Raw genomic sequence first — 203,578 nt, forward strand, 5'->3', positions numbered from 1 at the left:
GGTCAGGAAAAATGTGCCTCTTGTAGAATACAGTGTTAATGAAGCTGGGTTGGTCCCAGGATATGAGAGACACAAGGGGGATGAAGTAATATCTTTTATTAGACCAACTCCTATGGGTGAGAGGGATGAGCTTTCGTGCAACACAGAGCGCTTCTTCAGGTCGGGGAAAGGTAATGACAGTATCACATGGGGGGGTTGGGAGAGGGAGTCTCCTCCAGATCCCGCTTCATGTTGTTTATAACGTCCTTCCCCCCAGTTCATAGCATATGAGGGATTCTCTAAGCCTAGGTCTACACTGTGGGGGTGGGGAGTCGACCTAAGATATTCAACTTCAGCTACGTGGGTGCTCTCCTCTTCCTAAGTCTTGTCAGAGTACGGCACCAAGTTCGAAGTCTGAGGCGTCCTGGGAAAAATCAGGACTGAAGAGCATAGTCGTGCTTTCAAGTCACTAAAAGCTTCCTTGCATTTCTCATCCCATTGGATCCTCTTGGAGTTATGAGTTCCATAAGTGGGGCCATGGCTGAGACAAAACCAAGGATAAACCTTCAGTAACAGCCTGCCAGGCCGAGAAAACACCCTGCTTGCCTCTTTATGTGGGGGCATTGAGCATGCTGCTGAGGCCTGTATCTTTTCAACCACTGGTTTCATAAGGCCAACTCCTACGCAGAACCCAATAGGTTATTTCATCTATAGCTAATCTACATTTTGCAGGGTTGGCCACCGTTAAGTCCCTTGTCCTGGGGGGCTTTTATTACTGCCTTTAAGTGCTGCAGGTGGTCTTCCCAGGTAGGACTACAGATGACAATATTGTCTATGTAGGCAGCAGCGTATGGATGGTGGGGACTGAGGAACCTATTTGTAAACCTTTAGAAAGTCGTGGCAGCTCCGTGGAGGCCAAAAGGCAGAGTCTTGAGCTGAAAGTGCCCAAAAGGGGGTGGAGAAAGTGGTTTTCTCTTGTGAGGAGAGGGATAAAGAGATCTGCTAATAACCTTTTGTTAGGTCGATAGTGCTCAGATGCTTCGCCAGTTCGAGCCATTCTAGTAACTTATCTACCCTTGGCACTGGATAGGCATCACATTTCAAGATGGAATTAACCTTGCTGAAGTCAAAGTAAAACCAGACCCAGCCATCCCAAACCATCTGGTTTGGGAACGAGTACTATGGGGCTTCCCCATTGACTTTTGGATTCCACAATTACCCCCATCTCCAACTTCGCTCTCACTTCCTCTCAGACTGTATCCCCACATCCTCCATGGCAGTGGTCTGGGGTTCTCCCTGACTAGCTGGCCCAGGATGGTCTCTAGATGATGTTGGACCAACTGCATTATCCCTGAGTGGGGAAGAATATAGTCACGAAGTCCTTGATCAACTAGAGGAGCTGCTTCCTTTGCACAGGGGAGAGTCCCTCACCCCGCCCCCCCGTACTGTGGCTGGTTCTTGACTGCTGGATACAGAGGCCCTAATTCAGGTTCTGTAAGAGAATGAGTTTTCAGCAGGGCCTCCCATGTCTTCCAAGGTTTGAGAAGATTCTCATGATAGGCCTTGGTTTCTTTTTACTTCCCAGGTAGTTTTATCTCATAGTCCACTAGCCGTACCTGCCTGACCACTTCACATGGACCCCACCATCAGGACATTAACTTAAACTTAGCTGAGGGTATTAGCAGCAGGGCCGCCCAGAGGGGGGGGGCAAAGGGGGCAATTTGCCCCAGGCCCCGGGCTCCACAGGGGCCCCCAAGAGAAGAGCGGAGGCTCCCGCCTCCACCCCTCTCCTGGAGCCTCAGCGCATCAAGCGCCGAGTCTCCGGCCGAGCCCCTGAGCCCCGCCCCGATCCGAGCCGCGTGGTGAGGGGGCGGGGCTGGGAGCTCCAACGGGGCCTGAGCCCCGCCCCGCTCAGAGCAGCGTGGGGAGGGGGCGGGGCAGCTGCCTCCGCTCGGCGTGGAACTCACAGCCCCGCCCCCTCACCACGCCGCTCTGAGCGGGACGGAGCTCAGACCCCGCCGGAGACGCGCTCGGGTAAGAGGCTGAGGCCGGGGGCGGGGAAGCGGGACCCGCCAACGACGACGACGAAGCGCAGCCCAGTCTTCGGCGGCGGGGGGCCCCTTCTGTTCCGGGACCCGCCGCAGAAGTGCCCCGAAGGCCCGCGGCGGGGATCCCCCCCCCGCCACTGAATTACCACCGAAGACCGGGCTGCGCTTCGGCGGCGGGTCCCGCTTCGGCGGTAATTCGGCGGCGGGGGGCTCCCGCCGCGGGTCTTCGGGGCACTTTGGCGGCGGGTCCCGGAACGGAAGGGCCCCCCGCCGCCGAAGACCCCGGGCCCCCGGAATCCTCTGGGCGGCCCTGATTAGCAGAAGGACACAGTCATCTGGGTGGAAAGTTTGTAGTCATGCCTCTCTATTATAATTTTGTTCCTGTGCATGTTGGGCCTCTCTCAAATCTCTGTGGTGCACACCCCTATGTTTCTGAGTTGTTCCCTCACTGTCAGATGTATCGGGCTGTGCTTAAGGCACCTGCATCCTGTTCCTCCCAACCTTCTTGCGGCACATTCAGGTTTCCCCACGGTTAGTGACCATAAAGCAACTCAAACACAAAGAACCCTGTAGAGGATTGTGGGACCTCCTTTATGGCAAACAGGACTGGTGAGCATAGCGGGTCCCACTGGGCTTGTCACTAACAAAGCAACTCAACATTCCCTTCAGAGTCTTATTAAACCTCTCTACTAGGCCATCGGTCTGCAGCTGAGACACTGAGGTTATCAGGGACTTGACCTTCAGAAGGGATCATAATCCACACATCAGCTGGGAGGTGAAGTTAGTCCCTTAGATCTATTAGTATTTTGCAAGGAAATCCCACACATGAGAAGAACTTCAAGAGTTCTGGGGCTATCACTGGAGCCAGGGACGGCTCTTGCAATTTCGCCGCCCCAAGCATGGCGGCATGCTGCGGGGGGCGCTCTGCCGGTCCCGCGGCTCCGGTGGACCTCCTGCAGACGTGCCTGCGGAGGGTCCGCTGGTCCCGCAGCTCCGGTGGAGCATCCGCAGGCATGCCTGCGGGAGGTCCACCGGAGCCGCGGGACCAGCGAACCCTCTGCAGGCATGCCTGCGGGAGGTCCACCGGAGCCACCTGCCGCCCTCCCGGCGACCGGCAGAGCGCCCCCCGCGGCATGCCGCCCCAAGCGCGCACTTGGCGCGCTGGGGTCTGGAGCCGGCCCTGACTGGAGCTCTCATGAAGCAAACAGGAACAGCCTCCCATTGGCATAGACCATCTTGACCACACGCTCTGCAGCCGCTGCAGTGCTGTAAGTGTAAACATGCCCTTCGTAGATGACAGATCATTGTAACGGGGCTGTCAAAAGGGAGGTTGAGTCCAAGGCCAGCAGTACCACCTCCTGGTGATACTCCGGCTTATGTCGCTTAGTGGTGAGAGTCAATGGTTGCTTCACCTAGTGGCTGGAGTCAGTGGCAGTAATCAGCCAATCGCAAGAGTCAGTGGCTACTTTGCCTAGCAATTAGGGTCACTGGTTTTGTCGCCCAGTGGCGAGAGTCAGTGGCCACTTTGCCTAGCAACTGTAGTCAATGGCTGTGTCACCCAGTGGTGAAAGTCCACTGCCATATTGCCCGATGGCAGAAGTCAGTGGCCGCTTTGCCTAGCGGCTGTAGTCAGTAGCAGCGGTAGGGACCCAAGGGCCAGCTACACTGGATGCTACTCGGGTGGCTCTGGGGAGCACCTGAGCAGCGGTCCTGGGAGTGCCTTGGGGACCAACCGAGCAGCAGCGGTCCTGAGGTGGCTGGAACAGTGGCCGCCTGGAGGCCATTTGGAGAGTGGTACCTGGGAGCAGCAGCCGGGCAGGGCCTCCCTCCAGCAGGGCCCCCCCAGAGCAGCATGGCCACAGAAGTAGAGTTTTAGTCAGGGGTATTTTTGGTTAAAGTCATGGACAGGTCACAGGCCGTGAATTATTTATTTATTGCCTGTGACCTGTCCATGACTTTTACCAAAAATATCTGTGACTAAATCTTAGCCTTACGTATGATATAGCTGTATTTCCAATCTTGTGCTGTGTTTCTGGGTGACAGCCCCAGACAGAGTGGCATCAGCTGTACAATAAATCCACTGAAAAAGCCAGGGACTACACCTGATGAGTCAGCAAGCCAGGTAGCGGCATGCCTGTGGGCAAAGAACTACAAGGCTTTTCCATGTGCTATGAAGCTTGTGTTTGGGACACCGGAAGTACAAGCCTCATGGAAAAAGAATATAAAAGGCAGCTGCATCATCTCCATTTTGTCTTCATTCCTGCTTCTTACCTCTGGAGTAACTTCTCTACAAACTGAAGCTCTGAACAAAGGGCTGAATGACCCGTCCGAGCTGTGGCTGTGTTCCAGAGGGACTTTCAAGCCAGCAAACTCACCAAAACTGCTAGGAACCTGATATATGGACTTTGAAATCTCTGTATGTATCTGAGTGCTTTACCATTTAACAACTCTGTTCTTGTTTTCTTTTTTCTTTAGAATAAACCTCTAGTTTTAGATACTAAAGGATTGGCTGGCAGTGTGGTATTTTGGGTAAGAGCCAAACTAATATTGACCTGGTACCATGGCTGACCCTTTGGGGTCAGAAGAACACTATGTAGAATGAGCAGAGTTTTTAAATAACTTCTCACTGTACTGGATCTAGGTGCTGATTGGGAGCCAGAGACTGGAATGCAATAAAGGGGGCTGTGTAATTTCTTTCTTTCTTCTGCTTCTTGATAACCAGGGTGACCCTACAGTGTGGGGAATCAGCACAGTTTGTGACTGGTTGGTGAGTTTACTTCAGTGCTCACCACCACTGCCTCTACCCTATGCATTCGTCCCTAGCAAGTTATCTGTATAACAAGGTGGCCTGTGAGGATGCAGTGCAGGGAAAAGACAAGTTTCCCTTTGTGTACAGGGAGATGTCAGCAAACCACTAAAGTGCCTGAAACCACTATGGCTTATTGCTAAAAGCAGCCACGTCAGCAGACTCAGCTTAACCAAGGCAGGTGGGGAGAGGTTTGGGTGCCATAGAAAGGGCAGCTTGACTTCCTGATAAGAACTGTGTTGAAGTTGCTGATACCTGCATTTTAGAAGAGCAGGATGTGCCCCAGGAATGTGTCTAACAGGGTCTCAAGGCTGCAAACTCTGGGAAAAACCCACACCTGGTTAATCAATAATCAGAAGGAGCCTCTTGCTTGACCATTGAAACGACTTGCTTAACAAGTTTTCTTTAAGGGACATGGCATTCTATTACTAATGTATAAATAAGGGGGGAGAGTTTGAGGTAGTGAGACTCTTCGGGACTGGTCTCTCCCTCTGGATGCATCTTGTGTTCCCCACTGGCCCACAGACAGGCTGCCGCTGTGTCACTCGAAAGCCACACTCAGCTTCGGTAGTTAGCGAGGGTTGGGGTGTGTGTTACTAACCTGTTGTGGACGTGTGTAAGTGCTTGAGACTAAGTAAAGTTTAGCTTGAAGTGAAAGGACTCTTGTGTTGTCCTGTCTGTGCCAGCCATCTGTCGGTCGGACGGCCGTGTCTCCCCTGATTTATTTCCCGACACCACCTCGCACAGAGTAAAGTTACCAAGAGCTTTGGGTTGAAAGAAGCCCGGGTAACATTTGTAACCAAGGCAAAAGATGATCACAAGCCATTAGAAAACATTGTGGTGGGGTGGCCAGGGCCGTCGCTAGGGCGTGCAGGGCCTGGGACATAGGCACTGAGTTTCTAATCTGTCGGGAGGTGAGGTGCGCCCCCTGGCTCCAGCCCCACTCAACCCTTTCCCCCAAGGCCCCACCCCTTCCCTGCCTCTTCCCCACCCAGTTCCGCCCCCTCCCCTGAGCACACTCTGGCCTCACTCCGCTCCCCTTCCCCCACAGCACCTCCTGACACTGCGAAACATCTGATCCGTGGCAGGCAGTAGGCGCTGATCGACGGGGTCCACCGGCAGGCAGGAGGGGCTCGGAGGAGGGGGAGGTTCTGGGGGGCTCCTCCTCACCCGCTGCTTGACTCCCCATTCGCCACCTCCCGTCTCACCTCCCAGCCCGTGGGGCCCGGGGCGGTCGCCCCAATTCACCGTACCCAAGGGGGTGGCATAAGAAGGTGAATAGACCATCTGCCAAATCATCCCTAGAGCAGATACTATCTGTATAGTCTCTGCTAAGAGCAGTCAGACTCCAAAAGGCCCATCAGTCTTCTTGGATGGACAAATTAAACAGGCCCTCCAGAACACAAAGGATTCTCCACAGGTTTTCATTGTATTCACTAAGCACAGCTACGCCCCATTAGGGATGCCAGCCCATTGCTTGCTGTATCTGCAGCAAAAACCCGACTAGACTTTTCTTTCTTGGGTAACGCTAGGTAAAAGGTACAGGGGTGTGAAGTGAGGGTAGATAAGGGAGAGAATTTGAGATGAAAAGGGTTGTTAGCTATCTAGTGTAATCTATCCATGGGATTGTTTTCTCGGGTTGTATGCAGTCTACCTTTATATATTGCACGATTCATTTTCTTTGCAAGGCTATTCCACCATCTAATAGAACTCACACTGGGGAAAGTTTCCAAACATGGCAGGAAGCGAGGACAGAAAAGATGTTTATTGTGTCCTAATTTCAGATTTGTATCTTAAATTCATAGCTCCAGTTTTCTCCCAGCCAGGCTGTTATATCGAACACTCGCTGACCAGAGCAGGAGTGACTAACTGCAGTACTTACTGGGAAGCACTAAGAGGGAGCTTAGGGAAGGCAGATCAGACAGAGGAGAAGAAGAGCTGGCAGGGGGCTGGTCTACTTGGGGAGTTAGTGCAAATGAAGAACCCAAGCTGAATCCACCGATGGCTTGCAGTCCTTGTTCCTCAGCGTCTTATGGCTGGCTTAACTAGAAGTGCATGCTCCTGGGTCCAAACCTTTTGGCTGTCTTCTTTTAGGTTCAAGTCTCCAATTTCATAGCTATCGTTGACATTTTCACAGGCCCTAATGAAAGGGAATATGGTTAGGTAGAGGAAAAGGACACTTTTCGAAATTGCAGCAGCCGTTCCCGCTTTGCCACTGGCTTGCCATGGAACCATGGCCATTTTCCCCATAGCTGGAAGGTGCTTGGTCCTGCTGTGAAGGCAGGGGGCTGGACTCAAGGTCACTTCCAGTTCTATGAGATAGGCATATCTCCATATTACCTGACAAAGCCCAGGCTGAGATGATTTAGTTGGGGATTGGTCCTGCTTTGAGCAGGGGGTTGGACTAGATGACCTCCTGAGGTCCCTTCCAACCCTGATATGATTCTATGATTGCCCAGCTCACATTCCTCTTGCCCCAAACACAGACACTTCCCTGAGCCACAGAGCATATATACTTTCCCACAGTTCTGCTGCTGCTCTCTTCAGCACCTTCCAACCCACAGAAGCGCCTCAAATTTCATCCCTTCTCCCTTCCCTGAACAAAATCACAGCCTCCTTCAACCTGCTGGACTCCACCTGCCACCACCAGAAGATGGTGCTCACCTCAGCAAGCAGGAAGCCTCATGCTCACAGCACAATGCCTGCGTTTCTGCCCCTACTTCCTCCCATGCAGTTACACTGGTCTCCATGGCAGTTGTTGCCAGTGCGCATTGACTCCCCCTCCAGCTCCCGGCCCGATGGCAGAGTCGGAAAAGGAATGGGAGCGGATTCCAGATGGGGCAAATCAAGACGCACTTTGCACAAGAGAGCTAATCAGGCATGGGGTGGGGCACATGTGTTTCCCCAAATCCTAGGAAGTTAGTGCCCGGATGAGAGGCACATAAGGATTGGCATTTCCCTACAGGTTGGCCTCCCCGTTCTCTACAACACCTGACTCCCCTCCGCACCCCCACAATCAGATTGCTTAGCCTTTTCCTTTCAGAATCAAGCCACCCGCTAGCATGAGTATTGACAGTGCAGGTGGGAGGTGGGCGAGTGGTGCGTTTAATTCACGGATGGGTCTGAAAGAGCTGGCCGCTCAGCTGGGGATAGCTTTTGTCTCAGTTGCCTGAATACCGCTGAAGAGGAAAGCAAAAGACACCACCACCACCACCACCAAGCAACACGTGAAAAGGCGAGGGGGATGGGAAACGCTGCAAACGCATTTTGAGGCCTTACCGCTGGCTAGCCACAGCTGCCTCTGTGTGATCCTGAAGCTCTTTGCCACACATCTCTGGAAGCAGGAAGCAGAGGATTCCTGCAGTCACTGGAGTGCTTCCAAATATCACCATGGAAATAGCGGGATGGTACTTGTCCAAGAGACCAACCAGAGGGGAGATGCTGCCACCCACACTGGATGACATTGAACACACCCCCACACCAGTCTGCCTAGTAAGAGAGCAAAACATGGAAGGTGTAAACAGCATGCATTAGAAGGTCTTTGCTTATGGGGTTGTCTCCAGTGGTCTAGATCCTTGTTCTGTTCTGCAGCGTGGCAGAATCCCAGTTCAAGCCCTGATCAGTGCCCTACTTCCCAGGACGTTAAGTGATGCTGGAAGTCAAATCAACAGCCTTTTGTCTTTAAATATCTGAGGAAATCTCCCATCTTTGCATTACCATCAGTAGGGTTAGTATTGTAGATAGGGCTCCAATGTTTGGAGAAGGCTGCTTAAAGTAACCACAGGGCTCAATTCAGTGGGGTCTTGATCACTGACTGTAATTGATTATTGCGGGGAAAAAAACAGTGGCCAAGGGAAGGTGTTTTCCAAACAGGTTAACTTGATGAAACACAATCCATCAGTGGGTAGATGGGAGGAAAAAGCAACAACTAGTGGATTCTGGTTTTGAGGAAAATAGCCAGCCCAGCCCCATGCTCCCAGGCCTTGCTGCCTCTCAGACAGAAAGCGATGCAGGTGGTCACCCAGTCTGGTGTCTTGTCTCAACTCAAAGCCATTAATACAGAGCAACACAAGGATCCCGTCTCTCTCTAGCAGTATCTCTGTGACCCACATCACCACAGCATCTTGGATTCAAATTAATCCATTTGATTTCTAGATCAAAACCGGAGACTGACCACTGCCTGTTCTACAATTGCAGAAAAGATAAAGAGTGGGGCTGCTGAGGAATTAGAGTGGACTATAGGAGGAAGGGCTATTTTTTCATCAAGGATTGATCCAGATCCTCTGGAATCATATCAGATAGAACTCTCTGGACTTCCTGAGCCACTATTTCGTTCCTGAAAGCCTCCATTACCAGTGAAAATAATAAAACCCACCTAGTGGTGAAAGTAGCCTAAGGATTTCAATCTTAGGCTACGTCTTCACTACCCGCCGTATTGGCGGGTAGCAATCGATTTTTCAGGGATCGATATATCGCGTCTCATCTAGACGCGATATATCGATCCCCGAACGCGCTCCTGTCGACTCCGGAACTCCACCACCGCGAACGGCGGTGGCGGAGTCGACATGGGGAGCCCCGGACATCGATCCCGCGCCGTGAGGACGGGTAAGTGATCGATATAAGATACTTCGACTTCAGCTACGGTATTCACGTAGCTGAAGTTGCGTATCTTATATCGATTTTCCCCCTTAGTGTAGACCAGCCCTTAGAGTAAACCCAGTTCCTGGGCAAAGGAAGAGAGCTCACCTGAGAACAGTGGGGAACAGCTCTGCACCATACACATAGGAGGTAGATAAAGAGGCTGCGATGGCAAACTTCCCTATCACCGCCAGCGTCACAACCACCACCGGCAAATCTGGTGGCAAAAGGCGATGCTGTTATACAAAGCTTATATAGGGGGAGCGGGGAGCACAGTTAGGGCTGTCCCATACGGGCCTGCCAGGAGGCAAAGCTAGCATCCATGTACCACTACACTAAGGAACACACCTCCAGTGGGAATCACCAGAACCAGCATCAAAGGATGGTTCTGCTCTGGAAAGCGACTGCAGAGATTTCACGTTAATCATGCCTCCCCGCTTCCTAGATCAAATGTATTCAGTGTACCAAGCGCCAAGAGCCTTTCCCTAGCAACCTGCCCTACAAACTCACCCTGGATTCTGAAAAGTAAGCTGAGTGTTTTTTCCTCTTCATCTCTATAACCGGTAATCAGAGATTGCCCAGACCAGATTATGCTCTCAGTTATACCTTCTAGCCCCATACCTTCAGATCATGCTTTTATTTACTCCTGTGTAACCCTCACCATCTTCACGTGCTCCCCCAATGACCCCTGTGCAGCCCAGTTGATTTCAGACTATGCCCTTGTTGGCAACTGCATAATGAGGGGCAGAATTTGACCCTGCAATTAGAACTTTTGCAATTGTGCAAATGATGTATTAGCCCAATTAGATTCCAGTTCCCATAGATGTCCTGGATCTGCAGAATCAACAGGAGTGAAAACTTATTTCTGGCATTGAAGTCAACAAATACTACTTGAGACACACACAGGGAGTCAATCCATGGGTAAGTCCTTGTCAGACTAGAACCACACTTTACAGAATCCCCAAGGTTTCCAGTGCAACTTCAGCCAACTGCCAGCAAAGACCAACTTGTATTAGGTAATCAATTACAGCCGCTCTCTTGGATGGTCGTTTGAGATAAGTTACACTGTAATACCCTCCTTCACAGGCACACCATGTTGTTCCACAGAGCTTGCCTGCGAGACTGGGGGAATTTTAAAGAACCAGGCATAGGTGCTGATTCCATGGCTGGAGCACCCACAGGGAAAAATTAGTGGGTGCTCTGCACCACTGGCAGCCAAGCTCCCCACCCCACCTCACCTCACCTCCACCTCCTTCTCCTCCCCCGCGCCCCCGCTCCTCCACCTACCTCCCAGTGCTTGCCGCCGCCACCAAACAGGGATTTGGGGAAGTGTAGGAATATTAAAGAAGGTTTATATTAAACATGGTTTATATGAGAAATGATTTATTAATTTATTGTTAATTAATACTTTATAAGATTTATGTTAAAAGTAAATTTGTGATTCCCAGCATTTAGCCTCTAACCTGCAAGCCACTAGCTGTGTCTGTGTAAAGCCTGCTCAAAGAGATACTTGGTATAAAACTTGTTAAGCTCAAAGAAATACTTTGTATAAAACTTGCTAAACGTTAATTAACTCTAAGTAAGCCAAAACAGTAGCTGTTATAGTGTATAGATAGAGACCCCCACCCTCTGTAAGTTTTCATCTCACTTTATCCTTTGCTTGTTAAAAGACAGGGAGTCTCACATAAATTGGTAACACCCCAAAAAGTAAAGAGACAGTGATATAGATGTGATTAAGATAAAGAATGTATGTGAATGAATGGTTAGGGAGTCACCAGCCTGAAGAATTCAGTGTCGGCTGAAGAAGGTGTCAAGTGGGATCAACCAGATGACCCCCGGAGGGCAAACTGGAATCCACCCACCACACCTCAAAGGAAGGAAAAACAAAACATCTAATAACATGGAGCCAGCCACCTGCTGATTGATTTAGCAACAGCAAAATGAAGCAACTCTCATGAACTGACATAGGAATAAATTCCTATAAAACTGGACTCTAAAGACTGAGGACTTTGAATCTATGGTTCTGCTGCCAGCCTCCAGGAGCATCAGATGCATCTGACACAGACTCGGCTCCATCCTCATGACCAAGATACCTGGCCAGTAACTTGGCATGAGCAACATCTAGGCTGGTAACTATAACATCTATACAGAACCTGAATGAATGATTGTGTGAATGAATGTGTGTGTGTGTGTATGTATGTATAAGGAATAAGTAGTAATAGAAACAAGTAGAAAAACATTGTTTTTTGTTTTGTTATGGTATTTACAATAAATGTGGCATCTTTGCCTTATCCCTCTTAATAAGATCCTGCTGGTTTTTATTGTATTGGTATAACAGAAGGAGTCAGAATTGGGGAAGTGAGGGGGCGGAGTTGGGGGGAATGGGGGCGGGGCAGGGCAGGGGTGGAGTTGGGGCGGGGATAAGGGCAGAGGGGGGTCAAGCACCCACCGGCGCCAGTAGAAGTCGGCATCTATGGAACCAGTAATGTAAAAAGAGAAGAAAGTAACACTAAGAAAATCCAGAAATTCATCAGGAATGGAGCCATGTGGGTGCCATCTCCAGAAAACGTGGCTCAGGCATTGAAAGCAAGTGTTAGGAGTCAATAGAGAGGGCCCCAGTCAGCTGAGCTAGGGAAGAAAAGAAAATGGAGTACAAAGGAACGTATCTGGGACTCGACTGCTCCAGGAACCGGGTAGATTGGGCTGCACTCCAGGGACTTGCTGTGTACCTTTCGGGATGCAGGTGATGATGAGACACATGGCTCCACCCAGGACCAGAAAGCAGCCCTGGCATTTCTTCCTCCCAAACCACTGCAGCAGAAAGATACAGTTGAAGTAAGCTGGTATTTCAACAGCGCCGAACACAAGCTGCATCAAGTAAATGTTCAAGCCAAAAATCCCCATGTTAAGGCTGAGGCCATAGTACACCAGGCTGTTCACAAACCTGAAAGCAAAACAGAGTAGAGTGTATACATCTCCAGGAGTGCGGTTAGCTTTAGGTGACCCCTGTTTCCATGGGGAGGAGAAACATCCACTACTTATGCTATAGAGCAAGTACTCCATGAAAGCCAAGGCATGGAGTGCTGGAAGACCCAGTGAGGGAGGTAATATCAAAATGGCTGCTACTGAGCCTGTACCACTGTAAGCAAATCTTCCAGCAGCTGTGAGGAACAGGGGAAGTGCTGAATATGCCTGGGAAAGGTTCAAACAGCAATTTGTGCTGTATATGTGTAAGCAGAGTCAGGATGAGCTCTACTCTGACATCTGGTAGTGAATTGTGGCGAGTTGTGGAAAAGAACTTCAGGGGCTGGTCTTGTTTGCATAGGCACACCCACTCCGCCTAGCATGAGCCCACAGCAGCCCAAATGGTCACTTTGGCTGCTGTGGGATCCCCAGTTTCTCTGTTATTGGGGCAGGAAGAATAAAGTGTTGTTACCCTGATTATGTGAATCAAGGCCAGTGGAACTGTTTTATGACCAAGGGACTCACCATCAACTAAGTAGCACTCGCTAGACAAGGGACATGGGTTCCAAAACCCAGTGAATTGAGAGAGGCTGGTGACAGGTATTAGTACCTGATGGTATGGGCCCCCTTTGAGGGCCTGAAACACCAGTTGCACCTCTTCCTCTTTCCACTGTTGAATATCAGAGCTAATTTTGATTCTATTAAGAGTCTAGTTACAGGTTGCTGTGTTGAATTCACGTTGGGCCAATGGTGCACCAGCACTGGGGCTCCCCTACTACAAGCTGAAATCACTAAAGAGCCAAGATCACTGAGTGCTGTGTTAACTAGTGGGGGAGCCTGAAGATATATTGCTAAGCGGCTGGCAGAGTGGAGCAGTTTGTGGGACGGTTGAAGTGGCCCATGGGACGGCAAGCAGAGCAGAGCAGAGCTGAGCAGTTTGCGGGATGGTTGGAGTGGCCCATGGGATGGCAAGTGGAGTGAAGCGGTGCAGAGTAGGGCAGTTCGTGGGACGGCTGGAGCGGCTCACAGGATGGCTGGTGGAGTGGAGCGGCTCATAGTGAAGGCTGCAGCAGAACCCCACAGAGAGGTGGGGCAGTCGGCCTTGGACCACATAAGGTGTCCCTTAACACCCTGCATGCCCCTTTCTTCCCCCCGCTCCCATTTCCATCTAGCTGGGGGAGGGGGGTGTAGAACTCCTCAGATAAAATTTTGAACTCTGGGGTTGCACTGACCAGGGACAGAGACTTTTGGGGTTTTGGACTTAAGACCCTGAGGGGAAAAACTTACTTGGGGGTGGGTCTTTTGCTCACGGTTTGTGTTAGGAATCCTGTTTGTGGTGTTTCCCCAACATAATGCCGTGTTGTTTCTCTCCTTTATTAAAAGGATTTTGCTACACTCGGACTCCATGCTTGCGAGAGGGGAAGTATTGCCTCCTAGAAGTGCCCAGGAAGGTGGTAGGTAATTGTCCCAGGTCACTGGGTGGGGGCTCGAGCCGGTTTTGCATTGTGTTATTGAAATGGAACCCCTGGATACTGAACCCGGCCCTTGTTGCTGCCAACTCAGACAGGCAGAAGGGTTACATGTGAAAGTCACAGGGGCAAATAAACTGGAGAATGGGCAAAAGGTTGCCCTGCTCTTAACAGTAGCAGGCCCAGAAGCCCTAGGTGTACACAATGCATTCCAGGTGGGGAAAGACAGGAAAGCTTTGCAAAAATAAAGCAAATGTTGGAGCACCATTGTGTCATTAGAAAAAAATGTTACTTGTGAAAGATATATGTTCAGAATGAGAACATAGAATGAAGGGAAACAATAGAGAGGTTTATTACAGACTTACAAACAGGTCTACCAATATGGAAAACTAAAAGATTCTCTCATTAAAGGCCAGAGTGTCCTGGAGTGTGTCCATGAACGGTCACTAAGGAAGATGAATCTGACACTAGAAAGGGCAATATGTTTATGCCAGACAGCAGAACAAATACAAACAAATACAAACCCTGGAGAAAGTCACAAAGCATATGACTCAGTAGCAGAGCTAAGCCAGGAAGGGAAAGGTTCACAGAAATTAAAAGAGAAAACAGGAAACAATGCCAACGATGTGGCAACCAGCATGACCATAGGAAATACCCAGCATTTGGGCAAATATGTGGAAACTGTAATAAACCAACCACTGCGCTAAAGTGCGCAGAGAAGCAGGAAATTAAATGAAATGCAGAACGGGACTCCTCACGTAAAGAGGAAGACCTGTTCTTATGCATAATAAGGGTACACCAATTGTGGTTCCCTCCGTAATGAGAAGAAAAATATTGGAATGAATGCGTGAAGGGCACCTTGGGAAGACCAAATCAAAAAGGAGAGCAAGAGAGATTGTATTCTGGCCATAGATGAATAGCGACACCAAAGAAATAGTGAGCAAATGTGGAATGTGTCAGATGTACATAGATTCCCAGCAGAAAGAATCAATGATATTGCATAAGCAACTCACAGTTCATGGGACAAAGTCAGAATTCAATCTTCAGCGTGGGAAGACAGGCTCACTTGAAAATAATTCACAAACTGATCCTGTTATTGACAATGAGTCTGAACAGGGGTACATACAAGGACTGGAAGATTGTTGAAATGTTTCAGAGACTGATCGAGGGTTGTTCAGTCAGCTACTGTATTTGTTATAGGTTTTTTTAGTTTAATTTAATAGTGTTTTAGTTCCATTAAGAAATTTAGAAAGGGCTCTGAAAAAGGAAAGGGGTGCTATGGACTAAGGCCCCCCCGGAGTGCAGAGAGTGCATTCTTTCTGCAATCATTTGATCGTTTTTCTGTGAGGCATTGTATGCTGGGTAAGAGAAATATAGGAACACAGGTCAGGGCGAAGTCAGAGGCTGCAGCTAAAGAATAGTAGGAAATTTTGTTACCTAATTTCTATACATAGTGTCTGTGCTTAATAAAGGGTTTATCTAAAACTGTTCCACTTGTCCCTAAGATATCACTCTAGCCATATCTGCACTAGTGCTTTTAATAGATCCTTGCTATAGCCGTATAGGCTTGGGCAGTGATTGCGGAGATCTCACAAGGAGAGCAGTAATAAGATGGGAGGCCGTTAAAGATAGTCCAGGGTCTACAGGAAATGGTTCTCTTGATATAGCAGGTGGCACTCTGAGTCATTGCTGAATCAATGAGCTATCCTGACATTAGTACACGGCACTTCTACATCCCCTTACAAACATTCATTTTCACCTATGCGAGGTGAGGTTACCCTCCACTTTAGAGATGGGGAACTGAGACAAAGAGAGGTTAAGTGACTTGCCCAAGGTCACACAGATTCTGTGGCAAAGCTGGGAACTGAATCTAAATTTTTGGAGTCACAATTCAGCATTATGATCACAAGGGCATCTTTCATCTTTATTACTCATGAAAAAAACATGTGGTGTTGTTTCGCAGAACAGTACATTTGCTCATTCATCTCTTAAGGGAGTAAGACGATGACACACATTAATATGAAACCGAAGGCACATTAGGTGGCTTTACAAAATTTCGGTACACCAGATAGCCAGGCCTTTTTTTTAAGGAGTTATAAAATGGAGAAATATTTGGAGGACTTACCAGGCATAACACATAATTAAAGTCGTTTTCCTCAAGCGCGGCTTCCTGAAGAGATCCAGGATATTTCCAGATTTGCTCTTTTTTTCAGGTGTCATCTTCAAAATTCACAAGCAAAAGGGTCAAAATATAAAAGAGAAACCAATGGCTGGATCCAACTCCTACTGAAGCCAAAGGAAAGACTTCCAACAACCACAGGGAGAGGAGTTTGGTACCAAGAGGGTTCTGGTGATGAGAGGCAGAGAACTGCAGCATGACATGCTGGATTCACATCACCAAAACCTGTTTTTCTAAATGCCCCACTTTGGCCACTAACGGTTTTTCTTAGGATGAATATTCCTGACAAGATACTTTTGGGAAAATGTGGTAGAAATAATCACATCTAATAAATAATAATAATAATAATAATAATAATAATAAAGAGAAGAACTGAAACATCTAACAAACTCCATGGAATTTGAGCAAACTGATCTGTAAAAAAGCCAGTGTCTGATTTAAGACCCTATGTACAAGGTGGTTGTACCCCATAGATAGGTCAGAGAAAAAATTACAGACCGAGAGCGGCTGCAATGTTGTCCTTCTCTTTTTGTGAATGAGAGGGAGAGACCTCTGATCATTAGCCAATAGCCTAATGGGACTGACATTAAAAAAAAAAGTTCCAAAATGGAACAAAACACTAAAAGAGAACAGAGAGTTGAACCTGGTCTAACACATCCCACGTGAGTCCCCTGTCCACTGGGCTAAAAAGTCAGTCGTTCGCTGGCCAAACTAATATTGAATTATTTAATAGGAAGTGGAACAGCTCCAACAAGAGAAACTGAGTGCAACCCAGCCGAGAATAACTAGTACCTGGTGATTATGTCATTGACTCACCTGGGATATGAGAGTTATCCAGGTTCCATTCCCTGCTCTGCCTGACTTGGGGCAAGGACCCGTACCCAGGTGAGTGCCCTAACCAGCAAGCTATTCTGGGGTGTGTGTCACACACACACACTCTTCCATTCTGAACCTAAGGATCCTTCCCGTTTAAACTGACCTTTTTGTGCGAAATGTTTCGGTTTTAACCAATCAGTATTTTTCTGACCAAACCCCCCCTCCCATCGAAAGATTCCTGAACAGCCCTAACTAGAAGGGCCTGGCTAGTATCTTTGTTGCCCCGTGTACGTGGTCTGGCCAAGAATTTGTCGTCCAGGGCAATGGGAGGCAGTTGGAGTTTTCAATGACTTGCAGGACTTTGAAGGGACAGTACAGTTACTTCCTTGTGAAGCGCTTGCAAAAGTCACATCCAAGGAGCACAACCTCTGACCTTCTTACCCCATTTTTGGCAAACAAGACTTGGCATCAGGGGCTTTTTGGAGGACGAGAAAATAACATGAAAGCACAGCGATGAGGTTTTTGCTCATATGAGGTTTGAGAGCATTGGGTTTCTATGGGGAGATTTTGAAAATTCCCTAAGGAATTTATGCACAGAAGTCCCACTGACTTGAAACACATGCCTCTAAATCCATTAGTTGCTTCTGAAATCCCCCCCCCCCCCCCCACACACACACACACTTTAGGTCATTTGCAAGAAGATTCAAAGAGAATTTCCCCCAAGAGCTGTTTAACAAGAAAACTTTCCTTCATGGTCCATGTGGCACTGAAACTACAAGGCCTGAAACCAGGTGGTCAGTGCTTGAGCATGGGAAAGATTTGCGGAGTGTAGCAAGGGCTGTGTTGACATTGCAAGCTGTCACCTTAAAAGTGGGGGAGAGGAGCAGGGCTCCTGCTTGCAGGCTATGGGGTTCTGTAGGGAAGGATGCCAGCTGGGCCTAGCAGTAGGCAGCCTAAAGGCAGACAGCGTGAGTTATGTATCTATATTTTAGGGAGTAGCCAACTTTGTCTTGCTCTGTTTTGGGGTTCTTGTGTGTCCTTCAGAATTCTAAGAAATAACAGTCTTGAACTGTAACCTTCCAGCAAGGCTTTTCTTGTCTATCTAACTTCTCTCTGTGTGTGTGTATATGCTGTGAACATAACTGTTTGTTCACAAGAAGCACAAAAGCCATTAAAAATATTTTTAAAGCTCTTTTATCCATTTATATAAATATTTATCCTCTGGCTCTCTTCCCCCCTTTCCTTCCCCCGAGAGATTTCTGACTCCCCATGTGCAGCACATTTTTCATATGGATCACCTGACTCCAAACCTTTTCGGAGAGCAACCAACTCCCATCTCAACATTCGTTACCTGATCCAGCAGTTCTGGGGGGATGCTTTGCTTATTTACAGATGCTGCCTTTTGAAGCAGTTTTTTGGCTTCCTCTATCTTCCCTTTCATCACAAGCCAGCGAGCAGATTCGGGAAGGACCCTACAAAGTGGTTGAAAAACCGCAGTTACCCACTTAACTGTATCCCTAACTTCATCTACCTGATGTGTCTTCAGTGCTATTACGTTCGATCTGATTGTGCATGTTTACAACAGGAGACAGGCAGATCTTCTGAGGCACTATGGCTCAAGTTTGTATTTGGAGATTGTTTTGTTTCAATAGAAATAATTTTATTGTGCTGCCTAGAGTTAGGCTCTTAAATCCATATTTAGGCACCTCAATAAAAGTGGCCTGATAGTCAAATACACTGAGCTCCCATTAACTTTGTATATGATTTTACAAGATCAGGGTATAATGTGAAATAACCTCCCCTTTGATGTGTAGATGAATCCACTCTGTAAAGCCCGTGTGTAACCTGGATCACAAACATCTAGGGTGACCAGATGTCCCGATTTTATAGGGACAGTCCTGATTTTGGGGTCTTTTTCTTACATAGGCGCCTATTACCCCCCACCCCCTGTCCCGATTTTTCACACTTGCTGTTTGGTCACCCTACAAACACTGCAATGGGTGGGAAGAGCTCTCTGGCAAAAGCATATTTACCATATGTAAAAGAGAAGACCAAGCATTGGGGCAGATCCAGCAATCTGCAACAGCTTCCAATTGCGAACCCCATAAGCTAAGCCAGCCAAAACCATCTGTCCAATGGAAAAGCAGCAAAGCGGGATAGCTACTGGATGTGTCCGGTAGGAGACTCCAACCCATTCAGTGCCTAGAAACATTAACACAGATTGAACTCCTAAGAATCCTAATGGTTCAGCACCATTTAAAGGACTTTTTTTCTATTCCAGATAAGTATAAAATAATAATTCCCTACCTCTCAGTACTGCTGAGAGTCTTGCTTAACTAACCTTTGTGACTCTCCAGGGAAAAATGCTCCATACATGTAAAGTGTGTTATTAAGAGAGGGGCTTTCGTGGCTGTGTGTAGACAGTGATCTCAGAGATACAATAGCCTATAACCACTCATGGGAGATACTAATGACAACCCGAGCACAAATAAACCAACGTTTCACATTCTCCAACTATGCTTTCTGCCTGGCTCCCACCAAATACTGGGCCAGATTCTCCTCTTCCCTTCGCTGGTGCCACTCCCCTGACTTTAATGCGATTACTCCTGATTTACACCAGTGTGAGAGAAAGATCAGTCCCACTATATTTAAAAGACATTACATTGGAAGCACATTTTTAAAAACATGTAGTACGTAATTAGACAGCACTTTTGTCCAGCAGGTTTTATCATTGCCTTTTGTAAGACCACAGATATTGTGAAGCTAAAACATCTCTAGTAGTGAGGAAATCTTACCTAAGGTCACTGTGCTTATAATGAAACCAGACACAGCAAAACCCACAAGACATCTCAGAGCCATGTAGACATAGAAATTCGGTGCAAAGGCTGCTCCAACACCAAATGCCCCCATCATAAGCATGGAAAGCAACGTAACCGGACGCCGTCCTATCCTGGGAGAGGAAATATATTTGTAAATCTCTGAGGCTACTGTCAGCATTCTCTCCCAAAACAGCCGGACAGGCACCTGAGTACTATTGTGATGGGCATCAATGTAAGAGCCTGGATGGATATATTGGTGGTTGATACAATGCAGAAAGAAAGTGTTTAAATGGTATTGCTGTAGAATCAGAGTTCTGGCTAAGATTATTGGAAGTGACTCCTGATTTTGGATCCCCAACTTGACATACCTTAAAGAGGCCTGGTTTTCAGCACTTTCTGAAAAAACAGACCCCTTTAAAGTGGTGTGAGCTGAGCATAGGGTGACCAGATGTCTTGATTTTATAGGGACAGTCCCAGTATTTGGGGCTTTGTCTTATATAGGCACTTATTACCCCACACCCCCTGTCCTGATTTTTCACACTTGCTGTCTGGTCACCCTAGCTGGGTACCCAAAAGGACTTCTTCTAACAGCAGACAATCTCCCTGGGAGGGACTGTGAATGGGAGCTAGAAGACAATCAGTGTGTGGACACACTTTCTGAAAGACTCCACAGGACAGAGCAGAAGGCAAAGCAATGGACACATTTGAATGGATTTGAGAAACATCCAAGTGACATTTAATTAGAGACCATCATAATGGTGTTATACCAATATAATAAAAACCAGCAGGATCTTATTAAGAGGGATAAGGCAAAGATGCCACATTTATTGTAAATATAATAATAAAGCAAAAGACAAAAGTAAACAATGTTGTTTGACTAATTCCTATTACTACTTATTCCTTATACACACACACACACATATATTCATTCACACAATCATTCATTCAGGTTCTGTATAGGTGTTATAGTTACCAGCCTAGAAGTTGCTCATGCCAAGTTACTGACCAGTTATCTTGGTCATGAGGATGGAGCCGAGTCTGTGTCAGATGCACCTGATGCTCCTGGAGGTTGGCAGCAGAAAAGGCGGTTACTCACCGTAGTAACTGTTGTTCTTCGAGATGTGTTGCTCCTATCCATTCCATGTAGGTGTACGCGCAGCACGTGCACGGCTCTTCAGAAGATTTTTACCCTAGCAACACTCGGTGGGTCGGCTGGGCGCCCCCTGGAGTGGCGCCGCTATGGCGCAGGATATATACCCCTGCCGACCCATCCGCCCCTCAGTTCCTTCTTGCCAGCTACTCCAACAGTGGGGAAGGAGGGCGGGTCTGGAATGGATAGGAGCAACACATCTCGAAGAACAACAGTTACTACGGTGAGTAACCACCTTTTCTTCTTCGAGTGATTGCTCCTATGCATTCCATGTAGGTGATTCCCAAGCCTTACGTAGGCGGTGGGGTCGGAGTTAGATGTTGCAGAATGAAAAACTGCTGAGCCAAAGGCTGCATCATCTCTGGACTCCTGGGCCAGTGAGGCAAAGGTGTGGACCGAGGGCCAGGTAGTTGCACTACATATCCCCTGAAAGGGTACGTGAGCCAGGAAGGCAGCCGAGAAGCCTGAGCCCTGGTGGAATGTGAAGTAAGGTGGCTCTATGGAACATGGGCCAAACCCCAGGAGGTGCGGATGCATAATGTCATTGAAGACGAAATCCTCTAGGAGGAGACAGGCATGCCCCTCGTCCGGCACGCCAGCACGACGAAGATTTGGGGGCGTTACGAAAGGGCTTTGCCCGCTCGATATAGATTGCGGATGCCCTACGGACGTCTAGGGAGGACAATTGTTGCTCTCCTTGCTATAAGTGAGGCTTCAGAAAGAAGACCGGGAGGAAGATATCCTGGCTGATATGAGAGGCTGACACCACCTTTAGGGAGGAAGGCCGGACGTGGTCACAACTGCCCTTGTCCTTGAGAGACACAGTATACCGTGGGTCCATCGTGAGCACCTGAAGCTCGGAGACTCGTCTGGCCTATGGAAAGGCCACCAGGAAAAACTGTCTTCCAGGACAGGTATGTCAGCAAGTATGTCGTCAGTGGCTCGAATGGGCAATCATAAAACTGGTTAGAACCAGGTCGAAGACCCAGGTTTTGGCGGGGGCCAACTGGGGGGGGGTATAACGCTCCAAGCCCTTGAGGAACCTAGAAACCACAAGGTATAAGAATACGGAGCGGCCACTCTCCGCTGGGTGGAAGGGAGAGATGGCTGCCAAGAGTGCCCTTAATGAGGACCGCACCAGGTGCTGCTGTTTGAGAGACCAGAGGTAGTCCAAGACGGACTGGATCGGGACCTTGGCAGGAGAAACATTGTGCGTTTCGCAGCAGCAGGAGAAACGCTTCCACTCTGCCAGATACGTTAACCGAGTGGAAGATTTCCTACCACCCATGAGAATCCCGTAGAACCGAGGCAGAACAATGCAACTGGGATTGGTTTAGCCACGCAGCAGCTATGCTGTGAGGTGTAGGGATTACAAGTCTGGGTGGTGAAGCTTGCCGTGATCCCGCGTTATGGGGTCTGGGCAAAGAGGCAGGGAAATAGGGTTGGCTACCAACAGGGGTAGCAACCTGGTGTACCAGTGCTGCCCGGGTTACGCTGGAGCGATCATGATCAGGTGCTCTCTATCCCTGCGGAGTTTTGGCAGGACCTTGTGAACCAGCGGGAACGGTGGAAAGCGTACAGCCGATGGCTCATCCACGGCATCAGAAAACACCTCCAAGATCGAGCCCGGGGAGAGGCCTTGGAATGAGGAGAACTTCTCTATCTTTTCATTCTCGCGAGAGTGAAGAGGGCTATGCGGGGAGAGTCCCACTTCCGAAAAACGGAATGGAAATGTCCGGAGGAAATGACCACTTGTGAGACAGGAAGGATCTGCTGAGGCGATCCGCCAGCTGAAATGCCTGGTATACAAGGCAGACTGCTCTCAGCTTTCGGACATTGATGCGGAAGGCCAGCTCTTGAGCCGACCGAAGGCCGTGAGTGCGAAACTGACCCAGGTGAGCACCCAGCCGAGAGATGGGGTGTCTGTCATGAGGGACCCTGAGGAGTGAATGGAACAGCATCCCTGGATACACCAGGGAGGGCGCTGACTCCCGGTCGAGGGAGCCTAGGATGCTCAGGGGGAACGAGACGACCATGAGAATGCTATCTCTGCCCGGGTGGTACACCAAGGTGAGCCACGATTGAAGTGGACGGAAGCGAAGCCTGGCATGTTTGGATACAAACGTGCCGACAGCCATGTGACTCAGGAAACCTAAGCAAGTGCGAGCCAAAGTTGTCGGGAAGGTCCGTAGACCTTGTACAAATGTTACCATCGCCTGCAACCGAGGCGGAGGTAAGCAGGCTCTGGCGAGACTGGAGTCCAGGATGGCCCCAATGAATTCTATTCCCTGTGTGGGAATCAGAGTGGATTTTTCTATTGATCATCAGGCCTAGACACAGGAATAGGTCCGTGTCGATGCCCGCATGACTGGTAACTTGGGCTCGGTGGTCCCTCTGGAAACGACGGTAGGCCCGAAACCGGGGGTACCTTCCCTGTGGAGGAGAAATGGCGACGTGACAATACGCGCCCTTCATATCGAGGGCGGCATACCAGTCTCCGGGATCCAAGGATGGGATGACGGTCCCCATGGGTACCATGCGGAATTTATCTGCATCATGAACTTGTTGAGTCCCGCAGATCTAGGATAGGTCTGAGACCTCCCTTTGCCTAGGAGATTAGGTTTCATCCTTAGGTACCTCCTGTATAGCTCCGATGAAGAGGAGCGTCCGCACCTCTTACAAGAGGAATCGCTCATGAGAGGAGTCCCTAAGAGGGACGAGGATGGGTAGGCTTTTGCCCCATTGGCAATTAGACGGACCCTAATTTTGGCTCCTTTGGGGTCCTGATTGACGCCTACGACCGCGTAAGCGACGCCTGCTGGCAAAGTCCTGGCTTTGTCTAGGCGCAGGGTAAGAGCGGTCAGGCTGGGAACAGAAGGGTAGGTGCTGAAGCACCGGCGTGTGCATGCCGAGAGAGAGCGGAAAGTGACCCTGTTGCCCTTTAGGCTTTGCAGCCTAGGGCCAGTTTTTTCAGAGAACAGGCCTTTGCCATTGAAGGGCAAGTTCTGTATAGTGTGCAGCAGCTGCGAGGGAAGGCTTGATAACTGGAGCCATGAAAAGCGCCTCGTGGCAACACCCGAGGCCAGAGTCGTGGCAGCGGAGTCAGCTGCATCCAACGAGGCCTGGAGGGAAGCTCTCGCTAGCGACTTCCTTTGTTCCAGGAGGGCATCGAACTCTTGACGGGAGTTCTGAAGAACCGACTCTGTAAATTTGCCCACCGCCACCCATAGTAGTGGCTAAGCAGGGCTTACTAGTTTGCTACACAAAGTTGCAGGGCACCCGCCGAGTACATCTTACGGCCCAGTAAGACCCTTCGGCTAGCCTCCTTGGCTTTAGGGGCTGGTGCCTGCTGGCCATGGCGTTCCATCCCCTTGCGGGACTGGACGACAAGGGAGCAGGGGGGGGTAGATGTACCTATAGGTACTCGTACCCCCTGGATGATACCATGCATTTGCGTTCCAATCAGAGGAGGGCCCGAGCAGTATGTTTCTGCCCCCGCCTCCTCTGGGGAGGAGGCAGAAGAAAGGCCAGGGACAAGCGGGTCCTGTGTGGGCTCGCACTCCTGGACGACCTCCTGACCCAGTGGGATCTGGGAGCCCAGTGGCTGAACCGGGGCTTGCTCCGTACCGGTCGGAGGGGGACGGCTAATTGTCGCCTCTGGCACCCAGAGCTGCGCCGGAACGGAGCGAGATGGGAGCACCGGTATGCCTCTGGCATAGTAGTACGCCCAAGGTGACTAGAAGGACCACTGATAGGTCTCCTGGAAGACTCTGGAGGGCACATCGGAAAACAGAGTACTGCGCATATGAAGCGTCCGCACGTGGCAACACTGATGCGTGGCTGGATGGCCCTGAAGGAGCTGAAGAGCCTTTGGTAGAGTCTCCTTCTCTAACTGGCGTCGCTCGACGCGGCACCGGGGATCGGTACCGGGAGACATACCGGTACCGAGAACGGGACCTGCCACCGGAGCTGTGCCGGGCGGTCGACTGAGAGCGCGAGGCTCGATGTTCAGGAGTGGGTACGGGAGTCTCGGTGCCTGGGGCGGTGCCGGGAGCGGGATCGGTGCCGAGTGTACCGGGCCAGCGAACGGGACGCTGACCGGTGCCGCGAGTACTAAAGGTACCGAAATAGAGAACGGTGCCGAGACTGCGAGCGGCGTCGGGACCTCGATCGGTGACAGGACCGAGAACGTCTGCGGGACCACGATCGGGAACGGTGCCGCTCTGCGGTACCGACGCAGGGTGGCGTGAGCAAGACAGGCTCGCCGATAGACAATATAACCCGCACCGGCGGTGTCGGGGGTTAAAGCAGCGCAGGCTCTGCCCTTGCCATCAACTCCCTCGCTGTGGAAATGTTTCCAGCGTGGAGGGAATAGTGCGCTTAACCACAGCTCGCACCGGGGAGCGTTCAGGTGCTGGACTCGACGGCTCTTACGTGTCCGGAGTCTACGGTGCTGATACTGTCGGTGCCGCAGCCGGTACCGGTGCCGGGCAGTACGACATAGTAGAGTGCTCGGGCTGCGGAGCGGGCGGCTCGGACGCAGCTTAAAAGCGAGCTTGACCACGGTTCGTACCGGGGAGCTTTCCAGCACCGGACTCGACGGCTCTTGCCTGGCCGGAGTTAACGGTGTGGATACTGTCGGTGCCGTGGCAGACATCGGTGCCAGGCGATCCGACTGAGCATAGTGCTCGGCTGTGGAGCAGGCGGCTCGGACGCAGCATCATAGCGAGCTCGACCACGGTCCGTACCGGGGAGCTTTCCAGCACCGGACTCGACGGCTCTTGCCTGGCCGGAGTTAATGGTGCGGATATAGTCGGTGCCACGGCAGACATCGGTGCCGGGCGATCCGACTGAGCATAGCGCTCGGCTGCGGAGCAGGCGGCTCAGACGCAGCAAGTATATCGTGCCTCTTCATCCTCCAGGAGAGGGAACCATGCCGAGTGGACGTCGGACCCAGCGAGGGCCAGTGCCAGGAGGCCTTGGCGGTACCGGCGATCCGGTGCCGAGGGAGCGCTCCTTGAAGACTAACCAGAGCTCGGCGCCGAGAGCGGAGGAGCAAGAGCTGCCTCCCTCAGGAGCTGCTTGAGACGAAAGTCACGCTCCCCTTTGTTCTCGGATTAAAGGCCTCACAAATGCGGCACTTATCTGCTAGTTGAGATTCCTCGAGGCACTTAGGAGAGGATCTCTTGTCGGCATCGGCTTGTGGCCGGCCGAGCAGTGTAGAACCCTGTGGACCGGGCATCGGACCCGGCACCGGGTGAGGGGAAAGGGATAAACCCCGAACCCCTGAAAATAAATACTATACTACAAACAAATAAAGTTAACTATAACTATAAACATCTGAACTATATACTAAACGAGAGAAACTACGAGTAGCTAGGGAAGTGGAGGTCAGCTAAGCCGCGCTCCACTGTTCCAACGGCCGTCACGGGCAGGAAGAAGGAACTGAGGGGCGGATGGGTCGGCAGGGGTATATATCCTGCGCCATAGCGGCGCCACTCCAGGGGGCGCCCAGCCGACCCACCGAGTGTTGCTAGGGTAAAAATCTTCCGAAGGGCCGTGCACGCGCGGTGCGCACACCTACATGGAATGCATAGGAGCAATCACTCGAAGAAGAACCAGGGACTCAAAGTTCTCAGATTTTAGAGTCCATTTTTATAGGAATTAATTCCTATGTTAGTTTCACATTCCTGGTGGCCCCACACTGTTTAAAGTGGCACATTCCTTCCAGGTGTTTGAGGTGGATCCCAGTTTACCCTCCCGGGGTTGTCTGGTGGTCCACTTGACACATTCTTCAGCTGATGGATCCTTTCCAGGCTGGCACCTCTCTAACCATTCACGTACATCAAACATTCATCAACATACATTCCATATCTTAACCATATTTTAATTTACTGTCTCCACCACTTTTGGGGTGTGTGTTAATTCCTATGAGATTCCTGGCCCTGTAATCACAGAGGGTGGGAGTCTGTTTGTTTACATTGTATCAATCACAGCTTAAGGCTAGCATAGTGTTTACTTCAAGAACAAAGTCAATTAACTTGTTTGTAAGTTTTACATAGTAATAGAGTATCTTTCACAGGACAGATACAATCAGTGTTTTCTGCAGACAGGAGCTTACAAGTTTTAACATAAGAACTTAAAAGATTTTTGTACTTGGTGAACCTGGGGGGGGGGTCACTGTTGGTACCTTCTTTAATATCCCTACAAGGGGACACTTCCTGAGGGACTCTCGCATCTCCTGTTTTGAGGTAACTGAGGTCACACCAGAAAGATGTTTATTTCTTAGTTTATACTTAAAACACTATCATACCCACCAAATCCACTTCAGTTCTCCCCATGTTTGAATTGTCCTGTACATTCTGTCTTCTTAGGGTAGGTCTATACTCACCGTCCGGGTCGACGCAGTGAGTATAGACTTCTCGGAGTTCCAACTATCGCGTCTAATCAAGACGCGATAGTTCGAACTCCCCGCGCGCTCCGGTCGACTCCGGAACTCCACCACCGCGAACGGCGGTGGCGGAGTCTACCTTGGAGCCGCGGAGTTCGACCCCGCTGCGTCTGGACGGGTAAGTCAGTCGAACTAGGGTACTTCGAGTTCAGCTACAGCGTAGCTGAACTTGCGTACCCTAGTTCGACACCCCCCCCCCTTAGTGTAGACCAGGCCTTAGAGAAGCTTAGCAACTTGGGGCAGGAGCCACCTTAGTGCGTTGTTAGCAGGAAATACAAGCTTGCAGAGCTCCATACACCCCTTCTTAACATAAGAAAGGGACAGAGGGTACCTGTCAGTGCCCAGCACTTGCCTGCTTTGCATAGGAAAAGAACACAAGTAGAAGGGGATGAAGAAAAATGGGAGCAGGGAATTGTGAAGAGAATAGTGAGACTGAGGTGCTTGAGGGAGGGGGGAAGGAAGTAGTTCACAAAATGCCCCAGCACCACCAATAGCAGCCTTTTAATCTGCGTCTTTCTGGTCTATTTACATTGCAATCTCTTTGGGGAAGGCTGTTACTATCGGCTTCTTGTACAGCATATGGCACAATGGGCCGCTGACCTCAGCTGGAGCCTCTAATAAGGTGGACTGGTTGAAAAATTTCTGTCAAAATGTTTGACAGAAAATTGGGCGTTCCACAATTTGAAATTTTTCCACAAAGAGTGGCTGCTTTCTGTGAGGAAAAGTTCATTTTTTGTTTGAAATCAAATGCCTGAAAAAAGCCAAAATATTTCAATTTGGATATACTCATGCAGCAACTCATGGCAGTTATAGTCCACTGCCTCTTCTTGTAGCATTGGCAGGAATGTTTCTGTGGGTTAGTGTGCTGTTCAGTGGTGTGGTGGAAATATTCCTTGAGTCGGAGATGGCAAAAGTAGGATTCCAGGTCACCACAGAACTGTATCATGTTCGTAGGGGTAGTGGGGCAGAAGGAGAGGCCCTGAGATAGGACAGACAGCCCCCCAACCTGCAGCAAATACTCCCCAGCAACTACACACCACACAACAGAAACACTAAGCCAGGAACCAATCCCTGCAACAAACCTTGTTGCCAACTCTGTCCGCATGTCTATTGAAGGGACTCCGTCACAGGACCTAACCACATCAGCCATACCATCAGGGGCTTGTTCACCTGCTCATCTACCAATGTGATATATGCCATCATGTGCCAGCAATGCCCCTCTGCCATGTACATTGGCCAAACCAGACAGTCTCTACACAAAAGAATAAATGGACCCAAATCGGACATTAAGAATTGTAACATTCAAAAACCAGTAGGAGAACACTTTAATCTCCCTGGACACTCAATAACAGACTTAAAAGTGGCCATTCTTCAACAACAAAACTTCAAAAACAGACTTCAATGAGAAAAAGACGGTTACTCACCGTAGTAACTGTTGTTCTTCGAGATGTGTTGCTCCTATCCATTCCAGTTAGGTGTGCGCACCGCGCGTGCACGGCATCTCGGAACTTTTTTACCCTAGCAACTCCGGCGGGCCGGCTGAGCGCCCCCTGGAGTGGCGCCGCTATGGCGCTGAATATATACCCCAGCCGGCCTGTCCGTTCCTCAGTTCCTTCTTGCCGGCTACTCCGACAGTGGGGAAGGAGGGCGGGTCTGGAATGGATAGGAGCAACACATCTCGAAGAACAACAGTTACTACGGTGAGTAACCGTCTTTTCTTCGAGTGATTGCTCCTATGCATTCCAGTTAGGTGATTCCCAAGCCTTACCTAGGCGGTGGGGTCGGAGTGAGACGTGGCGGAGTGTAATACCGCGGAGCCGAAGGCTGCGTCGTCTCGAGACTGTTGCACCAACGCGTAGTGGGAGGCGAAGGTGTGGACCGAAGACCAGGTGGCCGCTCGACAGATGTCCTGGATGGGGACATGGGCCAGGAAGGCGGCGGACGAGGCGTGCGCTCTCGTGGAGTGAGCGGTGAAGCGGCATGGTGGCACGCGAGCCAGCTCGTAGCAGGTCCGGATACACGCTGTGACCCAGGAGGAGATCCGCTGGGAGGATATCGGCTCGCCTTTCATGCGGTCAGCAACTGCTACGAACAGCTGGGGCGAACGCTGGAAGGGCTTAGTCCGCTCGATGTAGAAAGCGAGCGCCCTGCGGACGTCGAGGGTGTGCAGCTGTTGCTCCCGAGGCGAGGCATGCGGCTTCGGGAAGAACACCAGGAGGAAAATCTCCTGGTTGAGGTGGAAGGCTGACACCACCTTTGGGAGGAAGGCCGGATGTGGTCGAAGCTGCACCTTGTCCCCGTGGAAGACGGTGTATGGCGGACCAACCGTCAGAGCGCGGAGCTCAGAAACTCATCTCGCTGACGTAATGGCGACGAGGAAGGCCGTCTTCCAGGAGAGGTAGAGCAGGGAGCACGTGGCCAAGGGCTCGAAAGGAGGACCCATCAGCTTGGCCAGCACGAGTTTCAAATCCCAGGTCGGGGCAGGACGCCGCACAGGCGGGTACAAGCGGTCCAGGCCTTTAAGGAAGCGGGAAACCATCTGGTTGGAGAAGATGGACCGACCTTCCACGGATGGACGAAAGGCGGACACTGCTGCCAGGTGAACTCTCAAGGAGGAGACCGCAAGACCTTGCTCCTTAAGGTACCAGAGGTAGTCCAGGATGGTAGGGACAGGGACCACGAACGGATTGAGGCCTCGCTGTTCACACCAGAGCACGAACCGCTTCCATTTCACCAGATAGGTGGAGCGAGTGGAAGGCTTTCTACTCTCTAGGAGGACTTGCTGAACTGCCACTGAACAGTCCCTCTCTGCGTGGGTCAACCACTCAGGTACCAAGCTGTAAGATGGAGGGACTGCAGGCTCGGATGGTGGAGTCTGCCGAAGTCCTGAGTAATGAGGTCTAGCCACAACGGGAGGGGGATGGGATCCCGAACGGAGAGCTCGAGCAGCAGGGAGTACCAATGCTGCCTTGGCCAGGCCGGAGCTACGAGAATGACGGAAGCTCTGTCCCTCCGAAGCTTCTGTAATACTCGATGGACGAGCGGGAACGGAGGGAAGGCATAGAGGAGGTGATCCTTCCAGGAATACAGGAAGGCGTCCGACAGGGATCCCGGCGCGTGACCCCGGAACGAGCAGAACCGGTGGCACTTCCTGTTCGCCTTGGATACGAATAGGTCTACTTGGGGAAACCCCCACCTGCGGAAGATCGTGAGTACGACGTCGGGATGGAGAGACCACTCGTGGGAGAAGAAAGACCTGCTGAGATGGTCGGCCAGCGTGTTCTGCACTCCCGGAAGAAAGGACGCTTCCAGGTGAATGGAGTGGGTCACGCAGAAGTCCCACAGGAGCATCGCTTCCTTGCAGAGGAGGGAAGAGCGGGCTCCGCCCTGCTTGTTCACATAGAACATTGCTGATGTATTGTCCGTGAACACTGTCACACAGCGGCCTTGCAGGTGGGTGCAGAAGGTGCGACAAGCCAGACGGATCGCTCGCAGCTCGCGGACATTGATGTGCAGAGCGAGCTCCTGGGGCGACCACAGGCCTTGGGTGTGAAGATCGCCCAAGTGAGCTCCCCAACCGAGCGCCGAGGCATCCGTGGTCAGAGTGGCGGACGGGCGAGGAGGCTGGAACGGAACTCCCGCACAGACAATCTCCGGGTCCAGCCACCATGTGAGGGACTCGAGTGTCGGCCTGGAGACTGTGACCACCATATCGATGGGATCTCAATGCGGCCGGTACACCGACGCTAGCCAAGTCTGGAATGGGCGGAGATGAAGCCGCGCGTACGCGGTGACGTACGTGCATGATGCCATGTGGCCCAGTAGGCGGAGGCAGGAGCGCACCGTCGTGGTCGGGAAGGAGACGAGGTCCCGGATGAGGGAGACCATCGTCTGATGTCGAGATCGCGGTAGGCAAGCCCGGGCCAGCGAGGAGTCGAGGACCGCTCCAATGAACTCTACCCGCTGCGACGGGATCAAGGTGGACTTCTCGGTGTTGATGAGAAGACCGAGTCGTCGGAAGAGGGACAGTATGTCTGTCAACTGGCCCATCACCAGTTGTCGAGACTGTCCGCGAACTAGCCAGTCGTCGAGATACGGGTAGACATGTATCCGACGACGGCGGAGGGCTGCGGCAACCACTGCCATGCACTTGGTAAACACCCTCGGTGCGGTGGATAGGCCGAATGGCAACACTGCGAACTGGTAGTGTGCGTTGTTCACCACGAAACGTAGGTAACGTCGATGTGGAGGGTAGATCGCGACATGGAAGTACGCGTCCTTCATGTCGAGGGCGGCAAACCAGTCTCCCGGATCCAGAGAGGGAATGATGGTCCCCAGGGTGACTATGCGAAACTTGGGCTTGAGCAGGTACTTGTTCAGCTCGCGAAGGTCCAGGATAGGACGTAGCCCTCCTTTCGCTTTGGGGATGAGAAAATAACGGGAATAGAATCCCCTGCCCCGCCTGTCCTGAGGCACTGCCTCTATGGCACCCATGCTCAATAGAGTCTGGACCTCCTGTAGGAGGAATTGCTCGTGAGAGGGGTCCCTGAAGAGGGACAGGTAGGGTGGGTGGGAAGGGGGGGGCGAAACAAACTGAAGGCGGTATCCCGACTGGATTGTTTGAAGCACCCAGTTGTCCGTTGTTAACTGGGACCACGCCGAAAAGAAATGGGAAAGGCGGTTGTAAAATAAAGGGGAAGGATCCGGTAGGGAGAATGATGGGCCGTCCTCGGGCGTCCCATCAAAAGGCCTGCTTGGCCCCCTGAGGGGCCTTGGAAGAGGCCTGGCCCTGGGAACGCCTATTGCCAGAAGGACGACGGCGGTTTGTGGTCGGTCGGCGGCTATTGTACGGCCGATAGCGTTGCTGGTAGAAGGGCCGGGAGGGTTGCCGCCGGAAGGACCTGCGCTGAGTTGCCGGCGTGTGCATCCCTAGGGTGCGGATGGCAACGCGACCGTCCTTTAGGGTCTGGATCTGGGAATCCGTCTTTTCGGAGAAGAGACCCTGTCCGTCAAACGGCAGGTCCTGCAGCGTATATTGGACCTCCGGCGGCAGGGTGGAGGACTGCAGCCAGGCGATGCGCTGCATCGTCACTCTGGAGGCTAAGGTCCGAGATCCGGAGTCCGCAGCGTCGAGGGCGGCCGTGATGGAGGACCTAGATGATCTCCTTCCCTCCTCCAACATCGCCGAGAACTCTTGGCGGGAGGCTGTTGGCAGGAGCTCCGTAAATTTCGCCAGGGACGCCATGATGTCGAAGACGTACCTGGCGAGGAGGACCATCTGATTGGCGATACGCATCTGCAGACCGCCAGCAGAATAGACCTTGCGGCCTAGCAGGTCCATACGCCGCGCCTCCTTCGATTTGGGCGCAGGGGCAGGTTGGCCGTGCCTCTCCCTGTCATTGACCGACTGCACGACCAACGAGTCCGGGGTCGGGTGAGTATATAGATATTCATAGCCCGTGGGAGGGACAGAGTATTTGCGCTCAACCCCACGGGCCGTAGGAGGGACGGACGCAGGCGTCTGCCAGAGCGTGGTGGCATTCTTTTGAATCGTCCGCACGAATGGCAATGCGACGCGCACTGGAACCTCTGCCCCAACAACATTCGTTATGGGGTCCTCGTCCTCCTGGACCTCCGCCACCGGTAGAGCCATAGCCGTCGCCACGCAGCGAAGTAGGTCCTGGTGCGCCTTCAAGTCTATGGGCGGAGGCTCCTTGGTCGACGCCCCGGCCACCGCCTCGTTGGGTGAGGACGAGGAGGATAAGCCCTGGATGACCGCCTCCGATGATGGATCCGCTGCCTGCTCGTCGGGAGGGTCGGGCTGCGCATGCCCCTGGGGTTCAGGCGGTATGGAACCCACGCCTGGTGGCGAAGGGGCCGGTCCGCTGATTGTCGCCTCTGGTACTCTGCGCTCGGACGCTGGGGCTCTCGGGGGGAATGGCACCCCCTGAGTCTCATACTGGGCCCAGGGAACCCAAAAGCCCCACGGCTGCGCCCCTTGAGGATGGCCCTGTGGGGTGGGCGGCAGGTGGCCGTAGCCTTCCGTCCCGGAAGCGACCGACGCAGGGCAGGATGGCCATGGAGGTGCCGAGGCGCTGACGGAGTGCGCCGCCGAATAAGGCAGTCTGTCCCCGGACGGCAGCGAAGATCGACGCTGGTCTGCTCGGTACCGGGATGGAGACCGGGAGCGACGTCCGTCATGGTGCCGGGAGCTCGACCGGTGCCGGGAGCTCGACCTGGATCCGGATCTGCGATGCCGGGAGCGGCCGCGCGAGTCGCGGTGCCGGGAACGGTGCCGGGACGGAGACCTCCGCCGGTGCCGACGCGATGGCGACCTGGACCTGGTGCGACGCCGGGAGTGCGACCGGTACCGCGATGACGAGCGGTACCGGGACTGCGACCGACGTCTCGACGGCGATCGGTACCGCGATGGCGAGCGGTGCCGAGATCGCGAGCAACGGGACGGAGATCTGCCATGGGACCGGGAACGTGATGTGCCGTCCATGTCATCTGTCCAGAGAGGGCAGCCGGGTCATTCTGGCCGGCTTTCCCGCCGACACGACAGCACGCACCGGCGGTGCCGGGGGCCGGAGGCTCGGTGCCTCTATGAGCTGAATCAGCTCCCGCGCCAAAGAGAATGTCTCCGGCGTCGACGGCAGCCGGGGCTCAACCACGGTCGGTACCGGGGAGCGTGGCGGCGCCGGACTCGACGGGCCTTGCGGCGCCGGAGTCAAAGGCCCGGTGCACGACTTGTGCATGGCCACCGCGGGGGCCGCAGGTGGCGCAATCGTTTTCGCCGAGTCCTCAGCGCGGGCCTTAGCAAGCGCCTTCGCCAGCTTATGTCTTTTTGAAGGTGAGAGCGAGCGGTGCCGGGTCTTCGTAGCCGCCTTCTGAGGCTGCGGGGCCGCGGTGCCTGAGCGGCTTGGTGCCGCCGCTGCGCTCTGCACCGAGGAAGCTCGCGGTGCCGGCGCGGACGGTGCCGGGGGCTGGAGCGACGCTTCCATCAGGAGCTGCTTTAAGCGGATATCCTGCTCTTTCCGAGTTCGCGGTTTGAAGGTGGAACAGAGCGAACACTTATCTGTTCTATGTCCTTCGCCCAGGCAACGGAGGCAGGTGTCGTGCGGGTCTCCGACAGGCATCGGCCTCTGGCACGATGCGCAGGGCTTAAAGCCCGGTGCTTTGGGCATGAGCCCGCACCGGGGGAGGCAAAGGGGGAAACCCCCCTTTTAACCTTATCTAAACACTAACTAACTATCTAACAAAACTGTAAAAACTAATCACTAAACTAACTATGTGCAAACAAGTAGCGAGAGCTAGGGTTGTGGAGGACAGAGAGCACTCCACAGTTCCAACTGGCCGTCACGGGCGGTAAGAAGGAACTGAGGAGCGGACGGGCCAGCTGGGGTATATATTCAGCGCCATAGCGGCGCCACTCCAGGGGGCGCCCAGCCGGCCCGCCGGAGTTGCTAGGGTAAAAAAGTTCTGAGATGCCGTGCACGCACGGCGCGCACACCTAACTGGAATGCATAGGAGCAATCACTCGAAGAAGAACTACAGAACTGGAATTAATTTACAAACTTGACACCATCAAAAAAGGCCTGAATAAAGACTGGGAGTGGCTGGGTCACTACAAAAATAATTTCCCCTCAGTTGATACTCACACTTTGTCAATTGTTGGAAATGGGCCACATCCACCCTAATTGAATTGGCCTCGTTAACCCCCCACACTCAGTAAGACAACTCCCATCTTTTCATGTGCTGTGTATTTATACCTGCTATTGTATTTTCAACTCCATGCATCTGATGAAGCCCACGAAAGCGTATGCCCAAATAAATTTGTTAGTCTCTTAGGTGCTCCTCATTGTTTTTGCTGATACAGACTAACACAGCTGCCCCTCTGAAACCTGTCAAAATACACCTCCCATGATGCACTCGATCCCGTCTCCAAGGGGGGGTAACAGTGGTGATTCATGGGAGATGTAGTCCAACTTGGGAGCTTGGCTGTGACAGGGTGTACAAACTCTGCACCAATCAGGTGAGAGTTAATGAACTGCTATGGGCTTAAGCAGCCCTGCCCCACCATACCTGAAGGCATATCAGGCTTGGAGATCAGGCATAAAAAGGCAAAGTCTAGCTCTGTCAGCAACAGCAGCCCTGGAAGGGGAACAGACCTTCATAGATTCCAAGGCCAGAAAGACCATTGTTATTGTCTAAGCCTGACCTCCTGTGTAACACGCGCCATAGAATTTCCCCAAAGTAATTCCCAGAGAAGATCTTTTAGAAAAACATCCAATCTTGATTTAAAATTTGTCAGTGACGGAGAATCTACCACAACCCTTGGTAAATTGTTCCAATGGTTAATTACTCTGACTTAATTTACACTTTATTTCCAGTCTATATTTGTCTAGCTTCAGGATCTTGTTATACTTTTCTCAGCTAGACTGAACAGCCCATTATTAAATATTTGTTCCCCATGTAGGTACTAATAGACTATAATCGATACACCCTCTCTCTGTTTAACTACACAGGTTGAGCTCCTTAAGTCTATCACTATAAGACAGGTTTTGTAATCATTTAACTCATTCTCATGGCTGTTCTCTGAACCTTCTCCTAGGTATCAACATCCTTCTTGAACTCTGGGCACCAGAACTGTTCACAGTGTTCCAGCAGCAGTCACACCAGTGCCAAATACAAATGTAAAATAAATAACCTCTCTACTCTTACTCAAGATTGCCCTGTTTATTCATCCAAGGATTTGGTCACAGTGTCCTACTGGGAACTCATGTTCAGTTGATTATCCACCATGACCCCCAAATCTCTTTCAGAGTCACTGCTTCCCAGGATAGAGTTCCTTCACCCCCCCTCCCCCACCCCCGGGCAAGCCTGTAAGTATGGCCTGCATTCTTCATTCCTAGATTTATACATTTAGCCATATTTAAAATGCCTATTTTTGGCTTGCACCCAGCTTACCAAGTGATCCAGATTACTCTGTATCAGTGTCCTGTCATCTTCATTATTTACCACTACCCCAATTTTGTGTCACCGGAAAACTTTATCAGTGATGACTATGTTTCTTCCAGGTCACTAATAAAAATGTTAAATAGCACAGGGCTAAGAACTAATCCCTGCAGGACCCCTCCAGAAACACACCTTGTTCGATGATTACCCATTTACAATTACAATTTAAGACCTATCAGTTAGCCATGTTTTTTTAAACTTTATTTTTACTGTTTTTATATAAAATATAAGCATAAAACAAAACAAAACAGATATAAATATGTACACAAAGTGGCAATAGCATATAAATAATAAAGGTCAATGTTCATTGAAAAAAACAAAAATAGAAAACCCTGAACCCATAAAGGTCATGCAGGGTATTAATTAGTGAAGTAATTTAATAGCTAAATAAGTGAAAACAGTCTATGAGTATCAGGGATTAATGTATGCTAAAATGCAAAGGTATGCAATAGTTTCACTAGACGTCTTTGTATTTTTTTCACGTTTCTCTGGACTAGATGATGTCTCAATCCTATAATTCTATATTGCATCAACACTATTACCTTCATCAACCAAATTTAAAATCTCATCAAAAAGATGTCAAGTTAGTTTGACATAAGGTGATCAGATGTCCCAATTTTATAGGGACAGTCCGGATTTTTGGGTCTTTTTCTTATATAGGGGAAAGCATTATCACCATCATAGGATGAAACTACCCGCAAATACAGAACAGAAATATTTATTAAACACTTCTGCCTTTTTTGCATTATTATTGATAAGTCTACCATTTACATCCAGTAATGGACAAATAATATTTTTAGCATACTTTTTGTTCCTAATATACTTTTTAAAAACTTCTTTTCATTGTCCTTAATTCTGCTGACCACAGATTTCTCCTTGTGTCCTTTAGCTTCTCTTATCAATTTGCTACAATTCCTAACTTCTGATTTATACTTATTACTATCAACTTTGTCTTTATTCCACTTGTTTTTATATATATATTTTATAGCTGCCTTCACTTCCCCCCTAAATCAGGTCTTTTTTTTTTTTAAACCAATATGACCTTCTTCCTCGATTGTGGGATTGTGACTTTTTGGGCATTTAGTAAAGTGTTCTTAAACAATTCTCAATTATCATTCACATTTTTCTGATTAAATTCATTCTCCCAACTGGTTTGGCTCATAATTGTTTTCAGCTTTATGAAACTGGCCTTTTTAAAGTACCAAGTATACATATCACCCAGCTCAACTTTATTCTGTTTGTGGATTATAAATATGACCAAGTCATGATCACTTGTACCTAAAGTTACCATTAATTTTTGGTTCTGTAATTAGTTCCTTTTATCTGTTAAGATGAGGTCTAAAAAATAGAATTCGCCCATGCTGGATGCAACACTTTTTGAGTTAGTAAATTGTCATCTGTGATATTTAGAAATTCCAAGGATGTTTTAGTACTGGCAGCATAAGACCTCTAGCATGTCACTCATATTGATATCTCCCATGATCATCCAGCCTTTTTCCCCTACACATTATAGATAGGTGTGTAAGGCGGCAGTCATCTTGTGCCCTAGTGTGATTTGGTGATCTGCAGCAGACACCAACTAATACCCCATCTTGTGCTTGATCTGTTAGGACATTGATCCATAAGCATTCAAGATACTGATAACTTGGAAGAAAATTAACTCAGAAACAGATAAAGCCATTTTTGACAGAGTGCCACTCCCCCTTCCCTTTTGCTGACTCAATCCTTCCTAAATAGGTTATAACCATTGATTTTAACATTCCAGTCATGGGAATCACCCCACCAGATTTTAATAATACCAACTAGATCAAATTTATGCTCATAAACAAACAATTCCAATTCTTTTTTACCCAGGCTCCTAGTATTGACGTATTGGCAATTAAAGATTTCTTCTCTCCATATCCTTTCGTTCCTTGATTAATTTTGTTCTCAACGTCTCAATTTTGCATTGTGCTTGTATCTTCTCTCTTTCTACCTTACCCTTTTTTTAGTAGTTTCATGCCCTCCTGACAAATCTAGTCAACCTGCTCCCAAGAAGATTGGTTCTCCTTCTACTGAGGTGGAGGCCATCCAACTATACAGCTCCATCCCCATGGAAGGTGAGCCAATGTTAGACAAGATCAAAACACTTTATTCTATGCCACTTATCTAACCAGCAGTCTTCCGGAATCTTCTGCCTTCTGTCTTCCTTCACTCATGGGACAAGAGCAATCTCAGAGAAGATCACTTGGACATTTTTCTTCTTCAGCATGCTTCCGAGTTCCCTGAAGTCATCTACTACCTGTGAGAGCCTGCAATGCAGGGTCTTTAGTGCCAATATGAGATCTCACCAATGGATTCTTTCCCATCAATTTAAAAATCCTATCCAATCTGAGAGTGACATATCATATGTTGGCTCTGGGAAGGCAGCACACTGCCTTCTTGTCCACCTGTCCCTTCTAGACTGTTCTTTCAGTTCTTCTGAGTATTGAATCCCCAACAAGGATTGTCTGACTTCCTCAGACAGGCAGTTGGAGAAGTCTTTGTGGGCAAGCATGATTTTCTTAAGGGTTAGGCCAAGTTCCCATCTGCAGTCATGTCCCATATAACTCTCCATTCCCTTGGACCAGCTGGATCTGCAGAGGTATCTTCCATAGCTTCCACACTGAGGACCTGGTATGTTCAAACCGCAGCTCCCAGAAAAGGGCCTGGCTGAGAACACAGACACAACTGCTGTCTCAGCCCCCTGAGGAGAAGGTGGGCCAGACCCCGAAGGGCAATGGCCTGGACAGTGGCCTGCCAAAGGCTCCTTGACAGAAGGGAGCCTGCTCCCTTCATGTCAGTTAGTTCGGTTTCCTTTCTGGAGTTTTGACAGCCCTGGAAAGTGTAGACTCCTGGGGCTCAGCCGGACTTATGCTGCCAGCCACCCAGACATTGTGTATTGGATGCTGGGTGAGTACAGGGTCCTGTGGCACCAACGGGGAGCTCTGGGAGGCCAAGCCCATGACACTGCCCTAGGGAAAAGAAAGGGTACACAAGGCACCCAAACTACAACCTCCATGAGGCACACTGGCAGCATTCCTAAAGCAATTTTTTTTCCTGTTTTCAGCTGAAATGTTTCTAGTATTTACATTTTCACCGTCTCAAACTTTTCTGTGGAAAATGCAGACAAAAATTAAATTAACCATTTTCCTCAGAACTTTCCATAGAATCTCCCCATTTTCAACCAGCTTGAATAATAAACAGCCACAGAAATGACTGAGTAACTTGCCCTAGTCTACAGGGCACATCGGGGTCAGAGCCTAGGCTCCAATGCTCAAGCCACACCAGCCCTGTGGCTGCGAGGCTCTATACTATCCACCCCCAAGCAAGGTTATGCTGCTGACTTTGTGCAGGTTGATCATCCTTTCTCCTTACCTGTCACTTAACGAACCGGAGATCACAGCTCCAAGGAGAAGTCCCAGCCTGTAAATGGATTGGGAGATGTCATTTAGCTCTTTTCGGTCACATACCAGGTCAAACTGAAAGAAGGAAACAAAGTAGGTTTCATTTTAAAGGGGCCTGATTGGTGGCTGGATTCATGATGTGCTAGCAGCACAAACATTCCCAGAGAGAACCGGAGATTAAGGTACCTGGCCTATAACGCCCAAACCACCATTCACCTACCAAAGCACCATCCCAGTCAGCATCTAGCGTCACTTGAGTCTTTGATGTGTTCATAGGTAATACTAACCAGAAAGATCAGACCTACAGGGTCATTCAGTCCCTCTCCCTGTCAGGGCAGGATTGTCCACAAGCAATGGAGATCTCAGTACTTCCTTTGAGAGACTATTCCATCATCTAAGGGATCTCACTGTAAGGATGCTTTTCTCAATATTCAGCCTTTCATAAATTGATCCCACTACCCTTCATTTCTCTGATACATTAAGTGCCACAGTAAACTGCTCCTCTTCCTTTTTGGTGTTAGACTCCTTCAGGGAGGTGTAACACGTGTCCTCCTTTGCCATGTGTTGACCAACCAATTCACATTTTTTACTCTTTCTTCAATAAGTGACAAGAACTTCAGCCTCCTGATTCTTTACTCTCTTCTGAGTTTCCTGCACTTTGTTAAAATGGTAATGAGTAGGGCTGGTCAAAAACCAAAAACAACAGCTTGCAAATGTTTTGGAAACTTTTTATTTTTATTTTAAATGTATTTCTTCAAAAAAATTTACAAAAAAGCTTTACATTTCTCAGTTTCTTCCTTCCCTCCTTTCTCTTTTTTGTCTCTTAAAAAAAAGTGTGTGGGGGGCAATAGGGGAGAACGGCTTAGTCCGCTCCAGGTAGAAGTCAGAGCCCATTTCACATCCAATGTGTGGAGACAGCGCTCCTCACTGGACTCATGGGGCTTGGGGCAGAGGACCGACAGAAAAATGTCCTGCCCCCTGTGATAGGTGGAGATCACTTTTGGGAGGAACGAAGGGTGTGGGCGGAGCTGGACCTTATCTTTATAAAACACCGTGTACAGGGGCCCAGAATCCACGGCCCTGAGCTCCGAGACCCTCCTAGCCAACGTGATCACAACCAGGAAGGCCACCTTCCATGAGAGGTGTGACCAGGAGCATGTGGCTAGTGGCTCAAACGGGGGCCCCGTGAGACAGGCCAAACCAGGTTTAGGTCCCACTGCGGAACTGGGGGGCCTAACATACAGGAAGAGACTATCCAACCCCTTAAGGAATCGGCCAGTCACAGGACGGGAGAACACCGTGTGGCCCTGCACCGGCGGATGGAAGGCTGATATGGCTGCCAGGTGCACCCTGACTGACGAGGGCGCCAGGCCCTGGGCTCTAAGGTGAAGGAGGTAGTCCAGTATAAGCTGGATCAGGGCGGCCACCGGGGAAACGCCCCGCTCATCCGCCCATCTGGAAAACCAAGACCACTTTGCCAAGTAGGCTCTGCACGTGGAGGACCACCTGCTTTCTAGGAGGACGTGCTGAACCCCTTCCGAGCACGTCCTTTCCTCCCGACCTAACCTTTGAGCAGCCAGGCTGTGAGTGGAGTGCCACTAGGATGGGGTGGAGGAGGTGGCCCTAGTCCTGGGAGAGCAAGTCTGGGCAGGACAGCAATGGCCACGGCGAGGCGACCGCCAGGCCCGTGAGGGTCCCGTACCAATGCTGCCTGGGCCACGCCAGGGCAATCAGAAGGATCCAGGCCTTGTCCAGCTTTATGTTTTCCAGGACCTTGACGATCAGCAGGAATGGGGGAAAGGCACAGAGAAACTGGCCTGACCAGGACAGGAGGAAGGCATTGGAGCTAGTGCCCCGTCCCAGCCTCCTCACCCCTCTTCCCCCTCCCGGCAGCAAAACCGGGGGCAGCAACGGTTCTGCCGAGTCGCGAACAGGTCTACCTGGGGAGTTCCCTGCTCAAGTGATCCGCACACACGTTCCAGACAGATGTCAGGCCTGAAGGCAGATGTAATGGGCTATGCAAAAATCCCACAGCCTGAGGGCTTCACAGCAGAGGGCAGAGGATCGGGTCCTGCCTTACCTGTTGATGTAGAACATGGAGGCCATGTTGTCCGTGAGTACCCTGACCACCCGGCCCTCCAGGTGCAAGCGGAAGGCCATGCACGCCAGCCGTACCGCCCTGAGCGCCGTGACGTTTATGTGGAGGGTCAGATCCTGAGCCAACCACAAACCTTGGGTCTGAATGTTCCTCACATGGGCCCCCCATCCCAGGTCCAACATGTCAGACACCAGCTCCAGCGATGGGGTCCTGCCCCTGAACGGGACCCCTTGGAGCATGTTTCTTGGGGAGGACCACCACCGTAGGAAGGTGATCACTGGCTTGGGTACCGTAAGGACTTTCTCCATCCTGTCCCTGGCCTGGGAGAACTCCGAAACCAACCAGAGTTGGAGAGGCCTCATCCTGAGTCTGGCATGATGGACCACATACATGCACGCCGACGTGTAACCCAAGAGCTGGAGGCACACTCTGGCTCTTGTCACCGGAAACCTTGTGACCGTGTCGATGAGACACTTTGGGGTTTAGAAGCAGTCCAGTGGGAGGGAGGCTCTGGCCGACAAGGAGTCCAGGAGCGCCCCAATAAACTCTATGTGTTGAACCTGGACTAATGTGGACTTGGTGTTGTATACTAACAGGCCCAAAGTGGTGCACGTGGACAGAAGGAGCTCCATGGGATCCCACACCTGTGACTGGGAGCTGCCCTTGACCAACCAGTCGTCCAGATAGGGGAAGATCTGGACCCCTTGGCGCCTCAGGTAGGCCTCTACCACCGACATACATTTCGTGAATACCCTGGGGGCAGTGGACAGGCCAAACGGGAGGACCGTAAATTGGTAGTGTTCCTGCCCCACCGTGAAACGGAGGAAACGTCTGTGCCCTTCGAATATCTGAATGTAGAAGTACGTCCCCAGGATCCAGGGAGGGTATGATGGAGGCCAGAGAGACCATACGGAACTTGAGCTTCACCCTGTACGGTTCAGACCCCGCAGGTCCAAGATGGGCCTGAGGCCCCCTTTGGCGTTCGGGATAAGGAAATAGCGGGAGCAGTACCCTTTTCCTTTGAACTCCCCTGGTACCACTTCCAGTGCTCCTAGGCCCAGGAGCCGCCCCACCTCCTGCTGGAGCAGAGCCTCGTGTGAGGGGTCCCCCAGGAGGGACAGAGGCAGGGGGTGGTTGGACGGGGAGGAAGTAAACTGGAGGGTGTAGCCCTGGGAGATGGTGCTGAGGACCCATCCGTCTGAGGTCAGCCGCGACCACTCCGGGAGTTAAGCACACAACTGATTGGAGAAGTGAAACTTTGAGGGTGGATCCCTGATGAGAACTAGCAGGGCACCCCTGGGCATCCTGTCAAAACCACCTTTTTCCTGCTTGCTTGCCCTTGGAGGACCCAGGCTGGGGGGCAGGCCGAGACTGCCTCTGTGGGTGCATCATATAGTCCTGTGACTTCTTATAAGCGGTCTCGTATTTTGGGTGGGTGGCCTGAGCGGGAGTCTGTTGCGGCTTGAACGTAGGTTTAGCCGGAGCGAAAACATAGAGACCCAGTGTCTGGAGAGTCGTGCGGGAGTCTTTCAGGCCATGCAGCTTTGTATACATTTGTTCTGCAAACAGAGCTTTGCCGTCAAATGGGAGGTCCTGCACAGAGGTCTGCGCCTCGCTGGACATCCCAGAAAGCAGGAGCCACAATGCCCTTCTCATGGACACCGGAGAGGCCATGGACCATGCAGCCAAGCCCGCTGTATCCAAAGCGCCTGCAGAGTTGCCCTGGCAGCCGCTGTGCCCTCCTCCACCAGCGCTTTGAACTCCTTCCTATCATGCTCCTGGAAGGAGTCCTCGAACTTGGGAAGGGAGCCCCACAGATTGAACTCACACCAGCCCAGGAGAGCCTGGTGGTTCACCACCCGTAACTGGAAGCTCGAGGACGAATACATTTTCCTTCCAAAAGGAGTCCGGCCTCCTTGAATCTTTATTTTTCGGGGTAGGGGCTGGCTGGCCCTGCCATTCCCTGTGGTTGACCAACTCAACCACCAGGGAGTTAGGAGCAGGGTGGGTGAATAAGTATTCGTGCCCCTTGGCGGGTACAAAATACCTGTGTCCCACTCTCAGAGATGGGGGCCGATGAGGCCGTGGTTTGCTGCAGGGCATTTGAAATTTTCACCACCCCTTCATGGAGAAACAAGGCCACTCTGGTTGGTGCTGAGAAGGACAGCACATTAAACAGGGAGTCCGAGGGCTCCTCCATCTCCTCTGCTTAGAGGTGGAGGCTTGATGCCACTCTTTTAAAGAGTTCTTGGTGGGCCCTAAAGTCCTCCTGGGAAATGGAGAAAGGAGGGGCCATAATCCCCTCATCCGGGGAAGGTGAGGAGGCCGGCGTGGTACTGTGTCCCCCCACGGGCACCAGAGGGTCCACCACCTGGTCGGTCTCCAGGCACAGTGCTGAGGATGTACATCCCACTTACTCCTCCTTCGGCGGTCTGGAGAGGGAGGCTGATGGTCCTTCTGAGGCTCCAGCCACCAAGCAAGCCCCCACCGGGGGCTGCGTCAGGGGTCACGGTGCCCTCTGGTACCATTGGGCCGGCCATGGGGCCCAGTGCCACTGCATCTCCTGTGGCACCGGCGGAGCCGGCTCTTCAGCCTGACCCATCGATGGACGACTACAAAGGGAGGTCGGGCTGACATACGACCTGCCGCTGTCCCTGGACTGGGAGGAGTGGTGCTGACCACAGGAAGGTGATCCTGACGTGGAGGACCGGTACCGTCGGTAACAGCTGCTCCACGATTGGCTCCGGTGGGCAGACCCACAATGGCAAGATGCCAGTGATCGACACCCGGGGCTGCAGAGGCGGTGCCATGGTGAGGTCCTGGGCGGGACGCCGAACAGGAACGACGTCGACATTCATGCCATGACTGGCTGTGACAGCCCCTCTGAGACAACCTTTGGCAACGTCTGCCTTGGTCCTGTCAGTGTTCGCTCCTCGAGGCGGAGCAGTACCGAGAGTCTCGGTCAGACGGAACCCAACCAGACAGCCTGGTGGGCGTTGAGGGTGATCCACTTGGACTTTGCCCTGAACGGTCGCTGGGTGGCGAACGGCATCGGGAATGTTCCCTCAACTGAGACCAGTACCGAGCTGGGGTGGCTGCAGAGATCCCAGTGGCAGCTTGCCTCTGGAGCACGGGGCCGACATCAGCGGTGCTCCTGGTATTGGCATGGACATAACATCCCGGGCCGTCTGCAGGGCCTCCAGTGTGGAGGGCATCCGGACATCCGGGCAGACCTGCTCCAAATGGGCCAGTCTACTCCACTCGACTTGAGTCAGAGGCCTAGAGACCGGTGGGGATCAAAGACTGCCCAACATAGGTCTAGCCTCTATCCTGGATTTACTCCACTGCCGCAGAGAAGGCGGCCTCTTCCTAGCCTTCTTGGTGTGCCTCGAGGATGGGGAGTGGTGCCGACTAGTCGATGGCATCGAAGAGTCACCACGCACCGAAACTGCAATGCCCGGTGCCGACTCAGAGCGGCGCGCTGGAGCCAGGGTCAGCGCTGACTCCATCAGGATAGCCCGGAGCCCAATGTCCCTTTCTCTCTTGGTCCAAGGCTTAAACGACTTGCAAATCTTGCAGCAATCGCTGAGATGCGTTTCCCCCATACAGCACAGACAGCCCACGTGCGGATCACTCAGTGGCATAGATCGCCTACAAGTGTCACATGACTTAAAATCCGGTGCACGGGGTATGCCCCGGCCCGGGCACTCTAGCTAAACTAAACTAACTAACTACAGGTACCATACACTGAACGAACAAGCAGTTTTGGGGGATGAGCTACAGCAGAGCTGGAGCAGAGCAGTTCCGAAGCACATTCAGTGGCAGCAAGAAGGAACTGAGGGTGGGGGGAGCATGCAGTGCCCCTTATACCATGCCATGGAGGCACCACTCCAGGGGTCGCTGGGGTGCTCCCCTACGGGTACTGCTAGGGGAAAAACTTCGGGCACCAGTACACATGGCGAGCATGCATGCCTATTGAGGAATACACATGAGCAATCACTTGAAGCAGTAATTTTCCACTTAAAAAAAAAAATCAAAAAGGAAAGTTTCAGAAATTGTTCCAGAAGTGTTGAAAATGATTTTTTTTTCCAAAAAATGTTTTCCCTAACAAATATAATTCAGCAAATTCAACACAAATTAGCAAAACGTTTCAGTGTTGCCTAATCTGCACTTTCCACCAAAATAAGCTTTGATCAAAATATTTTGCCCAGCTCTAGACCTAAGGCCTTGTCTACACTAGGGAAGGTTTGCTGGGATCGTTCTACCACCAAATCCTCCTTTATCAGGTTTTATGGGCAAAAAAGCCAATTGGCTGGTATGGTTTATAACATTTCCCTGAACAAAACAAGCTCTGCAAACATGGAGAAAAATTCATCACAAGCCTTTTTATAACAGCCTTTTACATACTTTTGCACACAATGCGCAGTTAATCTGTGTAACTCATTGCAGTGGGATGTTGTGATGGCCAAAAGTGTAGCTGGGTTCACAAATTAACTAGGTAAGTTCATGGAGGATAAAGTCTGTCAATGACTATTAGCCAAGATGGTTGAAGGTGGGGGAGGCAATCCTAAACCTCTGACAGAAGCTGGGAGGGGAAGACAGGGGTGGATCACTCCAACTGCCATGTTGTTCTGTACACTCTCCTGGAGCTTTGGTGTTGGCCCCTGTGGGAGAAAGGCTACTAGGCTAGATGGAGCATTGGTCTGACACAGTATGGCCATTCTTACGGTTTTATCATTTTTGCTGCTCCTGGACTCTCTCCGATTTGTCCCTATCTTCCTTGAAGTGTGGTGCCCAGAACTGGAGATACTGCTCCAACTAAGGCCTCACCTGTGCCAAGCAGAACAGAACCATCACCTCCGGTGTCTTACATGTGACCCTGTTAATACATCCCAGAATAACGTTTGTCTTTTTCATAGCAACATCACACTGTTGACTCGTATTCAATTTGTGAGTCACTGTAACCCCCAGATCCTGTTCTGCAGTACTGCTGCCTAGCCAGTTAAGCCCCATTTTGTACTCGAACATTTGATTTTTTTCTTCCCAAGTGTAATACTTCAATGTCCGCAAACGTTAATTTCACCACACACACGAAAAAATATTTCGATCAGTAATTAAAATGTACAGCGAGGCAAAGAAAGAAAAAAATGCTGGTTAAGAACTTCAAGTTTGATTTAAGGATACTTATCTGGTATATTTTGACAAGTGATGTTGACAATGTGTTTTAATGGTTATACATTCCAACTTTTTGAATCTCAATGTCATTAAATTATTGTCTGACACCCCTCCCATAATTTCCGGCAACTGTGAGAGTTTAAACCAATAAAATTAAAATGCTTAAAAATAATAAATCTGTCAACATTATAAAAAATAAAAGTCTAAATTCTACCATCCCACCCATAGCTTGACATCTCCAGAAGCTGGGGGACTTCGAAGTAGAAAGATTCTATCATGGCAATAAAGCTATCTGTATTCATCGAGAACAAAGTGTAGTTACAAACCTGAGTTACCAACGTTTGTTCTTGCTCTGAAGGATAGACCCAGCCCTTCTGGCACTTCTCGGTGGAGTTAAGCCCGTATTCTAGGATGGAGTCAATATCCTGATCCACAGGAGTGTACATGAGGCATTCCTTGTAAGATCCAGGTGTGTTCCTAGGAACGGTTAGGTTCAGCTGCTGTTCTTTGGTCATGTTTGGACTAATTTCATGGATCCAGCTTGTATCACAGTGATGAGGCACATGCATAACCATGAACAGCTGGCCGAACATGTGGAACGCAATGCTAGGACATGCCAGAGAAGTTAGCAGCAGCAAACATTTTTGAAATCTCCCAAAATCACCAACTGTTTTTAGAATTTCTCCGAAGTCTGTCATTGTAAGCTTTGTCTGTGGGCAGACAGTACTGAGCCAGCCTTTCATATGGTCTGGAATTAATGTTTAAACATAAAATAAACTCTCCAAAAGTACATAGTTAAGGCAAAGAGCTAATTTTTCATCAGGATCCACGTTAATAAAATATAATGCATGTTTTCTAGTTCACACACTGCACTGTGTAATGTATTAATCACCTTTTAACAAAATAGGCAACAGCCATTCCCTGCGTGCTGAAGTCTGAAAGGCAGTGTAGACTAGAGGTTAGAGCAGAGGACTTGGTCTCAGGAGACATGGATTCTATTGTCATCTCTAGCAGGATCCAGCTGCGTGAGCTTGGGTAAGATGCTAATGATCAGTTTGCAAAGCAGCCTCTAATTTTGCGCACCTAAATCCAAGCTCCTGGTGCCCGATTTTCTGAACCCTTGAGCACCTGCATCTCCCATTAATTCCAATTGTTCTGGGGGACTCAGCACCTCTGAAAGTCAAGCATTAGGTATCTGATTTAGCAAAGCATTACACAGACACTGAGCTGGAGTAACTCCACTGATTTTAGTGGAGTTACATCAATTTAAGACGGGAGAAGGCAGAGAGGAAGGATGGTCCAGTGGTTAGGATGGTAGCCTGGGATTTGGGAGACCCAGGTTTGACTTTGGGCCAGTCACTTATTGTGTGTCTGTCTCAATTTCCCATCTGTAAAATGGGGGTAATAGCATTCTCTACCTTACAGGAATGTTGTGAGGGCAAATACATTAAAGGTGAGGCACTCAGATACTGTGTTAATAAGGGCCAAAGTATCATAGATAAGCAGAGTAACACACTGGTGAATCAGACCGTAGGAGTCTCAAGTTGAGCACCCAAAAGCTCTATGTGACTTTTGAAAATGTGAGGCTTAACCTGTCAGTTTCCCCATTGGTAAAATGAGGGTAATACTTAGGGCACGTCTTCACTAGCTGCCGCCTCAGCGCTTTAACATGGTTGTGTAGTCACGGTACGAGCTGTTTTGAAACAAACTGGTTGAAACAGGAGGTTACTATGGTGGGGTAATCTGTTCACGGAAATAACATTTATCATGGGAATGCTCTGTGCATGCGTGGCAGCTGCACTGACCCAATAAGAACAGAGTTGCTGTCCTACACACATGCTTCCTAACCCACCACAGTGTAGTGAGTCTAGCAGAGCTGCTGCTGCTCACAACCTGATCAATAAGACCCGTTTCAAAAGCTAGTCCAAAGAGGCCATTTGAAGACCAAGTGCAGTGTCACAGGACCTGCTAAATAATTGATAAACTATTTTTTGCATTTATCCAACAGCTGGATGGGTTCTTAATTCCCATGTAAATTAACAGATGCCTTCAAGGCCTGCAGCATTCGGGCATTCTGGGACAGTCTTTGCGCTAAACAACTATGCTACTTGGGTTTGGTTTCTCTGCAAACTTTTGATTGACTGGCCAGGGACTGCCCAGTTAATACTTGTCTGGTCTAAAGGGAACATTTCCACATTCACCTCTCCTCGCTCCTGCTGCTGGGTCTTTGCTTTTTACACAAGAAAAACAACATGAAGAAACCACCACGTTGATTAAATATACCCAAATGTGAGGCCCCGTGTCATGCACCATCCTGTTCTGGCGGCTTCTAAAACAGAACAAGCTGAGCATTACTAGAGGGCTCAAACACAATTCAAAGGGCACTCCTCTGTTCCTTTTTAGTACAGCCCCATGTCCTTTATCCATTCAATGAATTTGATACTTGCTCCATCAGAAAATGCTTCTTCCTGAAGAAACCACTTCAGAATAGCCCTAAGGTTTCAAGTAAACCCTGGACTAACTAGTCAAAGACCCACTTCTATTAAACAACTAATTGTTGCTGGCATCACTTGTGACTGCATTTCACACCCTCTTCTTCAGGGGGAGCGACCCTGCTTGTTCAATGCCTGTATAAATCGCCACACCGTTAGTTGTTAATGTGTCTTATGGTTGGGAGATTCCGGAACGTAGACCCAGTTCTGTGAATAGCTTTTGCTCTTTGGCTGTTTTAGGTACCTTATGATAGTTACATATTTGGTCCAGACCAGGACAGGAAGTCAATGAAAGTTATTGTTAAGCAAATAGTAGAGATGTGGCATACTTACGACAAATGGTTACAGCCTAGCAGGATACGGCCTTTTTAAGGGAACTAGCTACCTGGATGGTGTAATCAGGCCATTTGTCAAGACCCAGCAGGGGAAGAGAGCGTGGTCTGCCCTGAAGGCGTGCGCAGGCTACAGTTAGGCTCAACATGTGTGGGAAGCTGCAGTACAACACCATTCGAGATCCCTGGGCATTTGGAATATCCTGAAGCCAGAACCGCTGCGATCTCAGGGCAGGCTGAGCTGAGTGGGAAGAATAGTGTTAAACCTGTATGGCTACAGGGCCCTTTTTCCTAGCTTCCTTGTGCCACAAGTTACCCACCAAGCAGAATTCTACTCCTGGGGGAACTCTGCACCAAAAAATAAAAATGCTCCGCACAGTATTTTAAAACTCTGCATATTTTGTCAATAAATGTGGAGGCTCCAGCATGGCAGTGGGGAACACAGGCCACTGGCTGCATGGTGGTGGGAGATCACCCTGCACCACTTCCGCCTGGGACATGGAGTCGATAGTGAGGCTGCACCCATCCCTGCCCCAGCACAAGGGCTGGGCCTGCCCCAGAAACACCCTGGGGCCCTGTCCCTCTGCGCCAGATGCACCAGGTGTGACCAGCAGGATCCAGAGCAAGAGGGCTGTGTGGGGCAATCCAGGTGCGGGTGGCTCAGTGGAGGGTCCAGATGCACAGGGCTCATTGGGGAGTTCCAGGTGCGGGGGCAATGGGACCCTGCAGACAGGTCCCGGTGACAGTGGTTGGGGCTCAGCTGGGGGGTCCAGGTGCAGGGGAGGAGGGGCTCGTCATGGTGGGGGTCCAGGTGCAGCTGGTTGGGGCTCAGTGGGGTGGGGGTCCAAGGATCTCATGGGGGTGATCCAGGGGAGCTGGGGCTCATCGGGGTGGGGGTGGGGTCGATGGGCCTGCTTAACAGGGGAGCCCCCCAGCTCCAGCCAAAGGGATGTAACATGCCAGGCTCCCGCTTCCCCTACCCCACCCCCAATTCCACTATCCCCTTTTCTTCCCCATTCCATGCCTCTTCCCCACTGCCCCCTACCCCATCCACTCCCGACCCCACTGCCCTTCCTTCCCCACCGTGGGCACTCACTGTTGTACAGAAAACAGGATGCGTCGCAGCACACAGAAGGGGAACAAAACTGGCTCTAGGACCGAGGAGGTGGGGTCTAGCTGCAAAGTCAGCGGAGCGGAGTTGCACTTTTTCAGCCAGGCAGCTCTGCGCTCGCAGAAATGGGGGGGAGGGGGCAGCAGCACATGACCCCATGTGCCCCCCACCTCCGTTTGGGGGCAATGCCCCCCCAAACAATGACCACAGGCATCCCCACCCCGGGCACGGGTTCCCTTTGCTTCCCCATCACTTTCTGCAGAGAAGCAAAGCAATCGGTGCGGGACATGTTTTCTGAACGTGCAGTGGCGCAGAATTCCAAGAATAAGACTTCCCAGGAGCTCTAACCAACAGCTTTGTCAGCTACCAGGACCCAGAGAGAAGTCAGAAAAGCGTGTCAGCCAAAGACATACAACAGCTTAGGAATTAACATATATAGAAACAGATGCTAGTTCAGGCAGGACAGCACACAGGATAATGTAGCTACCAGCCAAGCAAAATTCTGTTCACCACGTTAATATTTTTTTTTGACCTAGTAAAAATGAGTTTATTCATTACCCTAAAAGGTTTAGAAAACCTGAGGAAAGGTTAAAAAAACTGGGCATGTTTCGTCTTGAGAAATGAAGCCTGAGGGGGACCTGAGAACAGTCTCTTAACACATCTGAAGGGCTGTTTTAAAGAGGACAGGGATCAGTCACAAGAAGTAATGGGCCTAATCAGCAGCAAGGGGGATTTGTTAGATATTACGGAAACTTTAACTCTAACTTTCTAACTCCAGTTAAGCTCTGGAACAGGCTTCGCAGGGAAGCTCTGGAATCCCCACCACTGAAAGTTTTTAAAAACAGGTGGGACAAACACTTGTCAGGGATGGTCTGGGTTTACTTGGTCCTGCCTCAGCATAGGGAGCTGGGTCTCAATGTCCCCTTGAGGTCCCTACACTGATTCTCATGGAAAGCGGGAGAGGGGATTTTTCCTGACAGGGTAAATGCTCACGATTGCCTACACTGAAGGATTATAACGGTGCAGGCATCACAGGAAGGTAGTGGGCTCCAGTGGGCCTGGACGTGGGAGTCAGGAGGCCAGGGTTCAATGCCTTGCTCTGCCACTGGGCTGCTGGATGACCCTGGGCATTTCCCTTCCCTCCACGCATCTGACTTGCCTATTTAGACTGCAAGCCTTGCGGAGGCTGGGACTGTCTAACGTATCTGGACAGTGCCTAGCGCAATGGGGCCCCAACGCAAAATAACACAAGTACCACACAACACCACAGAAGCCAGATGTAGAGCGGAGCTGAGTGAGAAAGCAGCCGATAAGATGCCATCTGACAAGGCAGTAGGGGAACTAGTTTGTGCTAGCCAGCTTCCACAGCACAGGTGTGTGGTCTGATGAGACAAACATCAACATATGCCTCATCGAAGAGGCCTAGATGAATATGCCCAGCTCCCTTTCCCCTCAAGGCCTCTGTGCCTCCTCTTTATATCACTGCAGTACAAGGTTCTAGTTAACCCTTTCTCTTCCTAATGTATTGTGATATTTACACCCCTATCATATAATATCTTAGTGGGGATATTACAAGAGCCCGTCAAAAAACCTGAAGGCATATCTCAGCAAGGCCAACAAAATAAATTTGCAGTGTACAGGCCACGGCACTTCAACACTAGGAGCCAAACAAAGCCAGGTAGTTTGGAAAGATTTCAAACAGGCAATGACAGGAATCTTCATTACGTTTTACTTTTTAAACGTAAGTAACAATTCTGATCATTTTCGAACTTCCTGGAAAAAACTAAGCAGGGAAGAGAAGGAAGATATGAAATTTCAGAGGGACTGGTTTCTTCTTGGGACTATGGGGTTGAATGTTTGAAAAAGAAGGTTTACACCATAGGAAGCCAACTGTTCTCTGTTTCATAATAGGGAGCAATAATGAAGTAGGGCAACAATTTTGCATTTTCAGCCCAGTAGCTATATGCTGCAAGATGCTGATGGAACACAATTTATCTACCAACAGACTGCTGGGGTGGGATGCTTTTAAAGACTGATCACTTTTATAGATCTATCCAGTCATTCACTTGACTGGTCACTAATCTTTGGCAGTTATACTAGTTACAGAGGACGTCTGTGGTTCAACACCAGGTTCAAGTAAGAGTTTCAAGTACTTACCTTGGAATTCTCTTGGTAGCTTGCCACGATTGGCGGCCTCCTTGCATCTACACATTGCAAGAAGATATTTAACATGGGGCATCTTCCTGTTGTAACAGTCAAACAGAAGCAACTGCTAACAAAGAGGGGCTTGGAAGAACCCACGCTCTTAGGGTTTAAGAGGATGAGTTGCATGATTAGAGTTAGCTGGTTATATATTACAAGATAAAGAGATTCGGAGCATCTCACTTCTGCAAAAAGATTTCAGTGCACTCTTGACTTCTCCTAAAATTTGAAACAAAGTTCTCACAAATTCCTGAATCAGATCCTCTACTGTGGAGGATTCCTGACATTATTTTAAGACAGAAGGAGAAAAAAAGTTTGGCTCTTTATAACTCAGTACACCGTGCTAGATCCCAGTTCTGCAGAGGTGAAACCCCAGTGCATCCTCCCAATTCTTCACAACCCACCCCCACTAGGGTATGTCTACCTGCGGCATAGCTGTGGCTGGCCCCGATCTACTGACTCAGGCTCACAGGGTTTGGGCTGGGAGGCTTTAAACTTGCAGAGTAGACATTCATGCTCAGGGTGGAGCCTGAGGTCTGAGCCCCCAGGACAGGGAAGGTCTCGGTATCCAAGCTCCAGCCCGAGACCAAACGTCTACACTGCAATTTTTAGCCCTACAACCCAAGTCAGCTGACAAAGGCTCTGAGACTCACTGCTGCAGGGTTTTTGTTGCAGTGTAGATACACATTAATACATTTTCACTTGGAGAGTCAGAGTATGAGCTTCTAAAGTTCAGTTATGTACATGAATTCTGTTATCCATGACAGCCCCGTATCCCAGCTTTCCGATATGCAACGTCAGACCCAACTCTTAAAACAAAATGGCACCTGAAGCATGGCCATGGACAATTTATTCTTTATTGATTAAAAATTAGAGATACATGCAATAAAATACAAAGTCAAAAGAAAAAAGGCGGAATATTTTACATCTGTCATTATAATCTACAACACAACAAAGTTGTGGAGAGGATCCTGTTTCATTAACGTAGCATTATCCTTAGAGTATCAACTAAATTAAAAAATACCACCTGGTCCTAGGTTCAGACCAGAAGTACCAAAAACCAAATCCATTAATGACATATTAAAAAAAATATTTTTTATGAACAGCATTGGCACTTAGAAACAAAATTATCTAGCACTGTAGTATCCCAAGCAAAATTTTGAATGACTACCAAAAATGTCTAGAGAGCTAATCTCAAATACACTCTAGTTGCTTTTTTTTTTTTTTAATTTAAAACACACAGAAGCCTCAATGTCAGTGCAAACTCACTGTCTCTGCAAGTTCTGAATTACGGAGGGCCAGGGATTATTTAATAAATAGATACTACATGGTTTCATTTGAGCAGTTTGAGTCTGACATTTCTCAGCACCAGTGCGGAAATGAACAGTGAGGTATGCATGGCATGCAGGCAGAAGAGAAGTAATACTGTACCAAAGCTATTTGGTCTCCATATTCTGTCTAATATTTAAAAATTAAAGTAGTATCACCCACTGGCCTTCATGAATGTGCAGATCACAACCAGCTCTTCCAAAGCCAATAAGAACTTTAGAGGATAAGCCATGAGCGTGCTTTGCATCACACAACACGAAAAGGTGCCAAAACTTTTCATACACTTTTTAAATGAGAACAGCCCCATTATATTAAAAATTGTCATGTGCTTTATAGTCCTTTATTCGGTCTCATACTCAGCACTTCAACACTGCTCAGTCTCTCTCATCCTCTTCTCCCATTCCCTCCCTGTGCACTCGTTTAATGATGGGATTGTGCATAACTGGCAGTCGCAGTAGGAAGATATTAATCTACAGGCTAAAGAAACAACTGCAGTATAAAACCATGCAAAATTTAGGAAGCTTCCATAGCTGCTCATAGAGAAAAATATATAAATATATATTGTTCATTACAAGACTTAGAAATAAAAAAGTCCTAATTGAACCCAGTTGTCCCATTTTAACACTCCTTTCTGAATGGTATGCAACTGATGGAAACAGAACGTATTTCCATATTTCTGTGTTAAATTACAGGTTTACAATTTAATTGTATAAAACATTTCAAAGCCAATAGGAGATACAAAGGCGAACTGTGAAACAGTAGGAAAAAATCAACACCATTTATTATTCACATATTGCATTACAAGTGTCTTTTTTTAAACTAAAAGTATAATTTATATTATTTATGTAGAAATTCAAATTAAACACCACATACTAACGAAACCTAAATGTGAGTTACATGGTTTCAGTGACCTCTTGATCAAACTTCGACACTTGGGTCGAGAAGACATCTGAAAACCCAAGCAGTTAGTGCAGGATGGACACAAGGTCCAGAGCTTACTTGCCTAGTATACATCTACTGGCAATCCTTTTATTGCTGTAAAACAGAACAGGGATTGTTCCACATGTACCTGTTTGCAAAGCACATAAGGAAGGACTCTCAGCAGGGCAGAGGGATTGGTTTTAAAGAATAATTCAATGTGCAGGCTTTCGAAGTGCCAAGCAGCATGGATTTCCTCTCCTTTGTAAAAATGACTATTACTAATCTACCTGAAAGGTCAGTTTCTGGAAAGCCTCCCAGTTCTACTTTAAGAATGAACTACATCTGAGGACTACTCAAAGCAATAACCTGATCGTGGTAAATTAAGAAGTTCTGTCCCAATGCCACACTTCGCACTAATGTGGAATGAAGGGAGGGGAAAGCTATTAGCAGTTTACCAAAGGGGCAGATGAATAAATGGTTGGCACCTAAGATCTCAGTTTAAAGGAATCTCTCAGAAATGTGATGAAAGAGAAAATGTTTAGCTGTCCTACTGGTAAGACTTGGCTCGCTTTCTGAGATGCCAGCATTCAAATCGGTTCAGTTTTAAAAGCACAGCCAAAGATAAGCAAGATTCCCCAGCACGTCGGCTGACCAATCAGCATCTCCATTTCAGATGCAAGGTTCAAAGCAGATTCAAGAGCAAAAACCAAAACCAAAAAAAGGCCTTTTAAACGTGTGCAAAAACAGCAAGTGAAAGAAATGAAACCACATGTAAGCAAACATTTAGGCTGGATGATTAGAGTAGTGGAACCCCTGTTTCGTACTCAGTAGTTTTTTTTGTTTTTTTAAAGTAAGGCAATAATAAAATGACCATGCAGGCAATGAAGTGTTGGATCTGCACGTGTGAGATGAAGGAGATATAAAAACATGAGAGAGTTGTTTACAAAAGCAGTAAACGGAATCAGTAATTTCAGGACGCTGAATAGGTTTGTGATCCTATTTAGGAAAAAAAACATTAAAGCTCCTAGAATGGGGGCTATAGTTCAATTCTTTGGCAGTAGTGGTTTTTGTTTTTTGTTTGTTTTTCAGGCCAACAGAAGCATGAGAAATATGCACATATAGGTTTTCAGTAAGGAAACCTCTCCTGGGATTGCAGTTTAGCTGATGCTGAGCTGTGCAAATCCTATAAGTTTGCCATCATCAGGAATATCTGAGCCTTCCACACCAGATGCCTGGGAACATAATGAGAAAGAAAAATTCAATAGCACTACGTTATGCATTATTTATAGCTTGACCTGAGTGAGTTTAGTTCAGGGAAGAAGCATGTACAGGACAATTTTGGTTCTGTTCAGCAGATGGCAGTGTCTGAAGGTTACCTATGAGCATTTTTCAGCTATGAAGACCTGCGCTCAAAGTTTCATCAACAACTATTCACTTTATGGCTAAGCCCACTAGCCAGGGTGAAAAATACAGGTACTCCCTATCCCAAGATAGGTCTACATTTATAATGGGTTGTCTTCAACCCCCTACTGATTAACAATTCTGGGTTTCGCTACTTCTTTGCAGGGCTCCTCTGCCACTGCCACCATGCTTCTTGGGCTCAAGGACACCCTCAACTCCTAACTCATCTTCATTTGGTCTTTCTTCTGCTCCCTCCCCTCTCAAAAAAAAAAGCTCCTGTCATCTGGAGCCTCCCTTTCCTCCTCCAGAAAGGAGCCCATGGCACCTTACCTGGCCAAAACACTTCTACTCTTGCTGGGTACATGGGGTTTTCAAGTCCGGATAAAACCACCACACTATTTCAATACTCTTATTGAAAAGTTCAGGACAGTAAGTAAGGGGTTCAGGAAGCTTTTCACTAAATATGCAGTGTTTTATTTGCAAAAATGGCAACTTGCTTAACAAGGGAACAGGAATAAATACCAGTTTGAAAGTGACGGATCTGTTTGCCTGGGGTTCTTCCACAATTTTCTGCAGATTAGCTGCAACTGAAATCACACACACACAAATGTTATATTAGGACACTCTTGATACAGTAAATTCCAAATCCATTAGGCACTTTTTTAAACACTGCTCAGAATGTACAAGCTTAAAACACTTTACAAATACAGTTAAACCCTGTTATCTCGACGGCCTAGGGGTTTGCCAAAAGCCATCGAGATAACCAATGATCGAGATAAACCCCTATCCACCCCCGGGCGGGGACAGGCAGGCAGGAGAAGCGGGGGACGGGCAGGGAGCGGGCGGCTGGGGAACCGCGCGGCTGGAGAGCCAGGGAGCGGGTGGTTGGGGACGCGGGGAGCCGGGCTCGAGATATTAGGGTTGGGCAAATCGACATAACAGATGAGAAGCCCATAAGATAAAGAGGGAGTTTGGCGGTTCCACTTCTAAAACCTCGAGTTAATAGGATTGGCAAGTTAACCGAGGTCGACATAAATGGGTTCGACTGTACAGGTTAATGTATGAAATCTTTAGGCTCATAACTAGGCAAAATAAAAAGTTATGTTTAATCTACACCTTTAAACTGTGCAAATATTATAGCTTGATTCTGAAAAGCAACCTCTGTTTATACAGGTGTAGTCTTAAATGCCTGACTGCACTGGCAAATCAGGTTAGCTGCTAGCTAGAAGCATTTCTACCTTCTAAGAGGGAGGAGGCTGGGGCGAGCCCCTTTTCAAAACCAGTCTCTATGGAATGCTATTCGACATGCTATAGCTGAAGAGAAGTGCTCATGCAACGCAGATTGTTGTTAGTTTTAGCAGTAACATCCACCATTTAAAGAGGATGCATTTGTTTAGGAAATGATTGTGGAACGTGGGGATCTAAGGCTTGTCTATACACACACTTAGTTTGCAGCAAGCTGGAGTGCATATGTACCCTGCACTGTCTGTGTGGACCCTGCTACAACATACTAAATGTTTTGTAGTGCACTTTGATCTACTCCCGTTTCAAAATGGGACACCAGCCAAGGGCCTCCAGAAGTGAAAGGAGGTGAAAGGCAAGTGTGTTCACTGCACTGCCTAGAGGCTATTTATTTTAGTTTGTATTACAATTACAGTCAACAGAACCTTTTCTTCAGTTCTTAGAAATAGGACGTGTTCTCTGAACTCTGGGGCTCAAACCCACACACTCAGGCAAAACTCCCACTGGAATTAATGTCAGTTTTGCCCAAGTATGACATACAGAATCAGGGCCAAAGTGAGCTTTTCCAGAAGAACTAAGTACCTAAAGATCTGGTCATTTTCCACATGCTATATAATGAAAGGTGTTTATTGTAAAGCATACACATGCATACAGAGAAATACTATAGCATCACTTGGAATTACCTATTACTAAATCTCTGCCATCGACAAGCCCAGCTGAGATGAGTTCTTGAGACACACCATCAGCAGTATCTGTAGGGGACAAATAAGTATTGTTCAGTTTACATTACAACTAGTCTGGGACAACTTACACTATGGTCACTCAGACAACGAAGTCATAGGTACAACACTGGACAATCAAGTTTCTCACTAATCCAAATGATTTGGGAATCAGAAATTTGGCAAGGTTAAAACAAAACTAAAATCTGCACAAATTGCACAGATTATAATTTATGATACAATAAAAGTTCACTTAGCTGGCTGAGCTAGAAAAATGACTAAATGGTCACATTAGAATGCAATTATAACAGTGTCAATTACAATTTTGCTTCTTTTCTACCCTGAGCCAGTATTGACAGGTGGCCAGGCAAATTTAAGGCCAAAAGAGACTTCTGAAAATATCCACATCTGCCTCCACCACCCCCTAAAACCTAAGAAGTGGACACTATTTAAAATTAGCTACACTGTACCACCTCAATTATCCAGAGGTCTTGTAGGGACACCCAGAACTTTCAGATTGAAGGAGCTGGCCCAGCAGCCTTCAAATCCTGCATTCATGGTGTAACATTGCACTCTATATGATTTTATGAAATATGCTGGAATATGCTTCATGCAAAAGGTCTCTTGTAAGGTATCATTACAAAGCTTATAATCTACTGAGTGTGGGCATCCTATTTGTATAAATGTATCACTCTTGTATCTGAAACTATGAACTATAACTCTGAGGTCCTATTGTAGTTATGCAAAGTGTGGACCATTAATGGTGGTTTGGAATCTTGATGGCTCCCATCAACCAGGACAACTGACTGTGGATGGCTCTGTTTGCTTGCAGGCCTTCCTGTGAGTCAGGCTGGGAGGAATGAGGGCTTGAAGTCGTAGTGACTTTTTTTTTGGGGGGGGGGGGGGGAAGAGGAGGAGAGATATGTCCCATTGCCTCAGCACCAAACTTCCAAGAAGGCATGATCCAGGCAGTTTGCTCTGGATAGCTCAAACATTTAACAAGTGGAACAAGCACACTCCAGTGGAGCACGCATCTCAATCTGAGCTTCTGCTTGGATCTCCACACATTCATTTCAATTTTTTGCCAAGAAAAAAAACGAAACAAAAAACCCATCACAAAGATAGCCCCCCCCACTCCCACTTCAATATATTTAATTTCCACAACTACTCACCTCTCCCTGGGGTAAATTCAAACCGAATATCATTTAGTTCTTTCTTTGAATTCCTGTGGTAAGAATACATAGTATTAATAAATTAAAATGAAACAGCAGATGTTGTACAGAGTTTATTTCAGATTGTTTGGGGATTCCAGTGTTCTGGCTGAAGGGGAGTCATTCAAAAATCAGTTTTAAAAAGATAACTGGATTTTAATTTTTTAATACCAGCTACTTGATCCAACAGGGATGCACAGATAATCCCTGGATTTGCATCTGGGAGGAAAGCTCTCAGTGGAGGGCCGTATACTTAGGAATGTGCTTCCCCCATTGGTTTGACAGAGCCCGTGCTTGTTGATACTCAGGATACATAAGGCCCCTCTATCCAGGAACTTATGAGCATGCTCTCCCACCCCGCGCACACACACACACACACACACACAGACATTCCAGTATCTCAGCACCATGCAAACATTAATGGATTTAGCCTTGAAGCATCCTTGTGGGGTAGGAGAAGTATCCCCATTTTGCCAATGGGGAACTGAGGCAGAGAGATTAACTAACTTGCCTAGGAAGTCTATGGCAGACCCAAATCTTAGCAACTCAGTCCAGTGCCTTAAACCACAAGATCATCCTTCTCCCAGCTCTCAATGAAGGGACTCTTCAGGAGACACCTGAGAGTTGAATGTTCTTTAATGGTACTGCTGATATTGCCAATTTAGATTGTATTTATACCTGCTTTCTCTTTCTTGTACCTAACTACAGAAGGGCACTGTACACAGTGGTAAACTCTTCTAAATAAGCTGATATCCTTATACAATGAACTTTAGGAAGCCCCCGCCCCAAGTTAGCTAAACACAGTTGTGCTTACGAAAGCACAACAGAAGGCCATTCAGTACGACAATGCCCGGTCTCTTGTGCAGACCGCTGGCTGCTACTCTATGAGACACTCCCAGGATGCCAACACAGAATCCCATTATAGCTGAGCAAGCCCACAAGAGAACAGGTACCATATGTGATTTTTGTTGTTTTAAACAACTTAATATCCCTGAACCTCCATGGGGAAAACAGGGATAATTCATTCTTGCCTAGTACACAGACTTTGATACGCTTTAAACCAAGATTGATACCTTTCAGGATATAGAATTTGCAAAGCTGCAAGAAGGAGTCTGAATAAAAGAATTTGGGCCTCCTGGATTTCCTCATGCCCTCCAGTCCCATGGCCAAACATTGCTGGGTTTTGGTCCCAGTTAGGGGCATGGGATGGAAACTAAACTGGAGTACATGTATGGTCACCATCCCTTCAATGCAACAAGGGAGAAGACATGACAATCTATGAAATTAACAACACTTCCAGAATACTCTACAGTCATCCTCACAGCAACCCTTCGAGGTAGGGATAACTTCACCTACCTCTCTTACAGATGGGGGAAACTGGTTATATAATTTACTCAAGGAAACTATGTTTCAGTGACAAATCCAGGATTACAACTTCAGGGCTCCCTAGTTTAACAGACCAGGCCCCACCCACTGCGCCTTCCTTTCCAACAGTTCCACAGTAGCACACTTACCTTAACCTTAACACAAGGCTGATGGGGACTTTTATATCCTCCTGAACTGGTGCTGCAGCAGGGGCAGGGACGGGGGCTGGTGGTGCCTAAAATGGGATTGGATTATTTTAAAATCAACTAGCACTAACCCCTCTTCCCCCAGACTTAAAAGCACAAATTACAACAATTGAGTATAAATACTGAATACCCTACAACTATCAAATACTATGTAATGTGTGGGCATATAACCACTCATTGGAATACTGAGAGCACAATGAAAACCCAAATGAAGGGAATATTAATGTACACTTGAACTATACTATATAGTAATATTTAGAAAGACACTCCTGTCTGGAATTGTCTCCAGAGAAAATAAATGGTGGAATAGGTATTTGCCTTTTAGAGACACTGGAAACTGGCCAGAGGTTTTCAGCGCATTTATCAAATAATTTTTCAGGCAAATTTGATTTGTCTGGAATCCAAGATATTTGATAGATAAAATATTTGATAAATCATCATAGATTTTCTATCCCCTGCCTCAAGATATCCTACACGGCTTTTTGAAGATACAGGACACATTTTTCAAAAGCATCTAAGATTTTTATGAGCCTTAAGCCCAATTGACTTTCAGTGGGATTTAAGTGATTTAGAACATTTTAGCCACAATCCATAAAACCATAAATCAGTGGATTTATAGATTAGTAGGGACCTTCTTTACCTAGATGTACATTCCTGAATATATGGTTGTTTCACAGATTCCCTAACTAAATGGATTTTAAGAAGTTCTAAAAGTGGTTTATCTGCCCATTTTCACTGCTGAATTATGGCTGATTATTTCTGCTTGTAGTAAAATATTTGTTTCACGCTCTTCAGTAGTACATTTCCAGATCTTTATATTGCTGGTGATAGATTTTAGTAAAGGGATATATTGTTTAATCAAAATCTGGCATGAGGGGGAACTGATTGCTCTTTCATTGTCTAAATCTTGGTCTGCATCTCACATGCTGCACAAGAGATTTTAGCTTGAAGCAATAGGACAGGACGGTATACTAGGCTGACAAAGCATGGAAACTCTACCCAAGACCTTTTTTTTTTTTTTTTTTTATCTGAATCACTCTCTTTTGAGCAACTTAAAAATTAACAGCTTGACTGAGGAATGAGCTATTTCACTCTGATACCAATTTCACTACCTTTTCTAAAAAAAATCTGGCTTGGGCAAACTTTTTGGCCTGAGGGCCACATTGGGTTTCGGAAATTGTATGGAAGGCCGGTTAGGGGAGGCTATGCCTCCCCAAGCAATCAGGCGTGGCCCGGCTGCCACCCCCTATCCTCCCCTGCTTCTTGCCCCCTGATGCCCCCCCTCCAGGACTCCTGCCCCCCCCGTTCCCTGACAACCCCCTCCCCACCGGGACTCCTGCCCCATCCACCCTCCTTGCTCCCTGTCCCCTGACCGCCCCCCATCACCCCATGCAACCCCATCTCTCATTCTTGACTGCCCCCTCCCTCCCCCACAGGGCCCCTACCCCATCCAACTACCCCTTCTCCCTGTCCCTTGACTGCCCCTGGAACCGCCACCCCATCCAAACCCTGCCTCCTTCCTGACTGCCCCCCCGGGAACCCTGCCCCCATTCAATCCCCCTGTCACCTGCCCTCTGACCGCCCTGACCCCTATCCACACCCCCACCCCTGACCACCATCCCAACTCCCCTGCCCTCTATCCACCCTCCCTCCCCAATGCCCTTACTGCGCTGCCTGGAGCGCCAATGGCTGGCGGCACTTGTGCCGCGCTGTCCAGAGCACCAGGCTGGAGCTATTCACGCCACCAGGTCAGGCAGGGCTCTGCAGCTGCGCTGCCCCAGGAGCTCGGAGCATTGCCGCCCAGAGGCTGCAAGGGAGGGGAAACAGCAGGGGAGGGGCCAGGAGCGAGCCTCCCAGAGCAGGAGCTCAGGAGGGTCCCGCGGGCTGGATGTCGCCCGCAGGCCACAGTTTGCCCATCTCTGGTCTAAATGCTGGCCCTATTTAAAAAAAAAGCATCAAAGATTCTGAGCTATGATTTAATGCAGCAAAGTGACTGTCTACTCCAAACTGTACCATTTCTCTTTAAGACTAGTATGTGGCTTCCCTATGTGGCTGTTAGCGAGATCATGTTAGTTTTGTCCTTTTTAATATTAAATGCTTCTCCTCAACTGCAAATACAAACATTAGTTTTTTATTTAGAAGTACCATCATTCAGGAGTCTGGCAAATTTAGCAGCACAGTAAGCCAGACAAACTAAGATATATTCCAAATATCTCTGGAATGGTTTATTTTGGTAATTTCCGCCCCCCACTGCCCTTCAGCCCCAGACATCAGAATTCACTTTCTCCCTCCTGGGTAGGCTCTCCTAGCTGGGCTTTGCACTAACCAATACAGAAAAGAATTAAGTTCTGTGCTACTTAGCAAGGTTTTAGGTTTCCTCACACACATCAATTCTCTTCTGCACCAAATGGGAGCCTGTCAAAAAACAGCCTCAAACTCAGGGAAATCTGGTTTCTCTATTAGACTTCTGTTAATACGAAGGCTTTTTCAATGCACGTGTCCTGCATCTCCTTTCAGAGCCTGGAGGACCTCCTGCTTCCACCTCCAGTTTCGTCCTACTCCTCCTTATAGACATAACCTTGAGGCTCTGAGGCTGCTGAGAGGTCTGGCCAGAACCTGCTTGACAGCCTTGTCAATATTACTTCTTGATCACCTTAAGAAGCTGCTGATCTAACCAAAGTGGGGTGCGCAAGAACATCCACTGGGGGCTGCGGCCGGAGGAGCACTGCGGGAGCAAACAGGGCGGCGCGGCCGGAAGAGCGCCACGGGAGCAAACAGGGCGGCGCAGCCGGAAGAGCGCCACGGGAGGGGGGGGAAAACGGCCGCAGGAGCTCTGCCCTAAGATTGGCCAGAATGCTGCCCCAAGCACATGCTTCCTACACTCTTGCCTGGAGCCGGCCCTGCGAGATATCCTGAGGGAAGAGTGGGAGTTCCACAGCACGGAGGAGTTGACAGTGGCACCCTCACTAGTTCGTTTGCTTTCAGCGTATTGCGACGTATTGCAGTTTACGTGTGCCCGGTTAAGTGGATTTATGGATCATATTATCTAGTTTTAACTAAACTAACCCTCACTAAATGGACAAGTGGCTTAAAAAGATTCCTGCAAAGAAACCACGGATTGAAGATAATACTAATAATGCGAGGACAAGTGAACAAGAAAATGGCAGAGCTGACAGTTCTCCTACTCCTAGTACGAGCTCTTCATCAGCCCCATTATGAGGTAAAAACAATGATCTAATCAGATCTGACAAGAGGTCAGCCAAAAAAATTCGAAATTATCAAGACGATTATTTGAAATATGGATTTACATCTACTATCATTAACGATGAACCTCGTCCTAAGTATATTGTGCCTTGAGATATTAGCTAATGATAGTATAAAGCCATCACAATTAGCAAGACATTTAAAAATTAAGCATCCAGAACATGAAGACAAACCTCTACAATTTTTTCAGCTATGTTTAAAGTCATGCGATACTCAATCCAGTACTGTAGAAAATTTCACTAAACTTAATGATAAATGTTTAGAAGCCTCTTCTGAGGTTTCTTACTTAATAGCGAAAGACAAAAAGCCACATACCATTGGGGAAACACTTCTTCCTGCCGCGGTAAAAATGGATGAAATAATACACGGAAAACAATATGGCGACAAACTAAAATGCATTCCTTTGTCAGCAAGTACTGTTGGAAGACGCATAAGAAAACATTGCTGAAGATTTGAAGGAACAAGTATTAGAAGAAATTACGCAGTGTGGGAGGTTTGCTCTACAGTTGGATGAAAGTACAGATGTGTCTAACATGTCTCAGCTTATGGTATTTGCTAGATTCTGTTTCAATAATGAAATACATGAAGAACTACTTTTTTGAGAGCCACTAAAGGAAACATGTACCGGAGAAGATATATTCTCAACAGTAAATGACTTCTTTAATAAAAACAATGTTTTATGGAAAAACTGTGTAAGCGTAACCACTGATGGAGCAGCTGCTTTGACTGGAATAAAAGAAAGGATTCCGGGGTAAGGTTACAGAGATAGCATCACATGTGAAATTCATTCACTGCATCATTCATAGGCAAGCTATTGCAGCAAAGAAGTTGGAGCCAGAAGTGCACAAAGTGCTACAGGATGTCATCAATGTGATTAATTTTATAAAAACAAGACCTTTACATAGTAGAATCTTTACAATACTTTGTAATGAGATGGGAAGTGACCATGAAAATCTTTTGTACCACACACACAGGTTCGCTGGTTATCTTGTGGCAAAGTGCTTAAAAGAGTTGTAGAACTTAAAGATGAGTTATGCATTTTTCTTTTACAAGAAGACAAGTGTTCCAAATTTGCTGACCTTTTCTGTGATGAAGTGGTTGTCAGTAGTATGCTACCTAGCAGATATTTTCGAAAAAATAAACACACAATCTGTCCCTTCAAGGTAAAGGTGACATTTTAATAATGAGTGAGAAAGTAACTGCTTTTTGAAAGAAACTCGTGCTACGGAGAATGCATTTTGAAAATGGATGTTTGGAAATGTTCCCATTGTTATGTGATTTTTGTTGCTGAAAACGATGTAAGTGTGTCACCTATAAAAGCTCTCATATCTGCACACTTAAACTTGGAAACAGAATTTTCTAACCTGTTTAAAAATCTTCCAAATGAAGAGTTTCAGTGGGTTTTGAACCCATTTGTTAAAAATATAAAAATGCAACACCTTCCGATTAGTTTGCAAGAACAACTGATTGACATCAGGGAAGATGGAAATTTACTAGCCGAATTTCAACAAAAACCTTTGCATAATTGGTGGATGGGACTGAAAAATGAGTATCACGATTTAGTAAGCACAGCCAATGATGCACTTCTTCCATTTGGATCTACGTATCTTTCTGAGTCATCTTTTTCAGCTATGACAGCCATTAAAACCAAGGTGCAAAATAAACTGAACTTAGAACCAGACCTTCGAATCACTATCACAAAGTGTTAAACCAAGATTTGCAAAAATAATGAAGCATATTCAATCACATTGCTCTCACTAAAAATATTAATTTTTTTTAGTGAAAGCAAAAAAGTTAATAGTTAATAAAATAAATTTTAAAAATATTTCATCTCTCATTCTAATTTCTATTTTTTGTGTATGTTTTAAAATATACATAATATATTAGTACAGTAGTACATATATATAATTTATACATAAATAAATATACATATAACTGGAGGTGTGTGCTCAAAATTTTTTTACTGATAGTGGTGCGCGATCAAAAAAGTTTGGAGACCACTGATCTAACCAATGCACTCCCCGTACAGCACTAAAAGCCACTACTAGTTCAGAGAATAGAAAACCAGGGAGCAAGCAGATCCCTGAAGGATTGTGCAAAGCTAAGCACCTCAAAGCCACCAGGGCCTGCCTACTCCTCTTACTCAACTGGACAATTCACCACTCTAGTACAACTTATCATACGCAGCTTTCCTGGCTTAAGTAAATTCTAGTGAGACTGATACTTTAAGGAGGGTCTCCTACAAAACTGAACATGTGTATAAAGGGTTTCTAGCCTTACCTGCCCTGCTGCTGGAGCTGCTGCAGGAGCCTGAGGAGGTGGAGGGACAGCAATTTGAGAAGGCTGCGCAGGTGCTTGTCCTGCTGGCTGAGGTAGTTGAGCAGGAGTCTGTGCTGGAACATGGAGTAAATGACCTGTCGGTTCAGCTGGTGGGAACAGCTACAAAAACAAGACGTTTTAATGAGAAAAGAAATGTGCATGATGTGCACTTTGACCCCACTTGCCAAAGCACAACTGACGAGTTGACTGCCAGCTACATTTCCAACCCCTCAAATCACTAAGTCAGATCCAAGTGTGTGTCAAGGGGCTTGAACTTCTCCTTGCTCTGGAAGATGATTCTTCCTCTCCCTCATTATCTCCTGAAATGCTTGTCCTCCCTATTACTATGGACAAGAAACTTGTACAGCAGAAGGACTGAATGCTACATAGTAATACAAACCAAGCTCTTCCCTGGAAGATACAATCACATGCTGTAGTCTCCGTTTTCTTGGAACATGAGCATTACTGACATGTCTCATTTGCCAAGTCATCAGGTCACCCTCCCACACTGCTTTATTAAAACTAGCTTGTGATTCCTTTCAGAGGGGATACACACACAACACAGCAAAGAATTAAATCTTGGTAGATAATTATCTGTTTCCAGAGAAATATGATTCCAGGTATTAAGATGTCAAAACAGTTCCACATTCAATTCTGAGTTAACGCAAACAGAGTGGAGGCTCTTCAAAGCATGTAAGAGCAGCATGATTGGGACTGGATGTATAGATTTAATGCTCTAGTCCCTGGCTGAAAAAATATGGAAAAGCAAGAACCTAGGGGAGAAGGATGGGTGAAATGTGAGTTATTTCAATTATAAATCTTCTGACTCCACTCTGAGATGGCTCCAGGGAATCTCTCTATAATTGATCAAGTTCTCAGTGGCAAGCTGAAGTTAGAACAGATAGGCTAAACCTCATCAGAATTTTACAAGACATGCCAGTTTAACATCCCGTGTGTGTCGGGAAGGAAATAAGTAATATCTATGCACCAAATCAGCAAGCAACCATATGCTAATATCTGAGATACACGAATAACATTCCTGTGTAAGATTTGCAGACTGCAAAGAGTTCTGAAGCAAGATTTTTAACTGTCCTTAAATTCTCACTCCACTGCCAACTGTGAAGGACTACTGAAGGCCTAGCTCAGAGGCTTAGCTGTAGGCTGAGAATGAGTCAGACCAGGTCCTGTAAAATGGGCACTTTAGGTATGTCCACAGTGCAATTAAAAACACATGGCCGGCCCGAGCTGGATGGCTTAGGCTTGCAGGGCTCAGGCTAACAGGCTGTTTAACCCTCAGGCCCAAATGTCTACAGGGCAGCTGAACAGCCTCTTAGCCCGAGCCCACCGTGAGATATTGGCAATGATTGGGAGTTGTCAGATTCAAAGAGCAACAACTTCCAAAAGGTCCAACTTACCTCAGAATTCTGTAAAGATTCTTTCACTCTGGGAGACTAAAAAATGAAAAAAAGATCAGTTGTTACTATAAGCTGTAACAAAACTGAACCTCATGGACTGCCTCAACCATGTTAATATTCACTAAATGCACATACATGGGTCTGGTCTTACTTTTATCTACATATTAAAATGCACAATAGCAATCGAACCAGATAATTTCTCAGCAGCCTAGCCATGCTCTATCCCCCGGAAATGCATGGTCATGGCTTGGCTTATTACTCACAGTTTAGATTTATATACAGTAGCATATAATAAGAAATGCCGGAGTTCTTTACTGGCAGAGAAATCTATTATTAATGAGGACTACATTGATCAGATTTGGATTTCATTAGCAAGCCGAGCCAATAAAGTCTGTTTTAAAGCCACTCCAACTTTTAAAGAGGAAAACATAACAGTCTGCAAAGCGATTAGAATATTAAAGGTGTCATATGCATTCAATACATTAGAAAGTTGAAGTCATAAGCAATATACACAACAATGAAAAACAATTCCTAAGAACGATGAAGTATTTTTTCCTATCTACAGCTGAAACAATGAACAAATAGTCTTTTATTTTATATTTGGGAAACAATATTACCTTTTCCTATTGTTAGAATTTCTATTATGGTTATGCCTAGGACCCTCAAAGGCCCCATTGTGCTAGGCATTTTAGAAACAACTAACAAAAGGCAGTCCCTTACACTCTAGGTGTCAGAAAACAAGTGGAAGAGACAGAGTAAAAGGAAATTATTCAACATTTAACTAGATTTGGGGAACTCTGTGTTAGGTGCTATACAAACACAGGACAGACCCTGCCCCAAAGAATTTATAGCCTAAAACAGTGTTTCTCAACCTTTTTCTGCTGGCGATCCCCTTTGGACTTACTCAGATTTGAAAAGGTAGGTAGAGCCCTGCGTGGATGGAAAATTTATATCCGCAGATACGGATATCTGCAGTTATAAAGCAGATATCCACAGAGTTGCAAGGCACTAGTGACAAGAGACACCAGCAGGGCCATGGCCAGCAAGCAGCCCATGAACCACAATGGTGAAAGCAGCAGCATGTCAGGCAGCTGCTTGCAGGAGCCAGCGCCCAGCCTGGGCAGCTCATCCAGCGTGGCTGTTCCACCCCCAGCCCTACACACTAGAGCGGGCACCAGCCTCACTGGTCCCTGGTCATGCTAGCGTGTGCAAGCGGCTTACATGCTCACAGATAGAAGTCTTGCTCTTTGGCACTAAAGCTCTGCAACTCCGCAAATATCTGCTTTATACCCATGCGGAGTTCTAACAGTAAGGGGACGAAGCCACACAGGGCCAAGGCTGAAGCCCCCGGGAGCTGACAGACTAATCCTGAGCCCCACCACCAAGGCTGACAGACCAAGCCCGCAACCCGTCTTAAACTTGTCCCACAATCCCCCTGGAAGTTGAGAAACAATGATCTAAACAATGGGGTTGAGGTTGGGATAGTAAAGCTATCACAATGCCAGGAGAGATCCTAACCTCTTTTTGGTTGTCAGAGACGCCACCGTGTTTTTTGTAAGAGTAGATGTTAACTCCCTTATCTTGGCCATATTTCCACTTTGGGTGATTTAAATTATATTCCTCATGCGATTTTAACTGGATAAAGTATCTTTAACTCCCTGAACTAAACTGTTCAACAGAATTGCTTCTTTTAAATAGCTGTCACATTTCATTTGGGAAATGACTGCATTTTAATGTTAACATTTTTTAAATAAAAGTGACAGCTTGCTTTAGCAAAGTTAAGCAAGAGATACGCAGTTTGGGACCCTGTTGGATGAAAGCTTCTCCATAAATGAAATTACTCTTGGATTTTTTTCTAGTACCCTCTTTAAAGAAAACTAAGCTCATTTAATATTTATAGATGTTTTCTACAAATCTGTTTTCTAACTCATCAACGCTACTTACTCTCACACTTCTACAACGGACAAACTAATGGCATTTCTATTCATTACTAAAAATGAAAACTCAGAAAATTTTAACTACTATCCCATTGAGCAAATTGGCTCAATTTTTACTTTCGGACAGAGATAGTAATTAAGCTGTTTGATCCCTCTGGAATTTGGAAATTCAAATTAAAGATATACGAGCATGTGTTGTGATTTATGATTTATCTTCCACTATAAAATGAATGTATCAGTGTACAACAGCACATGGCATGTTCGCACTCACTAGTTAATCACAACACTTCAGTAATTACTTTTGCATTCTTGAAGTGAGCTAATACACTTTAAAAACAAACCTAGAGTCGTGTATAACATGATGATACCCTTAACATATAATCCTATTTCTTTAATCCTTGTCCTGCCTCTTCCCTTGTCTTGTTTGTATTCTTATTACCCTCACCTGCCCCGTGCAGTGCCTAGCGTACTTTGAGCTCTCACACAAACAATGCTTCTAAGCTACACGGACTCATTTCTTGTGCTATTCAGACTCTTGGAAATGAGCATTTTAAAACAAATGAAGGGCTATAGTAAAGCTGGGTGCTACACAGGAGAAGTGTCTGTGGGAATAATGCCAAACAGTTTTTCTACATCTTGCTTGGAAACATGTCAAGTGAGGCTTAATGGTGGGATGGATTTCAGATTTTACCTTTCCACCTGGATTACTCTCTTCTCCTGGCACCATCAGCATTTGATCACAGTGGAGGAGCTCCTCCTACACAGTATTCTCTGCAACCGACTGGTCTGCGAACAAGACCTTTGTACTTTCTTTGGAAGAGAGGCTCTGGTAGTACGTTACAAATTGGCCAAAGTCAGTCTTGGATATTTGAAAATGATTATCTCCAGACACGGTTGCTACCATCTGGCATTGGTTAGGCTAGTGGCAAGATGAGAATTTTGCTTTGATGTTGTACTGTTAATGTCATTATTATTAGGTGCCCCTCAGAGATCTCCCATCCAAGTATTCACCCAGCCTGACCCTGATTAACTTGTGAGATCTGAATGGATCACAGTATAAGGAATAACATGTTCAGTTTTCAAAGAATCTTTAGCTAGTCCAAACATTTTAAATGGAGATTATAAATGAAAGTGTCAATTCTCTCTCGCTCAATAGGAAAAAACAAATAAGCCACGTTCAAAACACAACAGGGGCCAGTGCTAAATCAGGGTATCGTGATTTCAGAGACAAAAATATGGGAACAAAAAGTTTTTAATTTTCTCTGAAACAAGGTTTGGAATATCAGCCTCCTTTAAAATTAGCCTTATAATTTAAAATATAGAGAGACTGTATTTTATATCTGAGAGTGTCCTAGATCAAGATTTTCAGAATTATCTATCTGATATGGTAAGATCATCTCTGGGTGATTAGCAACAGTCTGAGCACAAAGAGAAAGCTAGTCAAATGTATAACGAGAAAGCTAACAAATAAAAGCAGAACAACTGTAACCACCAAGCATATTAGAAAAAAATTGCAAGGTTGCGAAAAACATGTAATTTTGCAGAGACTTAAGGAAATTTCTACACAGATCATAAATAAAAGGGATGTAATGAACGAGAAGATGGAAATGAGAAAGATGAATGCTTTACAGGGGCAAATGTTTAAATAACACCCCAAGAGAAAATAACTTTAGTACAAGAGTATTTGAAGAAGTCTCCAAAAGCTCATTCTTTGGCTCTCCTTAGTTAAATCTGAGAACCATTAAAATCCACGTGTTGCTATGAAAGGGAAGAATTACATTCAGAAAAAACATCTTTGAAGTGGTAGCGTTCGGAATGATGAGCATAAATATCATTGAAGATTTAAGATCTACAAAGGATTTAACACCAAGTTTTACACCTGTTTTTTTAAACACAATATAATACTGTAAAATCCGTAGCTACTTTGGACTTCACGGATGTCACTTGATTGCACACTGGGGCCATGCAACTCCATGGCAGTTGCTGGGATAGAACTGTTCCACCTGTCCAATCATAAGTCCCAGTTACTTGAGCTCAGGGAGAATGTTGGCTGTGTAAGACCTATGATGCAGTTGAGCAGCGCTGATTCTATCATGTAGGAGGCAGTGATATCCACATTAATCAGTTCATTACAGTACTTAAGATAATGTTATGAAAACAATCTCAGGTAGTTTATACCACTAGAATTTAAAATTAGCCACATGAATATCCTGATTCGCTGTTATTCCACTGGACTGGGACCCAAGAGATCTGTAAATTCCCAGCTCTACTACAGACTTGTGTGCAACTTTGGAAAAAAGTCACAAGCCCTGTTCCTCAGGATACCCTCTGTAAAATAGGGATAATAATACTTCTCCCATCCTGTCTCTCTCATCTCTGGTTAGACTGTAAACCCTCTGGGACAGGGATTGTCTTACTGTGTATGTGTAACACTTCACACAATGTGGCCCTGAAGTCAGCTGGAGCATCTAGGCACTACTGTGATACAGATAATACAATTGTTGCAGAATCCAGTGGCTCACCCTGAGCTGTGAAATTGCTGCTCTGCCTTCCTCACTTTCTTCATCTAGTTCGTCATCACTCCACTCCCAGCCACCATCTTCAGTCTTATGAAGACGCCCACTGGAACCCGGGACCCTTCGGACCTGTTCAGCAGAGAGACAGAAACAAATGGTGTATGAAGCAGATAATTCTGTCTTTTTTAGGAAAAATGTGTCCAAGTATCATCTAAGCTGTAATCCTGGATTCTAACAGCAACAGATAAGGGATCAGTGAGTTTATATCTAGAAAACATTAGAATATCACAATGCTAAGAATTAGTCCAAAATTTTTTGAGCACGGTGAAGCATAAAAACTAGCAGAACTGTGACATCCATGTTAAACAAAGGTGGTCACTGCCCATTGCATCTTGGTACCTTTTTAGCTCTTTCAGTGATTGTTGGTGCTCTCTGCAACATCTTTTCTTGTAGAAATTCTTTATTCTGGAAAAGAAAAAGATTTTAAGTGTCTACTTCACTCTTCTACTGTTAAAAGTCATTTTATGGCTCAAAGTGACAAAGAGTCCATAGCTGCATGTGACAAAGTGAGTATTCACCCACAAAAGCTTATGCTCCAATACGTCTGTTAGTCTATAAGGTGCCACAGGACTCTGTCGTATTTTACAGATCCAGACTAACACAGCTACCCCCTCTGATACTTTATGGCTCAAGCATTTTTTGGCCATAAACCCCACTTTCAATCTAATTTTAATAAAACTAGGAAACTTGTGTTGTTTGGGAGTCAACATCGTTCTTTCTAAGAACATCTGCGAGATGTAACAAGAAGCAATTCCCTGGGACTGCAGTTAGAATTTCTCTAATATGCATGCTAATCCTATATACCTTTTCACCTGTGACACATTTACCACTGCAAAATGATATAGGATTAGCAAGTGAGAAGTGGTATACACGAAACTTTGGTTTTCCTTAAAATGCAACTGAATCACTGCAAAGTATTTAGTCCCTGATAACAAGAAATTGACCAAATTAAAAAAAAATTGGACAGGAAATAAGGAAAACTGGCAGTTGCAGAGCCTTTTATGAGGCCATTTTATTACGCATGTCACATACTGTCTTGCTAGAATGTTAATACTATTTAACTCAGCCTATTCCCTTTTCCCTTTGCTCTCTTAAACAGGTCCCTTCCCCGCTGTCAGTGGCAAGTCACCTCAGATGCCAGCATGAGGGGTCAGGAATAGTGCAACCTAATACATGGAAAATATGATCCATCGCTGGGGCCAGAGAGAGTTACAGAACACAGCACATGTGTTTTCAAGGAAGCCCAGTATGTTGCATACACTGGAATAAATCTCTACATGTATAAGCAGTATCCCTTTGCATTAAAAATCCTCTTATACCCTGGTCTATTTCACAGACAGGGTGCAGAAGAAGAGTCAGACCAATGGTCCATCTAGCCCAGTATCCTGTCTTCTAACAGTGGCCAGTGCTGGATGTTTCAGAAGGAATGAACAGAACAGGGCAATTATCGAGTGATCTATCCCCTGTTGTCTAGTACCAGTTTCTGGCAGTCAGATGTTTATGGATACCCAGAGTATGGGGTTGTGTCCCTGACCATCTTGGCTAATAGCTATTGATGGATCTATCCCCCATGAATTTATTTAATTCATTTTTGAACCCAGTTATACTTTCGGACTTCACATGTCCTGGCAAAAAGTTCCACAGGTTGAGTGTGCCTTGTGTGAAGAAGTACTTCCTTACATTTGTTTAAAACCTGCTGCATTTTCATTTCATTGGTTGATGCCTAGTTCTTGTATTATTAGGCTGTCTATTCCACAATAGGTATGCGTGCTCGCCACGTGCACCATTGCCAGAAGTTTTTCCCCTACCCGTAGGTACTGCTCCCTGCTGCTCCCCCCGCACCTTCAGTTCCTTCTTGCTAGACAACTCCGACAGAGGGGTAGGAGGGCAGGATGTGGAATAGACATGAGCAACACATCTCGAAGAACACCAGTTACGGAAAAGGTAACTGTCTTTTCTCTCTTGTTCTTGGCCTTAGGTCAAGGGTTAAGGGTGGGTGCGGAGAGAGGATATGGGGAGAAGTCCATATTTGGATGGAAATGAGGAAACCGTTTTCTGGCTGGTTATTTTTAAGATGTGGATGAGGTCTCAGATTTGGTAACCGTCTTTTCTTCTTTTTAAGAAGTCTCTATGAAACAGGTTTCTTTAACAGAATACATGATTTGATAGCATACAAAGGTTTTATTTCATTAATTTGCAACAAGCAGCCTAACTCCGAGTAGCAATGGTTGTAAATAAAACAGCCATCTCAAACTCACACCAGTAAAGCCTTATACCGCCCTACATATTTCATTATACATAATGTTTCCCTTCCATACAATTTTGGAATGATAAATTGAGTTAGAAAGTTTTATCATACCTTTGCTTTTGTGAAAAATTTGTGTCTTAGTAGCTCTGCTGCTGTTGGTCTATTAACAAAAGAGGGAGAAAAACAGTTATAATTGTTACTTTGAAATGTAACATTCTTCCAAGCTGCTTGCTTCATTCACCACAACCTGCCTACAACATGAAACTTTGCCACCTGTTTACCCACAACCTGAGACCCCGAGTCAGCTGACCCGGGCTAGCCGTGGGTGTCTAATTGCTGTGTAGACATATCCAATAAGAACAGGAAAAGCAATGGCTCTTTTCCAGATGTATGCACTTCAGTTCCCGCCTCTGCTTTAAGGCAGATAGTTACTGAATACTAACTCTGCATTAGGTTAGTTATCTTTGGAAAGTGACATATATAGACATTACACATTTAGGAGGTGCACAGATATACCTTTGGTTATCTGCTGGCACCATTTGGCTGAAACTGGTTTGTGAGCTCTTCTAGATTGTTGCTGCCTTTGTTTTACTCATCTGTACATTTTCTAGCATAATGGGACCCTGACTGGGGTTTCACGCCCGTACCATAGAAAAAAGAAAGAAATAGTAATAAATTGAGAATTGCAAGTCCATTTGCTTTTTCCCCACCTCATCACACCCTTAACACTGAACAGACGACCATCTACTTGTAGGGAGAGGATGATTTAAAACTGCTGTATCAGGATATTTTAAAAGGATTTGCATGGATGAGAGAAAGCATTATGGGAAATTTGCCAATGTTTTATGTAGCTGCCCTTAACAGTCCTTATAATCAAATGAGTCAAGATTGCACTAAGAGCCTTCTTATATTTGCAAATTTAAAAACAATGTACAGACGCTCCCCGGGTTACACAAGACCCAACTTGCGCAAATTCGCACTTATGGAAAAAGTTCCATAAGCCAGAAATAGGATTTTCAAGTTGCGGAAATTTTTGCGTAACTTACGGGTATATGTTTCCGACTTGCGCAAAATCCGAGTTACACAAGGCTTTCTGGAACAGAACGATTGTGTAAGCCAGGGGGGTGTCTGTATATTTTAAAAGCGCCACAGGTAAATACATAGTTCACAATCTATAATTTCTGATGTGCAAAAAACACAGTGAAGCTTGAACCAGAAGTGAGACAAAAATCGCAATTAACTCTCTGGGAGTACAACACTGAGCAGTGAGCTAGTCAGAACTGGTTAATCAGAATGGAAGTTGTGTGTCTTGCCAGTCGTACACAGTATTGAACATTTATCCCTATTTTTAAAAAATGACGAACGCCAGGAGAACTTATTGTCAGACAGCAGGTCCTCTGCAATCTTCTTGGAGAGCTAACTAGGACAACTTTTATTTTAAAATGTTGGTGGAAGTTTTACCTTTTTTCAGGGTCTTTCTGTAGGCATGATGAAATCATTTTCCTAAATGATTTCCCATACTTCTTCAACATTTCTTTATCTTGCACACCAGTCTCTAAAGAAGGTGGATCATTCTGTAGTGTCAGCATCAAAACCTGAAAGAATTAAATTCACTGGAAACATCTAGGAAGACCAAAAATTCTTAGAAGTGCGGTATAGGGAACCCCACACATACAGCAGCCTGATGCATTCTGGAGATGCACATCTTTAACCTGTTTGGAGTTGAGATACAGGCTTCAAATTCAAAGTAAGGTCAGAGCAAGTTCTCAGGTCAGTCATGCCAATATGATGCAGCCCCAAAGGGAAGAAAAGGGGTGCACAATTTCTGCCAAGCCTGCTCATTCTATAAGCACTGGTCATATGAGACCTTAGATTCAAATGCTCAGTTCAGATTTCCCTGCAGGTATCTTATTGTGAGAGAGGGAGTTAGAAAGAAGCATGGCTAATTATGAATGTAAAAACAAAGGATAATTTTCTCTCCCTCACACACACACACACGCCCCAAGTGGATGATTTCTTCTATTCCACTCAACAAAACAAAAACATTGAAGAAAAAAAGAGACAATTATTCTTGCCTCTGTCTTACTCTGTCGCCTAGATACAGGTTTCATCAATTTTAGAAGAGGAACCAGCCTGCAGCATATTTAAAGGTTTCCACTGTTCTAAAAATGCAGTGGTCCATCAATTCATGCAGATTATACAATCAAATGTAAATGGCAGTTAATATTCCCAAGTCACAAATATGAAAACATAATTACAACTTAAGTGACCTTTATATTCCAGGATCTGAATGTGTGGAGTTTGAATATAGTAATCGCAGAACTGAGTGCAGGCCACAAAACCTACTATAAAATGTTTTTAAAATTCCATCATCACATAAGAAACATCACATAAAAAACATCTGCTAAATCAGTGAATATTTGACTGTTGCTTTGCAGACCAGGGGCATTGTTAACATGAACACTGCATTTGAAACCAACTCGGTTGTTAAAGGCATTGTCTGCAAAGGACAGTTGCACCAGTTTAACTTATTTTAGTTAAACTCATGCAATCTCCTGGATAGACTCTTATTTCAGTTTAAGACAAGCTTATTTCAGGTTAGCATCAGGCAATAAGAAATGTGCTTAAATTAAACCAAAATTTGATACTCAAACTGAAATTAGAGGCCACAAAAGGCTTTGCACATGTTTAACTGAACAGGTTTAAAACCTGATTTAAATTAAACTGGTGCAATTTCTGTGCATAGACAAGGCATAAGGCAGGTCTCTTTTCAGACTATTTGTCAAACCCATTAAATGTTTCAGTTTTGAATAAAATATAATTGTTTTCCAGAAAACAGGTTTGTTCCATTGATGCTAACTGGTGAAAACTTGCCTTTAATTCCTTAGAGATAATCAGGGTAAGTGGTTGCAATTTTTTGCAAGAATTTGAATATGCAACAGCAACACAATTTAAAAACCCCTATTTAAAAATCTGGCATACATGAAACAAGTATTTGAAGAAAAAGGATAAGTCTTCTGCACAGCAAATATCTGACAAAACAATCATCATATTAGTCTGGAACATGTCTGCATAGCAGTGAAGTCTCCAGGTCTCTTAACCCATAACGCTGTGTAGCAAGCAACAGCTAGTACAGTCACAACACAGCAGACCAGTAATGACAGAAACTTTTTTTTTCAGTCCATGTGCTCAGATAACTCGTTTACTAGAAACAGGTATGTCTGAATATAAGGGCATCTGAACACGTAGAAACAGGTCCTTATTTTCTGAATGCTGAAGTCTTAAAATCCATTGCATCCTATCCAGCCAACTGCATCACTACAACAGGAACTGGTTTTCCTTTTTTTAAAAATAAAGGTTTTAATACTTAAATTTAAGCGAGGGGTAGAAAGATTTGATGTCTATTATAACAAAAGTTAAAGTTTTTTTTCTGTGGTTTAAGCAAGGTTTGTTTTATTCTTTTAATGGTAAAAAATTGTGTCTGAATTCTGTTTTTAGATAGATGCTACGAGTCAGTCATGGAGGTCACCGATTCTGGGATTTTATAAGCCCTCTGTAACTTCCTCAAAATTGCACTAATTCAAGCCCCAGGCAGTGGGGCTCAGACTTCGTAGAATCATAGATTATTAGGGTTGGAAGGGACCTCAGTAGATCTAGTCCAACCCCCTGCTCAAAGCAGGACCAATCAGAGCAAGCCCGAGCCCCGCTGCGCAGGTCTGAAGCCCGAGGCCAACCCCTACTGCCTGTAACTTATCTTTACGGAGCCTTCTGTGGAGTAGGGCCCCAGCCAATTGCCCTGCTTGTTACCCCCTAACACTGGCCCTTTGTACATTTCCGCGATTTTATTGTTTATTGCCTGTGTCCCATCTGTGACTTTTAATAAAAATACACATGCCAAAATGTTACATGCTTTTTTTTTTTTTTTTTTTAAAGTAGCAGCATGGGGGAATCTGTCTCTCTTGCGGGATCTAAAGTTTTTGTGGGTGGCAGCAGGATAAAAATGGTATTCAAAAAATATCCTGCACAGGGCTCTAGTTTAGAGCAACAACCCTCCCCAGGCTTAAGTGATGTGCCTTTAAAATGGAAACATCTGAACTAAACCAACAAAAATACCATATTACACACAAATCCTAGCTCAGGTCCCATAGTTATAACTCCCCCAAATAGATATCGGACAGTTAGAGCTGACAAAAAACATATGGTGAAATGTACTACCTCTCTGACAGAATGAACCCAATTACCTTTCGGGAATACCCAAAGCTGAGACCCTCCATTCATTTTACACAGGCTACTCAACAGCCACCAGATAGCAACTTTCAGTCTCCAGCTGGGCTAACATTCAACCCAGGAGAAGAATGTAGAACCTCTTACCTCTATTACTGATCCAATGAAGTATCCAAGCCCCCAGTTAAAACCTCTCCTGGGACAACTGGTTCCAGATTTTATGAGTAGGTGGATAGAAGGAACACTGAGGTAGGAGAGGACTGATTATCTCCTTAACCAGGGGTCATTGGATGCCCTATTAGATGCCTTTGAACCATTGGTTTTTCTACAACTCTAAGAGAAAAGACTGCTATGCTGTTTTTAAAGGATCTAGGTGAGATGTCTAGTACTACTCATGAGTATCTGCGCAGGGAAGGGTATAGATTTGAACAGTACTAGTCTCTATTTTAAGCACATAAACACTAAAAAGAAATGCAACTTTTAAAAGGACTTCCCCATAGAGATTATAAAATGCAATTCTGTGAGTCTGGTGGTATTTTATGAATACAATTACAAAGGAGAGGCAGCTTTTCAACGAGAGGAAAATTGGACTGACCACATTCTTTCAAATAACCTCAGGAAATACTGTTTTTTGTCACAAATATTTGAAGATTACTGCTCACCTTCATCGGTGGGTATTTGTGATAAGGAGCTGCCCCTGTAGCCAGCTCTATAGCAGTGATTCCAAAACTCCAGATGTCTGCCTTGAAGTCATAACCTCTGACCTGAAAAGTAACAATATATTACTCTACATATTTTTCATTATCCCAACTACACCTCTGCCTACAGGCTTTGAATGGAGTTTGTCAAATGTTTGCATCATTTCTTTACCCTCAAGGACTCTGAAAGGCACATATCTCCCATTAACCTTCACTGGCATTGCAATTATACCCAGGAAAGAACATGCCTTTCTTTACCTTTCAGTTTCTTCCTGGCTGCAAATCAGAAAACCTTAGGTAGAACAGTCATACCTGAGAAAGACCATATTTGTAGCTTGTAAAAGAGTTTTCATACACCACACTACAAGTACAAAGGTTACATCAAGATGGCTACTAGGCATTGGGTTCAACCAGGCTTTGGCTTCCATACTAATATGGAAAGTCAGACTGCTTGGGTATGATTGAAATAGTCATAGTTAGGAGATTGACAGGCACAGCCCCACACGCAGTCATGTGTCTAACCAGCTACTTTGTTAAACTAACTGCAATCACGTCCAGTCCTGAAACAGGTTAGCACTCTACTCTTTGCACTGGGAAGTCCATGCCAGCCTGGAGTTGAGCCAGGCCACTGAGAAATTCCTCATTCCTGCTTATAGAAGCCATTGCTGATATTTAATATTTTGCTTTCCAATAAATTGTCTTTTGGTTTAATGGATATTAGTAGTTTCCACATTAGATGGGCAGATTTCTTCACTAAAGCCATATAACATTTTTACCTCCACCATGCAAAGAAAAAAAGTATTTCATATGCCAATAAGCCTTTTTCCTCATTAACAATTCCTAGTGTTTTGGCATCTGAAATGGAAAGTTTACTTTATCCACTGCAGGGAAGAGACACTGTGTTCTAACTTTAATGAGAACTACAAACCACAAGTGTTTTGGCAAAATGAAATTGTTTGCATTTCCTGCTCTCTAGACAAATGGGAGAAGACTGCAATAGTTGAATACGTGCAAATTTAATAGCAGTATTGCACTAGATAAGTTGACAATTAGTTTAGGAGAAGACACTAATTCTGACAAAGCCAAAAGTTTTGCACAAACTACCTTTAAGGAACAAGACTATTGTTGCATTTTGAAGAACACTTCCAGATTTCAATTTATGGTTCATCTTGTTCTATATTCATATGGTTAAATCAAATTTGATAAGTTTACTATACTTCATTTACCGTGTACTAGTTCCTTAAGTTCTGCAGGCAATTTGTGAGAGAGAGAGAGAGAGAGAGAGAGAGAGAGAGAGAGCGCTCTCTCCTCCCTCCTCGCCCCCCATATCTAGCCTGCCTGGGATACTCCACTTTGATGGGATTTAAGTGATAGTAAAAGGAGATTACTACCAGCAGTTTCTATGTAAAATTGGCTTTATATGATTACATTAGTAGAGAAAAAAAATCTCTGTAAAGTTTAATAAAATTACGTTGCATCACACTGTATGTGGCTCAATAATGCTGGAGAATAAATTTAAACTATAATCAAAGAGACAAAAAACAACAGTGAAGCACAGTGTTAGTCTTGTAGTAGATGCACAAATACATCAATATTTTTTTTCAATAAATGTTAACACCTAATTTATAGCTTCCGATTACAGTACAAAATCCTGCTTGTAAACTGAAGTCAGTGGGGAAGTTTTCAAATTCCTATATATTAGTTTAATATAGCTAATGGCTACCCAAAGGGAAAACAGCTCTTCACCTGAATTTTGATCCAGAATATACCAATAGCCTTCATTTGTTTATACTTTATGGATTTAGATCAATGAAATTTACCTCTTCAATTTGTGCCATAAATTGTTTTCCAGTCAAAAATGTGCATAGCATTTAGAGGGATAATGGTGGGATAGGGAAGTTTATCCCAAAATTAAGAAATGGAGTTGGGTCAAAAATTCTTTGATATCTACCTTTTCTATTTATCTATAACTCAAGATAAAATTGGCTCACAGCGACACCTGCTGGAAGGGAATGGGATGATATAAATAGCCTTTCAAAATACTTTCTTGTAATAATTTCACACTCACAGTCCTTACGAACTCCTATAGTCCCCAGAATATCTGTCTCAATAGAAAATACTACACATATTTATAATTACGTCTTTTCATTTTAGTTACATTTCCTTCCTGGTTAAATATCTTTATAACCACTTTATCCTTTCAGCTTTCCCCTTTCTTTGATTAGCTGGTTTTTCGTTGATCTAATCCCCTCTCCTCCTTAATCCAGACATTCTGGACACAATCAGCCTACAGAAGTCCAATAAGGCCCAGGTGACATCATAGAATCATAGGACAGGAAGGGACTTCGAGAGGTCATCTAGTCCAGTCCCCACCATGCATGGAAGGATTTAGTATTATCTAGACCATCCCTGACAAGTGTTTGTCTGCCCTGCTGCTCTGTCCCTTGTGCCTCCAGTTACATGAGACAACAAGAGCAGACATCACTTCCATTCCCAGTTGATCAGCAGTTCAAGGAAGGAGCAAGAAGCCAACATCCTAGAGGCAGCCACTCCTTTTCAAGGGATGCAAATGCTAACGAGGATTTCAGTAGGGGTGGAAAATTCGTCAGGGTAATGAGTCATCCCTTGGGTCCCATCTCCCACCCTCCAGTTTTCCTCCACACCAGTTACTGACATTTACATTTGTTTTGCCTTGCTGAGAGTAGTCTGCACTCAATGTTTAAGAAGCAAATATTGTTTTATCCCTCCCATCATCCCCAATATCCTCCACTTTAATGGAGCAAGTAGCTCCACTGTAACAAGCAGCAACCATTGTCTGAGTTTAAGAAACAATCCTGGATCTTGCATAGCCTTTTATCAGAGGCTAGTTGGGATGACAAAGGGTGCTAGAGAAAAACCTAACAGATAGAAGAAGGGCCTGAAATTGTGAGTGCTCAAATCATTCCGAAATTTTAGAGAAAGCAGCCTGTACTATACTGAGCGGTCCGAGTACTAAGCTGTCCTCTGGGACCTTCAGAAAGCCACAGTGGGTGGCATGAGAACCGAGCCACCACAGTGACCAAAGCTTTCATAAACAAACATCAATGACTTAGAAAACTGTACATGGCAAGTGAGCTAACAAGACACTAGCAATTAAACAGTTACCTGTTCCATGACTTCTGGTGCCATCCAGCATGGGGTGCCCACAAAGGTTTTTCTCACTTTATTTCTGGTAATATCACCACCAGTTGCTAAAAATGCACTAACACCGAAGTCTGAAATAGCAAAAAAAAATGCCTACAGTGAAGAATATATCCAGAACATGAAGAAAAAAAAAAAAGCCCAAGAAATCTCAGCTATGCAGCCGATGGTCATTTTTCACATGGGGAAGTTTCTGAAGGACTAAGAATGATCGACTAAGGCAAATTAGTCCTTTGACAATGTTCATAACCATTGAATAGTATCTATTACATTCAAGAGGTGGGAAGTGCAGTATTCTAATTTTTAACAATGGTCTTTGAGCAAGGGAATGAAGGAAGGACTACATACACCCTCAATGCACAGCAGATCTCCCACTGGTGTCAATGAGAAGTTCGCACAGAGACCAAGGAGAAAATGGTTGTTATATAGTAACAAACAATAAGAGTTCAGTTAAGTGAGTTACTGTCTCCTTTAGCAACATCCTGGACTTTTATGATTAAAGGCTTTTGACTTTCCTCTTCCTCTCTCCCCGCCCCCTCCTCCCAACCTCTTTTTTTAGTTTCTCTTTAATTCCAGTATCTGCATCAGTCTTCTCTTCTCTCTGCGGTATCTCCCCATCTCCTTCCCTATCCCATCAGCTAAAATGATTAGCAATAAATGTTTATGTTAATCCAAAAGCCTAACAACAATGTAAATATCCCAATAAGAGCAGAGGGCAGGCAGGGAGCTCACATCTACCAACCATCTCACTGATGGATGTCATTCACTTCAGTCCCAAAGTCACCAGCATTCTAACATGAAGAACGTGTCCCATCACTTTTATTTCTGATATAAATAGTTTTCCAACAATAAACAGTTGAAGATGAGATTATGGAAAGTTATTTATACTCAATGGATGAATCCCACAGCATTTTAGGCTTCTGGAAATAATTTGCATCCCTCATTTAGGTCTGCCCCACTTCTGAGCCTTGGGCAAGTTAAGAGATACCACTCAGAGCCTTATTTCATTCTGTTTGCAGCCTCAGGAAGACAACACTGCACTGATTAGTGCTCTGCTCATTAGGAAGACTCTGCACCAGAATGAGGGCGGGAGAGTTAGGTGTTTAAATAAAGGATTAGAATTGGTAAAATGTAAAAAGTGTCATGTGGACCACAACTGTTTCATGCAGGTGGGATGCGCAACACCTTTGTTTTCGATACTATGCTACCAAGTGAAGTATATTCTGTCAATGACCCATGACTAGGTCACACAACACTTTAACTGGGTACCTGACGTTAACAAGCTATTGCCAATCAGTGACAAAAAAGTGGTAATGTTACTGGAATCAAGAAGTGTAACCGTCTCCCACTGAAGTAGGAGGCTATGCAGAGGCAATTTGGGACTGGATGTTCTCTATTGTATCAGTATTTTAAATAAGTCCTCCCCCGCCACCACAGTCCAACCTGGACTAGAATTCCTTTGTCAAGCTGAAACATGAGGAATATTTATTCAAGAGGCACCTCACAGTACTAATTTTAGTTCTAGTTCTTAATTAAATCATGCTTTTAAAGGAAGTTTAAGCTGAACTTGCAATCACAATGCTGATATTTTGTGCAACAGATACAGGTGCGGTACAGTGAGTTTGTGAACAGTGACGCTGCCATGCAGGAACGAAGTGTGATACAAGCGCTCTGCTCAGAATGAAAGGAGCACTATATAAACAAATATGGCAACATGACAGTCACTGGTCCAAGAGGGAGCCAGGGAGAATTTTTCTAAGTGTATGGGCAGAGTAAAGGGAAAAAAAAATAACCACACAAGATAGGAAAGAAATCCTGGCAAGACTGTTCTGATTTGTGCCTCATGTCTATTGAAAAATCAAATCAAAATTAACAAAAAATTCAACTCATGGTCCTTTCAGGTTGCTTTTAAAAAAAAATCTTCTGAGTCCTCACCCCTGCTCTCTTCCATTTATTCCGTAGTGCCCCAAAATGCCAATTTGCTACACAGACTGCAGTCCTGGATTGCTGAAGGGGACGGGTCTTGCTGAAGAATTTTGGCTGATGGCTCCGGATGTAATCTCTCTAGCTGGGAGTTGGTAGTCCCAGATATAATCTATTCTAGTTTTATAATCTTTTTTATATAGGCAAATTTATACATACAGACACAGACTTCCTCCAAGCCCCATATAGACTTTGGATATCTGGTACTACACCTGTGTAAAGCTCCCTTTAGCCCAAAGGATCCCAAATTATTTGACAAACTGGTATACAAATGATGGGCCTGATCCTTGAAGCTCTGACTATGCAAGATTCCAAGTAACTTCAGTGCGAGTGTGTATGTCTTGGAAGATCAGAACCTAAACACAGGAATTATTTCACCCACCAGTGAAGGGCAATCAATCATTTCGAACCTGAACAAACAGCACACAGTAGCAAAAAATGACAGTTTAATGGAGGAAATGAAAGAGACCATACCCAATAGTAACTACAGGAAGATTTTTTCTAGGAAAAACACTGGCCATTTATATGATCTCACGCTTCAAGCCCTAAAACCACCACTGCCTGTTGAGTAGCCTAAAATGCTGTGGGATTCATCCCTTGAATATAAATAACTTTCCATAATCTCAGCTTCAAATTGTTTATCATTTCTTGCACTGACCTCTGAAGAATCTGGTGCTGAATAAAGGTCTAGGTGGACCATTACCTTGATCCTGTACAGCAGTTCCTGTGTTTCTACAGAATGACCAAAGGTGCAGTGTCCAAGTTTTCCTTTGAGGCCTCCTATCCAAGTATTGACTAGTTTCATTCCTGCTGAATTTGTACGCTCTAATGAGGTTCCAAAACAAGGTTTGCTAAAATTAGGTTCCAAAACAAGGTTTGAGTATTTAGCTGAAGCCTCAGAATTTGTTTGGATAGAAATCATCCTAGTCTCAATTTGTGGTATTACCAAAAGTCACTGACATTTGTCCCTCATGACATGTATTTTTATGAAACCTCTATTGTTTCTAAAAATAAGGGTAATTTAAACTCTAGCAACAGATTGCAATTGAGGTAAATTTTTGAAGTACCACAGCATATATTTTAAATAATGAACTATCATCTTACTTCAATGCAGGGTAAAGGAAATGTCATTTCAGGTAAAAATGTTCCAGCATCAAAAATAAAAGTCCTTTAAACAGCACACACATTTCAGAAAAATGTAAGAATTTAATAAATTCTATCTTGGAATTCTGGCAACAAATCCCTTGAGCTCTGCATTTGTCTTGAGGTCACCAGAAAGCCTTGGTGGAATTAAATTGTATTCCATTACATGGTTGATGTAGTCAATGGTTTTCCACTCAATTTACTGATTTCGAATTTGCTGAAACAGCCCACTGTAACAGTGTGCACTATTGCTTTAAAAAAATAGAGTGGTTGTTATCTCAAGAAATATTTGTAAAAAGCTAAATAAAAAGCTGCCCACGAGTTTAAACTTTATTCTTACTGCTGAGGTGGAAATAAGGTAGCAGCAGTATCATTACGTCTGTGTTGTTTCCGATTAAGTGGGTTTTAGCCCACAAAAACTTATGCCCACAAAAGCTTAGTCTCTAAGGCGCCACAAGTATTCCTCGTTCTTTTTGTTGATACAGACTAACACGCTACCACTCTGAAGCTTACATGGAGCTCATTTCAAGTCTGGAAAACAGAGTCAGTGTGTCACTGCTAAATACAAGGTGGAAGAGATTGCTTAGCATAAGTAGTTAACACGTATTTCAAGGAACCATTCAAGGTGAAGTGACTAGTCAGAGAGAGGAAGGGGGAGAGCAGGGTAGACTACCTGGAAGGGGTTGTTAGTGGGTTACAGATTGTTGCAATAAATCATAAAGCCAGTGTCTCTATTCAGTCCATGATTCTGTGTCTAACAAAGTTACGAATTTAAGCTCCCAGGCTCATCTACTGGAAATGTTGTGGAAGTTTCCTTTGAGGATGTGGACTGAGGGAACAGATACAGAGTGACCACTTTGTGAAAAGTGTTCACTCACAGGTGATAGTGTTTTTGCCTTTTATCTTTTTCCTGTGTGAGTTCATTCAAGTGCATAGTGATTGTCTGGTTATTGGGGCAGTTAGTGCACTGGATGTGGTACATCACATACCATGATGGGGGCGGGGAGCGAGCATCACCCAGCTCCATTCCCACGCCTGGGGCCCTGGCTGCCGGCCTGGCTCCCAGCTGTGGCCTCAGCCGCTTTACCCCTGTCTGCATCCTGCCCCCAACCCCCCACCACAGCCCCGTTCGCAGCCCCATGGGGAGGGGCAGGGGTAAGGTGGAGGACATAAGGTAAAAAGCTTGCGGACCACTGCCTTGCATCAATTTCATCTCCCTAGCTTGCTTATGAGAATATCATGTAAGATTGTGTCAAAAGCCTTACTAAAATCTAGATACATCATGACTACTGCTCCCCATCCTCTATCCACTAGGCAAGAACCCTGGGGTGGGGGGGAGAGGGAGGAAGGAAAATATGTGGATTTGGTATAATATGTTCTTGGCAAATCCACGCTGACTATTTCTTATAACGCTGTTATCCTATAGCTGCTTACAGACTGATTGTTTAATAATTTGTTACAATATGTTTCTAGCTATTGAAGTTAGGCTGACTAGTCTATAAGTCACCAACTCCTCTTTCCCCTATTTTGAAAGAGAAGTACTACTTTTCCCTTTCTTCCATCCTCCGGGACCTCACTCATCCTCCATAAATTCTCAAAGATAATCACTAATGCTTCCATGATTGCTTCGGCTCATTCCTAAAGTTCCCTAGGGTGAACTTCATCAGGCTCTGCCAACTTGAAAACAACTAATTTATCTAAACATTCTTTAACCTGTTCTTTCCCCATTTGGGCTTGCGTTCCATCCTCCTTGCTGTTAATTGTGTTAAGCAATAGCAATACAATAGGAGCAAAAGCAATACAAAGGAAAGTGTAGGTCCACTACTTAGTGGGACAGGAGATCTTGCTCCTATTGTATTTATAAGCCACCCCTCCATGCCTTTAATTTTCCTTGCGAGGTGCAACTTACTTTGTTCCTTAGCTTTTCTCATTTTGTCCCCATACGCTTGCCCTATTTTGTATTCATCCTTAGCAATTTTTCCACTTTTGGGGTGATTCCTCTTTTTATTTTCAGGTCATTAAAGAGCTCCTAATGGAAACAAATTGGCCTCTTACTATTCTTCCTATCTTTCCTTTGCATCAGGATTCTTTGCTGTTGAGCCTTTAATATTGTCTCTGAAAAACTACCAGCACTCTTCTTCTTTTTCCTTTAGAGTTCCTTGGAACCTCACCTAGAATTTCTTGGAGACTGTTACGGCTGCTCTGTGGAAGTCCATTATCCTTATTCTGATGCTCTCAATCCTCCCCTTCCTTAGAAAAATTAAATCCATCATTTCATGATCACTTTCATTCAAATTGCCTTCACCATCAGATTTGCAACCAACTCCTCCTTGTTAGTCAGAATCAAGTGTAAAAGGTCTGTCCCTCTGGTTCATTCCTCCACCTTCTGAAACAAAAAGTGTTGTCCTGAACACATTTCAGTAACTTACTGGAGACTGTGTGTTTTGCCATATTACTTTTCCAACAGATATCTAGGTAGCTGAAGTCTTCCATTAGTACCAGCGCTTGTCTTTTGGGTATTTGTTTTTTGTTCTACAAATGCCTCCTCCACCTCCTCCTCCTGAATTGGTGGTCTATAGTGACTTCTACCATTATGTCTTCCCTGCTTTTCCCCCTTTTATCTTCACCCCGAAACTTCCAACTGGTCTGCCTCTCACTTCCTTCTGGACCTCAGAACAAGTGTATATATTCTTGATGCATTATGCAACACCACTGCCCTTTTCTCACTGCCTGTCCTTGCTGAACAAGTTATTACTAGAATATTGGCATAGAGTTTATCTTTAAAAAAATTAGTGCATCTATTAATTTTGAAAAGACTCAATTGCATTTAACTAAAAATTTAAGTAAATGCTACACTAGCTAACTACCTGGGAGAAAAAAAACAACAGTCTTAATTATGGACCAGAACCAAACCCTATCAACATAAAAAAACAATCCTGTTGAATTTAATGAGCTTTGGATCAAGCCGCATAACAATTCCTACTTCTGTGGGGTGGAATAAATGAACCAACATATGCTACCTGCAAACAATCCAGAGCTACTTTTAACTCTGAGAAACCAAGGTGTTAGGATTTCCCCCAAGCAAAAGATAATGCAGCAGTGCAAGTCTAGAAGTGCTATGGTGCTGCCGAAGTGCTCTGAAAGAGGCAGTCAAAATGTGTCGTTCTGTGTTGCCTTGCTCTCCCTTCAGTTCTATCACAACTAGTCCTGTACTCAATGTTTTCCTGTTGCAAACCACAGAGGTTAATTCACTTGAGATTATTAAACCTGCCGAGCAGAAGAGAAAAGCACCACTAAAAGGAAATTGTCTGAAGGAGAATCAAGTGGAAGATGGCAAAATGCTAAGGAAAATGCAAATAATTTTATATAAGACCCTTTTTCCTGATTCTTGTTGTTAAGTAATGTTGTTTCCTTTACAAAAAAAAGAATAAGTGTATAGTATGATTTGATTTGTAAATATGAATTGGGTTCCCCAGTCTCACAGTTGGGGAAGTTGGGAGTTTGCAAGTAGCTATTTCTATCAATTCTCAAAAGCTTGACTCAGGGCTATGGGAATACCAGCATTTACCAGGTTAGGTGGATGCTGAGTTTCCATCGGTCAACAGGCACAAAACCCACTAAGTCCCAACACCACAAAGCTGCTTGATGCCCTAGTTCATGCTAAGCCTTGGCAGGATTCTCAAATTAGACACTCCTCGTCTATCTCGCCTGTGATGCCAGACAGTAACTGAGCTCACAACACAAGACTAATCTGCACAAAAGTGCCAACGGTGAACAGATTGGGAATGTCTAGCCTGGGGTGGGAGTGTGCAGCAGAATACCCTATAGCCCAGTGGTCAGGGTACTCAGCTGGGATGTTGGAGATCTGTTTTAAAATCTTCACACTGTTTACTTTGACACACAGACTTGAACCCACGTCTCCCACAGCCCAGCTGAATGCCCTGACCACCCAGCTATTGACTACAATAGAATGTGAGGGTTTTTGTGACAAAGAGATGACCTGGCTTAGGTACCTAACTCCAGGGGAGGGTTCACAGCTGTGAATTCCAAGCTGAGCTAGGCACTTAATGATCTTTGAAGGGCGTGGCCTAATCCCCACCCTTCTCCTTGGCAATTCCTGCTGAGCACCAGTTCTTAGGATAGGTCTGAACACTGTTCAGGTGTATATACACAAGCTAGCATGGCTAAAAACAGCAGTGTAGATGTGACAAGGTGGGCTTCAGCAACATAAGCACGTACCTAGGGTCCCCGATGTGCCTGTACAGCCCATGCCGCCGCATCTACACTGCTATTTTTAACTATGCTAGTGCAGGTCGGGAAGGAGTTTTCCATCAGGTCAGATTGGCAGAGAACTTGGGGGGTTTTCACCTCCCTCTGCAGCATAGGGCACGGGTCACTTGCAGGTTTAAAGTAGTATAAATGATGGATTCCCTGTAACTTGCCGTCTTTGAATTATGATTTGACGACTTCAATAACTTAGCCAGAGATTAGGGGTCTATTACAGGAGAGGGTAGGTCAGGTTCTGTGGCCTGCCATGTGCAGGTGGTCAGACAGGATGATCATGAGGGTCCCTTTTGATCTTGAAGTCTATGGGGTCTGCCTACCTGAGCTGCCATCACACCTCAGACTGAAACGTGGAACTACCCTTTGGCACCTAACTCTCCCCATGCATTGTACAGGGAGCCTGGGCACCTACTCTGGCCTGAGGATTCTACTGGGCAGCAGGATTCCTACGTCCCTCAGTCCATTTAGCCTTAGATGTTAATTGCATCCATTTTGCCACAATGAATTAAGAGAAATCAGGAACAGAATTAACTGGAGAGAAGCCGGCATGAATTAGTGGAATGTTACATACATTTTGTTGGGCATAGTTCGGGCCAATTTTATGAATAGCTCAAGTAAGAGAGACTAGGCAATTTGCTCAGGATTAATCAGCAAGTCACTGATTCTCCCCGGGCCTTCTGACTTCTAAACCTATTTTAACCACTACACCATGCTGCCTCCCTAGTAAACATCATGAACGCTAAGCTCAAAAGAAAGCAGCGTTTGAAAGACAGTTCAAAATAAATATTGACCAAAAGTCTTTGTTTACAAAACCCTCAACAAGGACAGCACAAGATTTCTGACACTCAGTATCATACACAAGGATCCTCCAGATGGCAAGTATGGTAATTTCAATAAATATTTAGCCCTTCGACAACCTCCTGCTTCTCCACCACAATTCAAAATGAAGAAATGTAAAACCACTTTAAATATGGTAGTATCACAATGACTACGAGCAGGATGAGTGATTAGCTCTGAACAAAATCGGCCAGGCCAATGTCCCTTTAAAGAAATCAACTTCAGTTTGGATCTAATTGAGCACCTTTGCATCTGTCAGTAGCAATGTAATTACTTAGCCCGGTGGGTATACATGTAGAGTGGAAAAAAGAGCTACCAAAGTTGCTAAAATACACTCTTCATGAGTAAAAATACTGAGTTCTAGCACTTCAGCAGGTCTTAAGTTCCATCTTTGTGATGGCTGCCATGGGAATTTTTAGAATTTGTACTTCTATCAAATTCTTCTTTAATTCACAGACTATCTCCACTCTAGCTCATGGCCTCATTCCATGACCTCGATTCATGTCACTCTTGAAGTGGTTTTCAGTCAACACAATTTGGCAATTTAAAACTACAAATAGAATCTAATAGCTAAGAGACATATGACTTATATTAAGAGCTTTGATCAGTTATATAAACTAATTGTGCTTCTATTTTTGGCTGCTGATGGGAATTGCTAGAACGTGTTCCTGTGGACTGTTTACAAGATTAAGATTATTGGTAGTTGCATCATGGTAAAGACAAGTCAGCAGGGCCTGTTAAAATTCACCCTGGGGTACTTAAGGAACTAGCTGAAACAATCTCGGAACGTTGATCATCAATGTCAGTGATGATCTTTGAGAATTCATGGACGATGGGCGAGGTCCCAGAGAACTGGAGAAGGGCAAATGTACCTATCTTAAAAAGGAAGGTGGGGAAGAGGATTGGGGGAATGAGAAACCAGTCAATGTAACTTCAGTACCTGGAAAGATGCTGGAACAAATTATTCAATCAATCAGTTTGTAAGCATCTAGAGGACAATAGGGTTATAAGAAATAGCTAATATGGATTTGTCAAGAACAAGTTATGCCAAATCAACCTAATTTCCTCCTTTTGGCAGGGTTACAGGCATAGTGGATAGAGATGGGGAGCAGTAGGCGTAATGTATCTTGATTTTTGTTAAGGGTTTTGACACAGTCCCATGGTGACATTCTCATAAGTAAACTAGAGAGACTTGTTGTAGATGAAATTACTATAAGGTGAGTGCACAAGTGGGTGAAAGACTACTCAGAGTAGTTATCAATGGTTCACTTTCTGGAATTGCTTCACCGCCTTGTGTCAGATGCCTGAACAATCTTTAAAGAGGGATACGTATTTAGTTCTTAGCCTATTTTTTTTTTTTAATCTGGAAAGAGGTTATCCCTGGGTTTTTTTGAGTGTTAAAACTTCACTTGAGTATAATGCCCCTCTGACAAACTTCCTGCTGTTTGCGTCCTCCCATGAAATGCATGAGTTCTCACCAGAAGAGTGTTCTTAAAATCTTCCCCATTGCAGTGTGACATGATGCTGTGTACAGCATGCTCTGCTTACTCTGTGCAGGAGAGAACAAGTCTTGGTACAGAAAGATACAACACTCATATATCAGGCTTCTGTACAAAACCCAAAATAGATTTACTTTCCCTTAAATGCTCCCAGAGCTCTTAATGCCTGTTATTGTGCTACTTAATGAAGTGAAAGGATTTCATCTCTTTACTCCAAGTTGATAAGGAAGTTACCTGCAATTTGTACTGAGCCATCTTCTCCAAGAAGAATGTTCCCTGCTTTCACATCCCTGCAGAAAATAAAGCAACAATAAGTATTACTTATTAAGCAAAGATACTATAAACTATTTCGCCCACACACAACACAGGATTGGAATGTGGATTTGGCTGGGTGAGGGGATGTATTAGGGCCCTGAAAGTCTCTTTATCCTTCATGACTTCCTCAGAAGCAGCTCCTCTCATTCTTCTGGAGAAGTCCTGAAAGTGCCAGCAGATCAGGTGCAGATCAGTTTGTTCCAGGGCTGAACTCCACATGCTCACTCCCAAGTTAATGTTTGCAAGGTTCTTCCAAACACCAGCGTGGGATATTTGCTTGACCCCCTGCCTCCCAAAAGCACATATGAGAACAAAATTAGACAAAAACTGCCCAGGGATAGGGATTCTAAATATACTTTTAGTAACAGTAAACTGGAGTTGAGGGCATCATTTTGAAGAATATTTAAATAACTATTTAACATCCTGCCAACTGTGAATCTGTTTCTAGCGGTGGCCATCTTGAGATGACATGTATTTGCATAAGTAGTGCAAGAGCTAAGCAGAGAGTGACCAGACTCCAATCTGCCTTAATCTAAGAATTTAAAGGCGTATACATGGGAGCACTAATATATTAACATTAATTACTATTCTGCATGTTAAGCCAATTTTATAACTTAATGGGATTCACATAAGTTATTTAGAAGCTGCTGCATTGTGCAGTATCAGTGACAAAAAATAAAACTTATTTCTATCAAGATAGTATACCACAGGTGTTTACTGAACATCCTCAATACAGTAATACAATACCTTCCCGTATATTACAAGCCTGAAATATGTTTGTGATAAAGCCCCACTTAGTTGCCTATCACTGAAAACTAGAAAAGTTATAATATTATAGCATGTAAGTGTGACTTGTTGAAAAAGGTCTTTGGGAAGTGAATTAATTACTTGTTAAGGATGCTGAATGGACAGGCTTAGATAATCAAGTGTTCTAGTTACAGAGCAGGGACATCACAAGGCTGCAGCAGTACAAAGATTTGCCACTATGTGACTAAGCCCAGACTTGGATGGGTTCTCTCCATGGATTATTCAATTTTCAGTGCGTCTGCTGAGACTGCCAATAAGGGGGTTACATGCATTGGCAGTGTAGCCGTGTTGGTCTCAGGATATTAGAGAGACACGGTGGGTGAAGTAATATCTTTTACTGGACCACCTTCTGCTGGTGACAGAGAGAAGCTTTCAAGCTATGCAGAGCTCTTCTTAGGTCTGGGAAAGGTACTCAGTGTCACAGCTAAGTACAAGGTGGAACAGATTGTTTAGCATAAACAAATTCATTACTTTGCTAGACACTAAAACCATGGACCAAGTAGACACACTGGATTTATGGCTTATTACAACAATCTATAACCCTCTAACAACCCACCCCTAGCTGTGTCCCCCGCCACCCTCTACACACACACTTCCCTCCCCCCTATGACTGAAGTAGTATTAACCGGCCACTTCACCTTGAGTGGTCTCTTACCTCTCACCTACCCTGTCTCTCTAACAAGGGACTAGAGACACAAGCTGGGTGAGGTAATATCTTTTATTGGACCAACTTCTGCTGGTGAGAGAGACAAGCTTTCGAACTATACAGAGCTCTTCTTCAGGTCTGGAAAAGGTACTAAGTGTCGCAGCTAAACACAAGGCAGAACAGCTTATTTAGCATAAATAGTTAATGCATATTAATAGAATACTTCACCTTGAAAACTCCTCACTTTCACCAACAGAAGTGAGTCCAATAAAAAAAGACTACTTCACCCACCTTGTCCGTCTAATATCCCAGGACCAACACAACTACAACAAAACTAAAAACAATAAGAGGGGTCATTTATAAGTAGGAAAACTGTCCACTGCAAGCTAGACAGACCATCAACTCATTTCACCCAGGTCAAAGACCTAAGTTTGTTTGTGTGCATACACACACCAACGCACGCACGCGCGTACACACACACACAAAGCTATTATCAAAAAGGAAACCAGTTTTCATAGTGAAGATGGGCATTACTTATGCACTTTTTCCTATAATTAAATCTCCACACAATGTGGTCAAGAAAGCACTATCATGCAAGCAGATCAGCTTCTATATGCTAGAGACTTGAAGGCCTCGTTTTACAAACCTATGTTTATACACTTCCATTAATTTTGAAAAGTATCACAGCACCTTTTTGGGGGGGGGGGGCAACAATGGGTTAAAAACAGCAGTGTCATTTCCTCCCCCAATCTCTTCTTGTAATATTGCAGTAAGAGGACAACATTTAAAATCCCAGTACAATTAGCATTTGAGAGAGTTGTTTCCTCTTCTCTGTTTTTAAAGCAGTAAGAAATGCAGCCTTTCCTGCATTCTGTGACAGGCAAGCCCTCTTGGTGCATATGAGGATGGATTCCACCAGGATTCTGTCCCTAACAGCAGCTGTAGCTGGGAAAGTTTAGAAGGTGCTAAAGGCTGGACTGCAAATGCCACCAGTTCGCTAGCTACGGATATGGCCTTTGTTCAGCAAGAAATGCGTGTTAGATATATGCAAAACCAGTTCCAGGAATCCCTCCTGGCACTTACCCATGTGCAGCGGTTGCTCAGTGAAGCCCTCTGGATAACTAGCAGAATAAGTCACTTCCTACAGCAAGTTCTCCAAGCCATTTCCTTCTGGCTGCCCCTGTGTCTCCCCCAAGACATACTGATTTACAACAACTTGCAACTTAAAACGGTGTTGGGGTAGGGGAGAGAAGGGGAGAGTTGTGTTTGGGAGAAAGAGAACGGCATGCATGGCTCCATGTGGCTGGACCCACCTAATACCGGAAGAACTGGTACTCAATGGCTCTTTCAATTTACTAAGAATCCAGCACTGTACGTGACAGTTTTTGAGGTAAGATTAGTCCATCACTGGCCTGTGCAAAAAGCCTTTCAGAATTCACCTTATGCCTACACTGCATCACAGCTGGCTAACCCACTAAGTGGAATTTCATGTATATTCAATCAAGTACTAGAGATAAAACTTGGCTGACATTTATGAAGCAGAGTCAGCTAAGGGAGAAACATTAACTGTCATGCACTGTGTTATTTAGAAACCAGTTATGTTTCCATTTACACAGAAACAATTGGGTAACAAGCTCCATTCAGACTCAGAGAATGCCAGATTGCCCCACCTTTGCCAGGATATGTTGCTGAATAATACTGGGGCATCAAGAGAGTTCAGGCAGGCATTTAGAATGCATCCAGTAAAAATATCAGTAGAAAAATCCTTCTATTTCTTGAATCCCCTAAGTTCTCATAGGTGCTTATTAAGATGTCTATTAAAATGGTGCTCTATGCCAGCAAGTTAAAGAAGTATGAATTGGATGAATAGACTATAAGGTGGATAGAACGCTGGCTAGATTGTCGGGTTCAACAGCTCAATGTCTAGTTGGCAGGCGGTATCAAGCGGAGTGCCCCAGAGGTCGGTCCTGGGGCTGTTTTGTTCAACATCTTTATTAATGATTTGGACAATGGGATGAATTGCACCCTCAGCAAGTTCGCAGATGACACTAAGATGGGGGAGAGGTAGATACGCTGGAGGGTAGGGATAGGGTCCACAGTGACCTACACAAATTGGAGGATTGGGCCAAAAGAAATCTGATAAGGTTCAACAAGGACAAGTGCAGAGTCCTGCACTTAGGAAGGAAGAATCCCATGCACCGCTACAGGCTGAGACCGACTGGCTAAGCGGCAGTTCTGCAGAAAAGGACCTGGAGATTACAGTGGACGAGAAGCTGGATATGAGTCAGCAGTGTGCCCTTGTTGCCAAGGCCAACAGCATATTGGGCTGTATTAGCAGGAGCATTGCCAGCAAATCGAAGGAAGTGATTATTCCCCTCTATTCGGCACTGGTGAGGCTGCACCTGGAGTATTGCGTCCAGTTTTGGTCCCCCAACTACAGAACGGATGTGGACAAACTGGAGAGAGTCCAGTGGAGGGCAACAAAAATTATTAGAGGGCTGGGACACATGACTTACGAGGAGAGACTGAGGTAACTGGGGTTATTTAGTCTGCAGAAGAAAAGAGTGAGAGGGGATTTGATAGCAGCCTTCAACTACCTGAAGGGGGGTTCCAAAGAGGATGAAGCTAGGCTGTGCTCAGTGGTGGTGGATGACAGAACAAGGAGTAATGGTCTCAAGTTGCAGTGGGGAGGTCGAGGTTGGATATTAGGAAACCTTATTTCACTAGGAGGGTGGTGAAGCACTGGAATGGATTACCTAGGGAGGTGGTGGAATCTCCACCCTTAGAGGTTTTTAAGGCCCAGCTTGACAAAGCCCTGGCTGGGATGATTTAGTTGGTGTTGGTGCTGCTTTGAGCAGGGGATTGGACTAGATGACCTCCTGAGGTCTCTTCCAACGCTAATATTCTGTGATTCCAAGAGGAGAGTGATAGCAAGGCACACACACACCCCCTCCCCATGTTACCACAGAGGCTCAGTCTCACATGGCTTACTCCTCCTCCAAAGACCAGGCTTGCTCTGCATCCTCCTCCTCCCATCCACAGTCTACCTTTCCCTGGAATTTCCCCGGGGCTGCTTTCTGGTGGCTTATTTCCCTCCAAAAATGGACAACTTCAGTCCATTAGCCCTGTCAAAGAAAGGGGAAGGCAACTCTGACCCATCTTCTATTCAAGTATCAAAGGGGTAGCTGTGTTAGTCTGGATCTGTAAAAAGCAACAAAGAGTCCTGTGGCACCTTATAGACTAACAGATGTATTGGAACATAAGCTTTCGTGGGTGAATACCCACTTTGTCAGAACCATGTGACGAAGTGGGTATTCACCCACGAAAGCTTATGCTCCAATACATCTGTTAGTCTATAAGGTGCCACAGGATTCTTTGTTACCTTCTATTCAGTGCTCCAGACTTTTGCACAGATGGGGAGAAAGTATTCACAGACACTTCTCATTGCCCCATCAGAAATGATCCAATGGCATAGAGCTAACATAGCAGCTCTTACGTCCCTCCCTCCACCCAGGGGAATTCTGCTCCATTGCACAATGCAAAATTTGCGCAGAAATTAAAAGTTCTGCGCAGAATTTCCTTTTCTCCCACCCACAGAAATGGGCTACAGAGCTGCTGGCTGCCACTAGGGACCACTGGACCCAGGAGAGACCAGCTTGCAAATAAAACTGCTGCTTGGCAGATGGGGAGGGAACCGGAGGGTTCTAGGCAGCTGCAGTTCCCAGCACACCCTGAAGGAAGGAGGCAGCATGCAGGAAACTCAGACTGATACTGATTCCCCAGCTCATGTTGTTTCTCACTCTAGATCCCTGGGCCAGTCGTCCAGATAACGGTAGACCTGCACCCCTATCGTCTCAGGAAGGCCACCACTAACACGATGCACTTCGTAAACACCCACGGGGCCACCAACAGGTCACACTGGAGAACCACAAATTGGTAGTGGGCCTGGTTCACAACAAACCTGAGAAACCTTCCGTGGCTCTGAAAGATTTAAGGAATCCCTGTTTTCATATTTCAATCAAGGGCAGAGTACCAGTCTTCCTGGCTTCCATTATCTTCTCCCTGGCTCCCAGAGACCATGCAGAACTTCAGCTTCTTGAAGTAGCCATTGAGTATGCAGGTCTAGAATAGGTCAGAGACCACCCCTGACTTTCAGAATTAGGAAATAGCAGGAGTAAAACTCTTTCCCTCTTAAACCCCGTGGAACCTCTTCCATGGCTTCCACTCAGAGGGCTTGTACTTCCTGGACTAGAAGTTGCTCGTGAGAGGGGTCCTTGAAGAGGGACGGGGAGGGCTGGCTGGAGGGTAGAAATAAACAAACACTTACAGTGTTCAGTACCCAATAGTCTGTGCTGAAATGAGACCATGCTGTGCTGATGTGGGACAGGCGGTCCGAAAATAAATGATCTGACCAAGAACTGGTATAACACCCTAAGGCATCCCATCGAAAGATCTGTTTCGAGCCTCCCAGGTGGCTGGGCAGATGTTGGTGCTGAAGCAGATGAGGGTGGGTATCAGCATTAAAAACCTCTGCTCCATCTTCCTCTGTTTTTAATAGAAGAGAGGATTAAAGTATTGGAACTCATAACCCTGGGTGGGTACAAGGTACTTCCTTTGGGCTCTTTTTAACGGGAGGGGGAGAAAATGGGGGTTTCCACAGGACCTTCACTGGAGACTCCACCAATTGGAAGGCACGAGATGCACTGTACTAGGGATGGGGGTTCCACAACCACTGCTCCCAAGAGAAGGAGGAGGGTGGTGGTGGTTGGGGACTCCCTCCTCAGGGGGACTGAGTCATCTATCTGCCGCCCCGACCGAGGAAACCGAGAGGTGTGCTGCTTGCCAGGAGCTAGGATTCACGATGTGACGAAGAGCCTGCCGAGACTCATCAAGCCCTCGGATCGCTACCCCTTCCTGCTTCTCCACGTGGGCACCAATGATACTGCCAAGAATGACCTTGAGCGTATCACTGCAGACTACGTGGCTCTGGGAAGAAGAAGAAAGGAGTTTGAGGCGCAAATGGTGTTCTCGTCCATCCTCCCTGTGCAGGGAAAAGGCCAGGGTAGAGATCGTCGAACTGTGGAAGTCAACAAATGGCTACGCAGGTGGTGTCGGAGAGAAGGCTTCAAATTCTTCGACCGTGGGATGCTGTTCCAAGAAGGAGGAGTGCTAGGCAGAGACGGGCTCCACCTAACGAAAAGAGGGAAGAGCATCTTCGTAAGCAGGCTGGCTAACTTAGTGAGGAGGGCTTTAAACTAGGTTCACCAGGGGATGGAGACCAAAGCCCTGAGGTAAGTGGGGAAATGGGATACCGGGAGGAAGCACGAGCAGGAGAGCGCAAGAGGGGAGGACTCCTGTCTCAGACCGAGAAAGCAGGACAATCAGCAAGTTATCTTAAGTGCCTATACACAAATGCAAGAAGCATGGGAAACAAGCAGGGAGAACTGGAAGTCCTGGCAGTCAAGGAAGTATGATGTGATTGGAATAACAGAGACTTGGTGGGATAACTCACATGACTGGAGTACTGTAATGGTTGGATATAAACTGTTCAGGAAGGACAGGCAGGGCAGAAAAGGTGGAGGAGTTGCGTTGTATGTAAGAGAGCAGTATGACTGCTCAGAGCTCCGGTATGAAACTGCAGAAAAACCTGAGAGTCTCTAGATTAAGTTTAGAAGTGTGAGCAACAAGGGTGATGTCGTGGTGGGAGTCTGCTATAGATCACCAGATCAGGGGGATGAGGTGGACGAGGCTTTCTTCCGGCAACTAGCAGAAGTTACTAGATCGCAGGCCCTGGTTCTCATGGGAGACTTTAATCACCCCGATATCTGCTGGGAGAGCAATACAGCGGTGCATAGACAATCCAGGAAGTTTTTGGAAAATGTAGGGGACAATTTCCTGGTGCAAGTGCTGGAGGAACCAACTAGGGGCAGAGCTCTTCTTGACCTGCTGCTCACAAACAGAGAAGAGTTAGTAGGGGAAGCAAAAGTGGATGGGAACCTGGGAGGCAGTGACCATGAGATGGTCGAGTTCAGGATCCTGACACACGGAAGAAAGGAGAGCAGCAGAATACAGACCCTGGACTTCAAAAAAGCAGACTTTGACTCCCTCAGGGAGCTGATGGGCAGGATCCCCTGGGAAAATAACATGAGGGGGAAAGGAGTCCAGGAGAGCTGGCTGTATTTTAAAGAATCCTTATTGAGGTTGCAGGAAAAACCCATCACAATGTGTAGGAAGAATAGTAAATATGGCAGGCGACCAGCTTGGCTTAACAGTGAAATCCTTGCTGATCTTAAACGTAAAAAAGAAACTTACAAGAAGTGGAAGATTGGACAAATGACCAGGGAGGAGTATAAAAATATTGCTCAGGCATGCAGGAGTGAAATCAGGAAGGCCAAATCACGCTTGGAGTTGCAGCTAGCAAGAGATGTTAAGAGTAACAAGAAGAGTTTCTTCAGGTATGTTAGCAACAAGAAGAAAGTCAAGGAAAGTGTGGGCCCCTTACTGAATGAGGGAAGCAACCTAGTGACAGAGGATGTGGAAAAAGCTAATGTACTCAATGTTTTTTTTGCCTCTGTCTTCACAAAGAAGGTCAGCTCCCAGACTGCTGCACTGGGCAGCACAGTATGGGGAGAAGGTGACCAGCTCTCTGTGGAGAAAGAAGTGGTTCGGGACTATTTAGAAAAACTGGACGAGCACAAGTCCATGGGGCCGGATGACCTGCATCCGAGGGTGCTAAAGGAGTTGGCAGAAGTGATTGCAGAGCCATTGGCCATTATCTTTGAAAACTCGTGGCAATCGGGGGAGGTCCCGGATGACTGGAAAAAGGGAAGGAGGAGGATCTGGGGAACTACAGGCTAGTCAGCCTCACCTCAGTCCCTGGAAAAATCATGGAGCAGGTCCTCAAGGAATCAATTCTGAAGCACTTAGAGGAGAAGAAAGTGATCAGGAACAGTCAGCATGGATTCACCAAGGGCAAGTCATGCCTTACTAACCTAATTGCCTTCTATGAGGAGAAAACTGGGTCTGTGGATAAGGGGAAAGCAGTGGATGTGTTATTCCTTCACTTTAGCAAAGCTTTTGATATGGTCTCCCACAGTATTCTTGCCAGCAAGTTAAAAAAGTATGGGCTGGACGATTGGACTATAAGGTGGATAGAAAGCTGGCTAGATGGTCGGGCTCAACAGGTAGTGATCAATGGTTCCATGTCTAGTTGGCAGCTGGTATCAAGCGGAGTGTCCCAAGGGTCGGTCCTGGGGCCGGTTTTGTTCAATATCTTCATTAATGATCTGGAGGATGGCGTGGACTGCACTCTCAGCAAGTTTGCAGATGACACTAAACTGGGAGGAGTGGTAGATACGCTGGAGGGTAGGGATAGGATACAGAGGGACCTAGACAAATTAGAGGACTGGGCCAAAAGAAACCTGATGAGGTTCAATAAGGACAAGTGCAGAGTCCTGCACTTAGGACGGAAGAATCCCATTCACTGTTACAGACTAGGGACCGAATGGCTAGGAAGCAGTTCTGCAGAAAAGGACCTAGGGGTTACAATGGACGAGAAGCTGGATATGAGTCAACAGTGTGCCCTTGTTGCCAAGAAGGCTAACGGCATTTTGGGCTGTATAAGTAGAGGCATTGCAAGCAGATCAAGGGATGAGATCATTCCCCTCTATTCGGCATTGGTGAGGCCTCATCTGGAGTATTGTGTCCAGTTTTGGGCCCCACACTACAAGAAGGATGTGGAAAAATTGGCAAGAGTCCAGCGGAGGGCAACAAAAATGATTAGGGGGCTGGAGCACATGACTTATGAGGAGAGGCTGAGGGAACTGGGATTGTTTAGCTTGCAGAAGAGAAGAATGAGGGGGGATTCGATAGCTGCTTTCAACTACCTGAAAGGGGGTTCCAAAGAGGATGGATCTAGACTGTTCTCAGTGGTACCTGATGACAGAACAAGGAGTAATGGTCTCAAGTTGCAGTGGGGGAGGTTTAGGTTGGATATTAGGAAAAACTTTTTCACTCAGAGAGTTGTAAAACACTGGAATGGGTTACCTAGGGAGGTGATGGAATCTCCTTCCATAGAGGTTTTTAAGGTCAGGCTTGACAAAGCCCTGGCTGGGATGATTTAGTTGGGAATTGGTCCTGCTTTGAGCAGGTGGTTGGACTAGATGACCTCCTGAGGTCCCTTCCAGCCCTGATATTCTATGATTCTATGATTGACAGGTAGGGCCAATTTTGAAAGGCCCGCAGTGGCCAGGATGTCAACCAGACTATCAGAGGATTCTTTTGCTACCTCCACTTGCAAGCCTAAGTTCGAGGCTACCCTCTTTAGCAACTCCTGGTGGATACTGAAGTCATCTTGAGGGGGCAACGCGCCCACCCTTGATACCGCCTTGTCTGGAGAAGAGCCAGCGGCAACCTGCACTGGCAGAGTGCCCTCCTCCTCTTTCTGTGTCAATGGGTCCCACAGCTCCGGATCCTGAAGGTTGGTACCAGGCTCAGTACCAGAGTCTGGGTCAGGTACTACCTGATGGGACAGTGGCACCCTTCTCCCAGATCCCACCGAGTAAGAGCATCTCGAGTGAGGCCCTGGCATCTGGGGAGGAATCCCCACAGATTCCAAAAGGGGCACTGCATTGGCATAGGCCAGTCACTGCTGGGCCAAGCACTCAACGGTACTCCTTTGCCTGGGTCCACAGCTAGGTAGGGCTGACTGGATGTATAACAAGGGTGACTCCTTGGATGAGAGAAGTACGAACCAAACTTCGACTCAGATGATAAGCCTTCCTCCAGGGATCATGGAGGTACGGTTCCAACCGGTGTTAGGGCGGAGACACTTGCGCCTGGGCCAGCAAGGATGGTTTCCCTCTGGATGGTACCATGCGGCCTGGAACTGGACAGCAGCTAGGGGCTATGTGCTTCATCCTGTCCAATGGCACTGACGCCACAGACTCTTGTACTGCCAGGGATGACAGTACCGAGAGTGCCAGCAGGTCTCTGGCCGCAGCGAACGCCTCCACAGTGGACAGCTCTGCAATAGTGCTGGCGCTGCGCTGTCCCTTCGGTGTTGACTGGTCATCTAGGAGCAGACTCAATGGTGTCTGCGAACGGGCCGGAGACAAAGATGCCACCTGCAATGCTGAGGCAGAGGAGCAGCATGACTTAGGTTGCACCCTGCTCTGCTCTCCATGCCTGGCCTTCGAAGTACGGGAACGCTTCCTCTCCGCCAGATGCTTCTTATGCTTCTTTCTCGGCACCAGGGATGGCAAATGGTGCTGGGACTCCCGTATGGCTGGAGGAGCACTCCACGCCGATGCTGAGATACTCTGTGCCGAGTCTGACTGGAAGGTCTGAGAGCTGCTTCCATCAATAGGAACTTTAACTTGGCCTCCCAGTCCTCCTTCATATGGGGTTTAAACTTGCGGCACATCTATACAGCGATGCCCAACATGAGCCTCACCCAAGCACCTCAGGCAACAAAAAAATGCAGGTCGCTCAAAGGCACAGGAAACAGAAAAAACTCTGCTGATGGAGAAGCACTAACTAAACTAACTATTTACACTCTCACTATACACAATATGAAGAAACAAAGAACAACAAAGACCACTGAGAACAGCTTGCCGCAGCAAGGAAAGCTGTCCCAGCAACTGTCATAGGTGGTAAGAAAGAATGGGGGGGGGGGCGCGCAGGGTCGGCTAGGCCCCTTATACCAGTGCCATGAGGGCACAGCACCAGGGGGCGCCAGAAACATCCCAATGTGCATCACTGAGGGAAAAATTTCTGGTGACTGTGCTCGGGGTGCACACACACCTACTGTGGAATCGACATGTGCAAGCACTCGAACACCACAGAAAGTGTGTTATAAACACACAGTCATGTAACAGAAAACCTGCGGGGAAAGGATTCTTCACTTGCAGCACGACAAGTTATACAAATCAAATGCTTGTCTTCTTGGCAAATGCTTGTCTCCCCACCTCCACAGACCACAATAGGTAGAGATGGATGAAACCTATCACAAGAAATAATCAAGCCCATCCTCCCTGCAAAGGCAGGTTCTAATCCCAATAGAGGACATACAAGATATTAATATGATACCATGGCTCATTTTAGCTGAAATGTATCACTTTTCAGTGGATCCAGGCTGTGTTGTACAATTGTCTTTTCTCATACCATACTGAGAGTGAGGTTAGTGCCATAGTTGACTTTTGATTAAAATGTTTTAAGTACAGAGTTCCAGCACAAGAGACTTTTCCATCTATCCTTAGGTTATAGAACAGGCAGAGGTTATGAAAATTTGAAAAAATAAAATGGAAAGCAGCTGTTGGTACTTTGTACAAAATCAGGTACAAACAGCTGCCCCAACAAGTCTTACGCCTAACAAGGAACTCTAGTCACAAACTTCTACTTAGAAAAGGGAAGAGTACCAAACAAATCAGTTCTAGCCCGATTAAAATATGCCCCCAAAGCCACACTGCACCATCTCAGGATTATTTGAGTAGCTATAAGATGTACTGAATTGCTCATGTAGTGAAAAAAAGTTGCAAAAATTGTATTATAATAATTCACACTGTGAATGCTGCTGTGTCTGTCAGACACAGAAGGTGATGCACCGAATGATCTAGTAGTGTCTGCATCAGGAATTCTAGAATAGAAGGGGGCAATAGAAAGGTCGCAATTTTACTGTTCAGGATCGTTACAATTCCTGCTGTTTTCTACAGAATATTACTACTCACTTTTAAAAGTTTATTTTTCTTCCATGCCACCACTAGCTAGTGGCTAATGCAAGGGACTGGGAGCCCAGAGGCATGGTTTCTATTCCCAGCTCTGAGACCAAGTAGCTGTATGACCTTGGGGAAGTCACAAACCCTTGGTGCTCCAGCTATAAAACACGGTAAGTTACCTCAAAGAGATATTGTGAAGCATAACAGATTAGTGTGAAAAGTGGTGTGTAGTGCAAGCACAGAATATCTATAATTAAGTCTGCGAGTCTGTCATGGAAGTCACAGATTCCGTGACTTTCTTGGACCTCCGTGACTTCTGCAGTGGCTGGTGCGGCTGGCCCGGGACCACCTGAGCAGCTCGGGTGGTGCCCAGGCCAGCCACACCGTCTGCTGCTTGAGCCACCATGCCCCTTCCTCCTCCCCAGCAACAGCAGCAGGAATTTGGGTGTGGGAGGGGGCTCAGGGCTGAGGCAGGGAGTTGGGGTGCAGGAGGGGATGAAGGTTCTGAGCAGTGCTTACCTCGGGGGGGGGAAAACGAGGGGGCTCCCTGGATGCGGCAACATGTCCCTACCTTGGTTCCTAGGCAGAGGTGTGGCCAGGCAGCTCTGCGCACAGCCTTCACCTGCAGGCACTGCCTCCACAGCTCCCACTGGCCATGGTTCCCAGCCAATGGGAGCTGCGGAGCAGGTACTCAGGGCAGAGGCAGTGTGCAGAGACTTCCTGGCTGCGCCTCCACCTAGGAGCCGCAGGGACATGCCGCTGCTTCTGGGAGCCAGGTAGGGAGCCTGCCAACCCCCTTGCCCCAGCCCCCGCCCCCTGCCCCAGAGCACCTGCAGCGCCCTCAGGCCACCCCTACCCCAGAGCCAAGTTTTAGTCAGGGGTATATAGTACAAGTCACGGACAGGTCACGGGCCATGACCTGTCCATGCCTTTTACTAAAAATACCCATGACTAAAACAGCCTTATCTATAATTGACATTTGGTGAGAAACGGAGGGGAAGGGATGCTTATTCCTACTGGAATAATCAGGCTATTTTAAATGAAAATTTGACCCATACTCTCCCTGCCACCCAGCAGGGGGCTTCTGCCCAGGTGTTCCTGAAAGCTGAGTTTCCATGTCACAGTCCAGAGGCTAGAAATAGACTGGGAAATTCTCCTGTGTTTTCATCCACTGAATTCTTGGATTTCCTGATCTCATTTCCTCTATAGCAATTGCAATAGAGAGCGAGCACAAAGCTCCTTTAACAGCTACTACAAGCTGTTACATAAATCAATGAGAAGGCATACTGTGGAGTCACAACGTCTGCTTCTTACCTCTAGGGAGCCAAATTTTGCAGTGTCCAGTCTCAGGCACTAGTAATGGATGAGAGATCCCAGGTTTGAGCTTGGTTTACATTTCAAAACCTAATGTCAGATTTAGGTTATGTAAATGGCTAGATATGGCACTATTGATATATATACTACAGGGCTCCAATTCTCATATATGCTCATTTAAAACACATTCCTAACTCATATGTCTGTTTATCTGTGAAAATTGAGGGACAGAAGCAGGAGGTGGCACTTCCCAGTTCTCAACCTCCTTCCCCAAAAGCTGGAAGTAGCTCTCAGGCTAGGCCAAAGTAGTGAGAGGGGAAGGAAGTTCCCTTGATTTATAATTAAATTGGATGTTTACACATGTAAAGAGACCTCTAAAATGGAAACAGTCATCCTTTGAGCCACTGATCTTAAATCAGTGTTGCTTTCCAGGTTTCCATTGCATGTTACATTTCTCCCTCTGGTACAACAATCAGAGACGCATTGACTGCTGAACCTTCTCTCTCCTATGTATAAAGCTTTACAAGATTTCTGTTTTTAATAGAAGAGAGGATACAATGTGGCCTATTATACATTTACACCTTCTATCTAAAACCATTTCTGTTACAGACTTGCGAAATTTCAAGTGTATATTACTAAACTAATATAGTAAGTGGCCTATTTCTCATGCATTAACGGAATTCTGTGATGGATGGAATAAAAATACAAACACCATTTTCCCCATCCTGGAAACACTACAGTCCAGTAAGTATAGAGCCTGGAAAGAATATCAACCTGGAATAATTCAGGAATCATCATTGACTTTGGGTTTAAGGGATCCCCAATTAAGTAACTAAGTTACACTAAGGAGAGAAAATCTGTTTCATTATGATGAAACATGGGTATTATCCATCTTAAAATGGTCTTATTCACTGTAAACATGCTGCACGGTAAATGGAAAATGAGATGAAGATTGCTTATTTAATCCATTGCTTTATTGACTAGAATGATGTGGGAAGATGCATATATATTGGGTAACAGTGTTGACAAATCAGAAGGTGCCTTAAATAAGGCAGTGATGACATTCTTGAAGTGAATGATCCTTCCATTTCTAAAATTGAAAAAAGTGGTTTCGTGTTTCACCTGCAATAATTAACAGTTGCTGTGATGCAAGCAGAGGATGGAGATGATCCACTCAACATCTCTCCCAACCCCAAATAATTCTAACAACTCAGGAATTGCTAAAAAATGTCACTAGCTTCATATGTTACTGCGTAATCTCTCTACAGACCACTGAATTCCAAGACACAATCAGAGCTGAACCCACACAGCAAGTTTGAAAGTTGTCCTGGTTACTATTTCATGCATTTCATGATAGATTTTTCTCCATTCATTACTAAGCAGCTTGATTTACCAAGTACTGAGAAGGAAATTCAAACAAGCTTTCTTGCTTTTAAATCTCCTAGTAATTTCCAGGTATGACTAAAAAGAACAAAGGAAAGGAGAATCAGTAATATTAAAATCTTTCATATCTCCCTGCAAGCATCGCTCTCTGGCTCATGACAAAGGTCTGAAGTGAAGAACAAAAAAATAGTGTGGAGTTCATTTCCTAAATACAAATAAAATGCTTTGATAAATCCAGCACTCACAGTAACGGTGAAGCACGTGACACTTAAGTCAAGGATCACAATGGAAAGGTAAGCAGTGCTGGAAGTGGTCAGAGCCTGAAGTACCAAAGTGAGATTTATACTGAATATATCTTCTAGGTTTTACAAACTGCATACATACAGTGATATCTGATCAGCCCTCTTGCTTACACGCTTTTATCAGCAGTCACAATTAATATCATCAATAGGCTTCAGAGCCATCATCACTTCCCTCGACATGGATAAGGGCACTCTTCAAAGGAACTATTGTTTCTGGCTGTCTGCAGCCTCAGGCAAATGTCATGGTCTCAGGTTTACCTATGGTTCATATTTGACGGTTGTCTGAGAGACCATGCAGGTTAGGCACTTTTAAAAAATGAATTCCAAGATGATAAAGTATAAGTTTCAGCCACCAGGACAGAGCACTAGTTTGCTAAATCACCACAATTTGATCTAATTTGGTTCCTGCTCTTAGACACAGAGATGCAACAGTGCCATGTGCCCTCTTATGCCAGATACTGTGCTAGACATTCTGTGAAGCAAATTTATTGCTTCCACAGATCAAAAATGCTTGGGATCTGTTCTTCCCTACAATGATTGCTTACGGCTGTAGACAAAAATTCTCATAGCTTTGGATAAAATTTTCAAATGAAACAGAAATGAGCGACTTATAATGAGCTAACTAGCAGTTACTGCTGTCCCTCATTCTTCTGAGAAAGACTACTAAATTCCATGAGAAGAGTGACTTAATCCAGGTTTCTGTGAATTTAGAGTCCTTGAAAGGCACCATATTGATAACACTGACTACCAGCGACCTCTGTTTGTCCACAGAACAGATGTTGCTTATCGGTCTGCCTCACCCCAGACCTAAAACAGCCTTCACAGGTGGCAAGGTAGTTCAGCTTCCATTCCCCTTCAGACACTTCTCTCGAGCTCAACTGTGCATCAGTCACGGTAGATTTCTGTACAGGCACTTTCCTACTGGATACTGTGTTTTGGCAGGATACCAGCTCATTTCCCATAGGCTATAGAATGACCATAATATAGTAACAGCTTTCAGCCACTACCAGCTTGGCCTGGTTTCAGACTGGCAATTAGAGATGAAAGGCTCCATATCGTGTTACCAATCCCTTGAGCTATTCAGTTCCCATTGGGTTTGTCTTTTTTTAAATGCACTCACTAAAACAAATTTGCAGTGCTGGAAAAAAAAGTTACATTATTGTTACTACAATAATGAACTACAGTACTTAGTCTCCATGGCAATTATAAGAATACTGGAATCCTGTTTTACTGCACCACCTGCCAGCAGACCTGTCAATGCATTACTCAGCTACAAGGAAATGAAGCTGGTATACACAATTCTGCCAATACACTTCCAGAGCCACCTTCACATTAACCCCTACCAGAGCCAGTTTACTGCAATCAGCAATAGAGTAGGTATTTGTCCAATTTATTGCAGCTGTATTCACATAGAAAAGTGCAATCTTTGACTACTATTCTCAGCCACAAGCCAAATTTTTCAGCTGTGACTTAGTTGTAGTTAGTTGTAATATGGGCAGGGAAGTTAAAAAAAATGGATTGTTAACCTCGCAGTGTCTCTTTAGCTCCCTCACATGTGTGCACCCCCACAACCTCCACTCCGCATTCACCCATTCATCTGGCAAGCACCTATTAAGCCTCTTCTTTGATTTCCTTCACTGCATTTTGCATCTTGCGCCCTCCCCAAGGCAGGAGACCAAGCCACCTCATTTGGCATGAACATCAAGAACTGTGTTTCTTCTTCACAACATTCAGCTGGACACCATGGCACGCTCCCCTACAAGACTGACAATTTTGAAGAGGTGGAATATTTTCAAGATAAATGATTGCCCTGCATCAGTGTACAGGCAGCTTCAACAAAGGACACCACAAGTGCTGCCTCTACAGGTAAAGATGAGCCAGCAAGTGAATGTCTAAATGTACTGCTGCCTGTTTTCAATGCAAGGCCAATATTTTCAATATATAACATTTTTAGTCACTTACTGAACCTTTTCATATTTGGAAAACATTATTTGACTAAAGAATTCTGTGATTCTCGGATCCTGAAAAGTCTAAATTTACATATGAGTATTTGTGATTTATCATTTCATCTGGGTTGAAATTTCAGTTACACAACAGCTAATCATGAACAGAAAAATAAGCTCAATTAAAATAGGGAGAAAGAGAGAGACCTTGAAGGAGTTAATCAGCATGATTCATTTGTCAGGTTGACACAAAGTGTCACGTGAAAAAGCATAAACTTAACTTTGACTAATTCATTGCAAGTTCAGTAATTTCAAAAGCTCTTTGGTTACTTTTGCTTTAGTTACATATTGCATGGAGTCATCCATCAAACTCCCGGACATCTGATAATCCCTGATCATATACACAGAAGAATCAGAGTCCAAATCAGGAGAGGTGCAAAATATCTACAGCATTATCTGGAAGTGATCTGTCACCTTAGTCATAAAATGGGCTTGTCTCGCTTGTTTCACTTCTGTGGAAACTTCAAGGGGTGCAGTCCTGAAGCCCTGCTCATGAAAGCAATCCCACCTTTTAAACACAACAGCTGCAAAATTTGGCCCTTAATCTTTGGCACACAGCTAGTTCTCAGGTGTTTAATATTTTAGACACTGGCTAGATTCCTAGGGTTTCAGATAGTCAGTGGGTTCACTGTGCTAGGAAGGGAGGATTGACTTCTGGCTCTGGAGGTCAAATAAGGACAAACAATGGATGTATGCAGTAAGACATGGCCAAGTGCAGATGAGTGTATAACATAAGACTGTCTGCTTCTAGCTCTGGGGTACTGGAGGTGATACCTCCTGCTTTAAGAGGCAAATAGGAAGTGTGGCTTCTGCTATTTGAAATCTACAAGGAATTGACAAACTAGTGATGTTAAGATTGAGAAGTAACTGGAGATAAGCTGTATTTTTAAAATGCATCTCATTAAAGTGCAGCCAATCTTTACTGACACGTACCACTTTTCCCTTTGCTTTTCAGATGGTAAGCTCTGTGGGCAAGGGACTCTGCCTAGCACACTGAGTACTACTGGACGGACACGGACACGGACACGGACACACACACTTCCACTAAGGAAAAGGTGGAGGATTTCAAAGCAGTAGTTCCCGGCTCCATTTTAGGTACTTATATGGCCCTCATTACTGTATATCTGAGCTCACAATTTTTAATGTATTTACTCTCTCAAGAGCCTAGTGAGGTAGGGCAATGCTATTATCCCCATGGTATACATGGGGGAACTGAGACAGAACCAGACAAAGCAACATGGAGCCTATGGCACAGCAGGCAACTTAAACTGGGTCTCCCAAGCTCCATGCTGGCACCCTAACCCTGGGGCATTCTTCTCACAATCAGGAATCTACGATAAATATTAAACTTATCACCAGAGACGCTTGAGCTTCACTTTGGCCGCTAAGGAGGTTACACAAGAATTTCAGAAAACATTTAAGCCCTCCCTAGATGTCTGACTTTCCAACTTCCCCCAAAGAGTATTATCCAACTACTTCTACCTACCTAAAACACCAACAGACTCACTCTAGTGATAATGAAAAGACGGCTGCTCAAACCTTAATTGGAAGCAACACTGCAACTATGACAAGCTTGCGTGGGGTGAGAAGCAGCAGCAGGATTTCATTAAGCCAGTTTGCCATGTGGTAACTTAATTTCCCCATTTAAGGTGGCACTTTATTTAAAAAGTACAACATCAGCTGTATTTTATATATATTCAGTCTCTACTGATTTTGACGCAATAGCTGTTTGCCCTCTGATTAGGTCAAGAGTTCCCACAGTCATCCTTTAGGGTGGCTCTGCCAATGGCCTGGTGTCAAGGTTGGCCAGATGTGCTACTTACATTTATTCCACCGTACTGTGACTAATTGTATTCAGACAATTTTCTGCTAGGTGTGATATGACTCAAGTGTTCCAGCTACATTTGTGCAATTGACTGAACAAACATTTCATTGTGCTAGATATTTAAAAAATAAGAGCACAAGTAGCCAACAGAAAGCTTGTACTCCACAGCCCTGACCTCATTTCACCCTGCTTTATACCTGCACTCAAAAGCCCCACGTTACAAGCATCATTCAGGTGGTCAGTCATCACCAGATGGACTTCCTTCAGAATCAGTAGATCTTTGGTCAGCTCAAAAAGTGAGTCAAAGTTAGTTACATTAAACACTTCCTGTCAGAACTGCAGCCGCAGACCTTTCTTCCCTCATAAGAACATATGAATGGCCATAATAGGTCAGACCAAAAGTCCATCGAGACCAGTGGCCAATGCCAGGGACTTCAGAGGGAACTAACAGAACAGGTAATAATCAAGTGATCTATCCCATATTGCCCATTCCTAGCTTCTAGTAAGCAGGCTAGGGACACCATCCCTGCCCACCCTGCCCAATAGCCATTGATGGACCTATCCTCCTAAACTTGTCTAGTTCCTTTTTGAACCCTGTTATAATCTTGGCCTTAACAAGACCCTCTGGCAAGGAGTTCCACAGGTTGACTCTGTGTTGTGTGAAGAAATACTTCCTTATGTTTGTTTTAAACCTGCTGTCTATTAATTTCATGGGGGGGGGGGCGCACCTAGTTCTTTTGTTTCTCACAGGCACATTGCTTTTTTCCTGCAACCAGTATGAAATCCTTTCTTTACAATGCAGAGGGGACACACTCCAAAACCTTGCCTTTGTAATTGGATTGGTCAGCCGTCCTTCCACCCAGCTCTACAGTAGAACTTTCCAGACTGCTTTGCCCCACATGCTGCTGGTATCACTCTACTTTCAGTGTGTGTATTCTCTTGCGGCGGCATTACGAGATAGCTGTCCAGATTTTCCCAGAATGCACGGACACGAACAAGATTCTGAGTGCGGTACTTGTGACTCATGGTTCTGGACAAAGATGCAGCAATGACAAAGTGCAACCAAGTTTGCTGTATTTAATTTGGTACACTGACCTAACTGATTAGAAAAGTACAATGGTATTTGTGGTGTAACTAGATCCAAAATGGATACAGCACGTTTGGCTCCATGCGCCAAATGCTTTGTGGAAAGCAGTTTTCTGTCAATTGCACTAAAAATATCCAGGCAATGCCCCAAAGAATCTTTACCATAGTTACTTTCATACTATTTCATTACAAGTCAAATGAAGAGACCATCATCTCTTTTTAATGCAGAGTATTTCTGTTTGGGACTGGTACGATTGCTGCTGGAATACTGTGTCCAGTTCTGGCACCCATAATTCAAGGACATTAATAAATTGGAGAAGGTTCAGAGAACAGCCAAAAGAATGATTAAAGGAGTAGAAAACCTGCCTTATAGTGACAGACTCAAGGAGCTCAATCTATTTGTTAAGCTAAAAAGAAGGTTAACGGGTGACTTGACTGCAGTCTATAAATACCTACACAGGGAACAAATATTTAATAATGGGCTCTTCAATCTAGCAGAGAAAGGTATAAAGATGATCCAATGGCTGGAAGCTGAAGCTAGGCAAATTCAGAAACAAGGCATACATTTTTAATGGTGAGAGTAATTAACTGCTGGAGCATTTTACCGAAGGCCAAATGATCATTTTTAAATGCAGACTGGATGCTTTTCTAAAAGATCTGTTCTAGGAATGGTTTTGGGGAAGTTCCATGACTTGTGTTAAACTGTAGGTCAAACTAGAACTAGATCGTAATAGTACCTTCTGGCCTTAGAATTCATGAATCTATTAAAAGTAATTCCTACAAAAAACCCTACTTTTAAATAAAGGCAGTGACAACATTAGTTGTGCGTGTCAATAAGATTATACTGAAAAATTACCAGCTTCAAAACACCAGCTAAACAGATCTATTGAAATCCCCAGTAGAGCGTGTTTTTGCTATTTACCTAAAATGTTGGTAAATGTTTTCAGTTTTTGACAAAAAAAACTTTCAAACATCAAAAACAGCTTTCAAAATCTCAACTCTCATTTTTAGTTTCGGGTTTTCATCAAGCCATAAAGTTTTCATGGAGATTTTGGAAAACCTGAATATTTTAAATATTTTCCTGAGAAAAATTAACTTCTTTTGACCAGCTCTACTAGTCACCCAACTGAAGTAGAAATGACATTATCCCAGCACTACAAGAGTAATATGTATGAGCATATCAAAGCAGCAGGAGACCAGTATCTTCCCCAAATCCATGCATTCCCCAATATAGATTGTTCTCCAGCAGACACCTCATGGCTGGAATGAGGTTGAAAATACATACTGAAAATAGAACTTAAAGATAATTTCATTCTCTTTACTTACAGACTACACTGACTCAGCATCCTCCTTGCTGTTCCCAAAGTAAGCCAAGCCCAGCATATTCAAGAAGAAGAGAGTTAATATGGGATTCTCATTACAAAGGTAAGAGGGTTTTCTTTTCTCCTTCACTTAGATGAAGGGAGACAATTACCCAGTTTTAAAACTTTCTGGAATCTTTTGTACAAGACACTATCTGATATGAAGTTGTACTGTAAAGGTTACAACTAGCCTTTTATTATAGGTGGATCTGGAGCAGCAGTACCTAACAGGAAACGAGGGGCATCCTTAATATCAGACTCTGTTTCTAGTTGCTCATAAAACTCTGTCACACTAACCATTTGGGTTGAAGTTTTCCATGCTATGTCAGGCTGAAGGTTTTGGAAAATTTTAGCCAAAATGGTTCAGCTGCTTCTGAGAATGAGTCTAAGGGGAAAAAATGCCATTTTGCCCATATTAAATTCTAGAGACGTTTTCTTTGAAATTCTCTAGCACCTCTGTCCTCTGGAGCAGGGATGTGAAATTCAGCAGGGGATGGCCTTAGTGTTAGGTATGTGCCTTTTGCTACTCCTGTGAAAATCTGCCCTAATTCGGCCAAGTTATAAACCTCTGAAAGTCAGTTTGTACATGCACAGTAGAGACTTGCTAGAGCAGTGGTTTTCAAACTTTTTACATTTGCAGACCCCTAAAAAATTTCAAGTGGAGGTGTGGACCCCTTTGGAAATCTTAGACAGTCTGTGGACCTCCAGGGGACCACAGGTTGAAAACCATTGTGCTAAAGCTTGCTACCAGCTAATGACTATGAAGATTCCATCTGCATTGAGCAAGCTCCATCTTCTTGAAGCTCCTACATGTTACCAACTGTGCATGTGCCATTCCCACAGCATGACTGAGCATGCTCCAGCCCAAGGCGAGGGGCTCAGGATGACTTTCCCTGTAATTGCTGCTCCAGGCCAGGGTCGGGCCAGACACCAGAATTGAGAGCAGGGAGCCTGTCTCTCTTCGTACTCTCAATGACACCATGCTAGCCCCCGAGCAGCATGGAGGAGGAAGCAGTCTGACTTGAATGCAGAGGGGACAAAGGCCGGGCTAGGAGAGCGGGAAAGGATTACACTGGGACAAGGAGTCTGGTGAGACTGGGACTGGAGAGCAGAGAAAAACTGACTGGGAGGGAAGAGGGGGAGGCTGGGACTGGAAGCTGAGGGAGAACACGGGGGCAGGGGTGAAATATGACTAGGAGGCAGTGTGGGAAACAGGGTAGGGGGGAGGAGACCTACAACAAGGGTATGGGGGGGGAACTGGGACTGCCTGGGCAAAAAGATTGGGGCAAGGAGTCCAGGGAGGAAGACAGTGTATGACAGCCAGCTTGGGGGAGGTGGGGAGAGATTGGACAAGGAGGGGAGAACAGGGATGGGATGGACAAGGAGACGGAGACTGGGTGTCAGGGGGAGAAGACTGGGAGTTGGACAGCGAGCCTGGAGGCAGGAGCGGCAGGTTTGTAGAAATTTTGGTGGTGCTCAGAACACCCAGAGCCTGCCCCCCACAACTCTGCCCCCCACCTGCCTAAGGCTCTGGGAGGAGTTTGGGTGGGAGGAGGACGTCTGGGGTGCAGGCCCTGGGCTGGGGCAGAGGATTGGGGTGCAGGAGGGGTGCAGACTTTGGGAGGGAGTTTGAGTGCAGAAGGGGTGAGAGGTTGGGCTCCGGGAGGGAGTTTGGGTGGGGGAAAGGGTCTGGGGTGCAGGAGGGCGTGAGAGGTGCAGGCTCCAGGCTGGGGCAGGGGGTGGGGGTGCAGGCTCTGTGAGGGAGTTTGGGGATGGGAGAGGGTGCGGGGGGATGGGGTGCAGGCTCTGGGAGGGAGTCAGGGGGTGCGGCACTTACCTGGGGCTCCTAGGCAGGGCAGGCTGGGGGGCCTCCGCATGCTGCTACCCCCAGGCACTGCCCCTGCAGCTTCCTATTGGCCGCAGGGGCACTTGGGGTGGGAGCAGCATACGTAGACACAGACGCACCCCGGCCAGGGGCCGCAGGGAGGGGCCAGTAGCCACGTGGAGCGAACAGGTAGGAAGCTGGCTCAGCTCTGCTGCGCTGCCGGTGGTGAATGGGGGCCCCAGGCCGTCTTAAATTCTCCAGGGGAGGCACAGGGGGAGCTCCCTGAGTGGAAGGCGAGGCCGAGGGAGAGACCTGGCCTCAAACTTGTGTTTGAATATTCCTGGTGCCCAGGCACCACGGGCCCATATAACTCCCCGCCTATGCCTGGAGAGGGAACTAGGAGTGGCTGGGCAAGGAGACGGGAACGGGATTAGATACGTAAGGAGTGGGACAAGAAACCAGAGGTAGGGAAATGACAGGACAGGGACAGATTGCAGGGAATGGGGCAGAGAGGCTAACGTTGGAGGAAATGGACAGAAGAGTCTGTGACCACTAGAGAACACTCCCTTCCAGAGCTTAAAATGAAACTCGAGATTCCCGAATCTCACCGCGCCTCACTTTCACAGATATTTGCTGACAACCACTGGAAAAGTAATGCATCTCCTCCTCCTCTTGTGCTCATCCACATAGAGGAAGACAACTTACTACTGCTATCACTAATTCAATTAGTTCACATGGGAAAAGTCCATGAAATGGATCTAAAAGTTCATATGCAGCTGATGACCCACATGGGTGTCAATATGATGCTATATAAACATATAGTTTATTTATTCTCAGTTTGTTTTTTTAAATAATCTAGGAACTGAGAGCCACATTAAGGATGCAAAATTACGCACTCAAAAATTAGGAAATGCCAAAGCTATTTATTTACATGATCACACACTATTTTTTCCACAGGACCTGCCTTAAACAGTGCAGAGGATAGGCAGTGCTCATCCAATGAACAGCTACTCAATATTTTGCTTTCATCTCATTGTTCAGAGTGTGGCCCCACGTCTTGTTCACTGCACATTATTCAAACCCTGCTCTGAAGACAGAAGTATTAATTTCCTCATGGTCTTTTCTATAGTGCTCAACGCCATAGTATCCAAGCGATTCACAAATATTCATTAATCAGATCCACAAAACCCATGTGAGATGAGTAGGTATTATTCCCAGTTGACTGATAGGGAGCTCAGGCACAGCGGGATTAGGGACAAAGGTATTCATTAATTTTAAGTGCCCAATTTGAGATGTCTACCACATGATTTTTCAGAGTACTTAGCATATTACACTTTATATATTCAAGCCCAACTCCCACTCACTTCAGCTGTGAGTGTTCAGCACTTCTGCAAACCAGACCCCCTGGTCTCAAGTTGGATACTCAGCAAATGAGAAACACACACTTTGTGACCACCCACAAAACGTTTGATTTAATTGGATTTGCCCAGCATCAAACAGGAACTCTGGTAGAGGCAAGGACAGAATCCAATCCTCCAGGGCAGCATTTGACTGAGTTAACCATCCTTCTTCCTCCTGCAATCCCCTGCCTTGTTCACTACACACCTTCGAACTTCTTTAACAAGTGAGGAGGAGGTTCAACAGACAACAGTCTCCTTTACTACACAACCCTGATTCATCCCCACAGCAGGTCCATCCTGTGCAGTGAATGAGGTAGAGTCCTGTGGAAAAGTCAATATGTGATCCTTTAATTAAAAACTATATCATACCATAATGCATATGCACAAGGAGATTTCCTAACTTTTGAGAGCTTGACTTTGCAACCTTAATAACGTTCTTTTAACATAGCGTTGTGCATGTAATTCAAATATACTATATTCTTTTGCCTTGCCCCTCAGGCCAAAGTATATGGCAGCCCCTTTCAATATTGTTTTTACCTTGGCATACTGTACTGTTTCAACTCCCTCATTTCTGCCAGGCCCTACATATAGCGAGCATTACAACTGGTTTAAGCCTCGCTCAGAAGAAACATTTTCCACATATACTGTGTGTGAGCAAGCCAAGAAGCACTTCTACAGTACTGGGAAAGCTTTGCACTACAGGAAAGCAAAAAAAGTACCTGTGGATTTGTCCATTTTTATGCAGGTAGTCCAGCCCCTCCAGCACCTCCTTTAGGATTGTGGCTATACTAGGTTCATCCAGGACTCCATTCTTGTGTTCCCCTTTTGCCACTATGTGTTTAATAACATCCAAAACAGAGCCTAGAGAGAAGACAAAAGTTAAACTTGTTCTTTAGCTTAAACTGGAAGGAATTATTCCATGTGATTAAATGCCATCTACACAGTCATCTTGTGGGTAAATCAAGGAAGCCTGGAAAATAAGTGGAGGGGTTAGGGTTAAAGTCAGTAGCATCCAGTTTATTTCCAAATAAAAATACAGATAAAAGGGTACCTTCTCCATTCCAAACGGGATGCAGTGAAAGGACTTTTACTTGCACTTCCTTCGTGGTTTTACTGAAAGTGTTTAACCCCCCATTTTAATCTGGTCAGTGGTGGGGAAGGTCTTACAGATCCTCAATAGTACAAACATCCAAAAACATACACCGCTAGCTTGACTGAAAAGTTTGTCAAGAAGTCCAATACCAGGTAAATGCCTTACAGCTTAAAGGGCATCTAGTTTGTCAGCTAGTAGTAAGAGTTAAAGTTCATTCTGACTAACTTGTGATTAAAATCACAAAAGAATAGTTTGTCAGTTGATACAGATACTGGAGCACAGATGTTGAGGAGGCAGCTGTTTTGGCACTGATTCAACTTAAGAGCAGGGAGAGGAAATGAAGAATTGGGGAGGGAGTTGCCACTATGTACAAACTAAAATTTGGTAGAATTTTATTTTCCAGTTTCCAAAGACACATTTGGTACACAGTTGCTAGCATTGGTACTATTCCTAACACTTAATGGTGAGCATCTCTAACAGATGGAGAGAACATATGAATTTAAAATTTTGGTAACAAATTACTTCACTATGTACAGAATTGGAGTAGAGTTTAAATCCCTCCTGAGATGCATCAACACAGCTCCTCTTCCAGAAGGGGTGTGAATTACATCATCCTGGATGACAAACCACGCTTTACAGACCAAATCAGCTCTTTGAATTGCACCTGGGAATAAATCGGGAATCAGTTCAGAGACTGCCTCTTCTCATTCAACATTGTGACCTGCTGATGTGTTTGTGCCAACATTCTCTGTATTTTCATCTGGGGACTGGAAGGCCATATATTTGGTATTTACTACTCCCATTGGCCAGAAAGCCTGACCTTCAAGGCACGGTGTATAGCCTGTCTCTATTCTCATGAGCTAAACTGTGTTTAGCAGCTCGGTTTGGGGGTTGAGTATCTCCAATCCGGTTTTGTATTGTTTAACCCTTGTTTATGCAACTGTAGGGAGTTTTAGTGATACAGGCATAAAACAAGACAATGTCAGCAATGGTGATGGGTTTTGGAAAGAATTAGCTTAGGACCACAGGTTTTCTATTTTAAGTCCTTGAGTAGTATACTTAGATAAGGAACATTTCGGTACCAGTTTAGCTAGTTATAAGAGAGTTCATTCTGACTAACTTGTGATTAAAATTACAAAAGAAAACAGAACATGTTTCGACTTGTTAAAGAACAGTGAAAAGCCCAGAAGGGTTTAAAATTGGCATGTATTAAAAACATTAAGACTTAGTCATATGAATTTTGATTAATAATGAATTTCAAGAATGTGCCAGTTAACATTTCTAAGCAGATAGAAAGCAGAACCTTATGGAAAACACACAGGTAAAGATTTAAAAAAAACAAACTACACACTCACACACTTGTGCTGTTATAGACCCCTATGAAATTGTTTTTTAAAAAAATATATATATATAATTTAGGGGGAGGGTGGGTTTTTTTGTTTCTTTTTTTTTTTTAATTTTGCATTATTTTGTTTTATCCATTTTATCTACAAGAGGAGTGGGGGTTGGAGGCCTTGGGGGCAGAGGGAAAGGTTGTAGAGCAAATACTCCCTGCATTCACCCTGCAATGGTGGCTGCTGTCACACGGAGCTGGGCTTAGCTCTCCACTCCAGACATTGCAGTCTGGCGCACAGGGTCACCGTGCTGTCCAGGTTTGGCACCGCCACCCCTCCATCATGATGGAGGTGCATACAAGCCAAATCTGAGTGTATAATCAGCTGAATGTGAGCTTCCAGTGTGACACTGAGGTCAAAGGGTTAAATCAATCCTTGGATGCATAAACAAGAGAATCTTGGGTAGGAGCAGAGAGATTATTTTACCTCTGTGACCATTACTGGACTACTGTGTCCAGTTCTGGCGCCCACAATTCAAGAAGTATGTCGATAAATAGGAGAGGGTTCAGAGTAGAGCCACAAGAATGATTAAAGGATTAGAAAACATGTCTTACAGAATTATTTTGAGGAAATTCTATGGCATGTTACACAGGAGGTCAGACTAGATGATTACAATGGTCCCTTGTGGTGTTGGAATTTTTGACTACGGAAGGAACAAATACAACAGAAGACTGAAAACAAGAGAGTTTTCAGGATCTGCCTCTGCACTGACTGCCTAAATGTTCTAGAGATCAGGTCTCTTAACTATGTTCAATTTACCCCCACCTTCCTAGGACTGTAAAATGCATTTTATAATCGGTATCAAACGTGTCTAAAGGTACGTCTGTTCTTAGCCAAACGTCCCCTCTTACCGTAACAACCTGAGTTATAAACACATGCCTGCATTTTCTACAGGGAGAGCAACATTTACTGTGTGACAGTGAATGACTGAATGTGACTTGTTTCTACTAAAGAAAAGTCACAAAACACATACCAAAAAATCAGAGTGTGCGCCTCTTCAGGGCTAGACTCTGAAGTTTTGGCTTTTAGATTCTGAGGTCTTTAAGACAAGGGACGTCTCTTTTGAACATTTTTGTATGGCACTTAACATAATGTGGCCTTGTGTGTGTTCTCTCAGTGCTACTACTGTAATTTATGTAGTAGATTCTAAAGTTTGATGGGACAAAGTGTTTGTATTTAGGAAATACCTGATGTGGGCATATGCCTTGATGATCTCTATTTTAGAAGATAGTTTTGTGAGCATATCAGGCACAAAACTTCCACATGGACTGCTTGGTCTTCCCCTCAAATACACTTCTATGTGGAGGACCGAATGCAATAAGAAGTCCAATAAGAATATTGTGTTTGTGTTCTCACTTCATCTTCCTTCCACCACCCCACTCTGCCAGAAGATTTTGCAAAAAAAGGTTTCCTTCTTCTGCAAGCAGCTCTGGAAAGCACAGGGGCAGAAGAGCATACAGAGTATATGCACACAGACTTGGACCATTAAAAAGGTTTAGGTAAGTTAGAGTTTATGTTTAACACAGAAAAACAGCAATTTTGTTTATAGAATAGCTACAGCCAACACAGACCCATTAGTGTATAATTGGTACAAAGCCAGCTTGTCATTTTAAGTCTGCTAATGTATTTTTAGACTCCACTTTCAGGTGGGGATGTTTAGAACAATGGAGGAATTTGGAAGTGTTTTATAGAAACAAAAAACAAAGGAGAAAGACAAAGAGCTCTCTCAACCAATATTTAATGTCGCAGGCAGCAGATAAGTGACTAAAATGCCTAGGGCTTAATTTCAGCCGATTTCAACCCCCTTGGAAATTTTTATAGCATGTTTGGGGATGGGAGGGTTTGGGACTCTGGGAAATTTAAGCATTTAAACTCTGAAAATGTCACCTTCCTATTGAACCAAGTGTTGCCTGAGTCATCCCCACCTTGTCTCTCTCATCCCCACTTAGTTTACTAAAAGAAAAACATGCTTTTACTACTGTCACCACAGCAGTGTAAGAGCTATATTTATTCTGCCTCACGCACCAACAAAATTGCTAGTTAAGCTCTGATTCCAGACTCCTGATTTCAACTACATATGACAACACTGGGTGATACAAAGAACTAAACTGAGCTGCATTCCCATATAAGATTCAGCCTGAAGTTAGCTAATATGTCAGAAGTAAAATTTCTAAGCCAATTTGATATGGAGTGACTAAAATAAAAGGATCATACGAAAGAAACTGATAAATCCAGACCAAAGCCATTCCTGAGCAACTGGAGCCAACTACAGTATACTTATTAGTCCAAGACCACTATTGCTTTAGGATTTAGACAGACTTCTCACTGTCACTGATGAATACTTATAAGATTCTTGTACATTCAGAGGCCTTCCTACCTTTACCTTAAAGATCCTCCGTCACCAATGGAGTACTATCTTCCTATCTGGGCTACATATATCTAAAGTCTGTGAAATAAAATGGGCACATTCAATTATTTCATCAAAGTTGTCCCCCCTTCCCCCCCGAGCTGCGGCTCAATCCCAGGCTAGGCGCCCCTCCCCTCGCTCGGCACTTACCGGCTCTGCCTCGTGCCCAGCGCTTCCCGCCTCAGCAGGCCCCAGAAGTGATGCACCTGCTGTACGCCAGGCGGGGGAGTGGGAGATGGAGACATGTGCGGTTGTGACCGTTAGGGCAGCTGGAACGTTGCGCGCGCGCAGGGCTGTGAGGAAGGGGATGAACCCAGCAGTCCCACCCCACCGCTTGCCCGCGGGCCGCACAGTAAGCCCATGAGGACCGCATGCGGCCCGGAGGGCACATGTTGTGCAGACCTGCTCTAAAGGTTCAGAAAACTGGTGAGTTGTAAGAAGCTCTTTGAAGAAGACAGAAGAACTTTGGCAAATGTTGAACGAAAGGCTATTCCAAGTGTTCAGGACAACACGTAAAGCAGCACAAAGTCAGGAGGGGGCACCCAGCAATTGGAGTCTAAATTTAATTCACTGAAATGTTAAGCATGGGTAGAGAGGAAGCTCTGATGAAGAAACACCAATGGGTCAGAGTCAAAGACTATAGTTTTCCAATACAAAGAGACGAGACGTGCTGTTAAAATAGTTTTACTTGGAACTGTAATATGAAAAAATGCCAACAAATGAGAGTGTTTCAGTGCATCAAATGCCTGCAAAGTAGTATACAGAAAGTAGGTACAAGATACTATGCACTGCAATAAGATGTTCAGAATTACTGTTTATTCCCCTTGAATTCAAAACCTTCACTACCATTTAGCACCAATCACAACCCATCAACAACTATATTACCTCTATTTAGTAAAGTACAATCCCATGGTGCAAATTATACTGTAATTAAAAGTTAAGTGGTTTTCTGTTTAAACTTGCATGTTCCATAATTAGCTTTGAAAGATACAAATGCACCAGAGTTTGCAATATTTTCTAATGATAGCAGACATCTCCAAGAGAACCTTTGTGGTACATAGATTTTTCCCACAGCAGATAATACAGCCTACAGCCATTACAGGTCAAGTCCAGCACAAGAAAAGCAAATGATTTATTGGTGTCCCAACATCCGAGGTTAGCTCTGGGACTGTTCAACTTAGACAAGAGACAACTAAGGGGGGGAGAAGGGGATACGATAGAAGTCTATGAATTCATGAATGGTGTGGAGAAAGTGAATACGGAAGTGTTATTTACCCCTTCCCATAACAAGAACCAAGGTTCACCTGAAGAAGTTAATAGGCAGCAGGCTTAAAACAAACAAAAAGGAGGCAGTTCTTCACAGAATGCAGAGTCAACCTCTGGGTCTCATTGTCAAGAGATGTTGTGAAGGCCAAAAGTACAGCTGGATTCAGAAAAGAATTAGGTAAGTTCATGGAGAATAGGTCCATCAATGGCTCTTAGCCAAGATGGTCTGGGACACAAACTCATGTTGTGGGTGTCCGTAAACCTCCAACTGCCAGATGCTGTGACTGCACAACAGGGGATAATTTCCCTGTTCTGGTCATTCCCTCTGAAACATCTGGCACTGGTCACTATCAGAAGATAGGGTACTGGCTAGATGGACCACTGGTCTGACGCAGTATGGCCGTTCTTATGTTCTCTGCAACTGACAAACTGACCTGATCTCTCACATCTGGAGAGAGATCATTCCAGTTTGTCAGTTGCAGAGAACATCAGAACGGCCATACTGGGTCAGACCAGTGGTCCATCTAGGCAGTACCCTGTCTTCTGATAGTGGCCAGTGCCAGATGTTTCAGATGTCTAATTTTAAGCACCAAACTTAGAAACAGTTTGCCTTAGGTCTTCAGTAAGAACCAGTGCCTAGCATGTATGAATTGACACAAACATTCTTCCACAAGGCATTGCTTTCTATTAATTCTTGCATAGGCCAGTTCAATACTTATTACATATTGAGACAGTGCACACCATCTGAGATGAATCCTCCCCAACTCCTGGCTAATCCAACCTCCTCATTGTTCCCTCCAAACACCATGTACCAAATAGTTAAACTTGGTGTAGTGCACAGCCTTCAAGTACACAACTATGTGAAATCTAAAACAGTGCACCAGGTCCCTAGCAGGTCTGTCAGCATTCTATAGGGTGCAGTGCTCTCTTGGATGCTCATCCACTGACGGTGAAAAAGTCTGACTTGCTCTACAAATCTCACTTCACCACCTTCCATCCCAAGTGCAAGGCATATTTCTCTGACCTCACCAACACCAACACATCCATGAAGCACACATTTAAGAAATCCACATGCAGCGTTCCTCCTCAGAAGAGGAAGGAAGAAAAAAAGAGAACTACATGTGATAGTTATTAGTCACACTGCTTAATGTATCAGTGGAAGATACTCAGATATTGTGATAATGGTATAAAAACCTGAACAAAACAAAGCACAATTAAAAAAAGATTAAAGATACATATGAAGCATTATGGCTGAAACTTTACATGCTCCCAAAAGGCAAGAAATGTATAGTTCCCACAGCAATAAAATCAGCCAGACATTGCACTCCACAACCTAAACTACAGTAACTGAACCTCACAGAGTATTAAAAATGCACAACACACAAGTTAGGTTCTTGAAAAGAAAACTCACTCTGAATTTCCCAAAGTATGTGTAAAAAAACTCTGGCCATGACATCAGACGGAGGTCAGCAGTGCACAGACAAGAACTGCTTTCTGTTGGTTAGTATGAGGTTTGGCACACATGATCTAGACACGCTGCTGTTAAATTATGGATGTTACATACATGATTTTTATAGGATCAGAAAGTCTTCAATACAAGTTATCAAATATTGTCCCCTTTCAACTTCAGGGCCCAATCTTTCCATGGGGTTTGGTGCAGGAGTCTGGCAGCACAGCGCGCTTTGCAGGATTGGGCCCAACAGGCTTCAACCGAGAGGATTCTTATCTAGTCACACTTAGCAGTAGTGAACAATTTAAAGAGCACCATTATCAGCTCTAAGAATTACATCTACTTGGACTGATCAGCCTCTGACTACCTGAGAGAAATAAACCTCAGAAATATAGATAGCTGCTTGGCCTTACAGAGCTGAGACAGAATTAATAAAACAGGGAGATCGACACACTAGACACACACCAAACAATGTCCAGATAAGAGAAAAGGAACAAGTGACATGGAGAACAGAAGAAAACATTTGAATAAGTTCCAAGTTCATGGATCTGACAATTTATTCATGTCATTGGGTAAGCCATGTCACCACAGACAAGATGTCATGGCCAATTTCAAGGAAGAGATTTCTTTCATTTGCCCTTTCTCTCCAGACAGTGGCCCATCTGCAGAGAGGTGTAGGTGCACAGAAAACAAGATTAGGACTAGCAGAAGGGAAAAGGGTGTAAGTGATGAAAATGATGACAGATGGTACAGTGCATTATATTAGGGCTTTCTGTAATTTCCCTCTTCTCTTTTTAACTTGATCTTTTATATTTAACATATTAAAATTGGACCTACCAAAATGCAAACAAGCCTCACACTGAGCAAACATATGGATCTTATCAGATACCCTCATTCTTTTCCTACCCCATGCCCAAATGTCAACTGCTGTAACTCATTCATTACTTAACTGGACTCATTTGTTGCATTACACCATATTTGATTATAAATCCTTGGTGACGTACTGTCTTCTGTGAAGTATTCTGCAGGACACTATTCATGATTACAGGGTAACTCAAATTAAACAAAGATTTCTTAAGAATGTTTGCCCATTGATCTTAATTAAATTGCTGGTCATTAGGAAGCCTTGGAAGTTGTTAGATCAGTGATTCTTCCAAATAGATTAAATTCCTGAAATGTGACAGAAGCTCAGAGTGCATGACCAGCTCGCAGAGTTTCAACACCTCAAAGACTTGCACAATTTAAAAACATATTGGAGGCTTCTCACGCTATAGGGTGGAATGGTAAGAACTGCTCTCTGCAGTAAAGCGGTCACAGACAGCTGTTTGATGAACAAGTGTTTTGTGTTACGCTTCAAATGACAGTTCTTAACTGAAAGCACATTAAAGGAGCTAGCAGATTTGCAAATCAGAGAAGATCTGAGAACAAGGATAACGGCTCCCCATCTTAACAAATGAGCAAGCTACACAATTCACAGAGCAGAACTGCCAGCAGCTAACTTAGAAAAGGCACAATTAAAAGTCATGACATGGATATGTTAGAATGGCCAAATGCAAATCTGCCCCATTTTAGAAATATCAGACACTGCTGATTGCTTTGGAGCAATGTTGGTGCGTAAAGGCCTGAATTTCAAGTCTGAATGATTAAAGCAGGTACCTAAGAAAAAGTGGTTTGTTACAGGTACAGAGCACCTGCAGCTTCCACTGAACTAAATGGCAACAGCAACTCTGAGAGCAAGGCCACTTGTTTAAGTGACTACATTTCAAAACTGGGTGCCTAAAGTGTTGGTCTAATTGCCCAGAAGAGATTAAAGCATAGCAGTGTAGTCAGTTGCCTGTGTATTATCAGAAGAGAATGCTAACACTTAAATAGGTTTTAGACTGTTCCCCTTTAGGACTATTTCTACAGCAGTTACATTACTGCTCCTTTCAGATTTCAGCAGTACTGGTGCCCCAAGACTAAGAGATTTATCTGCACTGACATAAATCAGAAAAGAAGTCCCAGTCCTTGCATTCATACTTTGTCTTTTGGCAGGCCAAAGTAAGGAGGAGCCTGAATTAGGCTAAAGTTAAATCAATTTCAACCTGAAAAACAGGTCAGTGGAGAGAGATGCTGTTGATAAAGGAAGCAACAAGAGTGTGTGCTATGTAGAGTCAGTCATCTACTGTTCCAACTAAAAAGCCCATGCTAGGTGCTGTGGAAAAAAGGGAAGAAAACTCCCCTGGGAAAGCAACTCTGGAAACGGAGCCTTCCTTGTTAATGTGAGTACAGAAACAATATTTCAGACCTCCCACCCAGGAAGCTTTACATTAATCAATTTTCAAAAACAAGCATAAAATAGCTTCAGTTACTACGATCTGTATAGCTTAATAGTCACGTTTTCCTATTTGTGTGTTTATACATGAATTTTTCACTTAGCAAAGAGGGATGGGGAGGACAGAAAAATGACTGTACTAGGGGAACAGTGACTATATGAAGTGCTGTCAAATGCACACAATAAAACTGAAAAGTAATTTTCTCCTCCAATCTTTCAGTTACAGTAGTGTTAGTTGCTACTTGTAACACTAGTAGCAAACAAATGTTCAAACAGAAGCACTCTTAAATTTGATGGTATTCCTTTAACTTTGAGAAAATAAAAAGGGAATATTTGCAGTTATTTCAGCATCTTTAGCTACACATTTTGGAGGTGGGAGCGGGAAGAAGAGAAGAAATGGTACAAAGGGAAAGGGGTGCATTTAAAGCCAACCACTTCCCATACGGTCTAGGGTATATGAACATAGTACCACTCACCTCCACTAAGTAACTTCATCACTAGCCAGAGCTCATCTTTCACCACAAATGATGTGTAGTAAGATACAATGTTAGGGTGATGGCACTGACTCATGGCTTGAATTTCTTTCTGCAGAGAGAAAAAACAGTTATTTTTTAAATGCCTGATAAACAATTACCATCTACTACTACTATTTCTATCAAGACAGGGTGTTCATGAGGTGAAAATAACAGTGAAGATCCAGAAATGTAATAGCCCTGTTTGATCTGCTCAGATCAAACTTTGAAATTTTCCTGAATACAGGACTAAGATATCAAGTCCTGGCTAGTAAAGACCAGGGTGGAGGACCTCCAGTTACAAGGGTCAAGGGCAACACCCTGGCAAGATCCCAAGCCCCTACTACCAAGCTCAGCTGAAATGAAAGGGGAGGTGGCTTCTGGGACTACCACCAGGTTGTTCCCCCCTAGAACTTGCATAGTGGCTCAATCTGTCTATCAAACTCTGGTTAATAGGCGCTTCTTCCTTATGCCCACTATAACTTTCAATGGGGCTACTGTTGCACTTTGAATCATCAGTAGAGAATATGGTAAAGCACTTAAAAAATGTATGAGAAGGAGGATGTATGAGAAGGAGGAAGTCTTCAGAGGATATTATTTCCAGAAGTCACAGCTGGGGTGCACAGTAAAAAAAATAGAAAGTTTGTCACATGCTTGTGTGAATGTCGAGGAAGAAGAAAGTCACATGCACAACATATGCACTCAAAAAACTGTCAGTTATTTGATTTGTAATACGGGGGACTAACAAATGTTCCGTTCCTCACACGAGGTGGTAAGGCCATGAATAATTAAGGTCCCTTCCAACCCTGACATTCTATGACTCTATGAATGCAATTGACCTATGCAATATTAGAGCTGAGAAAAAACTATTAACAAAAGCAGAGCTTCTTCCCCCAACCTCAACCCCCCTCATCTTCTATTCTAATCTCTCATTGGCTACATAAGGGTTTCTTTTGTGCCCACAGAGGATATCAATATCCTTGGAGGCTTGGCGCACACAATTGTTTTAACTGATCGTTGTAAATCACAATGGGCATTGTGGTTAAAAATGCTTCCTCTCATAACTAAAACCACATATGTACAATAGCTCTGTTAGAGCAATAGAAATGCAGCACAACTGAAGAGCTGTATTTAACAGCCAGGAACCTTATTTTATAAGCATATTGGATGGGGGATAGGGAGAAATGTGGAAGACTAACCAAAATCCACGTGTATTTATTGCATCCTTAGTTTACAGTAATTTTCCGATGTCCTCTAGAAATAAATAAGGTTTGAAGAGTGGTTTTAAGTGAAGTGACTTGGGAGTACATTGTTAGAAAAAGACAGCAGAAGTGAAAGCTGCTACCACCAGTGCCCATGCCCTGTGACCCGTGTCACAGAGCAGAGCAGTCATGAGTAAGGTCCTACTTAACTTGTGATATTGCAGACTCCACAATATTAGGCTTCCACCGCAATTTTGACAGTGGGAGCCCCTGCTCTCAGCCCCAGGCGGCCAACAGTGGAAAATCACAGAAGAGTAACAATTTTCCATGGCTTGTCCACAACTCAGATGCAATTTTTTCACACTCATCCCGCAATTCAAGTAAGGCCTTAGTCATGAGTGAATTACACTTGCTGTCTGTCATGTTCCTTTTCACTCCTCCCTTCATTTTGGGGAATCCTATGCAGTCACCTGATATCAAGTATCAGGAGGCAGAAACAAGTTTCGCACAGTCCTTCTCCTGGAAGCAGGCTCCCATTTCTCTATATTCAGTCTTTGTGGCTATTTTAACTTCAGGTAGAACCTCAAGCTGTATCTTGCCAAGAGTTTCTCAAACTTCAGATAAATGTACTTGGCCCTATCTTTACCTGAACACACTGAACTAGGTGAAGCTGTCTTGAACAAAGACTTATTTCTGATTAATAATTTAGGAAACAGTATTTAGAGTGTTGCCTGTTTAGATATTGAGGATGAAATACTGACAAAAACAGGTCTGAAGACATGCAAAAGTCTTGAAAAAGGTACATTTTCCTTGAATTGGGTATTATCCACATTGTCAGACTCCAAAAGCTTGTATCCAGAGATCAGCTCTAACTGCTCTGATGTCTTCCCATTAAGTGCCATGATGAATACCAGAACCACATCTCTCTACAGTAAATTGAGCACTTGGAAGCTTTTGAAACGCCAATAAAACTACTACAAACTATAATTTAGAATCATCATAGATATTGACTAGACACCTTATGTAAAAAAAAGTCAAATGCGTCAATGGAAGACTGGGAATAGCATTTTGTTTATTTTGAAAGTGGGTCTACTCACCCACTGATGTCTGACTCAGATTTGAGTTAACTGGAGTGGAGACGTGGGAAGCTGGCACGCCAAACATCTGACCCACCAGCTGAATGTGATTGCAGGCATATGTACGTATGTTAAACGCACTTTCCTCTGGAAGAATTTTGCTCCTTAAAACACTGAGCGCAGGATCCTGGTAAATTTAGTTTTCCTTTCTACACATTAACTCAATAGATACAGTATGGGGGAAAGCACTGTGGTTTTGCTCCATAAAGCATTTAACATAAGAACATAAGAACGGCCGTACCGGGTCAGACCAAAGGTCCATCTAGCCCAGTATCTGTCTACCGACAGTGGCCAATGCCAGGTGCCCCAGAGGGAGTGAACCTAACAGGCAATGATCAAGTGATCTCTCTCCTGCCATCCATCTCCATCCTCTGATGAACAGAGGCTAGGGACACCATTCTTACCCATCCTGGCTAATAGCCATTTATGGACTTAGCCACCATGAATTTATCCAGTTCCCTTTTAAACATTGTTATAGTCCTAGCCTTCACAACCTCCTCAGGTAAGGAGTTCCACAGGTTGACTGTGCGCTGCGTGAAGAAGAACTTCCTTTTATTTGTTTTAAACCTGCTGCCTATTAATTTCATTTGGTGACCCCTAGTTCTTGTATTATGGGAATAAGTAAATAACTTTTCCTTATCCACTTTCTCAACATCACTCATGATTTTATATACCTCTATCATATCCCCCCTTAGTCTTCTCTTTTCCAAGCTGAAGAGTCCTAGCCTCTTTAATCTTTCCTCGTATGGGACCCTCTCCAAACCCCTAATCATTTTAGTTGCCCTTTTCTGAACCTTTTCTAGTGCTAGAATATCTTTTTTGAGGTGAGGAGACCACATCTGTACACAGTATTCGAGATGTGGGCGTACCATGGATTTATATAAGGGCAATACTATATTCTCAGTCTTATTCTCTATCCCCTTTTTAATGATTCCTAACATTGTTTGCTTTTTTGACCGCCTCTGCACACGGTGTGGACATCTTCAGAGAACTATCCACGATGACTCCAAGATCTTTTTCCTGACTCATTGTAGCTAAATTAGCCCCCATCATATTGTATGTATATTTTGGGGTTATTTTTTCCAATGTGCATTACTTTACATTTATGCACATTAAATTTCATTTGCCATTTTGTTGCCCAATCACTTAGTTTTGTGAGATCTTTTTGAAGTTCTTCACAATCTGCTTTGGTCTTAACTATCTTGAGCAGTTTAGTATCATCTGCAAACTTTGCCACCTCACTGTTTACCCCTTTCTCCAGATCATTTATGAATAAATTGAATAGGATTGATCCTAGGACTGACCCTTGGGGAACACCACTAGTTACCCCTCTCCATTCTGAGAATTTACCATTAATTCCTACCCTTTGTTCCCTGTCTTTTAACCAGTTCTCAATCCATTAAAGGACCTTCCCCCTTTTATCCCATGACAGCTTAATTTACGTAAGCGCCTTTGGTGAAGGACCTTGTCAAAGGCTTTCTGGAAATCTAAGTACACTATGTCCACCGGATCCCCCTTGTCCACGTTTGTTGACCCCTTCAAAGAACTCTAATAGATTAGTAAGACACGATTTCCCTTTACAGAAACCATGTTGACTACTGCTCAACAGTTTGTTTTTCTATGTGTCTGACAATTTTATTCTTACTATTGTTTCAACTAATTTGCCCGGTACCGACGTTAGACTTACCGGTCTGTAATTGCCGGGATCACCTCTAGAGCCCTTTTTAAATATTGGCATTACATTAGCTAACTTCCAGTCATTGGGTACCAAAGCCGATTTAAAGGACAGGTTACAAACCTTAGTTAATAGTTCCGCAACTTCACATTTGAGTTCTTTCAGAAATCTTGGGTGAATGCCATCTGGTCCCGGTGACTTGTTAATGTTGAGTTTATCAATTAATTCCAAAACCTCCTCTAGTGACACTTCAATCTGTGACAGTTCTTCAGATTTGTCACCTACAAAAGCCAGCTCAGGTTTGGGAATCTCCCTAACATCCTCAGCCGTGAAGACTGAAGCAAAGAATCCATTTAGTTTCTCCGCAATGACTTTATCGTCTTTAAGCGCTCCTTTTGTATTTTGATTGTCAAGGGGCCCCAGTGGTGGCTTCCTGCTTCTGACGTATTTAAAAAACATTTTGTTATTACCTTTGGAGTTTTTGGCTAGCCGTTCTTCAAACTCCTCTTTGGCTTTTCTTATTACAGTCTTGCACTTAAGTTGGCAGTGTTTGTGCTCCTTTCTATTTGCCTCACTAGGATTTGACTTCCACTTTTTAAAGGAAGTCTTTATCTCTCACTGCTTCTTTTACATGGTTGTTAAGCCACGGTGGCTCTTTTTTAGTTCTTTTACTGTGTTTCTTAATTTGGGGTATACATTGAAGTTGGGCCTCTATTATGGTGTCTTTAAAAAGGGCCCACGCAACTTGCAGGGATTTCACTTTAGTCACTGTACCTTTTAACTTATGTTTAACTAACCCCCTCATTTTTGTATAGTTCCCCCTTTTGAAATTAAATGCCACAGTGTTGGGCTGTTGAGGTGTTCTTCCCACCACAGGGATGTTGAATGCTATTGTATTATGGTCACTATTTCCAAGCGGTCCTGCTATAGTTACTTCTTGGACCAGCTCCTGCGCTCCACTCAGGATTAAATCTAGAGTTGCCTCTCCCCTTGTGAGTTCCCGTACCAGCTGCTCCATGAAGCAGTCATTTAAAGTATCGAGAAATTTTATCTTTGCATTTCGTCCTGAAGTGAAATGTTCCCAGTCAATATGGGGATAATTGAAATCCCCCACTATTATTGGGTTCTTAATTTTGATAGCCTCTCTAATTTCCCTTAGCATTTCATCATCACTATTACTGTCCTGGTCAGGTGGTCGATAATAGATCCCTAATGTTATATTTTTATTAGAGCATGAAATTTCTATCCATAGAGATTCTATGGAACATGTGGATTCGCTTAAGATTTTTACTTCATTTGAATCTACATTTTCTTTCACATATAGTGCCATTCCTCCCCCTGCACGACCTGTTCTGTCCTTCCGATATATTTTGTACCCTGGAATGATTGTGTCCCATTGATTGCTCTCAGTCCACCACATAGTAATTGCCTCAGAAGTCACAAGAAGCCACAGTCCTTCAACTTTTCTATTTATTAATTTTAACATTTAAAGTTGAGACTGTGGATTGATAACATGAATGCACTTTTTTTTTTAAAGAAATCTTAAATCAATTTTCCCTGTATCCTAATCAAACTGGATAAAAGTAGGATATGAAAAAAGGGAGGGCAGATATGGAAGCCAGGAACTATTTTAATCAGAGTTATCAAAATTAGCCTGTGGAACTCATTACCACAAGGTATCATTAAAGCAAAGAGCTTGGAAGGATTTAAAAAGGATTAGACATTTATATGGAAAACAAGAACATCCAGAGCTACATTAGTAAGGATTAAACAAACAGCTTGGAAAGGATATACAAGCGAGTCTCATCTTACGCGGGAGTTCCGTTCCGCGGTTAGCGCGTAAAGCGAAAACCATGTATAGTCAAAACTACATTGAGTTGAATGGCGGGTGGAATTGCCCGCACTAGAGGTACAGTATTAAAATTGTTCTTTTTTTTTTTTGGCCAACCGCGTAAAGCTGAAATTGCGCATGTTAATTGCGCGTAAGATGCGACAGACCTGTAAGCCTTCACACTTCAGGGGTTAAGTCAATCTGAAGGGATCGGAAGAAACTGCTCCTATGGGCAAGTCATTGCACATATGTCCACTTTGGCATGTTTTGCACCTTCCTCTGAAGATGCTAGTACTGGCCACTCTCAAAGACTGGATACTAGACTAGGTGGACCACTGGGCTGATCCGCTGTGGCAATTCACATGTTCCTATACATTACTCTGCTATTAACTCACTACACAGTCTTGAGAAAAATCACTCAACATCTGCTTCCATTCTCCTCAGCTGCAAACTCAGGACCACACTTGTGTTGTCAGGACTGATGTTCGTAAAGTCCATTGAAGATATAAAGCAGTAAATGCAAGAATACTAAGAGTTTTCCAGCTGGCCACTCTCAACCTCTATGCCCACTGCCACCTCCTATGTCAACTAGATTGTCGCATCCTTTCTTTTGACTCCCAATATTATTCACCATGGTGACAGAAATTGATGTAGATTTACATGCACACTCTGAATCAGCTTAAATTAGACAAGTTATTGCCTTGTAAATAATTATTATGGGTATTTTCTTTAATATACCATTTTGTCTGGATCATCAGAACAGGGGCAAGTGGACTACAGTTTTCTTTTAGAGGCCAGGCTTCCACATTCCCTCAGGAATCGATGTCCAAACTGAACAATAACATGATCTGACATCAATCAGTAAAGTAATTAAGACTGCTCAGCTTCAGCTCTGATATTCATGTACTGAGGAACGATATGGCAGAGCATTGCAGTAGCCTTAAGGTTTCCATTTTTTGTTAGCTGAGGTCCCATCACATGAGATATTTACATCAATCACATACAAACTGTGGTTATTTGGTATGTCAAGTTACACATTTACATTTCAGAATCTGAAATACTTTGAGGGTTTTGTAACTTCCCCCCAATCACCCAAGTTAAGGGATATTTCCAGTTTCTATAAACTATCAGAAAATAAGAGTCCCAGTAAGAAACAGACAGTGATAAGACATCTGTGCTGATCTTACTGGATCAGTCTTCTGCTTTGAGTCTAACCACCATCTAGTATTGTTAACCCACCTGTGGAACATAGGAATTGGCCTACTAGAGATGTTTATCTAGTCCAGATGTTGGCAGATGTTTATCTAGTCCAGTATCCTGCCTAACAGTAGCTAATGCCAGATCCTTCAAAAGATGGCATAAGAAGCCCATCATGGGCAATTGTAGAACAACGAGGAGTCCTTGTGGCACCTTAAGAGACTAACAAATTGATTTGGGCATAAGCTTTTGTGGGCTAGAACCCACTTCATCAGATGCATGAAGTGAAAAAATACAGGAGCAGGTATAAATACATGAAAGGATGGGGGTTGCTTTACCAAGTGCAATTTATCTTGTTTGACCTCAATTAACAGCATGATACCAATGGAGGAAAAATAACTTCTGAAGTGATAAGAGAGTGGCCCATTACAGACAGTTGACAAGAAGGTGTGAGTAACAGTAGGGAGAAATTAGTATTATGGAAATTAAGTTTAGGTTTTGAAATGACCCAACCACTCTCAGTCTTTATTCAGGCCTAATCTGATGGTATCCAGTTTGCAAATTAATTCCAGTTCAGCAGCTTCACGTTGGAGTCTGTTTTTGAAGGTTTTTTTGTTGAAGAATTGCTACTTTTAGGTCTGTTATTGAGTGACCAGAGAGATTGAAGTGTTCTCCTATTGGTTTTTGAATGTTATGATTCCTGATGTCAGATGTGTGTCCATTTATTCTTTTGCACAGAGACTGTCCAGTTTGGCCAATGTACATGGCAGAGGGGCACTACTGGTACATGATGGCATATGAACAGTGTGCCCATAGGGGAAATTTTCTGACTAAGCCTGGGGAGTTAGCAACTGGTTATACCTTAAGGGATTATAAATTGTCATGCCTTAACCTTGGATATTCTCATCCATGCGTCGGACTTTAAAAATTAAAAAAAAATAAAAATAAAAAAAAATCTTTCACAGCTCTTGATCTCAGTATTTTGTGGCGCGTAGAGATATTTTATCAGGTTTAAACCTCTTGAAAATCAAAAATTGACTGTCCGACTGCTTTAGTATTACAAGAAGAGGCAAACAGTTTACATTTTTCTTAGCTACTGATTATTTATAAATCTGTCATGCCCAGTCTACTCCATCACCTTGCTGAACTAGACAGACCCAGCCATTTCATTCTCTTCACATGGAAACCATTCCATGTCTCTGATCATTTGTCATCTGTTTCTAAACCTATTCCATTTCTGTGATCTGCAATCTAGAAATCCATGGAATCACTCTCTGAAAGTCATGACAGGCAGCTGCTTCCACTCAGTAGGAACCCTATTTGGAGTTCCATAAGCTTAATGATTTCCCCTCTGTTGTTCAACTTTTAGGCTAACTATTAGAGGACATTAAGCAGACAATCCATTTCACCAAGCTACCCCAACGCAAACAACTAGATGAAAGTTAACTGGCTTACATTTAACTTAAGGAAGATGGAGATGATGCTGGTGAGTATAGGGGAATAATTAAGGCCTTCTAGATTGTTAGCTCTTCCGAACAAGAATGTGCCTTTTTAATGTTTGTATAAGGTTCGAGACATGTCACTAGTAGAAACCATTAGAATCCCATGACGATTCCCTCAGGATGGCCATCAATGTGATCAACAAGGAGATGCCTGCTCCAGGAGCCACTCAACTCAGCTCTGCACTTGGACACAAGGTTGCATCATTGGCCAGAAATGCCTACCCCACCTCAAAAATGGCAAAACTGCACCCATTCCTGGAGGGCAAAGGCCTTGTTACTGTGAATCTCTCTGCACCACACCATGAGTGCTATGATCAACAGGGACAATGAAGCTGCAGGAGGCAAGGTGCAGCACAGGAGGTGGAGTAAAGACATTCACAGTGAACAATGTCCGGCCTGAAGTTCTCTGCAGCAGGAAACAGTAACCTTTAATAAAACTGTCAAAAGCACTTAAGTCACTTAGCAGCCTAAGTCCCATTCATCTTCAGTGATACGTAGACTCCTAAGTCACTTTTAAAAATAAAACATGGCTCAGGCTTAGGTGTTTTTGAAAACTGTACCCAATTTTTACTTCCAAGTACAATGGTGGACAACACACTGCCTGACTTTTCCTTTCACAAGTACTGTGGCAAAAGGTGATCTGAAAAACCATGAAGAATTGCTTTGAAATCCTCTGGCAAAATATACTCTATAAGTGAAAAGCCCCCAACCCTGCTGGGGAAAGTGAGAGAGAGCTGGCAGTGATTTCTCCACAACCCTGCAGCACAGCAGAAGAACAGGAAACAGGCCCCAGGCGCCCTGGTTTCATTCCCTGCTTTCGCCACAGACATCTAATAGTGGCTCTGCTCCTGTATATTTTCTTTGTGGCAGTTATCACTTTTTCTGCTAAATAGCCAAGGTATCCTTGTGTTACTTGGTGCATATTGCCATACTAATCCCTAGCATGGTACGGCTGGTCTTCTAAAATTAACACAGCTACAATGTATGAAAATATATTCCATTGCCTTCATCTAGAAACACACATCTGTTAATTATAAAACACATGACTGTTACAAACAGCTTCCAAAACACCACATGGTGAGGGTTACACCAGGACACCCACATGGCTCAAATGTATTTTGAGACATGAGGATCAAGGTCAAGTACTTTCAACCAGCCAAGTCATACCACTAGTCTTGCTTAGCCATCTCTCTCCTGAAAGGATCCACCAAGAGCAAGGCTCTCTCCCAGCCTCCCTTTCACTTAACCCATTTTCAAAACCCTGCGTCACACCCACCAGCTGCTACAGTCTAAATCAGTGGTTCTCCAACTTTTGTATTGGTGACCCTTTCACACAGCAAACCTCTGAGTGCGACCCCCCCCCACACACCTTATAAATGAAAAACACTTTTTAAAATATTTAGCACTATTATGCGGGAGGCGAAGTGTAGTTTGGGGTGGAGGCTGACAGCTTGCGATCCCCCACGTAATAACTTCGCAACCCCATGAAGGGTCATGACCTCCAGTTTGAGAATCCCTGGCCTAAATGAAGCTCCTCCCAGAGTTCATGACCTTCACTTGATTCAGCTGACAGCCTTAGAGAGCAACATAAGATTTCTCCCTACCCCTCTCCCCCACAATCCCAGGACTCAGCATGTTAGTTCTGCAGAAGTTCCAGCCCCCTACTGGCCAAGAGTTTGAAACAAATCTCATTATTAATTGGGGAAACATTTCACCACCCAAAATGAGGGTACAGCCCCTCAGATCTATGCAATTTTACCCCCTTTACCAAACAGACTGGGGATAAATACTTCCCACTCACCCCAAAACAATAATCCCCCCAAAATGTCCATTGGTGCTGTAGGGAATTAGAGTTGACTGAGCCCTATATGTCATTTTTTGTCCCAGCTCATGATGAGTGGGCAGTGTTTTATTACACAAAAGCAAGGATTTTGCAGCCAGGGGACAGAATGGAATGTTTGTTGTAAGCTGGCTATTATGCTTGGAGTCCCTGATCAGCACAACAGAGGGATAATGGATCTAGCAAAGCACACTAGTTTATGTTTATAATGGCGTGATATAGGGGTATACGATACACCAGCCACCATTTCTGGCATTTCTCTTTCAAAATATTTATTCTTGGATTCCATTTTGGCCTTGTCAAAACAAGGTTTTAAAAAAACCCTACAAATATAAGGATGAATATTGCAGAACTAGACAGGTTTCAGAAAAGGGCTATTTTCACCCAACTAGAGACACTTTAAAGGGTCCCTGTTTTCAGAGGATATTGGGCACCATCTTCTGAACAAATCATGTGTCTCCAGTTGGGTGGCAAAAAAAACCACTAATTAGTTCTGACCATTCAAGCCTCACTGTGTTAAACAGAAACGGACCATCCTCACACATGCTATTTCATTGCCATGACTGAGGGACAGAGAACTCTAACCATATTTTATTCTGAAACTAACATTAAGAGATTTATTGCTTTCAGTTGGGAAATCAATATTTTGTTTGCTATCTCATGCTTCTTTTGTTCTTGGCCAAATTACTGACATAACCACAACACTTGAGCAGCTGACAACTTCAAGCACATGACTGTTTTCATTGGCAGTATCCAAATTACAGTCCATCAGACCCCCTTTAATACATATTGTAGTGATTATTATATCAATTCACTAGACTTTAGAACTAAAGAAAGTACATCTTCACACAATGCACAGTCAATCCATGGAACTCATTGCCAGGGGATATTGTGAAAGTATAACAGGGTCCAACAGAGAATTACCTAAGTTCATGGAGAACAGGTCCATCAATGGCTATTAGCCAAGATGGTCAGGGATGCAACCTCATGATCTGGGTGTCCATGAGGCTTCAATTGCCAGAAGCTAGGACTGGATGAGAGGGGATGTAGCACTCAAAATTTCCCTGTTCTGTTCATTCCCTCTGAAGCATGTAGCACAGGCCACTGTTGGAAGACAGGATACTGGGCAAGATGGACCATAGGTCTGACCCAGTATGGCTGTTCTTATGTTCTGATGTAAACTGTAAAAGTCTACTTTTCAGTTTACCGGTGCAGAAAGACACCCTTTGATTCATTTATTTAACCCAAGTATCTGCCCAAGAGATTATTCCTGTATGTTTTATTTTTAAAATGATCATGGTTTAGAGTCATCCTAAAACATGACTTGACATTTCTTCTTCACAGCAGCCTGTAATCAAGCCTGCAGAAGGGGCCAGCACTGAATCATGTCACATAAATGGGACTTCGTGAAAGAAGAAAGCAGCTATTCATTCTAAGTTCTATTCATTACGAGATAAAATGGAGGTATTTTGAAGAATGGTCAGCTGGAGATTAAGATATGTAATTAGGGGACATTTTTATCTAAAATTACATGCCAACTCTCCACTGCAGAGCTTTCTGAATATAAGCCTTTTAGCTGAAATTGGCAATTACTCAAACACTGAGCTCAGTTTTAGTTTGTGGTAAAGCAGTTAGGAATATAGTGAGGACAGGGGACCACGAACTACACCAAAGGCATTAAAATTGTGGCAGGATAGGCTGTCAAGAGGAAAGATCATGATTATGGAAGGGAAGAGAGATCCAGATCTCCCTCGACAAGCTAGAGCCATAATGATGTTTAGATACACTTGGTCAGAGACAGAGCTTAAAACTCCTACAGATATGCTAAAAATACCTGCACTTGTACAGCACCTTCCCCCCCTCCCTACAAGTACAGGTTTATAACACTTGAGAGTCTGGAAAGTATTGTATCCACTTAATAGATGGCAACTGGAGCTCAGAACTTAAAGTGCTTTGCCCAAATTTGTACAGCGAGAGCTAGAAACAGAACCCAGGAGTCTTGGCTCCCAATCCTGTGTTCTAATCACCAGCCACCAACCCACATTGCCTCTTAGAGAGAAGCATCATCATGAAGGGAACTTTTGGCTGATGATTAAGTCTACTATTACTGGCTGTCAGGACCCAAAGGGAGGGAAATCCTGGCCAGGACTTAAGTTATAATTTCCCCTCCCCCAAAAGGAGAGATTATAATAAAAAAAGCTTACCTTAGCTGGCTTGTTTTAGTATTAGATTACATAATACGAGGTGGGGGAGGGGGAATAGCTGTTACTGAAGGGAATGCACATGGCTAGAAAGCGAGCCCACCACCATACATACTACAGCAAAGAGGGAATAACCATGAATTAGAACAGCAGCCTGATGGAATCAGCAGTTCAAACATTAAAGGGTTTTTGGTAAACCAGCATGCAATGTGATGCTACTGCTACATCTATCCTGAACAGAGCTGGTGTGATTTACAGGGCTACTAGCTGCCACAAAAGCTGCTACTAGTTGAGAATGAGAGACTGTGAAGGACTGGGGGGAAGTGGAGGAATATTCACGTATAAGTAATGAATCCCACAGTATCTCCTACAAGAGTAATTATGTCCCCCTCATTTTGGTTCAGATTGTAGAGCCCTCAAAAAACACTGGCTGAGTCCTTACTGATGTGCATTTAGTCCCATTCAAATCAATGGGACTACTTGAGTAAATGCTCAGTATGAATAAGGCCTCCATAATCTGACCCACTGGGTTTTTGGTCACACATTGTGTCCGACACTTGGGATCTTATGGGTGCATCTTTGAACCAAGCAACCGCAAAGAGGGAGAGAGGGCTCATCCTCCTCATGATCATAACTTTCCAAGAAAGGTTGTTTAAAGGCACCTCAGAGCTGAGCAGGACACTATGCTAACTGGAGTAGAGTTTTCCCAAACAAAATGTATATAATTGTGTACCAAGAGTTCATCCATGCTGGTCTGACATTTCTCGAGATTGATCCGTTTAATTGCCACCTTCTCTTTTTTCGGGATACAATAGGCTGCTTGCACCACAGCTGTTGCTCCACTCCCTGGAGGGAAAGAGAAACAAATAGTTAATACCTGCTCTTGTAGGACTGTTGCAGGAAGGTAGAGAATTTGGAGAAACCAATATTACAAATCCTGGTGGCTGCTAATTGCAAAGCCAGGTGAAGGCCTGAGGAATCCAATCCCTTTAAAAAGGGAAAGTTCTACCATAGTAAGTTCTGCACAGCTCAGCAAGCCAAACAGAATGCATCTATTGAAGCACTAGGTTAGCAGAACAGAAACAATGCAGATCTTTATGAGAGATCATCAGAACTGGGCAAACAAAATATGAGCTAAATCTTGCTCTTACTTACTCAGACAGCCCCACTGAAGTCAACAGGACTATTTCGGTGAATGGGAAGCAAGGGATTTGACCCGATTGATTTGGAGGGGAGGGAGGGCGGCAAGTAATGGGACTAAACTAAGTCTTTAACCTGATGCATCTATTCTAATTTTTCAAAAACCAACTGCTCCCTGTTCTGCTACCAACACAGGTTATAACTAAAAAACATTGGAAAAAGTCTAAATAGCTTTTCACATTCCCCTCAGTTTGGGCAATGAAGATGCATTAAATTGTATTCATTCGGATCCATTCTTCATGTGTTAAACTCTAGATCTCTCATACTAGCACAATACCTAAGTGTCCAACTCATTTCCCTCTATCCTTAAAACCAGCATCGTCTTTCCCCTTTTCCAGCTTTCGGCCATCTTCCCTCTCCACCAAGGTCCCAAAAGAGATGGGGATCCTGGGCTGTGAAGGCAGGGATAGCTCTCAGTATCTTTCTCCCATTACTGTTGCTCTGTGCAGCGAAACAGCAGGAAGTCAGGAGGGAAGCAGTGAGAGCTGGCAGCTGCAGACTGTCCAGCGGTGGAAGAGAGCTGTCTCCCAGCAGAGGAAGGCTAAGAAGTTACGAACGGCCTGCAATCATCTCTGCTCTGCCCTTGGGACAAATCCATTGGTACAAAGGACACCTGGCATCTCTAATTTAAAAGAAGCTTCCAAAAGGCCTCACCTATGCCATTTATTATTTATACACACCTCCTTTCCCAAGCTAAGGGCTTGGCTACACTTACAAATTTGCAGCGCTGCAGCAGGGTGTGAAAACACACCCTCTGCAGCGCTGCAAATTGCGGCGCTACAAAGCACCAGTGTAGTCAAAGCCCCAGCGCTGGGAGCCGCGCTCCCAGCGCTGTCCGTTATTCCCCACAGGGAAGTGGAGTACGGACAGCGCTGGGAGAGTTTTCTCCCAGCGCTGGCGCTTTGATTACACTTAGCGCTTCAAAGCGCTGCCGCGGCAGCACTTTGAAATGCAAGTGTAGCCAAAGCCTTAGTCATCCTAGTGTTCGCAAGCTCTCTTCCCACAAAGCCGCATTCTGAGGCCCCCCAGATACACATCCCCCTCTGATCGTTTTTTGTTGCCCATCTCTGGGTCATTGCTATTCCTACCATGTCTAAGAAAAGGCAACAATGCAGCATTTGAGGAGAAGATACAAACTCAAGCTAATGTCTCTGTTCTAAACACTATCTAGCAACACTGTCATTCACAAAGATAATGCACATAGCTCTCAAACCTTTAAGAAATTGAATTAGGCTGGCAGGTAGGTAGGAAGAGGCACTAGTGTTAATTTTTCCTGTTTGCTTGGCTGCTTCATTGCAAACTGATGAGCTAGAAGCTTCCATTTTTAATACCACAAAATCCACCCCATTATTCTGTGACACTGTTCAAGCAGTTGGCTTTGTCTCCCTCCATTTTTATTTATTTGAATTAATGAGCTGTATAGAAAGAACAAGGGGAGAGCTTGACAGTCCAATTTTTAAACAAAGGCTGTTGAAGCTGTACACAAATGGCTAACATCAATATTTTCCTTACAGCAAGTCTTATAAGCCAAAGGCAAATCTTTAAATAAAAGCATTGGTTGAGAACGAAGATTCAGGAGGACAGCTGTGATCAAAGTTTGACAAATAACACCTTGAAGACCCAACCCAATGACTTCACTCTTCAGATTCTCTTCCAGTATCTAGCAGACTGGAAATGCGAGAGCCCCTTTTTCTTTATGTGGTGTGGGACGTGTACTCTGTACAATGGGTACACTTTGTTAGCTGAGTCCCTTAAGTGTTTACCGCAGAGCAGTCTATTTTTTTTCTTCCCCAAGGTCCACATTTCTTGGTCAAGGTATAGTAAAGGTCCAGACTCCAGAGAAAATAATAAGACCACTAATAATGATAATGAGTAAATAAAAACATTTCAGGGGTCTGTTCAAAAGCGTCTGGCGGTCCGGATTTGACCCACAGTCTGCCTACTGACTACCACAGGTTACAGTCTAAAGGAATGCAGAACAGAGTCCATGGTCGTTACAGCTGGACTATATCATGCAGCAGCTGGCTTGTGAGAAGTTTTGAGGAAGAGGGCCATTTATTTGCAGACATTCATTAATTCACAGAATGTTCCTAGCACAGAGGACAACATGAAAGCTGCCAGGAGAGGCTTGGGTGGAGCACAGGGAGAGGGGGAAGGGTAAGAAGAACTGCCATATTAGCATGAATCCCTATCATCCAGTGCTTCAAACATGAAGCTGAGGAACAGAATCCGGGGATGAACTTGGCAGAGGGGGCATGGAGAATCTGTGCAGACAGTCAGAAAAGAGAAGACATGCTTAGAGATGCAGGAGAGGAAGACCACGACAGCTGTGGCTTTGGCTGGACTAGAGGGAGAAGGGATGTGAGGGTGGGGAGCTGTCAGGAGTCAGATGCAGTAATTAGGATGAGAAAATTAGCTGTGTGACAGGCTTGCAAGATGTAACCACTGTGTTAAAACCTAACATGATTACTATGCCTGCATGGTACTGTGCTCTGGTTATAGTCATGCTGAATTCTCATCTTCATTGGGGGCTCACTGTGACTCCTTACACTTGAGGAGTCGGTCAGGTTTACTGGTTTTATTTTATTTTTTTTAAGTCTGCTTCTTCAGATTGTAAAGACTCTGCTCTTCTTGAGAAGCAAACTGAAAATACAACAAACTCACTCAAGAGGAAAGGGGTAGAATACACAGAAGTGACCACGAAGGCAAGGAAAGTGCCGTGTTGGCATTTCCTCGTACTCCCATTCTCCCTAGTGAAGCATCTTTTCAGCAGTAAACAACAAAGCACTTTTGTGCCTTCGCTGCTCCTTTAGCAAGTCCAAAGTTCTGGACAAGATTTTCTTGCTGGCTTCTTACATATTAGAAATACAAGTGTCTTGACTTCAAGTCCTCCAGTAAAGAAAAAAATCACAGCTGAAGGTTGAAAACAAGTTAGGGTACGTCTACACTGGCAGAGTTACAGCGTTGCTCAGAGAGCGCTGAAGGGAAACTGCTGTTGTGTGTTCACACTGTCAGCTGCCTGCACGACAGCGTGTTCACACTTGTGGCACTTGCAGCGGTATTTGGAGAAGTGCACTCTGGGAAGCTATCCCACAGAGCATCTCTTCCTCTTCTGCCACTAAGAGTTGTGGGAAGGCAAAGGGGTTGTGGGGCATCCTGGGTCCTGTCCCAATGCGCCATGATGCATTGCTTTGCATCCCAGCAATCCCTGTGCTTCAGTCCACATTTGGCGCCATCTTTCAACAGTCTGTGTACTGCATGCTCTGCTCTGCCTCTTCAGTCTGCTAGAATGGATCCCGCACTGTTGACCAATATGCTGCTCACTCTCACTAACACATCACGAGTGGCAGTGGAATTATTCCTTAAACTACAAAGGCAAGAGGAGTGCAACATTGATCTCGCCACGCGTAGCAGCTACGACACGAGATTGCTCGTGGCATTCACGGAGGTGCTGACCACAGTCGACCACCACTTTTGGGCTCGGGAAACAAGTACTGAGTGGTGGGATCACATAGTCATGCACGTCTGGGACGATGAGCAGTGGCTGAAGAACTTTCCCATGGGGAAAACCACATTCATGGGGCTCTGATGAGCTTATTCCAGCCCTGTGGCGCAAGAATGTGAGAATGGGAGCTGCCCTGCCGTTGGAGAAGCGCATGGTGATTGCACTGTGGAAGCTGGCTACTCCAGACTGCTACTGATCTGTCGCTAACAAGTGCGGAGTGGGAAAGTCGACCGTTGGACTCATGTTCACGGAAGTGTGCAGGACCATTAATCGCATCCTGCTCCGAAAGACCATGACTCTGGGCAACACACTTGACATTGAAGATGGCTTTGCACAAATGGGCTTCCCTAACTGCGGCAGGGCGCTAGATGGCAAGCATCTTCCATTTCTGGCACCAGACCATCTAGCCAACGAGTACAGTAATCGCATGGGAAATTTCTCAATGGTTCTCCAGGCGCTTGTGGATCACCGTGGGCATTTCACCGACATTAACACAGGCTGGTCCGGAAAGGTACATGACGCATGCATCTTTCAGAACACTGGCCTGTTCAGGAAGCTGCAAGCAGGGACTATCTTCCAAGACCAGAAGATCACCATATGGGAAGTCGAAATGCCCACTGTGCTCCTGGGAGACCCTGCCTACCCCTTAATGCCATGGCTTATGCAGCCATACATGGGGCACCTTGACAGCAGCAAAGAGTGGTTCAACAACAAGCTGAGCAAGTGCAGAATGACTGTTGAGTGTGCTTTTGGCCATTTAAAGGCCCCTAGCCGCATGCTGTACACTCCATAATATTTGTGAAGGAAAGGGTAAAAGCTTCACTCAGTGCCTGGAGCCTGAATTTGAAGAGCCAGAGACCAGGGTTATTAGAGGCGCGCAGCGCTGGGCCGTAAGGATCAGGGACACCTTGAGGCAGCAATTTTAAGCTGAAAGACGCTAATATTTGTTGCTATGCTTAGGAGTGCAGCGCTTGTAATGCTAGGAGGTGACTGCGATTGGTGCAGATGATGCACTATGAAGGTATAAGAAAATTGCCAGTTGCTTTGAAGGGCTCTGTTTGTGTTCAATTAATGGAATAAAGATTGCTTTCAAACCAAAACAATTCTTTTATTTAAAAAGAACTGGAGGGGAGAGACAAACAAAAAAACACATTGGCAGTGAGGGAGATCAGGGAAGGGAGGGTCCCAGGATGGCTAAAGATTTGCATATGTCCAGGTATCATATCAAACCTTCTCCTTTGGAATACAGTGCAGCAGGTAGTGTACGTCAGCAGGGCTAAACTGCAAAGGGACGGGTGTTGAGTGCAGTGGGCACTGGGAGTCTGCAGTGCTGGACTGTGGGAGGGAGAAGTGGAATGCAGCGGGTACAGGCTGGAGCCAGGAGGTTAATAAGAGAGTGTGTTGGCGGTGTCTGGGGGGCTCATGGGAAAGAGTTTTGTGACAGCAGCTGCAGGGGAGGGCAGGACCAGAGCTGCTCAGTTTGCAGTGCTAGTAGCACCTGGAGCATGTCCACTTGGTGCTCCATAACGTTTAAGAGCTGCTCCATGGCTTCATTCTGGCACGCCGCATGCTCCTTTCAGTCCCTCTTCTCGCTGTCCTGCCACTCCTTCAATTCTGTTTTTCAGCCAGTGGAGTGCATCATGACATCACGCAGAAAGTCCTCTTTTGTTCTTCATGGCTGCTTTCTAATTCTGTGTAGCCGTTCAGCCAGCGATAACGAAGAGGGAGGCTGGGCTCCCAAGGTCATACACCTCTACCCCAATATAACGCTGTCCTCGGGAGCCAAAAATCTTACTGCGTTATAGGTGAAACCGCGTTATATCAAATTTGCGTTGATCCGCTGGAGAGTGCGGCCCCATCCCTCTGGAGCGCTGCTTTACCATGTTATATCCAAATTCGTGTTATATCGGGTCACTTTATATCGAGGTAGAGGTGTATCTGTAACACCAAAATGCAACACTTTACAGAAAGTATTGTTTGCAACACACAGACCACTGATTCAGTGATAAAACACAGCCAATATTCACATACCTGTCACTAACTGGCTGACCACAGGCGAGCACACATGAGCCACAAAACCCCCAAAATGGTGAGTAACCACAGGGGCAGGGAAAATCAGTGTTCCAAGACCGTACTGTACACTGGGCACGTGGCTCCTGGGGAGAGCCAGCACTGTGGGGCGGGGAGGCCTTATAATCATTACTCTTCCCATACATTCCACAGGAGGTGATCATTATGGAAGATCTCACTGCTGAGGGTGAGCAGAGAATCAAGGAAGGGTCTTCTCCAAGACTCTGGCTTCCATCCTGGCCCTTATGTGGCTCACCTGTATGCAGCAATGGTGTTCCCCGCCGTGACAGCAGCACAGGAAAGTTACCCTTAATGGGGCAAGAAACAAAGCAGCTCTGCCAAAGAACCTGCAGCAGCGGATTGCCCAGTATCTCCATGAGAGTTTCGTGGAGATCTGAGGCAGATTCCCATGAAGTGAAGGAATCAATCAATACCCTATTCCGCCACTCAGACTAGGCATGTGGTGGTACGGCCATCATACAGATACAAGCCTGCTTTCTGCAACCCTCCTGCCCCCAACAATTCACTTCAGTGATTCCCAAAATCAAAGCCACTTACCAGGGGCCTCCTCTCCTGTTTGCGCTTCGCCAAACTCCAACAGCTGTGACTGGCTAGCCTCCTCCGAGGTAGAGAAGAGTTCCTGGCTCCATGTATCTCTGATCTCCGAGTCGTCCTCTGCCTCTGGGTCCCCCTCCAAATCCTCATCCAAAAATTCTTCCTCCTGGTTCGGTCCACTCTCGACTGGCATGCAAGCCACCGAAGTATCCGCAGTGGCCTTTGCAGTGGAGGTGGGGTGGCCACCAAGTATCACATCCAGCTCTTTGCGGAACCGGCAGCTCGTGGACGCAGCACCGGAGTGGCGGTTTGCCTCCTGCGCCTTGTGGTAGGCGTTCCGCAGCTCCTTCATTTTGACAACGCGCTGTGTCTCGGTCATGGCCCCTTTCTGTCACGCATCGTGAAATCTGCCTGTAAGTATCGTAATTTCTACGGCTGGAGCGCAGTGGGACTGGACAGCCTCCTCTCCCCAAATGCTGATGAGGTCCAGCAGCTCGGCCTTGCTCCAAGCGGGGGATCACCTGGTGCATGGAGCAGGCATGGTCACCTGGAAAGATGCGCTGAGACCACTGCACACGTCACCGAGCAAGCAGGAAGAGAACTTTCAAAATTCCCAAAGAATTTAAGGAGCTCACGGTTGGTCACCTTAGGGCAGGGCAGTAGAGTTCAAACCGATGACCAGAGCGGCATGAACAGGCATTGTAGAACACCTCCTGGAGGCCAACTGCAGCGCTGCAATTCACCAGGGTGTCTACACTGACACTGCAGTAGCCCTGGCCCAGAAAGCAACTGTGCAGTTTCTGCACACTCAGTGGCTTGGCAGTGTGTACACCTCAGGAGTTACAACGCAGAAAGCTGCTTTACTGCGAAGATACTTACCAGTGTAGACAAGGCCTCCGACTCTACCTGAGTCAACTCCAACATTGCGCTGTACATCCCACCATGGCTACTGCACAGCTCCCCTACTCTTCACTGGGGCTGGCAGAATTGCAGATGTTTCAGAATATGTCACAACTGTAAGCCAAGTTCTCCAGCAAAACGTCAAAGCCCATGTGACACTGTATGGAATCTGGGGGACACTTGAGGGTATTATGAATATTAATATAGAAAACTGCAATGAGTTATTTCAGATAGGTCATGTAAGGTATCTGCAAAAATGTTCTAATTTGCTAGATATGATAATCTAATGTTTGTGTTTATATCACCTTGTATTATGAGTTATAGATATGTATGCATGTCTGTATTTCAAACTTGTGCTATGCTTCTGGGTGACATCCCTAGACAGTTTGGCATCAGCACTGCCTAGCCTGATTGATGGCCCATTAAGGACCATCACCTATACAACTGACCCACTGAGAGAAAGCAGATACACCTTGTGACTCAGCAAGGCATGCAGGGACATACCTATGGACAGCAGCAAAGAATCCTGTGGCACCTTATAGACTAAGGGCTTGGCTACACTTACAAATTTGCAGCGCTGCAGCAGGGTGTGAAAACACACCCTCTGCAGCGCTGCAAATTGCGGCGCTACAAAGCGCCAGTGTAGTCAAAGCCCCAGCGCTGGGAGCCGCGCTCCCAGCGCTGTCCGTTATTCCCCACAGGGAAGTGGAGTACGGACAGCGCTGGGAGAGTTTTCTCCCAGCGCTGGTGCTTTGATTACACTTAGCGCTTCAAAGCGCTGCCGCGGCAGCGCTTTGAAATGCAAGTGTAGCCAAAGCCTAACAGAAGTTTTGCAGCATGAGCTTTCGTGGGTGAATACCCACTTCTTCGGATGCAAGCAGTGGAAATTTCTAGGGACAGGTGTGTATATATAAGCAAGCAAGAAGCAAGCTAGAGATAACGAGGTTAGATCAATCAGGGAGGATGGGGCCCTGTTCCAGCAGCTGAGGTGTGAAAACCAAGGGAGGAGCTATGGACAGAAATCTCAGGCTTTCAAGCCATGTGCTGGGCAGCTTGTGTTGGAAACAAAGGAAGCACAAGTCGCACAGCAAAAGACTATAAAAGCCAGCTGCTCCTTCTCCATTTTGTTTTCAATCCTGCTTCTAACTCTGGAGGAACTTTCCTACAAACTGAAGCTCTGAACAAAGGACTAAATGTCCAGAGGGACTTACAAGCCTGCAAACTCACCAGTACTGCTAGGAACCTGATATACGGATGTTGAAGTCTTTGTATGTATGTGACAGTTTTACCATTTAACATCTCTCGTTCTTTTTTCTTTATAATAAACCAGTAAAGGATTGTCTGGCAGCGTGGTACTTTGGGTAAGATCCAAACCTATACTGACCTGGTAATGTGGCTGACCCTTTGGGGTCAGAAAAACATTGTATATGCGAGCAGAGTTTTTAAAACAACTTCTCACTGTACTGGATCTAGGTGCTGATTGGGAGCCAGAGACTGAAATGCAATAAAGGAGGCTGTGTGATTTCTTTTTTGCTTCTTGGTAACCAGTGTGGGGGATCAGAAGCATGGTTTGTGACTGGTTCAGGAGTTTAACTTCAGTGTTACCCACCAGTCTTGGGAGTATCTGCTCTCCCTTTTGCAGCCTGCCCTGCCCCTGGCACTTCCAGTTGTCGGGGACTCGAACCCCAACAGCGAAGTTCGTTGTCTGACCGCAGAGAGACCAGGCAACACCAGCAAGGTCCGATCAAAAGTTCTTTATTGATAAGTGCACGTATCAGTAAAGAACAGCTCGTATCCGAAAAGAACCAGCCCCCTCTTTACAGCTTAGTATTAGCTTATATAGACAGTTTTATTACGTCATAGATCATTCACTAGAGCAATCCACCCCCTTTGTCTAACAACTAGAAATTAGACACCTTTTAATATATACGCATGCCTAGTCTCTACAATATTGAATTGTTAATATCTCAACAAGCGCCAAAGGTTAGGAATGTGAGGGAGTTAAAAACACACCGAACACTAAACCAGGGAGTTAGTCAGAACTGTGAGATGCTTGTGTTTCTTATCGGTCCTTCAAACACTGTGTCTTAACACAACACAGCTGGCATCAGCCCCCTCACTTATCTTGCTCTTTCCCAGGGCTTTGTGAGACAATTCTGCCTGTCAGTATTTCACTCTGGGTTTTCCCAGAAACCTCTGCTAGCCTGATTTTAGTCAGGTTGGCACAACTGGTTTTGTGCTACATCTTTATTCAGGCCTAACACAGTGATGTCTGCCCCTGGCACCACGGGTCACAGCCCAATGGAATAAAGAAGCAGGAAAAAGCTATTGTGGTTTGCATTTCCTCTTTAAGCCATTTTACCAAAAACCCTGGATGCACACTAGCCAAAGGCTAAACCATGTCTGTAACTATTCTGCTGACCAGTGTCTGACCGGATAGTAAGCTCTCCAGGGTAGGCACCATCTCTGTGTGTGTGTTTGTTCAGTACCTAGTCCAATAGAGACCTGATCTCTATAGGGGTCTTATTGGAATCGGGCAGTGAAAATCCAAATAGCTTTCTGAGGCCAGGCAGGAAGGGAATCCTCTATGGACTCTTCCCTGCTGCTCTCATTGCTAAGTCACCACCTGCTCTTCTGCTACCCCCACCCCCAATATTCCTTGCTTCTCCTCTTTTCAGCTCCCACTATAGCAGTTAATTATAGAGAAACAATGAAACAGCAAAAGCATATCAAGCAGGGTTTAAGCCAAGCTGCAATAGGATGTGCCACAAGTGGAGTTGCTCTTTGGTAACTGCAGCAGCATGCCATACTTTAGAGACTGAACAAAGACAGGTTTCCAGGCTCCTCTAGAGAGTAGTGAAAACATAGCAACAAAGCCACTTCAGGAATTGCAGCTATGTGCTTTACTTATGAAATTCCTTGGGGGTGGGGGAAGGAGGAGAGAGCAGAAGACAAGAGTCTTAAAGCTGTGGATCAAGGTTAATGCAATGCAATATATTTAGCAAATGATACTGCAAGCTACAGATATGCAGGAAGGGAGGCTCAGGAGAGGTGACATTGCCTGGCTGGGAAGTTACTGAACATTTAGAACCAGGAAAGAGTTTTGAGGGGGAGGGGGGGGATTTCCATGGCTGTCCATTACAAATCCCAGACTGGCTAATACTACAATCCCTTTATGTACAGTCTCACAACTGGTCCACTCCAGCCCTTTCAATGGGCATCAGTCTGTCATGAGGAGATCTTACTGCTGAATCCCATGTGCTGCCAAGGTGCCCAGTTTTGCGTAGTCCCTAATCACTGTTGCTAGCTCTGGGTCACTTAGGCATGTTCCCCAGGAGCAGACCGCATGTCCGACACCCATTTTTAGCAGCAAAACCCAGAGTCCACCATCTAGGCCCTGGAACCAGTGCCACAGCACTCCCACACCCACAGGTACTTAAACACATTTTCCCCCCTTCGTTGTGGGAGCTCTAGTTTCTAGTTAACACAATCAGGGACAATGTGGCAGTAGAACAAGGAAAAAAACAGGCTTAGCAAGGAATTTTTTTAACACATACACTTTATTTTTAAAGAGCACAAGAGAGTTATAGATCTATGGAACTCCAGAACGCCTGAACGCAATCCCCTCCAGTCTATTCTCACCCTTTTGTAAGTGTCTAGGTTTGGTCCAAGTCCATAGGGGACATGAAATTCCTCCTACCTCCATTTCCTCCCGCTTGTCCTCTGTTTCCGGTGATGAAATGGACTCCTGGCTCACATAAACAGCCTCTTTTTAAAAACCATCGTCACCTTTTTAGCCAGGTGAAGAAACTGCAGCCCTCCCAGCCATGTGCTTATATCAGGAAGCAGAGAGCGATTGGGTGTTCCAGCTCCTCTGTGAAGAGACAATTCAAAGTCCCTACAGTACTTGCAAGTGACCCCATTGTTCACAGTGGAGCAACATTCAATGTTGATGGCCCTTGACTGATCTGTCACAGCTTTCCAGTCTCTCCACTATCTGCGTGTCAAATTCATGCTACAAAATGGCTGATTAACCTCAATAAGTGGTGTTTATAAAATCAAATGAATTCATAATTGGACACAGACAGTCTCCAAATGGTCACAGAGGGCTTGAGAAATTCACTCAGCGATGGGGAGGAGGAAGTTGTCCAGGGCCATCAACTTCTACAGAATGTAAGCTCTCATTTATAGAGCATGAAGTCTCTAGCACCTATGATTGCAAGGATAGCTTCCATTCAGGAACAGAGTAACTTATGCAGTGCTACGATCCTGTGTCAGCAGAAAGATTGCTCCATTGCCTGCCTTTGCTGCTGCTTGGATCTCACCCAAGCTTGCAGCACTGCCCTGTACTATCTGTCCTTGTTGCTGTTACTGGGATCCCTGGGAGCAGCAGTGAAACCAGCAAGAAGCAGGTCAATTTCATTCCGCAGCTGCTTGGCAAAGCAATGAGGACTAGTTGAGAGACAGACAGTGGAGCCATTCCCAGGGAGAGGCTGACAAAAAACAAGAGGCTGGAAGAGCAAGAGAATAGAAGAACCCATCACCACCCTCATTGCAGTTATGAGTGTTGGGAGTGAGGGATTAATGTGAGCAATGTTTCCCATAAAGCAGTCAGAGGCATGCAGACTTCACATTTATCCAACACCTACCTGCTAAAAAAAAAAAAAAGAGCCCCCAAGCAACGGCCACCATTCACAATCCCAATGCTCTTCCCTTTTCTAGCAGTCATGAGAGGATGGGACACATCTGGCTTCAAACTGGGCATTGCCCTTAATCTTAGCCCTCTGCTGTCTGTGACAATCTGGGGAAGCTATGTACAATTTATGAATTGTGCTTGATTTTAAGAACTTGCTGTAGTGAATTAGCCACAAGCTGGCAAGGTCCCTGACAGGTGTCACCCACACTGTCTGGAACTAGGGTGACCAGACAGCAAATGTGAAAAATCGGGACAAGGAGTGGGGGGTAATAGAAGCCTATATAAGAAAAAGACCCAAAAATCGGGACATCTGGTCACCTTCTCTGGAACATACACATACCCCAGGGGGTACACAGAGCTCCTCCAGGGAGTACATCAGCTCATCTAGATATTTGCCTAATGTTACAACCAGCTACATAAAAAGCACTAGCGAAGTCATACAAACAAATTTAATACAGACAATGACTTGTTTTTACTGCTCTATATACTAAAAACTGAAATGTAAATACAATATTTATATTCCAATGGATTTATTTTAGAATTATATGTTAAAAATGAGAAAGTCAGCAATTTTTTCAATAATAGTGTGCTGTGACTCTTGTCTGATTTTGAAAGCAAATAGTTTTTAAGTGTGGTGAAACTTGGGGGTAAACAAGACAAATCAGACACTTGAAAGGGGTACAGTAGTCCAGAAGATTGACAGTCACGGCACTACAGAACAAATAAGAGTCATCACTAGCCTTAATGACTGTGCTCTGTTTGAATAATGGGTATGCTAAGGAGCATGCAGGAGCTAGAAAACCAGTCTGACCAAGTTTAGCTGGGGTGGAGGGGGGGAGAGGAGAGAAGAATGGTAAAATCCCTACAACAGGAGAACAAAGAGGACAGAGCAGCAGTTCTAAAAAGACAAAAGGAACCTTGTGCAGGAGAAAGGCATGCTTTCATAACAAAGGGAATTTTTTTCTGACTGTAGGCCAACTAAGGAAGAAGGAAGCTGGCTGCAGGAGAGAGAGAGAGAGAAACTACACAATTCAGAGAAGTAATGTACAGAAGAGGGGATCCTGGATGCTCCTAGAGGACTTTCACCAAATCCCAAAGAACACTCAAGAGTGATGAGGAAAATGAGGCAGAGAAAGGTGTTTTGTCTTGCATAGATCTGTTTTTCTTGTGCTTTCTAAAATAAAGAATAGTGTTGGAAATCTTTACAAAAGCCTGTGTGTTATGTGCTTCAACTATCATGTGTCCCTGAAGAAGAAAACCGTAACCAGAGTGACCACAAGGCTGAAGCTCTGGGAAAAGGTGTACTTAAGTCTTTGAGGATGACACAGCAGGGGCACAGCGGTAGTTCCTTTAAGGGGTAACAGACAAGGTCTGTGATCAGGAAGCATGCCAGAGAGGCCAAAGGCTCCAACACTGGGTCGATCAGACCAAGAGAATCTGATGAACACCTGGGTCCAGCCTGGTGGCGGGTGGAGCCCCACTTTGGGGAGACTGCCCCCAGCTCTGACCCTTCCACCCCGCCCCGTGGCCAGACCCCCCGGTACCCCCTCCTCCTCCCCGCAGATGGAGGAGCCCTGGGAAGCTGAGTAACACATACCACCTCCTCAGCTGCCACAGAACCTGCATAGGGCATAGCAAAAGCTCAGGTTCTTCTTCTGGAAGAGACAAGAGCTTTTGAATTTTCCCACAACACGGCTTGGGGTCTATGGAGGGGAGGCGCAGCTGTGGCGGCTCTAGCTGGCCTGGTGCTTCTCCAGGCAGGTTGGTGGGGGGGCTCAGGGCACCGCCCACGCAAACACAGGAACCTGGTGAGCGTCCAGCAGCGGGAGCTTCACCGGGGCTGAGACTGTGATAAGTTTTTTCAAGCCCTTTGTGTGAGGTGGTGAGTAGGGAAAGAGATTGAGAGAATAAGTTAGAAAAGGACGTAGGGTAAGGAGAAATGTTAGGGTCCAGGACTGGAGAGAAAAGAATCAGGGAAGGAAATAGAATACGGCATAGGAAAAGAACAAGGATATGGGGTGGAGAGAAGGGAGAAAAAAATACACTAATGTATTTCAGGAATGAGATGAATGATCCATTATAGCAGAGTAGTATTGAGTGAAGCCAGAAAGGGAAAGCAACTTTAACAAAAGAGATGTGGGTAAGTTACAAGTTCAGGAAGTTGATTGACAATGTTCTAATTAAATACCACACATGTTCTATTCCTTTAAATTGCAAGAATGTAACTTTCTTATGGCCCAAGGTAAGTATTTCTCACCCTTGGTACTAGGCTGAGTCCTGACTAAAGGGCTTGGCTACACTTGCAAGTTAGAGCGCATTAAAGCAGCCCCAGGCGCCCTAGCTCACTACCCTCATCCACACTGGCAAGGCCCATAGAGCGCTCTGACTCCAGGGTTAGAGCGCTCCTGGTACTCCACCTCGGCGAGAAGATTAACGCTTGGTGCGCCTTGGCTGAAACGCCTGGGCGTCAGTGTGAACGAGATGTTGCATTACTGCACTCTGAGCAGCCTCCGGAAACATCCCATAATCCCCTTAAGTCAAGTGGCCACTCTGGTCATTGTTTTGGAATCACTGCAGGAATGCGGATATGCCCTTCGAAAGCTCCGGTTCTGACAGCCGGCTGCTTATCTGCTCCGAGACAAAGCAACCATTACTGTGGAATGCTGAGAGAGAGAGAGAGAGAGAGAGAGAGTGAGAGTGAGAGTGAGTCGGGGGGGGGGAAGGGTCTGCTGCTGTCTGGACTTACAAGACAGCATGCTGACATGCTCTCAGCCCCCCAAAAACCCACTCTCTCTCCCCCCACATACACACAACACACACTCTGTCACACTCCACCCCACCCCCAATTTGAAAAGCACATTGCAGCCACTTGCATGCTGGGATAGCTACCACAATGCACTGCTCTCTGTGACTGTCGCAAGAGCTGCTAATGTGGCCACGCCAGTGCACTTGCAGCTGTCAGTGTGGACAGATTGCAGTGCTTTCCCTACCACGTTCTACAAAGGCTGGTTTAACTCAAAGCTCTCTACATCTGCAAGTGTAGCCATGCCCTAAGGCTATGCCTACATTGCATCAAACAAAGTTGGCAGATTACATTGGGATGCAGCCACCAAAGTTTGTCTGTTGCTTATACGACTGCATACTTGCCTGCTTGCATCGATGCCACATGCCGCCATCCTGTGCGAAGAAAGTCTTTTCGGAAATGTTGGCAATGCATTATTGGATAGAGATGACTTGATCAGAGATCTCTGGGAGCTAGGGGTCAACTCCCAACATGCAATGTTCTCCATCTTATTAAGCCACCCATATCCTATAATTTTCGTTTTTAAAAAAGCCCATAAACCCACGCGGCATTTTTTGGGGTCTGCCATCTCTGACAGAAGCACAGAGCTCCACTATTTTCATGAACACTGCAAATACAGAACACACTATCTCCTGATTTGCAAATCCACAGGAGGTTCGAACAATGGAAGGCAGGATGTCTTCGAGGACAGTTTGCTGAGAGAGAGAGCGAAAACACTTCAAAGTTGTTGGTGCCATTCATGCCGCAGCTGCAACTGGTCGAGCACTGCATTTAGGTGTGAGAAATGTGCACTGACTGGCGGGACTGCATCATAAAGTGTGTCTGGGACAACAAGCAGTGACTGCAAAAGGCCACATTCCAAGGCCTCCAGCAACATGGACACCAAAATGAGAGCTGCATTGAAAGTGAAGAAGCAAGCGAATTCTGGCATTTCTGGGAGCATGCAATGGCAGATTGCTACTGATCAGTGGGAAATCATTTTCAAGTTGCAAAATCCAAGTGGTCATACAAGTGTGTAGGGTCATTAATTGTCTCCTGCTATGTATGACAGTCTCTCGGCAATGTGTAGGTCACAGTGGATGGTTTTGCAGCAGTGGGGTTCCCAAACCACGATAGAGCAATAAGACAGCACGCACATCCCTATTCTGGCACCATCCCACCTTGCCACAGAGTACACCTATAGAAAGGGGTATTTTTTTATGGTTATGCAACACTGGTGAATCACTGAGGACACTTCACCAACATCAGCATAGACTGGTAAGGAAAGGTGCATGACACTGACATCTTTAAGAACATGGGATTATTAAGAAAGCTGCAAGCAGGGATGTTCTCTACTCGACCAGCATATTACCATTGGTAACACTGAAATGCCAATAGCAATTCGGGGAGGGGCAGCCTCTGGCTCCTCAAGCCATACACTGGACACAACAGCACCATGGAAAGATTTAACTACACACTCAGCAGGTGCAGACCGACTGTCAAATGTGCCTTTGATAGACTGAAGAGACGCTAGTGGTGTTCACTCACTAAACTGGATTTCAGTGAGAAAAATATCCCAATGGTGATAGCTGCCTGTTGTGTCTTGTGTAATATCTGTGAGGCAAATGGGGAAAAGCTGCCACCATGACTTTGAACAGCCAGACAAGTGCTATTGTAAGAGCCCAGCATGGAGCTATGTGGTGGAAGGAGGCTTTGAAAGAGCACTTTAATGGTCAGCCAGAGTTTCTCTGGGCCTGGAGCTTTGGTTGTTAAGATCTGTGTAGTGTTTGCTGTACACATTAATGAATATGACTGGTTGTTTTCCTGAAGCTATGAATTATGTGGTGCTTGGTGTGAATTTACAATACCATTTGCTTTGGCAGCCACTATGCATTCTGCAATATTTGCTCTGAACTAATAAAGAATGTGATTCACCAAAAATAGAACTTTGATTTTTCGGTGCTCTTTTTCTCACTCAATGTGTGAAAAGTCCCATAGGGAGAGTTATATACATTTTTAACGTAACTAAATGGGAGTGGAAATACAAAATTAAAAAAAAAATTATGTCCGTTTGAGTAAACAAATGTAGTCCATTAATGCTATACATACACCAACCATGATTTTCACAGATTAACGTATATGAAGCTGTGGTTTTCTTGCATGGAGTGGCAGGGTGCTTAAGGAGTTGCAGCTATTTGATTTATTTGTGAAATTCCTTGGGAGTGGAGAAGAGACAGGAGAGGGGAAAGACAAGAATCTTAAAGCAGTGGATCAAGATTTATGCATTACAATATATTCAGCAAATGAAACTGCAACCTACAGATATGGAGGAAGGGAGGCTCAGGAGAGGTGACACTGCCTGGCTGGGAAGTTATTGAGCATTTAGAACCAGGAAACAAAATTATTTGGGGCAAGGGAATGTCCGTGGCTGCCCATTACAAATCCTACACTAGCGATTACTCCAATCCCTTTCCGTAGGGTCTCACAACTGGTCCACCCCAGCTCTCTCAATGAGCATCAATCTTATTATGATGAGATCCTACCATTGAATTCCATGTGCTGCTAAGCTGCCTGGGTCTGGGTAGTGCCTGATCACTATTCCTAGCTCTGGGTCACTCAGGCACACTCCCCAGAAGCATAACCCATGTCTGACACCCATTTTTAGCATCGAGACCCACAATCCAGCCATCCAGGCCCTCGAACCAGTGCCACTGCACTCTCACACACCCCAGGTGCTTAGACACATTCCCACCCCACCCCCGACAACCTCGTTGTGGGAGCTCTGGTTTCTAGTTACAGCGTGGCAGTAGAACAAGGAAAAACAATGTTAGCAAGGAATTTCTTAAACACACACACTTTATTCTTAAAGAGCACAAGAGAGTTATAGATCTATGGAAAAGACACTCCTGAATGCAATCCCCTCCAGCCTGATCTCGTCCCTTTTGTAAGTGTCTAGGTTTGGTCCAAGTCCACATGGAAGGCTAAGTCCCTCCTGCCTGCATTCCCTCCAGCTTGTCCTTCATTTCTGGTGATGCACCCTGTGATGACACGTACTATGTTGGGGAGAGGGGTGTAGGGAGCAATGACTATGGAGTTCTCCAAGGAAAACAAAAGATGGAAAGGCTGGGATTTCTAGACTTGTAGGTCCTGCAGCATTTTAGTTTGCTACTTGAGAAGACCCATTATGTCCTGGTGCATTTCCCCAGTCCTTGTCCTGCTTGGACTCCTGGGCCTTTTTCCTGTCCTCTGTCTTTTTCCATGCTGTTAGCCTATTCAAACTGCAAACCCTTTGTTGACAATCCAGAGGAGCATAGGCCTGCAGGATCTCACAGAACATCTCTTCCTCAAAGTCATGCTTTCTGCAGGTGTGGAGGGGGCATCCCTTCAGGCCACCACACGAGGAGCTGCTGATAAAAACCATTGGATTGACAACCGCAACGGCAAAGGAAAGATACGTTTCAAAACTCTTCCCTCATTCCCACAAACACTTAGTAAGAGATGCTTGTCGACATGTCGACTTTGCAGCACCTTGGCACAACACCGCTCTCCAGGCCCAGCTCTGGTGAATACAACCCACCACGAGTAGGGGAGGGTGGATTTTCTGTTCCACGAAGCTATAAAATTTTCAGCCATTTTTCCCATGGGTCTGAGCACATGGCAACGGCACTATTTTCCACAGGTGGTGGTGATTTTAGCTGACATCTCACAACTGAGGATCACGAAGGCACAGAACAGCTGCTACTGGTGTCCTAAAGCCACCCAGGCCTGTATACTGGTGACTGCAATGAGCCTGCCAAAGCCATCAGAGTGGTGTGAGAAAGCATCCTACAGCAGAGAAAGAAATAAAGCGTCCACTCTAGAAACCTTCAGGAGAGAACTGCGGAGATCTCAAGAGCACGAAAGATCATAAGGGGAAAATAGGCACACACTTACCCACATTCTCTTCCCCTTCATCAGGCTCACTGTGGTAGCGTTTCAAACAAGCCCTGGCTCGCAGCATGACTCTAGTCCCCACTGTGCACATCCCTCCATTCCTCCGCTCTCACGCTGTTCACAGCAGGAGTTTGTCTCCTCTGAGGTATCCACAGTGGTCTGTGAAGTGCTGATAGGGTCTCTGCCAAGTATGGTATGCAGCTCTTGTAGAAGCGACAAGGTGACGGCACAGCACCAAATCCGTTGTGTTCCCTGGCCCTGTGGTATCCCTGACGAAGTTCCGTCACTTTCATGCGGCACTGCTGCTGACCCCTGCATCCCCTGTGCAATCTGCTCACAGAAAGTGGAGATCTACAGCTGGTCTGTAGCTGTGCTTGCAGTCTCTTCTCCTCACTGGTCCAGGAGATCCAATACATCCTGTATGCTCCAGGCTGGAGCTTGTCTAGTACCTGTCTGCATACGTGAAGCCAGCATGGTCGGCCGGGCAGTTGCACACAGCAAAGGTGAGCTGCTAGGTGTGCTTGCCAAGGTGGACAATCAGGAAAAGGCATTTCAAAAAACACATGGGGAACTTTAATTGGGCTGGCAGCTTCTGGTCTCCCTCACCCCCGGGCAGTGGAGTTTAAAATTGTGACCAGCGCAGTCAATGTTGCAGGAAATGGGGTATTGTGGGACAGCTGATGGAGGACTGTTAGGGTCAACACAGGTCATGCAAGGTCTACACACTCACTGTCACCTCAGTAGGTCAACCACAGCTCTACACCATTTAGGGATGTGGTTTTAGTGCATTGCTGCAACAAGGCACTTTCATCCGCCGGAGACAACAGACTGTAGACACATGCACATATAGCTCAACATAAATTGCCTTATGTCAATGTAACTTCGTAGTGTAGTGTCTGGTAAATTCAATCCCTGAATATACCAGGACTGTTCATAATTCTCTGCAAGTCGTAGAGCCATTTTATTTGTTTCAGTCACTGTTCCTATGATAAGATACTTAAATTTAAGTTAGAATTTAATACAAATTTCTAATCTCATATTTCCAAAGCTTGAATCATTTCTCATTTGTTTTATCCCTCACCCATTATAGTGGCCAACTATCACATTCCAGGGTGCAATCCAGATCAGTGAGGGGCTGTGTCACCACCTGCCCTGCAACTGTGGGTGTCTTACAATGCTCTGCTCACAAACAGCCTGCAGATCACACCTTGAGTGTCTGTACAGCTACAGCCCTGGTCCAGCAACTCTGACCTCAGCAGCCTGTCAGAGACACACCAGCCATACTCTGGCTTCCAACAGTGTTGGTTATTACCTGCAGGGTGACCCCAAGACACCCCCAGTCCAAAATTTTCCCCAAAAACATGTATTTTGGACAGTTATTAGAGGTGTGTTGCTCCGTAAGGAGTCAATATGCAAGTTGGCCACTTTAAATGGAGTTACCAAACAGCTAAGTTTAAACACAACAATGGATTGTTTTGATTAAAAAATAAAAACTAGTTTAACTACTAAGACAGATTTTAAGTAAGTACAAGTATAAGGTATTAAAGTCAGAAATGATTACAACAGAAAAAGAAAATTGTAGTAGCTAAAACTTAAGATAGACATGGCTCAATTTAAAATCCTTAATACGTTAGAAAAAGGACTGACCAAATTCTCAGTTCAGAACCCTGCCCAAAGTCTTAATACTGATTTGTCATCTTGAAAGCGCGCGCGAGAGTACCTAGAGTGTTTTTGCCTCTCACTTTTAATAGTCCAGTCACCCTTCGAAATGCATTTTCCTGAGGGTTACCCCCAGATAAACTTTCTTCCCACTGTGAAGATGGAGACACGGAGTCTCGTGGTGAAAGAGGTTCCAGGTTGCTGTTTGTTACAATGCAGATCGATCTGTTCCTGCCCCCGAATGGCCACTTGACCGGTGATTACTGATCAACTTTGATGACACCCAGCTAGAGGCATCAGCCTGTCCCTTATCTTTGACGAACAGGTTTACCCCCTTCTCAGACTTGTCTGCTAAACACATTTTAGCCACAATTTAATACACCTCTACCCCAATATAACGCGACCCGATATAACACGAATTCAGATATAACGTGGTAAAGCAGTGCTCGGGGGGGGGGGGTTGTGCACTCTGGTGGATCAAAGCAAGTTTGATATAACGCGGTTTCATCTATAACGCGGTAAGATTTTTTGGCTCCTGAGGACAGCGTTACATTGGGGTAGAGATGTATGTTCATAACTTTACCTATAATGTTGCTACACATATTTCACCATATTATTGACCAGTGAGTTATTAGTTTTCAACTGATACCTCACAAGGTGTAATAATCTGTGTACAAAATATAATAGTGTGTATGGTGTGAATAAAGGCATGCATTTGGTCACATCAGCAGACTCGATCAGTGTCTCAATATCAATCCAGTGTGTTCAGAAAAGAAATACACAGAACCAAGATATGCAGAATTCACAAACAACTATAATAAATAGCTATATGTGAAATATTTGAACTGCATATAAAGTTGGTGGCAGTGAATAATCCACAATCTTGATGAGAGCTCTTGCTGTTTACAGTGCCATTCAAAAACAAGCATTGAGTTCAGAGCATGGGTGTTTCTGTCCAAGTAAGACAATGTTTTAATTCAAGATTCCTGATGTTCAGCATACACAGAGGAAAGTACCAAGAGGACAGCTAAAAATAGTTTGATGTTAACACTCATTTAACTATACTCTCTCCAATACCCCCACATCAATATGGGCTCAAGCAGTATTTTACAGACAATTAGAATTACTGCCCAGCTCCATAATTTATGTAAAAATGAGCAGAAAACATTTTAACAGTCACTTGAAAGGAGGTCATCTTGTCCTCAAAGGCATCAGCCACCAATAGGCTGCTATAGCTCAGTTTTGGTACATTTCCCCCATCCTGTTGTATTGTGTGCTATAATTAGAGAGGACTGTTTATTGATGAATTATTGGGAAGCTCGAGTGGTCAATTCACTTCACCAGACATATCAGGGTTTTACAGTGAGGAAGAGGAATCTTATTCTCCGTTGCTGACCACCCCTATATATGCACTTTACTCCTTTGCCCATACGTCTTAATATCGCTTGAGCATTGCGCCAGGAAAATGATCTGTTCCCCCATTCCCCCTCTTCCACCTGCCCTCAACATCTGAGTGGGCTGGGTCTACAGCAGCGGTTCTCAACCTTTCCCTAGTGGAATCAGATGGTTTGGGGGCAAAGGGGGCTGTGGGTAATCTGCCACAAACACTATGGAGCTGCCTTATACTAGAAGATAATTAAAGTAGAATAGGTGGTAGCCACTCTATATAAATCAATGTAGATGAGTTAGATACATTGCCATTGAGGCACTTGGGTTTCTAAATAGTTTTCCAGGAAGCCACTCTCTCAACAGTTAACCATACCTGACCACTGCACCCATATTATTTAAAGAAAAATATTAAGTCCCGGCTAATATCACAGGAAGCTGAACAGCCTGATTTTTTTAAGCTGGTTTTCTGCCACTAGAAGGGGGCTGTGCAGAGCAGAGCAGACATCTCTCCATCCATCTCCATTCTGCTGGCCAGCCGTGGAAGTTTCAGCCAACCACTGTATCTCCCCCAATACTACAGTGAGGAGAAAGGTGGAGAGGTGCCCCATCTAAAGATGTTTGTGGAAGGAATAGGATGCTGACCAGTGTTGGAGTTGTTTCCTTATAATCCCTCATCTGTCCACATCCATCTGTTTTCTCTCGTCTTATAGGAAGGGAATGTCTACGCTGCCAAAAAATGTGTTATTAACTCAGGTTAAAAGCAGTGAAGACACTGCAACTAAATTTACAGCATCATAGGGTTGCTATTTTAACCTAAGCTAGCTAACCCAAGCTAAGAACACCTTTTTTGGCAGGTACCCTTAAATTACAAGTTCCTTAGGGCAGAGACAGTCGCTGTTTGTCCAGTGACTAGCACAGTGGGGCTCCTAGGAACTGTGGTAATACAAATAATAAAGTAAGAAAGAGGCCTCAGATCCTTCTGCATTCCAAGAGAGACTGGTTGAAATACAAAATCCTGCACCTGCTTGATATAGGGTAAGGGATTGTGTCACTCAGGGCCTCCATGGGTTTGGATAACCAAGTCTTTAGAGGTGCTTAGAATAACTCAAGGTTCAGCAGAGGGTACACAAGACTCTCCAGTACCTCTATGATGCCTGGGTTATCTGGAGAATTGTCTCTGGGAAAGGTATTCCGCACATTGGCAACCATGATAAGCACCGAGGGTCAGGTACACAAGTCCTTTGTGATCTGCCACATTTACTTAAGATGCTAGTAACGTGTCCACATTAGATTTGCGGTTTGAACTAACTATTTATTTCATTACTTGCCAGTCTCCTTGGCTAATTTAAAGTTTTCAGGATGGAAGGCAGGCCAAAACATCTTATTTCCAAACCCAGCAATACATTCACTTCAGCTGTCTTGATGGTATATGCTGCAACATATTTTGCAGGGGGTTAGACTGTATGACCCCTGAAGTCTCTTCCAACCCTAATCTTCTATGAACATAAATTTCATGCTTACTGTATTCCTATTACCAAGGCTCAAAAACACAGCCCTGATACAGTAGCCAAGCAAGTATTCTCACTCCTCCCCTCCCAACCTCTCTGCATTTTATCTGGAACAGTATGTGTCAACTGTAAGGGATATTTTATTTGGCTGGAGTTCCACCGAAAAAACAAGCTGTCCGTATACAGAGTAGATGTTTGATAGTAAAAGCAGTGGTTATTTTAGGTAAATAAGTTTTTATATATAGCTGCTTAACCATCTGATATGTCCACTATTGCAGCGGATCTCAACTGGGGGTCCACAGCCCCCTGGGGGTCTGTGAGCCCTTTCAAGGAGGCTGCAGCACCCGCAACGGGGCTGAAGCCCTGATCCCTGCCAGCACCCCCTGCGGAGCTGAAGCTGGGAGGTGCCAGACTAAATCCCCCAGCCCTGGTGCTTCCTATGGGGCAGAAGCCTTGAGCCCGTGGCAGAGTTGGGGACATGGAGGGCACTGCCACCCCCAAACTGCAGCGCAAGAACACGGCAGTCCCAGGGGCAGCACAGCTCCACATCTCTCCCCCGCCATCCCCCCCATTTCCTTTCCCCGCCCCCTAGCCAGGTCAGAGGCAGGAAGCCAGAGCCGGTGTAGTGGTACAAACAGCTCCCTGGCAGAAGAATTTCCTATCTAGGTTGTACTGAGCATCTCACCCAAACCGAGCAGGCTCAATACAGGTAACTACTATTGGTGGGAAAATGTGCTGGTTGCTGGTTTTGCCGTTACCGGGCCATCCAGGGCAGCTGCTGCTATGGAGCCAGCAGCCGCAGCCTTCCCTCCTCTCCGGCTGGTGCCTGGGGTTGAAGCTGCTCCTCAGCTCCCAGGCCTCTTTGCTCCTGCAGAGGCAGCAAGTCAGAGCTGCCAGGATGGGGAGAACCTGCTCCGTGGCTGGCAGACCCCTCCGGGAACAGGGGACTTCTCCCAGCAGACAGCCCCTAATACCCCTCTCCCTACATCATGAACTACCCCCTCCCTGCACCCTGAGCTGTTTTCAAATTTTTGAGCTAAGCCCGCCATCTTTGAGTTATAATTTTTGATTGCACCCACACCAACCCAGACAGGCTGTGTGGCCTGCTGAGGTGAGTCAGGGGGTGGAAGTGGCGCTCCCTCCACAGACCCCGCCATGCAGAGCTGGCTCGAGCCCCACTGGCCCCTGCTCCCCCAAAATAAAAGTCAAATTACACCTATGCCCAAAGCCCCTGCCGCAAGGCCCCCACCCTCACCGGGCCCTGGAGTTTTTATAGCATGTAGAGGGGGGCCTCAGACAGAAAAAGGCTGAGAACCCCTGCCTTATTGGAGGCAGTTATCCTGTCACTGCAAGGCATAGGCTGGATGTAACAGGATCTTTTCTGTCTCTATTAGTGGGTTCAGTGCACAAGATTAGTTGAATTGCTAGAAAGAGTATTCCCTAAGCATGAGTAAGAAGACTTACTCTGGATCCTATATGCAGAATGAATAATTTTATGTTAAGGATACTTGTCCCCCGTGCCCTCACAGCTGTTCAAATCAAGGTCTGGGTTGGTGACATGGAGAAATGTCAATCTAATGAGAATTCTTCTGCTGAAATGCTGTTTGTTGGATGTTAATGTCAAGGTAGTTACTAGACAAGAGCTTGCATCCTCTACTACTCTATTTTAAATCAAGTTCCAATTGCCATCTTTTTAAAAGAGGTATTTGGAAATGTTTGGAGAATCTGAAAGATAAAAGAGCTCAGTGCTGAAATCTCAGTCTGCAGCTCTCCCATCCCCAAATGAGAGGAGGGGATATTCAGTTGGGTTTAAAGAAAAAGAGCTGCAATATCACCATCCAGATGCTCCAAATATCACCCAACCCCTCCAGAAAAGAGGCTGCCAGGACCAGCATCACTAATGTAGAACAAGCAGCAGAAAAAAAGTTGAAGAAACATTAACAGCGTCTCTATACATCATAAAGAGGCAGTAGAGGGCATATTTACTCCCTGGTATAGCAGTTTACCCTTACACGTCTATTAGAAATATCTGAACAAGCAATAAGAGGGTAAATAGGAATTCATCCATCAGGGGACATACAACACACACACAGAAATCTGACTAACGCAGTGGTCTCTAACCTTTTTACATCCAAGGTCACTTTTTGAATTTAAGGGCAAGCCAGGATCTTTCCTGCCCCCTTCCCCAAGGCCCCACCCCTTCCCACTCCATCCCCCCGCCCCACACAATCACTTTCACTGAGCTGTAGCAGGGGGTTAGGGTTCGAGAGGAGGTGCGGGCTCTGGGCTGGGACTGATGGGTTCGCTGTGTGGGAGGGGGATCTGGGTTGAGCCAGGGGCAGGGGTTTGGTGTGTAGGTGGGGTGAGGGGTTCAAGCTCTGGGAGGGTGTTTGGGTGCAGGAGGGGGCTCCGGGCTGGGGCAGGAGTGTTGGGATACAGGAGAGGGTGCGGGGTGCTGGCTCAGAAGGAGGTCAAGGCTAAGGCAGGGGATAGGGGTGAAGGAGGGGGTAAGGGGTGCTGGCTCTAGGAGGGGGCTCAGGGAGCGGGCAGGAGTTTGGGGCACAGGAGGGGAGCTTCAGGGTGCAGCCTCCCGCCAGGTGACACTTATCTCAATGGGAGGCACAGCACGCCTAAGGCAGGGTCCCTGCCTGCCGTGGCCCCACGCCACTCCTGGAAGGGGCCAACGCAACGGGGGGGGGGCGCACATGACTCTGCACGCTGCCCCTCTTTGCAGGCACTGCCCCTAAAGCTCCCATTGGCCACAGTTCCCCATTCCCAGTCAATGGAAGTTGCGGGGACATTGCTTGCAGGCAGGAGCAGCGCACGGAACCCCTCCTTCCCCCCAGGCCGCGGGGGCGTTCTGGCCGCTTCCGAGAGTGGCATGGGGCCGCAGCAGGTAGCCAGCCCCACTGTGTCCCAGAGATTGCGATCGACTGGGAGAGTTCCCAGGATCAACCAGTCGATTGTGAACGACAGGTTGGTGACCACTGGACTAATGCAATTTATGCATGTAATTCTCACGTGCACTTTAGAAAAGATGTACCATGTATTCACTAATCAGCCCTCTTAAATTTAACTTAGGCATTTCAAAATACAGTAGAACCTCAGAATTACAAATACCAGAGTTATGAACTGATAAGTCAACCACACCCCTCATTTGGAACCGGAAGTATACAATCAGGCAGCAGCAGAGACCAAAAAAAATCCCACAAATACAGTACAATACTGTGTTAAACCTTTAAAGTAGGACAAAAAATAAAGGGAAAACAGCATTTTTCTTCTGCATAGTAAAGTTTCAAAGCTGTATAACGTCAGTGTTGAGTTGCAAACTTTTGAAAGAACAACCACGATGTTTTGTTCAGCGTTATGAACAACCTCCATTCGCCAGGTGTTCATAACTCTGGGGTTCTATTGTACAGGCTGTTTCCCTTTACTTCAGTTCTGAAAAGCAACTACAAACAGCATCAGAAAGCTCAGGGCCCCATGGAGTCCATGATTCCGTAGAGGTTGAATTAGCTGTTACAGAATTGTTTTCACAAACCTAGGCTCTTTTTTAAACTAAAGAATTGTTTCTAGCCCTCATGGATGTGAAGAAAACCTTAATCTTGGACTTAACCAATGCTGTACTGTCTGCACGAGACTGCAAACATCTTGAAATAAGAACTCTGATGTCTGAATTGCACCACTCATCTCAATAAGATTAACTATGAAACCTAGAGATGACAATATCAACATAGCTATTTCACTGCTGATGGTTTTAGCAGAAACACCAATCTGATGTGCTTACCCCCACAATCCTAAATTGGTTCTCAGTTCCCAGAAACCAGAATTCCCTATTCTGTCAAGACTTCCAAATTTCCTCATAAAAGCTTCTACTAAATTGTACAGCATCTTCAGGACAAGAATGTACGGCATATTGAAACCTGACAACATGACAAGGGCACAAAAGGATTGAATATGAAGAACACTACTATACTGATTTATGATTTGTGTGTTTAAACTAAAAAAAAAAAAGCAGGGTTTTCAATTATCTGAAACTGTTGCAGAATACCCCCAGGATCTAGTGACCCTGTGTCAAGTTCACCAGAGATGTCTTTCCATATATGTGGTCCAGCCATTTCCCAGTGACATCTACTCCATTAAGATGACACCCTCCACCCCCACCAGCCAAACTTAGGAACTCATCCTTTGCTCTGAGAGGCAATTAAAATTCTTTCCTCTCACACATCACCTCTAGGAAGAGATACTGCAGGCCAAGTTCTGGAATCAGTTATGTTGGGCAACCCCAAATGCTCAGTGGGGGATAACAGAACAGAATTTGACACTGCAATCTGAATCTAGTTAACAATTCTGCGGATGGATGAAAAAGTGAAGTGATTTCCCTCCTACATAGATAGATGATGAGGCACTAGAAGGAGTAGGGGGAAAAAAAAAAACTTATGTTTGACTAAAGTTATTTATGACTGAGGACAGCAGAACTATAAGCAATAAGCAGCTTGGGTTTATTACAGCAGGAGATACTTCTACAGTTTGTCATCAAATTTCACCTCTTTCATTTGCTCATAACCTTCTGAAGTTTTCACTTATTGGGTTGACACAGGCTTGCTCTCTGATCAAACAGGCGTTTCTTTTGGGAAGTTTCAGTAAAACCAGTTTAGTCCTTTGAGTATGAGGAGAGTGAAGATGGCTGGGGCAGAAAGTTGAAGTTTGGCCAGAAGTTAGGCCCTTGATGAGAAGAGCCTTTGTGTTCCAGTGAAAACTCATTTTAATTTGACCGAGTTATGAGCCTTTGAAAGTTGCACTTCATGCATACACAATACAATTGGTATGCCTTTCTTTAAGCAGTGTTTGCAGTGAACGTCAGCTACACTGAGCAGGAGACTGGGGCTAACTTAACAGTGTAGCGAAAAAGTAAATGCACAGAGTGAATCCAGAGCTCTTACCTCATTCACTGTGCATCTCGCAAGAAATGATCTGTGCAGCTTTTAAGGCTTGCTGGAGAGAGCTGTCTCCTGCAGACTTCCCAGAGTGCAGAGTAGAAGAGCTCCCTCTAAGAAAACCTTGTAAGGTGTGTGGGATGCAGCATTTGATGTTGTCATGTTGTGTAGCCAAACAGTTCCATATCACAGAATTTCTTTTAATCTCCCTAGGAGATTACAATAAAAGCCACGTTAAACACTCAAAAGTCAGGAAGTGACAAAGTTAAAGGACTTCAAAAAAGTCATAACTGTCTTAAAGTTATTTTAAAAAACATTCTGTTGTTAGCTGTAACACCCAGTAAGACTACTGTGACTGAGAAATGAAAGATTTCCATTTTCTAATTTGTTCACTTTGTGCACTTGAGAACCCTTTGAGTCTAGTCAGCTTACTCAGAGGGTACATCTACACTGCCATTAGACCCCCACAGCTGGCCCATGCTAGCTGACTCAGGCTAAGGGGCTGTTTAACTGCAGTGTATATGTTCAGGCTCGGGCTGGAGCCTGGACTCTAGGACCCTGTGAGGTGGGAGGGTCCCAGACCTCGAGCCAGAGCCTGGACATCTACACTACAGTTAAACAGCCTGTTAACCCAAGCCAGCTGGCATAGGCCAGCCGCAGGTAGACATATCCAGATCATGTGGGTTTGGCATACAGCAACGGGGAGAGAAAGATATGTAAAAGATAGCAAAAACTGTCATTTTAAAACCACGGAAGTTGGCAGAGCATTTCAGGGCAGGTGTAGGACAAAAACTGTTTCAATTGTCTAGTATCCCTTTATGGTTGCACATGAAGCCTCAGCTCTGCCCCCTGGTGTTTAAGTACTATGGAACACACAGCATTTCTCAATACAATGAAGGTTATATCTGCCACTTTAGATATACCTATCTATAGAATTGGCAGAATTCCATTTTTATTATTTTTTTTGTAATTTCAACTCATAATATCGATGTATATTTTAAAGCTTTATTTTAGATTGTTTGTTTAAATGTTTACAGTAGCAGGAAGTTATTGGGAGTCACAATTATTTAATGACAGGACACACTGAGATCCAAAAATCTAAAGTTTTATAAATTGTCAAAACGCAAACTGTCCCCCTTACATGTCAAAATATATGAAGTAAATATGCTTAAATCAACAAGTCATACTGGTTTTTACTATTCACTTATTCATCCTTTTGTAACAAACCTAATTCAGAAGTCAAACACTGGATTTTGACTCCAATAAGTTCCCAACCAGCATTTTTTTTATCAATGGAAATATTTTTCCATCAATTTGTATATGTATAGTGAAATCAACATTTACTGACATTTACGGATAAAAATTTCATCCTTCCAAGCCTACATTTTCCATTCAAGTATACTCATCCCACTTACTAACATAATATCTAATGTCATTCACTCAGATTTCATTTTTTAATATATGTTCTCTTCACTAACATAGTTATGACTAAATATGTTGACAGCAGTCACCTACTACGTAGTCCTTTCAGGCACCACCAGTCTTCTTCAAGTACAATTCAATAGAATGGTGGTCCTGTGATTAAGGCACTGGATCATTAGTCAGGAATCTGGGTTCTAGGCCTGACTCCGGGCAAGTCACACAAGGCTTGATTTTCTGAAGTGCTGCGTATGAACGGCTCCAACTAAAGTCAAAGGGAACTATAGCAACTTTGAAAGTTGGGCCCTTCATCTCTGCACCTCAGTTGCTCAGCTATGACAGGAGTCAGGAAAACGGACTGGGCAGATTGCTAGGCTGACCTAGTACAGCAATTCCCATTTTCCTAATACGGCAGTCTTTTTTTACTGGCAATTATTCCATGGTTATTTTCTATACTCACATTGCTCACAGCTTTGTATCCTCTAAACTTGCACGTAAAAAGTCTAATAAACTACATTTAGCATTGGTCACCCTAGTAGCCAAACTGCAAGTGAAACAGTTTGACCAGAGAAAACACTTCACAAAAGATCAAATTTTACCAGATTACAGTTTCAATACTCATTTGTAATTAAAATATCTAGCTCTAGTTGCTTGCAGTTTTAAAGGCTCAGATATTTAAATTTCAGAAGAACTCAAGTCAACATCTAGAGTCTTAATGGACCAGCTCCTGTTCCCATCAACAGCTCCAGCCTCTGGAATAAAATAGTCACTGTGAACTTTAAAAGCCGAATGTTCTGGGGAGAATCGATTCTCTCTCTGAGATTCAGTCGGTTACATAAGTAATAACATTCCAGAGTGTGCATTTGTCAGCCAATATATGCACCCCTCGGGTACGCAGAGGAGCCAAGGGCACCCAAGATATTTGACTACTGGCTGAGAAATGCCTACCTAGAGTGTTACACTATACTTATAAAATGGCTTATTGACAAATTAAAGTACAAAATATTAATCTTTCCAAGAAACTGCCATCCAGGAACAAACCACAGTGGTCTGCTTCTATTTAAGGCTTCTCTGTATCTCACTCACCCCAAAATAGCTGAAGGAAGCAGAGTCCTTTGCCCTCCCCTCAAGTCAGCTGGAAAGGCAGCCAAGCTGATTCTATGAGGTACTCTTTCCAGCCCTCCTCTTTAGAAGAGAGGTGCTACTGCTGCTTGATTATTTTTAAATACCCCCATCATACTGCCACTTCCTCCCTTCTAGCCTCCTTTTACGCCAGCTAGAGGGAGCAGGGGCTGGCAACAGAAGCTGGACTGCATTTGTACTTTTCCTTCATTCCCAGATGATCAGATAGGAGGAAAGTTTCAAATGGTTGGATTTTACTAAGCGATGGTTACAAGGTTCTAAATATCTAGAAATCCCCATTGTTCAGATGAGTGGATAGTTTGGATATGGCAGGGACACCCGGCTGTTTAAGTGGGTTTACAATCCAAGCCCTTGCGTTTGGATTTCATAGTGTGGGACATAAGCTATAGTGATGAGGGCTATGCGCATAGATGCCTAGATAGGCTAAGCACTTTGAATACGCTTTATGTTCCTCTTAAGTTGGTTTTGTAAAAGCTTTAATACAACCTAAGACCAACAGAAAGGTTTCCACTTTAAAAGAACAGATCAAACTTTCTACTGAGTTGTTTTTTTGAGAGAGAAATTTCCCTGCAGTGTTCTGAATCTGAACACTGAGAACTTGCAATGGAAATTGACTTAGCTTAGCCAATTAAAATAAATGGAGAAATGCCAGAAACAAATAGAGCAAGAAACAGAGTGAAAACTGAACTGGATTTTATGACTTTCATTTTCAATGTATAGCATTAGTAGCAAAAAAAAATAGTTTGTTTAAATTATTTAGGCTTAGTTACAACTTGCCTACTTTAACTGAATTGTCTCATTAGCACTCACCCCCCCCCCCACCCCACTTAGTAAGGCAACTCCCTTCTTTTCATGTACTGTGTATATATACCTGCTACTGTATTTTCCACTCCATGCATCTGATGAAGTGGGTTTTAGCCCACAAAAGCTTATGCCCAAATACATTTGTTAGTCTCTAAGGTGCCACAAGGACGCCTCGTTCTTTTTGCTGATACAGACTAACACAGCTACCACTCTGAAACTTGCCTACAGTTACCATACAAGACTCATAGGTGAACCATCAATTCTTGTCCCCAAACAGATTCTATACAGCTTATTGCCGGATAAATTTTTCCCACTCCATCTCCTTCTCCCTTAACATAAAAGTGTTCTAACTGCTATTACAGCGTGTAGATACTGATGAGTACTCTTTCTGTACTATGCATTTTTAATTTGTGAGATAGGTCCCTATAGATATTTTGATAAAATTCAGAGAACTTACCGTATTTTCTGGCGTATAAGGCGACGGGGCGTATAAGACGACCCCCTAATTTTACAGTTAAAATATAGGTTTTGGCCTATATTCGCCCTATAAGACGACCCCCCCCTTCCGAGGGGGGGAGCCCAGAGCCTTTTAAATCCCAGCCGCGGCGGGGAGTCAGAGGGCTCTGGGCTGCCCGCTGCGGCGGGGAGCCCAGAGCCTTTTAAATCCCAGCCGCGGCCGGGAATCAGAGGGCTCTGGGCTGCCCGCTGCGGCGGGGAGCCCAGAGCCTTTTAAATCCCAGCCGCGGCGGGGAGTCAGAGGGCTCTGGATTGCCCGCTGCGGCGGGGAGCACAGAGCCTTTTAAATCCCAGCTGTGGCAGGGAATCAGAGGGCTCTGGGCTGCCCGCTGCGGCGGGGAGCACAGAGCCATTTAAATCCCAGCCGCCCGCTGTTTATACCCGGCGTATAAGACGACCCCCGATTTTTGGGGGTTGTTTTTTAATATAGAAAGTCGTCTTATACGCCGGAATATACGGTAGACTATGTTCATTGAGATGCTCTTGGGGGTGCAACAGAATAGTAATCAACCTCTCCTACCTAACCACACCCCTCCCCCCCCCCCCGAGCCACAGGAGTTGAAAATATACTACACACCTAAATGCCACAGAACTAAGCTGCAAGCTCTACTGTGTTCAGGAGCAATGCCTGTGTAAAACAGCTACCCACATACCCAGCTGCTGGAAAAGGGAAAATCCTTAATAAGTATTAACTTTATTTATTTCATTTCTGGAACGGAGAAGGAACATTAACATTCACTTTGTTCCTCCTCCTCCCCACAACCCAGAGCCTCCTGACTGCTGTGAAGGCAGGAGTCGGGGAAGGGGGTGAGGAAGAACAGGGAGGTCTCTGTTAATTTACCCCTACCCTGCCTCTGGTTTTATACATTCTCCTCCTCCTCAGTTAACAGCTTGTGCCAATGTTACTCCTGGGGGAATTCTGCACCAAAAAAAATTAAAAATTCTGTGCACGATATTTTAAAATTCTGCATATTTTATTGTCAAACCACCACAATATAATCACATCAGTTTCAATTATTTTTGGTCATTTATTTCAAAATACCTGTCAGAAAGTATGTCTGTAACAATACAGACAACAACAAAAAATTCAGGAAATGTTTTTTTGATAAATAGATTCCTTACTAGGCATATTAATACAGAATTTTGAGTAATAATTCATTTAAACTACAATACAGAACTGTACTTACTGCATGCCTCAGAAGCAGGGCAAAGGCTTGGGGGAGTCAGGGTAACAGAGGAGCTGAGAGAGCGGGACGTAATTGCTGGGAAGGAGCCTGGGGTGTGAACTTGGAGGGTTGTTGGGTATGGGTAGGAAAAGTATGGAAGAGGTTTTTGGGTGGGAGCAGGGAGGGATTGTTAGGGAGCTTCCCCCATGTAGACCTTGGCTAAACCCTAGTCTGTTCCATTCAGTCAGTCACATCTGCCTGTCCCCACATGTCCCTGCACCCCCTAACCCCCCACGGCCCTTCACTCTCATTCAGTCCCTGCCCCCATCTGTCCTCCCACTCTCATTCAGCCCTTGAGCCCCTATCTGACCCCCAGCAGCCCCACGGTGTCTGTCTCTGATATGGCCCAACAGGCACTGTGAAGAAAGCAGGCTGTCTCTTTTTCCTAGCTGGCCAGGAGCTGCTGCTCTGTTCTATCACCACAGCTCCCATTAGTGGGCAAAAGGTGGAACTGCAGCAGCTTTCTGGCAAAAAAATTCAATGTGTAGCTCATTAATTATGCATGCACACAGTGGCACAGAATTCCCCCAGGAGTAGAGTGTCTACTTCACATACTGCTCACAGCTTTCTGAAGATGCAGCAGAATATGAGTGAAATGAGTCTACTCAGTTTCATTGTTGCCCACAGGTTTCCCCCAATAGCAACTCTGAGAACCCATAGAATTTTATTTGGTCTCCACTCTATGGCAGATTGGGGAACTCTGAGCAGCAGCAGCAACAGGGCTATCTTCCCTCAGACCTTAGAAAACAGCACTGCATTGATTTCCATGCAGTCCACATCTGGAGGGTTATCATTACAACCATAAGGGAAAGAGACTACTTTTTAAAACGAAGCCAGATTCCACAGTAGTTAATGGTCACCCAGGAAAGGTGCCTACTCACAACAGGCACACCCTATAACTGTACTGTAATTTCAGTTTGCAGTAAGTTTTTTTGTTTGTTTAAATTAAGTCAAGTTTTGATCCTGAACAAGACAATTTGCAACATTACAATGAAAAAAGGAATCTATATTTGAGAATACTCAGCTGTTAGTCACTAAAGCTAACACAGTGTAATGAATCTAGGCAATACGCTATACCTTTAAAATGGAACTAATCAGATCCACTGCTGACTAACAGGTTTTTAATTCTAGATAGAAACTGTAAGGTGATTTATACGGGAACTTCTTTCCTGAATCTGGAAGAATGTTTTCTCTCTTAACTATTGCACTAAGAGGCCACATTGCCCACTGGATGTCTGCATGGACATTTACAGGCAGAGAATTAGTGTGAGGAAATAAGGTATCAGAAGAGTGAAAAATTGATTTCCTTTACTTGGGTATCAAAAACAGCTGAGTATGTAACATACAGAGTGCTAGGCTGAAAATCTAGAGAACAACTTTTGTCATCACCGAAGATAAGATTATGTCACAGATTCCACGACTTTCAGAGATCTCGGTGACATTTTCACTTCATCCCTAGGGTGGTGGGGCCAGAGCTGTCAGCCAGCAGGAGACTCTGGGCTTGGCTACACTTACAAATTTGCAGCGCTGCAGCAGGGTGTGAAAACACACCCTCTCCAGCGCTGCAAATTGCGGCGCTGCAAAGCGCCAGTGTGGTCAAAGCCCCAGCGCTGTCCGTTATTCCCCACAGGGAGGTGGAGTACGGACAGCACTGGGAGAGTTCTCTCCCAGCACTGGCGCTTTGACTACACTTAGCCCTTCAAAGCGCTGCCGCGGCAGCGCTTTGAAGGGCTAAGTGTAGCCACAGCCTCTGGAGCTCTGAGCTGTGGGGTGGATCCAGAGCTGTCTGCCACGGCAGCAGCAGGTGCTGGATTCTCCCCCCTTTCCCACCGAGCGGGGCTCGGGCTGTCTTTCCCCCTGCTTGGGCTTCAGTCATTCCCCCCACCCCACCCATCACCCCTCCTCCCATTATTTTTAGTAAAAGTCACAGACAGGTCACAGGCTTCCGTGAATTTTTGTTTCTTGCCTGCAACCTGTCCGTGACTTTTACCAAAAATAATCACGATAAAATCTTAACCTTAGTCATCCATCACAGATCTAGTTAAGTACCTTGAAAGTATTGCTGCAAGGCTTGGCACTTTCCATACTGGATTCCCACTTTGACCATGACCACAAATTGTAAGCCTATAAATCTAGAGTAATGAGAACCCAGCAAGCCCCTGATGAGAGTTAGAGGATACGTAGAAGCAGGAGGGGGGGAAGTCCAGTTGCTTAGCCAACCCTGGAACATTTTGTCCCTCAAATTACATATGTGCTATGAGACTTAAATCACGCCTATACCCTAGACATTGGCAGACATTCCAACATTTAGAAGGAGTAAGATAAGGGGGGCAATAAAAATGTATAAATACATTTCAGCATATGTTCCAAAAAGTAGGCAATATAGTTCAGACTCCTGATGCAGTCTTTCAGGTAGCAGTTGGCAACCAGAAATTCAGCATACAGCTTGTTGGGGGGAGACAAGAAAAAGGAATGAAAAAGCTTATTCCCCAAGCTCAATATGTTACAAACGGACAACAACATACCTACGTCCTCTAGTGATTGTTAGACTATGTGAGGAGTGTCTGTCAGCAGCTCCCGGGAGTTTAAATGTCTCCCTCAGTCCTGTGTGAATTTCCTTTTCCCCCAGCACAGACTAACATCTAATAAGGTAAATAAGAGCAGAACTTTATAAGGGAAAAAATCCACACAAGGATTTGGTCTTGGGGTGGGGGGACGCACCACCTCTTAGTAGACTCCGACAAGCAAAGCACTTCCTAGAGACAGCTGCAATTGCTCCCCAGCTTTAGAGAGACTGGAGCCCTAGTGGCAGCTTTTTCCAGCTTCTGCTTCTTCACAGGACAATCCCAATTTTTGGACACCAGCCTCCCCAGGACATGTTTTCCTGGAAAGGGTTTAAGAAGTGCTCATTCTCACTATTTAGCTTCCGCAGCCCCTGCTGCAGGCACTAGACTCTCCCCTTCTATAGTACTGCTGGCTCCCAATAGGCTAAGGGAGGGAATGGAACCTGATCTGATGGAGCAATGGGGATTTTCAGTACTTCCAGAAGGATTCCATACCAGCCATAGCTGTAGGTCCTTCCTACTTTTAAAACAATGCCAAGAATTTAATCTCTGTAACCATGATTTCCCCAAATTCTCCCACCCTAGCAAAATAAAGCAGGTCTCTCTGTTACAGAGATGCAAAGCCAAGGCATGATAGAAGCGTCTTCATTTATAATCATCAAAAGATAAAAGTTCCTCATAAACATTAAACTAAAAATTAACTTTTCTAAGATGTTGACCAACAACCCCTCCTACCCCTCCACTCCATTCTCTGCCTCTCTGGTGAAATGGAACACGAGGCACTGACCTTACAGTCACCTGTAGCACTCAATAAGTAATGTGTTAGATACTCAGTGTGCAGCGATATAGCCTTCACACCGCCATACTGATAAAGTGACTAAAAAAAGAAAGACCAAGTGAATTGGTGAAGGCATTTAAGTCGAGAGGCTCAGTCATTCATAAAAAGCAAAGGCTGCTGCCTCAAGCTGAAGTGAGAAGAATGAGAGAGATTTCAATTATAAAGACACTCACAGCAAAATTCCTCATCCCTTGAACAGACCAATATACAGTGCCTTGAAATTAATAATCACCATATGGATGGGCTCTCCCTTCTGACTGAATACAGCTTGAGCAGCTGCTCAGTAAAGGAAACAGTATATTCCAGAATCCGAGGAGGAGGAACTGCCCTCCATTATTTACCAACATCCCAACTGCTATAACAAACACCTTACATCCTCATCCTTCCCAGCAGCCAAGACAGACCACCCACTGGATGGGATGACATGAGCACCCCTCCTCCAAAACCCAAAGGGGGCAGGCAACTGCCCATGGCAGTTACTTCCAATCCCAAAACATCAGAAAAATACAGATAACTCCTTCCCCACATACGGACCCCAACAGAAGCGGGGGGTGGGCATTAGACCATAAGATATAATATGCCCCTCTCAGGAGAAAAAATACAGAATCCCCTAGAAGATGCTCCCAGAAACGCACATACTAATTACTTTTGAGATCCATGAACGGACACTGGAGTAAGTATAACTCTTCCCTTTTAGTTCTAGCCGAGACACACCCCCACTGCTGAAATCCCGACACCCCAGAAGTAGAAACACAGACAGCCAGAAGAGCTGCCAGACCCGCTCCCCCTCTCCCAAGCCCCAGGAGCAGAAATACAGCGCTCAACGCATCGGCAGACCTGAGGCGCGCACACACCCCAGGCCCAAAGACCCCTCCACCAAAGAAGTAAGACCAGAGTCCCCCTTTTGCGCTCCCATTTCCTGAGCTGTAACAAAGACCCTCCGATGCGATCACCGCCCTAGGCCCCAAGATCCCCCCAGCCCGAGCAGGAATCCACCCCCACAGATACGGACTCCGGAGCTAAGCGAGACAACCAGAGAGAGACACAGCCCCGGAGTAGGAACAGAGCCAGCCCCTGTCTCCGGCTAGGGCCAGCCACACACTCCCCTGCCCGGCCCGTCTCCAGGGCTAGGGCAGATCCACCCGCCACGGCTCCTACCCCCCAGGAGTCAGGCTCCGGAGCCAGCGCAGACACACCCCCCACGCCGGGCCCGGGCCCTGCCCCTGCCTGGCACAGACACCAGCACACCCCGAGCCCCATCCCCTGGGAGCCAGGGCCGGTCTGCGGAGCTTGTTGGCGCAGACACCCCCCCCCACACACACGTGCCGCCCCTGTACCCCCCCCCCCTCCTCCTCCTCCTCCTCCTGGCTAGCACAGACACACACACCCCGCACCCTACCCCCTGCAGCCAGGCCGGTCTCCACGGCTAGTGCAGACACCCACCCCGGGCTAGGACGGACACACCCACCCACCCCGGGCTAGGACGGACACACACACACACACCCCGGGCTGGGACGGACACACCCACACACCCCGGGCTGGCGCGCGCGCGCACACACACCCACACACACCCCGGCCCCTACCCTCCCCAGGAGCCACCCCCCGGCCCAGAGGGCGCGCAGCCCAGGCCCCCGCCCGGCTGACAGGCCGGCGGGCTCCCCGCGCGCCCCACTCACCGATCACCTCCTGCAGCTCATAGTCATCCCTGTTGATGGACCAGGGCAGGGAGCTGGGGTCCTCGGCCATGGCGGCGCTTCCCCGGGGCGCGCCGAGCTCAGCGCCGGGCGAGGCAGGGCAGCGGGGAAGGACGAAGAGAGGCGCGCAGCCCAGCGGCCCGACAGCCACCCTGCCTCAGCCCTCCCCGCGCCGCGCCTCTCCCGCCTCCCCATTGGCTGGGGGCTCAGCAGTGGGGGGCGGGGCGTCACAGTCATGCGAGGTGGGGCCTCGTCGACCCCCTCCCCACCAAAGCCCATAGAAAAGGCAGCCTATAGAGTTCAATAGAAAAACCCACCAACCTGTAACAAGGTAAACGCTACCATGACAACCGCCCCCCCCTTCTCACTAACAGGGGCCCTCCTTCCACCGGCCCGCACCGACGCCGATGACGTCACCCGCGCACGCCTGCCGACGCCATCTTGAGTGAGGCGCTTGCCAGGCCTCGCCAGAATTTCACTGCCCTCCCGTCCCCACCATCGTATGAAGGGCTGTTTTCAGCCAGACACCCCGCGAAGGATAAAGACTTGGGTGTACTATAATCCGGAGGGAGGCGGAATGAGAACATGCCACACACAAGATGGCGGCCGCTTGCGTCTCAGGGAGGAGCGGAAAAGGATTTGCCCCCTAGTCTGTGAGACCGGTGTTGATTGGTCCTCGGCTATAAGCTGTCCAGCAGCGATTGGCTTGCAAGCCTGTCAATAGCTTGAAGCCCCGGCCCAGCCTGACTGTGTGCCATGCTCTTGCATGGGGAGGAGAGAAAAGGGAGGGAAGCACAAGGGATAAGGGAGGGGCCTGCACCCGTGTGGGGCCCTGTACAAAGTGAGCCAGGTTCAGTCCTGGAGCCTGACCTAGCGTGCAGAGCCCATCTTGGGGGTAACAGCCGTAGGGAATGCCTGAGGAGCATGGCTTCATGCACAATGTCCACTGAGTACATCACCACCTAGGCACTGTCACATAGTCACATCACCCATCCCTGACCAGGCTTGCCACCCATCCTGGTATGTCCAGGAGCATTTGATTTTGCTGTGATGAGCCCAGCTGCTTCAGGCAATCCTTTGGGATATTAATAGTTCCCCAGAGTCCCTTTCACACTGCAATGCCATGATGTTTTGATGCAGTGTATCAAAACATCACAAACTAGAAGTTTCTGCCAAACTGGACAATCTCAAAGAAGCATCCTTAGGGGAGGGTAAGCAGTTGGCACAAAGCCTCTGATAAATGGAGGAAAATTTTGGATAAGGCACAACCTAAACCCCTGTTAGGAAAAGTGCCCTAATATTTCTAATGCCCACACATAACACCCCCTGCCCCTCAATATTAAGTTGTATGAACACAAACTTACCTATCTTGAAAAGATGAAGGGCTATGAAATATTTGATCCAAAGAACATAGGCATTTCAGCCCTGAGGTTTAGAGTATAGTGTTAAATTAACTAAACCAGCATTCCCAGGCACTGGGGCTCCCTCTTCTTCAATGTATGTATATTCCCAAGGCTTGTATTAATTCAAGGGGCAGGTGCAGTACTCCACCTCAGATGCTTCTGGGCTCCATATTCTGTATTTAAATACAGTGAGAGGTTATGGTGGTGTCATCTGGTGTAGAAGGAAGGTCACTCTTTCTCCTCTCTTCTAGATCTCCTAGTTGCCAAACTCTTCTGCATACTCCCCTCCCTAATTTCAATATTGAGTAATACAGCCAGACTTTCTGATTCAAATACCAAGCAATCTAAGTATTCCGACTGATTACTAACCATGATAAAATCCTGGCAGTATCTTCTGTATATCTCAGCAAGATGTAGCCCTTATAACAGAGGTCGGCAACCTTTCAGAAGTGGTGTACTGAGTCTTCATTTATTCACTTTAATTTAAGGTTTCGCGTGCCGGTAATACATTTTAACGTTTTTTAGAAGGTCTCTCTCTATATATATATAAGTCTATATATTATATAACTAAACTAGTGTTGTATTGTAAAATAAACAAGGTTTTCAAAATGTTTAAGAAGCATCATTTAAAATTAAATTAAAATGTTGAGCTTATGCTGCCAGCCCGCTCAGCCCACTGCTGGTCTGGGGTTCTGTTCACCTAGGCCGGCAGCTGGCTGAGCGGGGCCAGCAGCCGAGACTCCAGAACATCAGTGGGCTGAGCGGCTCAGCCCACTGCCGCTCAGGGGTTTCATCTGCTGGCTCCTGCCAGCCGGGATCCCACCTGCCGGACCCACTCAGCCTGCTGCCAGTCTGGGGTCCCGGCCCTGCCCACATTCAGTGGGTACCTACCTTCTCCCTGGTTCTGGCCCATTCTCTTCCTCTCTCTGCACTGAGCTGAGGGTGGAAGTGCACTGAGCACAGGGCTGGGAGTGAAGGGTCTGGCCAGGAGCTAGAATGAGGGAGGGGGCTCAGGGTTGGGGCAGGAGGCTTGGGCAGCTCCCATTTGGTGCGAGGGGTGCAGGTGGGAATGTGGGGGGGGTGCAGGAGCTCGAATCTGGTGCTCAGGGTGTGGGGGCTGGGTATGTGGGGGGGTGAAATAGTCAGGGCAGAGAGCTGGGGGCATGTGAGGGGGTGCAGGTGTCAGGGCGGAGGGGCTGGGTATGTGGGGGGGTGTGAAGGAGTCAAGCAGAGGGCTGGGTGTGTATGAGGGAGGTACAGGGTTCAGGGCAGGTGCCTGGGGGGTGTGCGGGGCTCAGGGCAGAGGGCTGAGTGTGTCTGAGGGGCAGTCAGGGCTCAGGGCAGAGGGCTGGGGGGGTGAAGGGGCAGAGGGCTGGGGGCATTTGGGAGGGGGCAGGGCAGGGGGCTGGAGGGGATATGCCCCTATTCCACCCCCCCTTCCCCAAGGCCCTGCCCCCGCTTCTTCTCTGCCTCCGCGGCCGGGAGCAGTGAGAACGCTGACTCTGCTCCTTCCCGACCCCCTCCCTCGCAAGGGCCATCGGCTGATCCACTAGCAGGGAGGGAGGGACGGAGAGGCAGAGGAGGGGCAGGAACCCAGCACACTACAGGAAGAGGCAGGTGAGCCAGCAGGAACAAGCTTCTGTCCATAGGCGTGCGCAGCACATTTCATTAGGGTGTGCACCCAGGGAGCCCTGCCCTAGCCCTGCCCCCGCCCTACCCCCATCCACTCCCTCCTACTTCCCGCCCCCTGACTGCCCCCTCAGAACCCTTTTCTAGTCTACCTTGAGTGGCCATTATCCAGCTTAATATCAGATATTACTGTAAGTCACAAGGAACATCTTCCATTGTTGTTTGCAGTGCTGTTGTAGCTCTGTTGGTCCCAGGATCTTAGAGAGACAAGGTGGATGAGGTAATATCTTAGATGGTACCAACTTTCTACTGATTGAAAAAGACAAGCTTTCAAGCTTACACAGAGCCCTTCTTCAGCTCTGGGAAATGTACTCGGAGTGTCGCCGCTAAATATAAGGTGGACCAGATAGTTTAGCATATGTAGTTAACATATATTTCAAGGGACCATTCAAGGTGAAGTGGCTTGTCAACAATGCTCCAGTCATGGGGAGTGGAGAGAATGCTTGGGAAGGGGAGGGAGGTGTTAGTGGGTTATAGGTTGTTGTAATAAGCCTTAAATCCAGTATCTCTAATCAGTCCATGATTTTTAATGTCTAGCAAAAAGTTCTTTACTTTGTCCAAACCATGGGACAGACATGGATACTAAGATAGTTCCCCAATATGCCAGCCTCTTCATGGGCCACCTTGAAGAAGAATTTCTGGATAACTGCACCACAAAACCAATAATATACCTAAGATGCATCAATGATATTTTCATCCTCTGGACAGATGACCTAAACTCCCTCCCACCACAACTTCAGCAACTGCCACCCATCCATTAAATTCAATCTAGAACACTCCTATTCTAGCATCAACTTCCTGAACACCATGATCACCTTCAACAATGGAACCCTACAGACAACTATATACAAGAAACCCACTGATCACCATACCTGCCTTCACAGATCCAGTAATGACCCCAAACACACCAAGAAATCTGTTATCTACAGCTGGGCACTCAGATACCACAGCATATGCTCTGAAAAGAAAGTCTAGGATAGACATCTTTACACACTTAAAGCTACCTTAATCAAACAAGGATGCTTCCCCAGAGAAACAGATTGCACCATGGAGTGGGCCATCCAAATACCCCAAGGGAACTTGCTTCAATACAGAAATGAAACCCCATCCAGCCATGCACCTCTACTTGTCACCTCCCACTGGAACCTGTAGGAGTATCATAAACAATAACAACCCATACTTTATGGAGACCACATCTTGTAAGAAATCTTTCCTGAATCCCTGTTCTGGCTTTCAAACAACCCTCCCAGCCTCTCTAAGCTCATCATCAGAAGCAAGCTCCCCATACACCAGGACATACCAACCCAAAGCAACACCAGACCCTGCCAGAATAACAGCTGAAAAACCTGTAGACATATCTCCACTGCTCCGATGATCAACACCCCCATAATATACCTTTCCAGAAGCATGTGGCGTACCTCATCCAATGCACTAAATACCCCAATAACAACTATGTGGGTGAAACCAGACAATCACTATACTCTCAAATGAACTCACACAGAAAAATGATAGAAGACAAAAACACCACATCACCTGTGAGTGACCACTTCACAAAATGATCACTCCATACTTGACCTCTCAGTTCTCATCCTCAATGGAAACATACACAATAAGCTCCCAGGCTCATCTTTTGAAGGTAAATTAATAACTTTGCTAGACACTGAAAATCATGGACTGAGTAGAGACAGTAGATTTATGGTTTATTACAACTATCTATAGTCCCCTAACCCGCCCCCTTTCTCATGACTTGAGAGGTATCAATGGGCCACTTCACTTTGAATAGTCCCTTGAAATATGTTTATTTATGTTAAACAATCTGTTTTACCTTGTAGTTAGCTGTGACATTCTGAGTACATTTCCCAGACCTGAAGAAGAGCTCTGTATAAGCTCAGAAGCTTGTCTCTCTCACCAACAGAAATTGGTCCAATAAAAGATATTACCTCACTGAGCTTCTCCCACAAGGAACATCAGTCACACATATTTTTTACCTTATTAGGACAAGTTCCCTGAGGTGCAGCCGATAAACCAAGATTCACAGAAGATCCACAAAATCCTGCAAAATGCATGATGTGAGTCCACCATTTTTATCTGACATCATAATACTGCCTAATGTATTCATCAGCAACCCCTCCTCTGTTATATGTATGGACCAGAAATTCATTATGCCTAGGTGCTATACAACCACAGAACCAAAAGATTATCTCTGTTCCACAGAACTTACTCTCTAAAAACCAATGTTAATTTTACTTCTTTCCTTTGGTTGGTAGAGTGATACACAGCACAATTATTTTTGTTAAGTATAATACAGTTATAGTCCACACTATCTCTTGTGATTGGCTAAACATAGACTCATAGAATTGGAAGGGACCTCGAGAGGTCATCTAGTCCAGATCCCTGCACTCAAGGCAGGACTAAGTATTATCTAGATCAGGGGTCGGCAACCGGTGGCTCGCGGCTCGCCAGGGTAAGCACCCTGGCGGGCCGGCCCGGTTTGTTTATCTGCCGCGTTGGCAAGTTCGGCTGATCGCGGCTCCCACTGGCCGCGGTTCGCGGTCCCAGGCCAATGCGGGAGGCAGGAAGCCGCGGCCAGAACATCCCTCGGCTCGCGCTGCTTCTTGCCTCCCGCATTGGCCTTGGACCGCGAACCGCGGCCAGTGGGAGCCGCGATCGGCCGAACTTGCCGACGCGGCAGATAAACAAACCGGGCCGGCCCGCCAGGGTGCTTACCCTGGCGAGCCGCGAGCCACCGGTTGCCGACCCCTGATCTAGATCATCCCTATTATGGAAGGAATTGTCCGTACCAGAGTATACATTGGTGGAGCTTGTGATGTTTCCTGCAAGTACCAAGGGTTGCGAGGCACCTAGGAGGAAGCCTCGTGTACACCTGCCATGGGTCAGTGCCCCAGTTCCTCTGGAAACACAAGCACTGCCCTCCAGGCCTGCACAGGTTCCATTTCTTCTTTACAGGTTAGCAATGGGCAGACTCCAAGCCTTGATTCCTCTGAGGGTGTGTCTACACAGCAAAGAAAAACCCATGGCTGGCCTGCGGCCAGCCAACTTGGGATCATGGGATTTAGGCTGCGGGACTGTTTCATTGCTGTGTAGATTTCTGGGCTCAGCCTGGAGCCCAGGCTTTAGGACTCTGCAAGGTGGGAGGATCCCAGAGCTCAAGCTCCAGCCCAAGCCAGGAAGTCTACACAACAATGAAACAGCCCCCCAGCTGCAAGCCCAAGTTGGCTGGCATGGGCCAGCAGCGCAGGTATTTCTTTGCTGCGTACATATACCCTGAGTGTCTCCTTGGAGTGTCCAGCCCTGATCCACATGACACATGCAGAATCCACAGACTCACTCTTCCCAGAAGAACAGTACACCCCAGCTTACCAGTCACACCTCAGATCACTGCTCCTCTTAACACACAGCCCTTAGATATGTTTTTAGTGAAAGCAAGAAGAGGTTTATTTAACGAAGCTTAGAGAGTCTAGTGATGGTGAGTAGGATAATTGGAAGCAACAGGTCTCATACAAAATAAAACCATAATACATCCTCTAGAGCCTAAACTTTGTTAACAAGTTACCGTTTTGTCTATTGAAGTTTAGCTCACCCAAAATCTTTCTTACAGCGCTTAACAGCCAGACTTAGCTGTGATCTTCTGTTCGTGAGACAAGTCGCTGGCAGCTTGCCACCTTGGCAAAAGATGCTGGGTGTAGCTCTGTCCCCCTAGTTAATCCAAACAATCCATTGCCTTTGCTTGTAAACAGGACACCTCGCTGCTGCTTCACTGCAGAGGTCCTTTCCTATAGGTTTCTGCAATCTCTTGATTAGCATATTTCCACATTTGATTAGCATTTTGCTCAGACTCAGTGAGGCAGACAATACAGGATTTACACATAGCCAGACAGATAGATAAGCATCTCCTGCCCGAAAGACATTTGTTTATCACCTTTGGTGATCAGTCCTCCTTAAGAACATTTAATTTCCAGTATACATACATAACTCCTTACATATTATCCATATATACATTTTGCAATTATTATAATTACCAATGTGACACAGATTTTCAGCAGAGTTCACCCTTTGGTGAACTATTATATAGATACCAGAATCAAGGGACTCCTGTAATCCATATGCACCCTTTTGCCCTCGGCCAGTTGGCACCAAGGGGGTCCCTGGCCACAGGGCTATTGGTACATTTTTGATGTCTGAAGACATGTTGCCAAAATGCATCTGAGGCACGTATCAATAGCTTACTAATGCATCCCCTCTTATGGCTTATTTCTTAATTTTAGTATTTAAGAATCTTAGTCATTAGAAAGCCTTTGGTGTTACTCTGAAATGCCTATTTCCAGGCTCCAAAGTTCCAACCTGCAGTGTAGTGAGCACCATTAAAAAGCCATCATTTGTCAAATAGGCACTATGCAGTTATTATTTTTTATTCTAATTCCTGCCCTAGAGAAACACTGTGATATCTGCTGGCAAATGTTGGTTTCAAAGGAGACCAGTTATAACAGAATTAAAAGTCTTTTTTACACGGGTTGCTAGCTATGAATTTTTACCATGGCCCCATCAAGCTAGTGACTCCAAATTTCTGTGCTGATTATCAGCTATCTTGCTAATAAAATGCCTTCAGATGGCCATTGAGGCTCTATCACCACCACTGCAGCAAGAAAAGAGTAAGGCTTCAGTCCTGCAAACATTTCCGCACATGCTTAAACTTTCCATGACTACACAGCTGCCTAACTTTACTACCATGAGCAAGTGTTTGTAGAGTCTGAATTCCTGTGACTTTAGGGCCAGATCCTACTTTCATTAAAGTCAATAGCAAAACTCCCATTGACTTAGAGCAGTATCAAGTCCATAGTAAGTATCATTCTCTAAGAACTGGTATAGACACTGACAAAAGCAACATTATAAAGCATGCACTGATGATGCAATTGGTGGTCATATCAACATACACAAGTCAAAGATGTATTTTAATTTTTAGCTCCTTGGAGAATTATCCATTTCCACACAAAAATCACTTCATGCATAAAACCTGGAAAATCCTTCAACATTTTAATTCTGCAAATAAAATAAATATTTTAAGAACATAAGGATGACTGAGTCAGACCTATGGTCCATCTAGCCCAGTATCCTGTCTTCCAACAGAACCCAGTGCCAGATGCTTCAGAGGGAATCAACAGAACAGGGTAATTTTGAGTGATCCATCCCTGTCATTCTGCCCTAGCTTCTGGCAGTCAGAGGTTTAGGGACGCCCAGAGCATGGGGTTGTGTCCCTGACTATCTTGGCTAATAGCCATTGATGAACTTATTCTCCGTGAATTTATCTAATACTTTTGGGTTTCACAACATCCCATAGTAACAAGTTTCACAGATTAATTGTGCATTGTGTGAAGTAGTACTTCCTTTGGTTTGTTTTAAACCTGCTTCCTATTAAACTCATCAAGTGAACTCTAGTTCTTGTGTTAAGTGAAGGGGTAAATAACACTTCCCTATTCCCTTTCTTCACACCATTCATGGTTTTGTAGACCTCTTTCATATCCCCCCTTAGTCGTCTCTTTTCTAAACTGAACAGTCCCAGTCTTTTTAATCTCTCCTCACGTGGAAGCTGTTCCATATTCCTAACTACTTTTGTTGCCCTTCTCTGTATTTCCTCCAATTGTAATATATTGTTTTTGAGATGGGGTGACCAGAACTGCATGTAGTACAGTAACTCCTCACTTAACATTGTAGTTATGTTCCTGAAAAATGCAACTTTAAGTGAAACAGTGTTAAACGAATCCAATTGTCCCATGAGATTTAATGTAAATACAGAGGGTTAGGTTCCAAGGAAATTTTTGGGGGCCAGACAAAAGACATTATACTGTGTACTGTACAGTACTGTACTGTGGTTGGGAAGTGCCCCTGGCTTACCTCACACAGGCACAGTCCGCTGCAGGCAAGGACGCTAGGAAGCACCTTTGCTGCAGCAGCGGCAGCTTCCCTGGAGAACAGGCTCGGATTTTGCAGGGGATGCTCCAGGCCTGCCTCTTCCTGTCCCCGCTCCACTCTAGGCCACCTCTTCCCACCCCGACTCCACCTCCTCTCCGGAGCACGCCACATCCCTCCCCCCCGCAAAGTCCTAAGCGCCGCCAAACAGCTGTTTGGTGGCGCTTAGGACTTTCTGGGAGGGAGGGAGAGGAGTGGAGATGCAGCGCTTCCCTGCTCCTGACCCTCCCTCTCTGAAAGTCCTAAGCGCGAAGTGTTGGGAGGGAGGGGGAGGAGCGGAGAAGCCCCGCGTCTCCACTCCTCCCCCTCCCTCCCAGAAAGTCTTAAGCGCTGCCAAACAGCTGTTTACCAGCGCTTAGGATTTTCTGGGAGGGAGGGGGAGGAGTGGAGACACGGCACTTCCCGGCTCCTGCCCCCCTCTCCCAGAAAGTCCTAAGTGCTGTCAAACAGCTGTTTGGCGGTGGGGGAAGGAGACAGAAAAGCGAAGGGGGAGGAGACGGAGAAGCGGAACTTGTGCAATGCTCCCTTGTAAAGTTGCTGTTCTTCCACAGAATCTTACAAGCAGGCAGCCAAACGATGTTATAAGGGAGCATTGCACACTTTAAATGAGCATGTTCCCTAATTGAGCAGGGATGTAATATTGAAACAACGTTAAGTGGGACAACATTAAATGAGGAGTTACTGTATTTAAGGTGTGGGAATAACATGGATTTATACAGTGGCATTGTGATATTTTCTGTTTTATTATCTAACCCTTTCCTAATGGTGCCCAACATTCTGTTAGCCTGTTTGACTTCCATGGCACATTACAGAAGAACATAAGAACGCCGGGTCAGACCAATGGTCCATCTAGACCAGAGGTTCTCAACCTTTTTCTTTCTGAGGCCCCCACAACATGCTATAAAAACGCCACAGCCCACCTGTGCCACAATAACTGGTTTTCTGCATATAAAAGCCCGGGCTGGCAGTAGGGGGTAGCAAGCAGGGCAGTTGCCTGGGGCCCCATGCTTCACAAAGCTATATTGCTCAGGCTTCAGCCCCGGGTGGCAGGGCTCAGGGACCTGGGCTTCAGCCCCATGCTGTGGGGCTTTGGCTTTCTGCCCTGGGCCCCAGCGAGTCTAATGCTGGCCCTGCTTGGAGGCCCCCCTGAAACCTGCTCAAGGCCTCCTAGGGGGCCCCAGACCCTTGGTTGAGAACCACTGATCTAGACCACTATCCTGTCATCCAACAGCAGCCAGTGCCAGGTGCTTCAGAGGGAATGAACAGAACAGGTAATCGTCCATTCCCAGCTTCTGGTAAACAGAGGCTAGGGACACTTCAGCGCATGGTTTTGCATCCCTGGCCATCCTGGCTAATAGCCACTGATGGACCTATCTTCCATGAACTTATATAGCTCTTTTTGAACTCTTGTATAGTCTTGGCCTTCACAACATCTTCTGGCAAGGAGTTCCACAGGTTGACTGTGCGTTGTGTGAAAAAACACTTCTCCTTGTTTGTTTTAAAACTGTTGCCTATTAATTTCATTGGGTGACCCCCTAGTTCTTGTGGTATGAGAAGGAGTAAACAACACTTCCTTATTTACTTTCTTCACACCAGTCATGAATTTATAGATCCCACCTTCGTCATCTCTTTTCCAAGCTGAACAGGCCTAGTCTTTTTAATCTCTCCCATATAGAAGCTGTTCCATACCCCTAATCCTTTTTGTTGCCCTTTTCTGTACCTTTTCCTATTCCAATATATCTTTTTTGAGCTGGGGCGACCAGATCTACATGCAGTATTGAAGATGTGGGCGTACCATGGATTTATAAAGAGACAATATGATATTTTCTGTCTTATTATCCATCCCTTTCCTAACGAATCTCAACATTCTGTTAGCTTTTTTGACTGCCGCTGCACATTGAGTGGATGTTTTCAGAGAACTATCCACAGTGACTCCAAATCTCTTTCTTGAGTGGTAACAGCTAATTTAGACCCCATCATTTTATATATATAGTTGGGATTATGTTTTCCAATGTGCATTACTTTGCATTTATCAACATTGAATTTCATCTGTCATTTTGTTGCCCAGTCACTCTGTTTTGTCAGATCCCTTTGACTTCTTCGCATTCTGCTTTGGACTTAACTATCTTGAGTAGTTTTGTATTATCTGCAAATTTTGCCACCCCACTGTTTACCACTGTTTTCTAAATCATTTATTAATATGTTAAACAGTACTGGTCCCAGTACAGACCCCTGGGGGACACCACTATTTACCGCTCTCCATTCTGAAAACTGATAATTTATTCCTACCCTTTGTTTCCTATCTTTTAACCAGTTACTGATCCAGGAGAGGACGTTCCCTCTTCTCCCATGACAAGTTACTTTGCTTAAGAGCCTTTGGTGAGGGACCTTCTCAAAGGCTTTCTGAAAATCTAAGTACACTGGATCATCCTTGTCCACATGCTTGTTAACCCTCACAAAGAATTCTAGTAGATTGGTGAGGCATGATTTCACTTTACAAGAACCATGTCGACTCTTCCCAACAAATCATGTTCAACTATGTGTCTGATAATTCTGTTCTTTACTATAGTTTCAACCAATTTGACTGGTACTGAAGTTAGGCTTACTGGCCTGTAATTGTTGGGATCACCTCTGGAGCCTTTTCAAAAAATTGGGTGTATCATGTTTTCAAAGAACAATCCATGATGACTCCAAGCTCTCTTTCTTTATCTCCTCAAAAGTCAGAAATTGCAATTGCATTAGTTCAATGTCTGTTTTAACCAGAACTGGATACAGTCTAAAAAAAAGGAGGGGGAAAATCATAACCCTTGTGCAATTTCAAAACTTCAAGCAATGTCCCTACCTCTTATCATTAATATTCCCCTTGCTCAACTTCTCCCAAGCTATTATTCTGTGCTGTGTTTTGTCTTGTCTCATTTTGTTTAGGTTGTCAGTTCTTGAGGGCAGGGGAAGTGTCTTTTATCTCTGTTTGTAAAGCAGCTGGTGAAGTTATGTTGCTGTGTAAGTGTTTTGTCATAATAATAGCCCTAAATCTTAATACAAATCTGAAATGGAGTCGCAGCCTTCTGTGCCTGAACCTCCATTCTGGGCCAGGCTTTCAGGGATACTCAAGAGTGGTACAGTTCATCCTCCTCTCATATCTGGGGTTACCATGTTTACCATCTATTGTTCAGTGATTCGAGGAGAGGCCCGGGAGTCAGGACTTGTGAGTCCTTTTCCTGGTTTTGACACTGACTTAGGGCATGACCTTGCCAAGACACTTAGTGTCACATAGTGAGTGACCCTTACATGGGTGTACAAGGGAAAAATAGAGAACAAGGAGCTCCCCTACCTCCTGTGCTCTCCTGAATGCCTCCTGCCATTCCCCAAGAGGAGGGACAGCTCCACACTGGCCTCAGTGCAAGCCTTCCCCCTCCTTGTGCTTCAATTTCCCCATCTGTTATAATGATGTTAGCATCCATCGCAGAGATAATCTAGATATTATGATGATTTTAGTATTTAACACAAGGTTGTTGTAAGAATTAATATATGTAAGAACTCTGGGTAGAGAGAACAAGCACAAAGTTTTATTATCACCAGTGAAACTATAGGGATGCAACTTCTAGCATGTACAAAGCTAATTTGATGTAACTCCATTTTGCTAATTCAGGTATTTTATACATCATCCTACTATTCGTGTACACTTTATCCTTTAGCTAAAGAGTTGCTCTTTCAAAACAGCCATGCAGAGGTATCTAGTGTTTACAGTTCAGTTGTGGTTTACGGCCATGGAACTTGCTACCACATTTCTAGTTAAAAGCTTTTTAAGGCACCATAAACCAGTGTTTATAAGTGACTGTGCATTAGCTACCATGATTCTCACAAACAATAGTAGTTAATGTGCTTACTGAACTGCTCGGTACAGTCATGGTTTACTAAAGCAAGAGGGAACCTAACAATGCCTGTCTTATTGCATTCATAATAGTGCAAGTGTGCATTAGCAAGCAGAATGCCTGACCTTGTTTCAGTACAAAATTTGCATGCTGTTCTTCATTGATGGAAATCCTTTCAGGATTTTTGAAGGGAATTTACTCCCTCAAATTGTGGATGATTATTTAAACAAATTACATGGCAGTTTGCTCTGTAGCCAACAAAGGCAGGAATGCACTTTATCTCCTGGGCTCTCTCGGCTCATGTGTGCTTTGGTTGTTCTTGAGAAAATGATAAGACTAAGATTGGACAGTGCAGCAAGGAGCCTTGCTTTAAAACCCTCCGATCAATGCACTGTTCTTACAATCAGCTCAGCAGAATGTTTTCAAAACATAAGCCAAATGCAAGCCTAAACTGCTAAATAGGTTTGCACCAACTAGTCTGTGTAATATTGAGTACCTCCAGTCATTCATTGCACTCCATCCTAGTGTACTAAGTCATTTTAAATTCACCTTTGAGGTCATGTTGAAGTAGCCAAATGCCAGGTTTGAACAGGTGCTTTCTGGTTCTCAGAGTACGTTTATGGAATCCAGATTTTGCTCTCACTTTGCTCTGCAAACTGTTTCCCCTTATCCCATCCCCACTCCTTCCCAATTAACAGACACATTACATTCTCTCCACATACTTGCTTCACTGAAAATGCTTCCATAGTTTTAAGTGACAGGCGACTAGTGGGAGGGACACAAAGGGGGCACCAGCTAAAGGGGGGCATGTGACCTCCCCATGTGACTCATCCCTTCCCCCCACTTAATCCCCTCATGTGACTGCTCCCCACATGACCCCCACACATGACTCATCCCCACAGCACCCGCAGCCCAGGGGCCTCACACTCTCCCCATCCCACATTACCTGGCGGTGAGGGCTCTGCTCCAGTCCCCTTGGCACATGTGGACCCACTAATGCTCTCTCCCAGACAGCCTCCAGCCACACTGCCTGCCTGGGACACTGCCCGGGGCGGCACGCAGCGGCTGCTCTCTTCCAGACAGCCTCCAGCCATGCTGCCTGCCTGGGACACTACCCAGGGTGTGGCAACAAGGCTGGCCTTACCATGAGGCGATCTGAGGCAGCCGCCTCAGGTGCCAGACTGTTGGGGGGTGCCACTAGGACCCAAAGTGTAGAAAATTGTGTCTGCTGATGGTGCATATGTATTCTATCTGCTCTAGATGCACAGAGATGGTGGAGTGCTGTGCTGGAGGAAGGAGGGCACAAGAGACTCAGGGCTTGGCTACACTTACAAGTTGCAGCGCTGGTGGAGGCTTTCCAGCGTTGCAATTACACCCCGTCCACACTTGCAGGGCACAACCAGTGCTGCAACTCCCTGGTTGCAGCGCTGGCTGAAAACCCGTCCGGGTTGGGGTATAAGGAGTGCAGCGCTGGTGATCCAGCGCTGCTCAGCAGGTGTGGACACTCACCAGCGCTTTAATTGTCCTCCAGGGAATAAGGAGTTATCCCAGAATTCCTGTTCAGCCACTCTGCTCATCAGTTTGCACTCTACTGCTCTTGCCTCAGGTGACCCGCCCTTTAAATGCCCCGGGAATTTTAAAAATCTCCTTCCTGTTTGCTGCAGCCAGGTGTGGAGTGCAATCAGTTAATCGTTACAGGTGACCATGCCTCCACGCGGCAAACGAGCCCCAGCATGGAGCACTGGCGAATTGCAGGACCTCATTAGTGTTTGGGGGGAGGAAGCTGTGCAGTCCCAGCTGCGCTCCAGCCGTAGGAATTATGATATCTTTGAGCAGGTATCAAGGTCCATGCTGGATAGGGGCCATGATCGGGACGCACTACAATGCAGGGTTAAAGTTAAAGAGCTGCGGAGTGCCTATTACAAAGCCCGCGAGGGTAATCGCCGATCCGGAGCTGCCCCCACGACCTGCCGTTTTTACAGGGAGATGGACGTGATACTTGGGGGTGACCCCACTGCCAATCCCAGGATCACGATGGACACTTCTGAGCCGGGTGGGGGACAGGAGGAGGAGGAGGAGGAGGCGGCGGAGGCGGCGGGGGGGTGGGAGGAAAACGCGAGTGAAGCTACTGGGATGGGGGAAGACACCCCAGAGTCCCAGGAGGCATGCAGCCAGGAGCTCTTCTCAAGCCAGGAGGAAAGTACCCAATCGCAGCAGCCAGCAGTTGCAGAAGGACAAGCAGAGCAGCGGGTTACCGGTAAGCGGCTTTTATTTTCTGGGTGGAAATGTTTCTGGAGAGGAAGGGGGGTTAGGGCTGTATGCATGCCAGCCTAGATTTGGAATAGCCCATTGATGTGGTCTATCACGTCGCGGTAATCGGCTGCAGTAATCTCAGCAAAAGTTTCAGCCAGAGCGTGGGCAATATGCCTGCGCAGGTTTATAGGGAGAGCCACTGTTGTCCTTGTCCCAGTCAGGCTAACGCGTCCGCGCCACTGTGCTGCAAGGGGTGGGGGGACCATTGCTGAACACAGGCAACCCGCATAGGGTCCAGGGCGGAATCCACATTGCTGTAGAAGAGCCTCCCGCTGTTCCCTAGTGACTCTCAGCAGGGAGATATCTTCCAGGATTAACTCCTGTGAAAAATGTTGGGAGACTCTTTAGTGAAGCTAGTGATAGAGATAGGGAGATAGTGAAGATCACCCCTGCAGCTGCATCTTCACTCAACCCCTCTATCACTGCAGCTTACCCGAAGCAACCAGCACCCCTCTATCACTCAAGCCCCACTTCTCCCTCTATAAGCACCCCTCACTCACCATTTTGTGGCTTCTGTTGTGTTACGTGTGTGTTAAAAGAATGCTAAAGTGAGGACTAAGAACTCCTTCAGTGTGTGGGAATTTCAGTCTGGAGATAATGAACACAATGCTTCCCTGTTAAATGTTGTCAATTCTGCCTTTCTAAAGTGACCTTGACTGCTGGACTGACCAGATGTACCACAGCACAGAAGCTGCAGAATTTGAGAAAAAATCCCCGAAAGAGCAAGGAAGACATGCTGAGAACTGTTATTGCTCACTCTGCTAGAGTAAAACCTTGCAGGAGTGGAGAGAAAATGAAAGCATGATCCGCCAGAGACATTGGCGTAGAAACGCTGTGGCAAAGAGGAAAAGCACAAACCAGCTGCTAGACATCCTGTCGCGCCAAGCGGACTCTCTCCAGGCTATCGTAGCCATGCAGGCAGAGCAGTCCCGTGCTGCCCCACAGCCCCCCCCCGTCCCAAAGCTTTTTGCCTTGTGCCCCAATGTCAGCTCAAACCCCCTTTCCCCAGCATCCAGGTTCTTACCACCACCAGCTGCCTCCAACACCTGTACGTTCACCAACCAGCCCTGATAACTACAACCCTTACCCTCTGCACTCAACCCCCATCACCATGCAGTATATGCACCCTGAAGTGCAGGATTCATTGCACAGCACTCCAGACAGGACATATGCAAACTTGTGACTGTACAGTTCACCAACCCACACCCCTGCCCTCTTGTGTTCATGAAATGTTGTGTGTCTGTCTGTCTGTCAAGGAATTTTTTTTCTTTTCAATAAAACAATTCTTGGCTTTGAAAACAGTCTTTATTATAGCAGATAGTGAAAGATACCTTAGCCCAGTAAAGAAACAGGCACTGCAAATCATTTTGGGGATAATAGAATAACAGTGTAAACAGTGCACTTCACTCCCATGCAAGGCAGCAAACATTACTGTTGGCTTTCAGCCTCAAATTCTTCCCTCAAGGCATCCCTAATCCTTGAAGCCCTGTGCTGGGCCTCTCTATTAGCCCTGCACTCTGGCTGTGCATATTCAGCCTCCAGGACTTGAACCTCGGTGGTCCATGCCTGACTGAATGTTTCACCCTTCCCTTCACAAATATTATGGAGGGTACAGCAAGCGCATATAACCGCGGGGATGCTGCTTTCCCCCAAGTCTAACTTCCCATACAAGGATCTCCAGCGCGCTTTTAAACGGCCAAAAACACACTCCACAGTCATTCGGCACCGGCTCAGCCTGTAGTTGAACCGGTCCTTGCTCCTGTCAAGCTTCCCTGTATAGGGTTTCATGAGCCAAGGCAGTAACAGGTAAGCGGGGTCTCCAAGGATCACAATGGGCATTTCGACGTCCCCTACTGTGATCTTCCTGTCTGGGAAAAAAGTCCCTGCCTGCATCTTCCTGAACAGGCCACTGTTCCGAAAGATGCGTGCATCATGCACCTTTCCAGGCCAGCCTGTGTAAATGTCAATGAAACGCCCACGGTGATCCACAAGCGCCTGGAGAACCATAGAGAAATACCCCTTACGATTAACGTACTCTGATGCCAGGTGGGGGGGGGGCAGAATAGGAATATGCGTCCCATCTATCGCCCCTCCACAGTTAGGGAAACCCATTTGTGCAAAGCCATCCACAATGTCCTGCACGTTCCCCAGAGTCACGGTCTTTCTTAGCAGGATGCGATTAATTGCCTTGCAAACTTGCATCAACACGATTCCAACGGTCGACTTTCCCACTCCAAACTGGTTCCCGACCGACCGGTAGCTGTCTGGAGTTGCCAGCTTCCAGATTGCAATAGCCACCCGCTTTTCCACCGTCAGGGCAGCTCTCAATCTTGTGTCCTTGCGCCGCAGAGTGGGGGCGAGCTCAGCACACAGTCCCATGAAGGTGGCTTTTCTCATACGAAAGTTCTGTAGCCACTGCTCGTCATCCCAGACTTCCATGACGATGTGATCCCACCAGTCAGTGCTTGTTTCCCGAGCCCAAAAGCGGCGTTCAACAGTGCTGAGCATTTCCGTGAATGCCACAAGCACTGTAGTGTCACACGCGGCAGGCAAATCCATATCGATATCATCGTCGGACTCCTCACTGTCACTTTGGAGCTGAAGGAATAGCTCGACTGCCAAACGTGTTGTGCTGGCGACACTCATCAGCACAGTCCTCAGCAGCTCGGGCTCCATTTCCCACAGAAATCGCGATTCACACACAGAGTAAAACAGAAAGACACTCACAATGGCGCCAAACGTTGCCGGAAAGACAGAATGCTGGGATGTGAAGCGATGCACCACGGGGCGTTGGAACAGGAAGCGGAATGACCCACACACTTCCTTCCCCTTCCCACAATACTCAGCGCCAAAATGGGACGAGGTGCTCTGTGGGATAGCTGCCCACAATGCACCTCTCAATACAGCGCTGGAAAGTGCTGCAAATGTGGCCACACTGCAGCGCTGGTAGCTGTCAGTGTGGCCACACTCCAGCGCTGGCCCTACACAGCTGCATGACCAGCGCTGTAACTCCCAGCACTGCAACTTGTAAGTGTAGCCAAGCCCATAAAAGGCAGGCAGGAGAAAAGGTGACAGGGAATAACAGAAAGCAGTAGGAGCTGCAGGGACAGAGAGGAGGAGGAGCCTTTTATGTACCTCGCTAATACCCCCAGGAGCCTGGACTGATTAACACCAGCTTCTCAGGGAGCTTCCTGTTTCCTGCTGCTTCCCTGAACCCACTTGAGGAGAACAGGCAGTCAACTGAAGTAGTAGGAGCCAGTTAGGCCCCTAAGACGCTGATATCTTCCCTCACTCAGGCCCTGCTACCAGACTGCTTATTTGTCCCCTTCAACTGAATGTTGAGAGCCACTATAGCTGGCACAGAACAGCAGTCATGAGTGCCCTCTGGGGCAGCATTCAGAAAAAGAAAGAAAGCAAAGGAAGCTTTTCTATCTAAGCAGGAAGGAGCTCTCCTGAGATACAGAGACACAAATGTTCACGGTGCGCCTTCCGGCCCCAGTGAGGATGTGAGTGGTGAGGAGATGCCTGATCGTCCAGTTAGTCAGAGTGCAGGTGACCTGGCAACTACTGCAGCATCCATATCTCCATCTCAAATGGATGTAACCATGCACATTCCTGAAGAAAAGTGTAGATCAGAGAAGAGTGTGGTGGAGGCGCAAGAAACAGCTGCTGCTGAGTTTAGTTCTTTAAGTCTAGATGATCCAGGACTGTGGACCCACTTGAGCAGTAGCCTGAGGGACTTCCTTGTACTGCATGGGCCACAGCAAGTGAAAAACTTCATGTTTCCCAAAGACAATGAAAATAGAAGTTTCCATCCAACACATTCCTGGTGTGAAATCCCCAATGGTGACAAAGTGGAGAGGCCATGGCTTATGTACTCAAAAACCCGGAATGCTGCATACTGTTTTTGTTGCAAACTCTTCCAGTCTAATGTTCCAGCCACATTGGGTTCTACAGGAATAAAGGACTGGAAAAATCTGGCTAGAAATCTGGCATGACATGAAAAGGCAGCAAATCACCAGAGAGCATTCTATAGGTAGAAAGAGCTTGAGATGAGACTAAAGTTAAAGGCCACCATAGATGATCAGCATCAAGAGAAGATTGCATCAGAGTCTCTTTACTGGCAAAATGTTCTGAAAAGGCTCATTGCCATTGTGAGAATGTTTGCTATCCAAAACCTAGCACAGCATGGCACTTCAGATCCGCTGTATGTGCCAAACAATGGAAACTTCCTTAAAATGGTGGCGCTGATGGCTGAATTTGATGCTGTACTCCAGAAGCATCTAAGAAGAGTCACCACCCAAGAAATGTACACACACCACTACCTTGGAAAAACAATTCAAAATGAGATCATACAGTTCCTGGCAACAAAAGTCAAACAGAAGATTGTGGCAGATCTGAAGTCAGCAAGATATTACTCTGTTATTCTGGACTGCACACCTGACATCAGCCATACAGAACAAATGACTTTAATGGTGAGTTTTGTAACAACAACAAAATCTAGTGAAAATGTCCCTGCAATGGTTACTGTCCGAGAGCATTTTCTAGACTTTATTGACATTGATGATACTACAGGAGCTGGTATGACAAATGTGCTTCTTAAAAAGCTGGAAAATACTGGAATTGCGATACCTGACATGAGAGGTCAGGGCTATGATAATGGTGCCAACATGAGAGGAAAGAACAGAGGAGTGCAGACACAGATCCGAGAGTTAAACCCTCAAGCTTTTTTTGTCCCATGCAGTTCTCATTCATTGAACTTGGTGGTCAGTAATGCAGCATCAGCTTCTAGTGAGGCTGCTGAATTTTTTAATGTAATTCAAAGCATCTATGTATTCTTCTCTGCATCAACTCATCGATGGCAAATTTTGAAGCAACATCTGGGAACATCCTCTCTGACACTGAAACTACTAAGTGCCACACGATGGGAAAGTCGAGTCGAGACGACAAAGCCTATCAAACACCAAATTGGGAAGATAGATGATGCCATAGTTGCCATTATGGAGGATAATGCTATGACAGGAACTGTTCGTGGGAGAACAGTGGCAGAGGGAAATGGAATCACCAGAAACATACATAACTTCAAATTTCTGTGTGGCTTAGTGTAGTGGCATGACATACTGTTTGAAATAAATGTTGTAAGGAAGAGACTCCAAGGTGTTGACCTTGCTATATCTGGAGCAATGGAAAAACTGGACAAAGCAAAGTCATACCTACAGTGTTACCGGTCAGATGAGGGATTTCAAAATGTTCTGAAGAGTGCACAGAAGTTGGCAGAGGAACATCACACTGAAGCTATTTTCCCACCCATTCAAGAATACAAGAGTCACCAAAGAAGACGACATTTTGATTACGAGGCACGGGTTAATCCCATAAGAGACCCCAAACAACAATTCAAAGTTGAATTATTTAACCAGGTGTTAGATTGTGCAATACAGTCAGTTGAAGAACATTTCATGCAGCTCAAGGGACACATCAGTATATTTGGGATGTTGTATGATAGTCCAAAACTCTTCACTATACCTGAAGAAGACCTACACCAGCAATGCAGGGCACTAGAGACAGTGTTGACACATGATGACATGCACAATATTGGTGCGAGTGATTTACTGAAAGCCCTTTCAGGACACATTTCAGCAGGATCAACTCCAAAGGCTGTTCTGGAATATATGTGCACAAATAAGACAGCCACCTTCTTTCCAAATGCTTTTGTTGCTCTGCGCATACTTCTGACACTTTCTGTAACAGTTGCCAGTGGAGAACGCAGCTTCTCCAAGCTGAAGTTAATAAAAACACATCTACGCTCCACAGTGACACAGGAGAGGCTGGTCAGCCTTGGAACCATCTCAACAGAGTGTGAGCTGGCCCAGACTGTGGACCTTCAGGAAGCAGTTCAGATCTTTGCAACCAAGAAGGCCCGGAAAGCACCACTTTGATTATTCAAACAGATAAAAATTCCAGTGTTTACTATGCAGACAAGAAAAGTTACATTTGCTGTTCAGGCGTTTGAAAGTTAAGTGTTACTTAAAATTTTTGAACAAGGCATTTTAAGTTGTTAGTTCTCCTTTATTGGGGTAGGTAGCAGAGCAGTACCATGAGGGGAGAAGAACAGGAAGAAGGCAGAACTGAGACCTTTCAAAGTTTTGGCCCAAGCGAGGGAGCATGGGGGCGTCATTTGAGCTCCCCGCTTCAGGTGCCAAAATGTTGTGGGCCGGCTCTGTGTGGCACACAGCAGCTGCTCTCTCCCAGGCAGCCTCCGGCCACGCTGCCTGCTGGGGACACTCACTCCCCTGGGATTCCCCCAATGTGAAATATTAGTGCACCAGTTCTTAAACTGTGGGTCAGAACCCCAAGCAGTGTGGCCAGAGGCTGCCTGGGAGACTGCAGCCACTGCATGCTGCACCAGGCAGCATGGCTGGAAGAGGATGCTAGAAGAGGAGATGCTCTGGCCCCACTTCTTCCCTTCCGGCTCTGGCCCTGTCCCTTGATCTCCCTGGCTGCCAGCCTTTTCCTCCCCCTCTGGCATTTTGGGGAGGGTCATGTGACCCTTCAGGCCCCCCATGGGTCGCTTCTTCCTGTATGTTCTATTTTGCAGTTGGCGTTCATTTTTCCTTGCCAAGTGTACCAGGTGGAAGTAGATTAATCCGCTATGAAAAAGGGAGCCTTATTATTCTCTTCAAATCTGATATTAGATATCAAATAAATAAAAAGTCAAAATCTTTCTGAGTATCATTCATCCAAATTGCTCTTAAATATAGAGTTTTGATTTTGCATTGGAATAAGAAAGTAAATCTTTGTGACGCATGGCCAGAAAGGGTTAAACATCCTGTAAAATAAATTAATCAAGTTCAACCCTTAAAGACATGTGGGGAGATAAAGTTTATGTTTTTGTGCATTTACATATATATAAGTAGGGTCAACAATGTAATCAACAGTCCCTCTCTGTGCTGTATTCTGTTAATTCAGAGATCAAAAGAACATCCTAGCATTTAAATGAAGTGTAAACACAGGATATCTCTGTATTCATCTCTCTTTGAAAAGTATAGCAACTCACCAGTGAATGGTGGAGGAACAGGCAATTGTCTTGTATTAATTTGTATAACTAAGTACCAGTGATAGACTGCGTGATGGATAGACTGCCTTATCTGTGTGAATAATTAACGATGATGCTTAGGAAGTAAGGGCCTGTTGTTCCCCGAAGGACTCCAACTTGTCAAACAAGTCCTGAAATTGTATAAAAGATCCTTGGGTCTGATCCTTTTTATCTCAGATATGCTTAAGCTTCATCAGAGGAAGTTTGAGACACACGATGAGATCCCAGTTAAGCTGGTACATCCTGGATATGATATTGGATATTGGACTATAACCTATGGACTAAATTCTAAAGGAACTCTTTGCAACTACAAAGCTCACCATCTCTGCTATGTATCTGAACCTCAAGAATTGAACTCATGTCTGTATGTATATTGATCTTTTAACCATACTCTCTCCCTTTTCTTTTTTAATAAAGTTCTTTTTTAGTTTAGTTCATAAGAATTGGCTGTAACGTGTATTTGGGTAAGATCTGGAATATTTATTAGCCTGGGAGGCGGGCTACCCTTAGGCATATGCATCTGTGTAGGGCATCATGATTTCATGGTGCCCTAGGCAGTTGCGGGCTGCATATGCTGCAGCACCAGCCCTGGGGACCAGCCCTATCCCTCGGCCGGCCCCTCCTGCAAGGGGCAGGGCCATCCCTAGGGGGGTGTGGGGCCCTGGACAACTCCCTCTGCCCTGCCTCTTACCCTTCCCCCCTGCTCCGCC

At 45.8% G+C, this 203,578-nt stretch overlaps 2 protein-coding genes across 5 annotated transcripts; both read right to left on the reverse strand.

Moving 5' to 3' along the window:
- Nucleotides 1-6,528: 6,528 nt before the first annotated feature.
- On the reverse strand, nucleotides 6,529-49,966 carry LOC123362494 (solute carrier family 22 member 13-like). Of its 2 annotated transcripts, XM_045002836.1 has the most exons (11): nucleotides 49,861-49,966; nucleotides 47,362-47,512; nucleotides 39,734-39,837; nucleotides 19,695-19,849; nucleotides 18,933-19,101; nucleotides 18,251-18,371; nucleotides 16,030-16,124; nucleotides 12,201-12,415; nucleotides 9,580-9,688; nucleotides 8,113-8,322; nucleotides 6,560-6,973 (listed from the first exon to the last, which is right to left on the reverse strand). In XM_045002836.1, exons 2-11 carry the CDS (start codon nucleotides 47,479-47,481, stop codon nucleotides 6,856-6,858), a joined length of 1,416 nt encoding a protein of 471 aa, XP_044858771.1. In that variant the 5' UTR covers nucleotides 47,482-47,512; nucleotides 49,861-49,966; the 3' UTR covers nucleotides 6,560-6,855. The 2 variants fall into 2 exon arrangements, with proteins under 2 accessions (XP_044858770.1, XP_044858771.1); XM_045002835.1 differs by lacking the exon at nucleotides 49,861-49,966 and having other exon boundaries at nucleotides 6,529-6,973; nucleotides 47,362-47,748.
- Nucleotides 49,967-54,011: 4,045 nt separating this feature from the next.
- On the reverse strand, nucleotides 54,012-181,112 carry OXSR1 (oxidative stress responsive kinase 1). Of its 3 annotated transcripts, XM_045006360.1 has the most exons (19): nucleotides 180,496-180,781; nucleotides 170,316-170,518; nucleotides 141,909-142,021; nucleotides 128,556-128,664; nucleotides 118,875-119,016; nucleotides 93,408-93,463; nucleotides 83,392-83,501; nucleotides 80,212-80,313; nucleotides 76,787-76,920; nucleotides 75,437-75,485; nucleotides 73,417-73,482; nucleotides 73,024-73,146; nucleotides 68,565-68,600; nucleotides 67,111-67,269; nucleotides 61,510-61,595; nucleotides 59,957-60,009; nucleotides 58,749-58,817; nucleotides 57,346-57,410; nucleotides 54,012-56,654 (listed from the first exon to the last, which is right to left on the reverse strand). In XM_045006360.1, exons 3-19 carry the CDS (start codon nucleotides 141,921-141,923, stop codon nucleotides 56,580-56,582), a joined length of 1,449 nt encoding a protein of 482 aa, XP_044862295.1. In that variant the 5' UTR covers nucleotides 141,924-142,021; nucleotides 170,316-170,518; nucleotides 180,496-180,781; the 3' UTR covers nucleotides 54,012-56,579. The 3 variants fall into 3 exon arrangements, with proteins under 3 accessions (XP_044862295.1, XP_044862296.1, XP_044862294.1); XM_045006361.1 differs by lacking the exons at nucleotides 170,316-170,518; nucleotides 180,496-180,781 and adding an exon at nucleotides 180,835-181,112; XM_045006359.1 differs by lacking the exon at nucleotides 170,316-170,518 and having other exon boundaries at nucleotides 180,496-180,787.
- Nucleotides 181,113-203,578: the final 22,466 nt, after the last annotated feature.

The sequence above is a fragment of the Mauremys mutica genome, chromosome 2, assembly GCF_020497125.1.
Source record: "Mauremys mutica isolate MM-2020 ecotype Southern chromosome 2, ASM2049712v1, whole genome shotgun sequence".
Lineage (NCBI taxonomy): Eukaryota > Metazoa > Chordata > Testudines > Geoemydidae > Mauremys > Mauremys mutica.

Excerpts from the sequence above, each read along its gene's own strand:
- OXSR1 (XM_045006359.1), bottom strand. The coding sequence starts at position 180,565 with ATGGCCGAGGACCCCAGCTCCCTGCCCTGGTCCATCAACAGGGATGAC. Across the intron at positions 76,921-80,211 it reads ACAAATACCCACCGATGAAG|GTTTTGATGCTGACACTACA; the intron begins GTGAGCAGTAAT and ends TAATTCTTTCAG. Across the intron at positions 58,818-59,956 it reads TGAATTTACCCCAGGGAGAG|ATACTGCTGATGGTGTGTCT; the intron begins GTGAGTAGTTGT and ends TGTCCCCTACAG.
- LOC123362494 (XM_045002835.1), bottom strand. The coding sequence starts at position 47,733 with ATGACAGACTTCGGAGAAATTCTAAAAACAGTTGGTGATTTTGGGAGA. Across the intron at positions 39,838-47,361 it reads AACAAACGTTGGTAACTCAG|TTTGACCTGGTATGTGACCG; the intron begins GTTTGTAACTAC and ends TCCTTCTTTCAG. Across the intron at positions 16,125-18,250 it reads CCCCAGAACTGCTGGATCAG|ATGACACCTGAAAAAAAGAG; the intron begins GTAACGAATGTT and ends TGAATTTTGAAG.